General features: G+C 37.0%; 9 protein-coding genes, 3 long non-coding RNA genes and 2 other non-coding genes across 34 annotated transcripts; 7 read left to right on the top strand and 7 right to left on the bottom strand.

The window, feature by feature from the left end:
- Positions 1–26,012: 26,012 nt before the first annotated feature.
- Positions 26,013–26,085, bottom strand: TRNAV-CAC (transfer RNA valine (anticodon CAC)). The gene has a single exon. It is a non-coding gene; the product is annotated as a tRNA-Val (tRNA).
- Positions 26,086–26,287: 202 nt separating this feature from the next.
- TRNAV-CAC (transfer RNA valine (anticodon CAC)) lies at positions 26,288–26,360 on the bottom strand. Its single transcript has one exon. It is a non-coding gene; the product is annotated as a tRNA-Val (tRNA).
- A 3,541-nt stretch (positions 26,361–29,901) lies between these two features.
- LOC149692079 (neuronal acetylcholine receptor subunit alpha-7-like) lies at positions 29,902–108,132 on the bottom strand. Of its 4 annotated transcripts, XM_089867744.1 has the most exons (10): positions 106,345–108,132; positions 48,025–48,164; positions 43,212–43,256; positions 42,562–42,606; positions 40,456–40,565; positions 39,852–40,108; positions 39,461–39,655; positions 37,523–37,609; positions 32,433–32,542; positions 29,902–31,655 (listed from the first exon to the last, which is right to left on the bottom strand). In XM_089867744.1, exons 1-10 carry the CDS (start codon positions 106,418–106,420, stop codon positions 31,191–31,193), a joined length of 1,530 nt encoding a protein of 509 aa, XP_089723870.1. In that variant the 5' UTR covers positions 106,421–108,132; the 3' UTR covers positions 29,902–31,190. The 4 variants fall into 4 exon arrangements, with proteins under 4 accessions (XP_089723870.1, XP_089723868.1, XP_089723869.1 ...); XM_089867742.1 differs by lacking the exons at positions 37,523–37,609; positions 43,212–43,256 and adding an exon at positions 36,758–36,844; XM_089867743.1 differs by lacking the exon at positions 42,562–42,606 and having other exon boundaries at positions 106,345–108,131.
- A 20,250-nt stretch (positions 108,133–128,382) lies between these two features.
- Positions 128,383–132,978, top strand: LOC149692078 (uncharacterized). The gene has a single exon (XM_089867528.1). It carries the CDS (start codon positions 128,383–128,385, stop codon positions 132,976–132,978), a length of 4,596 nt encoding a protein of 1,531 aa, XP_089723654.1.
- Positions 132,979–138,376: 5,398 nt separating this feature from the next.
- Positions 138,377–147,510, bottom strand: LOC149692077 (uncharacterized). 10 transcript variants are annotated; one of them, XR_016382614.1, is made up of 10 exons: positions 147,393–147,510; positions 146,473–146,666; positions 142,271–142,547; positions 140,793–142,209; positions 140,540–140,713; positions 140,351–140,451; positions 139,744–140,271; positions 139,480–139,682; positions 139,289–139,393; positions 138,377–139,223 (listed from the first exon to the last, which is right to left on the bottom strand). It is a non-coding gene; the product is annotated as an uncharacterized LOC149692077 (long non-coding RNA). The 10 variants fall into 10 exon arrangements; XR_016382610.1 differs by having other exon boundaries at positions 139,289–139,682; XR_016382616.1 differs by lacking the exon at positions 139,289–139,393.
- On the top strand, positions 140,165–148,299 carry LOC149692076 (3'-5' RNA helicase YTHDC2-like). 2 transcript variants are annotated; one of them, XM_089867738.1, is made up of 16 exons: positions 140,165–140,305; positions 140,374–140,464; positions 140,550–140,743; positions 140,805–141,274; positions 141,344–141,500; positions 141,568–141,622; positions 142,025–142,217; positions 142,282–142,414; positions 143,004–143,542; positions 143,633–143,713; positions 144,029–144,503; positions 144,567–144,945; positions 145,003–145,745; positions 145,829–146,097; positions 147,213–147,449; positions 147,756–148,299. In XM_089867738.1, exons 1-16 carry the CDS (start codon positions 140,206–140,208, stop codon positions 147,915–147,917), a joined length of 4,278 nt encoding a protein of 1,425 aa, XP_089723864.1. In that variant the 5' UTR covers positions 140,165–140,205; the 3' UTR covers positions 147,918–148,299. The 2 variants fall into 2 exon arrangements, with proteins under 2 accessions (XP_089723864.1, XP_089723863.1); XM_089867737.1 differs by having other exon boundaries at positions 145,003–145,760.
- Positions 148,300–148,513: 214 nt separating this feature from the next.
- On the top strand, positions 148,514–150,877 carry LOC149692075 (uncharacterized). The gene is made up of 2 exons (XM_089867745.1): positions 148,514–149,329; positions 149,902–150,877. Exons 1-2 carry the CDS (start codon positions 148,891–148,893, stop codon positions 150,396–150,398), a joined length of 936 nt encoding a protein of 311 aa, XP_089723871.1. The 5' UTR covers positions 148,514–148,890; the 3' UTR covers positions 150,399–150,877.
- Positions 150,878–160,416: 9,539 nt separating this feature from the next.
- Positions 160,417–194,669, bottom strand: LOC149692071 (regulator of G protein signaling 7-binding protein-like). The gene is made up of 7 exons (XM_089867736.1): positions 194,075–194,669; positions 189,712–190,461; positions 167,978–168,144; positions 167,765–167,901; positions 167,478–167,583; positions 163,203–163,267; positions 160,417–160,649 (listed from the first exon to the last, which is right to left on the bottom strand). Exons 2-7 carry the CDS (start codon positions 189,859–189,861, stop codon positions 160,534–160,536), a joined length of 741 nt encoding a protein of 246 aa, XP_089723862.1. The 5' UTR covers positions 189,862–190,461; positions 194,075–194,669; the 3' UTR covers positions 160,417–160,533.
- Positions 163,537–165,509, top strand: LOC149692073 (uncharacterized). 3 transcript variants are annotated; one of them, XR_016382603.1, is made up of 3 exons: positions 163,537–164,090; positions 164,189–164,949; positions 165,034–165,509. It is a non-coding gene; the product is annotated as an uncharacterized LOC149692073 (long non-coding RNA). The 3 variants fall into 3 exon arrangements; XR_016382602.1 differs by having other exon boundaries at positions 164,189–165,509; XR_016382604.1 differs by having other exon boundaries at positions 163,537–164,099; positions 164,189–165,509.
- LOC149692074 (uncharacterized) lies at positions 164,331–165,454 on the bottom strand. Its single transcript, XM_089867735.1, has 2 exons — positions 164,858–165,454; positions 164,331–164,791 (listed from the first exon to the last, which is right to left on the bottom strand). The coding sequence occupies exons 1-2, from the start codon at positions 165,452–165,454 to the stop codon at positions 164,387–164,389; spliced, it is 1,002 nt and encodes a 333-aa protein (XP_089723861.1). The 3' UTR covers positions 164,331–164,386.
- On the top strand, positions 180,890–182,993 carry LOC149692072 (uncharacterized). The gene is made up of 4 exons (XR_016382903.1): positions 180,890–182,068; positions 182,143–182,237; positions 182,385–182,597; positions 182,731–182,993. It is a non-coding gene; the product is annotated as an uncharacterized LOC149692072 (long non-coding RNA).
- A 6,242-nt stretch (positions 194,670–200,911) lies between the features above and the next one.
- Positions 200,912–206,400, top strand: LOC149692070 (nose resistant to fluoxetine protein 6-like). Its single transcript, XM_089867734.1, has 14 exons — positions 200,912–202,570; positions 202,667–203,163; positions 203,265–203,500; positions 203,581–203,698; positions 203,757–203,844; positions 203,910–204,019; positions 204,143–204,313; positions 204,388–204,484; positions 204,544–204,882; positions 205,002–205,121; positions 205,205–205,325; positions 205,526–205,712; positions 205,803–205,945; positions 206,084–206,400. Exons 2-14 carry the CDS (start codon positions 202,782–202,784, stop codon positions 206,318–206,320), a joined length of 2,349 nt encoding a protein of 782 aa, XP_089723860.1. The 5' UTR covers positions 200,912–202,570; positions 202,667–202,781; the 3' UTR covers positions 206,321–206,400.
- Positions 206,401–206,903: 503 nt separating this feature from the next.
- Positions 206,904–211,675, top strand: LOC149692069 (putative acyl-CoA dehydrogenase 6). Of its 2 annotated transcripts, XM_089867732.1 has the most exons (8): positions 206,904–207,245; positions 207,393–207,513; positions 207,588–207,717; positions 207,810–207,916; positions 207,990–208,157; positions 208,235–208,408; positions 208,697–208,858; positions 208,943–209,295. In XM_089867732.1, exons 1-8 carry the CDS (start codon positions 207,030–207,032, stop codon positions 209,191–209,193), a joined length of 1,329 nt encoding a protein of 442 aa, XP_089723858.1. In that variant the 5' UTR covers positions 206,904–207,029; the 3' UTR covers positions 209,194–209,295. The 2 variants fall into 2 exon arrangements, with proteins under 2 accessions (XP_089723858.1, XP_089723859.1); XM_089867733.1 differs by lacking the exons at positions 207,393–207,513; positions 207,588–207,717; positions 207,810–207,916; ... (2 more) ...; positions 208,697–208,858; positions 208,943–209,295 and adding exons at positions 209,867–209,987; positions 210,245–210,374; positions 210,431–210,879; positions 211,054–211,215; positions 211,290–211,675.
- LOC149692068 (uncharacterized) lies at positions 211,652–241,789 on the bottom strand. 5 transcript variants are annotated; one of them, XM_089867722.1, is made up of 8 exons: positions 241,414–241,788; positions 214,692–217,572; positions 214,164–214,397; positions 213,989–214,100; positions 213,698–213,864; positions 213,488–213,571; positions 213,051–213,287; positions 211,652–212,993 (listed from the first exon to the last, which is right to left on the bottom strand). In XM_089867722.1, exons 2-8 carry the CDS (start codon positions 217,512–217,514, stop codon positions 211,971–211,973), a joined length of 4,680 nt encoding a protein of 1,559 aa, XP_089723848.1. In that variant the 5' UTR covers positions 217,515–217,572; positions 241,414–241,788; the 3' UTR covers positions 211,652–211,970. The 5 variants fall into 5 exon arrangements, with proteins under 5 accessions (XP_089723848.1, XP_089723852.1, XP_089723850.1 ...); XM_089867726.1 differs by having other exon boundaries at positions 214,073–214,100; XM_089867724.1 differs by lacking the exon at positions 241,414–241,788 and adding an exon at positions 223,067–223,093.
- Positions 241,790–252,406: the final 10,617 nt, after the last annotated feature.

Raw genomic sequence — 252,406 nt, 5'->3', positions numbered from 1 at the left:
CAAGCCCCTTAAGTTACTAGCAATTTTCTGAGGTTACTTTTGAAAGACAAAACTTATTTGGAAGTTTCAATAAGCCTGGATAAAAGCGAACTTGTAGGGGTAAAAGAGGCCATGTATTTCCTATCGGCTCCTGTAGAAATGTTTAGCTTGCACCAGCGTACAGGGTGAAGCAAACTTACAGGAGCTATTAGAGAATTTAGAAAATTGACCAATTAAATAAACGTATTATTGAGAAATATCACACTTAATTTTCAGTTTTCATACTCAGATTTGGTTTTAACACGTAAAATTTCTTATGACATTTGAATTTAATAAAAATTAAAGTGTGAAATGTCTAGGGGACTTGAAATTTTCGGCCAATGTTTTTTATAGTCCGCAAAGTAAATTGAAATACGTGTTTAAAACGAACTGGGTCGCGCTAAATGGACTTTAATTCACAGAAAAGTTTAGTGAAAAAAAAATTGTACAATCGCATAGAGTGGCTTCTGGAAGTCTTCGATTTCAATGCGACTTGCAAACCAAGAAAACTGAAAAACTTCCACTAAAGTATTTTTTAATGATGACTGAACGTCGAAGCGATAGGTTTATCGCCATAAAAAATAGACTGGTACTTTTACAGTCTAGATCATCTTATATCGTCAAATGGTACTTTTTCTCTACGGGTTTTAGCGTTCAGTATCCATACGCTACACTTTCTAAACTGCTAAAATTGCAGAGTGATCAGGTTAAAAATTCAAGCTGTTTTGAAGGAAACCTTGCGAAAATAGCGGTATATAATTAATCATTCAACGGTACTCATTTCCGGCTTTTAGGCTTTGAAAATTCCGTGTGCCGTATTCTATTAGAACTTTACAAGTAAGTTAGCTCTTCATGGAACAAATCTCCATCTTGATTTTCATCTTTAAGGTAAATTAATGCCTTGAATCGTTTAGAGAACCTAATTCAAAATTCAAATACTATTCAAAAAATCATTGTTCTATTTCTGCTGCATGTTCAATCATTCTGAATTTATTCAATTAACAAAAAGTTAATTTTTACAGTTAGTACTCAGTTTAATTTTAACAAATTCGCTATTATTGCTCGTGGAATTCCCAGACCCTATACGTGAACGTTAAAAAAAAAACAAATCAGGATCAATAATACTATAACGGGAGTATAAAATCGATCAAAGATAAAATCTTAAACTTAAAATTTAAGAAAAACTAAGAAATAGTTGTTAGAGAGCTACGAGAATGTCATAGCATCCATGGGAAAAAAATCCAATATAATTGGAGAAACCGATTGAAGAGAAAACGGAAGAAGAATAAAAAGAGAAACAAAATTCTAGTGGATCGCGGAAGCAACGAAAATATGACGTTTATAGATCACCGAATACTTTGGTGTATTCTTCGAGAAACAGAAACATTTTTTGGTCCGCTTTCTTCCTTCGTGTATATCCCGGGATTGAAACGGTTGTAGTAATCAAGAAAAAGGAGGAGAGAAATATTCTTTTTTTTCTAAGACGTATATAGTAGATAAAAAAGAAAAAGTAAAATACCATGGGAAGACGAATGAAGGTAATTCGATTGATAGGAATCCTACATAACCCTCCTTCCACTCCCACTCTTTCCTCCTTCTGCAGGTTCAACCAGTTTTCGTTTATTTTCTTATGAGAAATTGGAGAAAGTAAAAGGAGTGCCTGATTCTTTTTTCTTTTTTGAACAAGAACTATTCCATCTTTTTTGTTTCGTCTCCAGGGTCAGTGAAATCATTTTCATTGGAATCTTTGCACAATATGTTAGGGCGGTTTAACTCGAATTAAACCCAATAAGTAGCATTCCCTTCATTGTTTTCATACAATAAATGAATTGGTAAAATGTTATTAGGACTATTTCAACTCTTTAAGTTGTTAAATATAAAATAAATTGTGATGTAAGTTGTCACAAATGAGTATAAATATATAATTTGGTTTTAGAACTGCATTTTACAATTTTAAAAACCCCGATCAATTTTGAAAACTGATTGGTCGGAGTTTAATCAAATAAAACACATATTAAACGTAACTTAAGATTAAACAATAATCAGCGTAATGACTTGGTTATTATTAAGAAACCTCTACTTATAAGTGAGAGCTTCATTTTACACCTAACTTAAATTCAAGTGTCGACCGTCCACGTTCAAGAACGAAACTTCAACTAATGAACTTCTTAAAGAGCAAAATCTTGTTTAAAATCAGAGTACGATCAAGAAAATAGGCTTAGTGACTCTCGTTTAGTCTCTCCCCATCCCCATCCTTTCTGCCATGAAAGTCGGCGAAAGATCGTAACTATTATAGCTAAGGTATACTTATACGTAGCATCACGCGTTAAAGCGTAAAAGGGTTACGAGGCATGGAAATTGGCCGAAATTCGGAACGTTTTAGTAATCCGGAGCACGGAAAGTAAGTTATAAAAAACTACGTAGAAAGTATGATAGAGCCGAAATTATTACCAGATCTCTTCAGGAGTGTGTCTGCTCGACTTTTTCTTATTTCCCCGGGTCTAGTTTTTTGAAGAGCTGGAGAAGTAAAAGAAGAGGAGTATCGTAAGTTCATGAGATATGTTCCATAAGTTTGTCACTGGTTACAAACTGGAGCTTGTCATGAAGTGACGTAGTGCAACGTCATAGATTCTAGTAAAGCGATTTGGAGAGGCGCTGTCAAAGGCTTAGTACAGACTAAATAGGAAGATGGAAGTCCTGCAATTTAACCGAGTGTAATCAATTCTCGCTTGTCGTTCTCGAACTTCTCAGTTAGTCTCTAGCATTACGAAGAATAAGAGGTGTCATGCTTATGGAACTTATCTCATAAACTTATGGGAGTATCTACAGAGAAATATATGGCTGGCAGTTACACTAGGCGGGCGATACGCGATAACAAAAATGAGACTATATTCTCTTCCAGGTCATTTCGAGAACGATGTTAACATTATATATAAGTTGGCGCTTTAGAAAACTCGCATCCTATGGTCTAGAAAATTGCCTTTTATGCCAGGCGCCTGACTACAAAATAAGAACGCCAAAAAAGAGAGAAATATACCAGACGAGGAATTCTTATTGAGTCAAACTTGACAGTTTGGGAATTCTTTCCTTATCGTTTCATCGAAAATCTTCTCTAATCGTTCGTAAAAGCCTTCTATTTAATTTAAATTAAACTTTGTAGGGTAAATTAATCTGTTTTAATTAAATTATTGAATATATAGGGGTTAATGATGTAGTAATAACAAATATTCAGAGACGTCTTGAAACGTTTCCTTTCGTAAATGATCACTCTAGTTTAATAATTCGGTATTGTCTCTTATTTATAGGAAAAGATATGAAAGCGAGGATGTACACACTTGAATAAATACGAATAAAAACGCTGAATTAATTAATTTTTAATTCTTTTTACGCAGCATCTAAGTACTTCGTTCAATCATACCCTTACCCCCGCCCGCCCCCACCCCTTGACGACTTCCGTTTTAACCCCTTTTACCCAGGCTACGATTCCTCTTTTTCCTTTTTCAGAAACCCACAATGGATTTGTAAGAAAAGAAATCATTGTCTAAAAAAGTAAAAAGAATGAAAACCGATTTTCGGTTAAAAAAAGAGAACCACCTAAAAAATAAAAAGAAACCGCGTAAGAGCTTCCTTTCGTCATTGTTCAATTCTATATACCCAATTTCGTTTCCCTTCGAGGCCAAAAGCGAGTTACGTTTAGGCCTTAACCGAAAAGAAAGAAACGCTGTAGGAAACTTTAGACCAATAAAGGTTTACTTTGGAATCGCGATAGCCCAAGAATTTTGAAATGGATCTGAACCTTTTCAATCCCTCCCAACTCCCTTTGACTGACCGATAGTTTCCCAAAAGCTTGACCATGCCTTCCAGCTTGACCAATAGATTGAGAAAAGAAAAGAAAGAGCTGAGGTAGCAGCTGGAGCCTGAGTTACCCATCGTTTCCTTTAGGATCTCGGAGAGATGCAACCCCAGTGAACATCGCAATAACTCGCTATGGACACAATCCAGCCTCCAAAAAAAGAAAGAAAAAACTTTTCTATCCCGAACAGAAAATGTAAGACTACAACTTTTTAAGCAACAACAAACGGGTGCCACATATCTTTGTACGCTATATGGACAAATCAATAAGGGCAGATTGTCCACAATTTTGCCCCCCCCCCTTCCAGAAAATCTAACTACAGGGTGTGACGTCCAAAGGTTTGAATTTAGACGACAAAAATCTCGAGCAATCTCCCTTCATTGGGGGGTTCAAAAAATATTACCAAGTATATAATGTGATTAAATGACCCCAAGCATTGGTTGTCAATAGACTAAAAATACACTAGTAACTAGTAACTAGTAACCATTCCGACTGTCGCCAACTGTATACGCGATTGTAATTACACCCTGTATGTCCTGTTAAGTCTAAGAATGATTCAGATGGGCCTGCTCAATCCGATTATATATCTCTCAAAAAATTTATCGCCCTTGTAAAACTTGGGGAAGAGGAGCTGGACAGAAGCCTCGATGATAAACTTTCTACACATTTTTGGAGTTTGAGAAAAGAGGCTGAAGGTGTGTAGAAAAATGGGGAAGGAAAAACAGGCTTAAAAAAATCTCGAAGAATAAGGGGGTCCTTGGTTGGTATTCCAAAAAGAAAGATTTTGTCGATATTGGAAAATCGACAATTTCTTGGCTCGCTTTTCTTCGACCAGGTTTTTCTTTCTCTGGCGTCACCTTCCCATCCTATCCTATCCCTGGACGGTCCCAAACTTCTCTCCCTAACCCGGCCGTCTTTCTCGGTTATCAGACGGTGTAGTAGACGAGTAGGCGCGATGGGAATAAAGCCGGGGCGTTATTTCTCTTCACTCTTATCCCCCCGAAGATTCCGAATATATTTTCATCAAGAAATAAATTCAAATGGGGCTATAGGGTTAAATTTCCATCTTAGCCTTAATAGCACGTGCATGGAGTAGCAAAACTTGAGGGATCCTCGTGTGAGAAGTAACGTTAAGAACGTTCAGAGCGATTCGCTGACGTAAGCTGGGTGCATGCATGGTCGAAAAAAAGGTGAATATAATTTATAACTCCCTGCTCGGCACCATTTTAAAATTCATAAAATTCAGGGCATCAGTGACATATCTAAAGAGAACCGAATTTATCACCGTGACTTTTTACTTACTTAAGCAGTTTAATTGCTAAAGTAAAAATTTAAAGGATATCTACGATAAAGAATATACGTTGCGGGTAATGAATTTTCTATTTCTATACTCTTAAAAAAATGTTTAAGACCCATTACAAGGACCATTTAATGCACTCAAACGCATGGACACGCAAAAGTGTTTTCCATAAAAATATATAAGCCGTTTCGGTTAGGCGCCTTAAATTTTTTATAGCCCAAAATGGACCATTTTCCGGACATTTTTATTTACAGATATTGTTTTGACGAATATCACCTGCCGGTGACACATGTTTATGACGACGACAACAACAACACTAGGCAAAATTGAACTTCTTCAACTTGCCATGAAAAAAAATTTGAGGAAAGTAAAAAAAGATGGATACGGTCTAAGAGGATGTTTCGCGCGAATAGAAAAGGAAGTTAGGAAGCGGGAAAGGACCCAAACTTGATGGATTACTTCAAAGTTTTCAACAAGAAAGCCTTTGAAAAATGCCCTGGGAAAATAAAAAAAAGTATACTATAAGATCTAGGAAAAACGTGCGCGCGTGGTGAGATGGTATAACCATAAAATGGCTCGCTGATGGAAAAAATACAAAAAACTGTAGAAAACCTTTCAATAAAAAAAAGAATACGGGAGTTTAAACTATTATAGGCATCTTACACCGTAGTCCACATCACCTGCTGCGAAGGACGTCCACAAATCAAAGGCGAATTGATAGAAAAACAGACAGAGGGTGATTTTACCAGCTACCCATCCTATCAGCATCCAACCTTCTAATCTATTCACCTATTTTTCGTGGACCAAGTACTTGAAACTACCCAAAATAGTGAGAACCATAAAAGAATAAAAAAAAACCCCAAAACATTGGCCAGGGTTGAAATCCCAGTAGTGGGAAGGAACTGCGGGATGTCTCTGCCATTGAGTAACGAGAAGGATAGATTCCTCGCAAAGGAAAAAGGTGGGTACGCTAGAGGAGGATGAATACCGAATTTGATTTGAATCCCTTTTCTCAGGCTCCTCGTGCGTGCGACCGAGAACAACACTCTCTAGAGTCCAGAGTACACCGGGAGTACTCCAGAGTCCAGTATAACGCACGAAACATCGAACGAGATGTATCCCAGACTTCTGAATCTCGCTCCAAAGAGGAATGGAGAAGAAAAAAATGAGAGAAAAGGAAGAGGAGGATGTAAAGGAAACGACGTTTTCCAGATTCGATGGTTTGAAGGAAACGTTGCGTGAATAGGGAATGAATGAGGAAGAGATGGCGTCTGAACACTGGGAGGGAGATGTTTCACCCTTGTTTTTTACTTTGGACGAAAGAAGAAGGTGGAGGAAGAGAGGAAAAAAATCATTTTTCTTTCATGTTCCGTTTCGAAAGCGCGATGCGATCGACTCAGTTTTACAGGGGTATCTATATACCGGATTTCTCTTCCCGGCCTTGTCATATCTAAACTTATTGCTCAAAATTTGTTACATAGGATTTCAAACTTAATCCTATACTGTATAGACCGGCCTACGCACAAACATATCCGACGCTTTGAAAGATAAAAGATGTGTTTACTTTTTTCTCGTCGTTGGATATTCTATTTAATAAACCCACGTTCGAAGGAGGAGTTCATTCACTAGATATATTTCTTCAAGAAACTCATAATTTAAAGTAAAGTAAAATAAGTTTCGGGGGAAATAGGGAGAACGTGCCCCGACGGTCAGCCTTAAGCTCTCAGATGTCATATCGAAGTTGGTCCCCGAAAGCCTAGTGTCTAGGGGCCCCGAGGGTGTTGATCAGAAATATGGTTCCCTCAAAGGTAGCAAAATGCAGCTGGCCTAATCCAGAAATACTCTAGATAATGCGAATGAATTGGACAAGAGCATGAATTTATTTATCAAGACCCACCATACGAATAAGGATAATTAACCGAGAACATCTACAGATACAAGTGTGCACGGCTTTATTGTTTTCAAAATATTTGCGAGTACCATTTATTTAAATACAAAAAGTGGGCGTATACTTCACTTTATGATCTTTATACTCTTCCATACTTTATATAAATGCGCATAACAAATCAGACGTTACGATAGAGGACTCTAAAGTGAGTGGAATAAGGTGGAAACGCCTCAGGGGTATTATACTCCTATCCTACATTGGTTTCTACGCAGGCACGCGCCAGGACCATTCTCCCTGTATATTGGTTTCTTTTAAAAAAGATAAGGAGGCATAAAAACGTAATTCGGTTTTCAAAGAGTCCTTTTGAGGCGGTTGACTATAATATCTTTCGTCTTCTTTTTGGCCCCACCCCCTCCTCCATCTTTCGCATCTTTCTCTATAGCTTCTATTTGGGAGTAGGGATACCCTCATCTTCCAAAGATCCCCAAGCCTACTACTACTCTTCAAATCTCAAAAGATAGAGAAGAGATATCGGCTCTTCAAACCCAGATGACGTTTTTACGAGACTCATAAGCGCCAATAGAGAAAGAGATGAACGAACGGGGTATTTGTGATCAAAGAAAAGTTCTTTATACATGGGGGCGGTGATATAATATTCCTTACTTCGGAAAACAAAATCAAAGTTATTTCATCTACACCCCAGAAAATTTGATTCGCTTCTATTATATTTGAAAATGACGCTCATCTCATCTCGTCATTTGTAAAAATGGATATATATTTTTTTACCGATATTATTGGGTCGTTATAAAAAGCCACTCCAATATTTTGGTTCCGTTTTTAACAATAAACGTATAAAAAATATAAAAATAAATCAATCCATAGCTGGGTATAGAATAAATTTTACATTAGACAATAATTCTAGTTGACCAAAAAATAATCTGATTTTTTATAGAGTATGTATCTCGTAATAGCCTCGTATATTATATGTAATATTAAAACTATTTTAATTTAAACATGGACTTTAAGATTATTATACCTATAACCCTTTAAACTTTGTGTAAATAGAAATTATCAAATTTTATTCTAATAGAAAAATACGAATTTTCCTATAATCCAAAGGATAAAATACATGTAAAGCCTAGTTTATTTCAATTGTTTGAATTAAGGATAAAGGGGACAACTTCAATCTCAAACAGTACTCTTATCCCAGGGAAGGTTTAAACTATAAGAATTTAAAATACATTGCATCAATTTTAATTTGAAAACCTAGATGTTTTAATTGCCACTTTAAGAACTAATTAGCGTGTTTTTATAATTTAAAGAAGCGGAGCGGTCGACTTTTCTAACGGGAGTTCCAGTCAAAGGAGAAAGAAAATCTAGCGAGGGGAAGCCATTATCGCCTTAGGAAGGTATTAAGAAAGACTAGATTATATATATACATACATACATATAAGTAGAAAAGGAAATAGCGAGGAAACCATGGAAGCAGTCAGAATCCTTAGGCCGTCGTCTTTTCTTTAATGTAAGTTTGCTGGTAGAGAGTCCGCCAATCTATTGATCCCGAGGTTGGCTATGGCCGGCTATAAGGGGCTTCTAAAAGACTTTAGCTTGGAAGAAAGTCCAGCCTCATTGCTCACGCGGCCCTGGCTTTCTAATTAAATTCTCCTAGACTTTATCAGGGGAATCTCGCGGTTCCAAAGAGCGGACCCAGGACCGTCTCAATAGAGAGATCCCGCCAATACCTAAAGGGGTAGGGGACAGAGAAGAAATGAAAGGAAAAAAAAAGAAACCAACCACGGAAGACACGGAGAAAGATAGCGGGGGAAACAGATGGATGACCGGACTCGGCTTTGGGTCGGACGACCGCGCCTTAGCTATGAAGTAATGAGGATACTGTTGGCAGAAGCCATTTTTTTACAGATCCAGCTAACATAGAATGAAAAGAAACGCTGGCTGGGTGCATGAACGGACGGGGGATTGCCAATGAACGACGAACAAAAAAAGATAAAAAAAAACCGCCTTGGATGGAAAGAATCCTAAAGGGTCGTGTTTTCCTTCATGACCTTTAAGAAAAAGCGACCAGAAGAATGGAACTAATGTTTCCTGAATTCTAACCCCAGAATGCTGTCTTTTACGCTTTTCAAACGTATTCGACGTCACTTCCGATAACTTCAGATTCAAGAATAAGGAAGGGTGAGGGAGAGACGTCCGGCTGTAATTGCGAAAATGATGACCTCGCACCAAAGAAAAGGAACCAGACGACCTAAATTTGAAACAGGCTTCCTGCATTGGTAAACTATATTTATTTTCAAGCGCACTTGGTCACCTGTACCTTCTTCTTAAGGCCTTTTTGACTCAAATAGATGGGTCAAAAAGTTGAGTCAAGAAAAATTGGGTTTGTGATCAATTTTTAATTTGGTGATTCAACTTGTCCAACTTGTATTCACACAACCCAACTAGTTTACTCAAATCAAGTTGACTCATTTAAATTACAAATTCTTCTTGCATAGAATTTTAGAGCATTGAAGTAAAAAACAAAATGTTCAATTCAAAAAGGGATCTAGGTCCAAGACTAAGCTCATTAGAGTAAAACGCGAGTGGGTTTTATGTTAATTAGTCTGATAGTTTAGATCTAACAAAGGAAGGCCTACTTCTAAAGGTTTGGAGATGTAAACTGAAAATTTCCAACTAACTCTGATTGTACGCATAATACAAGTACCACCCCCAGTATTTTATAGAGCCTAGATGAAAGACAATAAAGAACTTCAAAAATTGGGTCATAGCTTGCAATTATTTAAGTCATCATAGCGTATCTAACGTAGGCATGATGATAGGAAAGAAAAATAGCGGCTTCATGGGGAGCGTCCAAATGAAAACTTATGTTCGATATCCTTGGGTTGGTGAAAGGAAATACGGGGGCTGATTTCTTCCAATCGACTTAAACGGCTTATTATTGATAGATAAGCGATACTTCGCGACCGATTGAACTCCGAATGGATGAAAAAGAAAGATATATTACACGTACGTGGCTGGCTCGGGCGTTTGGAGGATGAACCAGTCGGTCCTGTTTTTCTTTTCTTTTTTTTTCGACACTGCCCGGAAATCTCTCCCGAAACTTCTTTCGACGGTGGAAAATTTAAGTAGAGCGACCAATTTCATCGATATTGGTAATCGATATGACCAAGCCAAGAAGCTCCAAATTCACTTAAGACATTCTTTTCTTTTTTTTCTTAGTTTCTTTTCTTTTCGAAATCTTCCATTTTCAAACGATAATTCTAAATTATACTTAGCGCCAAAACGGATGACCATTTTTACGGGTGCGAACTAAAACGTAGGAAGGGGGGGGTAGGAAAATACCCTGGATATAAACCCCCCAAAGTATCTTGCTAGAAGTAAAACAATCCTGCACGAAAACTGAAACCATTTTTCTACAATTAACTACTACAAGGTTTTATAAACGTGGTGGCATGAACCTTCAGAAACTTCAAAGTATTTCAAGGTTTTATCGAGGATACTAGTTTCTTTTACTTGAAACGTCTCACATCCTCTTAGGTACAGCATGGACAGTTAAAACGAATGAATCAGCTTTCTTTACTTCAAATTATGGATTACAAATGCCCTCCATATCTCTCAGGCTTTACGACTATTTTCAGCGTTTAGTTTTCACGGATTCTGTCCTCTTTTTTTATTATTTTTTCAGCAAGAAATTAGGCTTTTTTTATTACACGAGTAGTTACGAGTGCTTAATGTAGCGTCGATTGGGACAATGTGGCCATCGATTTGAAACTAATGAAAGAAATATCACCTTATCCTTATGTTATTTTTTTTAACGTTTCACTTGGTGACAAAAAATAATTTAGGACAGAGGTTGGTCGGTGTCTTGGTGACATGGTCAAACCTCATTTTTCACACCCTATCCTCATTTCTTCGGACATTGAGTAAGATATATGTGCACTTTATTATCTATATGAGCTTATCTATTAGTTAATACTCGATAGTATTTTTTTCATAACAGAAACTGAAAACTTGAAGTAAGACATCAATAAGTTATTCGGTCTCATTAAAACAACCTAGATATCAAATACTTCAATTCGTGGGTTTCCGTCCTCATATACCCTTTAAAAACCCTATGCATTAATTAACCGTTCAGGTAATTGAGCGTTTCAAGTTTACATTACACTTCAAAGTTTCCAGAAAATTACATATCCGGAAATTAAGGCGGTTTTACTTCCGCCAGCTGTCATACTTCCGCAGAACAAATATGGCAAATTTCGCCCTCGAGAATAGTTTTATCCCCCAAAGGTATCGTCTATGGCATCAAATTTATCAAGATTAGTTTTATTTTCTAATCTTGAAAACGTCGTCGGTTTAATACGTAATTAATTAAAAGTGCTAAATTGTATTAAGCTGGATTCGCACTCGGCCGAAATTCCAGACGGAATGACGTTTTTCGTTTCCGCCAGAGTCCAGAGCTAAACGATTCTCATTTGATAGCATTTAGGATCACGTGTTTAAGAGTATTATCTGCAGGTGAAACACGGAAACATTTTTCAAACACTGGCCATTGGTGAACTCAAGATGTTACTCGACCGAAAAATAGAGACTCTGCCCAACGGAAAGTATTTTACGAAGCCGTCTAATGAGAATCAAGCTTTAGGCAACCCTCTCGGGAATTTTAAAAGAGTGAAAACGATCCTAATTTCGTATCTCCTAAGTAGAGATGGCTGTTGTTAGCCGATAAAACGCCAACAGGGAGAATTCCAAGAGAAAAATATCAAAAGAATTTCATACAACGTCGGCTCATTATCCCATTTCTAACCAATAAGAGCTGAATGTGCCAGAGAGGGACGGAGATGAGGAAGCTTGTTCCTGAAACTTAATCGATATGTAGATTTAGTTCCTATCAAAGAGAATGAATTTAGGCTGAAACTAAGCTAAGCAAAATGTAGCCCTAATCAGCGGGAGCTCGAACCACAATTAAAGCCAAATATAGCTTTGTTTTCACTATTCTCTTTGCCCAAAATTCGACAGAGCTGGCGTTAAGCCTTGGCTGTCTTTAATCCAAGCGAAAACACGATACACACACTGCAGTTAGTTGTAGCAGGGGATGCGTGGGATTGAATAAGAGGAGGTAGAGATATTTAGAAAATTGGTTCGCTTGGTCGCTCCTAATCTTTAATAAACGATGCATGTAGATATCAAGAAGAGCTTGAAATACCGCTACTGATAATATTATTTTGCTTGTACAGTAACTAACCTCATTTCCCCGATAATGTACTGCAAGCAGGCTTGGTGTAGAGAATTCCTTTCCGCGAATTCTGAAGCGTCATAAAGTTAACCACTATTTTCCCAGGGTATCTCCGAGTGTGTCTGGGAAATACAGAATTGGCTGGATCTGAGAAAACCGCAAAATTATTAGTGGGGGTTTCTAGGTTTTAATTCCTTCCTTTTAATACATTTGGGACCTTCAACTGAACCACCCGGCTGTGCGCGTCGCGATACGAGCTTGAAACGAAATCGGAAATATTTGGCATTTTTGCATATATTTCACTGCATGCCCCAAAAGGATGGAGCTAGGAGAAGGAATAAGGCTTAAGAAGAGTTTCGATTTGGCATTAGCGTTTTATTAAATAGCCCGTCGTCGGTCGGTCTAGTATATTCAAATTTTATCACGCTCCTACACGGTTTTCGGGTTTCTGAAGGCTTTGTTATTTAAATGACCACGCTATCGGCTGGCTTCGTTACGAACTTACCGAAACGCCGCGGACCAATTATTTGACGGCTTTATCAGTTCTTGGGTCGTTAAATGCGAACGTAAGTGTATAGGTATAAACTGTCTACGTAATTTTGCATGGTATTATATTATAATATTATATTTTTAAGAAGATTAAATTTAGTAAGCCGATTTTATTATTTATATTAAGTGTATACCAAATATACGCCTTGGAATTTATAACCAGGCATAAATTTTAGACTCATTCTATACTAAAGTTCCTTCATATATATACCTTATTTAGTATTAAAATTCTAATTTGTATAAACGAAACTTGCATATTTAAAAATAGGCTAGCATTTCTTTTTTTTTTTTTTTGGTACACCGAAGTGCCGCGGGAAAACAGTTCTACAGGCGCTCGTAGAAAATACATTGCCGAGTTTCATCCTTTAAAGTTGGCTTTGACAAAAACACTAGAGCGAAGAGGCATTTTCTTTTTAAAAAAAAGGAAAAACTAAACTTCATTGAAACATTCCTTCCTTAACGTCGCTAGTAGTTAGTAAACTATATTAAAATAAAAAAATAAAAATATATAATTTCTTTTTTCTCTTTCTTGTATCGAAAAATCTGGATAACTTAGGTTGGCTGCGTGCCTTAAAAATAAATATCGAAGTTACAAGAGACGAAAAAGAGAGCTAAATAGATTGTCTTTTTTAGTAGCAAACTTTAAATAAGCTTTCGTTGGGAAAAAGGTTCGCGTAAAGGCTCTAAGGGAAGAGAGAGAGAGAGAGAAGGTGCTGGGAAGGAGGACCCATGGCTTTCAAAATGTTTCCTCTAAAAAGGATTTCTTAAAGCGGGTAAGTAGTAAGGGAGAGTCTTAAAAGCGTCGGGGGCCAGCTAGCTCTTAGCGCTTCCGTCGCTCCTAGACTGCCAAGCTAGCTAGTAGTACCCTACCAATACGGCTTGGCCCCCGGAGATAATGGTGTTGTGACAACCCGGTTTCTTTCAAACTTCGCGATAAAGCTCCGTGAGCGATGTTTTCTCAGATAACCCTAGATGGCGTACGGAAAAACTTCATACACGGGGACAATCTCCTTGCCGTTCAACTTTACTCAGTTTCGAAGTGACGTAATTATAAGGCTAAATTGAATTTATATTGGGGGACATTTTTAGACCATGAAGAAGCTTTACAATGAAGTCTGTATATATCTAATATTCAGTTATTACATCATTTTAAGAGTTTCCCTACTCTTGCACTTCGTCCATGTGAGATTGGGTTCAGTTTAAAGCCGTAGTATTTAGATTTCAGTTGGGAATTTTGGCTCAATTTTAGGTTGAATTTCAGTATAGAATTTTTTATATAAGACTCGGTTCGTTCGGTTATATTAAGGGAGGTATACCCTGCATGGCATTCTCTAAGTTTACGTAGGAGTAATTTCGGTTTAGGACATTATTCACGAGCCAGTAATGTCTGGTCGTTTATCTACGGCGGACCAAAATTACGGTACTTACAGTCCTCCCTCACTATATTTGAACCAATAGGCCTCAAAGCCTTTAATGGGAATGCTTTAAGTATCTTATATTAATCCCAAAGCTCATCTTCCCGCCTTTAACTCGGTTGATTCAAAATTCATAAACAAACATGGAGTACATAGTCATCCCGTTTGACTAAAACTAAAACTATATATATACTGATAAAAAGATACAATTTAAAACGTCCTCGTATTTCTTACGCTGTATATATAACAGTGTTTATTTTGTAAAATAAACAAAAAGATAGTGTGATTTCTCAAGGATGTATAATGAATAATAACTTTATCCAACCCCACAGGAATGTTATACTTCAGATTAGACAACTTTAATCTATTCCTTACACGTTAACAACGCGAAAAAAAGCCTGTACAGTTAACAAGAAATGGAGGATTAAATTCATGATATAATGTAATTAAAAACACTCTATAGATAAATATGGCATGCCAGGCACGAACATTATCTCAAATTGATAGGGTAAAGAGAAAAGAGAGACGTCGTTTTCCCGTTTCTTAAGCTGCATGCACGGTTTCATGCCTTTCGGATATGTGGGCGGTTAAAAAACGGTGGGGACAAGGTAAAAGCCAAACCGAGTTAAAGATTCCTTAGGTTTATCGAATAAAGACGATGCATAGGCATTCGACGTTCAACCTACACTCTATAGATCTGATAGGGACAATCTAAGGTTACACTGAGGGCGCGTCGAACGAACCCCACCCCTAGATTGAAAGTTTGATCGGAAGAGGGCTTTTCTCGGACACCACTCGCCAGAGGAAAAGAAAGCTTAGGGTTCGGGATGGGGGTGAACGGAAAAACATCCACCTGGGCTTCGGAATGGCGCCAATTCTGGTCACGGCAAAGGGTCAAGTGACGAGAGACGGAGACAAGCCCAATTTAATATCTCCTCCCTTCCGATACTCTCTACGGAATTCCTAGCAGGCAGCTCTAACACCAACACTCGCAACACAGGAATATTACCCATCTTCGTGGTATTACGTAGTAACTGATATTTTTCCGGATTTTGGAGAAAGGTTAAACGTTTACGCTTAGATCCAATAATAGTTGCAAAGTCTTTCCTCAAACACCATATTCTTTGCTAATTGTAAAAGTTGAATGGGCTATATCTGTATTAATTCCTTGATAAGCTGAGTGGCTCGTTTCTTCCAACATTGAACCAAACCCAACCCAACCTAACTTCACCTACCCTATGATATTGACGTTGGAAGAAACGATCCTTTCCTGATTAACTATTTCATATACCTTATTCTCTGACGATAAAACAACGTAAAAAGTGGCGGGTTCCCAACCCGCAAAAACACAGGTGAACTTGTTGCACTTGGAAAGGTCTATGAATTCAATTTAATAACACAAAACCTTTCTTTGTCAACTTTCCGTTAAATAAATTGAGAAGAAACGTTTTGCGAAAAAGAAAACAAAATACCACAAACTGCAAAGATACGATGAACTATCTCCAAAACGCCAGATCCTAACTATAAAAAAACACCCCGTCTAAGACGATTGTAGCTATATAGGACGAGGAAGGGACATATCATACCCCGCGCGCAATTCTCGTTGTTAATGTCAACAAAGCCAATATAAGCTGGAAGCGTCGTGCCTCTAATTCCAGAACGTATATTTTATTTGGCCTACGCAGTTACGCGCCAGCCCTTCATTCCATATATCGGAAAAGATTCTTCTAATAAGCTCAGCTATAAGACACGACGACATCTCATATCCCCCCATCCACCGTCCACCACCATCACTGCCGCCATTACACTGCCAACAATTTTTAGCCTCGTCTTAGGCGTTTTCTTTTTATTGGATTTAATTTCTTTTATTCCTTTGGTGTATGGAAGACTCGAGATGGGGTAAAAATTTCCTACCCTTTTTATTTATCCCACGTGTACCAAGAAGCCGATGCTAGAATCAATATTGATTTATCGATTCCAACTGGGGTAGAGAAAGAAAAAATAAGAAAAATAAGCCATGAAGAAAGTGGGTGTAATATAAAAAAACCTAGAAAATTAGTGTAAGAAAATCGAGTGAGATATCGAGCTTTCTGGAGTGTTGGAGAAAATTCCCAAATTATTACGAATTTGACCCCCTTTCTGTATATGGAAAACCCGGGGAAAAACCAGAAAAAAATTCCATCTAAACTGAAATTTATATAACTCGGGAATAAATTGTAAGTTTCTTTTTTTTGGAAGTTATTTGAGATATGCCAATTTTGTTGAATTTTACATGAGTGATGCTTTTGACTTGAAAAAAAAGCTTTTCATTAAAACTGTAAGAGCTCAACTTTGGATTTATCCTAATGAGAGGTTGTTTCACCACGATGACATCATTAATGGAAAAGGCTTAACTTTTATCTCAGTGATGACACTTGTAATGAAAGTGATTCGTGAATGCACGTATGTGTCGCTAACGGGCCGTTACGGTTGAATCATTTCCCAATATCTCGTTTTAAGTTGATAAGACCAAATAATAAAAATTGTAACACTAAGGATTAATTTTCTAGACATCAACCTAATTAAATTGGCAGAACCTTCAAGACTACAACTAAACTGCTGCAAATCGTTAGTTAATATCAAAACAGGCTAGGTTTAGACCTAAAGGTCACGAAATCAAACCGGAGGCTTAATTTATACCTCCAACTGCATCAGTTCACCCAGAGAAAGTATCGGGGAATCTTACGTATACGAAATTCGATTACCGATATTACCCATTAACCAATCATATTAAGGGATATAGCTCTAACACCATAAGGATTATGGGGCGCGTGGTTTGACCTTTTTTTTCTATAAACCAATAGCTAAACTTTCTTTTTCATTAATAGCAATCCACACTCGGCAATTCTAATAGGTCGATAGGATGAAAAGGGCCCATGCCGCTGTACCCTCATGATACAAAATAAATTTCCTCTTTTTAATGTTCAAACGTTGAAAGTGGGATAGACTGTCATTACCAAAAGCCCAGAAGGAAGAGCCTTGGTTGTAAAAAAAGGAATCTAACCCTTATACCATGGAAACGATTGGGCCGAGAGCAACATAAGCTAAAGAGGAGCCATCCGAGATAGGGGAAGTGTTGCTCTAGCTGATGGGGCTAGGGCTAGTCTTAGACATCCGCTTCAACGGATTTCGATAGCCGTTTGGCATTGGAAATCCCTTCTTGAAACAGCCCGAGTCTTTGAGAATATGTGTTACGGAGGATGGAGAGGAAATAGGAAAGAGGATAAAGCTTGATTTCTGGTCCGAGAGAGAGCAACATCATTCCCGCATCCTATAGATCATTCCATTAATTCCAGATGGGAAGAAAACACCACAGGGTGCGGGGACGCCTTCTACTAGAGGCAGTGCGAGTTGGCTAGTTAAATCGGGCTCCGTCTGTCGTTGCCTCATGACGCGAGGGAATTACCTAAGAAGGTGACCTCTCGTCTGTGTGTGTTTATTTCTTTGCAAGTAATTCATGGAGTAGTCTATAACTTCAAATTGAAGGAAAGTGGAAAAGTATATAGGAGAGAGCAAGATGTTCTCTTCCTTGGTAGCGTTCAAGCTTTTATTTGTCTTATTAGCGAAAGAAAAAGAAGAGAAGATAGAAAATCCGCCTAACTAGAAGGATATAAACACAACCCCAGTTGCTAGCTGAGTTCCATGTAAACATTTCGAAGAAATGTCTTCACACGTTTTTTTTCTGTGATGAAAGGTTACAGCAAGGATTTGCGCTTTAAAGGATAGATAGTTTTCTGGAAAATGGTTTTGTATTACTATTTTTTTCAACCAAAAACAATTGAGGATACGTATAGGTTGGTACAGATGAAAAATTCAATAGGTTCTACGAAGATGGTATAGCCAGACAGAATATCGCAAAGAAATGAATTTAAATTGCTTTGGGGATGATTTATTTAATATTTGAATTCCAAGAAAGCTCGAATCAAATACTATTTCTTTCCACGAAATTTAAAGATCCACTAGATAAAAGTAAAATATTCTTAATTGCTAATTAATTCGCGAGAAAAATTACGCGCAATTTCTAAAACAAAAATTTTAATGTTACGTAATTACACGACGTCTACAAATTCCATTAAGACCTATTTATTATCTAAATGCCGCATTTCTCGAATTAAACGTGAAACCCGAAGATTAATTTGAATAAGGACTAGGTCGTATTTCAACTCAGACTAGCATCCATGGGACCAACTCGACAAGCATTTGAGGATAATTTATCCAAAGGTTAAACGTTGTATTAATCAAACTAATTGTTTACATTTAACTAAGATAGAGTTATAAAAGAAAAAAAGGCTGAAAGGTATAGAAACACATTCGGTTATAACGACATTCCAGTTCAGTTTAATTCCCTTGGATTATAAAGGAGCTTTGGGCATTATAGCCTCGAAGATTGACGGAAACTCTTTATGAGTGGTCGAATATTCGCGGGAGACTTTAGCTCTGTTGGCTCCTACTTGGTTTTACGACTAACTTTGAGGACGTAAAGGAAGAGGATAAGACCTTATATGGGGGGTCTAAGCCCCCCTCTGGGAATCACTCGAAAAGCTTTGGGAAGCCGCGAATAGAGGCAACTATGGTAAACCATTAAAGAAAAACGAGGAACGGCTAACGCCAACGCCGCGGAACCAAATGTCGGGAAGACCCCCACCTCTTCCCTCAACCCCTTCTTTCTCTTTTAAAGCCTCGTAACTAGGGACCGAGTAACCCTTTTGAAACAATGTAATTAAGTAAAAGCATGGTTAAAAGGCCGCTCGTATATGTAACTTACTTCCGGACTTACGCTATAAACAAAAGTTAAGTTTTCACAAATGTTTAAGTATTATGCTGTATATATTTGATATTATATTATATTCCGCGGCCATATATACTCTTAAAATAATTCACTGGTGTCTCTAAGCCTAATCCCTTGTATAGTGGGCTCAATTAACAGTGATTATCAGTAAAGGTTCCTCGCATGCAAGGCTTGGAAAACGTAACTGCGATTATTGAAGATTAATCTAAAATTCACGCTAAAACTAATTGGCAATCTCTTACAAATGGCGAACTAGAAACGACGGTGAGTCTAAGAACATGTTAAATCCAAGATAATTCCCATAAAATTAAGACTCTAACCTGTTAGGAGATATTTAGTTGTACAAGACGTACGGCTTTTATCGATAAATTATAGCGTCACTTGGATATTTAATTATTAATTGTCGATTCTCTAAAAGCATCGCAAATACTCCTCCGTCTTTAACGGCATAGTATTCTCCAATACAATCGGGTTATTTTGTTAATTATTTACAAATGTTATAAGAGAAGACGGATTTCGAGGCCAAACCAATATAAATGTTTAAATTTATGGTTAGGTTGAAATATAAATATATATTTTAAAACGTAGTTAGGAAATAAGAGTTGGTATATGGAGTTCTCATCCGTTTCTCTAACTCCAGCAGAAGAGTTTCGTTCTTCGCCTCAGTAACCTCGGTTACCTTAAGGTTATAAGCGAAGCAAAAGCTGCCACACGGAATATACACGTACCACGTACAGCTATGAAAATGGAAATACTCCGCGGAATAGATAGCGCGAGGATAGAATTACAATGGAATAGAATTGTCGAAGATGGGAAGAAGAGTGTAAGAAAAAAAAAGATGAAATAAGAAAAGAAAAAATACTGAAATATACGCCAAAAGAAATCGGCGTAGAGGGGTGAAGGTTAAAGGGAAGTTGTTATGGCTGAGGATGAAACGTTTTGCTTCATTTCAAATAGAAGAAATTTTAACAATGTAAATTATAGCCTTTTCAAACAGGAATATTTCAACAAATTCAAGTTAAAATCAAACTCAAGCTTTTAAAGAATACAAAATCACTGCTATTACGGTATCCATCATCATATCAAAGGCAAAAGTACACCTTTCAAGTTCCACGGGCACTTAAAAATTCACCATAACTTACAAACAAATGAAGCTAATATCTCGTAAAATAAATTCGCGGTTCATTCACCCTTTATTTAAAAAAAAAATCATATTTCAAAGAATTTTTCCTCCCGTTTTCCTTTTGAAACGAAAAAAATAAGGAAATTTCGCGGTATCTTTACCAGTATAGAGACGAAGGCAAGGGTAGTATAACGTCGCGAGGGCTTGGCAGGATTCCTTCGTATATATGTACGCTTTCGCTTTTCCCTAAACACAATATTCGACGACCCGAGGAACCTTGTTGCTCCGCGAGAACCAATCGATAAAAAGGTAAGATGGTGGCGCGAGCTAAATTCTACCGGTTGGATGCGGATGCTGCATGGAGAGCGGCAGAGAGAATAAAGCGAAGTAGTTACAACCAATCCATGGATTTCAGGAAAATTCTTAGCAAATATTGGTTTGTTTCAATCCCAATTATAAACACACACTTATTTTTCAAATTTCAAATTGTATCATTCGTTTTAGGCTTCAATTAAGAGTTGTTATTTATTTTTTTCATAAAATATCTGAGATGGGTTGCAAATACTTCGCTCTTATGCAAGGGATTACCCTCTAAGAGAGAAATAGGCGTCAGAGTAAGTCATATGCGGGTGTTTCTGATAAGTATGCCATAAATTAAGTTTTTTTTGTCGAAAATAGGACATTTCGCCGTCCGGCCTGTATACGAAGTGGGCAACTATGGCGAGATTCAAACAATACTGCAATGTAATATTTAACTAATTACTGCTAACTTTCAGCAAATATTACTTATAAATGACGAAGCAGTGATAAAATGCGATAATTCTGACAGCGTACACTAATTATTTTACCACACCATTACCCACGGAATTCTCAAGGCCTGTTTGGATGAAGAAGGTAAGAAGGGAGAGTTCACCGTCACCGGTCATCCAAGATGGATTTTTAGGAAGCCCCTGGAGTCTTCGTCGACACCAGGATTAAGGGTGACACCTATTAATAGAGCAGCGGTGGAAAACTGAACCCTATACTGAGTCCAAGCCGGCGGAGAGGCTACACGGGGTCATCCATTAGGGCTGTATATTTTTATATAGTGGACCCTAATGGAGTGCCTCTGGATAAGAGATTATGGTACCGTCCCCCATTAACATTCTAGACTTTCCTCCATATTTCCTTTTATTACGAGCGGGTCAAGAAGTTATGGGTAAAGAATTTCCCTTACCGTTTTATATAATAGTTTTCAGAGTGTCCCTAATAGGATAAAACTATAATTATATAGTCTGGTTAATTTTATACAGATTTTACGACGCTTTTAAACGCTAGGTTAATTACTTTATAGCGTTTGTTTTTCTGATTTTACTTAAGAAGAGTAAGTGTTTATACTAAAAGATAAATTCACACCAACCAGTATTTACCCATTTCTATATGGGGTTAAGATATTCAAAAGTGTGGAAATAATTTAACACGAAAGTACCTTAAAAGAAAACATCTAAAATTACGGAGAAAAATCGAATCTTGGAACAGGTTAATCCTCAGATGGATAACTTGTTTTGTATATGTTAGTGAAAATTATAAAACTTCAATCTCGCGCTAGACTTATTATGAAATTTAATTGAGAGCTCGCGCTAGACATTTTATAGAATGACACTTCAGACTTGCATCAAAAGCTCATGCAAGATAATTTATAGAGAAAAATGTCAAAATAAGCTGTAGTCCACTTCATTCGTCTGCAGATTAACGAAGTACGTTAATTAAGATCAGCTTTGTTCAGATCGAAAATTACTTTTTCAGCAAATCTATTTACCTAGTTCGAAAGTTTCTATAATGAGAATTTTATAACTAGACAAGGGATTGCATAATAGTTTGTGCAAACAAATAATATTGAACAATCAGTCTTGAGTTAAACGTATACAACACATGGCCATACATTTTGGAAAAATTATAATCGTTAAACATGCAAGAAATGTACATCCCTGAATGGTTTAAAATCAAATTAAATTCCGATTTCATCGAAAAGTTAGAAGTTGCACCTCTGACCAATCCGGTAACGCGTAAGAAAATATCTCTAGGGTGTCAAGGGAACTTTGTTAAAAAGAAGCCATGCGTAACGCGATTGTTCATATGTGAAATTTGTAATTTATCGATTAAATCTACATTTATATCATTCTTGAATGTTTCACCATACAGACTGACGTTATAATTAGTAGAAGCATCGATTAAAAATCACTTGATATTCCTCTTAAACTTCCCTTTTATGAGATATTTTCAAAAAGGCAGCCGTACAGTATACGCCGAAATGGAGGAGTTGAATAGAGCTAGGGTTCCATACAGCAGAGCGATGTTCAAAATATCGACTCGTTAGGGAACACTTACACTTTTGTCGTAGATTAAGCGAAGGGGTTTAGAGGGGGGAAAGCATTGTTCTTCCTATAGTTAATAGCCTCGTCGCTAATTGAGAGACGCTTTAAACAATCGTTAAAGCCCGGGAAGACTAACTTCCGATCAAGACGAATGCGTTCGTCGTCCACTAGAGTTTAAAATGATACCGGACGCTATAGCTTAATTCATCCATCCTATAGCTAACGCTATAAAACAATCGTTAAGTCGCAAATCAGGCTTTCAACTAGCAATTATAAAGGGAGAAGGGGGGAGGGGCTTCTCCTACGAAGTTTCAATAGAGATATTAGGTAGAGGTGAAGAGGAACGGAACTCAATTGATTTCCTGAACTAAATACTCTCAAAATTCGCTCGAGACTCACGATTAGGTCTCGGGATCTTCAAATCTAAAGTTATACGTTTAAAGATATTTTAAGTCTTCAATTCTTGGAATTTTGTAAAATATTAAATTCGTGGAAAAGGTGGAACGTGTATGATAAAGTGATTCAATTCTGTATACTGAATAGCGGCGATTTGAACCGCGGAAGTCTAGCGTAAATAGGATAGGATCGTTAGTATGGTTTAACGTGGCAATATAAAGCTTCAGACAAATTGGAACTATGGAAATTCAAATGTCAGGGGACAAAAACCTCACATTTCCCTCTATGTAAAATTTGGGTAAACAGCTTGGAGTCAGACCTCAATTAACTCGGTGATAATAACAATTTTAGATTATCATGTGAAAATATCAATATGTTCATGGACAGTCATTAATCGGGTACTGGGAATAATCTGCAGGTAGGTTATCTCATCTTTTGAACCACAAATTCTCAAAAATCCAGAGACATACAAATGTCACATGGTTGGAACCCCCATTGCAATTGGCAAACAACAGAACCTTAAACTATAGATAAATTGGTAAAAATAACACGAAACGAAGCACCTCTACACCTATAATGAATAGCATCCCATTGTAGGAAGCTCAAAATGATTATATTCGCGTATCTTGTTCATCTATTCATGTCATTGCGTAATCAACATTTCGCGACGATGCGGGCCACGCACGCGTCTTCTAAAGCGTATAATTACATTCTCCTAAAGTTAATTATAGGCTTAAAAACTACTCGGGCAGTTCATTCTAATTACTAACATTCTACGTTAAGCCTATTTAGGTCCGAAGTGGCGAAGGCGGTACGGTACGGTACGGAACACGTACGAGACACTTTGAAAGATGAAGTTTAAAATCGGCCTTTCTACGTACAGGCCAGTGAGTTATGGTCTCTCGTCACAGATTTAAACCAAGTACTCAAAAAAAAGTTACTTTTTGGGGTTGAAAGTTTTCCAATCGCGAACGTTATATAGTTTGTCTCAGAAACTTTTAGGTCAGCGTTTCGGCCGTTATTAAATCGGTAAATCAAGGAGAATATAGTAGAAGTCTAAAAGACGTGGGGGTTGGTTGGAGGGAAATGACTCGAGTTCAGCGCGGAAGGCGTTCTAATTGATTAAGCTACTGCCTATAATCAATGACTAAACCGATAAGATCGAAATGGAAAGGGGGAAACTTTCGGGCCTTGGCCATTTCTCTTCGTTCCTTGTAAAGGATCTATAAGGAATATTTTCGGGGTCATTGCGAGCTATAGGGCCAATCGCCATCGGTTCATTATGCCCAGCTAATTGTCGCTCTAATTTATGGCTCCCTGAAGTTATCTTTCATCCAAAATATGGAAATTAAATTCTCTTACCTGTTGACAGAGTCGCGAAAGCGGGGAAACTTGACTCGGATTTCAATTCATTAGGTCTTTGTAAACAAAGAGTAAAAGAGGGGATGCAAAATATATAGTCCAAAGCGAACGACTTTATCGATTTTAATCACTTAAGAGTTAATATTTACCTTAGCCATGTTTGCCCCTTAAAACTAATAGTCATACTAAACTTATTTGAAATTCCTTTTAGCCGGGTTGTCTAAACTCAACATATTTTAAGATGCACGAAAGCTAAAACATCCTTAACACCCTTTTTACGTTACGATTAATTCGTGGCTAAACATTGAAGCATAAGTCTATAAGTTATGTTCCATAAGTATAACACTTCATAATGCTAGAGATTTACTGAGAACGACAAGCGAGAATTGAAGTCCTACACTCGGCTAATTTTGCAGGACTTCCATCTAGGTCCTATTTAGTCTGTACTAAGCTTTAGACAGCGCCTCACCAGGCGTCGCTATAAGATAATAAATGACGTTTCACCTACGTCACTTCATGACAAACTTATGGAACATATCTTATGTACTTATCATTGAAGGTATATGGTAATTCGCTTAAACATCGGCTTATCGTACATCACGGAATTCGTATAAACATGGAACCTCAGAATTTGCAATTACAACCATCTTAAACTCGAGCATTCAAGATTAATTCAGCTGCTCGTGCATTTTACCGTACCACGTACGGTATAATGTAAAATTTTGAATGAAACCTTAGATTTATTATATAAAAACGTCTTGGTTTGGACCAAGACCGAAAAAACAAACGATATGTGTGAGGTTTATCAATTGACTGAAGTTTCAGATATTGAAATTTTTTTCTAGTTATTTTTATCAATATTTAATTCAATCAACTGATTTTACTGTTAATCGATCTAGTCCCTCTAAATTAATTTAAAAAATTACATATCTACGCTTTTTCAAGAACAATTACATTTTCCGAAAACATTTTATCATGAAATTAATTGTTCTTGAAAAAGCGTAGATATGTAATTTTTTCAATTAATTTAGAGGGACTAGATCGATTAACAGTAAAATCAGTTGATTGAATTAAATATTGATTAAGGATTGAGTGGATAAAAATAACTAGAAAAAAATTTCAATACCTGAAACTTCAGTCAATTGATAAACCTCACACATATCGTTTGTTTTTTCGGTCTTGGTCCAAACCAAGACGTTTTTATATAATATCTGTCACTTCAGTCTTAATGTAATTAAATTTTGAAAAATTATGTTTGCTTTACCGTCATACATTTGCACTCTAAAATATAATGGTGCATTCAAACACCATATATGCTGTTTTTTCCGGTGCCAAAAAAGACATCATTTAGGGTGTACTTTAACCCCATTTCTATGATCAATTCACGCCATTTACTAATATTATTTAGAAGTATTAAGGAAATATTAGGCATATAAGCACCATTTACAGTGGCTTTTAACATCTTTTTTTTTGACAATCTGTTGAACTTCTAATATTACTTAGTTTAATGGTTTTAAAAGTAGGGAAAAAGTATGGTACCTATGTCACATTATTAAACCAAGTTTAGTTCAATAATTGTTAAATATTTATTATAACCACTACACCACAGACACGTGGTAAGTCTACGTTTTCCAAGAGATCTGACTAATTATTATGTCCAATCACGATGGTTAAAACATGTATCTACCTGGGCTCGAACCTGGGACTTTCCGTGTGTGAAGCGGACGTGATAACCACTACACCATAGATACGTGGCAATACCGAGTTTTCCAAGATATCTAGCTAATTCAAGCGCCCAATCACGATGGTCAAAACATGTATCTACCTGGGCTCGAACCTGGGACTTTCCGCGTGTGAAGCGGACGTGATAACCACTGCACTACAGATACGTAATGACACTGAGTTTTCCAAGAGATCTAGCTAATTCTTATTACAATCACGATTGTCATTACATGTATCTACCAGGGCTCGAACCTGGGACCTTCCGCGTGTGAAGCGGACGTGATAACCACCACGCTACAGATACGTAATAACACTGAGTTTTACAAGAGATCTAGCTAATTATTATGTCCAATCACGATGGTCAAAGCCGTACTTCTGTAATTAACTAAAATTAACATACTTAGACTTAATTGTTTTGATCAAACTGGCTGATAGCACACAATTAATACTTAATTGTTAATTTAATATAATTCCGAAAAGTATCTTCACTGTAGTTTTTAAGTTATCGGTGGGGAAAAATCACGAAAAACCCATGTTAATCTCCATAGGAAATTAGCAAAAGCGGGTGAATATTACTTTAACGTTACAAAACGGTATCAAGTCATATCTACAAGGGCCTACCGGCCCTGTAGAATATTTAAATCCCGCGTTACGCAAAAGTAAAATTAAAACAAACTTAATTGCAAAGTATACGGACTTACCCGAAAGTTTTCATATCGTCTTTGGTAGGCGCACTTCTGGATAGTTGATTGTAAAGTCAGTCAGTAAATCTCGGAGCCAGAATTCATCGAGAAATTTGTTTATTGCAGTAGGCATCACAGTAAAGTAACACAGTACAAACCTTTAACAAAGAAAATGTTTCTTTTTTGTTTATATGTACACAAATTGAGCATTTTGTATAACGAATTAATATAATTATTTTTGGTTTCTTAAATACTCCTTTCTTCAACTTGATTTTTGTGTTTCATTTTATTTATTTATATTTTTTAAAACGAAAGAAACTACCGCAAAATTAATGTCGATTGTATGTTTACGTATATTTCGGTTGATTCTTTTTGGTCTTTAGACACTTATTAAATTTGTTCTAGTAACAATTTTTCTTTGTACAAAAAGAGACTTGATATATAGAGATCTTTCTTCATTTTTTTTTAATTGTAGAAATCATGAATTCGGAAATAAAGTTTTCCGAATTGTATACGTATTATATTTCGTTAATTTTCAACGTGATTAACGTTTTTTATAGTATATATTTTGGCTTCTTTTCCAGTTATTTTTTTTTAACATTAACATTATTTTCACTAACCGCGCGTTGATTTAATTGACCTACTCCTTAATTGTTTTTTCTTTTAATTTAATATTTTTAATGTATATGTCGTTTTGGTTTCATTACGATTAATAATAATTTGTTTTAAGAAGAGGTATAAGCGACTTTAACAACTATATTTTGTGGCAAATTAATTTTTCTATAAAGTTTTTTTTTAATAAACCAATTTTTATATATATATAGGTATAATTTGGAACAAATTGGAATATATTTTTTTTCTTACGTTTTTTTTTGTGTAAATTTTTTAGGTAACTATACATCGTTTCGTAAATTCGTTTTACCGGTGTTTTTTTATTATTTTTTATTTAAATATACACATTAAAAATATTTGGCTTGAAAGTATATACCGGTATATGTGAATTCACATTTTATTTATTTTTTTTTTTTGAAAAATTCATTTGTTTTATATAACATTTACATCTTACAAATCTTGCTTTTATTTCGTGTAACTAAAAAGTGTCATTGTATTTCAAATTAATTATTTCAAGCGAAATTAAATTAATGAGATGAAAATTTAAATTAATTAAAAATTTGATTATGGATTGAAGGGTTTTTAATTTAAATTTTCTACTCATTTAATTTTAATTTTTTCTCTTACCGAAATGGAACTTTGCGAATCAACGCTAATTAATTTGTTTATTCCAATTACCAATTAAATTAATAATTAATAATTATTTATTATTAATAATTAGCGTGATGGCATACAAGCTCCTTCGATAGTTCAAAACCAATACATGGTTTATCGCTGAAAATTCGCGATTATTATATTATATCAATCCGCGTAGTAAATAATCTGAAATTCGCTGACAGTCTAATTATATAATCTTCTAAATATTAATTAATTTGGCACGTAAAATTATCCCTTTAGTAATTAAATTTAACCATCCAATTATTTTATAAAATAATTGAAAAATTAAAAATAAATTAAACCCCAAAAATAATAAATAATATTATTTTTTACATTTATATTACAACATCTGGGACATGGGAAATGTGACAAATGTTAAATTAATTTCCAGACTAAATCTATTTTATTTCTTTCGTGTTTATGTTTACGATGTGTTGTTGTTTTGTTTGTTTTTTGTATTCCAGAATTAAATCGGTTTTATTTAATTCACGACTAAATTGCATAGAATAATATTTAAAATAACCCAGTTATAATTTTGTGTTTTAGGTATAGAAGGGTCTATAATCCGATGTAGTAATAATTATAATATTTAGTTTGTATCGTGTTATATGGTTATGCCTACTTATATTTTCTTTTTTTTGGTTTTTTTTTATTTAATCTCGTTTTAAATGTATTTTTGGAAAACTATTTTATAGGTATAGAAGAGAAAAATTCTAATTTTTTTTATTTAATTATTATTATTATATTGTTTTTTCGTATATAAGTCCATTATACCTGTTTATTATTGTTAAATGGTATCATGATCTGGCCCGTAAACTACAGGAAAGGGTTGTATTATCATTTTTTTATCCTTAAAAAGTATAATCACATTTTCTGGATTACTTTCTTCGGAATTGTTTATTTATTTATTTATTTATTTTTTTTGTAGACGAGACATTTTTTTTTCATATTTTCATTTTTATTTAACTCAGTAACGAGGAATTTTAGGTTTTGAACTATCGGTGCCCGTAGACGATTTTTTGTATTTTTTTTTTTTTATTTTTTTAATATTCGAATATCTTTTGGAACACTTAATTAAAATGTTCAGAAATTAAAGGATAATAAACTCGACCTATTTGGTTTTTAATTTAAGGATATTTTAAATAATCCTTAAATTATTAATTTGGGTCATGAGTTTAGTTTTTTTTAAATAAGCCTATATTCCACGTTAAACCACCAAAATACGTTTTTGAAATTAAACCTAAAATAAATTTTTACGTACTAATAAATCAAAATATAAACCGAACTGAATTTACTTGTAATATACGACTACCATATGTTAACTTCACCTAGTGAAGAATAAGAATTCCTTGTTTTATAAAACACTTAAAACTCAGAAAAAAATAGCTTTTTTTTCCTTGTTCATAAATACGTATTTAATTTAAATTTTTTCATGAAAAAATCTTATTTTTGTTTGTTTTTCACCTTAATATTAATATACACATTAAATCAGTAAAAAACGTTATAGAACCTGGTATAATTATTTTTAATTAATTCCCAACAATTAAAACGTCGGCAACGTTTTTTTTCTTCGTAGAATCTTTTTAACACGGTTTCATTATTTAATTCAATTTAATTTTATCTTTTTAATAATTAATATTTATAATTTTAAGGCTGCCGTTAATTAATTATTCGAGAATTGTCCATAATCCGTTTTTATTTACTTATTTATATTTTTTTTTTGGTTTCTCCTCTTATTATTAAAGTCTAGTTGTTTTTCGTAGTTATATCTCACTCGGGTTCGTTTTTGCTCGATCTTAATTCATTAATTAAGTATTTAATTAATACATATTAATTACCATAAAACTATCTGCGCGATTTCTTATAATATATTATGAATAAATTAACTTTTTTTTTAAATTTTTTATTTTTTGGGACGGCCGATATGGGAACCAACCTCAATTAGATTTTGATATGATTACCTTATGCGTTAGTTTACTTGCAGCTATAATTTTTATAATCCTTTTTTAATAATAATTATAATAATAATATTTAATTGTCGATAATACGTAATAACGAATCCCCGATGATTTTTTTTATTTTTATTTTTTTTTTTCATATTTTATTGTTAAACCTTATTTAAATATTTGAGGGAGGTTTACCTTTTCGACGTTACGATGGAAAAAAGGTCGAAAAATGCTTTTGGTACGTAATAATATTTACAAAGTTTTTTTTGTTTTTGTTTTTATATATAGAACCAAAATGAAACATAGCACCATTCAGTCATGTTTATGTTTATGTTTATATGGGCCCTGTCTTTGTGCCTCGTAAATAGTTTTTTTATTTTAAATAACCAAAAACACCTAAATTTGTTTTCTCTCCTTAATTGAATACGTCTTATCTCCTAACACCCAACAACTTACACCTTCTTAGTCTTAAGTATTTAATTCGAAATTAGTTTCGTTTTTAGAAAATAAATTTAAAAAAAGGAAGGGGAGGAATGCGTTGAAATATTTTAGTGGAAATTGAATATTATTATTTAAATTGTTTTTTATAATATACATATTTAAACCTATTAGCCGCAGCGACGCGTTTCGCGAAATGAACCTCCCGCTTGACGCGTAATTTTTCTTTTTTTTAATATTAATTGTTATATCCTAAGGCTGTACTTGTTTTTCAGTATTTTGATAAATTTAATTATATACGCTATAGAAATGATTTTGTTTTATTTATAAATCTATCTAAGTCATTGTAATGAAAGAAGTTTGAAAAATATTTAGCGATCGATACCGGTATAACGTTCCGTTTTAAAATGGACGCGGGTATATCGTATATCATTAGGTAATTGTTTAAATAACACAGTTTTTAGCAACCGTTATTTAGATGGATATTTTATTATTTCGCCCATAAACTCGGCGGGCGCACGCGAGTGCTACCCCGGTTGTTTAGTGATGATTTAATATTTTTAATTTAATTTAAATTTCGATTATTTTTCAATTTCTTTCGATTATTTATAGAATTTTTGGCCTATGTATGAATTTCAGCTTCATGGACGAAAACAGTCTTTTAGCGTATTTCGAGCCGTGGCTTTGCTTCGCTTAACTACCGGGGTCGATTTCTCGGCGTTATATTTTGTTAGGTTATTGGTTATCTTTATTTAATCCCGATTTTTGGGGGTCGCGTTTTAATTCGTTAGAGTGTCATTAAGCTATTAGGTGCGGCGCTGAGAAAAGGCAAACGCACGTGGAAATGACGGTAAAAACGGTAAACATGATCAAGCATATTCTGTCTATAACCATTGCCGCGAACTTCCACTCCGCGATGATGTCGTTCGTCTCGTCGTCTTTCTTCATTCTGTTGGTGATGAAACGTAGTTCTTTGAGTATGGCGGTCAGCTCCCTGTGCGTGCTCAGACACAGGCTGGTCGACTGGGCTTCTTCGGTAGGCACGTGCAGGTAGCCGGCAGCCGGATTGCTGTTAGGCTGCTGCTGCTGACGAAAATCGTCGTCGATGTCCAACACGTTGGCCAACAAGGATCGGGAGGAACGCTCCTTGAGTTCCAACTCTCTCATCTTGCTGGTCATCATGATGGTTTTTCGCGTCATCTTCTTGCCCGGACGCTCCATCCGAAGAATCCACGGCAACCAGATTATCAGAACCGTCTTCACCTAAATAAGTCGTCGTCGCCAACGCCCATTTTACGTATATACGTCGTCCGATACGACAAACACAAACAACACCTCCATCTCGTTAGCCAAAACCCTCTCTCCATACACAAATAACAACGACTAAGCACCAGTGCTCCAACTATACCGATACGCCTATCCTATAAAACCTCCAGGCATTTATGCCCATCCGTATGTTCAATCGTGAATATTCAACATTAACGGGGAGGGAGAACAGTATTATTCGGATTTCGCCAAGATGCATTTAACCCGATATTCAAACCATATACCAAACAAGGTGATATTTACACATGCTCAATCGATAAATAGAGTCGTTTGAAATACATTTTTACAAATTACGTTCGAAATTATATCAGATTAAACACCAAAAACCAAAATATTTAACAATCTGATCCAAATTATACCAAAAATATAAGAAATCAACCGAAATATACCAAAAAAAATAAGAAATCAACCGAAATATACCACAAAATATAAAAAAATCAACCAAAATATAAGAAATCAACCAAAATATATTTTCAAATACGTGCAGTTAAAATTAACCAGAACACACCACGATTTGCCATTATTTAGACTATTCCATAAAAGTGTTTGCTTTTAGAATATAGTTCAATCACGTGGTTGTCTCAACAAAAATCCAGTGTTATTAGGTATATAAGAAATTAAAAATCAAGTTTTCCTTAACACAAAACCGCTAATACATTTTCAACATAAAATTGAAAAACATAAAACAAGCAAAATAAATGGTATCGGACTTACGAATGTTGGCATTTCGTGAGTGTCCGAGTTCCTATGATGATAGTTGAGCACCACCACCGTCATAACAACAGAAAAGGCTACCATAATCATGATACAAGCAAAATACGTTCCTGTAAGACACCCGGAAAAACAGTTAATTCCCATAAAATTCTCTTAGAAAACGATAAGAAAAAATAAAATAAAAATAAAACAAAATAAACTAAAAATGTTAAAAAATCCAAGACTTGGGCGACAAGACAAGAGTTGTCAAGTTAAAAAATAACTTTCAAAAAACCAGACTCATTAGACGCGATAGTTGCTTGCTTAAAAGATAGCTTGCAAGAAGAAAAAAAAAAGAAGGGAAGATGAAGAGGAGTGTAATCATCAATCTAAGGAAGTTAACTTTTCAAGACCCATTACGAGACTTCAATGACATTTAGTACGAAATTATAATTACCCAGTAGAGAGAGTTGGCGCCTTTTTATTTCTATATAACACGTGGGAAATTAAAGGGGACATAAACCAGCGGAAGAAGGGTATAGGGTCAACTAAGTTCACTTTACTTTTATCATTTATATTGGATGCACGCACTTTTAAAACTTCTTAATGGTCCACGAGACTTGTACCAAGTCTGGAGCAAGGTTCCGGTTAATAACTATATAATAAAAGTCACTCGCACTTTACTCTACACTTAAAACAGTCTAACATAATATAAAACGCATTGAAAGTATTGAAAACTCCGATTAGTCTTCAACAGGAATTAATTTCCTTAAAAATATTCTCAAATGATGATGCCTTAGCTTCCGATGAGTTCCAGCGTTATAATGTACTTTTTCTTTAAGTCATTCGCACCTTTAAATCTTACTATTAAGAGTTCTATCTAACTCCTTTGAAAATTTGAAAATATTCGGTGAAGAAACTCAAGGAAGATACTGAAACAATTTTTTTTAAAGACAAGAAAAAAAACTTCGTGTGTCATTAAAGAGTCGGATTACCCTGTCATCGTCTAATACTTGGGACCGAAATAGAACTAAAAAGAGTAATTTTGAAACGCAAAAAGAAACATTTTTGTATAAAAATTCAAAGAAACTGTCATGGAAAAGAAGGAGAAAAAAGAAAATGGTAATACCTTTTTCTTTCCCCCCCTCTCTTTATTTTACTTGACATTAACTGGAGAAATATTAGGGACGCGATTTTAATGGTGGTACACTCGTAAACGACAAAACACTAACGTAAAGCTTAATTTTAATTTAATAGCCTCGTTTTCCCACGGACAATAGATTATTAAGACAGACGACTAAATCTTTTCTTTTAAAAAGGCAAAGAATAAAAACACTTTTATTCCTTCTATTCTAGCCTTAACTAAATTGAGGTAAAAGAAAAATGTTTTTCAGGTAAGTTTTCAGTTTAGGTATAAATCCGAGGTAAAAAGAAGACTGTAAAGCTGGCTAAACCTCACGAACATTTTTTGGTGAATATAATCCCACCAGTATGAGAAAACGCTAAGCTATCCTAGGTAATCCCCAAACTACTAAACCGCGCAGGGCGTCTTCGAAATAAAAGCTTTATACTTTCAAGACCCTTTAAACAAAAACGTTAGCTCTTTTGTTGAAGAAAAACTAAAATTAAAATAAAAACCACCTAATATTACGTGGACAAGTTTCTTTCAACCTTAAGCCTTGGTTTAATTTTACATCCGAATTAATCAAAAAGCTCGTTCTTGCGGATGAGAATGGGGATTTGAAGACAAGAAAAAAAACAGTAGGTGCTTATCGCTTAAGTCTTGGATTTTTGTCTACAAATTAAAATAAAAAAACATAATGCTACTTCTACGGAAATTAACATGGGCCTCATACTATATAAGCCTGCAGCTTAACCAAACAAGCTCTCACGATGTTAAAGGATGGGGTATACGGTCCAATTCTTGCTAATCCCTCGTAAATCAATTATATTTGCTCCCGAGCATACAGATGAGGGTACGCCCCCGCAAAATGGTCAGAAGTGACCCGTTACATTGACCCCTAATAAATCACAACAAGGCTCAATTGGTTACCGAGGTTTTAAAATAATTAAGGTGGTTTGGTAGTAGGGTAACGTCTGCAACACTGCAAAATCGGAGAAAATAAACAATAATATTGGAATTTAAAGAAGAAATATTGTTCCAATGTTCTATAAGATGGCGTCTATATTTGACGCCATCTTGAGTTTCGTTAGAGCTTGTTAGGTCGAAGTATGCCTGTTAAATAATGACGGGTGGCCTACAAATTAAACGCAAAACATGGAAAGAAAAATTCAAATCAAGAGCGAAATTAAAACGAATATAAAAAAGTGCTCGAGTGCCAATAAATTAAAAATTAAATAATAAAAAGAACGAAAGAAAAGTAACCATCATGCTTTTCGGTGACAACCAATATAACAAAATAAAAAAATAATAACACACCAGTGTAATAATTAACGTCATCATATCAAGCTTAATTCCCCATTTGCAACGTTAACGAAAGGCGGAGGAATTTGCGTCATTGTATACAAAAACTTAACCGATATACCTTGATTTTAATATACGTTCGAAGATTTTGGGGGAATAGGATTCAATACGAGATGGTATAAAGTGAAGGGGCACACGTCTTTACTTAATCACGTATATATCTGTTCCATTTAAATTATAATCTCAACCACAGATCATGCTAACCATATATTTTAGAGAGGAATACACGGTACATGCATTAAAGTTAGCGAAACACAACAATTGAGTCACTTAACTTAATGTGTATGCCTAAAGCGACAACCCTTACATGCGTTAACATGGTCCGAAATATGGTTTAACCATGGGAACATATTTGTTTCCGGCAATTTTCCTTATCAAGGGTGGCTGAAACGTGGTTTTGGACAATTGCGGTTGTGGTAAACTTTAAAATGAGAGCAGTTACGTCAAAATCGGTCAATCGATTATTTAACTAACCTAATTGCGAAGTATCAACTGATCCGAGTGATTCAAAATTAAACTTCAAAATATTGGCCTACTATCTTCCGGCCACAGTATATGAAAACATAAAAGCAAAGATAGATATAGATTCCAAATCCCCTTTGGTAAACTGACCACCAATTTACAGAGTTCAAACGTCGTCAAAACTATTACCTATAAATTTGCATGATTCAACAAGAATTCTCGTAGGTTCCTCTTTAGATTAGGGAATTAGCTCACGTTTAACAATTAAACCAATTCTAAAATTCGCTTAGCAAGGAGTTCCTTGACTGTAAACACGTAACGAATAAATTTTTTGACCAATTTTCACGTAACTCGTATCATCTTTGAAGTCTGACCTACTATAAGTACGCAAAACCACGAACCGCATTCGTAACCCTTGGCCTAATAACATGCGGGTGACCCTACACGAAAACCTGTTTTTTCTTTACGAAGTTCAATTTCGATCATCATTTTTTACGTGAAAAGAAAATTAGTCTAAGCTAAGACAAATATTTTATACAACACTAAAGCCTTAAAATGAATCATACATGCACTGACCTGTTAATAACAATTAACGGTTATTATAAGATCGCGAAAAAAATGGCAGTAAATTACACGGTTTCTTTTTTTCTTCGACAAAGTGTTCCGCGAAGTTCCGATTCGTAAAAATATTTGCTAAAGTAATATAACGTCATGCCGCGACAAAAAAATAACTTGATATAAAGAAATGAGTAATTTTTAATTGCCGTTGTCACCGCGAGGGCAAAAATGAATAAGAAATCGTAAAAATTAGATTATATTGAATCATAAGAAAAATTAATCTGCATAAAAGCCGCAAAAAATGATAAAAATTTGTCAATTGGAAATTTTAAAAAAGGTTAAATTATATTAATTTATTACTTAAGAAAAATAATTAAAATATGGATTTAAAAAATTCCTGAATTTAGTGGTTGATTTAGACTACACCTACACGCTCAATACATTGCGGCAAAAAGAAGGGGGGGAGTTAACGTCAGTGTTAAAAAAGCTAGTTACTCGTTATAGTTAAAAAACTCGCAAAATAACGTGAATGACGAAATAACCCGAGATTTTAGACCAAAAATTTTGAGACTGGGCAATAATTCACCTACAACATTATCGATGTCAAAATATTTAATAATTAGCTTAAATTAATTAACCTAATATTTATTATAATTACATTAATCCAGTAAGATGCGGCTTTATAATAATCCCCAACTATTATTTGTATTTACAACATATTGAGCATGTAGGAGTGTCAGTTCTAAAGAAAAAGAAATTTTAAATAGATCGTATAATTCGGAATTTTGTTCATTCATTTTGAATTAATTCTTATATATTTCTTTGCTTTAACGATTCGCACCTATAATCGAGAATGTATCTGAGGTAGGAGGCAATGTATCCGTAACCATCAGTTGAAAGACAGACAGAGACAGGAGAATGGTGACACCTGCAAATAACAACCAGCGGGTTGCTTAAAGCTACAGCTTATTTGTTTATTTTTGACGATAGAAAATCGTGAAGACGCGGCGCTAAAACCGATAATTGCCCATAATCATAATCAAATATATAATAAACAGCTCGCATGGCCAATAATAAAACAAACTCGTTCGAGCCGATGGGGTTTTGGGGGTAGGTGGGGCTTGCTTATCAGGGTTTTTTGTTCGGGATTTAATTCGAGAACCATAGACCACAACATGCACAAAGTATACGGTATAACCGAATGTGTGTCGATCGGTGCTGGCTATATAATCGTAATAACGATAATCATATAATAATAATTATAATAATCATAATAATAAAAATTCCAGGGTAAACTTAACCTGGAGATGATTCGATCTCTCGAATTATACACGATTTTTATACACTCGATTTGGAAAAAACGAAAAAATAAGCACAACGAGTTTCCAAAATAAAAACCAAAAATAACCAAAAAACGTTCGATATATATAAAGGGGGAAATGGATTAAAACAGTGTCTCGTGATGGTGTTGTCGGTATTTCTTATAACTGTGCAAAATAGTGTTAAGATCTTTGCTTTTGGTTTTTTGGAGAAATAGAGAGGGTCTACTATTTGTGTTTTGTTTTTGTATTTTTGCATTGTTTTTTTGTGTCCGAGGATGTCCCACCTATGATGGAGACGGCGTCGGACGTAGGAGGCATGGCCTCGGCCAGTTGGAGCATAAAGACAGTCAACGAAAGCAAGATAGTCACACCTGAGGAAAGATCCACATCAATCGAGTCAACACTTAAACAATAACAATTTAACCATCTTTGTGTGGTAGAGTTTCATCCAGAAACCCCGGTGGTCTATGAGTTGGAGTTCCAAAGTAACTTACCCCCTGATAGAGTCGAGTGACACAGTGGTCACTGGAGAAAGGAAAGCTGTATTTTAACCCTAGAAGATGCACCGTAAATTTTGTCAATTGAATTTGAGGAGCTATTGTTCATTCTGAACCTGTCAGATTCAAACTGCTAGAAAGATCTAGGGATATTCTGAACCGAAGTAAAATAGCTTCTCACCCTATATGATTAATTTATCTATAGGGTAGTTTTTGTTTTCTTGTTGTTTGTTTGGAATTGTTCAATGTTACGGTACATCATCTTGGTTACAATAAAACGAAACACTGTTAAACACACAACCATGCTTTGAATACCGTAAATCGCAAAAATATTATTAATTGCATCTAATTTTCTTCTATCAAAGAACATTTTCGATATTACCCTAAACATACCACTGCATTTAACCTTACATTATGTCATGATGGAATCTGCATTCGACTTCCTACCTTTTTATCACATTATTATTATTAGTTTTAATATTAAAATTGGGAACATCCCTGCAGTAATATCGTAACCAGTTATTTTTAACAAGACAGATTACCAAGAAGAAAAATTTAATAACAATTTTTTTTTCTTATCGTAATTATTCTGTCTCTGGTCGCGTAATGAAGCGAATCGCGTTTGGAGGAAATTGGGAGAAACAGAGGGAAAAAAATTCAACGACGAAGAATATAACAAACGGGAGAAGATGCGGGGCGGACGCGTTGATTCAATTTTCGAGGGAATACCCGGGAAAATTTCAGACTGCATCCATCTCGAAATCTGATTTGAATATTTTAATTAGCGTCAAATCGACCCCTTAGTCCATTTGCGCCGTCAATTTTACTCGATCAATACCTTGTTAAATTTACCAGCGCGAGGTTCTCATAGAGAAAACAGTTGGAAAAATAGTTTACATATATATTAGATCAGCAAAAGACGCAATTTATCATAAAACTATAAAGTAATTAACTTTTATATTCCCTCTTTTGAGACAGCCGTCACTTTACTTTGAAAAAACACTGATTTTAACCCAATGGGCTTCGTTCAGATTGTTGTCTTTTTATATAAAATTAATCGTCAACGAAGCGAAATTCACGTTCGAATTGACAGAACAAGGGTCTCTCATTAAAAGATATACATTATAGCTGGCGTTCAGTTAAAAAAAAATCTTTGAAAGTTTGCACTGTAAAAGGTTTAGCTACCTCTCGCTTTTAAAAATAGACCTTTTCGATGCTTGTTACGTAGCTCTTTAATCAGTTCAAAGTGATGAACAATGCCTAAGGGTTGACATAAACCCCGCAGAGACCGTCACTGAACTGGTTGATAGAATATTCTAAACCTTCTCTTTGAGAGAGAGAAAAAAAAGAAAAAACATTCAAGCACTCTGCCGCTTTTAATTTTGTGCTTATGAAAGCTGTTTTTTCCCGCGAATTTCTCTACTTTCTCCCTTTTTCCCGGGGAGTTTTCGTTTAGATAAAAGAGTTTGATCAATGAACTGTTAACTCAATTTTTCCGGACTTTTTGTTAAACAAAGAAGGAATATTCGATCTCACGCTTATACGGATTCCGGGCGCACACTACTTTGAATAAAAACGGGATGGCCAGGACGCGACTGAGCTAAAGAAAACTATTTGGCTCGGGGAAATTAAAATTCCGAAATAGGGGATGTGGAAAGAAAGTCCGCGGGTCGAAGGGGACAGAAAATTCGTACTGGTTAAAGGAATTAAGACGGGCAGTCTTACCTAAAGTGAGTTTTTCGCCAGAGTCGGGCGGTAGTGTGAAGCCGAGCAAAGTCATAGACGAAATAAGAACGCAAGGGATAATGAGGTTGAAGCCGTAGTATAGGGTCCGACGCCTTATGTGGATGGTAAAAGTTATGTCTACGTAAGGCTCCGGACAACAAGAGTAGAGATGGACATTTCGATGTCCTGGAACCTCTGTTACCGAAAGACAAAAAGAGAAAGGTCTTCTCTTAGTATCATATAATGATGGACCTTCTATAAGCCTGTTATGTCCTTGAGAACCCCATTCAAGGTTACGATGACTAAAAGAGTCTATAGCCGAGTATAAATGTTTGAACAAAGCACAATGATGATGATCTGGAAGAAAGGGTTGATTGTTAAGATTATTTACCCATGAGATGCCATTCGCCGTTGTGGACGTAAGTGCTCAAATCTCCCCCCTCTTCACCGGAAAGGCGGAGGTCGAGTTGTAGGCCGTCATATGTCCACGAGCCAAACTTCATCTCGCACATCTGGTCGTCGAACGGAAACCAGGTGATATCTATTTTGCAGGTACTCTTGAAAATCCCCGGTGGGATATAAGAACAACTTCCGTTGCTTCTCACTACGACGTTCGTGGGATAGGTGCCGTCGAATCTTTCGTCGGCACTAAAACGAGACATCCAATCATCATTTTAGTCAAGGGCTCCTAATTTGCGCACCAGGCTTAGTCAAATTTTACGACATAGCTGGTCAGCTTACGTTATAGGAAAAGGGCCAATTTAAGGGAATATTCCGCTAGAGACTAGAGAGTAGGAGGCGACGGTAATACCCTATTTGAATATATAGAGACACGATACCCTTATTCAAGCCTAACAGACCTATCGTAGTATATGCTTCGCCGATTAAACCGAGTTATTAAAGCCATTGTTCGCTCGATATAAGCCAGAAATTGTCCAGGGCGCGTAAGATTGTTAAGATGGAGCTGCTGGGAAGAGACCGTTTCGAAAACTCACCTATTGTACATGAGGACATCGGGTTTCCATATTCTGTTGGGCGGAATCCGAAGATCTTTGACTCCGCCGTAATCGCTGGGATTCCAGCGCAAATTGACATCAACCCACTCCTGGAAAAATGCCACGTAAAGCGAGGTCAATATCTTCCTCTATTCGAACGCCTCTACTTATGTTTGGAGCGGAAGAGACCATTTATTCGAGTCGCGCTAAGCCTAATTCTTAATTTCATAATGGTTATTTTGTCTCGATGTAATTACGTCAACTGAATTTAAAACGTAACTCGCCTACGAATGACGTTTATTAAAGCGAAAGCTTTTCGGACCCTATCAATGGGATCTGATTCGGTTTTTAAAAAAATGGTTTCTGAGAATTCTCGTTACGAGAGCGTCTAGTCTTGTAAAGTGCACTTTGCTTAATGAGGGTACGTTTTAACGAATAGGGATCATTTTCAGTCGAATACCAAATGAAGCTTTCAAGCTATTCTCGAGTGGATTTGAAAGGGAAAAAGTACTTATCTCTTTACTTATAAAAGCTAAGAGATAATTGTTCTACGCTTTAAATTTTGATTGATATTAGTTACAAAACCTCTCTCTCACTGGCTCATAATTCTCTTCCGCTCCAATTCGTTTGGTTGAATTTCGATATTTTTTTTATTAAGAAGTTTATTAAGAAAAATTACAAAATTTTGAAGCTGAAATATCTCAAAGGTAAAGCCTTTTTCAACTTCAATATTTTATATATAATATTATAACAAAACATGCGACTAACAAATTTACAATAATCTAACACGTGCCTTCAAAAATGTACTCCAAAAAAAAAAAAATTACAAAATTCTTAAATCTTCGCAAGACAAAGTCACATGATGTCATTCAAGGGTGAAATTCCACCTCATACCATCGAAAGAAATACACGTAGCAAGCGGCAAAAATTTAAATAGGATTTTTGAGAAGAGATAAGGAGATGGATTGGTGAAAAAATGGGGGGAAAAATTGATCTATTTGATGAATTTACAAATAAAATATGGATTTCGCTCCTATTATCATTTTATAATCGCCCTGGTTTCGCTTTTCTTTGTTCCTTATTTTCATAATAAATTCGTATAATTATCTGGTTAACGCGAATACTAGTATAGTTTTGAATAATTTTCCTTGGTAAGCCTTTTTCGTTTAGATGTTAGTACGAATTATGTCAAAAAGTTTAAAATTCCGATTTTTTTTCATCTATATCTATTTAAAATTAAACAAAAGTGTTTGTTGGCCAATTTTAAAAACGTTGTTAACGCGTGCGAATTATTATTTTTTTTTCTTACACAGTTTTAAACCAATTTATCGATGGGCTTAAAATTTAATGACGGAAACGTTAATAGAAGAAATATATAGAAGATAAACATGCAAAACGGTGAAATAGTTTTTCATTGTTTTTTGTTAAAATTTAAATTTTTTTCTTGATTTAAAAATAATCAAGAATATATTTATATATATATAATTTATTTTAAATGTCATATGTCTCGTAATTTCATCAATTATTTTAATTACTGTAGTATGAATAAAGACAAAAACAATTGAATCTGAATTAAAAAAAAACCAAAAAAATTTAAAACGGGCAGATCGATCATATGACGTTTAAAAAATTTAAAATATTTTATTTATTAAAATTCCATTAAATTTGGAATTAATATAAATTTTGGTCAATTAGCATGCTTCAAAAATTAGTTTCCACGTATAAAAGATATAGTATAATATAATTTGGCATTTTTTTAGAGGATAAATGCAGTTGAAACTCCAACGTTACTCGACTCGTTAAGCGATTAGATATCGGTTTAGTTTGCGGTTTTAGTTTTAGTTTAGACTGCGTTTAGTTTTAGTTACGAGTTTAGTTTCGTTTTTTTTTTGTTTGGAAGAAATCACGATTATGATTATTTGATTCGATGATATTTAGTAACAAAAGTATATATTGTTTGGTACGTAAAAAGGTTCAGATTTTTGTATGAAGGAGTTTTTTTAGTTCGCGAGTTTAGTTTTTTACCGTGTTTAGTTCGTGCAAAAAATTTTCCAACTAGACTTTATCCTCTATCGTTAGGTAGGGTATTAGCTTTTTAAGACTTACCAATTTTAACCAGATATTTGTTACTAAAAGCTGATTCTTTTCGTCCTATAAGAGAGAAAACAGGGAAAAAAATTTGTTGAAGAAAATAAAATCTTAAAGGAGCCAAATTAAAATAATTAACTTTGGTTTAGACGTGGTTATACACGTTCATCCTTTCTTAAATAAAGAATAAAAGAGGTTGGTTTTATGGTCATTTGGTTAAACTTTTCATGATAAACATTTCGCATACCGTATTAGCAGAGTAAGTGCAAAGTTTCGTAATTCCGTCATCATAATGTTATAATTATTTTAAATTAAAAATAATAATTAAAAAAAAATAAATCAATTTCGACAAACATTGAAGGCTAGTTCTCATTAACACTTAAAACGTGAAGATAACATTGGGGGGCAAATACTCTTAACCCTAATATTTTGGCGTAAGAGGGTGGAGGTATTTTGGGGGAAAAAAAGGGATTGAAAAAAATTAATAATTTAGTATATAAAAAGCCAAAAAAACTCGGCTCGGTAATGTATATATATATATAGAAACAACGACTGGCTTGGTATATATATATTGGTTTCTAAATAAAAAATTAATTACATTTATATATAACCGATTTAATACGTTTTTTCAAAGCACAAACTCGTTCTCGGATGCTTTGATAACTTACCAGGTTTAACCAAAGGTTGGATGTTACGATTTGATTTTTTTCATCCTATGAAAAGAATATAAAAAACTCTGACGAAAACCTGAAATATCATCACCAACCACTAACTCTCCAGATCAACGTCGCACCTCTATTTTTAAACATTATTGGCAAAGAAAATATTACAATTTAACTAAATTTCTTAAATTGAGAAACAAACGTTGAGATTAATTATTAATCAAGAAATAGACAAAAATGAACCTGTTCATTCTCTCTTTATTAAAAGTATTAATATGTTCTTCGCCTACCGTTTATTACCAAAAAAAAGGATATAATCTTCTCAAACGCGCAAAAAAATTGGTTCAAAAATGAACTCGCTCGCTCTATAAAGGTAGGTGGACGCTTATCAAAGTGCATCAAGTAACTGAGATTTCTAACTATATATTTAATGGCCATTGAAATGGCTTTATATATATATTCCTATATAAAATATGGTGGTAGGCTATGGAACATTTGGACATAATGGTTTTCGAGTGAGGTGGCTATAAGAGTCAAGCGTTTATTCTATTTTTTGGGGCACGAGAAAATCATTTAAAAAACCTTAATGGGGAAAAATAGCCATTTCGCTTTCAAAAATTGCAGAAAAATTTACGATTCAGACATGGCGGTCAACCGTTTAAATATGTTTCCTGCGCTGCATGGGCCTAAAGGAAGTTAGGAAATGAGAAAGCTACCGTTATTTATTCCTAGCTCCATCAGTGGGTATATAGCAAAAAAACCACAACGAATGCGTATTAAAAGAAATTGATAACCGGAAGTAAAAATACAAAGTGTCTTTTTAAATTCGAAATATATCCAATTTTCATTAAATATTCAGATATGTACAGAGTGTATAGCCATAAATTAAAGGGTGTCTTCTTTGGGTTAAACTGAATGGAAAAGGTCAAAGAATGAGTAGTCTACAACATTTAGTTACGGAGATATGGGTTCTCAAAAATTTACCCAAAACAAATCAAATTAACTTAAGCACGCTTTTATCCATTTTATAGTACACTTCTATAACGTTTTTATCCTTGTTTAAGTGACCAAATCTTGTAGACTACATGACCTTTGACATTATCCTTTCAGTTTGACTCAAAGGTGGTTAACATACCCTTTAATTTATGCCAGACTTATCAGAAACACCCTGTTTGTAAAACAACTTTGACAATCGACCTTGAAGCCTTTGATACAGAGGTTCGTTACTTCAAGCAAAATTAACTTTTGACATTATAAAGGCCTTTCATCTCCATCCCACTCTAAATACACAACGCGAAATGATTACATCATAAGCTAATATTTCTCGTATGAGGAGAATATCTCTCCCCCGCATATTTATCCTATCTCCATGGCAACGCGGAAAATCCAATCATTCCGCATGGTACAATTGCGCGCGCATAAAATTAAAGAAACGTTTCTATTAATCTTTTTTATAGTATACTAAAAGAGAGCCCAAAGAGACAAATAAAAAATTCCGAGCAAAGGCTTAGCGGGGAAGAAAAAAAAAACGAATAAGAAAAGAAGACCGGTCAATTTGCTTTGGCTTTTTAGGCACCCTGCAGACGATTTATAGCCAAAACGTATCAAGGGCCTGCCGAAAGTAAGAGGGATAAAAAAAATAAGAAGAGCAGATTCTTGGATCTTAGGGGAACCCCTAAAAGGCAACTATAAGCGGTATAAGCCATCGAAAAATGGGCCACTCCAGATGCTTTCAGAGAAGGCTCATTTCTCCTCGTCGTTTTCGGCCAAATATCCGAGCCTTACTTTTTCCCCCCAAAACATTTCTAGTTTTTTTTTCTACCCGTCATATATAGGTAGTCCAAAATATCGCAACGCAAGATTCAAGCAGCTGTAGCGTCGCTTAGAAAACAACGTTCGATATCATTCAATCATACGTAACTACGTTCTTTGATAGCGCGGGAAAGATAGAACATTTGGCTAGATAGTCATAACTTATCTCAACAAGGTTAGTATACTTTTGAACCAAACTTTCTCGACTTCTCCAAACTAATTTAGAAACTATTTCGGATGGGGAATCTTCCGATTTCAGCGAGTTTGCTATTGTAACTTGACTCTGTATAGAGGAATGGGAGTAGAAACACTGGCTTTAAAGGGTAGCTAAAATTTCAGGGACTCCATTGGTATTCACGAAATAAGACTGGCACAGTTTGGTTTAGAAAAACATGGAATAATCTAGATTCCTCTTTCATTAATTCTCTCTGTTTATAATATATTTGTTAACTACATCCTCCACGGCTTTGTTTTATGAAAGGGAAGAAAGTTAGTCAAATCATCTCATCTTTCACAAGCCTTATTAAAATAAAGAGTACAACCTACAACTAACGCTGAGTTATTTCTATCCTATCAAAGGCCCACAATGTCGAGTTTAAGGGTTAACCAATCCACCCAAATAGCTTAGCTATTCACGGTTAAGCCGCACGCATTTAACACTCCCTTGAGGTCAAAGACGGTAAATTTATATTCGATTTTAAGCTCCCAAAACACTCAATTGACTAAAGAAGGGTTTTTCCCTCTATTCTGTATAAAACCAACTCTAGAAAAATATAAAAAAAAACATCCTAAAAAGTCCTGCGGGCTTAGCTTCCGAAAAAGGATTAAGAAAACCCGAAAAACAAACAGGACGTCTGCTGCCAGGCAAAAAAAAAAGTTGCCCAAATTCTTCTTTACTAACAAACAAAAAAATAACGTAGAAAGGGGGAGGGGGCGTACTAAAGGGATCGATTCGGATGGAAAACGACCAGATGGAACTGATTTCAATTTGAATTTTTGCCTAAACTCTAGGAAAAGCGCGAGCAAAAAAACAAACGAAATAAGGTCCAATACAAGGCTCCCTTGGGGGTTTTTGTTCCTCGAATTTTGATCTGGGACTAGGCCTAACTTTTGTTTTTGTTCATCCTTTTCCCACTCCCTAAATCCGGATGTTTCTCTAGGCAAAGTTTGGTCTATAAATAAAAGCGAAAATCGAATTTAGACCAAGCTGTGTTTAGATGAGCTTGGACATTTACCAATACATAAAACAACTTTGAAAATTTTAAGAATTTAAGTTGAAATATTTCTGAATTCATTATTCGTAAATAAATATACTCGCAAAAAGCTTGGGCTATCATCATCCCATATCTTTTTCTATACTTAATAATTTGTCTTGAATATATTCATAATATATCACTGCTCAATTACGATAATTAGCAATTTAAAACCATCCTAATCTATAATTAAATCTATCTAATCAGAAAAAGGGATCAAATTTTACTATCAACAGTTTTGAATTACAATATCCTCACATCCCCTAGCTTGTTATTCAACAAAAAAAAATATGACGGATTATCCAATCAGTAATCAAAGAAAGCCCTACGTCACAATATAACTTACCCTTTCACGAAACAAAAAAAAAAGAAAAAAATCCCTAAAAATCAGCGCGAAGGGAGGGAGTCCCTTTTTAAGAGGTATTTAAAACTCAATCTGTTTAAATTAACTCGGCCAGGCCCCGGGCATATAGGAGAAAGATAAAAAAGAATGAATTTCCTCTTCTATAGTAAAACCCTCGACTCGTCTCTCTTCAATTGACTTGCAAAATACGTTTAGGATATGACCAAGGGGGTATACACTCAGGGTTAGTATCTCTGTTATTCAGGTTTTGATATACGGGCCAGGGTTTCCAAGTTATGATTATAGTATTTCACGGATAACCTCTAAAATTTAAGTAAGAAAATGAAAGACAATGCTAAGGGGTCATAAGTAAAATACATTAATTATAACTCATTAACGGTGGATTTTAGGGCAAATTGCCATAGAAGTTACAATTTCGACTCAAAATTTATTTCCCATAGAACCAACTACACTTTGGTCCCACAACCCATTTTGGAAAACCCTGTATATCTGGATAATTCGAAATTTCACAGCACTGATTGAACCTAGGCGCGTAGAAGCACGCGTGTGTATTGTGCCCAGTTATTTTGGTTTTCAAGTATACATCCCCTCGAATACTGGTTGGGCGGTGAGTAAAGCAGGCGATAACTGATCGTTTAGGGGGTGGTTGCTATGGCATCATTTTTACGGTAATTTTTTAGACGCTCGGACAATGGGTAGTCTCGGGCTCATCCGGTTTTTGGTGGCGGATCGTAAACTAGTTTTCCGTGAGCTTTAGAGTATCGGTTTCCCATTAATCAGGTATAAAACCCCGGACGGTTCCCGCGAGCGAGCGGGCGAAAAGGGTTAATTATTTACCAAATTAGCTTGTCACAAACTCTAGCCTTTTATACAACACCCACCGCTCTCTGTGTGCTTAAAAGAGGCTCTTCCTTAACAAAAGAGTAATTTTAAAGGAGGTTTGCTACACGCTTATCTCCCTCACCAAAAGGTGCGTTGCATAACTGAGGTTGAGAACTTTAGGGCGAGCAATTTTTCCACGAGATAGTGTGTATATTTATTTTCTAAAGTATATTAGTTTCTCTCTATTTTTAGGCCAAACGAGGTTTTAGTAATTAAGGTGAGTGTAGGTAGATGATAAGGAAACCCGGATATAGTGTCTTTTGTACATAGTCATTTGCATCCTTAGATGAGACATAATTTAACATTATATAATTAAGGAAGGAAATCATTTTAAGTGCAAATTGAGGCATCTAAATTAAAAATTTTGGTTTTTTCTCTCTCTCTAAAGTTGCAAATAACTGTTTTAGTGTTGATTCGATATTGAGAAACACTTTTCTTATCTCCATTCTACGTTCTCTTTTTCGCGGATAATATGAGAATAACTAAGTGTTTTTGATAGTGGACTTACCACGTCGATGATTTGTTGTAATGTTAAACCGAAGCTGAGTATGAGTGGTTCTGATTCGTTCGCCACTGGTCTTTCTAGGACATTGTAGTTGCCGAGTAAGTCGTTGAGGAGTCTTTTTTCGTTTGGACCTTGATAGGAATCTGAACAAGAGGAAGAAGAAAATAGAAAGAAATACGAATTGTAAATAAATCGTTTCGAAATTCGATATAATTAAATATTATTTAACTGTCACGATACATTATAATTTTTTAAAAGGAATATAACCCCACAACAATTCACTCTTTAGCGCCAAAGTACTAAGAGCCTAAGATAAAGGAGTAAGGTATGGCAAAACTTTGTACCTTTGTGTGAGATACTGGAGCCTGGCGATAGAGTTACATTACCTTTAAAAAATACCTAGAAGTGAAATATTTAAACTATTTTTACACTCTTCTTTTAAAAATTCTAAAATGCAAAACTTTCTGTGCCGAGAGATGTCATTCCCAAATTTCCGCCTGCTATACTGTTCTTAACATTCTTATAGCGAATAAGATCAGCAGAAAAAAAGAAAAGAAAATTCGACTACAATTTCTGTCCATTTCAAGCGCGTGGTACCATTATAGTGAGAACAAAGTTGAAACTATTCCGGAAGAGACATCCCTCATATGAGTCGGGGTCGCGAAAACGTCTTAGCGTCTAACTCTTATGGTGAAGGAGCAATAACATGGTAAAAACGTCCACGCACCAAGATCTTACTTTCGCTCTCTCTCTCTCTCTCTCTCTCTCTCTCTCACTCTCTCTATCTCTTATCTCTCCTCTCAATTCGAAATTTCCGCTTTGTTCTAGCTTGCCCAGCTAAAACGCAAGACCCTCTTGTGCGCTCATCTTTAGTTGGAGTATGATGGCGTAAGAAGAGCAGCCGCGAGATAAAGAAAGATTAGAGCAAAAACGACGTAACCGATATAGACTGGTGTATTAAAAGATACCGTATTTTTGCTGTTAAATAAAGACAAACCTCTTTCGCGCATACATAAACCGTATACGAAAGTGTATGTATATGATGGAATGGTTTTGGCTAGCGAGCAGTCTTTAAAACAAATACCAAAAAGTGCCTTTTACGCGTAAAAAAGCTAATATCCTTTCGGGCACTTTGAGAAAATTTAAGTTATATTCTTTTAAGCTTTGGACGATCCCCAATTTTATGCTATAGAGCTTGAAGTCTTGAAGTTTATTTATATAATAATACTTCCCTTAGTATAAGATTCAGGTTTCTGGAATTTATAAAGTAAAACCTTTATCTTTAATCTGATAAGCTGATGTTTTGAAAGGTTGTTTATCAGAAATTTTCATATTTGATTGAATTAAGAGAAAACTATTTATAGAAGAAGTCAAAAGGGTTCACTATTTATTTTTAGATTTTTAGCTTCGCCTTTCACTCAATGATCTAACTTCTTGTATCTATCTCACCAAGACGTTGAAAAACAGAATGAGTATAAATTTTAAAATGAACGGTAAGGAATATTTAGGTGCTATTCCACTAGCTATAAATTTTCTTTTATTAGATTTAGTTTTACAAATAGTATTGTCACAATTGCGCCTTGGTTTCATTTCCGTTCCAATTTCGGAAGTATAGCTTTTAAATAGATAAGCAACCGATTGAATAATGGAAAGTAAATGAAAAAGGGATTGAATTTACTGTTAGTTTAGTTCGGATTTCGTATACTAAACAAGATCTATCCAATGGAGATTGAGTCGACGTTCCGGTATCACTAGGCGCGCTAGAAAACGGGAAAAAGCGCGCGGGCCCAAAAATACATCATTAATAAAGATTAATGAAAAGGAACAAAACCCAATTCTGCTTTCGTTATCGACAAAGTGATTAAACATTTAGGACACACGATTCTCTCTCTCTCTCTCTCTCACTGTTTCCATAATAGGGCGCGGACTACACCATTTCTCCTTTTAAAGGGGGAAGAAGAAAAAATGCGCTTAAACGTAGCCAAGAGAGAGCGAGAGAGAAACTAGGCACCGATTCCAGGGTCTTGTTTAACGAGCAAAATCGTAATTGTAGTAATGGTACGCGGCGTCCGGGGACAAAAGGACCAGAGATTTAACTCAAATGTCAAACGGGCCACGATTTCGCGTCTATCTTAATAATATTCGGTTGGAAAGAGAGTGAGAGAGAGAGCTTGCTGGGATAAAATTAATAATTTGACCGCCCTTTCGTCTTGAAAGCCAGCAAAAATGTTAAAAATGGAGGAAGTGGCTAAACTAAGAGTTTGTTTACAACCATTAGACCGAGAGGATACCAATTATACTGGCTAATTTCCAAAGAGGAGAACCGTAGCTTTACACTATAATTTACACCCATATTCTAATTGTTACTCCTTCCAAACGTCAACAAGTACATTCGAGAAGTTCGGAGGTAAAGTTCTAAAGCGAGAAATTTCTTCAACTCGTCTTTAATCTTGCTTCGTCAAAATGTAGCATTATCACTTGACCAACCCCATTTCATTTCCCGCTATTTGAAAAGGACATTTCTATCTGTACTGATGCCCAACACTGTCTACTCTCTCTAGGAGAGAGATGCTGGTTAGGATATCCAAGATTGGATGAATTAGGAAACGGGGAACAAAATGGTACGCACTAGTAAGGGGTCGAGAAATTTCATTCTCATTCTGCTAGCTAGCGTAACACTGTATTCGGGCTGGCTCCTTACCCAATCCGCTTGTTTTAATGAGTCGTGTAATTCCTGGAGAAACAATAGATAGCTAGGCGCTTTAGTAGAAAAGCATTTCCAGAAAACATACTACATTGCACTAGTAGTATATACCCCTAAAGGAGAGAGAGAAGCGAAAATTCCCGCGAGTGTAAGGTTTCCCCGAAAACCTTTTGCCAAAACTTTTCGTCCGCGACCTTTTATGAATAGGAATAAAGAAGAGTGAGAGAGGACACAGCGCGTGCACACTTTGCTTGGCTTAGCGAGAGCGAGAGAAAGTAGGCATGGAAGAAAAAAAGGAACAAAGGCGTCGCTTTTACGCTTCTGGATTTAATTTCCTGACTAACTTCGTTTCAATTGCATTGCATGGACAAGCTCGATAGAAAACGAAACAACGGAGATTTCTCTCTTTCACTCTCTCTACTTCCTTGACTCTCTTTTATTTGCAATGAATGTGTTTCGCTTTTGTTTTTCTTTGCATATATAATCTATTCTCTTTTCGAAAAAGTGGGTGACAAACACTGAGGCTCGGCAATTGAAAACAGATTTACTGAATAAGAGATTACCAAATGGCGCTCGGGTCAAGACTCAAAAGTGGTCTCGTATTTTACAAAAACCAATGTGTCTGTTCAGTTTTGTTGCCGCACTAACTTTTAAGTCAATTGAAAACTATTCCAGACTAGGACCATGAAATACTAGACAATTTCAAAACGTCACATTCTTCTGTTTCATAATGGCTAAGCCTTCTTAGATTACCGAAACTTAATTACATCCTATATTGAAAATGTAATTCAAAACAGGCGATATTCGATTCATAGATCAACTCTTCAGATATCTAATCGTAACGCCCTTTAACAATTACCACACTAACAGGCACTTATCGCGTCGGATATCGTCGCGTCCTATCCTGTACTGAAGCGTATTGCGTATACGCCAATTCAACGTGGATTCTAGACAGAGCTCCCATTCTCTCGCGTAATAACCCGACGTACAATCCGTTTCCGAGACGTTAGAGAGAGAAAGAGCAAAATTATATACTATTACTATAAAGCTATCGTCAAAATAGTCCCGAATTTCCCGGCCTGACTAAAGGCGAGCAATTATGTCCGCAATTTATAATGGGGTTTAATTATAATTAGAGAATGAATCTAGGAAAAAGCGCGGGCCACACCAAGATTTACCGCCAAAAAAGATTCCCGCCATTGAAGTCACGAGGCATAATTTTCGTAGCCTTAATGATTACTAGAGGAAAGACGTGGGTGTGATATCTCGAGCCTTAATGGCGGTAAAAAGGATAGGGGAGAAAGAGAGAGGTAAGTGCACTTCCAAGGCCTTTGGGACGGACGGCTCAATGAAAGCTAGAGGCTTGATTAATGAAGTACGATTCATCGCCCATAATACTTTTCATTAGCTCTCGCGATTTTGCTTCTCATAGAGCACCCGGGCTCACTCCTCCATGCAGGAGCGACGATATATTTATCAAAATGTTGAACTACTCCCTTATTTCCCACCCAGTCTCGTATATTCGACTTTTCGGAAGTTTATGTTCAAAGGGCTCGGCGATTTAATTATTCTTTTCTCCTTTTTGAGTTTGGTTAAACCGCGGCGGTAGCGTTCGGCGCCCGACAACTCCTGATAATATTTTAAAACACGTGTTACTAAGCAAGCGCCAAGGCCCCCACTGCTGCAGTCTGCCACCTTTTAGCGTTAGTTAAATTAAATACACAACCTACAGTAGCCTGTATAAGAGACAAAATGATTAATTGCTGTTTTGAAATCAAGGCGAAGTTTTGCCCTATCAGTTAACGATATGAAATTAGAGCAAAACACAAGGAAAAAAGAAATGGGACTTTTATAAACCGCGAAAACTAGAATACACTACATTGTGTTTATTATCACGTCTAAATGGATCTTTACCATCATTAAGAGGTATTGTTATTTAAATTTAGGCCATATTTCATTCATTCATTTCTGTTTCTAAACTTGATAAACGGAGTTTTTGTCATTTGAAGGCATAGATGTTGCATTGGTGTAATGCGGGTAAACACTTCTACAGGCGCCCATAGGAAATACACAGGAAAATTTCAGCCTGTAAGTTGGCTTCCCACAAACTTCATTATTATTATTAAAAGACAATCAATATCAACCAAAGTTTAAACAACATAAAAAAAGTGAATTAATTTCACGAAAAACCTTTTAAAATTTTAAAAATTACTTCTATTTCAATATATATCAAGATTAAACGTTTGTTAATTTAAAATCAGAAAAAAAGCTTTTATCTTTATGAAATTCAGAAAAGAAGGTTCAGCAAACGTTTTTAAATAAACTAAAGACGTTTCCACACTGAGTAAATTTTTGTTTCAGCGATGTTCTAACTTCGGGGAACTTTGAATAAAAGTTTTATATATTCCAAGAATGATTTTCTTCTACCCAATATGCAAAAAAAGGGGTTAGAAATGAAATATATCTAAAAGCGCTTGGATATCAAAATATGAGCTTCACTGATCGGAATATAATATATATTTTGTCATCCCTGTCTTTTCCCTTATAGTATAGAATAAAAAAAAAGTTTCGGCTAGTCCGAACTTGGCGAAGCAGAAATGATTTGTAGAGAAAAGTATTCAGATGGCAATGTACCTACCCTCTTACGGTCTCCCTATTTTTATATATATTCCTTTAAATTTTATTTTACATTTTTTTGGTATTTTTGGTGAACGCCGTATACTTCTATTTTTCAATCGCAAATATTTTCTATTATATATATATTTCGGTATAAATTTAGCAGCCGTTACGTCATTTCGTCGACACTGCCAAACACTTTGGAACAATGTATTAAAAACATTAGAAGAAAAATTGGCCAGACGGGAAACATATTACCATAAAAATAATTCAATTTTCCTCAACTTTCATTGCGAATCAAAAAATAAAGATTTTGGGAAAAAATCGAAGAATATTTTTTTTTTCATTTGAAATGTATATATATGTTATTGAAACCAATTCTCGCGAGTAATTTTTCAATTTTGGGTATAGAGGATATATTATAATATTGAAATGACTTCTATCTAGGGTTAAAAACTCTGGGTTAGAAATCCATTAGTTAATCATTCCATTCTCATGCAGTCTGTTGAACCAAATATTTTAAATTACAAATCTAAAATAAGGTATTCAAGGTAATATTCCTTCAAGCGTAAAAAATGGCTGGTTATGACTTAAGGTATAAATCCATTTAGGTTCCCATAGGTCTATTTTTAAGTGAGGAAAAAACCCCAGGTCCATTTTCTTCCAAAGTTTCTAACACTTTCCGTCAAATGGCCCCAAAGCCCTCCTAAAAACGTATCATTGAAAATGACCGCTCGCTTGGTGCCCAACGAAATAGGGTCAATACTCCAATATAAGAAAACCGTCAGTCAATAAATCCAACCCCAATTCTTCTGGCAGCTCTGAGCCCCCCAAAAGCAGCTCGAAGTGAGGAGGGAGGCTCAAGTTGGCTGCACGAGCTCGCTCCTCCGTCCGTCCAGGGTGTTGGCACTTTATTTCGAGTAGTGATCTCGCTTTCATAAGGATATCGCTGGCCAGATTATTGATTCGCAATTTCTCGCACGTCGCCGAGCCCGAGAGAAACCCCAGACTCTATACCCAAGGTGCGAGAGAAAGAGTATAGGGGTGATGGAAGAAAAAGCTGCGCTAAAACGTAACGTTGCCAAGCGTACGATGCCAAGCGAGCACCTGAAGAGAAATGGAAAATACTCCAGTCTTCCAGAGTCCAGATAGAGACCTTTTCTTCCTCTCTCACTCTTTCTCCCTCATCCCCAACTCTCACTTTTTCTTTTTCCCTTCTTCCAGAGTCTCTCCATATTTCTTCGTGGGTAGCCAGCGAAATTGGTTGGCCAGATGGTTGAGGACCAACACCCATGATGGCGACGATTTTTACTCAAGGATATTATAAAATTACCCAAAGATTTGATTAGGCCCTACGAGCCTACAAGGGAAATCATCTTAATTAAACTTTTTAGCCTAAAATATTGTGCCATTCTTTTCTCAACCACGCTCTGACTGTTGAGCGGATAGAACGCGGGGCTGGTGGGAAAAGAGTAGTTGCGTTTTGTATAGGCAGCGCCTATCATTGCCGAAAAAGGCGGACGGTATTAACCTGGTAGTTCATCCCTGTATCCGTCTTTAGCTAGGATGGAAAAAGGACAATAGGTAGAAGAGAAGACAAGTTTAAGAGATACCCTCTCGAAGCTGAAAGTACGTGGCCAATCCCGGCAGATGTCCCGATCTCTCGCGAGGCGGCGTAACTTTCATATTTATTGACCCGGCCTGGGGATTCGCTTCAGTTTCCCCGGCTATATGGGCGAACGAAATAAAGCGGCTTTTTTCCGGGTTTAGAGCTAGGGACCCTAGACCCTCCACCCCCTTCCACCCCGGTAATATCTAGGGTACCCGGAAGAAAGGAGAGGGGGGAGAGAGAGAAGCGACTCTAGGTCGAGTACCCGTTGCCGGGCCTTAAAGGACACGCTCCATAGGATGGGCTTACGAATGATCTACCTAAAGTAACCTAAAGCTTTTTCTTATATATGGAAAATATAAAGTTTTGGGACGCGGCCGACGGCAGATGAGCTAAAGTGAATTTTCTCGAGAGGTTTTCCTTTCTTTACTGCATGCAGGGAAAAAAAGGACCGATTTAGTTATGGAGCCCCGGGTATCTATTGAACTGTTAAAAAGGTGGATAACAATTCATTTCCTCCTACACTTGTAGTTCCAACGACAACTCATCTTCAAAGAAAGTCCAGGGTATAGTTTTCAAAGAGAAAGGTAAAACTGACTGTATTGCACTGATTTTACACAAAAAACTATAGTTTAAACTTTAAAGATAAATTTCAATTATTTGAAACTAAAATCAGAAGCAAAAAAAATCATATTAGAAAATGGGATATACATTATTTCAAAACAAATAAATAGAGTTCTAGAAACTTCAAAGTTCAAAGTATAAGTTATATTACTAAGCAATATTAGATTTCCAATTCACACCCTAATAAAAATTTGTTTACTTATTTTTGCATTAGGGAAGTTTAGGCCTATTGGACAAAAAGACTTAGTTGTTTATGTAAGCTTAAATTTAATATTGTCAAATGTTTACGGCGGATATTTGACTTGATTATTGATGCAAGGCGCCGGATGATCAACAAAAGAAACTGAGAAGAAGAGAAAAAGGGAAACTCTTTAGAAAAGTCAAATACGAAAGGAAATTTTCATTTAGATGAGACAAGCAGACATTGAAGCTTCAGGGTCGCAAACGGGAGCATCTTTTCCAAAAAAAAAAAAAAGGAGAAAAGAATCAACCGCATAGTGTACAAGATGAGAACAAAGAGAGCCGTCTAGAATGAGATGGCAAATACGGAGACGCTAAAGAAATATAAACTAACAAAACCAAACAATCCGTTAGATTTACCAGAAGATGTTTATCCAATATTATCATTTAATTATTGAAAAATGTCTTTAAAATTATATCTAGACGAAAATTATTTTATTCTTACAGCTAGGCTTATTTTTGACGTCATTGTCCTCAATAAGGTGTTTCTTCTCAAGGGTCAACAACCCTCAAAATTCAATTACTCCTCGAACTGCACGGCTCAAAATCTTCAGAAACAAAGTCCATTTTTTTCTACGTCTAATTAATGGAATTAATTAAGAAGAATAGGAGGATGACAACCTAGAAACAGGGGACAATAAATTGCTGACAATGCGAGAATGGAATTTCTAGACTTTTCATTAAGATCTGAGCGACATAAGAAATGAAAGAAAGATTTCATATGCTCTAAATAACTGGCGAAAAGAGTCGCTCAAAGAAGACGGGAGATCTTGATTAGCTAGCTAGTAAAATTCCAAGAGACTGACATGTAACTGTCATTTAAATGCTAGGAATTTAGACATATTGTCTATTTTCATACGTTAGAAAATGGTATTAAGCAAGTTTCCTCGCAAAATTCAAATTAAAGGTAACACAACTTTTCTTTTTAATCCATTTGGCATAAAAATTATCATAGGAATAAGGATAGTAAATTTACAGAAACTCATGAAATTCCGAAGGAAAGTAAGCCCAAGGCTTAGCTGTTAATATTAGAGAAATGATATTAAATGTTGATCTCTGTTGCGGCATTGGACTACCCCAAAAATCTAAACCCCGTGTGAGATCTCTTCTCTTTCTTTTGTTACAATGAACGACGACAGCGGAACGAAACGCCATAGCAAGATCGCGTGTTTATTCTTGTTCAAACCTTCTACATCCGTATCCTCATCTTTCTCCAGTCTTTTTCTTTCATTTCTATCCTATAGCAGATGTCCTTCTTCACACACTATCCTTTCATCTAGATCTCCCCTTCTAACTCTCTCTACCCATCATTGCTCTGGGGGCTCTCTTCAGTCCTCAAAGTCTTAGAGAGACGATGAGAGAACCTGTACACGAAACTGAAAACTTACACGAAAACGAGCTAAAAACTCTTATGTTGATACGTTTGTTTTGTATCGAGTAACGTATGTACAACTAACTATACCATCGAACGACGTTGTGATACATCTCTAGCTATAATATCATGAGTGTGGTTAGGAGCTGGAATATCGTATATCAAGTTTACTTTTTGGAAATTATAATCTTTTTGAGTGATTGTACATTTTTTATAAATGTAAGTATGCTATGTGGTAGGTTCCAATCTTGGAAGAAGTGTGGTTTAACATAAGAGAAACTCATTTTCTACAGGAATATTAACCCATTACAAGGTTGGTTTATGCTATATACTCTAAATAACAGAAAATACTTGGAATAATACTTGTTTCTGAAGTATATGTTTCTCTGAAGTTGATATAGGACACATTTTGGTTTGGAATATGCAAATCCCATGAAAATTATCATGGATATTTGACAAAAACAATTCTGGGAAGATTCATACTCGATACGATCATTAAGGATAATTTGAGATTAGTTTAAGATCCTTTGTTGCAAATTTCGATAAACTTCGAGTTTTGATTAGATCAGAATAGATGGAATAATATTTCTTTCTGAATACGCAACATAAAAAGTATGTTTCGAAATTTTTTTCCTCTGAAGTTGGTACAGGAAAAATTTAATCGCTGATATTGAGGGTAACAATTCTGAGCAAATTCATACTCGATAAAACAATTCTGAGCAAATTCATACTCGATAAAAGCATTAATTGGGATTAGTGAAAAGACACCTTGTTTGAAATTTCACTTAGCTTCTAGTTTTGATTAGCTTGAGTGCTAAGTTTTATGGTCTTCAAAATTTAACGAGAAATTGAAATTATTCCAAGAAAATGCTTCAGACATGCATGCTGGTAAAAGACGTCTGGATAAAGGTGATAAACACGAAAAGAATGCTCCAACGCAACCCTAGCAACTAAACTATTTATTATATTTTAAACAATTTTTGTCTTCTATTCCATAAATCATATAAAATCTAGAATACCATAAAACTAAAACAAAAGGAAAGAAAAAGTTTCCCAAATATTTTAAAAATACCCGCATAACCTTAAGGAAAATATCGATTCTTTACTAAGCTGGCTGGAATATATAAAGACAAAATATATATCAAACCCAATATTTTCAATAAGACCTTTAAACCTAGGACAAATATTATATATCTATATATTTTTGGACTTTATTAAACCAGATCGAACACAACAATAGGCGACAATAGGTAGGCGATTCGTCTCGCCCAGTATTGTCAAGATGAAATCCAGGCTTCTTAAAAGAGGAAAGCATAGAAATAATGAGCTTGATACCTCCTCGTCTATAACAAACTTAAAGCAAAAACCACAGAAAGGACAAAGATAGAACTTCATCCGTATTTATATATATTCTCTTTCAACGTCTCAGGAGACATATTTTCCATTTCCTATTCGTTTTCAATTCTATATTCCACCACTCTATCGCGAATACTTTCTTTGTTAAAACGTAGATACAAACAATACCACTCCATATTATTATTTTGAGATAACAACGTGTTTGTTCCTAAAAGGTAGCGGGCGAGTGTTTATAGGCATATCTAGAGTTGAATTCCTATATTTTCAAGTGTAAGGAAGAAAGGGATGGGAGATGCTACAGAGTGGATGAAGATCTTTTGTTTTCCAGGCTGCCACAGCCTCTAGAGCTAAACGTATTGGTCTAGCAGCTGAAGGTATTGTCTCTTAATATTCGTAAAGGTTTAAGTATGGGGAACCCGTTACGTGTCAAAATTTTCTCATTACGGACTCGTCAGTCTTCTCCGTCCCAATGTCCTTCATCGAAATCTATCGAAGGACTTGGCTATACCTCCCTAATACTGGCAATGAAATCGTAGGGAATGCTCAGAAACTATAAAAATAATCCCGGGTTATAAGGGTTATAAAACACCCCCAAATTTCCTTGGGAGTGGCTGGATGGGTTTGTAGGAGAGATGGAAGAACTACGAATAAAAAAAATATCCTTAAGCCTTGGCCTTCCAAACTTGCTTGGATATATCCGTTTGAAAAAAAAAGAGGGCTCCTAAAAACGAGCTTAGGAGTAAGGCGGCTTCCACCATAGTTACCGTTTCTCCCTTGAAAAAGCAATCGTCCACAAAACCTGATGCGCGCGAGCTGCGGGCCTTCATTAAAAGCTTAGCGGCTTCGGTTGCCCCGGGCAACGAGCAAACCTGCGGATCTCTCTATATTATAGCGTCTCGTACCCACCTTCTTCCCACTCCTTTTCCTACGAAAAGGACGGAGAAGGAAGAGGCTGTAGAGAGAGGAGACGCTCCCCCTACTCCCGGGCATCCGATGAAGCAAAATCGAGACCGTCTAACAAACCGAAATATTCCGCAGTAGCGTCTCTTTTGATGCGTGCAATAATATTCTGGTTTATCACTCTTTTGGCTGGGGGAGTTTTAGGAAATGGCGTGAAGAATGTTGAAATAGCTTCGGGATAATAGTGGCCGAGACGAGTTTAGCAAGTCTAAACTCCCTAAAAAATATACTATAGCCGTTTGTTTATTAGTTTTGAAGACTTCAAGACGATTTAACTTAACTCGTTTAAGATATACACATATATACTTGTAACGGGTTTACACAATGAGCACCGTTAATTACGAAAGTTGTAATAGAGAAACGAAAATTAAACTTTAATTAGGGGTGACTCGCGTTTGAGTAATGTTGTTCAAGGCTTCCAGTCCCTAACAAATTAAGAAACCCTTTGAACTGGGTTTTAGTTAGACTTAGTACTGTTTCGTGATGGGCTCAATAACATATTAAGGAATTTTATAATTCTAAGTTATAAATGCATCAGCAAAGTGCTAATTAGTACATCAGCAAAGTCTACAGCACTTAAAATAAACTGATAATCTTTTCATTCACCCGTAATTTTCCAGAACATCCTGCAGCATGCACCGTCTAAAAATTTTCAAAAAGATAACAAGCTCCAGCTATTGCTTGCTGGTAGGACAAACAGGAAAAATTTCCCTGATAATCCTTCACAAGGAGTGTTTCCTAGTCGCTGGTTGCAGCGAGTTTTAAAGCCAAAACAAAAGCGGCTAGACTACTTTATGAGTCGATATTTACGAAAGAAAAGGCTTATAGAAGAGAGATAGGGAGGAGTGGGGGAAAAAACGGGGGAAGTTATTAATCTCACTCTCCCAATATTTATTCTGGCAAAAATGTTTGTTCAAGTTGGCTGTGCGGCTCTATAAGTATAAATATACCCTGGTGGATTAAAAGGGGACCCTTCCATCGCAATTCGGCTTCCTATACCGCAGTGGCTGATCGATCCTAATAACAACACAACAAGATCTATACATGTAAGGTCGCTTTACTGGGAAAGTCCCAACGTTCGAGTCATTCTGTAACTTATACCAACAATTCATTAACAATACTGAGAATATGAGGACTTAACTTTAGTTTCTGGTAACTATCTTGGTACTTTTTCTTTTCGTAGCGATAGAATGTGTTCTACCACCGATGAGTTGCTATAATTTGTTTGTAAAAAATTATTAGTTTCTCTTTAAATATACAAGACGATGTGATTGAGCCTCACGAACTGTAAAAAGCGAGGAGGATTTCCAAATATTCTCAGTAACACGAATTCGTTCTTGCTTACACAGTTATAGTGAAAGTAAAAGCGGAGGAGGCAGGCTAAGGTATATACATTTCTCGTTACATTTGGGTAACGTCCCGAATTCTGATCCAACAACTCGCCCCAGGGACAAGCTTTATACACCAACTAGGGACCAAGAAAGTTATGCCCGAGGTATAGGACTAAGGAAAGAGTTGAGAACTGAAACTCCAACAGAGATCGGTTGGGGGTGGGGAAGCTTAAATTCTCGGGTTTTGTTTTCCCGGTATAGTCGATAGATTGTATCGTAAACGACACCCCAGTGTATCGGCTTAAGGCCGCAATCGAGCAATTTTTTCCTAGGTTGCAGGCGTTGGTGAATTCCCTAAACCGTAGACAACAGTTGTTGGTTCGAACAAAAAACACGATTCGTATAAATCTAGAGAGTTTACGGTCGAGGATTTGTCACTGTTTCTCTATTTAGAAAGTAGAAACTGATCGTAAATACGCCTTACTCGCGTTGACCCTGCAATCCGCCAGCGAATTTATAGAAGGATTTTTCAAGGAAGTACTTTATATTGTGTGTGTACCTTTGGGGGTCAACTTTGTAGAACTAAATCCGATCTAACAACACGATATTTATTAATGTACTAAAAGAGTTAGATTGCTGCTGTTGTTTTCCCGAGATTTCTAGCTAAGCCTTGGATTGAAGAAGATACTGATATATAGTGTATGAACGAGGCATTCATTTCATTTACGACCTAGTTCAAAATATTTAAATTTTACGTAAAACACTATTACATTAACCCTATGGTTCAAATACGCGCCTTCAAGTAGATGTAACCATATCATCATACTTTAATATGATAAGGGTATAATGGCGATATTAAAATTTCAAATTTAACGATCAAAGTGTATGGCAAAACATTACTAATAGCAAAGTTGGGAAGGGAATCAATAGAGAATAAAGAAGAGAAGTTGAAGCTGCTCAACAAGTGAAATAAATATGCATGGTTTCATTCAGAATCAGGACTTTGTGGATAATTGGTGAATGATGTTTTTGCGTCTTAAATAAGCATCTCAAGAGACTCAAGATAAGCTTGAGAATGTAACAATTTTTCTACTACCCTTTTTCTTAATTCTCTTTGTTGGAAATGACCCACCGTTTTAAAAGCTATACCCAAGAAGTCAGGATAAAAAACGGCGAAAGCCGTTTGAATGCTAATAAGAATACGCGTTTTAGTAGCGTCTCATTTTTTAATAGCTTTCGTTCCGTAACCTCCTTTACCCTTTTCCTGAAAAAAATGGCGCGTAAAAAAGGCGGCAAACGCTGGCATATCCAATTTTAACTGAGATTTGCAGCTGGTGTTTTAATAAAAAAGGGGCAAAGGTACAAAAGAATTTTAACCCTTTTTTTAACGTCACCCCCCCGTTAAAATATCATGGCTCAGTAAAATAGTTTAAACAAAAATGAGATAACTCGTGAAACACCGTAAAAAATTGATGTAAAATTGCAACGAAAGTAAGAATGTTTCAACAACGTTGAAACTAATTGCTCCGTAGAGATTCAAAGTGAATATTTTCCCTACTATATTTTTGGGACGTAAAATAATATTTTTTTTCTTCATTTAAGTTTAATTTATATTTTCGCTTATAGTTGGCGAAAAAAGAGAATAAATCTTAAAAGTTTCCTAAATGAAAAAGATAGAAAAAAACGATCCAAAAACAGAAGAAAAGGCTTAACAAAAAAAAGTTTAAGAAAATCCTGGACATTTATCTTAAAAAAAAAACCCTTTTAAAAGATGTTCGATACTTGTATCCATGGGTACTGGTAATGGTGAAAGCGAAGAACGTTATATTAAATCTTTAGAAATTAGGAACATTTCTGGAAAAGATTCGTGGGATGGGAGAAAAGAATACTTAGGACTTAAGCCTTGGTCATTCATTCTTAAGCCTAAAAGGCGCGGCTTTGTTTTAGAAGAAGAAGAGAAAAGGGTATTTTTTCTTTTTCTAGAGAAATCAATCAATAGATCTTCGAGTCTACATTGAGTTATGGGGGGATCGTCGTGTTAGGCCTAAATCCGAATGCGACGTTGTACTTATAAGAGAAAAGACCACCAAATCCCGGTCCTTGACCATTCCCGCAAAGTAAATGCGTATCTGGTATAAACGTAACGGGAAACCATAGCCAAGGAATCCAATACGACTCGGAATAGAATTGTTTACCTCATCTAGAGTATTTTTAACGACGAGACCAGAGCGAAGCCTTAAGGCAAAGGAATAGCAAAAATAGCTTACGAATGGTACAAGTTTTTACGACTGGTCATGAGCATTCGTCTTAGTCAAGACTGATCGTGAAAAAATAATATAAATATACTCGACAGGAATAAGAGCCCGTACGCGATATCCGAGTATTTCAAGCACTCTTTGTGTTAGTCCTAGCACTTACGTTTGCAAAGAACGGACAATGTCCGGCCATGTAATTCAGTTACAGGCATAAACTGCTTTACTGATTTAGGCCTAGGCCACAAAAACGCGAGTAAAAGTCATATTTACTCGAAAGAAAAGTGTAATAGCGAATTCCATTGGACTGCTCTGAGATCGCCCAATCGCGATTTGCTCTATTTCGTCATCAAATATGATAAAAAGGCATCGTTCTCAGTTTGAACTTGATTAAATGTATGTATGATGTACATGCTGATTTACCGAGCGATCTGTCTTTTAATACTTATCGGTTCAGAGGGGAACTCGATTACCAATGGAACACAAAAAACTTTTCAGAGCACTACGAGAGAGTCCCGAGAAGTCCAATGAAATTCGCTATAAGAGTTGAAAACCAATCCATGAATAATCTGAATAGTGCCAATACAGAACGACGAAAAACTACGATGTCTTTAATTCGAGATCAAATCGAAAGATACTCGCGCAAATCGTGATTCACTAGGAATTATTTCAAAACAAGAAAGAACAACATTGTAATACCTTCGATTTATAGGAAGACCTTATACATTTTGTTATTAGTTTAAAGGTCTTCGCGCGCCGTTTTGGCGGAAGCCTTCTAGGATAGCAATATATAAAGAAAATGAAAAGTTTACACAGTGTGAGAAAACGAGTAAAAAAGGAAAAGCAACGTCCAGAAACCTAAATACTCTCGATCCGTTATTTTTAAGACCTCTTCCTCTTCCCCCCTGCATGCAGCATATCCGCGTTATTTCATTTTTCATCGAAAGAAACGTTGCAAAAGGTGATTTACCGGTTCCTAACATCGAGGCTTTTAGACGCGCTCTGCCACCGCGGAGAAAACTCGCGCGCGAAGATGTTGAGGAATGGTTCCTTTTTTCTTCTTCTTTGCGCATTTCCCGCCACGCTTTTGTACAGTATGCTTACAAACGAAAATTGACCAATGTTCGAAACTCATGGTAAAGCGTAAAGGATTTACGTTGAAAACGCGTGACCTACGCCTTTAGCCGTGGTATACTTTCCAGTTTGAAATTACACGCTGCAGTGAAGTAAAAGCCGAAGGGGCTAATAACGCTAACATCCCTTTTTCCGAATGAAGGAAAGGAATTTTTGGCGGGAATTACTGCATGGGCGAGAGAAACCATTACTTACGCGTCGACCCACCCTTCCTTTTAACCAAATATTACTTTTATTAAAGACTTTCGGGTATAAACGCAAGGCGCTTCTTCTTCTACCTTCTGTATAATGAAAGATTAATCGAACTTCCGCGTTTTCTTTCCCACTGAAATTTGCATATTAAGAAGGCGAAAAGGAAAAATTTGATTTTCAAATTATTCCATATATTATAAGAAACCCGGACGTTTTTCCCCAAAACCAAAACGAGCTGATAAACTATTAAAAAATGTAATTCCATTTTATTTTGTTCTATAAATTGTGTTATTTCATAACTCTTTTCAAATAATTTCGAGATTCTAAATTATTAAATTTTTAAAGAAATATTTAAACTATCTTTCAAATCCTCTAAAAAAAGTTTTTAATTAATTTACTAAACTTTCCCAATTATATTGCTGAGTTTGCAACTACCATTTTCTTATTAGTTTCTTTTTAACTTCATATCTACTCCTATAATTCTTTAAGTATTACTCCGTGGTTTTTCAGATGACTAGCATGAAAATCAAATACTTAGACCCAAAGAAATTTGAAAAGGTAATAAAAAAATAAAAAAAGTACTTTTTAGAGTTTTCCCCGAGCAATTTAATTCTGAATTCTCAATGGGGTAGGAAAAATACTACAGCACGGACAAGAAAGTCAGTGGGGGCAAAAAAAAAAGTTAGGGAAACCTCCCTGGCAGTAAATTAGATTAAGGAAAATAAAGGGAAAGACGCTTTAATTCCGTTAAAATTGCTTAATCCCGAAATCTAATTGAGCAGACGAAAAAACCCTCTCTTCCTTCAAAGTCCTAGCTGAATTCCGCAAAATGTATTATGTAGGAAAAATACCAGATAGAAGAGAAAAATAAAAAACCCGAAGGGGATTTTCAGCAAATAAAGAGTATATGCCAGTAAAAACTGGATCAGTTAACGATTTTTAATTACTATTATTTTTTTACTTATTATACGAAGAAAATAATAAAAAGATGCTTTTTCCTTAAGAAATTCTTCTTTCGCATCTCAGAGAAATATTTTCCGAACACAATTTATTTTAGATGGAAGGGAGGATGACGGAATTAAAGATAAAGAATGAAAACAGCGTTTCTCATATCGGATTATAGTTTTTTTCCATTATATTTTTCTTTATACAGTCAGCTGGTACGTATGGTAAACCCCTTTCCCCATTCTTTCGCGTTATAGGAACCAAAAACGGTTCCAAAAAATGAAAAGAATAAAAAGTTTGTAAAGTTCAGTTCTTCTGGAGAAGAAGAATAAAAAGAAGAAAATTCCGGATATTTTCTAATGAAACGTTCGCTCATACCAAGAGGTTTTCTATTGGTAGCCTGGAGGAAAGATCCTTTGGTAATAATAAACGAGGCAATAGAGGTACGTTTTAAAGCGACAGATTAAAGGTCCAACGCTAACAATGAGAAATCTTCCATTATTCAGCGGAAAATGATAGTGAAAATATTGAGAATTCAGAAGATTAAATCCTCGTCATTTTCTCTTGATGGTCGTACCGCCTGCCTCATTTCTTGAAACACGTTTCGACGTTTGTCAAAAGCGATTGGGAAGAAAGGAACTTTGGTAAACACTGGCATCAATTTTAATTATTTGTTAAGATTTCACAATAAAAAAATAAAATTTAAGTAGTAGTAAAGCCTACCTAGATAGAGCATTCACCCAAGATGTCCGCCATCTTGGATGAAAAGTCGCTATATAGTGTTAGACTTTCACCAAATGACACTCAAGTCAGAATTTGCTTACTTATACCGGCTATTTTGTAGTTCTTGCTCCCTAATGTCTGTTACTAATGTAAATTAAAAGACCATGGCATGCAAGCTATGAATAAGGACCAAATAATTCAATGCAAAAGAACTCAGTCGAATGGCTGAATACTACGCTACAATTTTAAAACTCGGTCCTAAGGTTTTTGATTTCAATCTTGAGTCAAAATGGAAAGCTTTAAGCTTAAAAAATATTTTTTCTTCTCTCTTTTCTCGTGCGTTTTGCTCGATTGAAGATTCAGTCATTTGAGAATAAAAGCCTGATGAAGATGGCATGTATGCAAAAAAGAAGATTATGGCTTAGTTCCATCCCAAAGATGCGAAAATGACCTGGGAAGTTTCAAGAGGGGCTTTCTTTTAAAACGTTGCAAACTGTTATGGACAGAACGCTAAAAGTTTTAAGTGAAATGGGACACAGACGCCTTAATTCTTAAACAATGGCAACGTAACTAAGATAATCTTCAGAGCAGAGACAAAATTCAATGGAAAAAAGTTTTCAACTTTAAATTAAAAACCGGATTGTTATTTACTCATCTTTGAAACCTTTGAATAATTTTGGAGCAACTGCAGGTGTTAATTTACGTTTGTTTATTTAGTTAAATTTTGAAGAGTATATTGAATTTCGCAAACCCAAATCGTTCAAACTTTAGGTGTTTTCTTAAACATGTACCAACTGATAACGACGTTAAGCCTAATTTTCTTTCTAACAGAAAACTAAACTTCTAATACATCTAAGCGGGAAAATATTAATAATTCAGATAAATAGGCCAAAGAGTTAAAAGAATGATGGTTATTTATTCTATACGAAAATCCAGTATCACTATAGAAAAATAAAAAAGACGGGAGGATGCACGCGCTTGTACAGCAGCGAAAGATTGTGGACATCTGCTACTACTGCAAACTTCTATTTGAAAAGCATTTGCATCAGGAACCTCTTACCCGTAACCGGGCCTTGGCCTAAACGCCGACTAAACTCTTCCGGATAGGCCTTGGTCAGAATTTCAATCAGATGATAACTAGACGCGGGCAAGGCTTCTTCCTTTAGCTTCAAAGGGTGAAACATTAAGAAATCTATACTATGTTGGGGTTCAAACAAAACCGAAACTATAGGAACAAAATTTATACAAAGCCCGTCCGTGATTTTTCTCTCCCCCCCCCTCCCGTTTAAAATTGGATCGTGGAAGGAATAATCAAAGATTTTTTTATAACGTTCGTTTCGATGCCATCCAATGCCAAAGGGGAAATTTCTTCCCAATTTTATGAAAGTCAAATCGCATAAACATCTCGGGATATTCCTTGGAACTCGAGTTACGAGTTACGCGTATTGAAGAATAAGATTCCCGAAGAAATAGACCAGTGTACTTTCGAATTTCTAGTCTAAGAAATCCCAAAACAAATACATACACATTCAAACGCGGAAACAAAGTTCGGTATATATATATATATACATTTGGGATTCTTGATGGATACGAGAGCTATGTTTCAAAAGCTTCCGCTTTCATTTTCAACTCTTTCTAGGTTAGGGATTTAGTCAAAATAAAGGGGAATTCAGTTGGGAAAAACGAGAGAGAGTGCATGCACTTTTTAATATATATTTTTTAACATTGGCCAGACACATACTGTTTAAAGATACAAGGCGAAAGTATTTCAAGATATCGTAAATCAGAAAGGTGGTTAAGATATCAAAGATGCTATACGATTTAGAAAAGGAGGGAGAAATTCGGCGTTTAAAGGGATGTTAAAATACTTTTATATTTATCCTTTATATACTAATTTTCAACATTAGATTGTAATTTACTGTCTTAAAAGGGTTGAAAGAGCCCTAAACAAACACAGAGTCTATACTCAGCGCCCGTACCATTTTGCTACGCCTAACGTAATCTTATTAAATTGTTACATACGATTTAAATGACAATCATTTTTAATAAACGCCAAGTCAAATAGAGACTCTACTCTCCCCTTCTTTAGTTTCATAGCACCTTTAAAACTAATTTTCTTTGTCAAAGTAATCCTTCCGGCGAGGCGAGCGAATTAAGGAGCTAGCCAGACGACCAAACCAAAAAGAAGGTTGGCAAAAGCAAGCGAGCTAGGCTGAAGCGTCGCGGCGAGGTTGAATTACGACACTTAATTTCACGGGGCATTTGCGTTTACTAGCGCCTTTTAACATGCGCAATTAAAAACGTCGGATATATTAAACGCGACGATATAAAGACAAAGAAGAAGAAGAAAAGCCCAAAGTTAACGTCACCAATAAATCCCTTTTTCATATTTTCGCGTCATAAAATATTACGACCGCTATCCGCTACGCTGTCTTTGCGACAATACTTTATCGAATTCTTTAGGGGGGACCAAAAGTTTGGTATATGTTCAAGGCAACGATGACCTCCATTATTAGCCCGCAGATGACGACGCTACAATGAAAAGAGGGAGCTACTTTTCCGTACACTGAAACTTTCACTATAAACCGGTATAACGTAAATATCAAAACTATAAAAAAAATCCTTCCGCATTGTTTATGACCAAAATTATGGTCAAGTTTTCTGGATATAAAAATTTCTTTACAGTAAAAGCCCTATTAAAAGATGATTTTGACGTGTATTGATAAAAGCGTGGACGGCAAATGGGCCTAAATCCAAGGGGTTGGTCAAGGTTTTATCGAAGATTAAATATAGTAATGCAGGTTTTTGAGAGAATTCATCTAGAACTATCTTAGTTGTGACGTCAGTGCGTAGGTAAAACCTCACGGGATTAGCTTTCTAACTAAATCTAGTAGTAAAGTGCAACCCAACTCCGCAACCCTTAAAATACAGGAAATACGCAACTTTCACTGAAATGTGAATTCACCTAGAGTACTGTTCTAGGCTTAACAACTCCTGCATGCAGTTTGAAATAAAAAGAACATTCAACCAAAGAGCTTCTCTCCAACTGCAAGACCCAAAAATTATAGACAGATATAGTACCCATTTCTTTTGACACTGAAGTTAAAGGCTACCTGCGATTCGCCAAACCTTACTTCTTGGTAACAGGTAATAAATGGCATATAGTTTCAACACTATTATTATTTTTTTTATTTAACTTTAAAAAACCCGAAGATGCATATGGAAGTCAGCCATTTGAAAACTATAGGACACACTAGGCAATATTTTTTTTTCTTTTCTAGCTTATAGTCGCACTATAAAAAAGGGGCTATTCTTTTTTTACAGTCCAACTTACCAGCGCGTGAGTTTTAGCATTTATCTTACTTTGGTATAAGTTTTTTTTCTTCATATTGAAATATAGCGTAGGAAAATAAATATTTTACGACAAAGGCCTAGCCCGAAAACTTTTCTTTTCTTCTACTCATTTTGCTGGATAAGAGGGGGCAAGGGGTAAAATGATGGGAAGCCTCGTTAAAAGGTCGCTAGTAGCTTTTTCAAATATTTTCCTTTTCAAAAAAGCCCAATTTTCTCTTCTAGCTTCATCTAGGCGTATAGCTTTTGGGTTTTCTTTCAAAAAAAAAAAAAAATTTCACCAGTGAGAGAAAGTGAATGAAAAAAGTCATTTTTGAATTTGAAAAGCGCGGGAATAACAAGGGATGGCGATTCTTTTTTCTTTTCTTTTTTTATGAGAAAAAGGACTCCTTTGTAGCTAAAATATTCGCGGGGTGAAATACGTGCTATGTTAGCTTAGCCAGAAAGTTAAAAAAAAAAGAGTTGAGGAACTTTATACGTAAAAAATTGTCGTGAAAGATAAGAAAATGGGAACAACCTTCAACTTCTCTAACTATGTTACAAAAAATTAAATTAAATAGACTTTCTGATTTCATTTTTTTAAAGTACTCTTTTAGACAATTTAACTAACTTCTTACTAATTTATAATTAAATATGACCAGTAGGAAATTGATCTGGAGTGAGTTTAATCTATTATCGAATGAATATTGTTTGAAAATTTATTATAAGTCACTATTTTTGAGAAAAACTTAAAAGGTTTATGAACTATAAAATCTTTCATCCATTGCAAATTTGAGCTCAGGAAAAGCCCCCCACCAGGCGGAAAACCTCCAATGTATTTTCTACCTAACCCCTGTAAAACTGTTTATCCTGCTGCACATAAATGCACGCAATGAAGCGACTAAATAGGCTGAACCTCATATTTGACGAAGGTAAAGTTTAATTACAGTTTAGACACTGCATAATTTAGTATAAAGCACCGTGTCCATTAATCTATTGGTTGCATACATCCCATCTGTCAGTACAATTTAAAAAATGGTAGCTTAGTCCCATGTGTAGTTCCGAACCTTTTTGGGTAAATTGGACCATATACGATAGTACATGCACGAGTACACCATATACGGTGACGAATGGTTGCTAAAAATCATTCGTCTTGATCAGAATATACATTCACCCGCTTCTTATCCACAGAAAGCTGAAATAAGTTAGAAATAAAAAAAAATCTGGGCATGGGATTGAAAAATTTATCCCTCAAGTTCTGGAAGAGTTTGGACTTTACGACGGAGGCAGGCAGATTGCCAACAGTCTCAAAACTTAAAGACCAAATAAAAAAGAAACAAGGAATAGTCTCAGATGCCAAAGTTGCAAACGTATTAAGAGTCTCGTACTAGGGGTCGCTTACGTTCGCTTCATCGCCTATGACCTTACCTTACGGTACAAGACTGCAGTGTCGAAGAAGAAAGATATTTTTCCCCCCGAATACATCCACATGCCATCCTTACCGTTAGAAAAAAATAAAGAAAGATTCGAGAAAGAAATGGGTGTAAAGCGTGTAGCGTTTGGTTGGTGTAGTAAGAGTGTAGAGCAAGAAGAAATAAATTCGATTCGCGTAACGTTTCAAAGAAAAAAAATCACTCGTGGCGTTGGAGATTAATGCGCTTGTGTTTTTAGGTGAAAAACGACTATAGCGGATTTTTCAAAAAAGATTCGGACGATGGAGAATGAAAAGCGGGAAGGGTGTACGAGAAACATCGAGAAATCTTACTTCAAAAATGAAGTAAATTGCGAAGTAGTCTAAATTCAGTTTTCAGAATGAGTATGATCTATGTTTATTAAGGTGTTATCTGTAAAACACTTCAATAATAACTTGAAAAAGGTGGTCCTTGGGGGAAAATGACCCTGTCCTTAAAGTTCATCTACACCTTTCTTGGAGCACCCTGAATAGTTAAGAGTTCTCGACGGTGGCAACCCACAGAAGTGTTTTTGATAATCAGGCTTTAACTATCTAATCGTTATGAATTTCAGTTTAAAATTAAGATTATTTAACACTAACTTGATGTTTAGCTATTAGAAAAAAAAAGAAAAATACCTATCCATGACAGTTAGATTTTTCAAGAAACAAAGTTACTACATTCTTACGTCGAAATCGTATATGGAAAATGACATCTCCCATTCCATTTCACCCAAATATATTTTGTTTTTGTTGTAGGGTGCCGCGGGCACTGGAAAAAAAAATCTCAACATTTCCGTTCGATTTACAGGATACGACTAGAGATGAAAAGCTCTCTCAAATCTTTTGTTGTTACGCATTCGTTCTTAAATGATTTGTAGGCAAACGGATTCGGAAGTACGTACACCCAACAACAAGAGATCAGAGCACGACTCGAAACGTATATTAGAAATAATAACCATTCGTCAGGAAAATAAAAAAATAAAAACGTAAAAAACGCGGGACGAACGATTAGATGATCTTTTTTTAAAGATTCCAATTTTGTACTTTGATATAAGGAGGAGCAGAAAGAAGAATGAAAGATGCGTGGGACGGGTCGAATCTGGGAAGATTTAGTCTCATTTCCTCTTCTCAAAACCTTCATCCATGCTCTCTATCCAACCGCGTTAGCGCCAAGCTACCGAATATAAGGCTGCAGTGTGATAAATAATACTCCGTATTTCAGCCGGCGTGGCAATAATTCAAAAGCGAAGTGAAGGAGCGAAAAGAGAGAGCGAAAGAGAGAGAGAGAGAGAGAAAAAATAATAAAAGCGCATTTACATATTTTTTCACACACCCAGCAGTTTTTCCACTATCGGTCCCCTTCCCAGTTTTTCTACTCTTCTCAATTTTTCTCTTTCACACCATCCAGGGCTTTTTTTATTCATGATCGTATCAAATTTGTTTACGCCAAAGTGAAAATAAGGGTTTGGGGCTTTATCCGGGGTCCTAGGGGCTAAAAGGGATATTTACCCTATAGAGCCAAGGGTTCTCGTGGTTCCTGGGGTATTTCTAGGCTAGTTCATTATGAAAAAGACGACCCTATCTAACTTCACCCAAGGACTTCAAAGCCTGAAAGGATTGTCAGAGGGTGAAGTTGAGCGCCGACGGGCGGACTATTAGAGAGAAGAGGGTCGAAGAAAAGTTCAGGCACGCGAAAACCGCATTCCACCAGTTGACGCGATCTATATAGCTCCTCTCATGGGGGAAAAAACAAGATGTCTATGGGGATAGTGTCCTTGTTTGACCGGCCGGTTTTTGAATGTGTCCCAAATGTCCCAATTACTCTAAACATGGCGTTCTAAATACGATGTCCTGACGCTAAATATAACTCACGTATCTAAACCAAGGATTAGTGAAATTTCAAATCTTCTAAGACAGAATGTCCCGTTAAAGTAATACGTGATATTTTACAAATTAGGGTACGTAATTATTGTACATATTAGACTAATTATGCTCACAATATGATGTAATATCCACGCTCTAACTCGGTTAAGGTGCGATATCTAAAAACGCCAGAGACAGACACCTTTCCCACTCCAAGGAAGGCTTTCTCAACGTTCGCAGCCAAGAAGGGCACCAAGCTTTAGCTCATAAACGCGCCTAAAGTGTATTCGCTGTCAGCTTTGATGTATAACGGGGCAAAAACGGGACCGTCTAGCAATACACTTCAAAAAAGAGAGAGAGAGTGAGAGAGAGAGCCCTCTGAGGGGATGCAACAACGAATAGGGGTCCGCTCTTCTTTTTCTTTTCTTTCGCTTCTACGTATAGGGGGTGCTAATCCTTAAGGGGTTAGGGACGTATATGACGGGGAAAAAAATACCCCGAAGGGTTTCCCAAAATTAATTCTTACGTCTGACGGAGCGGTAAAGAAGTAAGCAGCTCGGCCACTGCACTACAGTAGCCGAAAAACAAGGACTATTATATATACAAATGACTGATAGTTTCCTAACGTCATTTTCACCCCGGGCTACCACGTCTTTTTCCACGAGTAATGTTAAGACACGTGTAAAAAAATTGTAAGTAAATAGAGGAAGAGTTCATTTTTCAGACTGATATATATATACAGGGTGTTTGTGAAAAGTCCATCAATAATGGAAGGGCGTATTTATTGGGCCATTTTGAGTCGAAAATGTTCTATGACATTTTGCCGTCCGAGCCACGGTTTTCGAGTTATGATTAGAATATTTTAGGGATGACCCCTTAATTAAATTAACGCTGTCTTTCAATTTCTTAATTAAATTCAAGGGGGTCATCCGTAAATTACTCCAATCATAACTTGAAAACAGTGGCCCGGACGGAAAAATGTCATAGAACATTTTCGACTCAAAATGGCCCAATAAATACGCCCTTTCATTATTGATGGACCTTTCACAAACACCCTGTATAGTAGAGTGTGTCAAAGACAATTGGGGGGCCGAATTGGTCTAGTATACTACCTACTGCTAACATGATCTATGATTTTTCCTAAATTGTTTGGCTAATATGCCAGGAAGGATCATCCGTCCACGTTTATCTCGAGTGGGTAAACTTCACTTTTCTTTATCAAGTTAAATTAGATTGAACTGTCTGCTTTAATTTATTTTTATCGATAGTCTTTCAATACTTATCTGATTCTAGCTCATCTCAATTTACTTCTAACTGACCTCCAAATAAAACATCACACTACTCAAGTGCACCACTATAAACGTATCACTATTTTTTTCGATATTAGGCTGGACTTTAAAATACACCTATCTTCAAAATTAATACAGTAGCGATTTTATAATAACATATTTGTAGTGAAAATTATTCAAAATTAGTTAGCAAAACAAACATTGATATTAGCCACAAAATATTTTTCAGTTCTGTGTGTGGTATGATTTGGAGTCAATAAACAAAAATGTTTTAAAATATGATCAATAAACACTCGTAAGTCAACTCTTTGTTTGTCAATAGACGCGTAACACTTCAAGTACAAGGCTTTTGTATGTGATTGTCTTAAACTTGGATTTTTAGAACCGTTTCGCTTAGGTTGGTTTGCAAGATTCGGGAATCAAAACGACGGAAGGATATGACATTAAGCGGACGACTGGATAAGAGCAACGTTCCCTACTCAACCCCTTCACTTTTCCCGCACCTTAATAGAGAGAGAAAGGCGGTAATTCCAATCGATGCCAATGGCACTTAAGGAACAACAGAAGGGGTACAGATATAAAACAGCGCGGGGGAAATGGAGAGTCAGAACCTTCCTGGTATTTCTGGATACCGTTCGTTCAACGCTAGCTTTTCCTCGACACAATAGGATGATAGCTCTTCGTATAGGTCATGAGCAGCAGTGCTAGAGTACCCGGAAAAATCTCATTCCCTCAAACAGCGCCAGTCCTTACTCGTTAGCGAGCAGAAGCTTAAATCGAGTTAGGAATTAAATCTACCATCAATGTATAGGTAAAAAGAGGGGCGCGATATACGAAAGCCTTAACCTTAAATGAGTATTCTCCGGTTGATCGGAAGGCTGACTAGCTTTATCCTTTGATACAGGCTGGACAGCAGACATCCTTGATTACGGAGAACGGGCCTCGAAAAAAATTGCCCTCAGTACCCATAAAAAAGAGGCCTAACAGAACCTCCCCGAGTGGAACTTATAGATCTATCTCAAGGTGTCGATGAAAGCTCAGTTACTTCGTGATTAGCTATATGTACCAAAAAGAACTTTTTCGCGGCGCTTTCCCTCTCCATTCCACATAGTCTTTGAGAATCCAATGAATGGCCTTGCAGAAGGAGAACGTCTGCGTTGCGATAAAAAAAACTCTACCTAATCTAGCTACGGACGGCCCTAACCTCGTCCTTTTCCTGATTAACTAAAGGAATAAAAACCAACCGTGTATAAGACTGGGGATGGTATTCCTACATATTGAAAGGGAAAGGTTAAAAACATCCTAGGGTTGAAGGAAAAGCTGCATGGTACCGACCGAGAGGCGGGGTAGTCGGTATTCGTTCTGGCAACGTTTATTAAACGATCACTGTCCCCGACGAACGTCCGAGGGCAGGGGCCAAGGCTTAGCGTGGGGCTTGGTTTAGGCTGAATGTCTGGAACAAGACAAAATATTTCGTTTATACCCCTAGAAGAAGAGTAATCTAGCGGGGGGATAGTATAGCGTATCTGAAAGAGGAAGAAAGAAAGAAAAAAAGAGTCGGCGACGCTGCATTCCTCCCAAAGGAAAAGGACATTTATGTCGGTGGAACAAGAAGCCGACGTTGCGCGCCTAATATTCATCATTTTAACGGCTGCTCGGAGCGTCTTTTTGCGAGGTTATATCCTATCCTCAAGTAGTACGGAAAAGCCGGGGTCCCACCATTGTCGTTAGCTCGGGGTCTATTCCTGGAATCCTGGCACGAGGTTCGCCGCGCGGTAATCGCCGGGAACTTGTTGACTCTATTTTGAGTAATGGAAAGGAAGTCTAGGAGGAAAAGGACACTGGAATGGACGCAAGGACACTCTTTCTCATTAACGCGTCACAGCCACGCACCGAAGCCTACTAAACAAAAAAGGGAGGAAAACCAAAACCAGCCAGTTCTATTAATAAACCCTGTCAAGATTTCTCCGGCCCACGAATCATACGTAGAAACAAAAGTTTGGTCCCAGTGGGTTGTTCCGAATAAGTACTCCAAAAACAAATACAACAGACTTGTATTTCGAGAATAATTATAATCGGATTCTTTCGTTCAACGTATACGTAGCTATTTCTGATGTTTACCGCTCCCATCGGCTGAGGAAACATGAAAGCCTTGCCATTTTGGGAAATTTCTTCTTGGTAAAATTAAGGGGATTGTGTTTTCTTCACCGACCGGGAAATGGGATATTCTCCGCCTTTCATAAGATAGAGTAGATATAATTGACCCAAACTGCGCTATATTACTGGGGAAGGGGGCTAACGTTACGTATATACAACACTTCACGAAGGACATCCTGAAAATAGCCAGGCTATTTTGACCCATCGCGTTTTCCACTTAAAAGAACGCGCTATCACGGTTCATTTAAACTTGCCCCAGACACAACGTTCCCTGTCATTATTATAGTCGCTTCTTCTTTACAGTTCCAACAGCAGCATTATTACACTAGGCTATATGGTCATTCTACAGTCTGCTTGCCTCACTCACTTGTCAATACAAAGCTGCCCACCCATAATGCAACTCCGAAGTTGCGTTCACATCATAACCCAAAAAATCCTTCATCCAAGAAAAAGGCTTAAGAAGTTGATGTGTATAATTATTTCTCATATAGTAAAGTTGTGTTTAAAATGTGGGCAACACAATATGAGCAGAAAAATGAAGAGCACAATTTTGAGCCCAAATTTAGAGTGGATCACCTAATTACCACATTTTGACAGCATGTTGAATAGATGTAAAGGGAAGATAGTTACGTTAGAAAATAAACCGGGTTAGTTGTGTCGCGCTTCTTTTGTTATACACTCCCTTTGGTGACCTTCACCGGTTACAGTAAATGTATCTGAAAATCGAATCGGGAAACCTCCATAAAAATGGCCTAAGGTCCGAACGTAACAGACCAGTAACTAGCGAGAGGAAAAAACGAGGGAAAACGGAAGGTTTTATACAAAGAAAAAGAAGAAATACGTTCAAAGCAACGCGTTCATCTTTTTCTTTTCGTTTGAGCTATAGGAGAGAGAGGGACGTTGGTTGGAAGACGCGCGCGGATGGAGTTAGGGAGAATGGGTTTTACACCTAGAAATAATGGGTGTTGGATTGTTGGATCTCCCGCATAGCCAGCATTCTTATCCGCTACGGGGCTTTTCTTTTGGCGCGCTGCGAGAAGAGTAAAGAGTAGCTAGAAAAGAATAAGGAAAAGAATGAGAAGCTCTGGGAAAGTTCTCTTCGGGACGCCCAGGGATATTTACAGGATCCAGACAAGCCACTCTGACGGAAGGAAGATGCGGGATGAAGGAAACGATGGAGGGTCTAACGGCCCGTACAAAATACCGGAGGAAACTGTGGCGGACGCCGCCTTGCAATGCGTGACGTATAGGAAAAAGTCCCAGCCCATATAGGCAGCTTCTACCGTCAATTTATACCGAAGCGAAACAATGTTACACGCCAGAACAAAGGAACATACATCGGAGTTAAAAACATTTTCGAAACCATTTTGGTCCCTATGCGGGCATTACATCCATGTTTACCGAGAAAATTAAGGAGCCATTAACTCCTACCTATTTTGTTGGCAACTTTTAGGCAATTATACTGTAGAAACCCCCAGATGAGAATTACATAAAACATATGTTCAAACCGCTATACAAAAAATGTGGAATCCTTTTTTCAATCCAATCAAACTATTTCCACGAACTTATACCTCAGAATTATAATTATAAAGAAAGATAAAGTAATTATGAAAAACATGTACCAGTGGAATTGCCTATCAAAGTAGATTATGTCATTTACCAATATTACAATAGACCTGTTGTAATTTTAAATTATAAATAAGTAAAATATCAAACTAATTTTAATCAACGACATACCAAGCTTGAGATACATAAGACATAATCTACCACATTTGAGTGATCTTTATATTACACCCCTTTTATAACCACATCTACGATAACCACCAGAAAACTAAATAGCTTTTGCAAAACTGGAAGATGTTGCACAGCTAGACCAAAAAACTCGTCGTAAAAATCGTAAGAGTGATGGATGCCTTCTTTATTAGATACTTAATCCCACTCTGGGAGTCGTTCCATCACTCATATCTATAGAAAAGAATATCCTAGCTACGTTGAAATAAGTGACGTATGGTATGAGAAAATCTTCGGTCCAATGTTACCAGAAATTTCTCCGTCACTTTATCCAATATAAACTCCCACGTATTCCCACAAGGAAACTAAGCTTGAAAGATCACAAAAGAAGTAAATTCCTTCACGCGGAAAAAAAATTCGTCCCAAAGGGGGAGTTTGTTTTCAATCATTAATATGTCTTAACGAGAAAGATAAGATCTTTCATTTTTTGATCTCTTACATCATATATATTCGAGAACAAAGAATCAAATTAATACTTATTACGACCATGGACATTTTTATAGTACGTTAATATTATTTGAAAAAAAAACTATAAGAAGCGTAATTCAAGAGATCCGAAGGTACTTGAAAGACAAGCGTAAGAGAGACGGGACCTAACGTACTGAATAAAATATGAAAAGCAGTCAGCCCCCAGGGGTTGACATTTCACTCATAAAGGGAAAAAACTTATATAAGTTGACTAAAACGAAAATCGAGGGTGGAATGTCGATTTCATAAGGGATGATGTCATTTTATTTTCCAACGAGCTATTATGATAGAAAATTTAGGACGAAAATGTCGTAACGTTCTTTATAAATTGAATATTATTATTATAGCTAATGAAGGAAGCGATTTTCAGTTGAAAATGTTCTATATTTACATTTATATCTTGTTCAGATTGACTTCGAAGCCTCACATTTTTAGTTTAAAAACCCAGACATTTATCCGATATTCAGTTACTATGTTTGAAAACTAACACTTTGATCGGATAAACACGTCAAATTGCAAACTCCGCTCATGGGTGTAAACAAAAATGTATATAGTTTTGAACGAAAAGATGGACCGACTATAAGTTCCAATATTGTCTATAGATCCTAGCTTTCTTTTGAACCGTGAATTCGTGACTACAGGACCATGTATGTCCGATAAGGTCAATCATAAGTAAAGAGTCAAAGGAGATGTACAAACACGCGACACAAACCCTAAAGCAGTGTTTGCCAGGGTCAACAAACCTGCATGGGTTTGAAGCGTACATACGTCCTACGTGAGAACAGACCAAGCCTCGTAGTAGGAATTAGATCATAGCACTAAATGGAGGTAGTACTGGAGCTGGAGGCCTTTGAGATACAGCATCCGATTTAATTATACATCCTGCAACGGAAATGTGGTGAGATCGAAAGTTCGCGGATGCGTAAGGAATTAATCAATATGTTGGGAAAAACCCATAATCAATGAATCAACCTTTGTACCCGCTTCTATAACAACGAGGAGGGAAAAAGGTCCTAGAGTCCCTTTTCCAATTTAGAATCAATAGGAAAAACCAATTTCCTCATTTTAGGCTCGGCGATAAGGTCTTGGAGAAATAAGGTTTGCACAAGGGTACGCGTGTGAAGAGAAAAAAACGTAAAAAATCGAACGCAACATCTTTTGGATAACTGAAATCTCGAAACGCAAAACTAGCGTGAAAGAAGAATGGCGAGCGCTAGATATTATTGTAATCAGATTTTTCGGTTAAACGGAAACTAGGGTGCTTTTACTAAAATCAAAAATTCGCCAGGCAATCAAAACGTAATTCGTTAAAACGGTGATCATAAGGTTATCAATCTTCGTTTTAATGATCGCGTGATTTACAGTCCACGCTCCCCCTAATTACATCCCAAATTCAAACACTAGCGGTAATTTGTGTTTAAAGTCGGTCATTTAACCACTGAAATAAAAATAGGAATTTATCTTTTGATTGGATTCAGTTCCATTTATAATTTATGATAACTTATAAACTCGATTAATTGCTAAGATGTCGCGTTTATTGATGATACGACAAAGTAAAATAGATGAGAAGAAACAGTATCATATCTCTTAAAGAGAAGACTCGTTAAGATTTAATCGAGTAAAATTGATCTTAATTTATCCCTAGGTGACAAGTTTCCCGTACTAAATATGGCGTGTGGAAGAATCTAAGCCTTGGTTTCGAAAAGAAGAAGAAAAAAAAAACAGTGGAGTAATAACCTCCTTCCCTTTCTTTTCCCGAATTGGGAGTTTTTCCCCTGGAGTCTTTTAAAAACTCAATCAAGAAAGACCCGTGGAAGAAAAGTATAGCTTTGCCCAAGCGAGGGCGTAAACGTAAGAACAAAAGAGTCTTCTAGAATGGTAGAGAAGCTCGGCTGCGTGTAAGTACGAGAGAGAAAATGGTGAGAGAATCCGTGAGGAGAAGGGGAAAAGATGCGGAGGAAATCCCGCGGAATCTCATTAAAAGCTCGCCAAGCCTATACTTCTTTCGCAAAGATTCTCTTTCCTGTCTCTCCTTACACTCTGTTAGCGGCCACGAATCTGATGGTTGACGAACAGGTTGAAGAAAAAGAAACGCTCGCGCTACACCGTTTTAGGAACAGAAAAGTCTTATCCCACTATAGGCAGGTACCCATTCTTGTAGGAAATCATATTATCTCCTACGTAGTTTTAAACCATCATCTTTCTCAAAAGCATACCGTATCAGCTTGAAGGCCTTTGTTTTTGGGAAACAAAGAAGCGCAACTCTATTTAGAATTAAACCCCATAGTGCATTTTGTTATTTACGAAATGACACGTTTTTTTTCTGGTACTTGCAGTTCAAGTGTTTGGCTGTACTAAATGTAAAAAGGTTATCGTTTAGATCATTGAACTACTAAAGTGGCTCTTTTTCCAGCGAATTCTAAGAAAGATAGAAAAAAAGGAAAAAAATAAATAAGGATGGGACTCCGAATGTCTTGTTCCAGTAATCGAACCATTTTCCAGCAGAGAGCGCAAGTTTCCTAGCAACTAACAGATATTCAAAATATTTCAGACACCTCTATCTGTCACGGTTGAAATCTCTCCAGGCACATTATCAATCATAAGTTAGGCCTTTAACAAAATTGAAAGCGATAAAGAATTTCCTCGAAGACGTAAAAAAAATTTATATATTCACAACCCGTACGAAATATATTTCATTTTTAAGGGAAAAGTCTCTTTCCAGGACGCCTTAAAGGCAAACAAGAATATTTAAATGAAAATATCACTCGACACGCCTCTTGGCTGTTGGGAGAGCAAAAGGTATCGAGAAATGTAATGTTGGAACCAAGATGAGAGAGTATTGGTACTTGGTTGGATGGTAAGTAGAAAATGTATTTCATTAGAGAAAACGCTCGGACGCTTGCTTGGTCCATCTCAGAGTCAAAAATGTTATGGGCCTCTCTTTTTTTTGCCGGACCTCTGAGTGTGTAAGGGTGACGAAAATGTCCCTCAGGCAACTCCAGGAGTATTTACACATTCGGCCCACGGTCTATTTGGTAACTTTTACGAGGGCGTATAAAATTTAAGTGGCAGAGAAGCTATTTTCGTATAAGACCAGCTTCTCTATCTGGCAAGTGACGGCCCTCCTTCCCCTCCATGGATAGTTGCCTCGACTAGAGTACACCTTTAAGTACTAATGCAAATTTGGACTCTTCTCAACCCCTTCTCGTTTGACAGAAACTGGCTGGGGTGCGGGCAAGCGGAGAATCGGATGAAGAGGGTGGTAAAATGGGGTGAAGTATCGAAGTAAGGCTAAAGATCCAGGGACCAGGAAATTCGCCAGAAGAGGGCAGAGTTATATAATATAAAGAGCTAGTTCCGTTTCAGGTTGGGATTTCTATATTATGGCTTCGTACCCATTTCGCTGCCTTCTCCGCGAAGAAAATTGACTCAATTTTGTCAGGTTTTAAACTGGTTGATGTCCACAGGCATAAACTGATCGCGTAACACGCTTTACCCATCCTACACACATTGGTAGTCTAGGCTTACGATGCCAGAATCTACGGGGATGAGTTCAGGGACTGGGGGCTTCTATATTTAGGAAATGCCTGTCACCCGCCGTGTATACAAAGTTAAAGCCAAATTCGGACGAGATTGAATAAGCAAGCGGAAAAATAAAGATGAATTTTTACGATATCTAGGACGTCCACTTTCTAACACATTTTTTACCAAGATTTTCCCATGAAAAATAAAACATTTATAGTTAAGATTAGTGAGTGAGTGAGAGAGAGAAAGAGTTGGGAAAAAGGTAATAAAATATTTTATCCGGAAAAGTTCTCCAGGTTAATTTGATGTATACACCTGATTTAAAGCTTCAAATCGTAATATGTTTCGTTAATGGAGAAAAAATTAAAATTATCTACGCAAGTCTATGTTATTTTAATTTTTACTTTTCAAAAGCTTGACTAATTTGCAACATGAACCTTTGTACGGTATTACAAGAACATTTACTAAAAATAATATATTTTATATCCCTAAAAGTATGGCTTTTCTTAAAGACATCAGTGTCGAGAAGGTGAGATATTCATACCGGCTCTCGCAAAAAAATATGTTGGTTGAAGTCCTGGTCAAAGAGACTGGGACTTGGGAGTGGGACCAACACGTTGACCGTTACAAAAGGTTCTCCATAATGCGTACAACACAATTATTATAGTGTAAACCCGGGCACTAAACTGCCTACAGACATATTCTGAAATTCTTGATCATTCTTTTATAATCAAAGATAATGTTCCATGGCACCTTGAAGTGGAATAACTCGTATTAGGGTTAGAGAAAGACGATGCGGATAAGCGCTGGAAACTCCAAGCAATGGAAGCTTATAAATTTGAATTAAGACAAACCGCAGCAGCCGAACATTCGGCCTATTTAACAAGAGAGCTTTAATGGATCGGAATGGATTTTATATGAAAAGCCCTTCTGGGTTATTTCGAAAATGAGTTTCCGGGAACGTATATTAAAATTGTAAAATTTGAAACGATATATAGGGGTAGGCGTATATATACTCGAGCTGTATTATTAGAGACCGAGTTTGCTTACTCAAACAGAAATGAGGAGAAACTAAACGAAACTCGCTAAATTTTCCAAATTCTCATAATGGATATTTGGATATTTACGATTTTGTAAAGGACGATGTATAGCATTAAAGAAACTGATTTATAAATTCTCTTTTTATTTCAAGCCTTAGAGCTAAATAGGAACGGATAAAACACGGTTCCTTTTTTCGATTCCTCGCAAGTTTCGGCGCGCAAAAACATCAATGTTTGAAATCGGATTTCGAGGAATGGTAAACATTTAATAGACTAGGGAGTAAAGTAAATATTGAAGAAGTAGAAGAATTCCACTAGATCCTTTAAAAATTTACCATTGGAGCGGCAAATTACCTATCGAAGTTAAAGCCTTAAGGATTGAGAAGACACCGTCTCACTATTTCGAATTGTCAATACAGGGGTGTTAAACTTCTATCTTCTAGTTTTGTGAATATCCATTTGAGCGTTGAATTTTCGTCTATTGGTACTACACTTTAGGGTGATTTTAAATTCACACGATTGGAGACAAATATCTATTACCATACAGTCTTAATTCCTTACATAGTAAATCAGGATTTATAAAAACAAATTCGTAGAAAAAATTTGGGTTGCAAAAGCCCCTATTCAAAGTTAACACAAATATGGGCTTATTTTGGAGAAAGTGGAATGAATATTTTAAAAGTAAGTGCGGATCTTGGTTTTAATTTCAGTAAATTTTAACCTTAAAAACTCCATAAATCTAATTCCTAATCTATTCTTAATTATTTTTTCGTCCATTTTCTATATACTCCTCGATTTCACTAATTACACTAAACATATGTTTTGCAAGCTAAACGTCGTCATACCTTTGCTAACAATTAAGTTAAGCTGGATTTTTTATAATATAACGATTTTTACATTCTACGTAGAACAATATTATCGCATCACATCACCCTGTACATTCTTAAATATTTCTCAATCCGTAAGGCAAATTGTATAGAAAGATGGAACGAGAGTGACAAGTCTGAAAAACATCTTTTCTTTTTCCATTTGACATTGGAGAGTTGTAAAAGCTTTGGCGCGCCGCCGTTATATATATATAGCGATAAAATACAGGACCCTATCTTTCGAAATAAAAATCTCCATCCGTTATTTTTTCGACTGAAACATTGATTGACTCCGCTGGGTTTCCTCCAGTACATGTTCCAAAAAGATGGAAGAGGAAAATGGCCATGGACGTTAAAAAAAAAGAAGAAACTGAAAACTCTTAAAGAGTCGAAGATGACCTAAACCATTATATAGCTATTGGGGAAGATAAGAAGCGACTAGTTTAATGGTTGCTGCTGCTGGTTATAACCGGAAAAGAACGAACATCGAAGCTGACACGAGAAAGCTATTAATGAAATTCCTCTTAGCTCAAATATTAAGAGTACCTAATAGCCTAAGTGATCACCATGGGTTTGGATGAAATTTATATATTGAAAATCTCTGACTTTTCATGCGGCTTATCCCTAACTAAAATTTGCCAATATTTTAAGGTGTTTACCAGAGCCCACTTCATAATTACACCTGGGCCCATATTTAGCATTGCTCGATGCAATCATGGTTTGATATAACAAACAAAATCCCTGATATATCCATGACGTTTTTATAGGACAAAACTTTGAATCCCTGACTTATCCAGGTTCTCCAGAACACTCAAATTACAATGTTAAAGTAAGTCAAGTTGAAAAATATTTCTTAAGATTATATCAGGAGTATTTTACACTGAAATACAACCCCTTAGGGTCAGAAATAACTATATAGTTTTTAATGAATGAAAAAGTAACCAACCCTTTAAAATTTTACTATAAATTCACCTGTACCATCAAAAATAACTATACTGAAAAATCACAAATAACGTAAAACCCAAAACGATTTGTTTAATGAGGTGCAACAGGTGCATTCTTACAAACGTATGGTATGCTATAGTAAAACAAAAATAGTCATACTTATCGCGTACATGTCCCAAATAAGACCTTAAGCTCGCATTTAAAAAAGAAATCCAAGGTTTAAATAAAAAAATCCTCGTTTTTCTAAAGCATTTTTTGATGAAAAGGAACTTTTGCCCCTTATATATTTTTTTCTTTTATAAAAATATACTTCAATATCTTGGCATTGTGTAAGAGAAATTGAATGGGAGTTTTCTTCTTTTTGGGGAATACAACAGCCGCCGCCGCCGCCGTCGCGGCCAGGGAAGAAGGTAAGGTAAAAACTAACTGGGTGAGTTAGAAAAAGGGGGATAATTTAATACTGTACTTTCAATTCTTGGAGTCGCGAATGTTCAAAATTAGGTTTTCTGGGTACGCCGGGACCTTAAACCTATATATATACGAGGAAGAGAGAAGCTTGAGAGGTGGAAAAAAAAGTATAGAAAGTCAAAGAAAGCGGAGGGGAAAAAGTACTCGATAATAATTCGAAATTGAATTCGACGCCGGAGAGGTTTGAAAGTTTTCTACTTGCAGAAAGCTACACGCTTGGGTAGTGGGAAACCGAGAGTAAAAAAAAAGAAACACCGAGAAAGATTACATTTTCAGAATTCTAACGGCGAATTTGGAATTCCTGGAAGTCCATTATTTGTAGAAGTAGAAGTGAAACTTTAAAGTTAGAGTTCTACTTTTCCTGGATGAGCTACTTAGTTAAGCGTCGATAGAGTAATGAGGGAACTATTTATCGCGTATCTGATTCGGTTTAGTAACCTTGCTCCAAATGTAAAATGATGTTGGGAAGATTCATGTTACAATCACCCCACTTTATGGTACACTTCTCTCGAAGAGAAGTATTATATCCCTCTGATATCACCTGTCTCGTATTTCTACAGCGAAAAAGCTGAACCATCTGAGAAAACCATAAAACGTAAGCTAAATTAAACTTGGTTAGAACGATATGGTGAAGATTTTGAATATTTTACTTCAGGTATAACTAACTTCTGATAATGCCTTGACCATTTTTATACGAAATTGGAACACGAAGTAAGATTCAAATCTTGGGGATCCATATAAAGTATGCGGTAGAAATTTTGCTCAAATGCTTTGACAGAAGTTAAATAAGAATGTATAACGATCCCCGCGTTAAAACAAACGTTTCAGGGGCTTGAAGATGATGAAATAAAAAAAAACGCAGTTACACTTATAAATATTCAAACCCCATTTTTTTTCATACATGCTAAGCCCCAGACATTATTAAATCTCTATTAAGCTGTTAGGGGTAAAGTAGAGAAGTCGGTGGAATATTACACAATGAGTAAGAGACTAGCGGGTCGGTCGATCTTGAGGAAGACGAGACTGAGTGTGGAAGGACACGAGACAGTGAGAGAGAGAGAGAGAGAGAGAGAGAGAGAGAGAGAGAGAGAGAGAGAGAGAGAGAGAGAGAGAGAGAGAGAGAGAGGACTAGTTGAAAAAATTTCTTAGGCCTAACCGTTTTTCTTACAACGAACGACGACGAAGGATGGACTTATTGCCTGGGTTGCATATTAAAACTTCTTTCGGCGCATACCCAAGTACGAGGGAGGGATAAGTTAGTAGAGGGACGAAAATTTAATTAAAAACTCTGGCTTGGTTGAGCAATGGGGGGATACTGCTATGGATTGAGAGGAGATACGTGTAAGTCATTTTTGCCTAGACCAAGGGATAGAGGCTGAAGAGAAGAGAGAGTGAAAAAAGAGATAATATGGTCGTGCTGTAATGAGGAACACGCGTCTTTCTCTCTCCCCACAGCGAACGAGAGATGAACCGAAACAAGATGTCAGCTTTCTTTGCGCTTGTTTTTAAAGCCGCAAATTCGAGAAGTAATTGAACGCCAGCTGGATGAATTTTTTATATATTGTAGCCAAGGCTTAACATTAACAAGAGTCAGGCTTACCAATTTTTATTTTTTTAATCACGTTTTTGGAAGTAATAAGCCAATCCCCAAAGATATTAAAATTCAGCCTCTCCTTCCTTAGTTGCAAAAATGATTCTATATAAAAATTTTAATTCAATATTTTGTCTCTGAAATAACGACAGAGTTATGATGATTATTTTCTAAACTTCTCCTGTTAAAGGCCAGTTTTCAAATTATAACTACAGAAATGGCAAAAAGATTTTGTACATTCTAAAAACGTAATCCATCAAGACTTGACCCGCTATATTATTTTCGTACACACCCATACACACACACACTCTCTGTTAAAAGTACTTATTGAATTGCTCCATGCATTTCTCTGTACTTTACATGTATATTTGGTGGCACTCTGCAAAATTAAAGAAATAAATTTAAAAGGCGACTCGGAGATACGTCACGCTTTTCTCGCGTTTAATTTCAAGTTTTCTACCAACAAAACCCCGGATTCTTTTACTCCCTAAACGCTAAACACCCTAAAACCATCAATTTTTAGTATATATAAAGTCGGTGTTAGAAGGAAGATACGCATTTTTTTCCTCTTTCAACAGAAAAACCAGGGAGGTTTTTTTTGGAATTTATAAATATTTAAAATTGTCAGTCTCGAAGTCGGGAACGAAAACTTTTCCAAGTCTTTTCGATAGATGGTAGGAAAAGTCGCGCGAACTTCCCCAGAAATGTATACGAGATCTACTTATTTAAATAAGATAATGAAGTAAAGCTGGGGGAAAGGGAGAAAATGTCAGTATGATATGTATATCATTCGAGCCTTCGCAGTTATGACAATGTTAACTTAGATAAGATGAACTACATATACGGACTAAAGTGTGATGGCGCGAGAGAAGACGGAAAGACTGCAGTGAGGAAGATAGAAGAAAAATATAGGAATAAAAAGAAGAAAAAAATAACTTAAAAGACGTATTCCATCGTTCCATCGCGCATTTTTATACAACTCCACCATGTCAGGGAGATGTCGAAAAGGAGCCGTATTACACTCGCTTAACAGACTGATAACCATGCATCTGAACTCCCACAACGAGAGAAAGGGGAAACTTATCGCTTAACACGTGACAAGCGGCATCAGAGTTCCCTCAAACTCGCACCGCCCTCTCGTGATAATTTTAACAAGGAAAAAAGTGCTCGTTGGCTTTAGTTGCGCAATCTGTACGAGGCTTAATTTGAAAATTGTACATTTTATGTAGGAGATAGGCCGCAAAATAGTAACTCATTATACAAACAGTAACCCACGTGATGAGAAAGAACCAATTAAACCCTTTTCTACCTCTATGGTATAGGAGTTAAGGTTCGCGATGTACAATACGACTCCATTTCTACACATCCCTGACCATGTAAATGGATTTATCTCCCCCATTTGCGGAAGAAACCCCCATATCCATCCTTTTATTCCTCCATCTTGAATTTTTTTCATCCCAAAAGGCGCCAATGAGTGAAATTCCACATTTTTCTTTTTTCTACTTCAAAAACGCTCTACTTTCTCACTCACTCTCGGTATAGAAAAAAAGATGAAGCGCGTTCACAAAGCGCTTCCGTTTTTCTACTTTTTTCTTAAGATATAGAGCTCATTGCACTTTCTTAGATGAAAAACTCTATTGGGGTATGTCAAGATAGAGGAGTGAGAGAAGGTTAGGAAGACTATAGCTAGGGTTTCCAAAGATCAAAAGTCTCCTTTTTCGTATAGGAAAAGGGCGAAAGAAAACTATACGTTTATGGAGAATGAAAGAGGGTTACTTGGTCTAGACCATATAGACCCAAAAGCGGAAAACCGTTCGGGGCTTTAACACCGCCGTTAGGGTTAGTGCAAGGCCCGGTAAGAGATAGTTATGCAAATAGGGATGGCTAGCGGCGGTGAAGCCAGCTTGCCACGCTTCCTAGAGTTAGATGAATGAATGAAAACTACAGTCTTTCTCTGGTATCGTCGGCCGTTTCACCACTCTGGTCACGACTTTTAAGCGTTTTTTATTCTGACTGACTTCGTGCGTGCGTATGTACTCGGTCGTTCTAGCCCAGACTCTAAAATATTCTGAACAACTTTGTTTTGTAGCGAAGAAAAAAAGAAGCTTTTTAGAATTTTCTTAAATTGAATATATTTCAACTTATATCGCTTTAAAACTTATCATCATCAAAAGAAATGTTATCTTGGGCGTAAGAAGGACGAATGATACGCGAAATAATCAAGTGATTCAATCTTCATACTCGTATGCAAAGGGAACTCTTTAATAGCTCCTTTCTGTTATATAAGGGCTAAGAAACGTTACCAAGTGTGTAGTGTATCGGAGGATATTGAATAGAAAGGTTTTAAGAGCGTTCACTATTAGAAAGTTTCATACTTCAAGATTTACATTTAAAAACTGTATTAGGGTGAAGCACACATCTAGGGTACTAAACTCCCATATATTTCCTACGAGCGCCTGTAGAAATGTTTATCACGCACTACACCAATGCCCTTGTTATAGCCAATATTTAGGCGTAAAAATTAATAATTTTCTTTTTCATTTAAGAATTAACATTGAAAATATTTTAGGGATTTAAAGGTACAGTACAATAATAAAATCTTATTAAAAACTAAAATAATTCTTAAGAAAACTCAAAGAACCGCGACAGTTTTAAACTTTTAAACTCTCCCGCTAGAAATAAAAAGCTATACCCTAATAAAAATTCTTAAAAATCTAGAAGATCCCCTCATTAGCGACTAATTTAAATTTATAAAGACTTGAATAGAGCGATAAAAGAAAGTGCACTTCTTTAACATAGTCCCTTAACTTCCGTTTAACTTTAATACGCCTGAAGAATCAGGAATCTTTTTAAAATGTAAAATACTTCTTATTATTTAAATTTAATGAGACATATTGATAAAATTTTTCTTCTATCTATATTCAAGTGTGACGATTTTTCAAGTACATCAAAACTTCAAAGTCACTCAATTGGAGTCTTTAGAGTTTCTTTTTAAAAATATATCATCGTACAAATCCTTGATATTTTTTTCTATCGAAAATGCAAAGGAAAACAATCTTTAATTATGCATGATATTTAGAATCCTCCTTAAAAATACAGTTTTTTCCTTGTTAATCTTAAAACATGCGATATAAGGGTTGATACTCTTGGTTTGTTATAAAATTTAAATTAAAAAGCAGTGAATTTAGGGCAAACTAAGGAACACTAAGCCTATACACAGTGATAGGAAAAATAGCTCGAAGGTTTAGAAAAAGAACGAGAGGTTTTCTAAGCAGCTTGATTACTTATCGGAGAGAAAATTTTTCAAGAGGCGTGGCGGAGGCTCTCGCTTAAAATATGCCCTGGAGATATCTTCTCTCTCCTTGCTCAAAATAAGTATCTTCTGTTGCTCAACGTAATTAATCGTCGTCAAACCCTTAGAGACCAATTTAACCATGTCCTCACCCAAATATATACAGTTTTCTTGGCGTGAAAAAAAAAATATTTCCTAAAAAATGGCACACTTTCCAGGAGTCTGTTTGAAAAAATAGGCTTAACTACTACCTCCATGCAACATTAGGCTTAGCAGAGTCAATGAGTCGCGTGAAACTACAAACTGTAATGAAGTAAAAAGGTAAAAGGTGGAATGGGGTGGGGTGGGTATAGGATCTAATTGCCCAAGACCATAAGAAGGCTAATTACAATTCATTGCGCTGTGGTACTCTACTGAGAACAAGCGAGGGCCGAGAGAGAGAGAGAGAGAGAGAGAGAGGTGAAAAAAGGTTTAAAATTTTTACGACTTTTGACCTCGTTTTCTTAAATCAGGGGAGATTACTCGTTGAAATTACTTTTTTATTTACCTATAATTAGAGGTGGAAGGCATAAACTTATATTTTTAAAAGATTATGTTTAAATTGGGTCGTAATTAAGGGAACGGTTAAGTTAATTTTCCATTTTTTTATAAATTGTAGGTCATGAGGAAGAACATGCTTATATATATTGACTGTTTACACAAGACGTTAAAAAGCATGCCATCATTAGGCATGCACTCCCCATCCAGTGTTTTATTTACCAGCTAATAGAATTCTGTTTGTAAAGGAAAATCAAACTGATTTATAAATAAATTGAAATTGGAGAGCCCTAACTCGACTTCAGATTCATTAGGTATGCTTACGTGCAAGCAGCTTTCGCATGTGGCTGCGATTTTTCGTGACACTCCGGCCTGTATAAATGGAATTTTTAAAATCCCGCATCAGGTATCTAGCGAAGGACCTATTTTATCCTCGCTACTTTTGATTAGCCTTCTATAAAACAACGTAAATAATAGAAAAGAAAGCGGCGATGTTTAGATAGAAAGTGGGCAGTTGCTAGCAATTGGACGGGATTGGAGCGAAAGAGAGAGAAGATTCGCGTTGGGTGAGAGAGAGAGAGAGAGAGAGAGAGAAGGAGAGAGATGAAAAGAACGGATAGTTTATTTAAAGGTATATAAAAAGGCTTAGGTTAGCGCTCCGACGGCCTTTCCTTCGCTGGTTCCCTATCCCGTGAGAAGAGTAAAAGAAATGGAAGCCGTAAATTGCGTTTTCCAAGCTACCGGATGCCAAAATATACGAGTTTCTTACTGTTGCTTGGCTAAGGGGGCAAGATCCGAGCAGAAAAACGTATGAGGTCTTCGAAAGAATATATTAAAGTATACCAGTATTATTGAAGAAATAAAAATCCACAAAAATCGAGAAGAATCAAGTTTAAACTATAAATAGTTAGTCTCTCCTTTTGAATTAATTCCTAAATGATAGCTTGTTTCTTTCAATACCATCAAGTCATTAAATTATCGAATTTTCTTCACAGCAGTAATAGTATTTAAAAAATGACTTAATTAAAATTCATCATTAGCATTATGGGAGGTTATCTAGCGTACTTAAGAAGTCCTATTTATGTAACTTATGACTAACGAAAACAACAATGCAATATTCGTGTAAAATGATAATACATTCATAAGGCATTTTAGCTACTCTACCAATAAAAGCGAGATACTTTCCAGATAGCAACGTGCGTACGGTTCAGGGTCTACCAAGCTATTTACAAAGTAAATTTTGGAACCGATATTTCAAGTTGAATATTCATCACGAACCCTTTCACGTCGTATCGCTATAGACTTCTCCAAAGAAATCTAAAACTATACACTCCATGCTGTTCCGGAAAACGGATTAGGAATCAGGCGTCTGCATAAATATATTGATCCCTAATTCGGTCTGTTTGCAATTCAACACAAAGGCAATAATAGGGTGTTTCTAAATAGTCTAAATAGGTCAAACTATAGTGGGAAGGAATTATCTGGGAAAACTGTGTAGATACCTAGAGACGATTGAGTTTTAGCCCTGGACGCTTCATCGATATGGCCATTTCATTAGCGGAATCGGATGGAATATATACCATCGATCAACGTCACCTAGAACCAGGAACAGGACGAAGGAGGGATTGAACCCGCCTTTGCTAGTGGTTACGACTGACGTTGACATCAAGTTTGGGCGCGTAGATCTAGCTAGCATCATCGTCTTTGGCGAAAGCTCTAGGAAAGCTTCTCAACTGATCGTTCCGTACCCAATCTTAATAAATCAAGGCGTCGCCACCAAACGCCCATTTCTAGTTCGCACTTGACTGGAGAAACCGGCCGAGCGTGAAAGATTTGCGGAATAAGGACTGTTTACATTTCAATACAGTGGGAATTAGATCTGGACGCGCAAAAACACGGCTATACTTGGCGGTATTAGACCTTATTTCGTCTTAAGAGGTATAACCGTTCGATTATCAGCCGAGATAAACATTCAATTGCCATAAATATTTACAATTTCAAGTTTTTAATTAAGTTTCCTAGTACGATATACACTCTATATCGGCCTTGTTATGGATTGTTAAATTTCAAGCCACACTAAATATTTCGGATTTGAAATGGTCAAAAACTTTCTCTCAAAATAGGATTAAAACAAACAATATCATTTACACCATCAGAGAGACTGAATATAGGCCTAATCCATCTTTCTTATTAAAACTCAATTTTCTCAAACACTATCAAGGCCTAGTACCACCGCGAGTTTTATAATATTACTCTAAATTTGAACTTATATGGGCGAACTTCTAGTGAAGTTTATAATTAGGGCAATGAACAATTTTAAAGTTTCTTTAAAAGCTTGTATACTGGCACATAGACGCGTTAAAAGATCAACCGACCACCAACCGCTCCATCCCATCGTCTCTCTTTCCTTCCTCCGTTATATGGCAACCAGGGAGAAATGAGTCGAAATGAGTAGAGTATATGAGTAGAAGGAGAAATGGAACAAGCTTATTAAATTAAATGTCAAGGAAGTGGCGCAAAGGGTAATTCAGAACCCCCTTCTCTGTATATGTACATATATATACGTGTATATATCATCTGTCATAACTTCCCCAGTAGAAATTCCACGCTTCCTCTTGCATATATATATAAATATATACTTCTCTCTTTCCTTAACCAGCTTAAAATTTTTGAAATATTCTAAATAAACCGAGCGGTTGAGTGAAGTTTCAAAACACGCTATACTCCCTCCCTACAAACACTCCCGAAGGGATAATGAAATCCTTAAAATGGAAAAGTTAAATTCAAATTAAAATCAAATCAGTTTCCGTAATCGAAAATAATTATCAATAAGCCTTTTGAAACATATTTAATGATATCTCAGCTCTCTTAATAAGATGATTCGTGGATTTTCAAATAGTCCTATGTCAAACAGAGGGTCGTTACAAAGTAACCCACCTCAGTTTCCGCTGACGTAGTATCAGCTTTCAAACCGGATGTACCTTTTCATAAGTACGATGCGACCCCCTTCGATCCTTTCTTTTAAATTGGACTATAGTAATTGTCTCGCAAACTTAAAAATTACTTCCGCGGGAAATATTACTTGATCGGTAGCCATTTATTTTCTGCCTTTAGTTGCAACTTCCGACATGTCCCATTTTGGATTAATTTTTATAAACCTAAGTACCATTTTAAAAAGGTATAGGTCTCATGAATAATTAACTGTTTTCGACTAAAATATTTTACTTATCTTTAAAAGAAAAAAACAAATAAATACACAAGAATATCTGAATAAAATATCTAATCACAAAATGTTCGCCTTTTGAAAAGGCATCTGGGATAATCTCTTACAGGAAATAGGCCTAACTACAAGCTATTTCAATCTCCCTTTACAAAACCAGTCATTCTCAATGCGTGGCTTATTTTTCAGACCGTAATTCTGTAAGACTCTTCCAAGAAAAGATAAAAATTAAACCGTATTGAGTGAGAAAGTATTTTAGCAAATAAATGAATTCGTTAGCTTCCCGTCTTGGACGAAAACCCCGTCTTATGGGATTGTTTATCAACGTCTTAAGAACTCAAATTCGATTAAAAAGAAAGACGGAAAGAGACAGAAGGAAGAGGAGAGGGCGTTAAGGAAGGATTTTTAATTGGAGAAAATTTTCTGAAAAGGGATAGGGGTAGCTAGCTTTGCACGAGACGAGACACTTTTGTACGATGCTAGGTTATGTCACGTTTTCCCTCGTCTTTAGTATCCGCGAAGGATAAGTCCCCAAGATGTTAGAAAAGGGTTTGAAGAGATGGGAAATATACCCCTAAGTACTTGGAAAAGTCTGCGAGAGAGAAAGACCTAAAAGGCTAAGGAAGGAAGATCGAAAAATCATTAGAGATTCGAGACGACTACTGTTTGCTACGGGTAAACTTAACCAGGACCGGGAGTCCACTTCACCTCTCCTTATTCTCAATTTTCTATATCATTCTTAGGCGATTGAAATAAAGGGTTGTGACCGGCGGCCAGGGGAAAGGAGTATGTTGGGGATGGGGTTGGTTTCTAGCTCCCAGTTTTGTAATAAACCCTAGGGGAATATAATGGATGGTATTTTATTTAAATCTCAGCAAATTGTGTTTGTTCAAAGAAAGCTACTCTATCCTTTTCTTCTTGGTCCTATCTATTCGAGAACCAATTTTCTAAAAAGGGTTAATATGTATTATCCGAAGAATTCAATAAGCGCTATTAACTGATTCTGGTTTCTTATTCGAGACAAGCCAGAGATAATGATGGCTTCTGAACGAAGTTTATGTCCAAGAATTGATTGGAAATGTTGTAATGTTTCAAATACACGCGCTTTCAGACAAGATAACAGAAGAGATTACGGTTAAATACGCTAATTACTCGCAGTAATAATTATCGCACAATTCGTAAAAAAACATTTTTTTTTTGTAATCTACATCGATATTTCAACGCTAAGACTTGGAATAAATAAACGATAAATAAAAGAATAGAAATTAACGATTCGCAGAACCCTACGTTTATGTTGGCTCACTATTTGCGCATGCGCTTTCATCCAAAACTCATCCTAAATCACGCATCTTAAGGTTCAAAAATGTTTGCCTTCATTAATTACAGTTAACTTCTTCGCTCAGCCTAAAATTGATTATTTCAAATTAAGGGAAGATAAACAAGACCTTTTTTAAATGGGTTAGCAATTTACGTTCATTTTTATGCCTATCATGAGAACCCAAAAATAACAAAAGAGGGAAAGAATGGCTAATGATACGATGAATGAACGTTATTTGGGAAGCTTTTTTAAGTCTCTCGATACTGCATGCTATATAGTGACTAGTCTAGCTTTTAGCCTATAGCCAAAAAGGCAAAGCGAAGCTGGCAGAAAATGGATCGAATGAATCAAGGATCTGTTAAAGTTTAAATGAAAAAGAATCGGTTTCCCTTTTCGTATATACAGAAAAAGAGATCTACGACGCGGGAGATATTCATTCGCGAGAACCCTATTAACACTGTAAAGGGTTGAATAGAATGGCGTTAACCTATGTTTAACCCTTACAAGGCTTTCCCTTTATTACCAATATCATCGCGAACGAAATTTAGCCGAGACGGCTAAAAATATCGGCTAGGAAAGTTGCGGGCATTTTCCACGAAATTTTTGCTGTTTTTTTATTTGTTCGAAAAAAAAAGAAGAACTCTTTGGGAAAACGAAAGTCGGATGGCCATGCTATTGGGATTCTTCAAATGAATCTTCTCCTTTTTTTATTTCAGAGGAATGGAAGAGAGGAAACAGAAAATAAATAAAGGAAAACTAAACGTTGTTTCCTAAGCGTCGTAACCGATCCTGACTTGGATACTATGCTCTTGTTATTTTTTTCTTTTTTAGCTGCTGGGTTAAACTTTAGAAATACGTATTGGAGAAGGCGAGAGAGAAGTGTTTTATATTATATACATGGACTGTATATATAGTTTTTTGTCTAGGCTAGAAATCCGTAGAAACGCCAAACTTCGTTTAAGGTAACACGACAACTGATAGTATAAAGCTATCTAGTCAAGAAGTTCCGTGACAAACGACTTGATTTTTATTTTCGATAGAAAGACTATTGGTTGGGTGTTGGGGGAAAATTTATTATCTTGTGGTTAGGTGTGATTTGAAGACAGAACAAATATAATGTGTGTATGTAAAAAAGGAATTCGTGCAGCACACCTAATTTAATTTAAACTAAAAATAAAACAGAAAGTTTGTGATTTTTCACACATGAAATTCTAAATAACATTTTGGCAAAGAATTCGTAATAGAAAACAAATCAGTGCTTGTGCAGTTTTCGAATGGAAATATTGTTAATAATTTTCAATTTTAGAGGGGATCGAATCACATGTGTAACTTTATTGTTCTCGTATGTACTGAGTTGCTCCTAATTTATTTGTATTTAGAACTCTTGTGAGTTCTGTTAAAGGCTGACCCTATCCCGAAGAGTTCAATTCAAATCATACATTCTAGCAAACCGTTTTACGTGTACTGGGGTGTTTCAGCTAACCATGTTATCTTTCTGTCTCCCAAACCAACTTTCTTATTTTTCAGACAATTCACGGTTCCTTTAAGAAGAAACTCGATGCTAAAAAAGAAATCCTTGCTTAGGATCGAAAATGGTACAGAGAAAGAGCTAGAGAATAAGAAAATATGAAAAGTCAAACATTCAATTTCCAAAAAAACATTTTCACCGGAACAAACGGCAAGCAAATAAGCTTAAGGCCGAGAAAACGTCCTCGACGCGAAAAAGGGATTACGAAACGGTGGCCGAACCATCCACCACCACCACGCCTTTCCAAGCAACCCCCAATTTCTTTCCTTTTTATTTATTTTTTTCAATATTTTCTCGACGGCAAAAGTATTAGGAGAGAGAGAGAGAGAGAGAGAGAGAGAGAGAGAGAGAGAGAGAGAGAGAGAGAGAGAGAGAGAGAGAGAGAGAGAAAGAGGCGGTCGTCATGGAAAGCGTAGGAAAAGCGTAGCTAGGTCAAAATCCCTAGCAACCGGAAGAAGAGAGAGCGGGAGGACAGGAGTGGAATGGGACACGGTGGTCGTCTTATTTCTAGGGGCTGCCAACAGGGAAGACGACCGTACAGCGGCAAAGGGTCCGAACGTACCCCAACCCGATACATTATGCATAGAAACGGAATCGGGCTCAAGAACGTACGAGCGATCCAATTTGTCTTCATTTTTCCAGCACCAAAAACAGTTCCCCAGACGCGTTATACTCGTCCTTCCACTATTCTATGGGTATATATGCTTTTTAAAAGCTCGTCTTTTATCCATAGGGTAGCTCCATTTGAGTGAAAACAAGATCTATCGCGGCCTAAACTAGCAAGAACCCGGTTTCGAACTACCAATAACCTGAATATTGAAGTCAAGGGTAACAAGACGTATCGAAAACAACGAAACACTGCATGGTCACATTATTGGATTGGAGTCTTGAAAAGTTAACCCTGTTGGAAAACTTCCACTGTATCCAAACATATGTTTCCTGTTATCCTATCCTATTTAAGTTCCCATGTTAGCCACTGCTTTCTAAATGATTTCAATTACTTGAAATTTCTCGTGAGTGTCCAACCCTTCGATTAAACTCTAAATGACACAAAAACCTTTGAAATTTCTCCATAATTCTCAATTACTTGTATTTTCTCCTTTTAGGTCCATCTAAGTGTCCGACCCCTCGATTACACCCTAATTATTTTTGGCTTGTAGTAGAGGTGTGTGTGGATAGAGAAATTAATTACCCTTCCGAAGGAAAAAAACACACTGTTTGGGGGAAAAAAACTAACTCGCAATTTGTATATAGTCCTCTCTCCTCTAGCATCCTATCCAGCCAGCATCACAATGCACGACTCGTCCTATTAGGCGACTATAATCATATCGATCGACTCGACTAAATATCCTAAAGCCAGATTCTCCGCTTCAGCCTCTTTAAGGGCATACCGTGTCCCTAGGCCTAACAACAATTTTAAATTGGAAAGCTTTTTTAGTATACTAACTCGTGTTATGGTGGTACTGTACTAATTAGTCTAGTACTAGTTTTAAAATTAAACGTAGATTATAATTACTATATATGATAAAAGCCTCGCAACCAACTAAAAAACATAATATATATACAGTATTTCCGCATTTTAAGTATTCATAGGAATTGCCAATTATAGGGGAAATATATGTCTGGAGTTATTACAAATTTTCTAACTAGGTTCATGCATATTTTACGAGTAATAAAACCGCCCAATCTGTTCGGGGATGATCATACTATTAATGTCTTTTTTGGGAAAACCAAGCAGGAATTCGTTATAGCCCCCCTCCCCCGTTATCTAATACCATCGAAGCCAGGACAAAATAGTTTAGTATTTTTATCGTGCGTCTATGCATTTACTGAGTTGTTAGTTAAAGCCTTACAGGGTGAAAAGTAAGGCTTCTGAAAAAACTGCTGTATTTTTTTTAGATCACCTAATCGCCACGTATGTACGTGTACGTTAAAACTGGAGGTACGTACGCATGTTGAAAGAATTTGTGGCAATAAAATAGCAGACGATTTTTGAAATGGTTTCTACTTTCTACTGTTTTTAAGAGAGCGAGAAGGTGATCTGAAGAACCTTTATTTCGGAAACTACGTACAGAGAAACCACCATACAGGGGCAACACCTCCCTTTGGGGTATTCTGCATCCTTTCGACAAGAATTACCGCCAGACGCTCTGTGAGTTGAGCTCACGCTCCATCTGGCGTTGCTTCTTGGCGCTAGGGAGAAAACCCCAATGGTGGCCTCTCCCCTGTGTGTAGGTTTCTCTGTATGTAACTTACGAAATGGTCTAAAGGGTACTATAGGCGCTAGTATATCCTTGAAGGAGGGCAGTTTGATACTAGAGATTTCGTAAACTATATTACGATGGTTATTATAACACTTAAGACGTTTATTTATAGGAGAAACTAACTCTTCCGGATAGCGGTAGACGTATTAAGCCTTTTTCTAGAACAAAAACTAAGCCATAGTTATAAGATTCCATCATCTCCCGCCTTGGCGCAAGGTGCAGCTCAGCTGCGTACGTGTGAAGGAGAAGAGAAAGCTGATTTACTTAGGAAGAAAGAAAGAAAATGACTTCCTCTCTCACCGCCATGCCACATAAACGAAGCACTGAACCATGATATTACATTTTTAGTGAATTTTTTACATCCCCAGTAACTTAGCAACCGTCCGTCCAAAAATTGAGATGAGGAAAACCCATCTTCTTGAAACAAAACGTGCTTTAAAACACACATACGCGTCTAAACAAGTTAGGTTAGGTTGCAGGGGGAGGGGGAGGGAGATCTAGATTACTCTTAATTACTAATAGTATGATTACCGTACAATCCTTAATTACCCTCTTTGAAAACCGTCCAGTCATTATCGTACAACCTTTACATTAGTTACACGTAGCCCAAAAACACCTAATCTACATCATAAATGTTAAACTTCCGATCCATGGTTCTATTAATTATTTAAAATTTAAATAAAATGAGTCTGATACTTCATGGAGATTTTAAAATTATTTATTAATTTAAATATACGCAGGAGCTTTCGGACCGCGGTCCCTCTTCAGCTGCAACTTTGACAATAATGTGATAAAACTATCCGAACGAGAACTAATTTTTAACAGTTTTTACAGTTTTTTTACATATGTTTTTTAAGCAATACTACCCCATATTGTCTTACTCTTAATTTTTTTTGTATATTCTTTTTTGTAAGTGAAAACCTCCCCACCCATTTATATTTATTGATCCTTGGTCTAAATTTAAATTGGCTCTATCCTTAATATAAATATTAGTTCTCATTCGGATAGTTTTATCACATTATTGTCAAAGTTGCAGCTGAAGAGGGACCGCGGTCCGAAAGCTCCTGCGTATATTTAAATTAATAAATAATTTTAAAATCTCCATGAAGTATCAGACTCATTTTATTTAAATTTTAAATACCTAATCTACATGTATCTCTATATCGAAATGGAACCTTTTTAAAACTTACATGAATGATGAATTAATTCCCAGAGCTTTAACCAACTTTTCTTCTTCCCGACTAATTTTAACAGTTATAATTTGATAATTAACAATTAACTTTATGAAACGACACTCAAAACGCGAAATTAAAAGCATTTTTGAAGAAAGAAACAACGGCGCTTCGTTTCACTTTAAAACACCAACACGCAACGTGGTTCGTTAGGCTTAACGGACGCTTTCTTGTTGAAAATTCCCGACGTCTGAAGCGAGCAAAGAAAACTAGGGGAATCAAGTTGGGGGGTTACATAAGGTCACGACTTTGGAAGTGAACATTTTATGCGGTGGTCGGGAAGACCGCTTCACGACTTAAAGTCGCGTTGTGTGTTTGAGATCTTTGTCTGTGTGTATAGATCATTCAAAAGTAACTAAGATAATTAACTATTTTACACGTAATTAGCCACCCTCTTTAAAAAACAAAAACCCTTTAACTTCACAGTTTAATTTTTTTTTCAAAAATTACTTAAAATAGAGCCATTAATTAAAAGGCTTTGTATGCGGGATTCAAATAATAAAGTGCAGGTGTTGTTTATGGAGAGAGAAGACCGCGCGGCGCGTAATATTACAATATAATCAATACATTCTCGGCTTGTTATAATTAAATTTAGCTCTACGTTACGTCAGGATTAAAGGAGAGGCCACCAACTTTGAGCTATACGCTATATAATATAACAATGAGAACGCGAGATAATTTGCTGGGGTTTAAGGATAGATTTGTTCGTAGAAGAGAAAACAAGACGTAACACTATATCGGCAAGATCCGTATACAATGTTAAGCCGGAAAATGGGAGGAAATCTAGCCCGAGCTTTGGGGTTTTAGCCGCTAACGATATGGATATGGTCGATATAGGCCAACCCTTATACGAAAACCATCCGAATTCGAGATGTTATAAGAATGAAGTGGAAGCAAATTAATTGAAATAAGCATTTGTGGTTTGATATTTGTGGTGAAATGAAATAATTTATTTTAGAGATAATACTTCTGTGCAGGCTATACAGTTTTGAGATAAAGAGAGTTTCATTTTTGATGTGATCCCTTGGATCCTTATTTATCTATGTAACAATGACCCAAGGCATACAGGGTGTTTCTGATAAGTCTGTAATAAATAAAGGGGGATGTCCCGGTCAATGTTTTGAGTGTTTTAGGGATGACCCCTTAATTAAATGAGAAATCATTGTCTTTTAGTTTCTTAATTAAATTTAACCAACTTTAACTTGAAAATTAACAGTGTCCCTTGTGGCACAATGGAGATAGAAATTACATTTTCGACTCAAAATCGTGCCCCCAAAGAACATCCCTCTCAATTTATACCGACTTATATTATTATTGTTTAATATAAGGCAGATAAAACTTACATCAACTAACAGACGTCTGATATAAAAGTGTAAGGGTAAAAGAGGAAGGTTTGCAAAAGAGGAGGATGCCATCATTACTCCGCGGATGTTTCTCCCACTCTCTCTCTCTCTCTCTCTCTCTCTCTCTCTCTCTCTCTCTCTCTCTCTCTCTCTCTCTCTCTCTCTCTCTCTCTCTCTCTCTCTCTCTCTCTCTCTCTCTCTGACGAGCGCGTCTCCGAGCATCATCTCAAGGCGATTAGCGTTAACTATCGCTTTATCGTTTAGAATTATACACGTAAGCTAAGCTAAAATGTGAATATATTAGACATCAGAGTAGAAGTTATGAATTTGTTTCCAAGAACTTTGAAATATTGGATATATTTCAGCAGCGTCGAAAGCACTTGGTTTCCTCTTACAGGTAATTAATGACGGTAACGGAGTCGTTTTAAATGGAGGAAAGGGGGGATACCTATAGACTGCGGATTTGTGAATTCAACTCCGTTGCCATGGTTACGGTTCCGCAGTTATCTCGCGCGTTAATGAGCATCTAGGATATGGTAAACTGGTATTACACTGACCGCGGGATTATAAACAGTTTAACTATGGGGTATGCCAGGTTATTACCCCATAAAAGTTCAGGGAATTACATAATTTAATGCCCCTCTTTTTCCCTTTTTTTTTAAAAAAAAAAGCCCTAAAAATTATCTTAGAATTTAATTATTTTATTGGAAGGGAAATTTTCCGTTCCTAAATTTTAGTCTTAACTGTATAAGGAATATTTATTTAATTGAAAAATTTGCAGTTTATACTAATGAACTACCCCAAACATTTTATGAAAATTAAATTAGCGAAATATGAATTTCTCAAATTTCATCTTTGGCAATCAAATTGATAACTAACGAGCTGGTAGAGAATTTAATTAAAAATATACATATTTAACACTACAGTGTAATTATATTATTAATTTCATCTAACATGTTAATCACTAAAACGAAACTATAAATGAAATAAAAATTATTTTATCAAAGTAAGGGTGATTTTACGAAAATTCAATTGGAGCTTCTATTATAACACTCGTTTTAAAAATAATGAAACATTGAAAAATATATTCAGATTACACTCTTTACAAAAATTAGCATTTACTTTAAATTTAATACGTTTCCCCCATTAAAATTACTGAAACAGAAAGTAAATCAAACAAAGTTAATTCAAGTAGGTAAAGATATACGCCTATGTATTCTTTTCAAATAAATAAATTCGCAATACTCTAATTACAATCTAAGATTCCAGATGTCCATTATCTTAGCTAAGGAGAAAAAAAGTAAAAAAACAAAACAAAACTAAAACACCTCGGGTCCTGAATAAGCATGAATAATATTTACGCAGATCAGCTACAGGGAGATGGTTGGTAGCGTGTACATCTGATGGCAAAAGTCCTTTGTTTATACTAAGGGGATATGTAAAGCACTTGCAGCAGCGAGAAAAGAGGGGCGCTGACTTGAAAATACTCGCAGGGATATCGTTAGTATAAGAAAATCGAGGAAATGGAATATATTTGTTTTCCAAATAAAGAGGAGAGACGTGCAATGGAAGACTAGGGAGGGGAGCTAAAAGGGTCTGTCTTATTCCAAGAAATAATACTTGGAATTCATTTCAACGAGAAAACAATCCGAGTATAGGATACAGGGTGTTTTGTCGCAATAACGAACCCAATACGACAGAGTTTAAGTGTGGATCGTTGGACGTGACAGAAAACGAAACGTCTAATCTATCAAGTTTGGCCTGAAAAAATCGTCACCGCTTTAAAACTGCTCTAGTTCTAAAGTTTAAACTTAACGGAATTAAAGTGTATAATATCCATGGAACTAGACATATTTGATTATAATTAATTCCGTCATAAATTCATTTCAAATCAAATTACGAAGTTATTAAGTGAAACTTTTTGGTAATTGATTCATTTCATAATCAATAATCCATGTACTTAATTCAGAAGGAAAGCTGAAGTCAGATGGCAAAATGTAATGGTGTTTTATCCATTACTCGTGAAACGGAAAGGACATTTGCAAAAAGGGATGGATGAAGTTACCCCCCTTCCCTCCAGAAAAATGTTATTTTAACGGTGACCAAACTGGGGAGAGAAAACGCGATATTATTCCAGGACATAGCCCAAAAATAGGAATAAATCCTAAAAAATGCATTATGTATGCCATGGGACGCGTGTACGGCAACAACACGCGTTGGAAAAGAAAAAAAAAAGATTCATCCCAAACATCCTTCTATTTCCCAGAAAAAAAAAATCAAACGAACCGTATAGAAAGAAATACATTTTTTTACATAAAACACACTGCATGCAAACAAACTGGACCAGCCCGTTATAAGATCACATCGTTACTTAATAGGTTTGAAACCAATGATGATTTACTTTTGGAACGATATAGAAAATCTTTAGGATATTTCATGTTTTTAATTAATTTCATGGAATCATAATTCTGCCATAACACTAATGTTTTCTACTTTGAGTCTAACTGAGTTAAAAGTGTCAAAGAACACGGGGTAGTCTATAACATTTAGTTACATAGATATGTGCTCTCAAACATAGATTGGTCCCAAAACAAGAAATAGTCAGCATAGTGTTGCAAGACATATCAGCCTTCAACCGAGCGAAGGTTCTAATATTTCCTGCATCCTTCTTTGTTGCAGCACATTTTTGACCCTAGTTGGTGTGTTTTTATAGGGGGTCACCCATAAAGAAAACCCATTTTGTCTCTATTTAGACGTTTTTGGTGGGGATCATCCATAAAGAAAGTTTTAAACCATAGAATACATCCCCATTTAGAAAAAAGGATGAATCGAGTGCCGATTCGTGACATTCTAGACTAATCTGTGACGCCGGCGTCGCCTGGAAGGGTTGTTTGAAGGATAAGCCTATACATAACATGTAGCTAGCCTAGTTGCACATCTCCGTTCAACTGTCGTCCCTCTCACTTAATCGCGGAAGAGCGTCATTCGTCTCTCAAAACTGCGCGTAAAGGGTGTATACGGTGATGAGATGAAGCTTCGCGAACGCGCCAAGGCGTAATCGATAATATTAATGAAGACATCAGAGAAAAGACGAGCAAATATCAGATAACTCTACGCGATTTCGAATTCCAGATAACAAGGATGTTGGGGGAGGATAAGAGAAAACCTTTTATAAGATCGGTCATTTCAGAATAGAATCGTCCATTTTTAATATTTTTCATTGATGGAAAAAGATTGTGGGATTTTAGTGAGTCGGGCCTGTAGTAATGTTGATTTTCTATGAAGTGTCGAAGTTGAAATTATGTATGGTAATCTGACATATTTATTTTCGCCTATAAAGTTGTGGGATAATTACGTTTCTATGTTTGATTAACCTTTGAAGCAGTTTTGAAATTGAATATCCCATAAAAGACAACTGTTTACTTAAGCGGGAAATGACCTTTCCTATGTAACTTGCGAGGCAATTTCAGGCAGACAGGTACTTTGAACCAACAACCTGCTACCATTAACAACCGTGCAATTAAGTCAAAACTAAGAAAGAGATATGACATTTTCACCATTCAATTGAACTAATTTGTCCACCATAATCTACCAATATTAAAAGTCAATATTTTTTATCGTAGATTCAACTGATGTATCAATATAATTTGGTCATTTCTTTGAAAATCCGCCTTAACACAAAAACACAAAACGCCTGGAAAAGATGAGTCGAAAAGAGCCGGGAAATGAGAAAATTTGGTTTTTGATAAATGTACTATGAAGTGTTCAAGACCACTTTGCCACAACTACTTTTATCCCTGCGACGTTTAATACTGTGTATTAATCCGCCTTAGGTTTCTCAACTTTACAATCGTATCTTGAATGAGATTTCACATATCAAACACTCGACCTGTTTCATTAAAATTCGTATAAATTCAGTTTTTCTTCAACGCTGCCTCACAAGATAGAAAAATTACTGGTAATAGTATTGGTAACCCGGGTTATATTTTTTTTATGTTTGTAAGTATTGATGTAACGTGAGAGTGGGACATATAGATATAGAATAAAGAAGAAATATTCGGGCAACAGTTGCTGTCTCTTTTATGGCTCTGATGGGGATCTGAGGTTAGAGAGATGAAAGGAGTATAGGAAGGCAAGGGGGAAAAAAGTCTAGGTATATAAACTATAAAAATTCATTTCGCTCACGCGAAGCTCGGACGGAATGCGTTTTTGGAGTTGGAAGAGAAAATGATGAGTCTGAGGTAGAAATATTAGGAAAAGATTTTTTCCTCCATTTTTACGCCATTAAATAACAATAATGGCTTCCTAGAATCCATCCGACCACCCCACGAATCGTCATAAAAATAATCATAAAAACCGCTTATTTTTACATATATATATATATATATATATTTTTTTTGTCAAAACCATTTAGAGTATCTTTTGTATACAGGATTCCCCTGTGAAATTTATACCTTAAAGTGTGGGTCAACAGGAATGTCATACACGTATAAAATTTTAATATTGTAATTGTCAACGTGAAATCAGACTACTTAGTAAATTACGATGGTAGGTCTTCACTTTTAAGCGCATTTAGTATGAGGGACGGATTTCGATGGAAACTCAACGCCATTTTAATTTGAATTGTCAATTTCAGAATAAAAAGTATGCAATTTTTTACAATTATTTAGAAGTAGGCTTATTTGGCTAACAACGGGTTTTGTTTGGGGTGTTAGGGACAGGTTGCGGAGATTGAAAAAGCTCACCTTGTGGAAGACAAAGTAGGAGCATGGACGCTAACAGATGGGAGAAGCAGAGGCTGCAGAGCACTCTCAACCCCATCCTTTGTCACCGAGAATCCTGACACCGTTTTTTACGAGGGCTCGATCTTTTCGGATGGCTCCGGCGGCGCGAGGGCCCAGCACCGCGCGCGCGAGAGTAAATTCGATCAAAGGCGGCGGCGGCGAGGGTTGTTATAAAATTTGACGATCGGGCGATCGACGATCGAGTGGGATCGCCTTCGAGAACGACGAAGGAGACTCGCCGAGGTGATCGGAAGATTTGCTCGGCTCGTCTCTCGAGTTGTTTGGCACCGTCGAAGTCTGCCAGCAACGAGGAAGGGCTTCTTCCCAAACCCGACGCATATCAGGCCGCAGCGATTAGTAAAAAGCCAATCAGGCTGATCGCGGACCTTTTTAAATACCGTTCTTCTCGATCACGCGATCGAACGACGACGGACGAAAGATTCGAAAAAAGCGGGAAATCGCGTGTGAAAAATTACGAAATCCTGAACTTCCACAAAGCTTGGAGAAACTTTCGCCTTGTTGATTTTGCTGGCTCGAACCAGAAGTCGGTGAGAAACTACAGAGTTCCACCGAGGAGAGTAACCCTTTTTCTCCGATAATAAACCGAAAAAAGAGATATACACGAAAGAGACCACCTGCGATTGCGCTCGGACGACCAGTTATGTAATATTTTCCTTTCCGGTAGCGCGGAGTACGTATTATTAACTATTCAAACTACGCCCCCGCCTTAATCCCGCTTTAGTGGAGAGATGAAGAAACGAAAACGAAACGAAACCAAAGAAAAACGCGAAGGAAACCGCGAACGAACTAAAACAATGGACGAAATGAACCGACAAATTAAAAAAGATAAAATTATACAATAGGAATCACGAATACCGCCGCTAATCGAATTAAGAAAAGTTGAAGGGAATTTACGTAAAATAATTAGTTTCGAAAAGGCTCCGGTCGAACGCGAGACTCGTTAAAGTCGGCCTCATCGGATAAAGTCAGGCGATGCGGGAGGGAAAAGGTTTTCCGCGTGATACGACTCGCTCTGGCTCGCGACTTTCTAAAAGGGAGAGAGAGAAGATGCAGCCGCCAACGCCATACGCCAGCATCTTCCGCGCAAGCGCCCCGCACCAAACATCCCTTTAGAAACCCTTCTCCCATCGTTTGACCCATAGTTAACTCGCAGCTAAATAGTCCTAACTCTAATGAATACCAAAAGTCATATACGCTATAGCGCTTAATTTAGATTGAAATTTCGAAATTGCCCGTAACATAGAGGGAACGTTCTTAAAATACTACACGCAATAAAAATTACAAATTCCAATGTATCAATTTTCACTTATTACTCTCTAGTTCAGAAATGCCGTAATGTTGGCCTTCAGTTTGTTATTTGTTACCATTGTCGTGGTTTTCTATATCTACACTAAGGTATGGTAATTAAACCGCATTTCTGAAAGTATCTAATACAAAAGTTACGGCGATTTGGCATTATATTGGTCGATATCATCTCCGGACGCACGATGGCTCCCCCTTTCGAGACGAGTCCCAACTTTAGACGAAGTAACCCAAGTTCTTGGCACGCGCTCTTTCCGAGAAGACTGAAGAGTCGAACAGGGTCGGTGCTATGCCGCCCTTAACCACACCGAAAATCGGACACGTAATAAAGGAGAAAATGAGGGGCTGGATACTGACCAACATTTTGTCACAAGAAGAACAACACCGATTACAATTTCCCTGATATTGCGAAGTTTTAAGTGATTGTACGAACTCTTCGAAGGTCCCAAAATGTATTCCTATTTTATTTGTGCCATTTTATCGTGATAGTTTCAAAAGCAATTTCCTTAATTTGGTACACCTGATGTTCCATGAGTGCGCAGCCTCTCGGGAGAAAATGGAAGAAGGAATGATGGAAGAGGTAGAAAAGTAGGAACCTATACCCTCTACCCACCGTGATACCTTCACTGGCAGACATCCGGTGATCCTACCGAGTTCGGTGGAGCTAGCGATCGTGTAGTTACAACTTTCTCGGATTCCCTTCAGGGGGATATACTAGCGTCACTCTAGATTCCAGAAAAGGTGGGATGCGATCTAATAACCTTATAACTTCGAACGAACGTCCATTCGTTGAAGTAAAATATCAGACTAAAGATTGTCGAATTACATTTACAAAATTTGGGTAGATAGGAAAGGCGGGTTCAACAGAAAGAAAAGTCGTTGGTAATACCACACCTCATGGCTTTCTCCGAAGCGGTAAGCTCTTGTAAACTAGAACCTAAAGAGTGCAACGTTATACTTCTTCTAATGTATTTCTGCTTGTAAAGAAAACGGATGCTAGAGAAATGGGCAAGAATGAAGAGAAACCACGAGCAGTCAAATGAACCAATTTTGGCATACTTTTGTTTCAGAGAAGGGAGAACAAAAGAGATATCGGTGCGGGGAACGTATCCATAGTTATTACAAGAAAAGATTTCTTTTAACAAGAGAGCCAGAACGATTCCTAAGAAATTTCATCCCATTTTCTTTACTTGTCCGGATGAAGACCTATATACGACCAACAATTTTAAACGCACTTTCTTACACGGTCGATTTCCACTGATCTTTTCGAGAAAGTTTCCAAGAAAACGGACGGAAACGTCTTAAAAGGTAAGAACGCCGCACGACACAAAACTCCGTGGGTAGAGATTAAGAATTCTATTTATCGAATCTTTTGTGACGAAAATGGGAACTTCCACGAAACCAAACACTTCACCAAATTTCAAATAGAATTAAGCTACTTGTATAAAGTTCGCCTAAATATCTATTATCATCAATGGGACTAAATACGCACCTATTCCCGTTGGGCGTGTACCCAGATTACGTATGAATTCGTATTCCATTGATTACGATATCGAAAAGGTCATGATCCTTCGCCGAATTTCAATTAAAGTCGGGAAACCACGAAGAAACGACCGGAAGCTATATAGCAGAAGCGAGAAAATATACTTCGAAATACGTTAGGCCTAACCTAAGTGACGAGGCGGAAAAGGGAGAAGATAAGCGAAGAAGAAAATACGAGAGACACGTCCTTGCATCCCTATCTATGAAGAGGCGAGTTCAAGGAAAAAGAAGGTCGCTTGAGGTTACAATAGCCACAGTATACGATACATATATTTTTATATTAGAGTATGATACTGTCTTTTTCTTTGAATAATAGATAAATAATAGTGTCCCCAAGCGGAAGCAATCGTTTGAGGCTTTTCTTTTTTTCTTTCCTTTCCCTCTAGCTCCTCGGTTTCATAAATGATCCGCGGTGATGCGGGTTTGGCTGGTGTCAAGTAGAAGGTAAAATGACCCTCGATTCTTAGAGAGATACGACTATATCGGGTGTAACATTTGGTTGTTGACCATGCAGTTCCTGTATACCGCCTTGCAATTCACCCTTATAAATTTCAGGAGCTTGGTTTAATACGGATTACGTTTAAAATAAACAGATTGTTTTTAAAGTAAAGTCTGTAACGTTGTTTTCAACCCTTTTTTGTCTGGTACACGGGAATTTCTCTGCGGAGAAGAGTTGCTTATACCCAGTCTGCGAAAACTGCATGAGTTATTTAATATTTGAAGTAAATATCAGACTTCGCAAAATGAATCGCGGCTTATGTGATAAAAAATATTACCCTTTTCCAAAAGATATAAAGTGGGTACGACTATACTTAATCCCTAAAAAATCCTTTAAAGCCTGAAAAATGATTGTCAAGGGATGAGGCGAGAACGTCAACTGCACGCGGTCTATCTCGGAGGTTCTACTCTTTAACAAGATTTTAGGGACCTTTACTGAGGACGTTAAGTAGGTCTAAACTCGTCCAAATTTAAGGACGAAGCTTCGTGTTGGTATACGGATGGTTTATATCGGATCGAGAGGGACTATACGGTATTTAAAGGCGTCAGAAAGCTAAGCTTAACGCGTAGCGGACAGGGACGAAGCCGGTTCTATAGGCCTCCAGGGTATGTACGACGGAGAACCTTCCGTCTTTTAACTTGAGCTCAAGCCGCGCATAATTAATGACCGCGGTGACTTAACGAGATCACCGCTTAAATTACGAGCGCCAGGGAGAGAGCGGGGATGGTAAATCACGCTAGGGAGTATTCCTCCCTTATCCCTACAAGGACCTACATCGAAAGTGGGTGGTTCTCCCTTGAGGAAATACGCTCTGCAGTTCAATATTATTGAAACAAGAGCGAAAAGACCATTTGCGTCTAACGATCATCGGCCTGTTTTCTGGGCAGAGAGAGCTAGCCGGGCCCCATCACCAATACACCGCGCGAGACGAAGGCGGAAGGTTATAATTGGCTTCCGAATAACCCTGACTTCTCTCTTGCTCAGCTCAACTCAGCTCTGGCCTTCAGGACCCTTATTTGCAAACTCTCTTTAGAGAGCAACCGAGAAATTTTACTCCTTTATCGATCCTATATCAAGCGTGGGTTGTTTAAATTTTCCCAGTAGCTCATCCCAGCCTAGAGTTTTTCCTTTACAAATACACCCGGATACGCGGTATATGAAATATTCTAATAATAGCGTTTACAAACTTTGGGTATATTGCGTTAAGGTCGTGACATAAACTGAAGCGTGTAGAGAGATTACCGACGATGCAAAGGAAATTTAATAGCGTAGACACTTAAGTCAATCGCTTCAGTTATTGAATTTAGTATCTCATTAAGGGGCAAATTACATTGAAAACCAACTCGCTCGGTCTCAAAGTTGCGTGCCGTTCCTATAATATTATTTGATCCTAGTCGATGAAATCTAGAATTTGAATGCGTGAATATAGTTTCTGACCCATTAGAATTTGACCCGAATGAAATTATAAGAGAATTAGAAGTTTCACGGAAAGTGAGTCGATTCGCTTAATGCTAAATGTTTGGAATTTAAGGACAGATGGTATAAAAGCGCACGCCAGCGTATTTGCGCGAGTTTTTCTCAAATTTATACCATTGCGTGGTGTTGAGAAGTGATTAGGCAAGCCGTTATAAGAGTACATATTCCAATATGTATCGCTATTCGCTATGGAATACTTAGCCGCCAAAGCCTCCAAAATCACTTTGAGGAAAACCGAAATCCCCGCAAGCTCTACCGCCTGCCCCTGGAACGTAGAGGAAAGATAACGTTGGCTAAACTATACGACCTATGATCCCAGCTGTTACCTAAGAGCGTTTGGGCGGAAGGTGTAAAGTAGCCGAGGCTTATTTTTCGACCTCTGGTCTTATTTTTTTTCTTCTATAGTATAGAAGGGTCAGATGGAATATATTAGTTATACAATTCCGTTTGAGAACCTTGTATTCCAGGGGATATACGATATAGTCCTATTTGCCCCCCATCCAACCGTTTTTAAAACTTGGAGATCGAGTAAACATGGGCCAAGTATAATTGAGGAAAATGTTCACAAACATACCATCCTCCTTAAAAATAGCATTACACCCAACTTTGGAGGCTCAAAACTCTGGTTCTACTAAGGATACTTGGATCATGGATTTATAATAGAAGCTTACGCTTCCTGGATATTCCACTCGCCTTAAAACGCGCACAACATTTATTCCTCGTCTGAAAGGGCGCGAGCTAGTACCAGCCTGGAACAAGCGTTTGTAACGTAGAATTTGAGGCAAATTCAGAGGGGGGGTTGGAAGTCGACGTGTTTCAATCTCGCGCGCGAAGTAACTTTTGAATTGCGCGTGCGAAAAATGTTTTTGAAAAGCACGCGCGCCGAGAGAAAAAAATTTGCCTCAATTTCTACGCCATCAGCCCCTGATTGTCGTAGCCCTAAGTTTATAGTATGGTTCGATGGGGGACAAATTGAACTATAACATACTCAAAGGACATCCCCGTATCAATACAAGACCCAGAGTTACGAGGCTGCAAAATTGGGTCTAATGCAATTCCTATAGAGGGGTTTGTTTGTTCACGTTTTGCTTAGTTACTTTGCCCCTGTTTGTCGTAGCCCTAAGTTTATAGTATGGTTGAATGGGGGACAAATTGAACTATAACATACTCAAAGGACATCCCCGTATCAATACAAGACCCAGAGTTACGAGGCTGCAAAATTGGGTCTAATGCAATTCCTATAGAGGGGTTTGTTTGTTCACGTTTTGCTTAGTTACTTTGCCCCTGTTTGTCGTAGCCCTAAGTTTATAGTATGGTTGGATGGGGGATAAATTGAACTATAACATACTCAAAGGACATCCCCGTATCTCTACTAGACCCAGAGTTAAGAGGCTGCAAAATTGGGTCTAATGCAATTCCTATAGAGGGGTTTGTTTGTTCACGTTTTGCTTAATTACTTGGCCCTGTATTTTCGATCAAAAATAAGAACATATCTGTAGTGCAGTGGTTATCACATCCGCCTCACTCCCGGAAAGCCTCAGGTTCGAAACCGCGAAGTTTTTTTTTTTTTTGCTTGGGATATGTAAAGACCTTTATAATTATCCGAACATTTGTGCCATGGTCACATTATTTACATCCCCGTATCTCCACTAGACCCAGAGTTACGAGGCTGCAAAGTTGGGTCTAAAATGCAATTCCTAAGGAGGGGTTGTTTGTTTACGTTTTCCTTAATTACTTGGCCCCTGTTTGTCGTAGCCCTAAGTTTATAGTATGGTTGGATGGGGGACAAATTGAACTATAACATACTCAAAGAACATCCCCGTATCTCTACTAGACCCAGAGTTACGAGGCTGCAAAATTGGGTCTAATGCAATTCCTATGGAGGGATTGTTTGTTTACGTTTTGCTTAATTACTTGGCCCCTGTTTGTCGTAGCCCTAAGTTTATAGTATGGTTGGATGGGGGATAAATTGAACTATAACATACTCAAAGGACATCCCCGTATCTCTACTAGACCCAGAGTTACGAGGCTGCAAAATTGGGTCTAATGCAATTCCTATAGAGGGGTTTGTTTGTTCACGTTTTGCTTAATTACTTGGCCCTGTATTTTCGATCAAAAATAAGAACATATCTGTAGTGCAGTGGTTATCACATCCGCCTCACTCCCGGAAAGCCTCAGGTTCGAAACCGCAAAGTTTTTTTTTTGCTTGGGATATGTAAAGACCTTTATAATTATCCGAACATTTGTGTCATGGTCACATTATTTACATCCCGGTATCTCTACTAGACCCAGAGTTACGAGGCTGCAAAGTTGGGTCTAAAATGCAATTCCTATGGAGGGGTTTGTTTGTTCACGTTTTGCTGAAATACTGACACCTTCATTTTCGTTCAACAATAAGCATATATCTGTAGTGCAGTGGTTATCACATCCGCCTCACTCCCGGAAAGCCACAGGTTCGAAACCGCGAAGTTTTTTTTTTTTTTTTGCTTGGGATTTGTAAAGACCTTTATAATTATCCGAACATTTGTGTCATGGTCACATTATTTACATCCCCGTATCTCTACTAGACCCAGAGTTACGAGGCTGCAATGTTGGGTCTAAAATGCAATTCCTATGGAGGGGTTGTTTGTTTACGTTTTACTTAATTACTTGGCCCCTGTTTGTCGTAGCCCTAAGTTTATAGTATGGTTGGATGGGGGACAAATTGAGCTATAACATACTCAAAGGACATCCCCGTATCTCTACTAGACCCAGAGTTACGAGGCTGCAATGTTGGGTCTAAAATGCAATTCCTATGGAGGGGTTGTTTGTTTACGTTTTGCTTAATTACTTGGCCCCTGTTTGTCGTAGCCCTAAGTTTATAAAATGGTTGGATGGGGGACAAATTGAACTATAACATACTCAAAGGACATCGCCGTATCTCTACTAGACCCAGAGTTACGAGGCTGCAAAATTGGGTCTAATGTATTTCCTATAGAGGGGTTTGTTTGTTCACGTTTTGCTTAAATACTGGCCCCTGTATTTTCGATCAAAAATAAGAACATATCTGTAGCGCAGTGGTTATCACATCCGCCTCACTCCCGGAAGGCTACAGGTTCGAAACCGCGAAGTTTTTTTTTTTTGCTTGGGATATGTAAAGGCCTTTATAATTATCGAACATTTGTGTCAAGGTCACATTATTTACATCCCCGTATCTCTACTATACCCAGAGTTACGAGGCCGCAAAGTTGGGTCTAATGCAATTCCTATGGAGGGTTTGTTTGTTTACGTTCTGCTTAATTACTTGGCCCCTGTTTGTCGTAGCTCTAAGTTTATAGTATGGTTGGATGGGAGACAAATTGGACTATAACATACTCAAAGGACATCCCCGTATCTCTACTAGACCCAGAGTTACGAGGCTGCAAAGTTGGGTCTAAAATGCATTTCCTATGGAGGGGTTGTTTGTTTACGTTTTGCTTAGTTACTTGGCCCCTGTTTGTCGTAGCCCAAAGTTTATAGTATGGTTGGATGAGGGACAAATTGAACTATAACATACTCAAAGGATATCCCCGTATCTCTACTAGACCCAGAGTTACGAGGCTGCAAAATTGGGTCTAATGCAATTCCTATGGAGGGATTGTTTGTTTACTTTTTGCTTAATTACTTGACCCCTGTTTGTCGTAGCCCTAAGTTTATAGTATGGTTGGATGGGGGACAAATTGAACTATAACATACTCAAAGGACATCCTCGTATCTCTACAAGACCCAGAGATACGAGGCTGCAAAATTGGGTCTAATTCATTTCCTATAGAGGGGTTTGTTTGTTCACGTTTTGCTTAATTACTTAACGCTGTATTTTCGATCAACAATAAGAACATATCTGTAGTGCAGTTGTTATCACATCCGCCTCACTCCCGGAAAGCCACAGGCTCGAATCCGCGAAGTTTTTTTTTTTTTTTTTTTTTGCTTGGGATATGTAAAGACCTCTATAATTATCCGAACATTTGTGTCATGGTCACATTATTTACATCCCCGTATCTCTACTAGACCCAGAGTTACGAGACTGCAAAATTGGGTCTAATGCAATTCCTATGGAGGGATTGTTTGTTTACGTTTTGCTTAATTACTTGTCCCCTGTTTGTCGAAGCCCTAAGTTTATAGTATGGTTGGATGGGGGACTAATTGAACTATAACATACTCAAAGGACATCGCCGTATCTCTACTAGACCCAGAGTTACGAAGCTGCAAAATTGGGTCTAAAATGCAATTCCTATGGAGGGGTTGTTTGTTTACGTTTTGCTTAATTACTTGGCCCCTGTTTGTCGTAGCCCTAAGTTTATAGTATGGTTGGATGGGGGACAAATTGAACTATAACATACTCAAAGGACATCGCCGTATCTCTACTAGACCCAGAGTTACGAGGCTACAAAATTGGGTCTAATGTATTTCCTATAGAGGGGTTTGTTTGTTCACGTTTTGCTTAAATACTGGCCCCTGTATTTTCGATCAAAAATAAGAACATATCTGTAGTGCAGTGGTTATCACATCCGCCTCACTCCCGGAAGGCTACAGGTTCGAAACCGCGAAGTTTTTTTTTTTTGCTTGGGATATGTAAAGACCTTTATAATTATCGAACATTTGTGTCAAGGTCACATTATTTACATCCCCGTATCTCTACTATACCCAGAGTTACGAGGCCGCAAAGTTGGGTCTAATGCAATTCCTATGGAGGGTTTGTTTGTTTACGTTCTGCTTAATTACTTGGCCCCTGTTTGTCGTAGCTCTAAGTTTATAGTATGGTTGGATGGGAGACAAATTGGACTATAACATACTCAAAGGACATCCCCGTATCTCTACTAGACCCAGAGTTACGAGGCTGCAAAGTTGGGTCTAAAATGCATTTCCTATGGAGGGGTTGTTTGTTTACGTTTTGCTTAGTTACTTGGCCCCTGTTTGTCGTAGCCCAAAGTTTATAGTATGGTTGGATGAGGGACAAATTGAACTATAACATACTCAAAGGATATCCCCGTATATCTACTAGACCCAGAGTTACGAGGCTGCAAAATTGGGTCTAATGCAATTCCTATGGAGGGATTGTTTGTTTACGTTTTGCTTAATTACTTGTCCCCTGTTTGTCGAAGCCCTAAGTTTATAGTATGGTTGGATGGGGGACAAATTGAACTATAACATACTCAAAGGACATCCCCGTATCTCTACTAGACCCAGAGTTACGAGGCTGCAAAATTGGGTCTAATGCAATTCCTATGGAGGGATTGTTTGTTTACGTTTTGCTTAATTACTTGGCCCCTGTTTGTCGTAGCCCTAAGTTTATAGTATGGATGGATGGGGGACAAATTGAACTATAACATACTCAAAGGACATCCCCGTATCTCTACAAGACCCAGAGTTACGAGGCTGCAAAATTGGGTCTAATGCATTTCCTATAGAGGGGTTTGTTTGTTCACGTTTTGCTTAATTACTTGGGCCTGTATTTTCGATCAAAAATAAGAGCATATCTGTAGTGCAATGGCTATCACATCCGCCTCACTCCTGGATGGCCACGGGTTCGAAACCGCGAAGTTTTTTTTTCGCTTGGGATATGTAAAGACCTTTATAATTATCCGAACATTTGTGTCAAGGTCACATTATTTACATCCCCGTATCTCTACTAGACCCAGAGTTACGAGGCCGCAAAATTGGGTCTAATGCAATTCCTATGGAGGGTTTGTTTGTTTACGTTCTGCTTAATTACTTGGCCCCTGTTTGTCGTAGCTCTAAGTTTATAGTATGGTTGGATGTGAGACAAATTGGACTATAACATACTCAAAGGACACCCCCGTATCTCTACTAGACCCAGAGTTACGAGGCTGCAAAATTGGGTCTAATGCAATTCCTATGGAGGGGTTGTTTGTTTACGTTTTGCTTAATAACTTGGCCCCTGTTTGTCGTAGCCCTAAGTTTATAGTATGGTTGGATGGGAGACAAATTGGACTATAACATACTCAAATGACATCCCCGTATCTCTAGTAGAAACAGAGTTACGAGCCTGCAAAATTTATTTTCAAAAATCAAAAGTAACCCTCTAACAATAAGTGAGACAAAAAATAAGTTGACGACGATATTGAGGTAGCCTCAAGTTTAAAGTATCCTTGTATGGGGAGCAAAGAGTACTATAACATATCCAAAGGAGATCCCCGTATCTCTAATAGAACGAGAGTTATGAGCCTACAAAGTTCAGTGTTAAAATCATAAGTAACATAATAACAATAAGTGAGACGATACCATACGTTGACGAACATTTTGCTTAATATCTCGGCCCCTGTTTGTCGTAGCTCTATGTTCTTAGTATGGTTGGATGGGGGACAAAATGGACTATAACATATTCAAAGGACATCCCCCTATGTCTAGTAGAACCAGAGTTACGAGCCTCTAAAATTGGGTGTGACGCTATTTCTATGGCATGTTTTTGAATATTTCGCTTAATTTCTCGGCCCCTGTTTGACGCAACCCCAAACCTTTGGTATAGTAGGATGGGGGACAAATTGGACTATAACATGCTCAAAGGTCATCCCCGAATCTTTACTAGACACAGAGTTACGAGCCTGCAAAGTATAGTCTAATGCATTTCCTATGGAGGCGTTTGTTTCTTTACGTTTGGCTTAAGCACTCGGCCTCTGTTTGTCGTAGCCCAAAGTTTATAGTATGGTTGGATGGGGGACAAATTTAACTATAACATACTCAAAGGACATCCCCGTATCTCTACTAGACACAGAGTTACGAGCCTGCAAAGTATAGTCTAATGCATTTCCTATGGAGGCGTTTGTTTCTTTACGTTTTGCTTAAGCACTCGGCCTCTGTTTGTCGTAGCCCAAAGTTTATAGTATGGTTGGATGGGGGACATATTTAACTATAACATACTCAAAGGACATCCCCGTATCTCTACTAGACCCAGAGTTACGAGGCTGCAAAATTGGGTCTAATTCAATTCCTATGGAGGGATTGTTTGTTTACGTTTTGCTTAATTACTCTTTCCCTGTTTGTCGTTGCCCAAAGTTTATAGTATGGTTGGATGGGGGACAAATTTAACTATAACATACTCAAAGGACATCCCCGTATCTCTACTAGACCCAGAGTTACGAGGTTGCAAAAGTGGGTCTAATTCAATTCCTATGGAGGGATTGTTTGTTTACGTTTTGCTTAATTACTTGTCCCCTGTTTGTCGAAGCCCTAAGTTTATAGTATGGTTGGATGGGGGACAAATTGAACTATAAAATACTCAAAGGACATCCCCGTATCTCTACTAGACCCAGAGTTACGAGGCTGCAAAATTGGGTCTAATTCAATTCCTATGGAGGGATTGTTTGTTTACGTTTTGCTTAATTACTTGGTCCCTGTTTGTCGTAGCCCAAAGTCTTTAGTATGGTTAGATGGGGGACAAATTGGGCTATAACATACTCAAAGGACATACCCGTATCTCAAGTAGCCACAGAGTTACGAGCCTGCAAAGTATAGTCTAATGCATTTCCTATAGAGGGGTTTGTTTGTTCACGTTTTGCTTAATTACTTGGCCCTGCATTTTCGATGAAGACTAAGTACATATCTGTAGTGCAATGGCTATCACATCCGCCTCACTCCTGGAAGGCCACGGGTTCGAAACCGTGAAGTTTTTTTTTTCGCTTGGGATATGTAAAGACCTTTATAATTATCCGAACATTTGTGTCAAGGTCACACTATTTACATCCCCGTATCTCTACTAGACCCAGAGTTACGAGGCTGCAATGTTGGGTCTAAAATGCAATTCCAATGGAGGGGTTGTTTGTTTACGTTTTGCTTAATTACTTGGCCCCTGTTTGTCGTAGCCCTAAGTTTATATAAAGGTTGGATGGGGGACAAATTGAACTATAACATACTCAAAGGACATCCCCGTATCTCTACTAGACCCAGAGTTACGAGGCTGCAAAATTGGGTCTAATGCAATTCCTATTGAGGGGTTGTTTGTTTACGTTTTGCTTAATTACTTGGCCCCTGTTTGTCGTAGCTCTAAGTTTATAGTATGGTTGGATGGGAGACAAATTGGACTATAACATACACAAAGGACACCCCCGTATCTCTACTGGACCCAGAGCTACGAGGCTGCAAAATTGGGTCTAATGCATTTCCTATAGAGGGGTTTGTTTGTTCACGTTTTGCTTGAATACTGGTCCCGGTATTTTCGATCAACCATAAGAACATATCTGTAGTGCAGTGGTTATCACATCCGCCTCACTCCCGGAAAGCCACAGGTTCGAAACCGCGAAGTTTTTTTTTTTTTTTTGCTTGGGATATGTAAAGACCTTTATAATTATCCGAACATTTGTGTCATGGTCACATTATTTACATCCCCGTATCTCTACTAGACCCAGAGTTACGAGGCTGCAATGTTGGGTCTAAAATGCAATTCCTATGGAGGGGTTGTTTGTTTACGTTTTGCTTAATTACTTGGCCCCTGTTTGTCGTAGCCCTAAGTTTATAGTATGTTTGGATGGGAGACAAATTGGACTATAACGGACACAAACGACACCCCCGTATCTCTACTGGACCCAGAGTTACGAGGCTGCAAAATTGGGTCTAATGCAATTCCTATGGAGGGGTTGTTTGTTCACGTTTTGCTTAATTACTTGGCCCCTGTTTGTCGTAGCTCTAAGTTTATAGTATGGTTGGATGGGAGACAAATTGGACTATAACATACTCAAAGGACATCCCCGTATCTCTACTAGACCCAGAGTTACGAGGCTGCAAAATTGGGTCTAATGCAATTCCTATGCAGGGGTTGTTTGTTTACGTTTTGCTTAATTACTTGGCCACTGTTTGTCGTAGCTCTAAGTTTATAGTATGGTTGGATGGGAGACAAATTGGACTATAACATACACAAAGGACACCCCCGTATCTCTACTAGACCCAGAGTTACGAGGCTGCAAAATTGGGTCTAATGCAATTCCTATGGAGGAGTTGTTTGTTCACGTTTTGTTTAAATACTGGCCCCTGTATTTTCGATCAACAATAAGAACATATCTGTAGTGAAGTGGTTATCACATCCGCCTCACTCCCGGAAAGCCACAGGTTCGAAACCGCGAAGTTTTTTTTTTTTTTTTTGCTTGGGATATGTAAAGACCTTTAAAATTATCCGAACATTTCTGTCAAGGTCGCATTATTTACATCCCCGTATCTCTCGTAGAACCAGAGTTACGAGCCTCCAGAATTTAGTCTAATGTATTTCCTAAGGAGGGGTTGGTTTCTTTACGTTTTGCTTAGTTACTTGGCCCCTGTTTGTCGTAGCCCTAAGTTTATAGTATGGTTGGATGAGGGACAAATTGATCTATAACATACTCAAAGGACATCCCCGTATCTCTACTAGACCCAGAGTTACGAGGCTGCAAAATTGGGTCTAATGCAATTCCTATGGAGGGATTGTTTGTTTACGTTTTGCTTAATTACTTGGCCCCTGTTTGTCGTAGCCCTAAGTTTTAAGTATGGTTGGATGGGGGACAAATTGAACTATAACATACTCAAAGGACATCCCCGTATCTCTACTAGACCCAGAGATACGAGGCTGCAAAATTGGGTCTAATGCATTTCCTATAGAGGGGTTTGTTTGTTCACGTTTTGCTTAATTACATGGCACTGTATTTTCGATCAAAAATAAGAGCATATCTGTAGTGCAATGGCTATCACATCCGCCTCACTCCTGGAAGGCCACGGGTTCGAAACCGTGAAGTTTTTTTTTTCGCTTGGGATATGTAAAGACCTTTATAATTATCCGAACATTTGTGTCAAGGTCACATTATTTACATCCCCGTATCTCTACTAGACCCAGAGTTACGAGGCTGCAATGTTGGGTCTAAAATGCAATTCCAATGGAGGGGTTGTTTTTTTTACGTTTTGCTTAATTACTTGGCCCCTGTTTGTCGTAGCCCTAAGTTTATATAAAGGTTGGATGGGGGACAAATTGAACTATAACATACTCAAAGGACATCCCCGTATCTCTACTAGACCCAGAGTTACGAGGCCGCAAAGTTGGGTCTAATGCAATTCCTATGGAGGGTTTGTTTGTTTACGTTCTGCTTAGTTACTTGGCCCCTTTTTGTCGTAGCTCTAAGTTTATAGTATGGTTGGATGGGAGACAAATTGGACTATAACATACTCAAATGACATCCCCGTATCTCTAGTAGAAACAGAGTTACGAGCCTGCAAAGTTTATTTTCAAAAATCAAAAGTAACCCTCTAACAATAAGTGAGATAAAAAATAAGTTGACGACGACATTGAGGTAGCCTCAAGTTTAAAGTATCCTTGTATGGGGAGCAAAGAGTACTATAACATATCCAAAGGAGATCCCCGTATCTCTAACAGAACGAGAGTTATGAGCCTACAAAGTTCAGTGTTAAAATCATAAGTAACATAATAACAATAAGTGAGACTATACCATACGTTGACGAACATTTTGCTTAATATCTCGGCCCCTGTTTGTCGTAGCTCTATGTTCTTAGTATGGTTGGATGAGGGACCAATTGAACTATAACATACTCAAAGGACATCCCCGTATCTCTACTAGACCCAGAGTTACGAGGCTGCAAAATTGGGTCTAATGCAATTCCTATGGAAGGATTGTTTGTTTACGTTTTGCTTAATTACTTGGCCCCTGTTTGTCGTACCCCTAAGTTTATAGTATGGATGGATGGGGGACAAATTGAACTATAACATACTCAAAGGACATCCCCGTATCTCTACTAGACCCAGAGTTACGAAGCTGAAAAGTTGGGTCTAAAATGCATTTCCTATGGAGGGGTTGTTTGTTTACGTTTTGCTTAGTTACTTGGCCCCTGTTTGTCGTAGCCCTAAGTTTATAGTATGGTTGGATGGGGGACAAATTGAACTATAACATACTCAAAGGACATCAACGTATCTTTACTAGACCCAGAGTTACGAGACTGCAAAATTGGGTCTAATGCATTTCCTATAGAGGGGTTTGTTTGTTCACGTTTTGCTTAATTACTAGCCCCTGTATTTTCGATCATAAATAAGAACATATCTGTAGTGCAGTGGTTATCACATCCGCCTTACTCCCGGAAAGCCACAGGTTCGAAACCGCGAAGTTTTTTTTTTTGTTTGGGATATGTAAAGACCTTTATAATTATCGAACATTTGTGTCACGGTCACATTATTTACATCCCCGTATCTCTACTAGACCCAGAGTTACGAGGCTGCAAAGTTGGGTCTAAAATGCATTTCCTATGGAGGGGTTGTTTGTTTACGTTTTGCTTAGTTACTTGGCCCCTGTTTGTCGTAGCCCTAAGTTTATAGTATGGTTGGATGAGGGACAAATTGAACTATAACATACTCAAAGGACATCCCCGTATCTCTACTGGACCCAGAGTTACGAGGCTGCAAAATTGGGTCTATTGCAATTCCTATGGAGGGATTGTTTGTTTACGTTTTGCTTAATTACTTGGCCCCTGTTTGTCGTAGCCCTAAGTTTATAGTATGGTTGGATGGGGGACAAATTGGACTATAACATACTCAAATGATATCCCCGTATCTCTAGTAGAAACAGAGTTACGAGCCTGAAAATTTATTTTCAAAAATCAAAAGTAACCCTCTAACAATAAGTGAGATAAAAAATAAGTTGACGACGATATTGAGGTAGCCTCAAGTTTAAAGTATCCTTGTATGGGGAGCAAAGAGTACTATAACATACTCAAAGGACATCCCCGTATCTCTACTAGACCCAGAGTTACGAGGCTGCAAATTTGGGTCTAAAATGCATTTCCTATGGAGGGGTTGTTTGTTTACGTTTTGCTAAGTTACTTGGCCCCTGTTTGTCGTAGCCCTAAGTTTATAGTATGGTTGGATGAGGGACAAATTGAACTATAACATACTCAAAGGACATCCCCGTATCTCTTTCTGGACCCAGAGTTACGAGGCTGCAAAATTGGGTCTATTGCAATTCCTATGGAGGGATTGTTTGTTTACGTTTTGCTTAATTACTTGGCCCCTGTTTGTCGTAGCCCTAAGTTTATAGTATGGTTGGATGGGGGACAAATTGAACTATAACATACTCAAAGGACATCAACGTATCTCTACTTGACCCAGAGTTACGAGGCTGCAAAATTGGGTCTAATGCATTTCCTATAGAGGGGTTTGTTTGTTCACTTTTTGCTTAATTACTAGCCCCTGTATTTTCGATCATAAATAAGAACATATCTGTAGTGCAGTGGTTATCACATCCGCCTTACTCCCGGAAAGCCACAGGTTCGAAACCGCGAAGTTTTTTTTTTGTTTGGGATATGTAAAGACCTTTATAATTATCGAACATTTGTGTCACGGTCACATTATTTACATCCCCGTATCTCTACTAGACCCAGAGTTACGAGGCTGCAAAATTGGGTCTAATGCAATTCCTATGGAGGGATTGTTTGTTTACGTTTTGCTTAATTTCTTGGCCCCTGTTTGTCGTAGCCCTAAGTTTATAGTATGGATGGATGGGGGACAAATTGAACTATAACATACTCAAAGGACATCCCCGTATCTCTACTAGACCCAGAGTTACGAGGCTGCAAAGTTGGGTCTAAAATGCATTTCCTATGGAGGGGTTGTTTGTTTACGTTTTGCTTAGTTACTTGGCCCCTGTTTGTCGTAGCCCTAAGTTTATAGTATGGTTGGATGAGGGACAAATTGAACTATAACATACTCAAAGGACATCCCCGTATCTCTACTGGACCCAGAGTTACGAGGCTGCAAAATTGGGTCTATTGCAATTCCTATGGAGGGATTGTTTGTTTACGTTTTGCTTAATTACTTGGCCCCTGTTTGTCGTAGCCCTAAGTTTATAGTATGGTTGGATGGGGGACAAATTGAACTATAACATACTCAAAGGACATCAACGTATCTTTACTAGACCCAGAGTTACGAGGCTGCAAAATTGGGTCTAATGCATTTCCTATAGAGGGGTTTGTTTGTTCACGTTTTGCTTAATTACTAGCCCCTGTATTTTCGATCATAAATAAGAACATATCTGTAGTGCAGTGGTTATCACATCCGCCTTACTCCCGGAAAGCCACAGGTTCGAAACCGCGAAGTTTTTTTTTTGTTTGGGATATGTAAAGACCTTTATAATTATCGAACATTTGTGTCACGGTCACATTATTTACATCCCCGTATCTCTACTAGACCCAGAGTTACGAGGCTGCAAAATTGGGTCTAATGCAATTCCTATGGAGGGATTGTTTGTTTACGTTTTGCTTAATTTCTTGGCCCCTGTTTGTCGTAGCCCTAAGTTTATAGTATGGATGGATGGGGGACAAATTGAACTATAACATACTCAAAGGACATCCCCGTATCTCTACTAGACCCAGAGTTACGAGGCTGCAAAGTTGGGTCTAAAATGCATTTCCTATGGAGGGGTTGTTTGTTTACGTTTTGCTTAGTTACTTGGCCCCTGTTTGTCGTAGCCCTAAGTTTATAGTATGGTTGGATGAGGGACAAATTGAACTATAACATACTCAAAGGACATCCCCGTATCTCTACTGGACCCAGAGTTACGAGGCTGCAAAATTGGGTCTATTGCAATTCCTATGGAGGGATTGTTTGTTTACGTTTTGCTTAATTACTTGGCCCCTGTTTGTCGTAGCCCTAAGTTTATAGTATGGTTGGATGGGGGACAAATTGGACTATAACATACTCAAATGATATCCCCGTATCTCTAGTAGAAACAGAGTTACGAGCCTGAAAATTTATTTTCAAAAATCAAAAGTAACCCTCTAACAATAAGTGAGATAAAAAATAAGTTGACGACGATATTCTAGAGGGCCGGTAGGCCCTTCTAGATAAGATCCCACACCCTCCCGTAATGTTAAATGAAAATTCACAGATTTTCGCCGATTTTCCCATAGGAATAACATGGGGTTTTTGGTGCTCCTGCACATCGAATCATTTAAAAACTAAAGCGAAGTTACGTTTCGGAATACTTTCAAATTAACAAGTAACTATTCAAGGTGTGCCTTTTTCAAGTTTCATCAAAATTAATTAAGTCTAAGTATGTTAATTTAATTAAAAATGTAAGTACCTCAAAAGATTATTCTACAGCAGACGACGCTAATTGTTCATTACTCTACAGCAGACTTAGAAATAGCACACGTCCACTGGTCCAAAACCAGTTTATTAATTGCTTGGACTAGTTTTTTAATTCAAAAAGTGGGGGTTACTGGTCCTCGGGACCAGTTTATTAATTGCAAATCTATAGGAGAACAAAGCCTTTGACCACCCCGGAGACCAGTTTATTATTTAGGACACCAGGGGGTCACTGGTCCCAAGGACTAGTTTAAAAATTATCCTTATTTCTAAGTCTGCTCTACAGTAGACGACGCTAATTTGCCATTTCACCGCCTTGAAACTATAACTTGATATTTTTCAATAAATATAACACTATATTTATTAAAAATTTCTCTGGCGGGTCTAATTTTCGTTTAATTATGTGTCTCGGTTGAAATTCTATCCTTAAGATACCTTTTTAATTTATATTTTAGATGTTAGTTTCGACCAAGGCTTAAGTTGCCTTACTTTGGCCATGGATTTATAATGGAAGCTTACGCTTCATGGATATTTCACTGTAGCCTTCAGTAAGGCATTTCGATTTTAAACACATTTATGTCATAAAAATTCGCGCGAGTGGGGACTGGGGGGCTGATGACGTAGAAATTGAGGGAAACTTTTTTCTTTCGGCGCGCGTGCGCGCGCGCTTTTTTAAAAATTATTTCACGCGCGCTATTAAAAATTAGAACTCGATCACGTGAAAAAATTCAACCCCCCTCTGAATTTGCCTCAAATTCTACGTCACAAACGCGCGTGCCAGGCCGGTACTATTTCAGACGAGGAATAAATATTGTGCGCGTTTTAAGGTGAGTGAAATATCAAGGAAGCGTAAGCTTCTATTATAAATCCATGCAGACTATTGAGTGAGTCTATGAAATGGGTGATTGTAAAAGCTTGAAGGATAGATGGATCAGTGTTGGAAATAAGGATTTTTTTAAAACTGAACCTGTGGCCTAGGTATTTTAATTAAAATAACTGGTCACGGTGCCACTCACTGTAAAAGTACAAGGGCAGTGAACGCAATGTCATGAATAATTGCAATCGTAAAGTGGACTGTAAAAGATACGGCTTTGATAGTTTAAAAATCGTGGCAGGATGTTGGTTTTGAAGTTGACTATAAAGCTCGGGTTCTAAAACGAATTGTGAGCCGTATCTTATAAGAATTAGAAGAAGTGTAGAACCATTTTAACCTCGTCTTAGAAGTGAAAAATTTCGCATTTCAGGAAAAAATTGTTTTATAATAGATTAATACAAATGCAGACTGAAGGAGCAGATATTATATAAAATGGACTTGGTTTGCCCAAGCCTAAAAAACAAAACGATAAGAGTTTTTTCCAGTTGATTGAAGCGCGGATATTTTATTTTTCTATATAATTTTAAAGACAATCCGTATTTTACTACTCATGGGAATTTAATTCAATCTCCTGATTTTACTGGTAATGGATTTATTTCCTATAAATGAATTGAAATAAAAAATTACTTATCTCAGATTTTTCAACAACAATTCCATTTTCGTAAAATTTTATCATGAAAGATCTGAGATAAGTAATTTTTTATTTCAATTAATTTATAGGAAATAAATCCATTACCAGTAAAATCAGGAGATTGAATTAAATTCTAAAGAGTAGTAAAATACGGATTGTCTTTAAAATTATATAGAAAAATAAAATATCCGCGCTTCAATCAACTGGAAAAAACTCTTATCGTTTTGTTTTTTAGGCTTGGGCAAACCAAGTCCATTTTATATAATTGAGGTAGCCTCAAGTTTAAAGTATCCTTGTATGGGGAGCAAAGAGTACTATAACATACTCAAAGGACATCCCCGTATCTCTACTAGACCCAGAGTTACGAGGCTGCAAATTTGGGTCTAAAATGCATTTCCTATGGAGGGGTTGTTTGTTTACGTTTTGCTTAATTACTTGGCCCCTGTTTGTCGTAGCCCTAAGTTTATAGTATGGTTGGATGGGGGACAAATTGAACTATAACATACTCAAAGGACATCAACGTATCTCTACTTGACCCAGAGTTACGAGGCTGCAAAATTGGGTCTAATGCATTTCCTATAGAGGGGTTTGTTTGTTCACTTTTTGCTTAATTACTAGCCCCTGTATTTTCGATCATAAATAAGAACATATCTGTAGTGCAGTGGTTATCACATCCGCCTTACTCCCGGAAAGCCACAGGTTCGAAACCGCGAAGTTTTTTTTTTGTTTGGGATATGTAAAGACCTTTATAATTATCGAACATTTGTGTCACGGTCACATTATTTACATCCCCGTATCTCTACTAGACCCAGAGTTACGAGGCCGCAAAATTGGGTCTAATGCAATTCCTATGGAGGGATTGTTTGTTTACGTTTTGCTTAATTTCTTGGCCCCTGTTTGTCGTAGCCCTAAGTTTATAGTATGGATGGATGGGGGACAAATTGAACTATAACATACTCAAAGGACATCCCCGTATCTCTACTAGACCCAGAGTTACGAGGCTGCAAAGTTGGGTCTAAAATGCATTTCCTATGGAGGGGTTGTTTGTTTACGTTTTGCTTAGTTACTTGGCCCCTGTTTGTCGTAGCCCTAAGTTTATAGTATGGTTGGATGAGGGACAAATTGAACTATAACATACTCAAAGGACATCAACGTATCTCTACTAGACCCAGAGTTACGAGGCTGCAAAATTGGGTCTAATGCATGTTGTATTGTTGTATTGTAATAATAACTAAATGGAAAGGAAAGGATGTTGTATTGGGGTCAAAGGTTATCAGAGATAAAACTAACAAACAGGAACATGTGACCTCTGACCTCATACATCATGCCGACAAGACTAGGCGATAAGAAACGGCAGTCGCTATTATGACACGGGCTTGTAAAGTTAGCTAAATAAAGTAAACTACTTTTAACTAGAAAATGCCTAATCAATAACACAACATGGTGATAGAAGTGGGATGCGCCACAATTCAAAGAAGCTGAAGCAATCTCTAGCAGCGGAATAATAAAAAGCGAAGTCACGGCAGCACTGAGAATAACCAAGGCCCAAGCTAACCAAGGCCCAATCCACAATGGCAACTATGATAAGTCCTAAAGCTTTTGAACCCGGAATGGATCCTGCCGCCGCCTGGAAACAATATAAGGAGGAATTCGAATACTTCGCAGCTGCAGCAAAACTGGGTAAAGAAACAATACCGACACAAGTCGCAACATTTTTACACATCATCGGCCCAGCCGGCAGACGAATTTACAAGACCCTAGAGATTGCGGAAGTTGGTGATGCACGAACATTGCAAATAATTCTACAAGCCTTTGATACGTATTATGCTCCGTATACTACAGACGTATTCCACCAATTTGCTTTCATCACAGCGCGGCAACAACGAGACCAAACCTTTGATGATTTTTACACGGACCTAAAATTGAAAGCTCAGGCATGCGAACTGGAAAAGTTCCAAGACCCATTCCTTCGCACGATGATCGTTGCAGGCATTAAGGATGATCCGTTACGACTCTTACTGCTCAACAAAGGCAACGCACTGGACCTAGAAACAGCGATAACGATGTGCAAAGCACATGAAATCTCCTACACACAAGCACAAGTAATGGCAACCACACAAGCTCAAATCCTACCATCAAGTGCACCGACAATCGATGCGATACAACGTCGTCGTGATAGAAATAGGAGCTACCAAACAGGACACCAACCACAACGACAAACCCAACAGGAAGGAGTACATGCGCACCAAACACCATCGATCCAACAGTCTTCAACTCGCTACCAGCCTCAATTTAGGCCAACAATGCAGCAGAATGCACAGCGACGACAATCCTCATGCACAAACTGTGGCACGCACCACAACCCCCGATATTGCCCAGCCAGAGGCACCACATGTGCAAAATGCCACAAGAAAGGACATTGGGCAGCAGTATGCCGATCAGTATCGGAAATTCACACACGCGAATACCCCCATGCCACCTTACCACAGACACGCCACCTTCGGCATGAAGACGACCACACTGCTTTACAACACGCCTACAATAGCATCGACTACGAGTCCCCTGGAAATTATTTTGAAGACGACACAACCATGTACTTATATGGTCTCAGTTTACAACCATTACAAGAGACCCCACTCACATTGGATGAAGCGCAACAAATAGAACCCAAGAGAAACCTTTCATGCGATTCCACAGACCACCTCACCCAAGAAGCACTGGTCACTGACGAAATGTATGAAAAAGTCTACTTATATAACACATTACATACATTCAAAATCGACACTGGATCGCAAGTTAACATCATCACACGTCAAATGTACGACTCGCTTCCCTATCGACCACCACTACTACCATCATTATATACGGTTTCGTCATACTCGGGTCACCCCATCGCGATAGAAGGCGTCACTCACTTACCAAGCACCTCAGGAATGGCTTGCCTTCCAGAATGTCCATACTACGTTACCACAGAAAATCGCACACCGATTTTGGGCGCTCGTTCATCACAACAACTAGGCCTGATCTACAGAATATCTACGCCGTTACTACCACCGCCACCACTAACACAACACACTATTGCTATAGACACAACAACGACAACACCAACCAACGCGTCTGACCTAATTAAACAATACCATATGGTATTTGACACAATGGGACGTCTACCAGGACAATACCACATTCAGCTGAAACCCAATGCGATGCCATCAGTGTCCACCAGTCATAAAATACCACATGCTTATCGACAAGCTACCAATGACGAACTGACACGGATGATCAACTTAGGCATTATAACACCAATTAACGAACCCACAGATTGGGTACACGCTATGGTAGTAGTACCCAAACCAATGAAGAAGCCTACGCAACCAGGCGAAGAAATGAAACAAGATGTGCGAATCTGCCTTGATCCAAGAAATCTCAACAGCGCGATCAAACGTCAACCATATCCAACACCCACGACACAGGAGATTTTTGCGGATTTGGAGGGATGCAAGATTTTCACAGTGCTAGACGCACAAAGCGCATTTTGGCAAATCCCACTCACAGACGCAAGTTCAAAATTATGCACATTCGCCACTCCACAAGGACGATTTCGATTCAAACGCTTACCCTACGGTATAGCCACAGCTACGGAAGTCTTCCAACACAAAATGCGTGAACTCTACCCAACACATGAATTTCCTAACGTACACATTTCAACGGACGATTTCCTGATAGCCACCTCAGACATGAAATCACATTTGGAAATACTCCGGAAAGTCCTACAACGTGCAAAAGAAACGGGGCTACGTTTCAGCACGCGAAAAATGCAATTAGCCGTGGAAAGGATCCATTACCTTGGCCATATCATCACGAAACATGGTGTACAAGTAGATCCTAAGAAAGTAGAGGCTATATGCTCACTGCCACCACCACAAGACAAAAAGGCACTTCAAAGATTCCTTGGAATGGTGAACTACGTGTGCCGCTTCATTCCAACACACGCACAAGACACAAATCCCTTGAGGGAACTACTAAAAGCCGATGTGATCTATGATTGGAATGCAACACACCAAAAACACTATGATAGACTGAAGGAAATGATATCAACAGCTCCCATATTACGCTTTTACGACCCGAAGCTACCTAAAGTCATATCAACAGATGCAAGTCAAACAGGAGTAGGAGCAGTATTTCTTCAAAACAATCAGCCAGTAGCATATACCTCAACTACATTTACAGAAACACAGAGCAGATACGCTCAAATTGAAAAGGAGATGCTCGCTATAGTTTACGCGTGTGAACATTTTGAATATTACATAGCTGGTATGCAAGTTACAATTCAAACTGACCATCACCCGCTTTTGGCAATCGTCAAGAAGCCGATGCACCTTCTTTCACCACGCCTACAACGCTTACTACTAAGACTATTCAGATACAACCCCCAGTTAGTATATGTTCCGGGGAGTCAACTATACGTCGCGGATACACTCTCGCGGGCCCCACAAGAACATCAGAAGATAGAAACACAAGCGCTAGATGCACCGCACACAACCATATATGCAGTTACAACACTAGCACCAGTACGACAAGAAACATATGTAACGGCTACCGAACAAGACGCAGCGTTATCACAAGTTAAGGAACACATAAAGGAAGGATGGCCCCAACATAGAAAACAGGTCCAAACGGAAGTACAACCATTCTGGCAGTATCAAACAGAACTACACGAAGTGGATGGACTGATATATCGAGGAACGACGTTGGTCATACCCAAGGCACTACAACAGGAGCTCCTCAAAGAAATACATGGCGCTCATCATGGAATAAATAACTCGATAGCCAGGGCGAAACAAGAAGCGTTCTGGCCTAATATGATCACCGACCTAACCCAATACATACAAAGCTGTGCTACATGTCGAAATAGGGACCCTGCAAATCGGAAACAGCCACTACAGCCTCACCCAGTGCCCCAACATCCCTGGCAGGTAGTAGGCACAGACCTGTTTCAAGTTAATACCAAACACATCATATTGATGGTAGACTACTACTCTAAATTCATAGAAGCTAAGGAATTAAAATACACCAATGCTCAAGAAGTAATAGATTTTATGAACCCTCAATTTGCGAGACACGGTGCACCTCAGAAACTAATATCAGATAATGGACCTCCCTTTAATTCAACACAAATGAAAACATTTCTTCGTCAATGGCATGTACAACATATCACGTCGAGCCCTCATTATCCACAGTCTAATGGCATGTCGGAAAGGGCCATACAAACAATAAAAAATTTGTACATCAAAGCACAGCAAGATGGCAAAGATCTAAATTACGTCTTGATGGAGTACAGAACCACTCCAAAGAAGAGTGGATTCTCGCCAGCCGAAATGTTGATGGGACGTCGCATACGAACACCTCTGACAACCAATATCGAATCACTGAAACCTCATTATCCAACGGAAAGAATCAAGCAAAGTCTAGATCAAGCGCACAGACACATGAAGAATCATTACCAACACAGAACTATACTTCAACCGCTAACAGAGGGACAGAGAGTTAGATACCAGACGGCTCCACGAATGTGGAAAAAGGCAATAATAAAAGCGAAAGCCCAGGAGCCCGACTCATACCACATACGAACCGACATGGGCCAAGACTTTCGAAGAACTAGAGCTCATCTACGACCTGACACAGAACCAACAGAGCAACAGAGAATAATACAAAGAAATACGCAACCACAGGCACAAGACACCACAAACGAACATGCTGCAACTATAAAAATTGCCTTAACAAACACAGACCAGCAACACAGGCAAATTTCTCAACACAGCCCTGTAATAAGGGTACAGCCATCAGCAGGAATTTCTCAATCGAACAACACGACAAAAAGACCACAAGCTGCAAAGCCAACCCAAGAAGCGTGCTCGCAAAAGGCCACATTGGACCAGGAACACGAAGAAAGAGAAAGAATATTCCAGAATCAGGACTGTGTTCAAGAACCAAGACAAAGCATAAAGCAAACGCAAACTAGAGTTCAACCACCAATAATCAGCAGTTTAATTCCAGGCAACTCACAATATAGATTGCCAGGAATGCAAGAAGCCACAGATGGAAAATTATTACAACAACGTCCAAGAAGAGAGAGTAAACCACCACAAAGATTCTCACCAACGTTTTAAAACCAAGTTTTCTTAAAACTCATATAATATTTAAAGTACCTAAATGAAAAGAAAAGATGTTGTATTATAATAACTAAATGGAAAGGAAAGGATGTTGTATTGTTGTATTGTAATAATAACTAAATGGAAAGGAAAGGATGTTGTATTGGGGTCAAAGGTTATCAGAGATAAAACTAACAAACAGGAACATGTGACCTCTGACCTCATACATCATGCCGACAAGACTAGGCGATAAGAAACGGCAGTCGCTATTATGACACGGGCTTGTAAAGTTAGCTAAATAAAGTAAACTACTTTTAACTAGAAAATGCCTAATCAATAACACAACAATGCATTTCCTATAGAGGGGTTTGTTTGTTCACGTTTTGCTTAATTACTAGCCCCTGTATTTTCGATCATAGATAAGAACATATCTGTAGTGCAGTGGTTATCACATCCGCCTTACTCCCGGAAAGCCACAGGTTCGAAACCGCGAAGTTTTTTTTTTTGTTTGGGATATGTAAAGACCTTTATAATTATCGAACATTTGTGTCACGGTCACATTATTTACATCCCCGTATCTCTACTAGACCCAGAGTTACGAGGCTGCAAAATTGGGTCTAATGCAATTCCTATGGAGGGATTGTTTGTTTACGTTTTGCTTAATTTCTTGGCCCCTGTTTGTTGTAGCCCTAAGTTTATAGTATGGATGGATGGGGGACAAATTGAACTATAACATACTCAAAGCACATCCCCGTATCTCTACTAGACCCAGAGTTACGAGGCTGCAAAGTTGGGTCTAAAATGCATTTCCTATGGAGGGGTTGTTTGTTTACGTTTTGCTTAGTTACTTGGCCCCTGTTTGTCGTAGCCCTAAGTTTATAGTATGGTTGGATGAGGGACAAATTGAACTATAACATACTCAAAGGACATCCCCGTATCTCTACTGGACCCAGAGTTACGAGGCTGCAAAATTGGGTCTATTGCAATTCCTATGGAGGGATTGTTTGTTTACGTTTTGCTTAATTACTTGGCCCCTGTTTGTCGTAGCCCTAAGTTTATAGTATGGTTGGATGGGGGACAAATTGGACTATAACATACTCAAATGATATCCCCGTATCTCTAGTAGAAACAGAGTTACGAGCCTGAAAAGTTTATTTTCAAAAATCAAAAGTAACCCTCTAACAATAAGTGAGATAAAAAATAAGTTGACGACGATATTGAGGTAGCCTCAAGTTTAAAGTATCCTTGTATGGGGAGCAAAGAGTACTATAACATACTCAAAGGACATCCCCGTATCTCTACTAGACCCAGAGTTACTAGGCTGCAAATTTGGGTCTAAAATGCATTTCCTATGGAGGGGTTGTTTGTTTACGTTTTGCTAAGTTACTTGGCCCCTGTTTGTCGTAGCCCTAAGTTTATAGTATGGTTGGATGAGGGACAAATTGAACTATAACATACTCAAAGGACATCCCCGTATCTCTTTCTGGACCCAGAGTTACGAGGCTGCAAAATTGGGTCTATTGCAATTCCTATGGAGGGATTGTTTGTTTACGTTTTGCTTAATTACTTGGCCCCTGTTTGTCGTAGCCCTAAGTTTATAGTATGGTTGGATGGGGGACAAATTGAACTATAACATACTCAAAGGACATCAACGTATCTCTACTAGACCCAGAGTTACGAGGCTGCAAAATTGGGTCTAATGCATTTCCTATAGAGGGGTTTGTTTGTTCACTTTTTGCTTAATTACTAGCCCCTGTATTTTCGATCATAAATAAGAACATATCTGTAGTGCAGTGGTTATCACATCCGCCTTACTCCCGGAAAGCCACAGGTTCGAAACCGCGAAGTTTTTTTTTTGTTTGGGATATGTAAAGACCTATATAATTATCCGAACACTTGTGTCACGGTCACATTATTTACATCCCCGTATCTCTACTAGACCCAGAGTTACGAGGCTGCAAAATTGGGTCTAATGCAATTCCTATGGAGGGATTGTTTGTTTACGTTTTGCTTAATTACTTGGCCCCTGTTTGTCGTAGCCCAAAGTTTATAGTATGGTTGGATGGGGGACAAATTGAACTATAACATACTCAAAGGACATCGCCGTATCTCTACTACACCCAGAGTTACGAGGCTGCAAAATTGGGTCTATTGCAATTCCTATGGAGGGATTGTTTGTTTACGTTTTGCTTAATTACTTGGCCCCTTTTTGTCGTAGCCCTAAGTTTATAGTATGGTTGGATGGGGGACAAATTGAACTATAACATACTCAAAGGACATCAACGTATCTCTACTAGACCCAGAGTTACGAGGCTGCAAAATTGGGTCTAATGCATTTCCTATAGAGGTGTTTGTTTGTTCACGTTTTGCTTAATTACTTGCACCTGTATTTTCGATCAAAAATAAGAACATATCTGTAGTGCAGTGGTTATCACATCCGCCTTACTCCCGGAAAGCCACAGGTTCGAAACCGCGAAGTTTTTTTTTTGTTTGGGATATGTAAAGACCTTTATAATTATCCGAACATTTGTGTCACGGTCACATTATTTACATCCCCGTATCTCTACTAGACCCAGAGTTACGAGGCTGCAAAATTGGGTCTAATGCAATTCCTATGGAGGGATTGTTTGTTTACGTTTTGCTTAATTACTTGGCCCCTGTTTGTCGTAGCCCTAAGTTTATAGTATGGATGGATGGTTGGGGACAAATTGGACTATAACATACTCAAATGACATCCCCGTATCTCTAGTAGAAACAGAGTTACGAGCCTGCAAAGTTTATTTTCAAAAATCAAAAGTAACCCTCTAACAATAAGTGAGACAAAAAATAAGTTGATGACGATATTGAGGTAGCCTCAAGTTTAAAGTATCCTTGTATGGGGAGCAAAGAGTACTATAACATATCCAAAGGAGATCCCCGTATCTCTTATAGAACGAGAGTTATGAGCCTACAAAGTTCAGTGTTAAAATCATAAGAAACATAATAACAATAAGTGAGACGATACCATACGTTGACGAACATTTTGCTTAATATCTCGGCCCCTGTTTGTCGTAGCTCTATGTTCTTAGTATGGTTGGATGGGGGACAAAATGGACTATAACATACTCAAAGGACATCCCCCTATGTCTAGTAGAACCAGAGTTACGAGCCTCTAAAATTGGGTGTGACGCTATTTCTATGGCATGTTTTAGAATATTTCGCTTAATTTCTCGGCCCCTGTTTGACGCAACCCCAAACCTTTGGTATAGTAGGATGGGGGACAAATTGGACTATAACATGCTCAAAGGTCATCCCCGAATCTCTAGTAGACACAGAGTTACGAGCCTGCAAAGTATAGTCTAATGCATTTCCTATGGAGGCGTTTGTTTCTTTACGTTTTGCTTAAGTACTCGGCCTCTGTTTGTCGTAGCCCAAAGTTTATAGTATGGTTGGATGGGGGACAAATTTAACTATAACATACTCAAAGGACATCCCCGTATCTCTACTAGACCCAGAGTTACGAGACTGCAAAATTGGGTCTAATTCAATTCCTATGGAGGGATTGTTTGTTTACGTTTTGCTTAATTACTTGTCCCCTGTTTGTCGAAGCCCTAAGTTTATAGTATGGTTGGATGGGGGACAAATTGAACTATAACATAATCAAAGGACATCCCCGCATCTCTACTAGACCCAGAGTTACGAGGCTGCAAAATTGGGTCTAATGCAATTCCTATGAAGGGGTTGATTGTTTACGTTTTTCTTAATTACTTGGCCACTGTTTGTCGTAGCCCAAAGTCTTTAGTATGGTTAGATGGGGGACATATTGGGCTATAACATACTCAAAGGACATCCCCGTATCTCTAGTAGCCACAGAGTTACGAGCCTGCAAAGTATAGTCTAATGCATTTCCTATAGAGGGGTTTGTTTGTTCACGTTTTGCTTAATTACTTGGCCCTGTATTTTCGATCGAAAATAAGAACAGATCTGTAGTGCAGTGGTTATCACATCCGCCTCACTCCCGGAAAGCCACAGGTTCGAAACCGCGAAGTTTTTTTTTTGCTTGGGATATGTAAAGACCTTTATAATTATCCGAACATTTGTGTCAAGGTGACATCATGGATTTATAATAGAAGCTTACGCTTCCTGGATATTCCACTCGCCTTAAAACGCGCACAACATTTATTCCTCGTCTGAAATGGCGCGAGCTAGTACCAGCCTGGAACAAGCGTTTGTGACGTAGAATTTGAGGCAAATTCAGAGGGGGGGGGGGTTGGAAGTCGACGTGTTTCAATCTCGCGCGCGAAGTAACTTTTGAATTGCGCGTGCGAAATAATTTTTGAAAAGCGCGCGCGCACGCGCGCCGAGAGAAAAAAATTTGCCTCAATTTCTACGCCATCAGCCCCCCAGTCCCCACGCGCGCGAATTTTTATGACATAAATGTGTTTAAAATCAAAATGCCTTACTGAAGGCTACAGTGGAATATCCACGAAGCGTAAGCTTCGATTATAAATCCATTCTTGGATGTCCTTTGAGTATGTTATAGTCCTATTCGCCCCCACCCAACTAAACTTAAAACTTGGGGATCGAGTAAACAGGGGCCGAGTAATTGAGCAAAATGTTCATAAACATACCCTCCATAGGAATAGCATTACACCCAATTTGGAGGCTCATAACTCTGGTTCTACTAGAGATATGGGGATGTCCTTTGAGTATGAGACTCAAGGGCTCCATCGGTTTTTTAAACACTCAATATCAAAATTAGAAACTAGAACTTTATAAGGCTTAAAGGAAGCCAGATTGTTTTGGCTCGACATAAAACAAAATCGATAGATTTTTCTTCCACTAAACCTACATGTTTGTCTTAAGTTCTGGTCTGGTCAATAAGATAAGGAAAGAAAGTGAAAACGGATTAAGAAGTTAGGTTTACGAGGGAAAAGGAAAAGAAACTTATAATGGGTTCCTGAACTGAGGTATAGTCAAGGTTTGATTTGCTAAGAATTGATTCAGAATGACACTCTTAATCAACTGAACTAATATAGTCTACGCATTCCCAAAAACGTACGTTTAAAATTAAAATGTGTATTGTTAATAAATTTAGAACGTGGGTTTTGATTTAAAATGATCCCAAAATCTATAAAAATTTGTATAAAATTAAGGAATAAATGAATTAAAAAATTATATAGCATACACAAGTGTATTGCGGGTAAAAGTTTTACAGGGGCCGGTAGGAAATACATTATTACATTTACCCCTGGAAGTTGACATCCCGATGTTTTTCCGAATAAAGAAAAAATCAGTTCTACCTTCATAGACTACATATTCATTTCTTACTTCAGAATATACTATAAAAACATTTACACTTTTTGCAGTTGTTTCCAATTTAATTAACTTCTTCATAACGAAATAAAAAAATTACTTGGTCTTAAGGTCTTAATAAGTTAATAAGATTAGTTTTTCGCGGAACTAACAAGACCCAGAAGCGGAAAATGGTATAAAGTGTACAAAGCTAAGTCTTTCTTGTACGAATTGGCGAAATATTAAGAGGATCGCGAAAAGGTTGCCATGGATACCGAGTAAACCGTGCGTAATACTGCTTAGAAATAATTAGGAAAAAAGAAACTTGCTCGAAATATTATTTTTCTTTCGAATCGTAATACATGTATAAAATTTCGGTCAAAATCCCTATTCATTGATTTCTCTGCTTTTAACATCCGCATTAAGATGACGAGGGAGGGAAACACGCGGATGAGTGGTTTATCGGGTGAAAGAAATAGGTAAAATGAACTTGAATAGGAGGAGACCGTCTCGTGGGAATCAAATGGTTCACCAAAAATTCGCAAATATTTTGTAGCAACGTTTTCAACTTAGATCCCTGTCAGATACATTTAGCAGGGTGTAAAGGGTGACGAGCTATATTTTGACGGAAGATCGATAACCGTGGTTGAAAAGTCAACAGTTTCCTACATCCCCGATTCCCGAACTATAAAACCCGAACCTCATCTATAACTTTTATATCCCTCTTTTTGTCTCCTCTCAACAGAAAAAGGCTTTCGTGGTAACGAGACGGATGAAAATCCCGATAAAACATACTGAAACTGACACAAGCGTCCTAACAAATATGACAAGTTAATAGAACATAAGAGCCTTTCAAAATGTGTTTCTTCTTATCGGGGTTTCAGACGAATTTCAATGTTTTTGGTATCAAATATTTCATTAAGGTGAAATCCAAAGACGGATAATTAAAGTAGACATTATGTTCTATACATATAGACTGGAGGGATTTTCTATCAAGTCGGATTAGAGAAATTCAATAGCGTAATTAGAAGCCAAGAAAGGGCAAAGGAAACACCTTGTAAAGAAGGTTTGGTAAGAATGCGGGTATTTTCAGTAGCAGAAATTTTAACTTTCACTTGGGTGAAATCTAATGCCAGATAATTAAAGTACATGATATGGTCTGTCAAGTGAGTTTTGCAGAAATTGAATAGCGCAATTAAAAGCCAAGCAATCTCAAAGTAAATCCCTGGTAAAGTAGACACGTACCTGATGCTTGGATGAGAGAGTGTGGATGATGAAGAATAACAAAATTATAGGAATATATAGGTTAAATTTGAAACTGCTCCGATGAAGCGGGATTTTCCGCCAAAATCTTTGAGTTTTTTTTTTTTTTTTTTTTGATGTTAACTGTAGATCAGTGGGCCATGATGCAAGTAAATTTGTGGATTTTTCAGGCTCTAAAGCACTTCCTTGAATTCAGCCTTTATAAGAACAAAACAGTGATATTATAGTCAATTTCAGGTTCATTACTTTTATATGCAAGAATCAGCTTTCCCGGATTTATTTGGAGCACCAGTCATTGCTAATCCCACGGCCAACGGTCCACAGGGCCGGAAATAAGCACAGGACACTGGACATTGTCCAATAAAATTTTAAAATGTCCCATAATTTTTTTAAAAACTAAGGGGGTAACTGGACAGTTTGACCAATAAATTTTCCGAAGTTTTGATAGCTTGACTATGCAGGTGCGACACTAATTTGCACACTCCAGTGGACTATGTCCTATAAATTTTCCAGTCAAATAGGGGGTCACTGGACACATGTCCTATAAGAAATTTTCCTTATTTCCGGCCCTGCCAACGGAGGAGAAGATCACACTGCTTCTGTGGCAGACGACAGTATTACTGATTTTAATGGCGGGTGTATGGTTTTACTACTTTGAGAAGTTATTATTTTTGATTTAAAAATGGTATAAATATCTTTCAATTCAAAATGACAAAGAAAAATAAAAGATCAATTTGTGTCGGTGAATCGGTGAGAATTGCAGTTGTGTTAGCTCTAAAGAATTTTATGCAATGCGAAGATCAAAAAGGTAAAAAAGACTAGTTAAGCCTTTGTAACTAGTAAGAGCCTTTACTTGATTTTGTTTGTTACGTTTAGAATTTGAGTTTCCATCATCTTTCACGGCAGTGGAAAGAGCTTTTGTTCACAATTACTGCATTTCACTCGGTCTAAAATCTAAAAGTCGTGGGTAAGGAAATTTTTCAAGCGAAAGGCGAAATAAGAACGTTTTTCAGTGGCAAAGGCTTAAACTGGGTTGAATGACCTTTTGACAGGAGTCGCTCAAATCGTTATGTAACTGTTTATAAAAATGAAGGCTCTACTATTGTGCAAGCGGATGCTGTGTTTGGCTTTTGCCGAGCATCACAGCAGCACGCCCTTAATTTGCTACAAAGACACGCGGTTAATGCTAAGGAAAAGCAAGAGTTACTTCCACCCACTGAAAGAGACCGGCTCTTAGGACAAGAGTGTAAGTTTTGCACGAGATAAAACCTATTATTACCATAAATTTTAAATACATGGCAATGTAGGTCGCGATGTAAACAGAACTACAGGAAGGTTAAGCAATGGAATACCACTAGTTCCTCCTTGGCACGGAGATGCCAGTGAATACCAGTATTCTAGACAATCATTACCAATATGGCCATATAGAGATAATATCCTTCAAACCATGGCTCAAAATCAAGTTGTGATTGTCATGGGTGAAACTGGATGTGGCAAGACAACTCAGATCCCGCAATTTATTCTGGAACAGTGTCATTTAGGCAGTCAGGCTTGTAGGATCATTTGTACCCAACCTAGAAGATTAGCAGCCATTTCTGTTGCTGAGAGGGTAGCTGCTGAAAGAGATGAAAAACTGGGACTTACTATTGGTTATCAGATCAGACTGGAGAGTCGTATCTCACCCAAAACCATCCTTACATTCTGTACTCATGGAGTTTTACTTAGAACTTTAATGGGTGGTGACGCTGCTTTGGCTACAGTGACCCATATAATTGTGGTAATTTTTATTAATTATGTTTTAAAAGTCATTTGCAAGTGTTAAATTTAGTTCAATTAAACCAATTAGGATGAACTGCATGAAAGGGACAGATTTAGTGATTTTCTTCTTGTGGTTTTAAGAGATTTGCTTCTCAAATTTCGTAATTTGAAGCTTGTCCTTATGTCAGCTACTTTAGATGTTCAATTATTTGTAAAGTACTTTGGTGGTTGCCCCGTTATAGAAGGTAAAAGAAAGATTAGGTTATTTTGAGAGACTGCAGTCAAAATATAAACTTAAACATGACCCTTTAGTCCCTGGTAAAATTCATCCTGTTGAAGTATTTTACTTGGAGGATGTCTTAAAAAGGTAGAAATCAGATGACACTAAACGGAGCCTCCGAAATGAACTAGGCCCATGCATGTCAAATTTTATGTGGGGAAATATCCAGTTTGTTAAGGAAAATATTAGATTGTATTGATGACAACAAAATAAATTATTTCAATTAAACAATTCAGTAAACGTATATAAACGTATACTTACAATCCGCGACCTTGGCCCAAATACTTAAGTAGTCGACAGGGTCATGGGGTTGAACTTTGTTTATTTTACGGCCGTGTAAGCGCCCCCAAGCGGGAAAACACGGCGAACTAAATTGGTTAAAAAAATATTCTCGTTTCGCGACACGCATGGGCCTAGTTCATTTCGGAGGCTCCGCACTAAATTACTTCCAAGATAAATGGAGTTATATTGAAACAAAATTTAAAATAGCACTGGATACATGACTAAAGCCATGGTTAACTATAAAAAAGAGAGACGCAACTCATTAGTACAAAGAAAGAATTTGGCTTCTTGGTGTTTTCAATCCATGGATGGATCGGGGGAAGCTTGTGCTAGTTCTACAAAAGATAAAGATTCAAATCTTGGCTTAGGCGAGGATTATCTTCCAGGTTCACCTAAGAAAGTACATACATAATAATTTGTTAACTCTAGTTAAAAAATTCTAATTGGAATTACATTTGCCAAAGGACTTTGATCTGGCAGACATTGATCCAAAATTAACAGCTGAACTAGATTATCTACTTCAAAATGCTTGGGTTAAAGGAACTGATGAATCTTTTCAACATTTGTTGAATTTCTTACTGATGGAGAGAACTTTAGGTGTTTTACTGTTCGCTTCATACTTTATATAACCATAAGAAAATAATATATAGCTCCCTATAAGTATGAAACCCTCCATCCATTTAAGCCATTTAAACAGCATTTTCTTCCACTAAACAGTTTCTAATGCCACCTAGTAAGAGTTTTTGGCGTTAAAAAGATGAAATATTTGTTTAGAAAATTTTCAAATTTTGTGTTTTAATTAAATAGTTAAAGGTCTAGAAGTTATTATTATGATAATTATAACTGATTAAGTGCGTGTAAAAATTATCATAATAAATTAATAGATGGCGCGAGATTATGACGACCGAGGCTAGGGCCTACACTGGTACGAGGTAAGGAGTATCTTGTGTCTCTAGGGGCGGGCCCAAATGCTTTTTGGACACCTCGGTTTCTTCCCCTTTTACTATTAGTACCAAAACTTCTCCCAAGGGGGCGTAAAAGCGTAAGCGCGTCAAATTCGGGAACAAATGCTGTAGTATGAAAATGTACTACGTTTCATACTTATAGGGAGCTATATATATTATTTTCTTATGATATAACCCATCTAAACAATTAGGGGTTAAAAAAATTGTTTTCTTGACCCTAGTTGATTACCAGCACAGTGAAACATCAGCTTCAGCTTTAATGGTTGCTGCTGGAAGGGGTAAAATTGAAGCCGTAGATCAACTTCTAACCTTGGGTGCCAACCCTAATCTAAAAGCCTCTAATAATTGGAGTGCCTATGATTGGGCAAATCGTTTCAATCAAAATGACATTATGGAACTACTTTCTTGCTCAACCAGTAAAGATAGCGCTACCGGTGATTTATCATCCCAAGAAGTTGAAATTAGTGATGAGGATAAGGAGTTACTTGAAATATATCAAAGAAGTTTTGATGATGAGAATGTGGATCATGATCTGATTTTATCAATTCTGTACAAAATTCAAAACTCCAAGGAAGAAGGGGCCATTTTGATATTTTTACCCGGCTATGATGATATTGTTAAAATGAGGGACAAAATCTTGTCTGATGATAAACATTTTCGAGACAACAGTCGATTTGTGGTTTACACACTACATTCAAACATGCAATGTCTGGATCAAAAACGAATTTTTAAACCCGCTCCATATGGGACCAGAAAAATTGTAAATCATTTATTTTTTTGATTGACATTGATTGGTTGGTAAACGAAACAATTAACAACATCAAGGGCCAATATATTTTTAACCCTTTAGATCTTATCCACAAACATAGCAGAGACTAGTGTTACAATTAATGACGTTTCATTTGTTATTGATTCTGGGAAAGTCAAAGAAGTACGTTAGGTTTTTAATTTAGGACCAAAAACGGATTTATGGGATAAGAACGTCGGAGTTAGCGAATTCACTCCCCATCCTCGCATACTTTATTGAGAAACTTCGTCTGCTTATATTTTGACTCCACCCACAAATTCTGTATATAGCTACTTCTAGAGATCGAATTTGTGGGTGGAGTCAAAATATAAGCAGACGAAGTTTCTTAATAAAGTATGCGAGGATGGTACTAGAGGCTAAAGCTACGATCCGACGTTCTTATCCCATAAATCCGTTTTTGTTAGGACTGATAAAACTTAACCTCAAATTTGCTCTCAGAAATCATTTGATTCCATCACGGGAGTTACCACTTTGAAATCAACGTGGATATCCAGGGCCAGTGCCATACAAAGACGAGGACGCGCTGGTCGATGTAAACCTGGCACTTGCTTCCACCTTTTCAGTAGAATTCGTTTTGCCAGTTTTGAACCTTATCAAGTACCAGAGATACTTAGGGTATCTATTCACGAGCTTTGTCTTCAAGCCAAGTTATTAGCCCCACCCAATATACCCATTGCCGACTTTTTGGCCCGAGCCGCTGACCCACCACCCTTCATGGTCACTCGGAATGCCGTTACTCTTTTGAAGACAATAGACGCTTTAGATCCTTGGGAAGAATTGACGGAAATGGGTCTTCATCTACTTGATCTGCCAATTGACCCTCACTATGCAAAGATGGTTCTTTACTCTGTTGTTTTGAAATGTTTGGACCCTATTTTGACCATTGTTAGTGCCCTATCTTATAAAGATCCTTGTAAGTTATCAGAAACGGTGGTCATTCATTCATTTTAATGAAATTTCCTTCCTTCCTCAAAAGTCATCCTTCCCTCTCATCCATCTCAAAAGCAACAGCAAATGATGGTCAAGAGGAAACTAGCTGCAGATACGTACAGTGACCACATGGCTCTTCTTAGAGCGTTTCAAGCTTGGCAAAAAGCGAGAAGTGATGGCCATGAGAAAAACTTTTGCGAGAAGCACTTCCTCTCATCTTCAACCATGGAAATGATTGTGGGAATGAGAACTCAGTTGTTGGGACAACTTCGAGCCTCTGGATTTGTTCGAGCTCGTGGAGGAGGGGATATCAGAGACCTGAACTCCAATTCTGAAAATTGGTCCATAGTTAAAGCCGCTCTTTGTGCTGGAACGTATCCAAATCTAATCCGTGTTGATAGGGAAAGAAAGCAGCTAATTACTCAGTAAGATTACTCAAGTTAATCGCGATTAATTCTGTTATAATTAATTTTGGAACATAGGAAAGAAACCAAAGTTAGATTTCACAACTCTTCAGTCCTCAATAAACCCATCTCTTCTGCCAAACACACGTTGAGTGAAACTCACTCTAAAATTGTTTCATCCCTGCCATCGGATTGGTTGCTTTTTGAAGAAATGACGCGTTGCGGAAGATTCGCGAGCGCTCGCACTTGTACTCTAGTCACTCCAATAACAGTTGCCATATTTGGAGGGCCAGCTAGGTTACCATTAGATGCCCTGCATGAACCTGATGTAGAAAATGCTGAAGGATACGCTGAAGACAGTGATAGTGAAAGTGAAGAAAAGGAGGAAGTCCACAAGTCAATGCTGAAACTGGATGAATGGATCTCATTTAGAGTTGAGCCAGAAGTGGGGAGGTTGGCTCTACAACTTCGCCAAAAATGGCACGCTCTTTTCTTGCGTCGCATGCACGCCCCATCCAAACCATGGTCTCAAGTGGATGAAGCGGTTATTAGAGCCATTGCTGGCGTTTTAGCCGCTGAAGAACAATCAGCTGGAATTCAACAACCAGTCGGAATAGGTCAAAGACCACGGCCAATGTCCACAGATTATTGCCCTCCCGTTAGCTTGGGACCCCAAGAAACGGAAGCTAGTAGTCCTTCCGCTAGTGCCAATCAAGTTTTTAATCGTTTTTCCCTCTTGAGTATGGAGGGAAATGAGTCGGAAGAAGGGAGTCAGATGAATTATTTTGGTAGTAAAGGGTCCCGAGGTTCACCCAGGAAAAGTAAACAAGATAAAAGTAATAAGAAATAAGTTAACGAACAAGAATAAAAAACAATGTAAAATGTTATAATATTTTTGGGGTAGAACATTCCAAAAGTTTAGATGATCGGTCAGACACATCTTCAGTAAATTCCGGTGCCAGTGGAACTTGCAGTGGTTCATTAACTCCTTGTACCAGTCCCGCCAAAAATAATACTGTCCTCTCGCGCGAAAGAATTCTTCCAGCATCTTCATCATCAAAGAGGTTTTTCATTATCAAAGCTAATAACTCAAAGATGGTGGAATTATCTTGGTCTCAAAATATATGGGCTTTCACTCTTTCAACTGAAAAGAAATTGCAATGGGCTCTGGCTGTAAGTGAAGATTTTTTTCTTAAATGGCTTATAATCGTATTAACTACTTATGGAGGGAAAAATTGTGGAAATGGAAAATGAGGTAGGATTTCGCTTTCTTATGGTTCCGCCGGGACCATGTACCGTTGCGCTCCTTCTCCCCCCCCCCTCCTGCCTTTCCTTTGTTCTTGAAAAGTGGCCATTCTCATTGGAGAAACCCACGTGGCTTTAGTTATAATCGCGTTAAATCCATTACAACTAAAGTTAATATTTTAAAATAATGATCCAGTCGCGTGAAACAAAGCTTGGGTGAAAGGAAAACGCCGATATTTAATTATTTGGAATGATTAAAACAAAATTTAGGCCTACATCATAACTGTGAAATACATTACATACCTCAGTAGACAACGATGTATGAGAACAAGTAGGATTTGGCGTCTTTTGATACCTCTATATTAACTTTGTCTCCCACAACTTTCCAACCCCTGATGGGACCATGTACCATTGCGCTCCTCCCGCCTCCTACATTTCTTTTGTTCCTGTTGAAAGACGCGATGAAGTCAGGCCCATATGAGAGGCCCACGTGGCTTCTGTTATATCGTGTTAAATCCATTACAAGTTTAGTTAATATTTTAAAATAATGATCCAGTCGCGTGAAACAAAGCTTGGGTGAAAGGAAAACGCCGATATTTAATTATTTGGAATGATAAAAACAAAATTTACATCATAACTGTGAAATACATTACATACCTCAGTAGACAACGATGTATGAGAACAAGTAGGATTTGACAACTTTTGGTACCTCTATATTAACTTTGTCTCTCACAACTTTCCAACCCTGCCGGGACCATGTACCATTGCGCTCCTCCCGCCTCATACATTTTTCTTTTGTTCTTGAGAAGTTGAAAGACGCGATGAAGTCAGGCCCATATGAGAGGCCCACGTGGCTTCAGTTATATCGCGTTAAATCCATTACAAGTTTAGTTAATATTTTAAAATAATGATTCCGTCGCGAGAAATACAGCTTGGCTTAAAGGAAAACGGTCTTATTTAATTATTCGGAATGATAAAAACACTTCAAAATATTATAGCGTTCCTTGAAAAAGTAGCCCGCCGTATTGTCTTTCTAATTTTAGGAAGGGAAAGAAGTCATTCTGATATTCTCAACCCAAGGCAGTGGTCATTTTCAAGGTTACGCGCGTTTGACTCGTGAAACGATTCACCAAAAACCCCAAGAGTTTACGCTTCCGAATTTGGGAAATTGCTACGTGATTGAATGGATTAAAAAGAACAATGTCTCGTTCCAATGCACTCACCATCTTCAAAATCCTTGGAATGACAACCGTAGGGTTCAAGTCAGCAGGGATGGACAGGTACGAAAATTTTATTTGCTTTTAATAGCTTCTTAAGTGGTGGTTTAGACTTAGCTGCGCAACACGTGGTTGTTGCTTTTTGTCAAACATCCTGCGTGTTTGTTTCCTTCAATTATCATGGTGAAGTAGATATATGAGCCCAAATTTTGGGTCCTGGTTGGTCGTGTTTGGGCCATTTATTGAGTCCTGGTTTGTTCCTTTCCTTCCAACGGCTTTTGCACTTTTATCTTGACACTTTAGTCTTGCCTCAAAATTGCTGTACACTCATGAAATTGATCCCCGGTTAAGCATATATCTGATTTTAAGGAATTGGAGCCGAGTATTGGCGAACTAGTCTGCGCTTGTTTCGAGAGTGGCTCTCAAAATACTCGAAACGCTGCACACTCGGCATCTGTACTTGATTTCTCAGGCTCATATCAGTATCCTCCATACAGTCAGTGGAACTCTTCTACATTCGAGCGCATTTAACTTTGTATTCTTCTTTAGATTTGTTTGTCAGTTTAGCTCTTGAAAAAAATAATCTGTTTTTTTTTTCTCTCCGTTATTTTTAGTCATCTAAAACCATAGTTGGTTACTTTTAATATATTGATTTGCATTTCCTAAGCGCATTTAACTAGGAATAATCTGTTCTTTTTTTTTTCTCCGTTATTTTTAGTCATCTTAAACCCAAAGTTGGTTTTAATATATTGATTTGCATTTCCTAAGCCTAAATTGTGCAATTTTTCATGTTTAGCTGTGATAAACATTTCTCATGGTATAGTTATAGCTAAAGTATTTTAACTCCGGATTATTCAATGTTTACATTTGCACAATATGTTGTATATTGGAAATAAAATGAGATTGTATGGGAGACTTGGTTCATTCTCCATTAGGCCTAAATCAAACACTCTGTTAGGGGTATGGCCGGGGAGGGGTAGACATCTGATGACGAAACATTAATTTTTTATGGTCATTTGAGTTGCTTTAAATACTGAAGCAAGATTCGCTCACAAGCAGACTTAGAAATAAGGATAATTTTTAAACTAGTCCTTGGGACCAGTGACCCCCTGGTGTCCTAAATAATAAACTGGTCTCCGGGGTGGTCAAAGGCTTTGTTCTCCTATAGATTTGCAATTAATAAACTGGTCCCGAGGACCAGTAACCCCCACTTTTTGAATTAAAAAACTAGTCCAAGCAATTAATAAACTGGTTTTGGACCAGTGGACGTGTGCTATTTCTAAGTCTGCAGTCACAAGTTTCAGTTTGTATTTCGCGGTTTCTGTTTTGACGGATAGATGCCGTTAGTGATTTGTTTGGTTTAGGCTGACCTTTCAACTGTAGTTGCCGACACTACGTAAACAAGTTGGGTTGGCTTCCGTTTATTATGGTTTTAGTTTTAGTTTGAAAGTCGGGAAATTTACCCCTGAAAGGTGTCTTAGTAGTTACTGTAAAGTACAAAATAATGGCGTCCATAATACCGAATGAAGATGAAATTTGGCTGCAATCTTTGCAAGCCATGGGAGAAGAACTAAGAGAAAACCTAGTCATGCTTTCTGGCAACAGAACTGAAATAAGCAACATATTCAATGAATGGCTTGAAAATAGAAACGTCTTGATACGACGTTTGCTCAGCACTTGCGACGAACTAAAAGTAGCGCGAAGAAAATGCAACAAAGCAACATTGTCAACCAGTCAAGTGTCTTTAGTTGGGGGTATTGTATTGGTTGGTGGTCTCTTTGCAACTTCCGCTGTTAGTCTTCCTCTTATGGCATTTGGTGGAGTTGTCTCTGCAATTGGATCAGTTGGCCAGGTTTCTGCATCTGCTGGTGAAGCAATAAAGTCACATAAATTGTTAAAAAAATGTGAAGAGGACATTAAATCAGATGCAGAATGTTTGGACAGTGAGTTTGATTCTCATTAAAGGGAGGATGAAGTAGAAAATCAAGTGATTTTTTATCGATTCTTCTACTAAATATAAGACTAGTCTGCATAGTCAAACATTCAGGAAATACTTCCGACTGATTTTAAAATTCAAATTAGGTTCAGATTTTAAGGATCATTTTAAACAAGGACTGCCGACCAATCGCGTAACGCCCTGCCTTCCATTTAACAAAATTCTCGTGGCATGTTACGTGTTGAATGAAATTTATCACGAGATTTGATAAAATTCGCGCGCGACCTGATAATCATGGCGCTAGACATGGAGCGTGCCACGATAATTTTGTTAATAAAAAGGCAGGGCGTTACGCGATTGGTCGGCAGTCCTTGTTTAAAATTATCCTTAAAATCTGAACCTAATTTGAATTTTAAAATCATTCGGAATCTGTATTTCCTGAATGTTTCACTATGCAGACTGGTCTTATAATTAGTAGAAGAATCGATAAAAAATCACTTGATTTTCTACTTCACCCTCCCTTTAAGAAAGGTGTCTATTAGTAAATCATTCTTACAATTAAAGATATAATTGTTTCAGGATTATTAAAGTCCATTGGTCAATATTTATATCGTATCCAGTGCTTTGATATAATCATTAGAGACCAAAAAGAAACTAGAAAAGCCAAAGGCTACATTGAAACGGCTTATTACGGGATTAGATTTGGAAAAAGCCTTACTGATTATGTAAGATCTTTGAAACAAATGGAAGTTGTGTTGGAAAATGCGCAGAAAACTGTCAGCCTCTATCAGAAGTTATCCGCTTTTATAAAAGGAACAAGGGTTTATCAAGCAATTTTTCGAACAACTGCTAAAGAAGTGACAACTCAAGCTGCTGGAGCTGGTGCAAAAATGATGGGTAAAAAAGTGTTTGCCGTATTGGGAGTTGTCATGGACATATCTAACATCATTATGGCTCAACAAGAATTAAAAGGAGACTCTACACCTAATGCTGTCAGAGAATTGGAGAAAACTGTTGATAGATTAATTTTGGAGAAGGCTCAAATTCAAGAAATATTTTTTCTAACTTGTCAATGAAAACTTGAAAGGATGAAAATACAAAAATGAATATTTTACTCATCTTCCAACTAAAACCAGTTACTTTCAAATTTGTATCTTTATTTAATGGCTTACTAAATTGTAATTTGCGAATTTTAACAAATTAAATTGATTCCTAAGGTAATTACTTACCAAAAATATAAGATATTCTTTGAGTGGCTTGGAAGACAATAAAAAACAATGTGTTTTACATTTTTTACAGTGATTTTGTTCTTCCTAGACTTTCAAAAAGTACATCCCATCCTATTGAGAATTTTAAATATATTTTATTTATCTTTTGGTTTACGTTATTAAATTTTACTTTTGGATTTGTTTAACAATTTTTTTATGAAGTGATGTTTATTTACATTAAAATTTCTTAATAAAATATTATTTAAAATTAAGATTCTCAATCTCTTTCTTTTATTTTCTATCTATTTTTTGATGGAGAAATTTTCAGAATAAAATAAACCATTATATATTAGTTCCTGAACCAAAGTAAACCCCACAATGGCGGCCTTTCGCCTGTGTGTTGTTTTCTCTGCAAGTAAATTTGGAAAGATGCATTGTACAAAAACAAAATAAGATAACGCAAATAAAGTGCATATTTTTCAAAGAAAGTGTATTTGGATTTATAAAACGAATCTACACAAACACGTTTAACACACTCCTATTTACGCATGATATTCCCTTTCTTGAACATCCAATGAAATTCCAGTTTTTGCTTGGTGGGAAATTTGAAATTAGTAATGGAGTAAATACATCATGGGAAAATAACGCAGCATAGACGACTTAACTTAGATCGGGAAGGAAGGTGGTAAATTCTTGGAAGCCGCCCAGTTGCTAATTAAAGGGTGGGACGCTCGTTAAATCTAAGGTGGCTAAGGCAGGCTTTATTCCTAATGTTCGAGGACACCTTAAGCCAGCAAAACTAATTTGTTTCGTTATAACCGATTGAAAACAGCTACGCGTAATGTATCTCGACCCTTTTCTCCCAGTTCCAAGTATTCCCAAAGATACATTGATTAATTCCCGTTAATATTACCCGCCTATTTTCGTCCACCGTTCAGATATTATTAGCTCCATACTTCAATAATTCTCCGAAAGGTTTAGCTCCCTCCGTACCAAATTCGGGTCGATATCACCAGAAGTATATAATACTTCTCTTCGAGAGAAGTATTCCACAAAGCGGGGTAAGTGTAACGTCATTCTTCCCAACATCGGAACATTTGGAGCAAGGTTACTAAACCGAATCACATACGCAATAAATAGTTCCCTCATTATTACTCTATTAGCGTTTAACTATTTGGCAAGACGCGCTTGTGGAGTTTTGTCCCACCCCAAGACGAGGTTTGTGGGTTGATTGCTGGGGATTTAGGGCCAAACAATTATAGAATTCACCTTACGGTGCGATGCCCATCTGGAGTTTGATGAGCGGGAAAGCAAACTAAAAGGGTGAGCCTGGGAAGAATGACGTTACATAACTAAAGTATTAAGAGGATACAGAGTGTCATCCTTCTTCTATTATCCCCTTCTGATATCACTTAGAAAATTAATTACATCGCTTCGCTATTCCTTTCCAGCCGTTTTCCCAATTTTTGGTTGAAGAGATTTTTCTCTAATATTCATTTATTTATACGATACGACGCGATCGAATTACGTTTGGAAAACTTAATTCGTTCAGGACGTTAAAGTGTATTTGCTCTATAATAAAACCGCCTCGCAGAAATTGGTTGCGCTTATCCTACCAGTCTCTAGCTGTCTCTTTGATATGGTTTAAGGGCAAGCGTCACGGTAGAAGAAGGAATTGAACGCGAGAAAAAATTGGAAATTATAGGAGTGACCATAGAAATGAATCCTCTCTGAGTCCAGAAGTGTCTGAGTACTTTAGTATACACTTTCTTCGTTCGGGCCACGTTGATTTCAATAAATAAATATGATACAAGCTTCTATCTATAGGTATCTTGGGAATGGGGCACGTGTTTGTCCATTCTATTTGATCTTTGGTATAATGAGACCAACGGAAAGCAAGTTTTATTATAAACACACTAATCAATTGACAAGATTATCTGATGAGATTAGCTTAACCTTCTTGCGTAAAGGAAGAAAACCATGGTAACTTAAGGCAAACTATAAATTTTTCTTTGGATGGAATAAACCACGCACCTTGGTGTCGTTCACACGTTAGCTAACGCTATATTTAAAATTAATTACGGCTAAATTAAAGGAATAATTCATTGAAGTTGTCCTTTAAAGATGTAGTGTAGTTTTCTCCGGTCGAGAGGAAAATTTTAAGCCAATAATGGCTTTTGCCGTTTATTTCGCAGAAAATCCCTTTGGCCAAATAATGCTTCGTTTTCTCCGTCCTGAGACTCGCTGCCTCATTAGATCCCGGGGCTTTAGCAGTCCGGCTCTCTCTCCTTTCTCTCTATATGGGCTTATCGTGACGGGGCCTTCTCGAGGAGTTGGACAGTCGTGAAGTTTTAAAGGGGAATCGGTTCGTACTGGCATAGAGAACTCAAAAAAAAAAACGATAGTGTTGCCAAAAACTAAATTTTATTGCAAGCTCTTACGCAGACTTTACAATGAATTTCACTGTTTTCTGGTCAGAAATTTGAACATTAGAATTGAGAAATGAACGTTTAGTCAACAGAGTATCCAACCCTTCGGGCTTTCTTGACAAACCGTAGCCGTGGAGGAAGGTACTCGAGCGAGATATAGGCCTAGGTCGACCATCGTTATTAGCACAATCCCTTTTTATCTCGCTACGAACCAAAAATATTCCCTGTATTTTGGAGTGCAAAGCAAATTCGACCGTATCACGTTGCTCCTAACGCTCTGGGAAAGCGCAAAGCAGTTGTAGAAGAGTAGAGAAGCTTAGATAACTTTTGAATAATAGCAATTACATTATTTTCGGAACAAACTTTTGACCCTTTTCACCTTTCCCGCGTTACTCCATGCATGGTTGCCTTTTGTTCAACTCCCGCGCGTCATATTTCAAACATTTGGCTTAGTTTATTCGCGACTTATTATTATAATACGCTTCCTGACAGTCCATGCACGAACAAAATATGTTTTAATGATTAGCAAAGAGTTAGTTGTTTAAGGGATATTATTTTTATTTTGGATGGAAAATGGCACTGACAAAACTTTACAAAAACTTTTATAATAGACCTTCGGGTCCTGGAACGTAGTGGTCATAATGTTGCCACAAAGATTGACTTTATCGCGACTCAGTTACCATTGATAATTAATCAGCTAGATTACCTAAATTATAATGTAGTTCAATAAGAAATCAATGAAGTGGCCAATTAACGCCAAGACATCTAAGTGTTAAACAAGATGCCATCATGAACAAATAACCCTGGTGTTCAACAAGAAATTTTGGTCACTTTCAAACCACTCAAAGAATATAATTACACACACTCGCATTGCGCTGCGCTGCATCAACTTGCGATTCTCTAAAGGTTGTTAAAAGGTCTATTTTTATCGTGTTTTTGGTCTCCACATTCCGAAAGACCAAATACAATGGTTCCAACTTTGCCGAACGGGTTTCCCCTTTTCCGGCGATTACTGAAACGACCGTACTCCCACTAAATAGGGAAACCAACGTAAAAAAAACGTAACCGGGGAAAGTTTCCCCCTTTATGATGGATGTGTCGAGGGTCACGAAAGGTCAGACCCGCCTATCACGCGGCGGACCACTGGAGCTAATTAACAGAAATGACTTTGTACGTCCCTTAGTTTTTGAGAGGTTTTAGAAGTTGCCACCGTCAAAACCCTGAAAATCACCTTCTCGACATTGAGGTTCTTATAATGCGGGATCAGTTACTGGATAATGAATGGTAACGAAGGTCCTTTTCATTCTGTTCGGTAGGTGTGTGTGAGAGAGAGTGGATAGACTTTGATTGGTTCTAATTAATTAAAACGCTCACTCCCTTTGTAATTAATTGAGCTGCCGAAAGGACATGTAACACGCTTTTGGTGGTTTTTATAGTCCACGTTGCAAGTCCGCAATACGCGAAATGAATTTTAAATTTTTTTTTTTAGCCAAAACTTTGACAATGATAATTTTGGACAGTACTAGATTCGGAACTTTACGCTTTCAGTTTGAATTATCGTCCGGTGTCTGTTGGCCAGGGACAAGACTCGAAGGTAATTCGAGGCCAAATTCTGATGCACCATCTATAAAATCCTATTTGTAACTCGACACCGCACGTTGATATAGACGGGTTTAGTTTTAGGGCGCCAATCTGTTCCATTTTCTACATTGAAATTCTCCCCAAGGTTTTTTGGTAAATCTCTCTAGTTTAGTTTGGAAAATGAAACTTTGGGCCGTGATATATTTTCAGGACCCACTTTCAGTTTTTGGAAAAGAAAAGTATAAGAGAAGAGCGAATCTTTTTTGAGGTCGTAAAATTTTATGGTTTAGCTTTTCAGTTCGGATATATAAGATGAAAATATTCCAAAAACCCTTTTTGGAAAGAAGAATTTCATCTTTTTAGCAAAGAAAATAAAAAGAGGGGCCCGATTGTCTGATGTCTTATTCAAGAATTAAATCGTAAATATTCCCCAAGAAAATTTCTAGTAATCTCAGTTCGTAAAGTTTAGGGTTTAAGGGACAAGTTAGAAACTGCCGTCATGCATTTTGATATTAAAAGTTTGTTCCGCATTTTTTTATTTTTATTTATTTTGTTTGGTAATGCTTATTATTTACGTCTATTTTTGACCTACGTTTCCCACCACTATTCTATACTTGTTGAAGTTTAGTTTTATTTCCTTATCTGAACGATTCTAGTAATGTAAGATGGTAGAAACTGCCCTAAAATGTATAGAAACAGCTAGCGACTTATGTTATGCCCTTTTAAAAAAGGGCAAATAATTTCCATAAGAATACCATTTATTATCTGAATGTTGCATCTCTAGATCGTCAAGGGAAACTACTAGGGTTTAGTTAACCTGGGAATGATACGATGTCTGAAATGAAATTCTGACCCCGTTTTTTTTTTTAAAAACAAATTATGACAGTAATGTTGTTCAGAATACTAACTAAACTTGTAACATCTTATTACGATAATCGATTGGTTTCTACCTTGGGAACTAAACTGTACTGTTAGGTTGTCCCATTTCCTTAATTGAATCTGTTTTAATTACATTAAAAGAGTAGTTTAAAGACTTGTGAAATTCAAACTGGAGGCAGGGTCTTTCTACAACTAAATTTTTTTAAAGAAACGACTTAAACTATACATGTTATTTTCAAAAATTCATCCTCATCATGGTGGAATGTAGGTATAATGGTGTCCCCTCTAAATAAATTAAACCTATGAAAAAGTTTAGAGATTTAAAATGATTAAGTTGGGTCGTATTCAGTACTTATGGAATTTCTCCATAGACCTAGAGCTTTCACTCTTTTGAGGTTTTTTTTTTGGGCGATATATCATTGCGATTATTTTACATTAAAAAGGACTTTTTACTTTTTAGTCCATTAATAAGTGGGGGAGTAAAAAAAAAAAAACAATTTAAAACTCAACTTGAAAGAAAAGATATTTCCAAATCGTACGACGAGACTAAAAGGAGTTATGGAATGGGTTTTTCCTCGCTTTAATTCTATCATATCTTAAGGTTTTCTACGCAACAGTATTTAGATAACGAGAGAAAAAGAAAGAAAAAACCGTCTTCTAGATGGCTGATTGAAAACGTCTCCTATCCTTTTAGCTTTTGTTAGTTTATTTTATCAGAAATTCATTACCTGAAGTAACAAAGCGTTTCGTTGAATTTTCATCTCCCAAGGTTAATATGCATATGTAAAATAATTCTCTCCAGTTCAAAAGGCATATATGATACTCCTCAGTACCTCCTCCCCCTCTAAATTCCACAAAACTCTTCTATTTCACTTAAAGTGCTTTTGATATTATCAAAACTTATATTTTAATCAATAATACCATACCCTTTTTACGCCCATTTCTAATATTGGAAACCGATATTATAATCCAATTATTACAAAAGAAAGTTTGGTACCAAAAAATATATATACAGGGTGTTTCTGATAATTCAGGAATAAATTAACGGGGATGTTCTTTTCGCGGTTTTGAGTCGATATTGTAACTTCTATCTCGATTTTGCTGCCAGGGACACTGTTTCCAAGTTAAGATTGATTGGGGTATTTTACGGATGACCCCTTAAATTTAATTATGAACTGAAAGACAATGATTTCTAATTTAATTAAGTGGTCATCCGTAAAACACAAAACACCCTGTATACCTATAAATATATATATATATATATATATTTTTTTGAAATAATTACGATTCCTCGTCAGTATTTTTTAACAATTTTTTTCTTCTATTCTTTCTTGAAACTTTATTTAAATATTCCCATGACAATTTTCTTCCGCTCTTTCTATTTTATTTTTGATATGACGTACCTTTTTGTCTTCACAATTCCGGTTGATGTTTATTAGTTTAAGTCTACAGTTTTTATAAAATGTTTTTTTTTTTTTGAAATTTCACTTTGCCTTCTTCGAAGTATTTTTTACAAATGGTTACTTTATATTTTGTTTTAAAAAATTACTGAAGTATTGAAAATTCGACAATCTTATGTATATATAGCGAAAAATTCGAAATATTGTTTGGGTTTTTTTGTGTGTGGTTTAATTAGAGATAATTTTTCCTTACGAGTACCTTTACACATTTTTAAAAGAAAATTGACTTTTGCAGCCAAATGTCGTATCGTATTCAATCCTTTATTCAAACCCTCTCTATTTTTTAAACTATTTTGATCAAACCTTGATTGTTTATTTTTACATATATATTTCTCTTCAAATTTGTCAGATTTAACACTAAATATATCTGGTAATTTATTCAAGAACCAATTTTATTTCATTTCAAATTCATTTTAGTATTGGTGCTGTTTGTTATAATTCTTTTTAATTTAATTTTGGCGTCCGTGAATAAGAGAGAACGGTTTTAGAAAGGTGTCAAGAAATTTTTCGATCGAAATTGCCTCTCTTTTTTTATTAGAAAAAAGAAATAAATTTTACAGGGTACTGAAAAAAAACCTATTAGCATTCTTTCCTTTCCCCATTTTCTCTTTCGACTATGCAATGCTTTTAGATTAAATCTGATAGGTATTGATTTTTTATTGTAGTTTGATAAAGAAAGAGAGACGAGTTTATAATAAAACCAGTTAGCGTATTTTTAAAAGGATGTACAATGCCTTATGTAGGAGGAGGGGGCTTGTCAAGAACTATATTTTGAAGTAGTGTTACTATTTTCTTGAGTAGTGATTGGGCAATATCACGTGATTGTAAGCGTAGAACGACTCGGCGGATAGATTCAGCGGAAATGTCGATGACCATTCGCAATATACTTATAACGCTACGTAATTCACGCATGCCCAGTAAGTATGGCTCTATTTGATATAATATAAGCTTAATATAGGCCCAGCCCCCTACGTAACGCATTGTACATCCCTTCAAAAATAATATTTCGAAAGAAAAATATGCAAATGCAAAAATCGAATTGGTATTTTTTTTTTTTTTTTTGGTATTTTAATAAATTATAAACTTCAAAAATTATTATTTAAACACTTGAAGAAGATAATCCATGAAGCAGTAAAGTGCCCTATGATTTATTACAGATCTATTTCTTTTCTTTTAATTAGTACTTAATTAGAATTTAATTGTAATTAGATAAACACTAACATTTACACGAAAGAATAAAATATATTTCGATGTTTTAGGTTAAAGTCTCGCAGACGCATTGGCCGGTTAAAATTAATTATATTATATAATTATTCCCTTACGTTTTTAAATTAAGTTTATAGAAATTTATTCATTAGAGTTAAAGACAAAGGCGCGTGCTCGAATAAATCTGCATATTTATTAAATTTTCCTCCCGCCTTTTCCGCTAGCCATTTACCACAAATGAAATTCTTGGTAAATGGGACAGTCTTCGGTATAGTTTAATTTCTAGATTTTAGCTAATTTATTGTTAGTTTTCAAGTCCCTTTATAGAAGCAACTAATGAAAGATATTCTCTCTGTTATAGCCGAGATTATATAACACTGATTAAATAACTGAGTTAGAGGAAAGTAGTTTGATTCCACTTAAATTAAGTTAATTCAGATTCTTACCTTATTATTGATGCTTTGAGCCTATGAGAACTGCTTATACATCAGAGAAAAAAATTAACGCAATTCCAGATGATATTACAAATTCTTTTGTTTTGTTTAACAAATATACAGAGTGATTTAGCTATTTGAGGACAACAATAGCTTCTATTATCTATAATCAAGGGATTTCCTGAAAATTAGGATGTAGATTGTCCGTCTAAGACAAGAGTCAATCTTGTGTTTTGGTTTAGATGGAAACTGAATTCGTGCCCTCTAGATTATGGAAGTTATTGTTTTCAATTAGCTAATCACTTTTGCATATTCACTGTTAATTAAAACTATTTACTGTCGCTGAAATTGCATTTTCATTTAATTATATTTCAATCGTAATTATTTTTGAAATTACACACCCCCCTCTGCATCGCGCGCCTTAAATTTAGTAAACCATAATTATTTTATTATTAATTAAAATTTAGGGAAAATTAATTTACGATTAAAATGCGTTTTAACAACTTTTGCATAGGCACGATTCTATATATTTATATTTAAGGGTATGCATTTATCAGTTAATTTATTTTATTATCAAAATTTAAGGTAATTTTCCATTCTTATTGTATACACCTTTAATTGGGGGGATTTTATTTTTTTTTTCTCGTGTTATATTCGTTTCCCTCAAATATTCGCATCCAGCTTGGGTAATAATTCCCATTTGTTTATAATATATATATAACCTTCCTTTTTTTAATTAGTCAAATAGAAACCTTTGTATAGATAAATGTGATAGATTTACACGGTTTTTTAAAGAGTAAATATAATTTGTTTAAATTGTTATAATTTTTAACGTGATAGTGCTATAGAAACGATGATGATTTTATTTATTATTTTTTTGTTTTTTAATTATCAGTTTATGAACATGGTTTATGGTGAAGAATTAGTTATATATAATTTCTTATTTCGTTTTGTATTATTTTTTTAAAATGGGAGACTAGAGTTTTTTTTCTTTTGGTATAAATAGTTGCGAATGTTCAGTCTTGGTCCGTTAAATTTGGACAAAAATGATAGTCCCATTTTTATACGAAGCTTCTTTATATACAGGGTGATTTTGATAAGTCTGGCATAAATTAACGGGGATGTTCTTTGGGAAATAAATTTTGAGTCGAAAATGTAACTTCTATCTCCATTTTTCCCCAAGGGACGCTGTTTTCAAGTTAAGATTTGAGGAGTGTTTTAGGGATGACCCCTTAATTAAATTAGAAATCATTGTCTAAATCAGTTTCTTAATTAAATTTTATTGGTCATCCGTAAAATACACTGGACAATCTTAACTTGAAAACAGTGGTCCGCAGGACAAACAAAATGGAGATAGAAGTTACATTTCTGACTCAAAATCGTGCACCCAAAGAATATCCCTCTTAATTTATGGCAGACTTATCAGAAACACCCTGTATAGTTTTAATTTAAGGAAATAAGGTCCTAGTATAGTTATAAAAGTTTATATATATGTATAGCGAAGATTTAGAGTAGGGACCACCACTATGAGTGTTATTGTATTGGCCTTATTCCTGGTCAGACTTCATTAAGATTTAGGCTTAGCAAGTTCGTCTCCAACTAGAAGTAAAACAATTGCGCCATTCTAGTTTATTTTTGTCGTCTGTTGTTTTCTAAATTTGAAAACGAAGTTGGCTCATTTTCATACAGAAAACAACGCGTGGCAGTTCAGCGCATGAGCTAGGAGACACACGTGTATTGTTGCTCCCATGCTAATAAATAATTTGCACATCCATGACCCCTAGCTACTTTAGGCATATAATTGTTTCGCTTCATGTTAAAACATTCAATTTAATCGTGAAATTGATAAATCGTAAAAGAGACATAATTTTACCATTCACCTCTGCGATCTGAATTTCTATTCGAACTTTGCATCGTCTGATCTGAACAGATGTAAGGGCAATACTGAATTTCGAAATTCAAAGTCGAATGTTTGTTATTAGAAGCGCGGCGTCGTCGTCCTTCTTAAAAATCTTCACGTTAGGTTAGATTTGCAAACGCAGCACCAATCATTGAGTTGTTTGTAGACTTCTCGGTGTCGACGAGTTTTCCATTTGAAAATAGTATCGTCTATAAGCGATCTTCCTAGATCTATGTAAGAAATACAAAGAAATTTAAAAAATTTAGTATAGTTTATAGTCAACTTAAAATTCACGTTCTTTCCCTCGTAATATCTAATTTAGTCTTAGATCCGAATCTTTTATTTCTTATCAAGTCAAAATGTAAGAACCCTAAACTTTTTCCGATAAACCATGTTCCCTCCCAAGCACAATGCTGGAATCTGTTTAACCTTTAGGCTTAAAAATAGAGTTTTCTAAGTTATATACGATGCAATACAAAGGCGAGATGAAACAGAATTGTACCAAGTACACACACATCACTTCTCCTTTTGTTCGTTATCCGGCGAAATCATCTTGAATGAAAACCGTCGAATCAGCACCCATATACCTCGAACCCGCATCCAACCCCCTCCATCTCTTTTCATTCCTCGGTTTTGCAACTTTGTTTTTGATGATGCTACACTAGACGACTCGAGACTCTACAGTCCTTGTAAAATTCTATCCTTAATGCTCTCCCGCATTTCCGGGAACCCTTCTCCTCCTCCTTTTATTCATTCTTCTTTCCTAGTTAGGCCTAAAGCCCTTCAGTTCGCCTTTAACATCCTCACTAAGGATTCAAGCGTGCAAATATAGTTTCACTAGGCCGCGAAAAGGAATGAATCAGCTCTCACGAATTGTAGAGCTACGTACTCTGCTCGAGAAATTCCATTCCGGTGCGCGGGCATCTTATGATAATCTTTAGAATTTTTGAGGACAGACCGCGTGCAATGTGAGGTTTATCAAGTATGTTTCTAAACAACCCCCGCGGTTTGAAACTTATAGCATAATTAAAGTGTCTATGCTCGTTTAGCCAACGAAACATGGAATTTAAATTAAATCGAGAATATGTTTATAGACATTTTACGATGAACAGCGGGTAAGGATTGGGTGTGTCACTGCGGGCTTGGCCGTGAGTGATTACGTTTTGCGGCCACCATGAGTTTGAGGTTTGCCTTACGCGCATATAGCCGCGGACGATGAAAATGGGTAGCGAAGGCAAACAAGCTCCTTTAATGTCTTTTAGTCGTAAGCCCCGCTGATTTAACTAGCTACCAACCGAATAAGTAATTCCCCTTCGTCTCTGAAGGGATGGAGAAAATCTCTCCTTCTCTACATAGCCAAGAGGTAACTCGTGTTTATGCAAGACTCCAAAAAATAAGGGTCTTACAACACACTTTTGTACTGTACAGTTCATATCAGGTGGAAGTTAAGCAACAGGGCTTTAACGAAAACCCCCGCGGTTTAAAAAGGTTTACTACAAAGAAGAGGGAGCTTTTAGATTCAATGTCTTCTCGCTATGAGATGGTATGTACCGTGATCGACAATGTAACGTAACTGGGAATGTCCCTTCCGCGTGGGTTGCGTGGTCGATTTCGCCCAAAGATAAAGTTAACTGATTTTTCGGGGTTGAGGGCATGAACAAGATTGCGAGAGGGAGATAACCTAGTATAGCGGAATTTGGATAATTACTCCCTCTTGGGCCGTGATTACAAACTTTCGAAGAAGTCCGCGAAGAAAGTTCAAGTTTGAGAGTGTATATGTATATACAGGGTGTTTGTGAAAGGTCCATCAATAATGAAAGGGCGTATTTATTGGGCCATTTTGAGTCGAAAATGTTCTATGACATTTTTCCGTTCGGGCCACTGTTTTCAAGTTATGATTGGAGTAATTTACGGATGACCCCTTAAATTTAATTAAGAAATTGAAAGACAGCGCTAATTTAATGAAGGGGTCATCCCTAAAATATTCAAATCATAACTCGAAAACCGTGGCTCGGACGGCAAAATGTCATAGAACATTTTCGACTCAAAATGGCCCAATAAATACGCCCTTTCATTATTGATGGACTTTTCACAAACACCCTGTATACATATAGTTTTGGGAAGACTTGTTTAACGTCTTTACTGTAAATAAGGACGTTTATTCTGGTCACCGCCGCTGGGCTAATACGCTTGTGATTCTACGCGTAACGTGGTTTGTTTACTAACCCTTAATAAATATTAAACATGGTTTCATTTGTTTACGATAAACTCTAAGCATACTTAGAATTTAACAGAAAAACTCGAAGATGAAAGAGCACGGTCGGTTCTTCTTTGAGTATTTTCTGGTTTTCAAAGTTGAACTAATTTGGTTATACGTTTTATATACTTTAAGACGAAAATTCGAAATCTACCTTAATTAAACTGAAATATTTAAGAACTGTTATGAATATTAAAACGGCTAATGAAAGATTAACGCATTAAGACTATATTTCCATGTACCCTCGAGACAGGGTTCTAATCTGAAATTGATATAGAGTTTGAAGAGATAAAAGCTAAATGTCTACCTATACGTAAACCTTTTGCTTTATTAATCCTGTTTACTCCTTATTCATAATATTTTTTTTCATTCCACGGGGAAGAGATTGCTGGAAAATTAATGCGGATCCCTGAAGTGGATAGAAAGATATCCGTGGAATATATTTGAGTGGATGGAAAGCCAGAAGGAGTGGGGGAGGAGGAGTAAGGGGAATGAGACGTCGTTTTCCTAAATTATTTATACTTACAGCTACTCTCTAAAGGCATAAACTCTTGCATCTCGTTCAGCATGGCATTAACGGACTGAATTTCCCTGGGATAAAAAAAGGATGAAATAAATAAAGAAACCAGTATACGAGATCTGATTAGATGTAAAGCTTTAATCACGTACACCCAGCCAGAATTTAAATCCAACTCTAAATTCCGCGCGCTATATCTTAAGGAAATCTTCTGTAGACTTCCTATTCTACCCTTTTAAATTTAGTTTAAAGGGGTTCTTTTTAAAATTTACGTTTTACTATCCGTAGGCGTTTCTAGTCTGACGTCAGTTTAGAATATATTTTATGTCGGATAGCTAATTATACAGGGTGTTTCTGAAAAGTCCATCACAAATTAAGGGGCGTGTTTATGGGACCAAACTGAGCGGAAAGTACCAAAGAACATGGGGTGTACAACATTTTGTTACGGAGATATGGCCTTCCAAACATTCGCCCCTAAAACAAGGAAATATCCAAAAATGAGGAGTAACACTTAAGACCGACTAACCAGCTTGTTTAAAATTACTAGACAATTTCAATAGCCTTTAATCGAACAATTGATTTCTACCTTTACTAATCAGAAGCGTATAAATGAGTAGAAGTATGCCTACGGTGGTAATGTAAAATTAATCCCAAGTGACATGATGTTTCAAGATCTTCCCAGCACCAAGTAAAATGGTTCTGATTGAAGGGACTTTTATTAGCACAGCGTAAACAACGTTATTTTCAGGAATTAGTCCAAATGTCCACGGGCGGCATTACAAAAACGAGGCAGTCTTTCGAATGATACTTGGACATGTTGGAAGATCCCTGGCTTGTTCCTGTTATCTCAAACCGTAAAAAGCTACGCAAATCTTCATCATCACGGACAACACTCTTGTACGTTAGGTATGACCTTGAGAAAACCTAAAAGGACATCTCGAATGTATTTGAAAAACCCATCTCCAATTAAGGGGCGTCTTGTTTGTTTCCAACAGAGTAAACTCGCCCAGAGAACAATTACAATGCAGAGCCACGTTTCGGCGTTAATGGCCCACAAAGGTGGTCCCAAACAAAAGAACAAACTTTAATTTGTTTCGTTCAGTAAGTGTTTCATGTGTCATAGATAAAACGCCATGATTAATGCACGAAGAAAATGAATTTATTGACAAGTTTTAACATTTAATTGCAACTAGTTACAAAAATTGTTCAAAGTGTTCACCACCCGCGTTAAGGCACACATTAGCACGTCTTACAAATGATTCCCTTACACGTTGAAAAATGCCTGGAGTTTCGCGAATTGTTTGACAGCCGTGAATTATTCGTCGACGTAGCTCTTCAACATCGGGCACTTCAGTCTGATAAACTAAGTCTTTCAGGTGGCCCCAAAGAAAGAAATCACAAGGGTTCAGATCGGGTGATCGAGCAGGCCACTCCACAGGTCCACCTCGACCTAACCACCGCAAAGGGAAGGTCGCGTTAAGATAATTTCGGACCGCGATGCTGAAATGTGGTGGTGCACCATCGTGCATGAACCACATTCTGTTTACCAAACCTAAGGGTACGTCTTCGAGTAGTTCCGGTAAATCGTCCCGTAAGAACTGCAAGTAAGCCACACCGTTTAACCTGGGCTCTAGGAAATATGGCCCAATTAAATTGTCACCCACAATACCACACCACACGTTTAAACTGAATTGTACTTGGTGACTTCTAACGCAAGTTGCGTGGGGGTTTAGCTGGGACCATTGATGTTTATTATGTAAGTTAATAATACCATCCCGTGAAAAGTTAGCTTCGTCAGTAACCAACAAATCCCGTGGGAAATCGATATCGTTTACTTTAGCCAGAAACCACTGACAAAACGCCGTGCGTCGTGGGTAGTCCGCTGGATTCAAACCTTGAACTTTTTGAACATGGAAAGGATGAAACCGGTGGCTTCTGAGGATTTTCCACACGAGCGTGTGGTTTACGCCTAATCGGCGACCAACTTGGCGGGTACTTGATTCAGGCTCGTCCTCGAAAATGGTGAGAACTTCGTCTTCTACGGCCTCTGGGATGGCTCTCGCTCTAGGTTGAGGTCCAGCCGGTTGGATTCGTCCATCTTGCCTCAAACGTCTGTCCACAGCCTCGAACGTCAGTCGATTTGGTAGTCGCCTCTGCGGAAATCTTTCCTGATACAAGCGTACAGCTGCAGCGGCATTCCCCTCGGCTAGTCCATACATTAGGTGCATATCCGCATATTCGGCATTTGTGAAGAAAGGCATTGTAACAGACTTCGTTGAATTATGAGTTTAATAAAACAAACACATGTACGTGAAACCTCTTTTATTCCTTTCTTAAAAACATAGTGCTCTGTTTTAGTGCTCTGTTTTTTAAGAATAGGCGAAGTTCTCACTATTTTCGAGGACGATCCAAAAACAAGCAGCCGCCAATTGGTTTGCTGATTAAGAAAAAACCACACGCAACTTGCGTTAGAATTCACAAAGTACAATTCAGCTTAAACGTGTGGTGTAGTATTGTGGGTGACAATTTAATTGGGCCATATTTCCTAGAGCCCAGGTTAAACGGTGTGGCTTACTTGTAGTTCTTACGGGACGGTTTACCAGAACTACTCGAAGACGTACCCTTAGGTTTAATAAACAGAATGTGGTTCATGCACGATGGTGCACCACCACATTTCAGCATCGCGGTCCGAAAACTTGTCAATAACATTTTCTTTGTGCATTAATCATGGCGTTTTATCTATGACACATGAAACACTTACTGAACGAAACAAATTAAAGTTTGTTCTTTTGTTTGGGACCACCTTTGTGGGCCATTAACGCCGAAACGTGGCTCTGCATTGTAATTGTTCTCTGGGCGAGTTTACTCTGTTGGAAACAAACAACACGCCCCTTAATTGGAGATGGGTTTTTCAAATACATTCGAGATGTCCTTTTAGGTTTTCTCAAGGTCATACCTAACGTACAAGAGTGTTGTCCGTGATGATGAAGATTTGCGTAGCTTTTTACGGTTTGAGATAACAGGAACAAGCCAGGGATCTTCCAACATGTCCAAGTATCATTCGAAAGACTGCCTCGTTTTTGTAATGCCGCCCGTGGACATTTGGACTAATTCCTGAAAATAACGTTGTTTACGCTGTGCTAATAAAAGTCCCTTCAATCAGAACCATTTTACTTGGTGCTGGGAAGATCTTGAAACATCATGTCACTTGGGATTAATTTTACATTACCACCGTAGGCATACTTCTACTCATTTATACGCTTCTGATTAGTAAAGGTAGAAATCAATTGTTCGATTAAAGGCTATTGAAATTGTCTAGTAATTTTAAACAAGCTGGTTAGTCGGTCTTAAGTGTTACCCCTCATTTTTGGATATTTCCTTGTTTTAGGGGCGAATGTTTGGAAGGCCATATCTCCGTAACAAAATGTTGTACACCCCATGTTCTTTGGTACTTTCCGCTCAGTTTGGTCCCATAAACACGCCCCTTAATTTGTGATGGACTTTTCAGAAACACCCTGTATATCTTTACATTCATAAAGAATGATGGTAGCATCCATATTCCAGAACATATTCGTGCAATTTGAAAATGTTAGTTTACAGGAGTTTCTAAAGCTTTTGAAGGTAATGTAAATCTTCAAGAAATCATTGTATTGTTCTTGGCATTAAACAACTGATTATGTTCCAATTTTTTTCCATTGAAAACCCATTTTAAACACGTCCCTTCGCGTAATATACAAATCTTCCACGTAAGCGGAAAGTATAAGAAAAATAAAGTATACATATACAGGTATATCCAGGCATATTTATGGAATATGGAATATGTCAACGTCACGTTATTTATAAACACAATTTAAACTGGCGTTGGCGTAGCTAATACATTTTTGTAACGCGTTTTCTTTCTTATATTCTTTGCGGAGCTCCTTCTTTACTTTGTTACATGAAAGCCCAGAGGGCCAATCGATATCCCGTTAGCCGGAGCTAGGAATGCTTTATCAGTTTGACATCCTTCTCTCTCTCTCTCTCGCTCTCTCTTGGAGCTGGCTATTTCCCATTTAGTTTGAAGGTTTATTTCCGAATAAGGTTTTCCTTTCGGATTAGCATACGCCCAGGAAACTTTCGACAAAAATCCGCCTTTTTCGCTACTCTTAGGGTTCGATTCCCGTGGCTTGATATAAATCGGTCGCGCTTAACGTCAAAATGTGCACGTGGGTTGAGGGTGGGGCTGGCACGCGGCGGTTATTTTCTCCTTTGCCGCAACGTAAATGTATTTAAATATTTGCCTACCTGTCAATGGTTCTCAGTTCGTCTTGTTGAAAGTCAAGCGGCGGAGGCTTCCACAGGACCAACATTTCGAGGACGCCCATTCCGGATTGGTTAGCTTTCTGGTCGGCTAGGGTTAGAAGGAAGAGAAAAAAGGCAAATAGAAACGTGCGTGGCGTTAATTGGTTTACAAGAAGATCGAGTTACGTCAACGTAAAAAGAAAATTTGAGTTTTTTCCTCGTATATTTATTTATCACACGATTTTTTCTAAATCATTGTTCTTTGAGAGACACTGCATGCTTTTACATACCAAAATAGGCTTGCATATCCATGGGATTAGCGGCGATCAAATGTTGGCACTTTTGAAGCTCCCTCAGCAAGAGTTGCGTACAACAACATAGGTTAACTAAATGTTGGCTATCAACTGGAATTCCTTCTGCAACATCACTGCAATATAATTTTAAAAAAATGTTTGAGTCAACTTAGAACACATCTATTTCTAGGCCAGTTAAAAAAATTTTACCTTCTAATATCCGGCATAAGGATATGATGAGCGGAGGAACACGTGTCTAAGCATTTCTTCCGATTTGTACGGATTTTATCCCGGATTTCGGGGCAATCTTGCGCCTTCCCTATGCTGATTAACTGATCTCGAAACAGCGCCACTTGAGAATTCAAGTCTTCAATTAACTGCAAATAGAAAATATATCGGTATAGTTTCAAAATACAGGGACGTCCATAGAAGTTTTCTTTGAACACTAGTCGAAGATTTCCAACTTAATTTCAAGAAATTTCAAAAACCATAACTTTTTTAGGTGTAGCCAATACATATAAACTTCAATCGTGAACGGAACTGAAATGTAGAGATTAGTTTGTGATTTCTCCTTCGAAATTTGGGGGGCCAAGGCTTTACTATGAAGGAAGCAACAAGAATACTTCTTTTCCAGCACGTATTCGCGTGGTATAAAAAAGTTTTCGAAACTAACGTAAACCCGCTTTGAATTTTAAACCGGTATAACGTGGCACTATATGGTATTCCTTATAGTTTTGCTCGTCGTGGCTATTTGATGTGGATTACCGCACTTTTTTTCGAAATGGTATCTGCGCATACCTGACATTCAACAGGCCCTTTCAAGGTACGACAGTATATCTTATGGAATGGCTCTATAATATTGATTTTAAACTCCACCTTCTCTATGTAGTTTATAAAGACGGCTCTATAGTAAATCCAAACGTACTACGCCTACGGCTTGTACTAAATTGTAAATTTCATCTTGTATAAATTATGTCGAAGAACTTTCAATATAACTGAATTTAAAACGGTGTATAGTCCATGTGGGTGTTGGTGACGGTAGTGTAGCGTAATTTAATTCACATTATCAATATCTTTACGTTAATAATTATGATAACGAAACAGTAGCCTTTTGTTACCTACAAATATAACGCAATGCTGTTCTTTGTTGCCCATGGTAATATAAAATAACACATTGTTTTTTATTATGATTTGGTCGAAAAGCTGGTTGAATAAGTGGTCCCAGTTCACCATTAACTTCATTCTGAAATCGACAGGCCATAAGTCTTGCTCCGTCCGTAAAGATACCGGTCTTCCATACAATAAATAAATGCCTGAAACGAACACTCGCAGCTTACTTTTAACCCAAACTGGTTTCCAACGTGATAGCCTATACGTATTGTCTCATTTTTGAGGCAATTTCAAACAGAGTAAAGGGTACTAGTGGAGACAACTTAGACAAGGATATCCGTCGAAACATTCCCCTCAGGCACTCTTTTCTTTGGGAGGACGAACCGAGTGAGGTATCTCCCAGAGTATGAGGTATCAGCAGAAATCAATTTACAGATGTACGATTTCGATTTAACTTGATATTTCATCCGATGCATGCTGACACAAAACAGACTTTTTTTAAGTTTGATTTCCGTATCGTCAGATACACCAAAACTTTCAAGAAACAGTCCTTTTTTTTTGACAATTAGGATTTACTTTGAGTAACGGACATCCGGTTGCAGATAAAATAAACTGTCAAATATGATAGCGGATTTAGTATAGAAGCCATGCAGTATAGTTCCGGTTTATCTTCCCCTATGAGCTAGGAAAGCGATGATACAATAATACTGGGCGTAATCTCTTAGACCATTCCTACAACCTCACGTGATGTAATTGAGACGTGTCAAGATACAACGAAAGGTTGTAATTTGCTACAATACAAAGGAGGTCTGACTGTTAAAAGTTTCAAGGCGCGGGATTTTTTTTCAACTCTGAAACTTTTCTCTCTTGAAGAAGTGAAAAATCCCAAGAAAAACGATAGCGATATTATAGATTTTCTACTTCTCTACGGCGTATTTTGTCCGAAAAGCGAAGCGGCAAAGTCTTAAGCACTGTAGAGTTTGCTGACTTAAGTCTCCGCGTCTGCTTAGGCTTAACATTTTCCCAGAGGATCTTTTTTTCTTCTTCTTCTTTTATACCTACACCCTGACTTCGTTCGTATATCTTGAAATCTTTGGTTTATTCTTCCTTCTAGGATTTATTGAAAAATACTAATCTTGCAGAGTGAAAAATACTTAGAAAAAAAGCAGCGTGCAAAGACGTTGCGTAACTATCTATTTCAATCAAAGAGCCTTCGATTTTTAGAGTTTGAAACTTTATATTAAAAATTTTTTTGATAACTGTGCCAATTTCATGCTGTTAAATGCATGCGCCTAAAAGGTGGCTTCTCCCTGGACATTGGTGTAAAGCGTGATAAACATTTCTACAGGCGCTGGTAGAAAATACATGGAGAGGTTTCATCCTGAATGTAGGCTTCACCCTTGGCCATAATTTTATTATTTTCTTTTATAATTCGAGAATTATCTTTTATTAACTTAAGGGAACATTGAAGTTTTAAGTTCATATTTTATAGGCTGAGACCAGACACAGAGTTGACAATTATTGACATTTTAGAACAAGTTGTAGTTAAATCACTTTGTGTCGATTTTAAATTGGCAGTACTTTGAAACATTTTCGTAAATTTAGTAAACTAAACCCAATTCTTAGTTTTATCACGCATTTATATCTGTAAATTTTTTAAACAAAGCCCTATTTCGTTGCAACAGAAATCGATGAAGAATGGACCATAACCATAAAGAGTAACATATAGGCCATTTCTATATATGTTTCAAGTTGAACTTCAGTTCATCAATCTACTGTAAATGTACAGCAATTTCCCCGAATCTATTGGGATTAAAGTTTAGAGGAATTCATCTGGAACGACCCGGGCAATTCATCACTCTACAGATAACTATAACCGAGAAGAATAATTCGGCTTTAAAATAAGAGAATGGTCTTTCATCTTCTTTATTAAGAAGAATCAAAAAAGTTGAGACCAAAGCAGTAACCATCTGTAATTTATACTTTATTATTCAAGCTTAGCCATAAATTCAAGGACCTTTCCTTAAAAAAGGACAGTATGAAACGGAAAAATAAAAGAATGAAGAATTCTCTCAATCTCTCAACCTTTCTGCTTATATAGAACTTAAGATGGAGGTTAAGGTGTTTTACCTTGGTTTAGGACACGGAATGCTTTCTACTTGATTACCTTCTCTTTAACGTAAAAGCCAAAATACCGGTAACATTTTTCTTCTCATTCTACTGTACTGATTCTAGATTGTACTGACTCTAAATAAAACCAATTTCTAAAATGGCTTGAATCTAGATTTTTAGCGCCGCAATCTCGATCTGTAGTAGCACTTTCTATTAAATGATTGTTAGAGGAACGGTGAAAGATTGTATGGTGCGAAAGGCAACTTACTTTATTGTGAGAAAAAAAAACGCGTTTCATTTGTAAACTATTAGAAATCAAGGTTAAAACGTGCCTTTAACTAAAGGAGAGGTTGTAAAAGAGTTTAGACTAGCTAGATCCCCGCGATTAAGGCTCTGGAAAAGGAAATTCATCATTAGATTCATAAGTTAACAGAAACGAGTCCGATAAGTATAGGTTTGATATTTCGTTATACCAGAATAAAAAATAAGATTGAAATTTGTTTCTCGCGCCTTTGATGTTACATACTCTTGTTATTATCAATTAGTATAATTAATTAAAAATAAATTCCTCCTTTTGGTTTTCTAGAAGAAATCGCTGCTTACATGGTTTGGTTTAATACAATTTCACAATTTAGGTTGAATATTAACTTATGGTATAATGATACGATTCAAAGGAGAAATTAGTCTTAGCAATTCCTTTCTCCATCATTAAAAAGGGTTTTCTTTCATTCATACCGCGCAATTTCGCTCCACCAGTCAGATCTTATCTCGATCTTTTTTTCTTCCTCCAAATTATCGCCTGGAAGGCGTTTTTCCCTTTTCATTCTTACATCTTTCTCTTTCTTTTCTCTCACGGGATGGTGCCAGAGAAAAACCGAGAGAAAAAACTTCTTTTCTGGTACAATAGTCTGAGGTAGAGAGGTGGAACATTATGGCCAATTTGCGTGGGACTAAATTCCTTTGGGAATTAGAGAAGAAACTATACTAGCTAAAACCCCCTAGCAACGCGTTGTGTACTATAGATTCCTCCTTACAGGCCCTGAGAGTTTCTTAAGCCAGAGTTTCGACTGCGTTTACTTATTATCAGCACTTTCCCATTGCACCAGAATTTCTCATGTCTTACAGGTAATATAGTCAATCTTTATACCTTAAGCCTTGGTATTAATATTTTTTTCTTTGAACCAACTTAATATTCGAGATTTTTGAAAACGTCTCAAGAGGGATTAAAACGTCTTAGGAAAAAAATTGTTAATTAGTTGGCTACGTTTTATATATGCAAATAAGCTAGATTAAATTTTAATATCTTTTCTTATACCTTTGACTTGCGAGAATGGAACCGCGCTGGCTTTGTGAAGCAAAATCAAAAATGTACGGAGTATAGCAGTAACCAAATCTTTTTTGAATATAAATCCAGGATTTTCATTCGTAATAATAAAAGGCACCGGAAATTGGTAAACATTTTTATTGCTTGAAAACACGCAAAAATCTACTCTATTGATATTTTAAACGTATTACAAAAATCAATATCGTTCTGAAAAGGTTATACTTTTGTCCGGAAAAAATATATCTTTTCGTGTATAATATATAAATGTTTCATGTGATTGGAGGGGCTGAGTTTTATACCAAACAAGTCGTTTTCTACGTCCAGGTAATTGCCTTTTTCAAATAATGTCGGAAGGAGTCAAACCCTCTCTCTCTCTCTCTCTACTTCCGTCAATTTTAAATTTCATTTTCTTCATTTCCGGAAATAGTAATCTAGAGTTTAACATGTCAACCCCTTTAAAATGCGTACATACCAAAGGCAAATATAGACTTTTATAATGTCGTTTAAAATACGTCTATTTTCTGACACATTCATAATTAAATTTCCCAAACTCGACTTCTCAATTTTCGTTGTTCCCAACTTCCCTTAATGAAGTCCAATCCTAAATATATAATTGGAATTTGCATACATATCGTGATGTTCTTATTAGACTTTTAATGAAAGGCAGTAGAATTTTATAAATTTATAAACTAATTATGTAACTCGAAACTTTTACCTTTTAATATTTAAACTTTCCCAACTCTATTCTCACTCTTTCTATGTATAAAATACTTCTAGATGAAATAAGAAATATTTTTCTCCGTCCTGGTTCTAGGCCTAGAAAGAAATCACTTCTTTTGATTGCCAATATTAAATTCACTATGTACACTTTCTCCCAGAAGGTATGTTTCGCTCCCCCCTTTACTCCTTCGGAATTTTTGAGAAAGGGAGAGAAGAAGTGATAGACTAAATCGGATTTCTTCCTCTGAAAAAATAAAACGGATAAAAAAGAAAACCGGGAATAGAGAAAACGGGCTGAGTATAAAGTCTGTAGAATTTTCCATGAATAAGCAAAGAGGGGTTATACACGGAAGAAGTTCCACTTTCTTCTTCTTATGCCACGCTTTTTTCTTTATACGTGGAGAGGAAGATGGCGAAGTCTATCTTCTTCTATACGTCCTCAATTCTTGTCAGATTCAGCGTATAGTCTAGTCACGTTCGACGCCTTAAATAACCGCGCGCCCTTTTGTTTTAAGTCCCTTGATTGTTCGACGACGACTTTTGGTCGTGTGGCAAGATCGTGTGGTACAGTTCTTCCTTTTTTCCCCGTGCTGCACCATTTTAACATTCCGTTCTGGCATAGAAAGCCTTTATCGGAGCTCCGAATAGACCGCGTAACTGCCCAGAGAACTGGAGTGATTTGAGGACTGGTGTCGGCCGTAAAAAGTACTGTCAAATGTACAACGTGCCATGGACAAAGAGTAGATAAAAATAAATGTGTTCACTTTTCTCTTTCACATGCATGGCTATTGTCTTTTTGCGGCTGGATTTGCACCAAAAGTTTGTTACTGCACTTATGTCCGTTTCTGGCCGTTTTTTAGAAAGTTTCTGTTGAAAAGGTTTTTTTAGTTAAATTCCAGCAAGGTTGAGGACTACTTCATTGTTGGCTCGTCTTGTAACTTTTGCATTGTTCTCGTATTAATTTTTTACATAATTACCATACCTTCTTTGTTGCTTCATATTTTGTCTCATGTCTTTAGTTCCATGTTGGTGTTATCCATTCAAACCCTGAAGTTATTTAACCTAATTTAGTGTTTGGTCCTGTCTTCATTAGTCCATGACTTGACCCTTTCTGGTATTGGGATCGTTTAAACTGGTCACCAATGACTCCCAGACCGATTGTGTTTTATCGACAACTCGAAATTTCGATTTTTTGTGTTTTTCCTTTCCCCATTTGTCTTCTGTTTTGAAATGTTATACACGAGAGAAAAACGCGTACGTTTCTATAATAACTTCGCTGTTTCGTTTTGAAGGGCGAATAATACATTAACGTAAAGAAATAGTTCGTTTAATGTTATATAGGAAAGGACTAACACCTGTTGGGTCATCGTTTAATGACGTTTATCACGATTTTTTCAACACTGCCATTTTTTTTCGCGTTCGTTCCGTGCATGCTTCGACGAAGCTTAGTTTGAACCCAGTTCTAATGACTCTGTAAATGGATTGCATTCACAATAGGGTTCAGTGTAATATTATAATGGTGTTTTGGCCGAAAACATTGCAAAAAGCCGACTTGTCTCAACCATGGGTCATGATGATAATATTTTAACTAAGGATTATAAACACACCGCTGTGTCAGCTGTATAGAAGCAATACATATTTTTTGACATAGATTGGTACAATAATTGACTGCATTCCATATGTTTATACCTTCAAATGCTAGCAATGGTAATTGTACTTGAACTTGTTAATGTTACAAGTCATCGGAGCTTGTAGTGACAAAAATATTTTAAAATAATTTCCTCTAATATTGAAAGCATGAATCCCTGATTAACCATTAGCGCGAGTAGAAACGGACAACCGCTACTGAACCCACACGTAATTACTAACACTGACTATTGTACTGTTTTCTACTAATTAACTTAGCAATGATTACGCCGTTGTATCTTTGTATAAAGGGTGCCGCACTCCTTTTAATAATAATCCAATCATGGAGGCAACAACGTAGATTTCGTGACCGAAACAAAACATGATGGAAACCTCGAATAACGGCTACGGTCCTTTCTTCAATAACTCCATACTAATAAGTTTTCTTTCTCCTTAGCTGGCTACCTCTCACACTCTACTGTATATTCCTCTTTGTGCTAGATGTATTTTTCTTTTCTTCTCTCACATCTTTCTTTTTGGCGTTGTGGCGAGTGGTTTGGCTCTTTCGTAGGCGTTGCTAGTCAACAATGGGAATATAGTTTCTTTTCAAGAACAACATCGTAAAAAATGGTTGTTGAAACGCGGCGGCAACGGCAACGGCGGCGGTGGCCGACGAACGGAAAGCGAAAGAAGCCGCGAATAAACTCGTAAAGGTCAATATTGTCGGTTTTCTCCAGCTCTGCAGCAGCATGCACTCTCCACGTCCAGGATAAGAAAAAGTTGCCAGAGAGAGAAGTCTGAGAAGACGCCAAGCACGCGTTACACAACCACCACCATCACCACGTACTCTGCCCTCTTGTCGCCTCTTTTATTTCACCACCCGATTCTTAATAAGAAAGAGAATTCATTTTCGGATAGCAAAAACACAAACGGAATTCCGTTGAGGCGAAACTTGATTTTTTCTTTTTTCATCTCGACTGCCTTTTGGCTTTTTTTCCATTTCTCTCTTTCGTTTTGACGAGTGTTGCTGGTTCCTGATTTTTTATTTCATTCCCGCATCCTTTAGCTGGCAACACATCGCGCGAGCCACGGACACGGTGTACCAAAAACGCATGCAAATCCCGGGCATAAATTGAAAAGTTGCGACTTATTTTTTTTTAGCCCCTCACCTACCTCCTATTTACTATTCTTATCTTCCAAACTTTGGGGAAATGAAAAATTGACTGGGTTTGGCTTTGGAACACCATTTTTCTTTGGTTATTGATTGGAAATACCTTTTCGGTTCCGCGGCGAGATTTGTTGAAGCAAACTATCCAATTCTGTGGAGATTTTAACAAGGAGCTATGGGAAATTCAAACCAATTTTTTTTTTCAAATCTTCCCCATGTTGCTGGATATAGAAGTCCGAGCTCGCCCGGGGACTAGATAAGGTTTGAAACTTCGAGACAGGCCATAAGTTAGCCTTTCAATATTGAAAATTGCTTTCAAAAGGAGATCTTTTTCTCTTCTCTCGAGAATTGAGCGCAATTAGGTGTTAAAAGGTGACTTCACAAAAAAAAACTGAAGCCGAAAAAGTTTCAAATCTATCTTCGTGCTTTGAAGTTGAAAGCCTATAAATTATTTCAGTCTGCTTGAATTTAACGTTTATGGAAAAAATAGTCCACATCAGTTTTTCGCCAGTATTTTAAACATAGCTCGCACATGCAGTTTCTTATAGAATAATTACCTAACGAGACTTGGTTGAGTTTAAAAAAGCTTAGCGTTATTATTGAGTTGTCATCTTGGCAAGTTAAAATATGACTTAGTTAAGTTAGTTATTTATATATGTCACAATTATATTTATCTCATCTATTGAGTTATTAATGTTACAATACAATTGTTTTTAATTTCATAAATTTTATATATTATATTATTATCTATATTTATATCTATAACAGAAATCTCAATTGACCCATGACATTTGAAACATCATTAAAAATAAAAATCACGAATAATTTAGTTCAAATTGAAAACCATACCTAGTTTTCAAAATATGAGTACTCCATGCCTAATTAATAATTCACGGTGAAACTAAAATCAATTCGGCGTCTAGAAGAGGGGAAGTGTTTAAAGTTTAATTAGATATCGCTTCGTTATGTATATCCTTTCATTTCCTCCTTCCTTTAGCAATTTTCGATCGATCCTAACACCGTTCCGTTTTCTTCTCTCTCAGAAAATGTTTCGGTTGTGCTCTTCGATTCCAAGGGAAGCCCATTACTTGATGTAAAAGAGTTGAGGAACTATTTACTGCCTATAACCTTCTAGAACTCCCCCCAAAAAAGAATATTGGTTTAACTGCAAACTGAAAAGCGGTCTTACTGTTTTACTTCAATTAATTCACTTCAAAAGCTTCAAATGTCTCGCGTTTATTTCCCTAGTTTGGTCTAAAAGTCAACCAACAAAACCCCGCATGCCTTCCGTGTTTGTTTGTCTGTCCTCTATATACTATTGTTTTGAAAAAGAACTAAAGGATTCACGCTTATTTCACTCGTCCAACGGTCACTGGTTAAACCATACGGACGTTTATATTCCCCCGAGATATCGGCCTTGCCACGCACTGAACCGTCTCATTTCGCTCTTCTCTTTCTGTATGTATAGCTTTCTCTGGCTTCTCAAAACGTTCCCTCCTCATCCCGTCCGCTAAAATGACCCCGAAGGGACAGACTATGGGAGAGTTTTCAAGGCGAAACTTTGCTGCCAAAAGCTTGCTTGCTTGGCTACAACCGAGGAAGATCTACATTATAAAATTGTATAAATGAGCGTTGTTGCATGCATTCATCTATTCATTTAAGGGAATGAAACCGTTATCGACTTTCCGGCGGAGTTATGACGTGCTCGGTATAAGCAATTAGCATAATTATTCCTCTTTTGCCTTGTAATATTTTTCTACCCTAGGACTAGTTTCCATAAGTTTTAACGTAATTTATCCTTTGAAACGGACGTTGACAGGCTCGCGGCTTCGTGACAGTTACGTGTACTTTTAATTCATCTCGATAGAAGAATAATTTCATGGTGTTTTTTCTAATTAGTTTATTGAACAAAGGTTTCAATATTTCTCCAACTTCAAATGTATGAGGTTTTATCTTTAATTGACATGAGAAAAATTCTGACGTACATTTAGCTGTATTATTGATCGGGTTGTAACAGAGAGAATTATAGCAAAAGGAGTAAAAGCCAAAGGATAGCGACATAACTTTTAATTTGTAGACGTAGAATGTGAAATGAATATCCGAACATCTCTACATGGAAGCTTGTTAGAACTCACAAGAATCTGCCAGTTGTTTTGAAATAAAATTTATGGTTCTGAACTAATTACTAAATAACGATTTAAAAGGGTTTCCTTGTATTTCGTATTTTCTTAATCAGAACTCCGCCTTCGAAACAAAAACCGTGCCTACGTGCAAAATCGTGTAGCGTGATTTGGATCGTAAATTTTTTCTTTTTTCAATCCAGAACTTTTTCGCTTAAAAAATCCATTAAATCTCATGGATACTCTTAACTTTCTCTATAGCTCTTGAGTGCCTTAGTTTCCCCAAATATTTTACCATAGAATAGAGGTTTTTCAATGGGAATATTAATACAAACCAAGGTTCTCAAAGCACTTACCCCCTTTCTTTTTATAACGTAAGTTCTTTTAAAAAGTTGTATAACAGTAACTTCTAGAGTAACTGTTATTTATCCTATTAAACGCCTATCCGAAGTTTAATGGTATTCCTATCCCGCTATAGATAAACTTCAAGGCTTCTTGCGTAGAAAAATAGACTAAGCAATTTTGTTAAACTTAAATATTGACGATCATAGCTTCTTTGACGTTACTTGCCCTGCATAGAACCATTTTCCTTGAGAGAAAAAAAAATATTGCGTTTTTGGAATCCGCTGGATTTTATACACATTTATATTTACATTTTTTTTTTTGAAGTTCACTGAAAAAGATCTTGGACACAGATTTTACTTGATATATTTTTTATCCAAGGTAAAAAGACCGATTTAGATTTCCATATTTTTGTACAGGGTGTTTCAAAGAAGGTCGGTAAGAACGGAGTACAGTCGGTTCTATGTACCATTTTGAGTCGAAAATGTTTTATGACATTTTGTACCAAAGACCATCGTTAACGAGTTATGATTGTTACATTGTTTTACGAATGACTTCTTAAATTTAAGTTACGCTAATTTAATTAAGGGGACCCCCTTAATTAAATTAGCGTAACTTAACTTGAAGACGGTGGCTCTTGGGTAAAAATGTCATAGAGGAATTTCGACTCAAAATGTTCCATAGAACCCACTGAATTTCACTCTTACCAAAAAAGGGTTTTTTTACACCCTGTTTGTAGATATACTATTGGCGCGATTTCATAAGTCTCCCAAAAATTGCTTGGTGGCATCTCTCGTGATCAGATGACCATCTCTTATTTCGGGCTAGATCTTTTGACCCTCGATCCTAACCTCCTCGAATATTTGTTTCGACTATCGACCTTATTTTCTATCGCTCTCTGAAGATTTTTACTCGGAATGAGTCGGTACCGCGACGGAAATTCGGAAATGGCGATTTCTTTTCTAGCTCGCTTTCTGAGTTTGGCCCAGCGATTTCTTCCTCTTCCGCCTTCTTTTCTATATAACTCGAAGTTAGAAATCACCGGGGCCAGCATCTCTCCCTAGTGGTCGGAAGCCCAATTTCCTAAATAGTCTATTTTCCAGCAAAAGGTTCTTCCCCTTCGACCTATGGCAAATCCATTTATAAGCTGCTATTCTTCCAAGTTGTTTTTATTTTTATCTTGGCTTTTGTTTAGATGTACTTAATCCCACTGATTCCTCTCCTCTGAAAAACCAATGGGAATTTTCTTGTTTTTTCTTATCCATTTTACAAATCTTTGAAATTGTACCTTTTCTTATATTTGAGGCGGAAAACTTTTTATTTTGTTGCAAAATGAAACTTTGTTTCGCATTTTTCTTTTCTCTTGTTTTTAACTTTAGAAATGTGGTTTTTTTGTTTGTTTTTACTTAAAGGTTAAAGGTTAATATTGCCAATGTCGTAGCGTGAGCCGTTGGATGGTATAAGGTTGGGAGTGTTGTGGCACAGTGCCCTCTGTAGAGCGGATGTCCGCGTAGCCGATGGGTCACCAGGTTGTTCTAACTAGGGATGTATCTGGTCAGAGTGGTAACGAAGCAGGCAAACGTCCCCGCGTCCAGAAGTAACGTGAAGGCGTCCAAGAGTGGGTTGTGAAGTACAACCCTACCGATAAGACCATACGACGTTCTTTGTAGAACAAATACTAACTTTGTTAAAACTTTATTGAGATTTTTATTTAAAATTTGATTGTTGGGAGTCGACCTGCAATCAAACCAGTTGGAAGCTAGAATCGTTTCTATGCTATAAATTGCCCAAAATGACATTGTCTAAGTTAAAATCGCTAACGGGGATATCCTGGAACGAATCGATCCCCTGAGATGATTACATATACTTTACATTATTTATTCCCTTATATAAGGGTAAAAATGATTTATGCGTTTTTCTTGTAGTATTTACTTCGGTGTCAAACGAGACTTTTGTCGAAGGAAGGAGTAGTATTCATTTTGGTATATACTCTTCCTCTAACAGGAGGATGTCTGGTTGTAACCAAGGGACTAATATCTCTTCATAAAACTGGGGCTGTCAAAAAAACTGTGTGAAATATAGAGACAGTTCGGGTGATGATTCCAGTTCAAATATACCCTCGCGGTTTTAATCAGAAATTCTATATTCAACTCTCTTTATTCGGAGAATCCAATATTGAAAGGCTTACATTCGTAAAAGTTTGAAGATGGATCTAAAGCTCCTAACATTGTATTTTTACATCGCCATAGGTACGAATCTTTAAAGGGATTGTGAAACAGAATTAAAGAGACACTCAATTCTTCTCCCTTACTTTAGACACAAAATTTGTCTGTTTCCCGTTCACTTATTTACTCCAAAAACCAGATGGAAGACTTCTTAATGGACAAAACTATTAGCCATATACGTAGTTTAGGTTCTTTTGAAGACCACTTCGAAATAAATCCGCAACCAATGAACACCTGCATGTTATAAAATAAGTGTTAAGTCACCGTGGTATGAGCTCACTTATAACTTTGTTTTACTTCCACTTTAAATTTTAAAAGATCGGTAAAAACCTCTCGTGAACGTTTTATTCCATTCTTCGAATTTTACGTCGAATTTTTCGCTCCATTTATTTGGGGGGAAAAAAAGAAAAAATGCCCGAGTCCTTTTTGAAACTTTCCTGTTGAGAGTTTGTAGCTTTAACCCCTTTTTAGCACGAAACGGAATAGTTCTTCAACTTTTTACGAGTGACTCATCGTGGCGTACACTAACTTTTTTGTTAACCCTTTAGTCGTACATTACATTCACTAGCCTACGTGTTCTTTCATTTTTGAACCCCACCTAAAAAAAGGGGTATCCATTCTGAAAACGTATTTGTTGCGTCTAGATGTTTTTATGTCAACCAGAGTTTGCTGTTTTGGTTAAACTATTCCCTGTTGAGTTACGTATACATTTTATGTCGTAACATACGCTTTACGCGTACCGTATCTTTCGGTTGAATTTAAGTTAGGTCGTTTAATATGCGATACCATGAATTTCCCTTTTTAGTCAAAATACGTGTTGCTGTCCGTCGTTTATTCCAGGCCGAATTTGACCGAATATAAACTGAACCTTAGGCCTTTGTGAACTGTTATACGTATCTTTGCGCGTACTGAATACTCTGATTGAAATTTATTACCACGGAGCTTCCGAAAATGGGCGGTTTCCCGATTGGCCTAAACTCTCGCTGTTCCTCTAGCCATAATTTCGCTCATAGCGTCGAAGGATCGCTATAATTCTCTTCGCAATTACGTTGGAGCGATCTTCCGCCCCGCGTCTTCTCCCGCCTTCAATGGCCACTCTTTCCCGCAAAATTATAACCCTTAAATTATGCTATCCGCGTAACGCGCCCGCCTACTCCTTCATTAAGAGTAATAAGCTGATAGTTATTTTTGTTCGTCAAGCTCCTTCCGTCTACATTGGGATATACGTTTTATTCGAACTACACACAACTCTATAGAAGTGGGAAATGATTATAGAAAGTTTAATTTCACTCGAGTTTACTTTCTAAACTAAAGGGACAATCTTTAATTAAAGGTAAATTCGGATTGCATTCACCGGATCTTCTCGGTCTTTAAAGGACAAGTCATAGTGATTCCTGAAACTATAGAAGATCTCAATGAGAGATTCAAATTGATACAGATGTCAACCAAATCAAACGATATGTAACCAATAAAACCGTTTTTAAGCTATGACAGTCTTCTATAATCTAGAAATTGTAGTAGGCTTCGCAATAACAATGGTCTGGGGAGGAAGAAGTAAGAAATTGATTCAAGGCGCCCTTTCTAAAATGGCGGTTGTTTTAATTTAATTTAAATCAAATACTGTACAGCACCTATTCCACTATTTCAAACCGTCGTCGACTTGTTCTTTAATGCCTACACCCGTACCTTGAACTCATCTGCGATTCAGCTATACCCAAAATACGTAAGACAAGTATATGGCAGGCAACTAAGTCTATATGGTTCGTCCACCGTAACAAACGGATTAAACTACAAGGCGTGCGATCTGAATACTTAACACAGAGACTACCTTGGTAATATATTCATCCCCTTACTGTTCAATTCATTCTAGCTGTATGGATGGACCGCAGAAGTTCCCTTTAAGATCTCTCTCTCGGCGTTTAATCTCCTTTAATCATTGAACCGGGCTGCCATCTCATCTATTCGGTTCCCGATTTAAATCCCGACGGAATTACGAGGCTTAAGTCCTTTCTAATCACCGTTATCGGTGGATTTCCCTTCTGTAGGATCGACGTTCGTGATGCTCCAATGAATATAGCTAAAGGTAGTATACGTATTAATCCAAGCTGACTGTCTGTCTATTTTCCCTCCGTTTGTCTTTTATTCCTCTAAATGCAACGAATGAATTTGACGCTTCCGAATACTTAAATGCGAATTTTCCAATATATTTCTTCAAGGAAAAGCTATTAAGCCTTTAGAGTTTTAGGATGTCGGAATAACGTTCCCACGAGTTGAATGCAATAAGTTTTCTCAGCGCTGCGGGATTCCCTAAGGTAAATCCGATTAAATTCACCCATTACGTTGTCTTATAACGCTTCGTTAAACCGATTTTTAATCAAGCGAATCCGGAATTGTTGCCTTTGGGAAATATTTTCTCCCTGAAAATCCGAATGAAATGGTTGAAACATTTCTATTTGGATCAGACAAGTGCAAATTTACGTTTTGGGATATTATAATCTTATTTTCTCAAAAGTTAATGAATTTTACAGGGATTATCATATTGCTTATCAAACCAACCAGGTTCAAATAAAATTTTAATCAGAGGTATATGAATCTTCTTTGTGAGAGAAGGGTTTTAGTAATCAAGCCAAGCCATGGGAAGTTTATTTCTCGTTTTGGGGGAGTAGGATTGACAAATAATAAGCGATGAAATATATAAACCATTTTTATTTGGGTTTAATTAACTTGAAAAACTAATTAGCCTCGCAGGTTTGCTGAGACCCATTACCAAAGGACGCAACCTTTGTCCTTTGCTAAGACAAGGCTTGTGAGTTGAGTTTTACAATTTGATATAAGATTGTTTGCAATTTTTAATTTGAAGACGATTTCAAAACATAATTTGAACGTATAACTTAAGATAGTTGTAGTTGCCATTAGTTATATAATTATTTACAACCCTTTGCAGCTCTACAAGAGTATTTTAAAAACATAGCTGCGTCGATAATGCCTCATTGTAGGTAAGTTAAAATGCATATAGAAAACATTTCAGTGTATAAGTAAACCTATTTATTTTAAAAATTGATCCAAAGTGGCTAATATACATAATCACCTTGACAGTGGCCATCAATCTAAATTAAGATTACCAGTATTCTTATCTCGTAACAAAAGGTTAAAAATTGACGAAACAACGTGACCGTCTGTTTTCCCTTTTATTTTCCTTAATAACGGGGAAAGGAAGAAAGTGGTTCTCACATTAAGAAATCCGTCTTACAGTAATGTTGGAGTAAAGAAAAGAAAACGAGCTGAGGGAGAGTGCGAGAGAGAGAGAGTGAGAGAGAAGGAGAGAGGGAGAGAGAAAAGAAAAAGAGATGAGAGTAAATGCGTGTGGGAGGCGGAACTATCAACAACATCTGGAATCGTTAAAATCTTCCGAAAACTCCCAGAAAGGTAAAAGCATGATGGGCCCACGGAGTCGAGAGAAAGAAACCGATTCGGCAATAGAGACGGAATAAATTCTCCGGAGATTTCTTTTCCAACACTTTGTTCGTGTTTCCCGCCTTAATAAGAAAGAAAGTACTTTCTAGGGAAACAGGGAGCCAACGTATCTTCTATTTTAAGAAACATTTACTTCATAGATGTATTAATTTCTGGAACTCGTATAAGAACGTCGCGTTTTTACGCCCTCAAGGTCTCGGCGGACTTTGCTGCGCAAATAGCAGAGAAAAATCCACAAGGATAAGTTTTCCTAAAGCACCGAGTGTGTAGGAGAAACGCGTTACGAGAGAAAAACGGAAGAACCATCTCGTTTCAACTTCGGCTTACAATTCGCACTGTTAGTTCAGTGTAGTTTTGTTCGGGTGCAATTTGCGAACCTAGAAAAATCATCAGTTTTTTTTAAAGAACTAAAATAAACCGAATCGAATCGAACTGGCCAACATTTTTTGCGTAGTTGAGACTGTCTGTCAGAGTCAGAGTCAGCCTTTCTGTCCTGTAATATCAGGAAAGACAATTTTATGGACCAACTACTAGCATGTCTGGGGTTTTAATCGTGCGTACGTTTTGTACAATTCTGGCCGCCATTTTTCAAGATGGAAAGTTAAGAGTAACTTCCACGTGAAATAGGCCTATAAGTTTTCTAGGTAAAGCGGTCCAGTCTATCGGAAATAAATTGGTACAATGTAGCAGTTTAAAAACTGTTGCAAAAATAGAACCGAAGAAAAAAAGAGCTTGAAGAAGAAGTTTGTTATAACGAGCTCTTCTTTCTTTATACCTCAACTCTATCGTTCACGATCAGCTTTCCTTCTTCTTTTCTTTTTCTTTGTCGAGGGCGTTCTAGGATTGATTGGTTATGAACGTGTAGGATGGGAGTAATAAAAGATATGTCAGACCTAATAGAACTCTTATTCCTTCCAGTCCTTTCTCTATACAGACAACCCCTTCCTTATCTTTTTTTCGTCAATTGTATACGATAATTTTACTTCTTTGTAAAACTCTCTTTGCAACGTGATTATCGCGAAATGGTTAAGAGTAAGTGATGTAAATCCAAATATACACATATTATTAACTAATTGTTTAGAAATTCAATAAAAACGATGCTTATTTATGGGTATATTAAAAATTTATGCAGATGGCGGATTAAACCATATACTATTTAGTGTTGTCTATTCCAACAGGAATCTATTGAAACTCCCTGGCCATGGACGCTTGTAATCAGTAACTATTTTATATGGATTCGACGTTTACAAATATACAAAAATAACACTTCCTTTCATTTTTAAAGCTCCTTTATAATACACCGGGGATATATTTTCCACCCATTTTTGAGCCTAATCTCTTTCCCAAAGTCACTCAATCTAAGTCTCTTTCCCCTAAGTCATTCAATGTAAGCGCTCAAAAGAGGGGATGTTGGGATGGTATTATTTGGCAACGACCCCTAGGGCCCTATCCCGTCGGAGTTAAAATTCTAATAACTTATTTTTGTTGGATAGAATGTGTTTGAATTTCTCTATCCCGCCGTAATCCCTAAAATAATCCGAGCAACTTGATATGGAACCGATGTAGGTCTAGTTTTAATTGGAATCTGAAACTTTAAATCTGGTCTACTGGGTAGTATATGAGCTACTTTTTTCGAAATAAAGATGCACGAATACGTCATCAATATGAACTGAACTGAACCCAGTTTATCTATAATTAATTTTTCTACATGTAATGATTACATTACGTGTGGTTAATCTAACTCACACTTAATTATAATCTTCATGGAAATTTCCTATTATATTTGATGAATAAAATCAATAGTAGAAGCTTAATTCGAGAATATCGTGATGGCGTTTTACTGGTAATTTTTTTTTTGTTCCTATTTTATTTTGCAAATGTGCGCACAAACAAAATCCATAATTATCCTAATTTAAAATATCGATCAATACTAGCGGTTTTATTTATTCATGTTTACGAAAAAGGCTTTTTTGGGCTCGAGTTTTTGGCAAAACTTTGTAAAGGTTAAAGTTCACTAAACTAACGATTAAAAGCGAAACGTTTTCAATTTTACTCTCAGCGGTGCTTTCCAAATAATTGCCTCGCCGCTTTAAAGCTAACTGTATACATTATCAATTAATTATCCATGTAGGGAATATCGTTTTACATAGCTAGTATCGAGGGAGACTGTACATCTATACGACATATACTGTTATAATGGAGGCTCGAAAGGGTTCAAACTCCACTTTATGAAACTCATCACGTTTCGCGAACGCGCACCAAACACTTCCAAAGTCTTAGATGCAATAAATAAGGAGTTAAGAATTATTTTCGTGTAACTAGGAATATTTAAGACGAAAGACAAGATTCTAAATCGATCCTTTCATGATTTAAGTCATACTTTGGCATTATTGATGATAAATTTGCATTTTATGACTTTAAGGCATTTTATTTATGAATAAACTAAACATTAATTTTAACATTAAATTGGTAAAATACTCTCTTTGTATCATGTCACTGTTAAACCAATAGCAGACGAATTTCTCTACAAAGTTTGCAATGCTAAAGTTACGTCCACGTGTTCTTAGAACCATGAATAAATTCTTGGGTTTTGTCATATATGTTTATAGTTGATTATATAAAATGAATAATACAACTTATTCAAGTCACGCGCAAATTAGTTAAGTAATTTGTCAAATCACGTGTAATTCCGTCGAATCACGTGACGTAGCAAACTATAGCCTAACTTCTCCTCAAATTAAAAGATACGAGTCCATGTTCAGTATTTAATCACTCCAAGATATAGTTCGAGCATAACAATATTAACTTCGTTTTAATGTTTATTTTACGTGAGCAAAATTTATCACGCTAACCGTACAGTAAAGACTTAGCTGAAGCGTAGTTTTTACTTAATATTTATAGCGTTTTCAATGACTGCCTTAATCGTTTTCCTCATTAATGAAGGTTTTTTCTTTTTTTGCAAACAAAATAATACACTATATATAACAGGGGGAAAAAACATAATTGTCAAGATGTACTTTAGGTTTGTTTTTGGTAAGCAGTCAGTATCTCTCTTTATTTGAAAAATTAATTAACTTACTTTATTCAAGAAAAGGTAAAATATTATTCCAAAATTCAGTATAATGAGCATTTCTTAGAAGATGCATTATAGGCAAAAGTGCAATTTCTCTCTTCAAAATTCCAATAATAAAAAGAAATCTCTTTCAATTAGTAAATTCTCTCCAATTAGGGTAGAACGATTCTTTATTACTACGTCTTAATTTCCTTTTAAATTGAGACTAAATTTTCTTTGAAAGGGCCTTCTACATGCACGCACCATTAGGTTTTGACCCAAATAATAAGACTAAGGCTTAAATCAATAAAGATATAAATAAAAAGATCTTTCCTACACGACCTCTCTCTCTCTCTCTCTTCACCCCCTTAAATTTCTTCTGTCCCTAACAATTAATTAGGGACGACGCCAGAATGTTTTGAAGATACTGTTTTAAACTTCCTAAAACGGTTCTTTTTTTCTTGTTGTTCCTTTTTTTACTCATCCAATTTCCTTTCAAATCTCGGACCGGAAAGTGGAAGATAACGGTCTACTAAAAAGAGGCGGGCTTTCGATTTTCGTAATTAGAGATGCCCTTCCGCGACCGGACATAGAGGAAACTCATCTTGAACGACTTGTCTTTTACCAGGCTACGTTCAAAACTTAGAGATGAGGTTCATTTTTCCTATGGAAAATATTACGTTTAAAAGCTGCGCCTGGAGGCTGGCTTTTCCCTGGACTTTGGTGTGTAGTGGGGTAAACATTTCTACAGGCGCTGGTAGAAAATACATTGTATTGTTTGCGCCTGAATGTAGGCTGCTCCCGTTTTAGTCTTTTTAGATAAAAACAATTCTAATGTCTTGGTACAAAATGCATCCCCCGAAAAACTCTTTCTAAAGACTCAAAATTAACTTTTAAGTGGTTTCCCAGTTGTTTGTTCATTATACACAATTTTTATTTTTCTTTATTTCAACTTATTTACACGATTCACTACATAATTCGTTTGTAAATATAACTTTAACATCGTTCTCGCGAACCATTGTTCCTCCCTGCTCTAAAAGAGACCTATTTTAGTAATGGAGAGAAATAAATATTCATTTATTCATTCATTCCACATGGGCTCAGTTCAAAGTTTAAATGTTTCATTATTATAAGCCTTGCTAAATTGCAAAGAAATCAAAAAATAATTGCTACTTAATTTGAATTAATATTGCGTTTAAGAAGCTCGTTTACTAAAGTGTCTAGAGCTATTTGAATTTTGACACCAGAAAAATCAACATTGCTTTTAAATTTTCATCTAAAGTAGGGCTTAGCTCGTGCAAGTTCTTGTAAAATTTAAATTTAAGAAAAAAACCTTTATCGGTACTGAATTTCTCAAAAAATTGGCAAAGTGTATAATTTTGAAAAGATTTTGAATGAATTTTGGTCTGAAAATATATGGAAAACGCCTTGGTAATTTAATTTTAAAATCAATATTAGACTTTCAAATCTATTGACACTATTGAAATTCCCCTTAAGGTATACTTTCAACGACACCATTTTCACCAATTTTGAACAAACAGGCTTATATCTGACCTACTTTTTCTATTTAAATTCTTGCTTATATTAGTTCGTTGCAAGGAGTACATTGAAAAGAAAAACTTCTCTGTTAAAGCTTTACCTATTATTGTTGTATAAAACGTGCCTTAATCATCGTTAAATTTTACTTAAATTAGGATAATTGGAGGGGCTTCCACTAATTATCATCATCCATCGCATAAAAGTAAAGCTATTAAACCAACATTTAACCTTTTTCAGGCAAAAACTGCTAAACGATTAACCTTTCTCCATTAACCTTACCGACCTTAATTCGATCCATGGGCTCAGAAGCTAAAACGGCTCGGTTAACGAATTTTTATTTAAAAATAAAGAGAGCATTCAGTTAGAAAAGAGGCTTGCTCGGTGGTACCAGCAACAAGACTTAAACTCTCGTCTCGTCTGTAGTATAGAGGCCATAAAAAGACCATTAAGGTAAACCGGATAAATTCTCTTCGATTAAATTCACACGAGTTTAGTAGCGAGCTTACTGCTTAGAGTTAAAAGAAGTGGAGAGACCGAATATAGAAGAATGTTTGGAGAAGCAAATAACAACGGTAACGGATCGTTAATCCCATCCCGAAGTTCCAGGGATTCCCTTCTCTAAATCCCAAAGCATTTAAAAGAGAAATAAGATAAGCGACATCGAAAGACCTTTGAAGTAAAGCGGTTCGGAAAACATAAATTTTCTTCGTTAATTTTCGACCATTGGGAGATTCGAATTTATATGCAAAAAAATGTTGGTTTTTAAAGAAATTATGAAATTCTAGGGAAATTTACACTGAGTTTAGTTTATGATGTTTTATTTCTTTGGATATAGTATCTCCTTCCGAATATTCGACCCATATTTTCTTAAAATATCTGGCGGGAAACGCTCGTTAACTCTGAAATGTTTTACTTTTATTCTTGAGTTTCTGACTTCGTTTTGAAACTGTATACACTTGGGTAAGTGGCTGTATATAATATATATCTGTGGCGCTTTATTTTGACCCCGTTTTTGAGAAAATATTATGATAGGGAGCTAGCGAAATTGGCTCTCTCTCTATCTCTTTCCCCATGCACTCGAGCATTCGAGGAGAAGTCTTTCAAAAGGAGGTTAGATTTTAAAAATGTTTACCTTATTACACTCCTCGAGTTGAGCGTGGCTGCCGCGACTCGTTTCCGGACTGTCCGGTACCGATGCTCTGGACAATCGTCGGCTGATAGCCGCTCTAAAGCGGCTGGAGCTGTGCAGACGGCCCCTCCTTCGTGGCTCGGATTCGCTCATTCCATCTCCTCATCGGGGGTCTTCCTCGTCTCAACTTGTCAACGCCGCTCTTCTCCGGAAGATTTTTCTTCCCGCACCCGTTTTTAGATCCCGAGCGTGGAGGGGGCCGCCAACTCCGAGATTATAATGTCCGGGAAACAGAGCGCGAACCCAACAAGAGCCAGCGAAAGTTACGCTATATACAGTCCTTGCCGCGACACTAGGGGGTGTTTCGCGACGACCGTCGCTTCTCCCTTATATCTTCTCCTAAACAATAGAACCGAGGAATCGTGTTCGCCTCGTCTTTAATGGACGCGGACTTAATTACGGTAGATCCACCATTAAATCCGTTAACCCCTTTCTCTTTCTTCACCTCGTGTACCGTTCCCGCCGCGAAAACCACTGGCTCAAGACTCAAGTCGAAAAGAGCGAATATATGAAGCCACCAAATTGAGATGTATTCTTTCTTCCGTCCTTTCTCCTATTTTGTAAAAGGCTAAGCTCTTGGTCAAGGATCTCGGAATTAATCTTCGCAAATATTCCCTTCGAGCCTCTTTCTTGTTTTACATTCCGTGTGTGATTACGAAGTCAAGAAGCTAGTAATTCCAGTATAGTCGTCACCTGTTGCGATGGAAAATAATATGTTTTAATTTAATAATAAATCTTATATGTATAATCAAATTTCGATATATTATAACTTCGTAATTTATCTCAACCCATAAATCAAATAGGTATAGAACAGAAGTCCTTTACAACTGAACTGCTTCGTCGAGAGTGAATCAACTAAGATACGAGTAATTGGAACTACATCCGCGGCTAACTGTTATCGAGCTCGAGACTGAACTCGCAGAGCTTGAAGTTTTTCTAAACCGCTCTGTACTTGAAACACCCAATCTCCTAGTACGCCTGCTATCATCGTAGCACCAATTTCACTGAAGGAACATTGCTCAAAATTTATAAAGACATTCAATCGGAAATGGATGAAGTTTCATATCTCAGTTGATTTAAATTGTTTTCAGACCTATGCAACTTTCTGGCCCAACTAAATGAGCTAACTCGAGTTTAGTAAACTAGTTCCGTTGTGTGCATTTAAGTTGGAGATTTGAAACACCAAAACAGTTGGTGATGCTTTATTTTCCACGACAATTAGCTATATTTTTCTTATAGAAAACCAGTTAAGCTACAAATTAAACGTAGATTTTCCCAGAAAGTGCAAGGAAACAATTACTTCAAGCAATACGCTTCTGATTATACTAATATGTTCCAACACAAGTTATACATCCGGCCCTTTATCTGAAATATATCATTCATTGCATTATCACTATTCCATAACTTCTCCGTTGGTCTACAGTATCGAATTTTCGGTGAACGTCGTTAAAGCCGTGATATAATTAACTTGGTAAGATATATGGAATATATACGTATCATATATATTCCTATATGTCCTCAGAATCTTATTGGATCTTGCTTATTACAGCCTTTCGTGCAGGAGTGCACTGCGCAATGTGTATATATATGTTTGCATAGTTTCGTCTGCCATTCTGTCGCCCAAATTAGGCCCGAGCGTTTTTTTTTTTGTTTCTAGATTCTGGCTATAGTACAAATCGTTAACCAAAAGGCCATATAGTTGCAGTATGTATACTAAATGTTCCCAAAACAGAAGTATAAAAGGGGGGGGGGACGCTTCGTATCGACCTCAAAATACATTTTTGTTAATATTCCCCAAGCGGAAAAATATAATGGGACATTGCATGACACTATATAGCTAGATCCTCGGTCTAGTTTCTAAACTTATATAAAAGTGTATCTTTTCGACCTTTTCGTTTAAAAGTACGCCTTCGGGACCGACATTACTTCAAGAGAAGCGCTTATCAACCACCGAAAATAGGCCCTTTTTCTCTATTGCGATGAAACCTATTTTCGTTTTAAAATGGGATTTGGGCACAGTTTAAATTTATTTTAAATGAAAAAAGTATACTTATTTTTTTTTTAATGTATACATTAAAAAGTCCCAAAAAATACCAAGAAATATAATTCAGCTTAGAATGAACCTAAATTCCGGTATATTAGCCTTTTATGTACATAACGGAGCAGTTATTACATGGTTAAGTATACCGCTGCAATATTTCCCCAAAAAAAAAACAATTTTGTATTTCCAACTCGTTTCCACATACCCCCCTGTTTCATTTTGAATATTCTATACTATATTAGAATCTCTACGGAGTAAATACGTTAAGTATAACTGAATTTTACCACTGGGATAAAATGCTGCCAAACGTCAAGCCAGCTTGTTCGAAAAATTAATATTCAGAGAATGATTCAAATATACTCCTAAACCCACGTTTAGTCACGAACGATATTCTGTCGTAGCAGCAGCAGGGTTATCGTTCGTTAATTTTTCAATTAAATATTAAATAGCGTCTATTCTAATACCGGTTATTACATAATTTAATTTTTCTTTTTACCATTACTATAACATGCGGCTTATGTTGAAACGAAAATCGTGATTTCTGATTTTGGAAAACGTTCGTTCCTATCTCTTGTAATAAATATGATAAGAAAATTAAGTTTATAACTTGAAGTAAAGAACACTAAATCATTTGTATCTGCCTCGAATTTAGGGGTATTCCTCCGTACACGTATTGGTTTTCTTCGCACAATGTACTACCGATAACCAAAATACATTTACGCCTTAGACACCTTGCCCATAAAAAACGTTCAATTTCCCAGGCCCGCATTTTTAGCAGCCGGTAAACCTTACATAGGTGATACACGGTAGCTGTTTTTCCCAAGATCCTCTTCCGCTGGTTTTTCATATTTTTTTTTTAACCAAGGAGCTGGATACTTGCTTTATTCGTAATGATACGTTTTGTTTAGGTGCATGAATATTTTTGCCATGATTTTCAACCGATAAAGGGCGTTACTTAACCAAGGGGGAAGATAATCTGACATCATGCAGATACCTCTCTTTGGTCTGAACTCTGAAATTTTCTATATGGCACTACCTATACTTCGTAATACTAGAAACGTACTGAGAACAAGTTAGAAAACGAATACACTCTGTTTTGCAGTCCATCTTCTTATTCAGTCTGTACTAAGCCTTTAACAGCGCCTCACCAGGCGTCGCTTTAAGAGAAACTATGACAATTCGCCTACGTTAATTCATGACAAGTCCTCCCTCAGTAACCAGTGACAAACTTCAATTTCCAATGTAAAGTTTGGGACTGTCATATTAATTTCAAACTGATAAGATTAAATAATATTTTTAATTATTAGGCTTAGAATAGGGACAAATATCCCTTCTCTCATCCTAGACGTTTCTGTCCCTCGAGATTTTGGCTAAAGTTCCGCCTCACACTAAGGAATACAGGAGCAAGTTTTGACACATAGAGGAGGCCGAGAAAGTGGTATGGATGTTCCGTTTTAGCATTATGCGCGTGAATAAACTAGATCTCACTCTCTCTCCTTTCACTTTCGCCGTTGAAAGACGGAAGATGCGGTTAAAAAGGGTGAAACTACCCAGCGCTACGCGAGTTCATTAGATTTATAAAAAAACCTTCTCGAGTGGAGTGCATTGGTGCTCTTCTTTTTTATATAAGATGGATCGAGTATACTTACAAGCTGTATACATACATTTTTGGGAGAAATATTTTTATGAAGAAAGAAGAAAATTGTATACTTTTGTACAAAAACCAGTAAACTGTTGCATTCTTGACCTTACAGTACGTGAATAGCGTTTTGTGCTGTTTTTCTTTCTTTCTTTACAGACTCAATTGTTGTTTTAAACGAAAGGAAAAGTAGGGATTTTTCTTTTAGTTTTGTTCTCTTTTAAGACTTATTAATATTTTAAGTAAAGAAACTTTCAGTTGATTATTATATTTAAAATAGCGTGTTCTTCTTACGAACACGCTATGGTTTTTGTATAAAATAGATTTTACGCTAAGTCTATACTTAAAAATCGTATTTTTGCTCATTTATATTTTCAATCAACAATTTGAGACTAAAAAGCCGGCCGGTTTGAAAACAATTTTCATTTTCGCTTTTGCTACAGAAAGCTAAGGCGAAACGTTATCAACCTATTTTCCTACCATTTCATAGATACAGTTAATCAGGTTAATTATAAAAGCTCGTGTCATTCATTGATTTATCTCGACTCTCATATATTCATTCATGAACCCAATAGAAGCACAGAAAAATTTTACGAAATAAAAATCAAGTAAATCTTTCGACTTACTTGTTCAAATCCATAAGAATTCCTTCCCGAATTAATATAAATTCACATAATAATTTTAAGCAAGCATACCGGGATTACGCTAACAATAGAGACGGGCGTTACTCGTCACTCTAAGCCCGAATATCAGACTGTTGGATGTCGGAAAAATACAATAGGTGAGAAAAGTTTCTCCCTCCGATCCCTACGCGGCGCGCGCGTTATACTCGCGCACGCACTAAAAATTAACTTCTCCGTTGCCAAGGTTACCCCGCCTTTCAGACGCTCTTACTTCAATCTATGACGAAAGAAACATATTTCTCGGGTAGCACCGCCAAAGAAGCGAGCGAGCGGCGTCTCGGTAGGTATAGGGTTAGGTAGTATAAAGCTCTCATATCCAACGAATAAACAGGGATGAATTTTTTTACTTCTCACTCTTCGCTATAGCTCTTTTTCTCTCCTCGCTACTTCCGAAAGAATCAAAAGGACTATAATGAACCAGCTACTGGTTTGTTTTTTTTTTGTTCCACAGTTCGTTCCTTCTTTCTTACTTTTTTACTCCCGCCTTCTTTCTGTGTTACGCTGACGTTAATGAAACTTAGCACCATAAAGTAACGGGTGCACCTATAAGTCGGATATATTTTACCATTCCTGAGCTGTATGGTCACGAGATGTGTTTTAATTACCAGCTTTAGGCGAAAGATCATTATCGCGTACCATTATTGCGTTAGCTATAGAGGGATATGTATTAAGACTTCTTTCTATTGACGTATCCTCTACCGAGTTCTCGGAATATCCTAGGCATTCCCTGGTCAGAAACGTTTCATTTTTTATTAGGGACTAGTATTCGCGTTGAATGAACGTTGCTGCTATGCCACGTGTACCAATATGCGCACTGCTTCATCCTTTTGTTCGAATCCCAATATGTGCTTCATCCTTTAGTTCGAGTCCCAATATGAGCTTCGTCCTTTAATTCGAGTCCCAATACGTGCTTCGTCCTTTAATTCGAGTCCCAAAAATGTGCTTCATTCTTTAGTTCGAGTCCCAATATGTGCTTTATTCTTTAATTCGAGTCCCCTTTCGAAAAAGTTTTTAAAAAAAACCTTGATGGGTACCTTACACTGAAGCAGGTGGTTCATTTCTCATCCTCAAGGGCCAAGTTAAGACTTGGCTATATTCACGGATTACGAATATGTGATCGAGTATCACTTAGTCCCTGTTTCGATTATAGTCCCTAGCCAAGGAAAGTGTGGGGACACTCTCCGAGTCCTTTTCTTTATCCACCTATAGCGTCTTTTCTTGGAAATATTACTTCTTCTCTTTGTTATATTGGGATTGCGAGAACTGACGAACAATGTTCCGGAAAAGATGTTGTGGAAAAAAACGGTTGAGTTAGAGTGCTGGAATGAAGATTTAGGCTTAGTAAGCATTGACTGTCTTGAAGTTTGAGGGACACTTCTGTAGAAATGTTTCGACCCTGGCACACTATCCAGGAAAAACTGACGCGTTCTATTTCAGACGTCAAGTTCAAAGTGAAACCCCGGACCGGAAGTTTACCCTTAAACAATTAAGAGACTAATTCTCACTAGACTCGTTAAAGAGCGGTACCGATGGCCGGAAAAAATTAAGTCTTTAAAAATGGCAGTAATTTTTGTTTTTTCAACCCTTTGCCTTATCTTTGACGCCAGTTACGGGACAATCCGTCGAGAGGTCGTTATTTTTTTCACGCGTTAAAAGAGGGCGAGACACGGTTACTGCTTCCCTCAAGCCCTTAGCTGTTAATCTAAAACAAACCAGACCTTAATTAGTGGAAAACAGCGTTTGACACTTAAGAAAAATGACTTTAAAATGATGACATTTTAAAGCCATTATTTTCCTATCAATTTTTGGCTACCCATCTGACTCCCTTCCATCTTCTTGAATTCTAAAATAGCTTATAAGTTTTCCCAGCCTCCTTTTACGCCATACGGTGATTTCATTTTCTAGGCGCCTTATATATTTTCCTCTCGTTCTTCGAAACAAGGGTCCAGAAAACAAACATGGTGGTCAAACCAACTTTAAACCTTCTGGTCGAAGAGCAGATAACAGTTTTCCATCAGGAGGTTGTCAATTCTATGAAGTTGGGAATTCAATATAGATTCCGTATATATTCCATATACAATTTGCAGATTTCTTTGAATAAAGGCAGAAAAGTAATAGAAAAGTGGATAATAGGCTAAATACTGGGTATGATAATGAACATCCTAAACTTCCAGTGGACATGGCGAGTAGGGTTGTTCGAGCTATCTTTATTTTCTGTGCTTGAACCGTGATCACCTTACTCTCACCTTGACATCTCGTGATAAAGTACAGACGCTAGAGTTTGTCCCAAAATTCTTAACTTACCTTCTAGCTCACCTTGAACTTTGCGCGTTGATGCGGGTTGATTTTAGCAACTTCCAAAGATAACCATCCTCACTCAGAACAATAACCTGGTAACCATCCGGTTCTCCAACGAGTTTATAATCTTAAAGGCTGTTTTCCGAAAGAGGAAGAGAAATCTGTTTTTTATCGAGAGAGAGAGAGAGAGAGAGAGAGAGAGAGAGAGAGAGAGAGATGGGGGCGAGCTGGGGCCTTTGAAAGGGTGTATTTCCGGATGGGAATCGTGGAGGGGGAGGGGAGAGACCCCGGCCGTTGCCGCTTTTCATTCTATACCGTGTCAATTGTTCTAATATCTTTTGTTTTATGGAAATATTTCTTCTTCTGGGATATATATTGAATCTTGCAAAGTTTTTCGTAAAGAGAGAGAGGGCAGCTCCCCACGAATCAAAATGTATTTTGCGGAGTGATGGGGATGGTAAGAAAAATACGTCCTTTATTATTTTTTGTTGGAAAGAAAGAAGAAAAGGTTCCTTTTTTCTCGGGGTTTCGGTCACAATAGCCTTTATATCATCCATCCATCCATCTTTATTTTTTTTTATTATTATTTTTTGAATACTGAAAATGTGGCAATTTCATTTTCTCTTCTTATGTTTCCCGGAAGGAGAGGTTTCCGGCTGCCTCCATGGTGGATTATGCCTCAATCGCTTCCTTTTTAGAGAGAGAGATTTACATTTTCTTCCTTTTAAAGATGAGGCGGAAAATCCCTGACTTTCAATTCTATAAGAGAACTTATTTTAATGAAATATAATACGATTTTCTTATATTTTTCATTGTTATTTGGTAGACAACATCATATATAGGGGTTCATTTCAGTGCAACAATTTATATTGTTTTAATATATCATTATTTAGTTAATTAATTCAATTATATACAGTTTTCAGATTAGGTGAGTTCATACCATACACAAGGAGACTAAGTTACTTAGAGGACAAAGTAGGTAGCATTTTTGTCGAATCCATGTGTACATGGTATTAGTCTGAAAACTATGTATTAGTAGCGAAGAACAGTGTACATCTTCTCTTACATTTAATTAATCAATTTCCGGCTACGTAAAACGTTTCCAAATATCAAAATACTCTAATGATGGTGATTAAAAATGAAAAACGCATTATAAATGAAAATATCTCATTACGAAACATAAGCATGCAACATGTAAAAACATTTTTCCCTTCTAAAAATCCGGGAAAAACCAATTAGGAAACTTTTTAAACATTTAAAAGCAGGGATTTTTTTCTCCCCGGAGCTGTTTAAGAGTAAAAATTTATCTTTTTTTTTGCAACGGGATTGTAGGAAAAGCAAATAAAGCTGTTTTTGTCTCTCTCCATCCCCCTAACATCCTTTTTTTGCGTAGCGTTAACGCTAACTCTGATAGAACAAGAAGTGTTCCACCATCACCGCTAAAGGCATTGCCGGTCTAGCCGTCCGGAGCTTTTCAGGAAATTACTTTTCGAGGGGCATTACGAGCTAGGAGTGTTTGGAGGGGTAAATAATATTGTACGGAGGAGGCTACAAGAATGCTAAAAAATACTACGTACAATGAATTTTTCATTTTTTATCTTCAAGCAGGGTAAAGTATCCTTACGGGATGGAGCCCCCTCTTTTTATAAGGGCGTGAGGTAAAGGTATAACACGTATTGTGTATATAAAATCCATTTTCCCCCGTGGTAAAAGATGAACTCTCTTTTCCACTACTCACTGTCTTACGGTGCGGAGTATACGTCTCTGTGGAATGTGCTATGCTCGGTATTTGATTGGATATCTTTCAAGATGTCTTTATTCCATGGGGATATCTTAATCGTTTGTGATCCACTACCGTTCGTATATTGCTTTTTCTACTCCTCTTTTTTTCGATTGAGAAACAGATTTGATTTCTATTGTACAGGGTGTTTCTGATACCTCTGGCATAATTTAAGGGGGGTGGCCTTTTAGTCGATTTTGAGTCGAAAATGTAACTTCTATGTCCTTTTGCCGTCCGGGTCACTGTTTTCGAGTTAAGATTGTCCAAAGTATTTTACGGATGACCCCTTAAATTGAATTAAGAAACTGATTTAGACAATGATTTCTAATTTATTTAAGGGGTCATCCCTAAAACACTCAAATCATAACTCAAAAACAGTGACCCGGACGGCAAAATGGAGATAGAAATTACATTTTCGACTTAAAATAGCCTAAATAACATCACCCTTAATTTATGGCAGACTTATCAGAAACACCCTGTATTATATTATGAGCTCAAGGAAGATTTTCAAACAACGCTTGCAAGGTTTACCGATGTTCATATTGAAGGTTAAGCTTATAGTCAGTATTCATGGATGGTAGGCTAATTCGAGGTATTATATGCTATTTTTAGAAAATAATCGAATGCGATTGCGCTAGATTTGGAAGCGAGTTAGTGTGGTTGATATTGTATTTTCTTACTCAATATTTTCTTATTCTATTTATATCACTTGATTGTACGATTCCGTAAAATTTAAAATTTTTCACAAAGATTTTACCCTGACTATAGGATTTCCAATTTAAATCAGGATATTCAACTTGAGTTGGGTTCCCTAGTCTTCTGCTGTATTTACTTAAATCAGCCCTATTGGAAGATTTTCAAGTAAAAAAATTGTTCAGGAAGCTAATTTGTATAAAGTCTTCGTTAACGAAGCTCTTCTTTCAAATCCATCGGCCTTTTTTATATAACCGTTCTCTCCGAGGTTAATAAAGGTCAAAGTTTAAATATATTTCGTATCAATCAATGACCGACCATCTTGAAAGTTGAAAGCCTTTGAAGGTCGGGAGAAAGGAACCGTATTGATTGTACTAATGATTAACTGAACACTCTCTAACTTTTAAAATACCAACTAACATGACCTATAGCAATATTGCAAGCCTGATAGCGAATATCACTTAAGTTTTAGGCTTAACTATAACAAAGTTACAACCTTTTAGCTCGGCGGAATGGAGTCGTTTTCTGTTCATGAATTATTCCTATGATTCGCTGATGGCTTTAGTTGAGTCAAGACGAGAGTCGATATACTCGGACGTCGATCACCTGAAGTAAAACAGTTCGTCTTGAATTGCGACCCGAGTATTAAACCCTATTCTCCTATTTTAATTCTAATTACCGTAGTCGTAACAGATGTGGTACGATTTATTGTTTTCAGCTGAGTTTTTAAACTGGTAAAATAACATAAGGCTACATGCATTTGAAATAAATAGGAATTGCGGAAGAGACCGTTTTATTTCCGACAATGGACATTCGATATAGGGCAAAGCCAAATTCGTATGCACCGTTCTTTCCACTACCCACCTTCTAAAGTGTTTACGTTCTAGTTCATCCCAGGTAGGGACGTACTATTTTGGGCCCTGCGAATTTCGTGGACGACTGTACTGAAATAGTGAAAATATAACTCAGTTTGAGACCAAATTGTCTCTTAATGAAACCAATAAGATAACACCTTTTATGCCGGCACAAATTAGCTTTAACAGAAAATTATTGAAAATTTACAAATCATTTCTTCAAACTGAAGTGCAGGTAAGAAGCCAAATTAAAAGTTAGCTTTCTTGTGAGAAGGAGGTGTTTCGGTGATGATAACACTTCGTCATAGACGCCACCGAAATTCTCAGTAAACATTAAACGTCTTTGGAAAGAACCTAGATTCGAAAACCGTGCACACTTTATTTGAAACGAACTTCAAGAAATACGTTCTTTTATTAAAAAATCTTCCAGGTTTCGATGAAAAAAAAAATTGTTTTGTCTGTATTTTTTCTGGAAAAGTTCACTATTCGAAAACTTGGGGAAGTTGAAAGACTGTTGAAGCGGAATTTAATTCATTTCCCATGGCACCCAACGTATCTCATTTAATTTGATCAATAATAAAGCAGTTGTAGAATTAGATTTTCTTGTTTTTGTCCTTTTAATTCGCGTTGGGGCAACGTATAATAGATTTTTCTATGACCTTAATTCGGTTTGTTATTTGATTTTTCGAGACCATTCTCTATGGCCCTCGAAACCAGCACGCAGACGCGTCGCATCGCGTTCCAGTCTTTTGCCTAATTAAGAGAATGGGAGCCCCCATAGCGCATTGCATACCCATTCTTTCCACATACCCAAAGCCCTCAAAATATTTTAATGGAATTGTGGGAAAAATTCCTAGAAATCTTTCTTGGTATGAGGCGTGGGAAGTTTATAATACCGCTTTTGCTTCAATTATATGAAAGTACATACGTATTTTTCGAATTTGCTTTTCAATTACATTTGCTCAATTTAGATAATAATTTTCATAAAAATTACTTGAACCTTAATTAGAATATTGATAATGAAATATGAGTGAAGGTAGGGAAGCTATAGTCTATTTCATTACGGAGAAACCAACACACAGACGGAGCACTACACGCGTGAGGCTAGCCAATTCGCACTCCCTCTAGCGGTGTTTCTTGGCCATAGGTAAATAACCCAAGAAGGCAACCCCAACCTTGTGGTGTTTCTTCCCTTCTGAAATTAGGGGCGTTACGTAACATTATTCATGTTTTGAAAACAACTGATTCATGATCTAGTTCAGTTCTAAACAAGAGAAATTTTGAAAAATCTCCAAGAATCAATAATATTGAGTTACTTTAATTTCTCCTCCGGTGTATTAAGGATGTTAATCATTGTAGGAAACAAGGCAAGGCTTATTTGAAAGATTTTTCTTCTTACCCTGCTCTTGCTTACTTCCTTCTAAAGGGAATACGGACGGGGCATTTCTGACCGATTGAGTGTGCACTCCTAAATATTCTTCACTCGTTCGATAGAAGCAGGTGAATTGTTCCCGGAGAAAAATTGCCTCAAAAGCCTTTAGGGGCACGAAAAAGGAAAGAACCTCGGATATGAAAAACGACAAATGAAAAATAATTCTTCGAAATCCCTTTCGAGGCATTAAAAGACGCGAAACTCTCTCTTTCACTCCCACGCCTTTTTCCATCCCCCTAGCTTATCGAGAAAACGATCCTTCAAGATTGATGTGATGAACCTTAAGTTCTCTCTTTTGATGGTTTAAAGAAATACGATAAGCAAAATACAAAGAATATTGTTGTATACCCTTCGAATACTGATTAGTTAGTTACGTGTTGTGTTAAACTAGAAATTACCACATCAGGTCTTTCAATAAACGGATTAATTCCAATTTCTATATATGCTCAAATCCAATAATAAATCGGTGCTCTTTGGAACTATTTTAGCCCTTACTTTTAGCTCATTGCCTATTGGTGCGTGAAGACTATAAATACGTCTAACCATTTATCTTGAATAGTTGACTAACTGCATCATGGAGTTCAACAAACTCCGCTCCAATTTCAATGCGGTGATATTATTTATATTTATATATATAAATTTGTATAAAAAATATACAATAAATCTATTTGAAAAGGGGATCTTTTGGCATCTTTTGTATTAGTTCCGTCAATATGGTTGGATTTCCAATGTTTTTAGTTCGAAATGAACCCCCTTAAAGGGTGGCAGAGGGGGGGGGGCTGGAGAAGTCGCTGTAGCGTACCATTGGGCGTTGTGCACTTACTATACTGAATGGCATAATTAGAATTAGTCCTAATTACTTACTATACCCGCTTACAACTAAGTTGAAAATGGGACTGAACTATATACCGATTGTTCGACGTTTGTTTTTCAAACAAAGTTTCTAAAAAAAGAAACCAGTTTTTTTTTATTTTTTTTTTTTAAATAAATGGTTTTTCGGGAAGACGTATGCTGTGAAAGTTATAACAAAGTTTAAAAGAGAAAAAAAAATCAGACAGGCGTTACGGATGGCGCTTAATAATCGCTCGCGAAATACATGGCATAGATTTTGAACTGCCCCCTCATTCTTTTACAAATAACCGAAATAGGAACAGTAATATATATATAAACACTTTTCATGACGTACCCATTTATAGGCTGTTAATATAGCAAAACATTTTTTTTTTCTTTTCAAATGGGATTTTGGGGCACATGGCCTCCTTATACCCGTCGATGTAAAAAGTAAAATTTTCAAATGATAGTCAAATATCGAAAGTTTTCCAAGTGTGAGGTCCTCGAATTTTTGATGTCGTCTTCACCGTAATAGTTTCCAAATATGAAAGGTGATTTTATTTCCAATATCTTTTTTTTAATATTTGTGTTTTACGATGAAAACGAGATGCCGGTTTTACAACTTTCTTTTTTCCTCTTTCTTTCAGGCGGTTTCTTTAGATAGGCTTTTCGAATTTCTACGTGTTGTTTACCATATTCCGTAAGAGGAAAGGATTGACTGGGATATTTTTAAGGAAAGAAAAGAAGCGAAACTAAGAAAAGATGAGAAGAATCGTGGCTGTGTCGATTTTCTCTCTCGTTTATTTGCTCTTTTCGCTTCCTTGGGCATTTTCTCAGCCGTCTAAATCGTTCTCCCCCTTCGCTTCCTCTTCGCGAAATAATGGAAACTCTTCGGAGCCGAAACGGAAAACTACGACGACTACTCGTCCGCAGACTGCGAAAGAATTGGAGGATATATTGTCCAGTCGAGAGAATTGGTCTCGTCTCGAGTCTAAGGTCAAAAGCAAAGTGGACGATTTGTTGAAGAGCGTCTTGCCAACCGTCATTCGTCAAGGCTCCCATGCCAATCTTAGTTCCGAGTGTCAGGAAGCCGTCGTTCGAACGACCTTCGCCCTCAGGCAACTCAAAGGATGGGCGCTTAAAAGTTAGCCTTATTTTCCTTAATCTCTTAAGTATCCCTCTTTCTTCGGGTCGATAAGTTAGGCTAAAATCTAACCCCCCACCCGTGGGTTATACCATGTATAGTTCTCGACGCTACTGGCAAACCACCGGACGGCCTACTCGGCGGAACTATCTCGTCAATGGGCTCTTATCGGGAATGTCTATCGGCCGTCGCCTATCAAGATGTCGAGGAAACGGTACCGTTGTTTACCGGGAAATATTGTACCCTCTTAATTAGGCCGCCTGTCTTTGACGGTATTGTGCCGAGAAATTTCGACGGAGCTCTAAGAGAGGTAGTCGCCGCTCTACGGAAAGGAGAGGTGAGATAGAAGAATCGTGGGAGGAAAAAGCTAGTCTTGTTAAATTCGGATTATAATTTTTTATCGTCCTCCATCGATAGATCTTTGGTTCAGCCATGAAAGAGTTTGGATTTTTAGCTCGGGACAACGCGATAAGATGGGGAGTATGCGTGCCCTCGCCTTGTTCCCCTAATGATGTCGAAAATCTGTCTCAGTTAGGTATTCTTATACACATTATTCCTATCTCTGAGGCTTTAAAATAAGTTACCAATTTCAGTGACCAGTATTTTCGGTATGACGGCTGAAGTTCCACGATGCGAAGTTGAGGAGAAAACTGTTTTGAAGAAGTCTCAAATAGCCGTTTTGTACGTTACACTTTATATCCATTTACGTGTCGCCATGCCTTTAAACATTCCTAATATTTGAATAGCGGTTTCTTCGGATCACTGGTCTTGTTGGCTATACTGGGTACTTTAATCAATCAAACGATGCCATCTCCCAAGTCAAACACCGCTTCATCAAGCTGTTACAATTGTTTATGTAAGCTTATGTTCATTCATATAGTTTCCATCTAGAGCCATAAGATAAGCTTGCCAATACGTTCTCGGGTCTTAAGTGTGTTCTTGTTTCTTAAGAGATGTCTTAACTATCCTACGTGTTTAGATGGTGTTAGGAGATTTTTCGTATGTTTTTGTGTACGGTCCAATATCGATTTGGTTTTGAACTCCAACCCTGCGAGCTCCATCAGTTGTCTTCATGGCATAAGGTGTTTGACGATGATATGGATTGTCTACGGACATACTTATTTCTACTTTAGGAACACCCAAACGTTCAGTACGTACATAGGCATCAAATCGTTCTTGGTTAAACATAAGAACCCTTGCTTTTAATTGAAAATCATTATATAGGTTCGCTTTTAAATGGATACGACGGTGTGGTTAACAACTTCTACTTCACTCCAATGATTAATTTTACGTTCAGCGTTGAGACATTTTTCTTCGTGAGGTAATTAAGGTTGTTAATTAGTTCTTCCACGTTTTTTAGAACTATGTAGTTATGTCCAGTGGTTTGCTGGTGGTGTACTCCAAATGGCCCGAGTTGACACGTAGCAACGGTAGCATGAACATTTTCGTATTTTTACTGCGACGTTACTGGAGGTTGACACCCATGTTAGCCGTAATTATTTCATTGGCTATTATTCTTCCGTTGACGGGTGACGGTCCACTTTGGCACGAGTTCGTGGAAACCGAAGCGGAAAATTGTGAACAAAGATGGTGGATGAATATGTTATATTTCAACAACTTGTTACCATATCATAAATCTTGCATGGTGGCCACGTGGTACTTATCAACCAATATGCAACTTTACGTCATTAGCATCCTGTTTCTCGTACCTTTATACAAGTATGACGCGTTTTATATTTTTATTTGCTTTTCGCGAATCAATTTTCTATGGATGTCTTTTGACTCTTTCCTTCTTCGGAGAGAGTTAAGAAATGAAAGTTTTACTTCCGCCTTTCTAGATACCCGAGACTGGGAGTTATTCTCGTTTTTGTGATTGCGTCCTTGGGGATTTTCATAACCGGGGCAGTGAATTACATTTACGATTTGGCTCCGGCTATGATGTTTTTAACAAATACGAAGTACAAACATGAATATTTTGAACTTTTCCTTCCATAAGAAATTTATTTTTATCCTAATTTTTTTTAACTGGAAATTAATCAAGACTATTGGATGACGTTGTAATTAAGGTCTATCACAAACCTTATGCTCACGTCGGGGGATTTTGCGTTGGTGTAATGTTAGCTTACTTAATTAAAAGACGAAAAAATCACCGAATTCCACCGGTACGTAATGACCATAAGTTCATAAGATATGTTCCATAAGTTTCTAACTCCATACTGAGAGATTTTCATCGAAAGGAGTTCATTTTCCTTTTGTGTTCTTCTTTTTCGTGTCTTCGGGTGATGGAGAGACTCTTCCGCTTTTTATCTTAGGGCTTTCGGAAGTAACGTTTTATATTAAGCCACTCGTTTTATCCCATTAGTTTGTACAAGCTGTCATTTGGCTATTGGCTCTTAGTTTGAGCGTAATCCTCTTATTCGGAACGTACTCTTGGAATCGCGGCGCTCTTCCCAATCGTCTTCTGTCCTCTATTTATGCGGCGTCACACAGAACAGCCTGGACACTGCCTCTAGCTTGGTTGGTGTACCTATGCGTTACTGGACAAGCTGGTCAGTTTTCTTTTTTCTTTACCCCGTCTACGGATTAATTTTATATCTTTTTCGACCCTTCATCGGTACCGTTATTTTCCCCATACATAGATTTTCTGAATAGGTTGTTATCGTGGTCGGGTTTTATCCCTCTGAGCAACTTGAGTTACGCCTGCTACCTAATTCATCCCTTGGTTATCATCTATAATCTTGGTAGTCGTAAAGAGCGTATCTATTACGATCACTATAATATGGTAAGGGCTCATTTTTATTGCCATTGGTACTATTTCAACCTTGGTATAGTAGGCCTAGTGTTTCTTTATATTGTAATAATGGCGCGAAAATATTTGTTTTATTTTCGTCTCTTTATCCTTGGCGGGCGTTTACTTCAGGCGTATTTGTTTTGCGGAAACCTTTTACTAACGATCGGTGTTTCGTTTGTTTGTTGCCTTTTGGCCGAACTCCCCTTTTCAAACTTGGAAAAATTGATTTTTAAAAGGAGTAAGAGTGAATCCACCACTGCCGCGGAATGGAAAGCCGGCAGTTTTAAAGATATCACCAGAGGTAAACTTGGTGAGATCGACGGTTCGGACCGTCGCTTCGCTAATGACTCTACCCCGAATATTTAAATTTTATGAAAATTATTGATGTTCGTTGTAATGGATAAAATTTTAGAAAACGAATTATAAACCATACTTATAACAATTTATGAGTACGAGAAAGACTAGGCCTATACTTTTACACTATTTTAAGGCGTGATATACAGTACCGTAAACGTTCCTTCAAGTCACGTGATTTGTAAGTAAAAGTAGTTCATCTACACTTACTATAACAGTTGGGGTTTGGGAATTGTTAAAAAGAGGTCATAATTTAATGTAAATATATTTGTGGCTTATTAATCCCGAGTTTTTAGTGTTTTTTATGGTGATATAATCATTTATTATTTAAAAGTTTTACACAGAACTTTAAAACATTGAATTTGGCATAATTTACACTTTATTATATAATAAAAGTAGGAAATGCTTGCAAGAAAAAAAAAGACTTATATAAGCAGGGATTCGTAACATTTGTTTTTTCTCCGGGAAAACAAATTTAAAAGATTAGTGTCACACCATGGTAACTTCGTATACATCTTAGTACAGTCAAGACCAGCAACTGCCAACGTATTATATGAGGATAATTTGCCACGAAAAAGAAAAATATAACACGTGACCCATAAGCAGACAGCGCAGTCATCTCCGGAGTCTGTCTGCGAGAGGACGTGTAGTTTGTTTATCGCTTCATTTTATTTCCTTATCTGTTAAATTAGTGTTAATTAAAGTTTACTTTTGCCTAATAATGGCAGGAAATATGGCCAGAATCGTTCGTTTGAGTACCGTGTATTCTAACGAGTTTAATCAATGTTTAAAGAGAAATTCTCAAATTATTAGCCAAGGCTTAGGGTTATTTAGTTCGCGATATTTACATTCAACTTCTATTAAAAACGCTATTCCCAAAACATCGTTTTCCTTGTACACGGATGAACATGAGGAAATGAAAAAGACGGTCCGTAAGGTGAGAAAATTAATTCGAACAGACAATCGGTAATTAATTCTAAGGCAATGGGTGTTGCTAAGGGAAGGTTGTTACTTGTATGTTCTTAGATCTAGATTAGGCCTACATCAATGGTACAGGTACAGTTATTATATGTTGGTTATGTAGTTAATAGATAAGGATATTAACCCCTACGTTGATAAATGGGAAGAGGAGGAATTGTTCCCAGCGCATGAAGTATTTAAGAAATTTGGACAAGCTGGCTTGTTGGGCATTACCAGATCTACTGGTAAGCTCATGCAAAACCCCTTTCCTTCCATTAAAAGTCTAGTTTGAACTAAAACCATTTTTTATTTCAATAAGAATATGGTGGCCTTGGTCTTGATTATTCCTACACCTTGGCTTTTATGGAGGAACTTGGTTTTGCTAATGCTGGAGGTGTGCCTATGGGTATTGCAGTACACACAGATTGCTCTACCCCTGCACTAGCTAAGTATGCTCTGATAAAAGTACTCTTATCTCTTCTCTGAATAGAGATAAACCAATACTCGGATAATGAACTCTCTCTTATGTCTTATGAAACAGTTTTGGAAGCCCTGAACTTAAAAGTCTGTTCTTAGCTCCTTCAATAGCTGGTGATGTTGTTTCTTGTCTAGGAGTTAGTGAAGTTGGGAGTGGCTCCGATGTAGCCAGTTAGTTTTAAATTTAATATTTACTCATGGTACCAAATTATATGAATTAAAAATAATTCAAACCTATATTTAGGCATTAAAACTACAGCTAAAAGAGTGGGTGATGATTTAGTCATAAATGGGGGTAAAATGTGGACCACAAATGGGTGTCAAGCGGATTGGATGTGTCTTTTAGCGAATACCAATCAAGGTCCACCACACAAAAACAAATCTTTGATTTGTATGCCAATGAATTTGCCAGGTTTAAAAGCTAATTATTTTGCATAATTTAATTTTGAACCAAAAATTGATTGAGGAAAATTGAAATTTTACTCTTAGGAGTGAATATCTCGAAAAAAATTAAGAAAATTGGCAACTTGTGTTCTGACACTGCCCAATCATTCTTTGAAGATGTTAGGGTACCTGCAAAGTACATTATTGGTGAAGAAGGCATGGGTTTTACTTATCAAATGCTGCAATTTCAAGAAGAGAGGCTGGCAATGTGTGCCATATGTAAATGAATTTAAATTTCTCCTTAAAGGGCTCCTTCGGACCCCTAGACACATGGCCCCGCGGATTTCCATCCCCTCTTCATAGACGATCTTCCTCAACACTTTGCCCCACCGATTTCCGACCCCTAAGTAGTTCCCTCCTTGTTAATATCCCCCTTCTTTCACTCCCTCCATCTGGTTAGGTAGGGGGGGCTCGGAAATCCGCGGGGCCATGTGTCTAAGGGTCCGAAGGAGCCCTTTAAGAACACCCCCAAGTTTAAAAACAATATTTTCTCTTTCAAAAATTCAGCTCTAACTGGGTTTGACCGAGCCATTGAGATGACCATTGATTATTTAAGGGATAGACACGCCTTTGGTCAACCATTACTTTACAATCAGAGCATACATTATAAGTTAGCTGAAATGAAAACTGAAGTTGAAGCTCTTAGAGCCTTAATTTATCGTGCAGCTGGTGAGAATGTTTGTTTACTCATCCCCACAGTTTTAAACTGAAAAAGCCAATTTGAAATTTGGTTATTTTCAATTTTGATATTAGCTGGACTAATTGAGGGCGAAAATGTCACTCTATTGGCGACTATGGCTAAGATCAAAGCTGGCAAATTATCCAGGGAAATACCTGATGCTTGCCTGCAATTCTGGGGTGGAATGGGATACACAACAGAAGCCCCAATTAATCGACTTTATCGAGACTCCAGATTGGTTTCAATTGGTGGAGGAGCTGATGAAGTTATGCTATCAATTATTTGCAAATTTATGGGAACACTTCCTCCTCAACCCAAAAAATAATAATATAATACCATTTTAATGCTCAATTTTGTTGATATATGATTGGAGAATAATGTTTATGTAAATGATTAAAGTTTAATAAATATATATATTTTTATCAAATTTGATGAACTTTCCTACAAATTAATCAGGGCTGTGCGGGTCCAGATTTTTGGGTGTCGGGTAAATTTCGGGTAATAGAAAATTGTACCCGCGGGTATCGGGTCCAATTTTCAATTACCCTTCGGGTCTTCGGGTCCTTCAAGTTCAAAATCCCCAAAATTAGCTTTTGGGTCCAATTCGGGTCTCTGCTTTACCTTAGAGTCCAATTAAAAGCTAGATTTCAAAGCTGAGCCATTATCCCCCATAGTGTAATTCATTAAACAATATTAATTAATAACTTAATACTGATTAAATTATTTAATTATGAAAGGCAAAAGTATTGAAACACGCGCGGTAACGACTCATGAACTGGACCCTTCAGACTCAGGCGGGTATTGGCAAAGGCTTAAAATTGGGACTCGGGTACCCGTTCGGGTCCTAAAAGATGTCTTTCGGGTATCGGGTCGGGTACCCGACCCGGACCCGAAGGCGGGTACCCGCACACCCCTGAAATTAATGCTGTTAGAATTGAAATGTGGAAATTCAAATAAAACTGATAATATAAGAATGGTAAATCGCCACAATTTTCTAGATAATTGATAAAGATATCAATCCATTTGTTGACCAATGGGAAGATGATGAAATTTATCCAGCTAAAAAAATATTCAAAAAGTTTGGTGAAGCTGGATTATTGGGTATTTCCAAACCAACTGGTACGATCTAAAATTAAATTAATTTATTTTAATTACATTAATTAATGTATTTAAAAGACGCCGGAATGAATAACAGATAACATTAACTAAATAAGAGCTGCACCCTTAAACACATATCGAAATTTTTAAAATAATCTTATTGGCTTAACATGGTGATAAATAAGTGTGTTCTGTTAATCTCAGTCGTCTTGCTTCGTTTAAATTAATTCATACATCATATTTATTGTTAACACAAAACATAATTGGCTCTGTTATAGAATATGGTGGGTTAGGTTTGGACTACACATTTAGTTTGGCCTTTTTGGAGGAACTAGGATGGGTTAATTGTAATGGAGTTCCTATGTCCATTTTCGTTCATACTGAATGTTCCACGCCGGCTTTGGCCAAGTAACGGGAATTTAATAGTATAATATTGTTAGTGTCTAACTGTAATTTAACCATAGTTTTGGGTCTGACGAACTAAAGCGCGAGTTCTTGGCCCCCTCAATTGCGGGAGACGTTGTATCTTGTATAGGGGTCAGTGAAGTCACTGGAGGATCCGATGTGGCCAGCATTAAAACGACTGCCAAGAGAGTCGGTGACGATTTAGTCATAAACGGTGGTAAAATGTGGATAACCAATGGTTGTCAAGCTGATTGGATGTGTCTACTGGCAAACACCAATCAAGGACCAGTCCATAAGAGCAAATCATTAATATGCCTACCCATGAACACTCCTGGAATAACCGTAGCTAAAAAGATTAAGAAAATGGGTAACCTTTGCTCTGACACTGCTCAGATTTTTTTCGAGGATGTTAGAGTACCCGCCAAAAACATAATTGGAGAGGAAGGAAAGGGTTTCACCTACCAAATGATTCAGTTTCAGAGTGAACGTCTCGGGGCTTGTCCTCAATGTAAGATTTACTTTTCCTCCTTCCTCATTCAAAACGGAGGGGTCCGACATTTATCACGAGATGAAAGAGGAAATCACATAATCAAATGCCCTTAACGAAATTCCGTTCGCTTTATTTGGAAGTGTCCGGCCCCTTTTTCAAAACACAACCTGAACCATCTACAATTCATTATAGTATGCGTTACTTTGGACCGAGCCATCCAAGAAACGGTAAATTATTTGACAGAACGAAAGGCATTTGGTCATCCACTTATTCACAACCAATCCTTGCACTATAAATTGGCTGACCTTAAATCGGAAGTAGAATGTCTTAGAGCGCTCGTTTATAACGCTGCCAGTAAGTCCCAGGCTGTAAACTGGTTCTCAAAAGAATGGTTTTATTAAAAACATGGGACGAACTTACTTTTCCAGGTAAGATGAAAGATGGGGAAGACGTGACTTTCATGGCTTCAATGGCGAAGTTGAAAGCTGGGAAATTATCTAGAGAAGTTTCGGATGTTTGTCTACAATTTTGGGGTGGGATGGGATATACCAAAGAGGCCTTTATCAACAGAGTTTATAGGGATTTGAGATTAACTTCTATTGGAGGCGGTGCGGATGAAGTTATGATGTCAATTATTTGTAAATATATGAATATACTCCCCTCAGCTAAGAAGTAATCAAGTGTCAGGTAATGTAACCTACCTCAAGCTGTAAGAACAGTTACATCAAGGGGCAATTAATTTTGACAAATTTTAGTGAAAACATCTTCCTACAAATACTTTACATATGATTAAATATTATTTTGATATATTCGACTTTAATGTCTAAAGTCTTTCTATGTACACATTATATACAAATATGAATTCATTTTATCGTTCGGAAATAATAACAGACTATAATCTTAAAGATCCATTAGTTAATGAAATGGTCAATAATCGTTACGTAAAAGTATTATCTAAAAATTGATTTAAAAATACAGTCGCTACTGGTTCCACGCTTGCCAGAAGCCCAAACCATTCGCGTTTTGTCTATCTAATCAAAAAGAAAATGGTAAACTATAGTAAAATAAAATCTTGATCGCGGTTATAAGGCGTTCCTCCTTTATAAGCCTCATAGTTTTTCAAAACTAAGCGCGCTAGTCATGTCTTTCAAGGCTTTGGCACTGGTCCGTACCAGAAATTGAAGTTGGTGCTCTTCGCAAGCGCTAATGTTCTTGTGGCTGCGCACCAATAATCTGAGGTTTTGAGCTCGTTCAATGTCCAACCACCTCTGAAGGGTTTCCTCCATTCTTTGACTTCCGGAGGCGGAGAGACAACCGTAGACTTTGTCCTTCGGACCCCAAAGATGGAACTCCAAGAGGTTTTTGGCTTTGGACAGACTGGAGGCTTTCTCTTGAGACAGAGCTTTGGCAACTGTGATGAAAATCTTTCTGGCGCACGGTGAAAGGGGAAAGTTATGGTTACCGTGGTTTAACGTTTCCGCGTCCGGAATATGCAAAACCCTGAGCAAAAATATTAAGGCGTACTGGCAGAGACTGACTTTGTCTAAACTACCGTGGCCCTCGCTTTCCGTCACGAAATCGCCAGACAAGAAGATCAGATTACTCATCTGATCTTTCTCGTCCTTCGACAGAATTAATTCTTCCTGATTCATGTCCACGTCTTCGGTTCCGTGGGCTTGCAATATTTTTAGAGCATTAATAAGTTGAAGATAAACGAAGCATAGTTCTTTTTCGAAAACGGACGCGTCTCCTTTTTCGATGGGTATCGATTTGTCGAAGAAATAGCTTTGTATAGAACCTACATCCGATTTGGGCAGGATGTAGATTTGAGCTTGGACCGTGTCCGACGTGGCTTGATTGCACCAACTGACATCGATACTCGAACGAGGCAAAAGATCGCTGAACTTCCCGAGAAAAAAGTTCTTGGAGAAAGTCTCCCTTCTAAGTAGTCCGCTGGGATGAGCGGTGACCAATAAGGTCACTTCCCGTTTAGGAGTGTGGCGGAATACAGCGTGGTATATCACTTTGTCGCCAATGATGCGCACTGGGTTATTCTGTTGCAAGTAAAAGTCTTCCCAAGTGACGTTTCGACCGTCTGGTTTTTGAAACACGTTTGTTTTCTGATTCAAAACCTAAAAGATTGCAATGTTAATCAAGGAGTGGAAAATTAACTCGACTAAAGGTCTTACCTGATCGATTAGTTTGGCCAATACTTCATGGTTGGCCGCTGCCACTATGGCGTAACTCTGCTCCAGGCTGAGCCAAGCCATCGTGTCAATTTTATCTCCGCACTGACTTCCAGGCGGTTTATTGGGACCGTCACCTTGACGATCGTACACTGCTCCACGTTGTACAGTGACTGTTACCCGGTCCGAATCACGCCAGAGTGTGTCCTGGCTTGATGTGGATTCCTCTGGTTTCGGTTCCTTAATAATAATTATAGAGTTAACACCTAGATGATTTAAATTCGGACGCGAGGTGGTTATTAAAATAATTATTAAACCGTGTACCACCGTTAATAAGCTCGCGTGAATGACACTGAAAGAGGCGAGAATTTATCGCCCGTGACAAAGGTTCAGTTAAATTCAATCGTCTCTTCCTTCATGACATTACTATAGGTACAAACCTGCGTGGCAAAGTCAAAGGTGCACATAGAATAGCCATCGGTATAGATAGGTTCTGCGTCGGAGTATGTTATTTCGTCGGTTATCTTTGAGTTTTTAATAAGGGTTTGGTGCGAATTAGTGAAAAATAAAGAAAAAAGTGGTGCGTTTTAGAAGATTCGAAATTTAAGAAAGATTAAGCTTGTTATATACGCGACCCCGTTTTAACTCACGTCGCTTTGGGTGTTGTAGTTGGAATCGGTTTCGACTCCCACCAGTTCATAGGCGTTATCATCATCGTAGTAAGGCGTCGAAAGCTGCTCCATTGACCCTGGAGTTGAAGGTCGCGAATTAGGGAAGCGTTCGGGTTTCTTCGGCGCCATGGGTGATCGAACGTCTCCTTAATCACGGAAAAATTGGAAGAAAAGTCCGCAATTAAAATCTAGTAATGATTGAGTGGAACACGTTCGTTCCAAAACTTAGAACGACGCGCATAAAAAGCCGGTTTTAGTGTTCATTTTTACCCAAATTCGCGTATTCAGATTTCATGCTGGGCCTGAATAGACGTTTTGGTACTTGGGGTTTTGCCGGAAGTAAATTTGACGTACCGTTACTAACCACCACGTTGGCTTCATCCTACGGTTTAAGAAAGAAGAGTTTTAAAATTGACTTTGATGACGCATTGTTTAACGATATTACCTTATCAGTTTTATTCAGGGGAAGGGACTTGAGTCTGGGTGGAGGGGGTGGTTTAGGAGGGCGGATTGGTTTGCCATGACTGCTTTTAGCTGACGGGGTCGCTCCTTGAGTAGAATCCACGGACGCGCTTGTTGGGCTAGATCCGGTTGGCTTGGGCGTTTGACTATTAGGCGAAAATGTGGACAGGATAGTTGAAGAATTTTCTATATCATGGTTTTCCGAATTGCCTGGAACCTGAAAAGAAATTGATTAAGATGACTCTCGCTATAGTTTTTCTCTCTGGTTCTATATTATATTTTAGCCACGTATAATAGCATTCTTTCGTAATAATTCTTCTCGCTCAAGTTTACCGCTCTAGGCTAATAAAACTCTCTTGAAGATATTTTTCTAAAAGAGAGGCCATTAGCAGCTAGCGCGTTGTGTGGGGCCCTCCTATATTAATGTTTCAAAGATGAAGAAAGGGGAAGTATAGGCCTCTCGAGCGCGGCGCACGCTTTGTGTAATTATACAAGCTATGAGAGTACTAACCTGCATGGACGTCGGTCCGTTGTTTCTCGGGCATCCTTGCCAAGTGGCTTCGTCGTCATAGATGCCGTCTTGAGATACGGACAATTGACTACTTGACAGAGATCTTTCGCTGGACGAAATTGGGCTGCAATCGTACGCTTTAGATATGTTGATTACTTCACTGGACGATTGAACCGAGGCTCCCCCTTCCTTGCTGGCCAAATCCATCGGATGAATTATTTCCAATTTCATTTTTGTTCTGTCAAAATCATTGTTCTTCCATGCTTTTGGGTTGAGGCTGGTTGGTGAAACCGGTTGTTGAACGTGGAAGATGTTATCCAATGTCTCCGTGTCTTTCCCACGTTTTAAGAATTTTTTGATCGAGAATTTGTTGGTCTTTTTGCTGCTTTTGGCGCTCTCGTCGAAATTAAGAAGCGCGAGTACTTTCTTACCATGGACGGCCGAAATAGTGGCGCTTTTACCTTTCGACGATCCGTTTCCGTTGTTAGGGGTCGAGTATATGGCCGGTTTTCCATAGATGGTGACGTTACCGTAGTTTGTTTCAGTTTCTGTTGATACTTGATTGTGAGAAGAGGCGGTTGACATAGTTGGGGTCGAAGGGGTGCTTTGGGAAGTGGGAGGAAGACGGTCTCCCTGTTCCATTTGTTTCGGAGGCGACGGTGCTGGTCGTTTGGAACCATTTCCGTGCCGGGCTAGTTCCAGTTCTTGAGCCAGAGCCGCTAATCTTGATTCGCGATTTTTCGCGGTTTCCTTTTCCGGGCTACCTGTGCTCTTCCTTTCCGCTTCTGGGAAGATGTTTGTCTCTGCGTAATGACAAACTGGGGTTCTTCGAACTGTGGCAACGTGTGGGATGTTCGCTTGATTTTCGGTATGGATAATGGTGCTGGACACCGCGTAGTAAATCGGGGTCTCCTCGCCGGAATCAATGGAACTTCGGGTCGAGCTAGACGGGGAAGATTCTTGGGTGGTATTAGAAATTTTTCGAAGGCGACCATAAACGTTCTCCGATTCGGGAGACGGAGCGAACTTGACTGATTTTCTCGTTGGATCTGGAGAAGCGGAACGAGAGTCGTCACGGGCCGTAGAAGAGGCGATCGACGTTCTTTCGGGCTTGGAGGGTTCGCTAATTGGTTTCGACCCTCCGGTCTCGGACGCGGAGTCTCTCTTTTCCGAACCTGTTGTTTTTCCGGAGGCGTCCTGAGCGGAAGACGTCGCGTTTCCGATCTTGTTCGACAAGTTCAGCTCCGCCGAACAAACGAAGGTGCCGCTCGTCGTGGAAGTACCCGAATCGGAATCCTCCGTCGCATCAGTTGAGGAGGACGAGTTTCTGTTAGCCACAAAAAGGTCACCTTTGCCGGGGGTGTAAATGGCGCTCTCGTCTGGATCGGGGTCATCCGCCGTTTTCCCGTGAAGAAACGATTTTCTAGCGTAGGCCATGGATTGAGGACTATCCTTGTAACCATTGGACATTTTCGTCTCTATTTGAGTAACACGATTTCGATCGCTGTTACCATCAATGATAAGTTTGGGAGATTCTTTAGCAATTGAGACTTCCTTGTTCTTTACCGAATTGTCTTCGCTTTTAGTTTCAGCGGTTACTTTGATTTTGGTAGATTCGCTACCGTTAATTTTTACAGCTTCATTTTTGGGCGCGTCTCCTTCGTTTTTCAGGCTTTTCAATTTATTCTCGATGGCGGAGATTACGTCGTCGCTGGCTTTAATTTTAGGATTGAGTCTGTCTTTCGCCTCGACAATCGTTTGCGCGGTCTCCCTCAAGAAAGGTTTGACGGACGCCTGTGGTGGGGCCGGATCCTTTCTCCGTATGCAAGGATGTTGGGACGGAGACTGATGAACAACGCCATTCGGTGTCTTAACCTTATTCTCGCTTTTGTTTATATCCGATGTTTCCTTTTCCCGAACTGAGATATTTTTATCCTCTTGATCCCCCTCTTTCTCCGAAACCTTTACTCCGCTAGTACTCTTCTTCTTATTCTCCAACAACACCACCGCCTCTTCCTTCTCTTTCGTCCCATTTGGCAGGGATCCATTGGAAATATTGTTGGATTTTTTACTCTCCTCGGTTGAACCGTTAGTTAAACAAGACGCGCGTAACAGGTTGGCGTTATCCGAATTGAACTCTGTGTTTTCTTTCGTGATCTTCGTGATGGCTCGATCCTCATCCGTGCAGTCCAGAGCTTCGATGGGAAAATCGCCATCGTCCGATCCGGTTTCCCAATCATTGTCGTCCGAATCGTAATCATTGCCACCGTAACCTATAACCAGCGGCGAATCTTCATCGAAACCGACGTTTGTCTTGCTTTTCTTGACCGATTTTGACTTCAAGATACCGTTCGGGATTACCCCGTTAGTATCCATCGTTAACTCTACGGTTTCCATCGAGTAGCCGTTTGTTAAGCCGTTAGACCGACTTAAGCCGTTCAGCTTGGTCACTTCTCCGTTGGGGGTGGATTTTTTATCGACGCCGTTCGTCTTGGTGGATATGGTTAAGAGTTTTCCCTGAAATCCGTTTTCTAATTGAAAAAATCCGTTCTTTTTTTCTTGCCTTTCGGCTAGTAGTGACGTCCAAGTTGTATGAAGCCCCCGAGACTGGTAAATGGTCGTGGCTTGAGAGACGTATCTGGTCCCGTTTTTATTGGTGATTCCGTTACGCAGTTGATGGGTTTCTACCGCGCACGAGACTGGCATTACGGGCGATTCATGATGGTGCTGATCAGACTCGTGATCGCCTAACGATTTGAAGCAGTTAGAACAGAGGTCTTTCTTCCAGGCGTTCTGGACGAAGTTCTGGCAAATGACGGACATGGCGATTACTCATAGGGGCCTGGATGGCCTCCCGACTCGTGGTCTCCGGCGCAATTTCCTGTAAATTAAGAATGAAAGAGTCGATTTAGTTTGAAAGTCGTTATGAAAAAGCTAAAAAATTTACGCTAATTATTTTAAATTGGTTGCATAATCAAGGAACGAAAAACCACAGTCTTCGTTAGCGACTTATACCTATTAATATTTTCATCCTTCACGTTTTACAGCTGATGATGGTAACGAAAAGGTTGGCGCGGGACTTACAGGTAATTTTAGGGGTAAGAGCGTTTCTTCGCTTACACTTCACGCCTGGTGCTTCTTCTAATGATTCCTGTTTCTGACTTTACGCTGTTACCCCCGCGGTCTAGCGCGGGTCGTATACTCTTAATTACCCAGAAAACAGGAAATTTTTTAGTGTACAAAAATTTCATTTTTTATAAAACGTTTTTCTTTAGAAATTTCGCCGCCTAAAGTACTTGCACTACATCTAGACCATCTAGAGCGCGGACCTTTTAGATTTATCATTTTTCTTTCCACAAGTGGATGAAATTTAAGGGGGCAAAATACTAAAACGTTCTACAAAATGCTGGCATTAAACCTGGAAGATTTGTTTTTGATAGCTTTTCCACTGAAAACATTTAAATATAAACTTTACGCCTGACTGAATTTTATGTACTTTTAGTTAAAAAAAAATCCTCGAGTGAAAGTTTCAGTTCTATATTGGTCGATTTTAATAGTGTAATCTTGTAGGTTTCTAGCTCACACAAGTCACTTTTGAACCGTGATTTGAGGAGAAAGTTCCAATTACAGACGTTTCTATAAATAAAACAAGGCCCTTCAGTCGAAGTCCTCGCTCTTGAAAGTCAAAGCTCGCCAAGTTTAGATTATTATAAGCTAATTTTGACTTGACGCCTAATTCTTAAGGAAGATAGACGGCCAGAACTCTCTCTCTCTAGCTTTCTCAAGAAGATTTAGTAGATTGGCCTCACTCCCAATTACGTCAGGTCTTGCGTGTAACAATTTTTCCCGTTATTTCAACCATCCACGAGACGATGGGGCAAGTGTCATAAAAATGTTTCTGAAATCCCTCAGACTGTCAGACATTGAGCTCCTTTAATGTTAGTGACTTAAATTCCAAACAAACAAAGTTTGCAACTAGCTTGTTTCTCCGCTTATGTTCGTTCAATTTGAAGGCAGTTATGCGGGTGTTTGAACCGTTTGGTGTACGAGTAAAATTAAATCGTGTACAAAGAAAAAAACGTTATTTTAAATTTATTCACATCCGGATAAATTCTTATTAATATGAAATTAATTTTCTACCATACTTCAAAAGCATTCACGTAATCGTGAGACATTCTGGTCTGTACAAACACCATAGATCCTCGCTTAAATGCATTCAACAGATGCTACTTAAGCATTTAACCACGCTTAATACACCAATCCACTTGACTTTTTTTGTGTTCCCCAACTTCCCTTACTCTCTTTTCAAGGTTTTCATCATCCATCTATTATGTTTATATTATAGCTTCATTCATTCATTCGTTCATTCATTCACGTGTTCGTACATAAGGAAGCGTGGATTAAATTTCTTTTAAAAATAGTACCTCAATATCACTTAAGATTTTAAGTGTTTAAAATTCAAGGTTGCGCTGCTAAGGTTTTGTTAAGATTCTACAAATAAATCCATATAGCTGGGATTTAAAAACATCTTAACAGTTTAAAATTATGTAGACGTAAAAAAATGCTATTTCAACTAACTATACAGGTCGTTGCACTTTTTTACAAAATTACATTTTTAAACCCCTTTTTTTATTCATCCAAATTTCGGCTCGGCTCCATATGACCATAACATACTCCATACAACACTCGCCATACATCCGATAGGCGTAATTATATCATTGAATTTCAAGTTTTGCATCAGACTTTTTAGGTTGGAGAGCTATACAGGGTGTTTCTGATAAGTTTGCCATAAATTAAGGGGATGTTCTTCATGCGATTTCTCGTCGAAAATGTAAACTTCTATCTCAATGTTCCCAAAGAACATCCCCCTTAATTTATGCCATGCAGACTTATCAGAAACACCCTGTATATAGTGTCCATACGTATACATACATAACATTCCTAAGAGAGTTCGACGCACTACAGGTGTCACGCTTTCACGAACTTGAAAATTGAAAGCAAATATCTTATCTGTCGCTGTAGTAAAAATATACATTTTATCCGATCTTCTAATAAACTTTTATACTCTTAATTTATCTACTACTTCCTTTGGGGCAAATGCAATTTTATTGGTAAGTTGACCATCCCGTAACATTTTAAAACACGCTTTGAATTGATGGTACCAGCACGAATCCGCCCTTAGGCGCAACAATTTTGTAAACTTTAAACTTCCCATTTTTGGAGAAATCCAGTCTTACGAGTTATCTTGTTTTACAATTTAAAAAGCCAATGAAGCTTGTCAAGAGGGCCTGGAGCATAATGCTATAACAATCTTCAAAAGTATAAGTCTTCCGTAGGAGCCTGTATCGGCACGAGACGCTCTTCTACACTTTTATAAAGAAAGAAATATCCCTTTCGTGAACCCAAACTTATGAAGAGTATTACAGGGTTAGGGTTGTACTAGTGATAACGAATAACTCGCTATCCCTTAGGCACCTCCTTGAAATATTGGACCTAAAATTGGTCGAAAAAGATCCACCCTTACGTATCTATCATGAAGGATTTAGATTGAACATTTTTCTTCTTCATTAAATTAAAACAGATTTATATATATAGGAAATGCTTCGTTCAGAAGTACGAGAGTTTCTTGAACGATAAGAGGCTACAGGAACTCTATAGAGCTCCACCGAAGGAATTTAAAGAGAAAAAAAGAGTAAAAATAAGTTTATGGGAATCCTATGGAATGTGCTTTCAATTTTTATAATCAGATTTTGGTATTTCGTACCATGAATTATATATATGACTTTGCAATTCGTGATTCTTGCCAAAAACCCTTAGACCCTTTCCTAAGAAATAACTTCGTGGAAAATTCCAAGAAAGTCTCTTACGATAAGACTAGGTTATTTTTGATAAGTCTACCATGTTCTTTGGGATCCCAAACATTGGCATCAAATAAATGAAGGAAATAGTCACAAATGTGGGTTAATTAATTAGCTTTACCATTAATAGTAGATAAAGATTCAATAAGGTTCGTAGATTGAAGACAATTGAAGACTGTCCTACTCCACATGTATGTCTATTCCCTTGGACGATGTTTGGAAGCACATATCTTCGCAGCTAAATGTTGAAACCCCCATGCTCTTTGATGACACTTCCCACTCACTTTGACACTAATAACACACCCTATTTTATACCAGACTTATCAGAAACACCCTGTATATAAACCTCACTAATATATCAAGTAATTAGAATTTTAATTCAACCCATTTATAACTCATTAATAACTATAACTATACAATAAGACGATTGAACTTTTGATGAAATTCGGAACCAGTTCAGGAGACATTAAGTACCGCTAATTAAAGTCTTGAAATATATATATATAAAAAAAAGAAATTAAACAAAGTCCCCAAGGTTATTAACGCCAAAGTTTACGTGTCGAAACCTTTTAATTCTTACAATACGGTGTCGTTAAAACCAGTTATAATATTTTAAGGGGATGAAGTTTTGACCCATATTTATTTTGCAGTTCCGCGCGCGATGATGTCGAGCTGTTTGACAGAAATAGAAGACACCGTCTTCTCTATAATAACCCCCTTAATTGGAACCAAATTAACAATCACAAATCATATTCTTCTTTCGTCCCTATAAAAGGTAAGAAGAAGAAAATAAAACCACGGGCCGACCTAAATCCAATTCCTTTTTCCAAGGGGATGATTACTTTGAATTTATGGTTAGAGTAATAAATCAGAATGTTTGTTGTAATAATTACGATTATTTTTATTCTAATTTGGACTAATTCTGCATATTTTTCTTATAATTAACACTTCTTTTCTGAGAAATTACGTATCATTCCTAACATAAGTTTATAAGATACGTTCCATAAGTATGACACTTCTAGAGACTTACAGCTCGAGCTAGTTCGAGAACGACAAGCGAGAATTGATTGGCTACACTCAGTTTTTGCAGGACTTCCATCTTCCTATTTAGTCTGCATTACTAAGCCTTTGACAGCGCCTCACCAGGCGTCGCTTTACCTCTAATCCATGACCTACGTCACTTCATGACAAGCTCCAGTTTGTAACCAGTGACAAACTTATGGATGAACATATCTTATGAACTTACGCTCCTAATGAATTATGCATTGCTAACAAATTATGTACGCGTATAAGATGGCATTGTTCCTCTTCAAAATACCATATTGAGAAATAATATATTCAATAAATTACGCCAGTGTTTTTCCCCTCGCCCTTTTTATTTTCTTTAAAGAGGCCCACTTTCTTGGCTCAAATATAGGCCTAACTGGCAACCAGACAAAAACCTTCAAAACGGATGTAGTCACGTGGTATCCACCCACGATTCGAATACAAACAATAATATCGGCCCCCAAATAAAAAAGAACACACTATATATCTTTAGCCTTAACTTTAAAAATATTTCGGTTAGTAGTTTAAAAAGAAACCGCATGCTCTTCTTCTAAGTTCTAACGCGAAAGATTCACGAAAACTGATAGTATTATATTATGTTATATTATATTATATTATATCATAACATAACTGACCCCGCCCCGATCTATATACTCATAGGAAAAAAGATACTCCCTTTGATATAGGCCTAGAACCACGGGGCGATTCACGATATTCACGGTCAAGTACAAGTCTACGCACGTGAACCACATAAAGCAAAAAAAAAACGTGTTTTTGTAACTTCATGAGCTAGGTTTTAATGCAGAAATATTTTAATGGATTTATTTTTTTTTTGGGTGTGGCATCGTCGAATATTTTGTTTTGATATCATCGTCACGAGTTTAGACTTATATATATTACGAGTGTATTTAGGGATGAATACGTATTTTAGATTGGTTATTTAGATTGGCCAAAAATGGGTGCTCGACTTAGTGAAATCTGATTGGTGAATTTCGATGCGTTTTAGTGTTGGGGTCACGAATACAATGTGAACCAGCGTATTTTATTTTTTAGAAAATATGCTAAGGAATGGAAGTCTCCTTTCTAAGCTTTGATGGAGCGCGTTTATTTGTTTAAAACAACACATTTTGCACTTTAAAGGACACCACAAGTCGCTTGCGAAGCCAAGAACTTTGATAAGGTGTCATTTCTAAAGGATGACCTCTGATAGTTCAATTGCTTTTCAAGAATCTTTTTATTCTCTCTTTCATTTCTTTATAGCCATTTTAAATTTGAATAATTGAAGTTCTCCTGTTATTATAGTTGATTTTTGACTGGGACTCAACAAAATTGAGTCCCAGTGTACAATAAATTTTTAATTAAAAAAACCCCAAATTATTTTACACATTTTCTTGAACATTTACCATATAATCATTTTCCTCAGATTTTCGATTAAAAATAAATAAGACTTGGCAACACAAACGTACATACCATTTTTAACAGAAATGAGAAAACCAACGTCAGCCCTAACCAAAGTACATTCAGAAACTGCCAACAAAATCCAAAGTTCTACTAGTGTTATATGATGCGGGGGAAACGCGTCTATAAGTTTCGAAACTTTTCGACGCATGGCATAAACACCTGTTTTAACTTACGAGCTTCTTTTTGTGTTTGCGTATACAGTAAATATATATACATATTGGCGTCTATACAACATCTACCTTAATTTCAAGTATATTCTATCATACATACGTAATTTAAGCAAAGTCACAAGGACAATAACAGAAAAAAAAATATGATGTTATAAATCAATTTTTCTAATTTCAAATAAAAATGACGTATATACCTTTGGTAGCTTACGGAAGGGATTATTTTATAGAAGTACACGTACATGTACACGTACACGTACGTCTGTATGTACGATTTAGTATAAGGTTCAGTGACCCGCTAATCCAACATTTTCCAACAAACGTTTATTATAATTTATTTAATACAATGTGATATTTTATATTTCAGTTCCTATAAGAATTAATTATCAAAATTTGGACGGATTTATAAATACGTCTGGCTTACAGGATACGCCGTCATAAAAACAATAATACGTTAATGAGGTCATATCTGATCTTGACTTTCAAAACCCTTCTTTTTTGAGTCATTTAAATTTATAATTTATGCAAATAATTATATATTTTTTTCGGAATTTAATTTCAATTTATTTTCCGCTTCTGTAAGTACGATTGGTTGAAAGGGTTGAAGGCTTAAGAGAGATCGGACACTTGGTCAATTGAAACAAAATATGATTCATATTTATTATAATTATATTATTTATAATTTTATATCAGAAAACACAAAGTACACCAAAATACTGCTTGAATACTAAAAATTACTGTAGAATGTTGCAATAACGCCCGCATAAATAAACTTTACAAGTGAAGGTCCCCTCTGGTACATTTTAATAAGTGGTTTTTCCAGATTCTCATACTCGATCTATAACATTCATTAGTTTCAAATCATTAAATAAATTAGTAAGTTACAACCGGATCTATATTTCAAAGTATTTCCAGACATCATTTCTCCACATCTTTTTGGGTAAAGGATATTAATCTAATAATGCTTTCGGAAAGTTTAAAAATAGGTTGATACATCGTTTCGTTTCATATAAATCCGTTTCCATTTTTATTTTAGATCCAAATAACCTCCTAACCCTTATGTTTGTACAGATAGAGAGTAAAGACAGCCTTAATATTTTAAAATTGACATTACATCCATAAATATCTATTATTTTTTTCCATTTCATTTTCCGTAGAGTAATTTTATTGGAGTGGGTGTAAAAATCCCTTTAAAAGTGCCTTAAATTTCAGCTAAGTCTCCATAAATATTACTCCATAGTAGCTGCAACAAATCAACCGAAAGATGCTATGCGGTTTATAATTTCCAATAAAATTTAGGATAAAAGAAAAAACCCAATATTTACTATGATTTATTAATAAAAAATAATAAAAAATAGGGAGTATTGTGTCAATATGTGTGGTTAGTCGGCCGTGAAAGTATTGTAGACATATATTTGTTTAATTACCTGTTTTTTTTTAATAACAAAGGATGAGAGATAAAAAAAATTATCTCTTGATTAATTAAATGAAAGGTTCACTAGCATTATTTTTTAATATTATTATTGTTATTTTGTTATTTTTCCTATAGTTTATTAGAATTGATTTTTATATTATTATGTTTTCCGTTTCCGTATTATTCATCGTTCTACTTTTTCATTTTAATAATTACAGAGTAAATATTAATATTAATATTAATATAAAAAGTGAGTGAACTTCTTCAGGGGCTATCTTCCTCAAATCACGAGTAAAAAAATATATTAACGAAGAGACAGCGAAATTTTAATAATACCTTTATGTTTAAAGATATATATTTTTTTATTAATGGGTGTGGCTGGATTTGAGTAAAAATCTCGTTTTTGACCTAGTTGGACCAAAATTACTGTTTTACATTCGATGGAAATTATTTAATGAGTGTTTTTAAATATAATTTTCGCTAGAAATAATATTTGAGGGGTAAGTGTTTTCGTAATCTTTAAGTGTTTATGGTATGGTATAATGAACCAGAAAATTTTACTCTCTTTTAGTAAAAATTCTGTTTAATTTTATGATTGGCGAGCCCTAGGCACTTAGGATATTAGTCATTTATTAATTGGACATACTTAAAGCTGACCCCTGACCTTCATCACAAAGTTGAAGATTTTTTATGAATTTCACAGGAGTAAATAACCATTTTAGATCTTTTTTTCTAAATTAATCCTTGCATGGGTAATTAATTTACCCATCATATATCATAATTGTAGTAATATGATGACCGAAAAAAACGGTAGTTTAATTTTTCCTAAATATTACTCCATAATATCCTCTGTGATTCGCATCTCTATTTGACAGTCGCCTAGTTTTAATCTAATTACCAAATATGTCGACCTTCGTTTTTTAATTGAAGTCTCAAAAAGAGCCGCAAGGTACACGTGACGTGACTCGTTCCATCATATACTATGGAACGCCGTTTCGGCCAAAATTATAGCTGGTTGTTGTCTAGATGGCGGGTTGTGGCCTACATGGCAGGTTGTAGTCTACATGGCGGGTTGTGGTCTAGATGGTAGGTTGTGGTCTAGATGGACTTAGAAATTTTTCTCTCTACCGAAATTTTGGTTCTTCACTGAGACTTAAGAAGCGTTCCACAGCCCCAGTTATTATATTTTCCGATGTATATGAATTGAATACTCTTACTTTAAATAACATTTGTGGAAATTTGTGACATTTCTTTATTCAAATTTTAATGGTCAAAATCTAAATGAATTTTCTGTATAATTTAAAGTAATGACTTCACGCCGAGGGGTCGGACAAATGGCGTTTTTGTATGCTGGATTTTGAATATATGATTTTGATATTTTAACGCTATTCTTTTGGAGGGCATTTAAGATTTCACTGTTAATTTTTTCATGGAAAATATTTAGGGATTTTGGGTTTTCGACAAAAATGTATGAGATTTTGAAAAGTGTCCAACCCCCTCCGCTTGACGCGGTAATATTGCATACAAAACCAGTTTATCAAGCATAATTAATGATTTCATACATTTATTTATTGATTTATTGAAACTGAAAAAAAAATCCTTCAATGAACGCCGCTTCAGTCTGAAGTATAACATTTTTCAAAGAGAAAAAACTAAGTCCATCTAGACCACAACCCGCCATCTAGACCACAAACCGCCATCTAGACCACAACCCGCCATCTAGACCACAACCCGCCATCTAGACCACAACCCGTCATCTAGACCACAACCCGTCATCTAGACCACAACCCGTCATCTAGACCACAACCCGCCATCTAGACCACAACCCGCCATCTAGACCACAACCCGCCATCTAGACCACAACCCGTCATCTAGACCACAACCCGCCATCTAGACCACAACCCGTCATCTAGACCAGAACCCGTCATCTAGACCACAACCCGTCATCTAGACCACAACCCGTCATCTAGACCACAACCCGCCATCTAGACCACAACCCGTCATCTAGACCACAACCCGTCATCTAGACCACAACCCGCCATCTAGACCACAACCCGCCATCTAGACCACAACCCGTCATAAACATAAGTCTATAATATTCGTATAGGTCTGTTAGATTCGCTTATGTCTCTAAGATTCCCATAAGCCTATAACATTCGCAAAAGAGGTGCAACAATTCTCTACTTAATTAGAACATTTTAATAAGGAACGAACAATACAAAAATCACTTAGTGTAAAGCGATTCCATTTGAATTATTTTAAAAATGGCATCGAGCATGGGCCAAGTATTCTTGGCCCATGCATCGAGAAAGGAACATAAAGCTACTAAGAGGATGTTCACTCCAGTTTTTATTTAAAGAGAAGACCATCAGATAATTTATTGCGCACTATTATATTATGATCCCACTGCAGCTTTTTGGTATTGTTGATATTGTATAGCAATATATCTACATATTGTAGAATGTTACCATTTAGCTTTAGTTTTGATACGGAATTAGTAAAATCATCTTTTTATAATTGAAATTGAGTTTTTTTCGAAAGTGCCCTTGGTCGATAAAATCAAAGTTATGATGATTTCAAGTTGAATAGTAAATTTCAGTCAAGAATCTAAACTATTGCGATTAATTAACAATTTCATAACAGTTTAATAGAATTTAGACCGGAATTTGAAAAATCGCGTCAAAATAAAGTAAAAAGGGAAATTTCAGACTTGAAGCATAACGGATACAGTACTTTCTAAGAATTTGCGAAGCTGGCTAATTTTTCTGTATTTTTAGTCACCTCGTACATCTAACGATGGGGTATTTACTATTAGTTTGGCTTGGTCTGAAAAAGTAGCGTTCGTCTTTTTAAAGGGAGAGTGAAAAAGGGATTTTTGATTTTCAAAGGGTGGGCAGTATGATTTGTCTATAACAGTGCAAATGTGAATGTACAACGCACATGGTAATGAACGCACTTAGAGTGGAAAGGGATAAATTATGTTAAGGCGATATTTTTCATTAATTGTTGACTTTAAAGGGGAAAGGCTTATGATCTATCTCTAACAGTGCAATGCAGAAGCACTGTGAAAATATTAAGGAACAAACAGTAATATCTGTAGTCTTTTATGAACACAAATTTATCATATTGCCTTACCTAAAACGAGAAATTTCATTCTCTCGATAAAATTTCTCATACTTTAAGCCGTGACTTTTCTAAGAATCCGAACTTTCAATACAATCATGAGTTAATAATATGTTAGCTTCTTATAAGTTACTCAGGCAATTCTTTTTAATACTCCAGCGTTTTCTCCCGCGCCGCCGGCTTCCCAATTATATGCGACGCTCTGCGGCCGCCACGGGAACGAAAATCTTATTTACTCTTCTTTCCGGTTTTTCTCCGGAAGCGCGTGTAGTGGAAGCTAGCCAATGATATCGGAGCTATTTAAGCAGCCGAATATTTCGCTCAGTAGCCTCGGTTAAGAAAACAGTTAAGTGGATTGGATTTAGCTCAGTTGTATAATTTTCTGGTTTCAAGTCACAATAACAACTCTTATCAATTACAATTCTTTATCAATATCGGTAAATTACATTGAGTTCCTGCTTTTTTTTGTCTCAGTACTGACAAAAACGCCATGATTTAATGTTAAATTGTTAAAACATAAACATTCACTATTAAAACACTCCCTTGGTGAAAAAGCAGCCGACGACTCGAGGTCGAGGAGCCATACGAGCGGGATTTTTTTTTTCGACAAGAGAGAGACCAACATTCGGATTTTTTCCCGCGCGGGCGAAATGAGAAGAAATCTCTGGATACATTACGCCTATGGAGCCTGAGTAACTTATTGGGAGCTAACATATTATTAACTCATGATACAATATAAAGTTCGGGGTTTACACAAAGAAAGAACTCAAGTTGGGTGTTTTACCGAATTCTTTCTCTTTCAAACGCTTCTGGACATAAGTTCATGTTAAAAATTTATAAAAGATGCCATAAGTGTGCATCGGCATAAGTCTATGTTGTAAACTCATCGAGGGGATTATCACTAAAACTATCTGTTCTTCGATATTACAATTACAGCATAAGTAAATTTAAACGAGTAATAATTTTATCACTGTTTAGGGTAGGGCATCGAGGGGCTATTCACTCTGATTTAATGCTCTGTAAATGATTTGAGCATTGTAAAAGATAGCGCTGTTCACTCATTAGGGTAAGGTATAGAGGGATTATCCACTCATAAGGTAGGATATAGAAGGGCTATTCACTCATTAGGGTAAGGTATATAGAGGTTATCCACTCATTAGGGTAGGGTATAGAAGGGCTATTCACTCATTAGGGTAGGGTATAGAGGGGCTATTCACTAAAATTTTCTCTACTACTGTTAAGTACGGTACGATGTGTCTACTATTACGAGCCCTTGGGTCGTCTAGTTTAGTCTATCTTGTGCTCCTCAGCCATGACACTAGCCAAATCGGGATCAGTAATTCACGTGGGGCTTATCACTCTCATAATCCCTGCACACCGATTACGGATTGAATAATCATTTTAGCCGTCTTTAGACGTTATAAGACTGGGCTAAACAATAACCATATCTATAGGGCCCTTTCAAGGTGGACCCTTATGGGCGAGCCTTGGACTATAGTCGGCTAACCAATAATCTTTAGCCTAATGGCATTCAGAGATAATATTGATTCGAAAAAACTTGGAACACTAGACTTAAAATAAAAGAGCAAAATGAAGAAAATCTAATCTATGTTCTAATTAAGTAGAGAATTGTTGCACCTTTTATGCGAATGTTACAGGCTTATGGGAGTCTTAGAGACATAAGCGAATCTAACAGACCTATACGAATATTATAGACTTATGTTTATGACGGGTTGTGGTCTAGATGGCGGGTTATGGTCTAAATGACGGGTTGTGGTCTAGATGGCGGGTTGTGGTCTAGATGGCGGGTTGTGGTCTAGATGGCGGGTTGTGGTCTAGATGGCGGGTTGTGGTCTAGATGGCGGGTTGTGGTCTAGATGACGGGTTGTGGTCTAGATGACGGGTTGTGGTCTAGATGACGGGTTTTGGTCTAGATGGCGGGTTGTGGTCTAGATGGCGGGTTGTAGTCTAGATGACGGGTTGTGGTCTAGATGACGGGTTGTGGTCTAGATGGCGGGTTGTGGTCTAGATGACGGGATGTGGTCTAGATGACGGGTTGTGGTCTAGATGACGGGTTGTGGTCTAGATGACGGGTTGTGGTCTAGATGACGGGTTGTGGTCTAGATGATGGGTTGTGGTCAAGATGACGGGTTGTGGTCTAGATGACGGGTTGTGGTCTAGATGACGGGTTGTGGTCTAGATGACGGGTTGTGGTCTAGATGACGGGTTGTGGTCTAGATGGCGGGTTGTGGTCTAGATGACGGGTTGTGGTCTAGATGACGGGTTGTGGTCTAGATGACGGGTTGTGGTCTAGATGACGGGTTGTGGTCTAGATGACGGGTTGTGGTCTAGATGACGGGTTGTGGTCTAGATGGCGGGTTGTGGTCTAGATGGCGGGTTGTGGTCTAGATGGCGGGTTGTGGTCTAGATGGCGGGTTGTGGTCTAGATGGCGGGTTGTGGTCTAGATGGCGGGTTGTGGTCTAGATGGACTTAGTTTTTTCTCTTTGAAAAATGTTATACATCAGACTGAAGCGGCGTTCATTGTAGGATTTTTTTTTTCAGTTTCAATAAATCAATAAATAAATGTATGAAATCATAAATTATGCTTGATAAACTGGTTTTGTATGCAATATTACCGCGTCAAGCGGAGGGGGTTGGACACTTTTCAAAATCACATACATTTTTGTCGAAAACCCAAAATCCCTAAATATTTTCCATGAAAAAATTAACAGTGAAATCTTAAATGCCCTCCAAAAGAATAGCGTTAAAATATCAAAATCATATATTCAAAATCCATCATACAAAAACGCCATTTGTCCGACCCCTCGGCGTGAAGTCATTACTTTAAATTATACAGAAAATTCATTTAGATTTTGACCATTAAAATTTGAATAAAGAAATGTCACAAATTTCCACAAATGTTATTTAAAGTAAGAGTATTCAATTCATATACATCGGAAAATATAATAACTGGGGCTGTGGAACGCTTCTTAAGTCTCAGTGAAGAACCAAAATTTCGGTAGAGAGAAAAATTTCTAAGTCCATCTAGACCACAACCTACCATCTAGACCACAACCCGCCATGTAGACTACAACCTGCCATGTAGGCCACAACCCGCCATCTAGACAACAACCAGCTATAATTTTGGCCGAAACGGCGTTCCATAATATACCCTTGTCGTCTATAAGGTTGTTTGAGCCAAAACGTTTTTGAAGTTTATTCGTTCGTAATAAGACTAAGAGTCGCTAAAATCTAAACAAACTAATCAGATCAGGAAGGGAGTTACTCGATCAAGTTAATCCCTAACCGGTAACGAATATCTGCATTCCCACATATTTCCTTGTCATCCAGATATTGGCAATAAAAGAAAAACATTATAAAGAAATGATCGTGACCGCGACGCTTTCCAAGCAAAACATTGAAATATTTCCTTTCGAAAACGATTAAATTTTATTTTTTAACAGTCGATTTTAATTTTCAGCCAACCCTTAAAAATATACTTGACTTGTCTCGGATTACCATTTCCTCAAGGTCTTTGCTAACGGACAAAAATTTTCTAAATTCCACGCAATTTATCAAATTTGTTTTTTCAAGTAGCGTTAAAAATTGCCCAATATTTTTCAGTAAATACTGGCTTAGTCTTAACCCTGAACTTAAAAATATTTCAATTTCAAAGCGAGTGACCGATTACACAAATGTTATTTTCAAAACAATAGCAATTTCAAACTGCCATTTCGAATGTAATACATAATGGAATTGACGTCAGTCAGAACTTTAAAGATGGGAAAATTATTTCCTCTTATTGTTCAAAAATTATTTCCTAATTCACGTTCACGTTTGGGGTAACGTGATACATCTTTAAAGGGAACCACCAGACAAAGAGGACTGATACCTATTACAGTAGGAAGCCACTCTACTTGGTACTATTGCACTTTGTGCGCCAAGTACCCTAGCCTCCTGGTGTAAATGGTATCAATCCTCCTAGTCTGGAAACTTTGTATAGGAAGGGACAAGGAAATTTAATAAACTTTGCGCTTAAGTAGAATACAATGAAGAGAGATTACGTTTCCTCAGGAAGTGTTTAAATTGCGCAATTAAAACGCCACACGTATTCTGGGTGCTGCCGTGTTTATTTAAGTAGGTCTAAAAAGCACCTCGCCAACTAAGATACTTGACCCAAATAACGTGTGTTTCACACTCCCAAAACCCGTGCCACTTATAACTGTATTGTTTACAATTAACAATTTCTTTTGAAATTAATTAATCTAAGCACGATCCTCTTTTTTTTACTCGAGGTTATTCGGTCAATGCAAAGAGTACAGACAGAACTTCCAGTTTTAACTAATTTAATCATTAAATAGTAATTAGTTGAAAATATACTTCATTAATTGGTAATTTATACGGTATAAACAAATAAATCGGTTCCACCCTCACTCTTAATTAACATAAGTTCATAAGGTATGTTCCATAAGTTTGTTACTGGTTAATGATAGCTTGCCATGAAGTTACGTAGGTCATAGATTCGAGGTAAAGCGACGCCTGATGAGGCGCTGTCAAAGGCTTAGTGCAGACTACCTGCAAAACAGCGTGTAGCCAATCCTCGCTTGTCGTTCTCGAACTAGCTTTCAATAAGTCTCTAGCATTACCAACTCTAAGAAGCGTCATACTTATGGAACATATCTTATAAACTTATGCTGATACGTATTGTGTGCTAATTTAATGTAAGAGATAATATACTTAGTGCGGTTTAAAGTCAACGTACCTTTAACCACGATAAACCTTAAAGCGTTGTTTATTTCATTGGCTACATTACAAAAGTTTCCTGGTGGTGTTTATGAGTAATTGGGGTTAGATTCAATAGATGACTTTTCTTGTTTTATGTCGATTATTTAAAATAGAAATTTAAGTAGATTGTTTCCCCCTGATCTAAGATACCCTGTTGTATTTTCTTCAACAAGGTTTATTCAATTTTTCGAATAGACCGGTTTGGTTTTAAACATAAAAGGAAATTGAGTTTCAAAATTTTATATGGGGTATGTTAAATTAGAATTGTTTTCTATATACAAATAAACGTAAACAGGCTCTAAACACGCGATGTTACACACCTATTTACATTTTTATTGGAGTTCTTTCCTTGTTATTTATTATCGAAATTGCATATTGAAGAATGTAAAGTGGTTCTACTCGCAAAACGCAGATGGAACGCTATAGCATGTGTATCCAATTTTTGGTAACGTAAAGAAAGTATAAGCAATTGAAATTTGAACGGTAAAAAATCTATCAGGTGGTAATGATCATCCAATACTGAGGTCTAAACTTAGTTAATTGCTTGTATCTTCATAATAATGTAGAAGTATATATATAAAGTTCCAATTTGAAGTACTCATTATTTTAATTCTAATGTTAACTAAATTTGAATGATTTATAACTTCAATACTATGAAAAAGGGTCAAGCTTTACGTGTGATACTTCAACGCGTATTTATAGACATTCTAGTAAGATAAATTTCAGTTTTTCTAGAATTGAAATCATTGTTTGTACAAACATTTCCTTATCGCGGTTGGTTTATGTTTAGAATCCAACAAATAAAACAATTCATATAATAGAATTATGCCTTGTTTTCAAATTGAAAGTGGTTTAACCACCTTCCTTCCTTCCCACTATGAAACAAACAAAAATAAGTTCTCATTGAATAATTTTCCACTCACGTAGAATCTTAACAGTATCTTTAATTAAAATAAGAGCTCTTTCTTTGTTCGTATAAAATTATAAGGTTCCCTCTCCGATGAATAGAATTGACGGCGTATACTACAGATGTAAAATTATCTTTATGAAGAAAATTGAATGAAAATTGCTAAGCCTAAATTTTCCTTTACACAATTTTTTTTACTCCTGACACTTCCGTATTGCTGGCGAGTACATTAAGGACTCATTGTGCTTCGATTTAGAATCCTTTATCATGTAATAAGTCTCCCCTAGAGTGCGCAGTAATAAGCACCGTCCGTGTTTCAAAATATGATTGTCACATCGTGATTTGAACCATTTTTTTTTGAACGTGTACTCCTTTCAAACGTGATCAACTTCGAGTCGCGGTTACCCTTTGGCTATACTGTAAGGTGGTATAAGATAAAATCATACCTAAAGACATACAATCGGAGGTAATTTACCACTTAAATTGGGATGGGATGGGTGTAAATTTAAAAATTAATTATAAAATCAAATCGTAAATGTGTCAATTTTCATTTATAAAAATACATGTCAACGCCCTTACCAAAATAATGTTTGGTATTGAATTTTGATTAATCAGATTTCATCTTTTATTTAATTTAATTGGCAAAAGAACAATTCGCATTTTAATAAATAAAATTTAATTAATAAATGCGCAGAAAAATAATCGTGTCATCGCCCTTTCCTTGTTGAAATAATGTTTGTTATTATTTAATGATTAATCAGATTTCACCTTTTTTTTTTACTTAAATTCAAAACAACATTCTCATTTTAATAATTTTTTCCCCTTATACTTAAAGTTAAAAATGGAAAAAAAAATTATATAATCCCTTTGGGCTTGTTTATTACGTAATATCTCCAATTATTTCTAATATAGATAATTTAATCCAAAAAAAGCAAAACCTTGATCTTCCTTATAACGAGGATCATTATGTAAAAGAGAGCGTTTATAATTATAATTATCAAATAATAAACCATCGTTATCGTCACTTTAAATCAGTTGAAATATTTTCATTAATGGTGATATATTTTCATTTAATTTCCCACACGATATCCTAAAGGGATAACGAAATCTATATTCACATATCCGTCCCAAATCTATATAAGAATCTTTCGATTTTTTGAAATGAAAGCCACACTTGGAAATAATAACTAGAAGGCATAAGAAAGACACTATTTTTCATTTCATGTCTTGTACATACAGTTTCAACCTGCGTACGTACAATCTTTCAAAAAGGGAATGAATGACCTGAATCTTGGACGTGGTTTCTTTTTTATTTAGGAAAATTCGCAAAGGGTCGAATAGGCCCAGAAGCAACATTTGTTAAAAGTTCTAGAATCAAAAAGAAGAAGAAGAAAAAAAAACACCCTAAATATTCTCCTATGGCCTTTAATTCGAGACATTTTCTAGGTCAGTTAGTCACTTTTATTAACCTTACTATTAAATCATAGCTTCTTTCTATTTGATTGAAATTTTAATGTTTGGGGGAGAAATTTAGCTACCGGTGGTGCTGCAGAGAAATTTATTTAAAGCTGTCTTTTTTTTTGGTATGATTTTGGGTAAAAAGTTATATGGTTTTCTATAAAAGCTTGGATGCCCCATATAATTCTTTTATCACAAAGAGCCTCAGGCACGTTTATACCTAATTAACTTTGATCCTGCATGCTTTTTTAATTTTATTGCTTAAAAATCTATACTGCGTAGAAAGTTTAAAACCATTTCGTGAGACGCGCGACGTGCACTTCTGTGAATTGTTATTTTTTTTTGTCTCGCGACACCTTGATACGGCATTTTGAGGTGAAAAACGTGAAACCTCGTCTAGCCACTAATTTATCAACCTTGTCGAAGGCGGGAGACGAATTGCACGCAATATGCATTAAAATATGCGAGGACTAAGGGTCTGTTATTGTTGTTGGGCGGTTAATTATTTGGAGCCTGTGTCCTGTGTGACGGGCTGGCTTACTACATCTTGCGCAATGTTATGGTTGACGTAACCTTTCCGGAACTTTAGTTTAGAGTTACTATTTGGTTCGATGGATTCGTTTAAGTTTGTAAGCTTAAAAACTTAACTTCAAAACTTGACTCCTTCATCTCCCACGCTTATAATGCGGATGACCGCGATTTTTAGGCCTACCTAGTTCCTTCCAGACACGAGGAAATACTTAGTGCATCCCTGATCGTTCGTTTTGAGTCTCTAGACAAGACGTTTTAAGTGTTTTGTAACTTCTTTTTTCCTCCCATTATTTTTGGGTTTAGCTCGAATTTTCTATAAAAAGCGGATAACTCAAGATCCGCGCGCGAGCAATTTTGTTGACCTTTCCCCAATTTTAGCCTTGACCTATGGATGCGTCCTACTCTTTCGAAAGATTGTTAATGTTTAAGGGTTGTTTTATTACTTACCTTATACGCCATACGGTATTTTTAAAATTCGTTTTACCAGGTCATCCGTAAATGGATAAATTTATTGGTAAACTTGGTATTTGGTAATTTTGGTTTGGAAAAACGTCTATTTTTGAAATGTATGTACGGGAAGTGATTTTTTGGTGGTGGTTTTTGTGGTTCAGTTGAGAGGGTTTTGTTAAATGGGAAGTTGTCCATGAATGGTTTGTCTAAATAATTAATAGACCATATCAAATCCTTTATTATTGGTGAGTGAGGCTAATGAATTTGCATTTTTATATTGGTTTGATTTGTTTGGATAATTTTTGCCAAGTTTATTTTAAGTTCTCTACCCCCGAATATATTAAATTTCAACAATAGATAACGTACTGCCAAAGTTACGATGTTCAAAGTGAACACTAAGGTTTGTGGTTTCTCCTATGGATAGTTCTATGCACTTGGATTTTTTAAAATAATATTTTCTTGACCCCCTAGAGAGGTTTTAATCAAATACATTCAGTAACATTAGATAGTGGACAATACACTCAAATATTGTTGTAAGGACATTGTTTAAAACGCCAGCGTTGGTTATTTGGTTACGGCATATATACGCAATAATATATAAAATAGTTAATTCTAATTATATCTCATTGTAGAGTTAAACAATTACGTTATTAAAAATAGATCAACGAATTAAGGCCCCGCAATTATAAACCAACCATTTCTTAATAATCATTATAAAAAGGTTTTACGAAATACAAAAGGAAAAGAAAACAAATTGATTAACTTTCTAAAGATCGAAAGTGTATTATTTCCACACTTAAAACAAAGAATATATATTATAATAATAATACTAGAAAAGTTTCTTTCATATTTAAATTAGAAAGGAATAAGAAGTAAGAAAATAAATTGGGCCATGGATTGAAATAAAATTGACATTCTTTGAATAACAAATAAAACGAAAAAATTTTAATTAAAAATTAATTGCAATTATGTATAACGACAGAAACCTAATTAGAAACGATTAATCATTTCGGTTAAGTAGGAAATGTCGTTCATTTTTAAATAATCTCCGCCCAAAGCTTATACTTCGTAGAAAAATTGGTTTGGAAAAAAAAATTGTCTGAGAAAATAAAATCACCCATTTCCATAATTAATATTTTGACTGAAAGCTCAGCGGGTTTGAATTTAAGGTAAAGAACCTTCCGACGGTAAGAGAACCTCTTGAATATGATTAACCTCTATATTTAAAAGACACCCCCTGCTTATTAATCAAGATTAACCAGTTTAAAATGCATCTGAACAAAGTTTTATTTTCTTGACCTTTTCTGAATATCAGTTTAAATTGAGAATATTTGAAAAAAAAAACATTTAATATTAAATTTCTAATGTTGAAAATAGGTAAACTATTTGTGTAGGCTAGCTAATTTATTTATTAACTCGTTTAAAATTATGTTATGATGGTTAATTCAATTTAACGATTCAAAACTGGGCGCCAAATCCGGGAGCAATAATGGGTGAACTCACTGGTAAATAATTTTATATTAAAATTTATTGAATCCCTCCACCCCTAAATTTAGTAATGAATTTAAACGCAAAAAATTTAACTAAGCATAAAAAAATCAAAGAAAAATAATATATCACGGTTTATAGTTTTCGAGATCGCATCATTTTTAATTTTTTAATAAAAAATCTCGATAAAAAATAGGTTGGACTTTGCACAACGAAAAATCGGACCTAGACCTGCTTGCATGAAATTAACTTTCTCCTCGGCTCTTTACCATACATTCGCTAGCCGCGTTTTAAACTTCAAGGATAATCATAATTATGAAATGGCCGAAACATTTCGTTTTCTGTAAATTTAAAAAGAACTTCATAGTTTTTTCCTTAAGAAAGTAATTCGTGTATACTAAAGAAGATTACTCGCTATACTGTACATACGTGTGTCTAGAAACTTCTCTAAAGGTAAATATACAATGAAAGAGCTCTTGTAGTTGTAAATGACTACGGCCTACATGATTATTCAGCCACAACCGGCGTAGGAAATGGCCTAACTCTAGCTGTGTTACACGAAACGTACGTTGCAAATCATAAGTTTAGCCCGTTTACCGTTGAAAAATAAAAAGAGAAAGAGACCGAGCTAGGTTTAGTCTAAAATATTTTCGAAAAAGTTAGGGTTACGCCACGTTAATGTTTTGTGTATTTTGCAAAGCTTGTAGTACAGTGTAATTGTTTAATTTGTTTTAAATGATACGCTTCTTAACTTGTAACAAACAACAAACTCAAATAGAGCGAGCAAAGAGTTGAGCAAAAACTTAACTTTCTCATTTAACCTGATTAATGAAAATAGTACACCTGGTACAAAGCGGATATCCAAATACCCTTGACTTGGCTTTTTAACAAATTAGGCCTTACTATCAGTACAGTTGTTCTTAGGTATGTAATATCAAGGTAATAGTAGTTAACGTGGACAACCGGTAATACGCTTAAAATTCTCGCATAAATTGGCAAGATAAAACCGTTATATCGATTAACTATAGCTAGTACATCTACATCTAATAAATAATTAATGATTTCACAATCGCCCTCCGAGATGTAATTTTTATACTGTATCCCGTGGTGTGATTAATTAACATTCTTAAGACGTTTTTAGCTCGGGGACTTGTCAAGAACTATTTATTACTCGCTCCATTGTAGACTTCATTACCAGTATCATTTTACGTCATTTTTCATTGGCCACTAAAGCCATCTGCCAACGTGGAGTATTAATTATGTAGATTATGCTGTAGAGTAATAAACTTTGAGGGAAGCTTCCATTGCTGCTCCAGTAAAATTACTCCAAATAAAATGCTAATAGATAGTCATTTTTAATTAAACTTAGTAGGTAGAATTTCTATGGGAGGTTTGGATGAAACAGCCAAACACGTGACAAATCCAGGTAATCTCGTTCTGGGTCTACAGATACTAAAGTCCGCTTATGGCTGTGCCCATAATAATGCCAGTAGGATTTCTAAGTGACCCCTATCTCTCTATCCATGAAAGACCCACAAACGTTCAAATTACATCGAAAGAAAAACTACATTTTAGGTCTAAATCATTTAAAAAAAATTTATTTCACGACTTTTACCTTTATCTCTAATTTTTTTCTTGGGAAAGTAACCGCATCCTACACACTTTGAAATATCTTCTATAATTCCTTCAATATATATTTGGGAGACAGATAAAATCCCGTTATTGAAATGACGTGGGCTGTCGCCCACTCGCAAAATACTTAACCTAGTTACCTTTATTTTTTTATTGTTAAATAAATAAGTATTATTATTTATTTTAGATATTTCTAGACTCAAAGAACCCGACAATCCGTATTGGAAAATTGTAGTTCAAAACAGATTCTTCCATTGAAAAGAAAGAAAGTCATCATCTAAGTTGTGAGTACTTAAATACTTTTAAATGGAGTTTTATTTTTTTGTAGACCTTCAATGTTACTCGAGTATATGTTAAATAATATAGATGGATGTTCTAGCCTTTGGTTTTACTGTAAACTGACACGGTATATATCATTAAGGCGCAATATTTCCATTGCGCGGTAAATCTGGAAAATGACTACTTATGAAAATAATATGAGAAAAAAAAGTGCTTTTTTTCAAAACGCCCTTCCTGTCAAAATTACTCCCCCGCTTCCTCTAATATAATTTTAGAAGTAGCAGCTGCCTCGCATTATGTATACACCACATTGCCCTCACCCCGACATTTTCCCAATAGTTTATGATTGAACCTACTTACATCTATTTGGGGACATAATCTAGTCTGCTAATATCATCAAAATTTTAGAAATCAGATTTTCCTAAGACGACTTCTTAATGCATGTTCAATCAATCTCAATATTTTTATTGTACGATATTTTCAAATGTTTGACTTGTGACATCATTAAAGGGAGACGCTATTAGTACTTGTGACATCATTAAAGCGAGTATAAAGTTCAAAGTTTAGATGTGAGCACGAATGTCATCTAATTACCAGTCTAGTGTTTAACAGATGTAGATGTTAGGAGAAATCTGCTCTAGTTAAGTTAACAAACATGCAGAACACTTTCAGTTCAGTTTATACTCCCTTTAATGCATCTATTTTGTTGCTTTTCCTGAAATGTTGATTCCAGTTGAGTTTTAAATCATAAAATACCAATTATTGGTCTCGGCTATTAAAATTTTGCGTTCCAAATTCAAATTTGTTGACTGTCAAACCAGTCCTTTGGAAATCATTGTTTTATTTTAATTATCAATTGAGTCACAAAGTTTCTAACTCTCATGTAAGACAATGGTCTCATATTTCGGGAAGATAGTATAACCGCGTTAAACCTGTTTCATTTTAAAAACTCGTCAGATGCGTAACAAATTGGGTGGAAATTCGTATTTGCTGTTTTCCTGTTATCTTTTTTTCTTAACCTGATGGGTAATTGTTACGTTGTGAGATAGATAAAAACGTGAATTATAAATTTCACGGGAAACTAGTTTTAGTTGAATACAGTGATTTTTCTCCCCTCTAAGTGAACTAGGAATTGTTGGAAAGTTTCGAAGATGTTACCTTTTGGGTAATATAAAGTTGAAATTAACTCTTTCATTCAATTTAAAGTGAAAATTATCAAAAGCTTAAAAGGTTAGACCGAGGGGCACATCACTAAGTTGGTATCAGAGTACCTTTTAGTCAGTGCAATCGAAAGCTTTATAGTTAGAACGAGGGGCACATCACTCGGATGGTAACAGAGTACCTTTTACTCAGTGTAATTAAAAGCTTAAAAGGCTAGACCGAGGGGCACATCACTCACTCATTTGGTATCAGAGTACCTTTTAATCAGTGGAATCCAAATTAATCAATACATTAATCTGACTGAATTAAACAAAGCTTAGTACACTTTGTTAAACTGTCTCTTAAAATATATATAATTTTAGTAACGTCACTTCTAACTTGACCGCAATTACGGGATAAATTGTCGGCGTTCATTGCTATGCGTCATATATCCTGACTTTGATAGGATTTCATTGTCTAAGAAATATTATTTCGCGATGACGTGATGTCTAACACTGAATACACAAAGTTGCAATAGCGGATAGACATGACGTTACTGCGTTGTAAATCAAACACCGAAATTATTTACCTGAATTCAAAACCTCGTGTATACTTAACGTCAGATATTTTTCAAGAGACAACCAACCCATAAATGAAATGAACATACATACATACATTGTTTAACGAAATGTGTGGCCTCTCTAGCTTAAAAAAGAAACGTTCAAAATAGCTCACGGGCCTGTTGAGTTAGCGTTTTTCCCACACATATGCTTATAAGGACTGTTAAGGCAAACGAGTAATCCATTATTGTCACTGAGTTACGAGGTAAAAGTAACCAAGTCAAACCACCCCGTTAATTATAATAACAATTTATATTCCTGACTTTCACGTTGCACCCTAATTAGTAACTACCTTGAAGAGTTACTTTCATTCAAATTCCAGTACCCTTAAATGATAAAAATAAGATCAAAATAAACTTACGGTTTATCCACGTGTTTGATGAATCAGAAAAACATCAAGAAAAGTCTCCAAAAAACACAGATTCTTGTAACGAATTTTTTAAAACTTCGAACGTGAGAAACGGTTTGAGAATCAAAACATCTTGAATGGATGGACTACTACAACTTCTAAAGACACGCCAAGTTTAAAGAAAAATTTAGTACGGGTGATACGGGGGCCCCTCTTTACGTATATAATGCTCCCGATGCACTTAAATGAACATTATACACCGTCTACGCGATACCAAAGCAGTTTCTATATAACCTAAGATGGGGAGATGCGTTCCTTTCGGACGAACTCCGGCAAATGCGTCTCTGTTAGGGTAGTATTTGTTGAAACGCAGCACACAGGACGGGCCTTGAGACCGTAGAACCTGCTATTAAGGAAACGAACGTCCCACTACGACCCGAGTGTATTTCTACTAACCCTCCCTTCAAAATTTTCCTCCTCCATCACGATTTTTTTTCCGTTTTTATTTTATAAATGCATTAACATAATAGGGGTAGAAATACAAAGTGGTGTTTTTGCCTCCCCACCTTTGAAGTTCACTCGCCCGCAGGTGAGCGTGACGGACCGCATTCCATTATTATATCACACAACCAAACCAACTACCAAAACGTCTCCTCAAATACAACGTACATGCCAAAACCTAGGCAGGAAGGGACCGACTGGATTGGATTGGTTGAATAGGGTTTTGAGCATTTGTTTTACCCTAGAAAGTCACGTGAATTGGGTTCAATATCTGTTACATTTAATTGGAAGGAAATTAGGAGGCGCTCGACAGGTATTTCTTTCAAAAAAGAAAACACTGTCCAAAGAGTGTAAAGTGCCAAAGGGTTTTTTAAACGTGTAATCCCATATTTTAAAATTCTAACTGGGGTGGTTCCAATTATTTACTTTGCATAAATTCATTTTCACAGAAATTGTTTACTCATGTCCGTATCCCTTTTTAAGGTCAAGAAAGTTCATTTGTTTTCTGAAACTAACACGATCAATGTTAACTATTGAACGTTACACTTGGAACAAGAGTATGTGAACTAGAAACCTTAGTCCGGCCTGCACTGTTTGAGTCGCGAAAATTGTACAGAAGAGTGTAACCCTTTAATTTTTGGGCAAGCAACAGCACCACTGACGTGAGAAATAGGGACTAAAGATGAGAGTAAACGCTGCATGTTGAAGAGTTGGTGGTCGAGAGAATACCCACAGAGAGTTTGGAGCCAAACCCAGTCAACATATTTTGCAACAACCCCATACATACTCTTGGGTTTTAAAAAATTAGATCCTGTTAAACATTGGGTCGAAATGATAAATATGGCAACTTAACATCGATAAATTACTTTCGTCCCATAATAGTTCCGTATTTTTGATCAATTGAATATCTGCTACTAGCTTTGCAATGGTGCCCTACTTTAGTACCAAAGTTAATAGAGTCAGTTAGTTGTAACACAGGTGGGAAATGTATGCTTAGGAAATGACAAATAGTCATCGATGCTGTCAAATTTGACATGTATTGTAATGTAAGAAACGATTGCTTAGAGCCAGAGCTCGTTCCAAGAAAAACGGAAGCGAGTCGGTGAAGGATTAAAGGCAGTTTCAAATTGATTGGAAAGCCATATCTAGCGCAATATGAGGGACTTTTCACGCTCAGTCACGTATGGTTTTGTAATAATAATTAAATCCATACGAACAGGGTACCCCTATATGAATCCATTGCGCTGTAACTTCCGTATTAGTTTTATTTAATGAGTTGGGATTTTTTTAAGCCCTTCCGGCTCTCGTATTTAGTTTTTTGGCAGTTTGGACCAGGGCGACAATGAATTTTTATGGCATTTCCATCGATCCAAAACGTTTATTCATTTATTTAAAAATAAAATAACCCCAAAAGAAGAAAAAAAAATACCCTTATGGAAAGAGAATGAAATGCAATATTATATTTTTTTAGTTTTTCGTTCCCTATTTCAGCCCTATTCCAAAAAGCGTTACGCTTATATTATAATGTATACAGGGTGTTTGTGATAAGACTGACATCAATTAAGGGGGATGTTCTTTGGACGAACGATTTTGAGTCCAAACTCGAAAACAGTGGCCCGGACTGCAAAATGGAGATAGAAGTTACATTTTCGACTCAAAATCGTGCACCCAAAGAACATCCCCTTAATTTATGGCAGACTTATCAGAAACACCCTGTATGAAGTGGCGCGGCTTGTTCCGCTAGGATGATGATTTAAACGCGAAACGTCGAAACAAGAGCCACGAAAAATGAGATTTATTTATAAATAAAAAGGATTCCGTCCACGGATCTCGAATTCCCATAGTGTAACCATTCAAACTCATATAGAGGGAGTGAAAAAAAAGAAGTTATTCTATTGTTAACCAATTCCGTTTTCAGCACGACCGCTTATCGTGAAAAATGGAAAAAATATTTTAATAATTTTTTAACCCTTTTTTGCGGTCTACCCTCTTTTTGAGTTAAAATTGGTTTTGGTTAGGTTGCGGTAAAAATTTTGTCATTTTTGAGTTTATTTATGCAACTATTTATTTACACGGTTGAAATATTTACTCTTAAAAAGTTGCTAAGCTAATTAAGAGTTTGGAATTTTGGTGTAAATATGTTGTAACTTCATAGCTCATTGTAACTTACGTGGTTTTGGCTCCCGGGTTCCCAACTTCGAACTTCCCTTCTCAGCGACGTACTAGCTATCGCCATCTGTTTTATATTGGTTAATTTAATGTTTTAGTTAATTTAAACACAATTAAAACCAGTATTAACATACAATTAGATATAAAAATTATGTTTTTGACATTAAACTTAATGCCAGGAAAGTTTAAAATGGATAGGTCTTTTCTGTATAGATGGCAGGTCTAAGAAAATGTTGATGATTTTCTATAAAATCTTTTCGATGGGGATTTATAAAAGATTCTCGAGGAGGAAATGTTCTTCGCTGTCCGGATATTCCCAGGCCTGTTTGTCATTGGTTGAACGTTACGTAACTTTGTCCATTACGTCACTTTTAACCAATGAGGTTTAGAGATAGTATCCCGCGTTTCCTACGGTTAAAAGCTGGGAATCTCCACGTTATCCCATTCTTCCCATTTCTACTATCTATCAGTCTAAGGAAAACGTTCTACCAAAAAATACTGACCTTCCATTAACGCTAAATGGGCGAGTTTTAATGCGTAAAATTATAGACTGTAAGTTTATAAATTAACCCTATTTGAAGCTACGAAAGTTAATTTTTCGAACTTTTAATGACTAAAACCACTAAAAATAAAAGGCAAACTCACATCTATGGGTTAGAAGAAACCATCGGTTAATTTTACCAAATCAAGCCATGTTTTTCTTTGTAGAGGCTAGACTATAAATAGCCTAATGTGGGTAATTTAGCAATACATGTTCACTTTTAAAGTAAAGTAGTCTAGCCCCTTTTAGGTTCCCCTTGAATAATATCAGCTTAAAATCGCTTCCTAAGTGATCCTTAGAAACCGCTCGGAACTTAAAATCGAAATGTCCATTCCGTAGACCCTCGTGTAGAACTTTCGTTAATGGAAGTGAACGTTTTAACGTCAACACTGAGTAGACGAAATAGGCAAAATAAAAATAGGCAAAAATAAATTTAAAGTTTTGAAAGTTTCCCTTTAGAATATAGGTCTATTTTAGGTCTAAACTTTAAACCACCGGACACTGTACTGTTATCATACTAGGAGGAAGTACTGTTTTTGACCGGAACTTAAATGTTTTATAGAAAATAAATGAAAACGGAAGTTAAATGTTTTAAAATTAAATATTTTACTTGAGACCGGAATTAAATATTTTTTTCTTTGGAGCTTTGGATAAAGTTTTAACAATGTATCCAATTGTGAAATCTCTTCAGATTAGAATTCTGAATGAGAGGGCTCATAATCGTGTTAGTCACGCGTTGGATTTTTTGCTTTTTAATCTCAATCTAATTACATTGGCAGAAGCGAAATGAAAAGCATTTACGCCCAAAGAACAAAGGGTTGTACGTATGAATGTAGAAAAACAACATTAAAAATCTTGGATGAAAAAAAAAACTTACAGAAAAAGTGTTTTTGTCGTATCTAGTATGAAGATGAGATTCAAACCAATGCTATAATTCGATTTTGTCTCTCTCTCTCCCTCGCCCTCTCTCTGTCTCTCCCTCTTTCTCTCTTTCTCTTTGCGCGTTTTCTTTCTCTCGATGTCTAGCCCGGATAGTGTGAAAAAGTTTTTCGATATGAAATAAACGGCCTAAAACTTGAGGATGAGGTGAGGGAGAGAGAGGAGAGATTGGGAAGCTCAAGAGATGAAATATTCTATGTGAGAGTGTGAATGAATTGTATTTAAAGAGATACCGACGACCGTTCGGTATATTTTACAGTCGTACGTAATCGCCTTTATACGTATTAATTTGGAATACGCGAATATTTTTCAAGGGTGTGATGGTCTAAAATATCCGTTCGCGTTACTCGAGTGAATACATTAAGGTACTTGGTATACTTTAACATGTCGTTTCTGGCAATTTTCTATTCAAGCAAATTCTCTTAATGAACTTTACGTACACGAGGAAGTTTAATCACAGAAAAAATCACGACTTCGTGGCTTTCGATTTATTCATATTCTAACATCGGATAAACCTAAGGAAATTTGGGATATTTTCAATACGTATTCATTGGGACCTTGTGAATTAAAGACTAAAGGGGTAGGATGTAAAAAAAAATGGGTACTACAAAATCGTACCCTCGAGTATTCCACTCTATTCATAATCTGCCCGCGGATAAACTTTGGGATGGTTGGTTGAAGTGGGATGGTAAGAGGCTGAGGATCTATATGTAGAAGGGGTTGCCCAGAGAGAGAGGGGGGATAGGAGGATGGGGATGGGGGATGGAATTTAGAGAGAAGAAAAGTCTTTCGGTGTCGGAGACTTCTTTACAGCCATTCCGGGCGAGTACCCGCCTCTGAACTGGCGCCACGATGTCGGGGTCCCGGGAAATCTGACGTCTTAGAGGCGGGGTGGCCCGTCTTTCTTTCTCTCCATCCTCATCCCGCTACGTTTTCTCTCCATCTCTCTCTCTCTCTCGCTCCTCTTTCTACTCTTCCGCGCATCTTCGCCCAGACTAAAGACATTTACGACAATCTCGATAGCTCCGAATAAAATAATATCCTGCCGATTTCTTCGGGCTCGCCAAAAAAATCTGCCCGAGAAAAAAAAAGCGGTGGGGGATAAAAGATAATATGGCCGCTAAAAGACGACACTAAATTTCCTCTTCCCTCTCTCTCTCTCTCTCTCTCTCTCTCTCTCTCTCTTTCTCTCTCCTCTTCTCTCTCGCTTAGCCCACTCCATTCGCTTTTACTCGGAAACAGGTGGACCTAATATATAGAATTGTTTTCAAATCCTCTTCTTTTTAAACAAAAAACCTAATAACCCTTATTATATCATGAAAACTCTGGCCTCCAAAAAATGTATAACTTTATATCAATAAATTCTTTGAAAGGTTTTCCCCCCTATTACGATTTTGACAATAGAGGTGTCGTTACTCTGTAGCTATTGAGACTTCCCTGGGATTATATTAGTAGTAATGTTTCTTTTTATGTATCACCCAAAGTTGGTCCCTTTTCTCTATGTTTATATTAAGGAAAGACCTTAATTTGGTAACGTCACGTTGACCGTAAAATCCCGATACTATTACGTAAGGAAGTACAGCCGTCTGGGACAGAGAATTCATTTAACATCCAGGAGGTTAAGAGTTTGACAATCCTGATTCCGGCTAGACTACTTTTGTCTAAAAAGAAGTTCAACTGTGGAAGTATTGATTTTTGACTCCCATAGTAGGTCGCCGTAGAATAAAATGACTAAAATTAACGTTGGACTTCAACTAAATTTACTTCCGTTTCAATCAGAAGAAACCTTGAATCAATGGGCATTTCGCTAAAAGCAAATACATTTTTTTGGGGGCTATAACAATCCAGACTTAAACAATGTTTCATAAAACGCGAGATCTTGCCTAAAAACTTGGTCTGGATTGAAGAGCGATTATCTTAAAACCCTAAACTTTAAATAGTCAAAGCGTAATTTTTAAGTCCGCATCCCACTAATAAAAATATATTTTACTCTAGTCATAGCACTCAGACGAATACACACAAATCATTTCATATAATTTTTTGGTCATCCCCTTGGTTGACGTTGCCATGGAAACGGATAAGTTTACACGCAATTTAATATGAAACTGAAAATAGAAGTTAGAAAACGTCTCGAATTTGGGAATCTTCCTCAATTTTTGTCCCCTCCCCTTTTTTCGACTTATTTCTCTCCTTATTCCTTTTTTTCTTTTCTTAGCATTTTATCTTTTTCTGTGACCCAAACGCTGTACCTAAAGCTCGGGACATTACATCCCGGAGTATTTTTTTTTGTTGGGGCAGTTGGTATGAGAATGAGATGGAAGGGTCCGATGAGGATGGGGAACTAAACTCTTCTAGGTTTGGACCTATATCGAATCAGGAGAATAAGGGCTATAAGAACTAGGAAGAGGGATGAAACTGCAGGGTGAATTGATGGTGGAAAAAAGGGGTGGAAAAACCACGTCCTGTTAGACGTCGTTTCGATGATGTATTTCCAAGATCCTCCAGATACTTTTCTCGGCCTCCCAAAATAAATTTTAAGCCCTACCCCAAGAAATTTTTGAAATTCTCTCCCTCTCTCTCTCTCTCGCTCTTCTTGGGGTCGCGTATTCTCAATTTTCCGACAACTTATTTATTAGAATTTTCATCAATTTGGTTAAGTTTCCCCAAAATTTGACTAATGAACAATTTCCTTTATAAATATTTCAACGTAAGTTCAAATGCACGACCTCCGTTAGCACCTTAACATTCTCTTTAAAACTTCCCGAATTCGCACTGAAACTACGTCAGTTATTGCATCACAAAACATATCACTTCGGAGCAGAAGCTAGGAAGGTTTCTTCTTGGCATACACTGGTCCAAACATTTTTAGGACGTTCCTGCCAATATTTGTCAATTTCAGTTTTGGTATGATACAAAATGAAACGTTTCAATTCGTTAAATTACAATGTATCAGTTCAAGATTTTGTGACCACATGATCCGGGGATCGTGTCTTGGGGATTTTACCCACCATCCTTCCTAATGTAAAGCGATCGTTATTGAAAAAGCGTGAAATAGAAAATCAATTTTTTTTATTCTTATTCTTCAGTTAGCTCATGGTCTTCTATCTTTTTTCGTTGTCGGATTTAACTTCGCCGTTGGTCACAAATTTTGAAGAAGGTGGGAGTCGAGATTTTTTTTTCTCATCCTCTTCTCCGGTTTGAGTCTCGCTTTTCCATTGTCTCCTTCCCCTCTTGGTTCAATTCTCTTTTTCACTCTCTCTTCCAATCTCTCTCTCTCCCTTTCTATCTACGTAAGTTATTACGAGCGTATCCATCGGGTTTAAAAATGAGGATAGGTCGAAGATAGATACGAAAGAATCGTTTTGTACAAAGTTGTAATGGAAGAAGGAAAAGCTAAGAGCTATAGCCGCTTCCGCGTGTTCGAACTCCTCGCGCTCAAACCTTCACCATCGTCTAGACTGTAAACCCCTGTGTACTTCTAATAGACGGATTAAGAGGGAAAAGGGATAAAATGGTTTTTAAAAGATAAAAACGACCATGGAGTTTTCGAAAAATTGGAAGTATAAAATGTATCTAAAAATGGAGACTGTCGATTCATTTTTACCGATTTCAAATACGATAAATATTAACTTTACTAATATTTATCTTTCCGAATGATATATATTAGTTTGTTTTTGGTGGGAACGAGAGATATTTTAATCTATTTATTACTTTGAAGTAATTTATAATTTCACGTGTCGAATATTTTAGCCTAAAATTAAATAAACCCGGGATGTTTCAGGCCATAACTATAAGGGGTAAAAGTTTAATTTGTAAGACATGACGATGACATTAGCAATCCTTATGATTATAGTGTCAGTAAAAAAAAATCTAATTTTCAGTTTGCTTGCTTGCAATGCACGCGCACTTAAAGCGTGTGATCATTTTCGCCCGAGGGAAGGGAGGATAACTCCAATGTCCTCTTAGTCTTAATGGAGGTTCGTGTAGATGGTGATGGGCCCTAGAAACCTTATTTCGGACGCGAAAGAAGAGAAGAAACTAAAGTTGTTATATAGCTTGTCCGCATTTCTACTGGGGTATCTTTGGTATAAGAGAAAAACCCGTTATACCCTTTCTCTCCTCCCAACATTTAAAGGGCAGGCCCTGGTACGAAGTATAGCGCTGACTCTGCACTCGTATCTGTCTTCATCGGAATCTACCCATTGCCTGACAAATCCACCACGAGCTCTTTTAGTCCGCGTGGCTCGATCTACGAGTGATGAGACGGAAGAGAGAGGGAAATGTTTGGCGCGCGCTTTCTAGATACGGGATGATGCCAGAGGATGGAAGAGGAGAGGAAGATGGGGATGGGTACTCTCTCTGATCTCCCAAAAATCTTCGATCTGAATCGAACCTATAAATGTTGATACGCCCAATCGCCGTGCGGTGCGGTGTGTTGCGGTTTCGTCTTAATCGTCGTAGACATTCACAGTTTTTCTTCTTAAATACCACCATCGTCCGGGTCCCTCGTATCCATTAGCCTTTAGAGATGAGGGTTAAAGGCTTTTGGAACATCTTTTATTTTAATCGATTTAGGTATAGGGAAAGTATAGATGTAGGACCCCTCGAGTTTTTTTCCCCCAAAATCTCTTTTTAAATGCCACTATGCCAGTTTCTTCCTAGAAAAAAAGTAAAGTTTTCCTACGAAACTTGAAGTTTAATTTCGCTATTCTAAGAAAATTAGACAAGTTTGGGTGTATTTTTGTATAATTAGATTCGATTCGTGGACTTGGTCACTCAGACTGTTGTTTATTTTATTCTTTGTTTACGAGGAAAAACACCAGTGTTTTCGTCTAACTTTTAAAGTATTTTTTCTCTTTATAGAAAATAAGTAATTAATATTAACCTTAGAGTTTAAATTGTAATTAACCTAATGGCAAATAATTTTAATTCGAAAACCACGAATAAATTGAGTGCAGCAGGTTAAACAACATTCAGGCGTAAATACATAATGCTAATTCCCATAGCCCCTGTAGATATGTTTTATCTGCTGCGCATTGATGTTTTACATTGAAGATTAAACAACTACTGGATAAAAAATGTTAAGAAGAACATTGGAAGAGTCATAGCCTTTAAATAACTTACTTTTAGCATAACATTTACTGTCTATGGTACCATAACATAATACAATTCAATTCAAAGAACTGAATTGATTCGATGAAAGAATGTACGGCGACGTTTTAATTTGTAAAACTTAATTTGGAAAAGAAGCGAAGAAAATCTAATTTTCCTTCGTACCACCAAGTTCCTTGTGGGCGTAAATTGTACTCTTTTGCTTGCCTAACAATCCCACGAAAGATGATACGTCCTGAACAAATAAAGGGGAAGATTTCCCGGACTCCATAGTGGTAGCAAAAGAAGCCCAGAAAGCCAGAGGCAATTCGTTTTAGAGGACTTTTACGAGGTCTAATGAATATAAAATAAACTTCGACATTTTCAAACCCCTTCCCCCTTTCAAAAAAAAAAATAAATAAATTTAATTCCCATTTCAATTTTGGACACGAGCTCAATTCCATAGACATGATAGACTAATAGGCGACGTAGTTTTACCGATACCTTACATCGTCGTTATTAAATTCCAGATTATATAGTTTGTTAGCATCCTGTGTTGATTGCCCAAAAATTCGGATCGGTATTGCACCGAAAGTCTTCTTTTGTATTATGATGGATCAGTTCATGGTCTAAATAAATTTGTGGGTCGTATACTACCAAGGTGCTAACGCTGTATATTATATAAAGCTAGATTTGCGAGCGTGATTTGAATTGATAATTGAATCGTTTTATTATTAAAATTGTATCTTATTAAGACATTAGGAAGTCTGTTTCATGTAAAAACGAGAGCTTTGATTCGAAAACAAATTCATTTTTATGCCCTATTACTGTGTTGTGTGTTCCATCAAATTCGCCTCTGTACTATTCTACTATTATATAAAATTAGCATTCAGTGTTTAAAATTAACTATATATTAATTTTTAAGTGAAATAGGTTTAGAGTCTGATAACCTATGTTAATTTATATTTTCCTTTAATTTTACAAAAATGTTCAATTAAATATCTAATCAATTTCAGGCTTCACTTTCTCTTTGAAATCCTTTTCGTTGTGTGATATACCCTAATATCAAAATTAAAATAGTTAACACAAAATTAATGTCAAGCGTATTAACACCCGCTTTTCGTTTAATACATATCCAATTTATATGCAAATGAGTAAATCATCCTTAATTTGATAGACGTAAAGTATTAGTCTCTGTTTACGAAATAGTTTTTTGTGTTCTCCAAAGAATTTTCAGTCGGCTAGAAAACGAAAAATTATCCATTAACATTTTCAGATAAATAAAATCCAAATTCTGATGTAATAGACTGGAAATTGATTGATTGGATCTTAGAAAGAAGCATTTAAAGATAAAATACATTCTATTTTACGCCCTTTACTCGCGCTGTCTGACAAATCCTTTTGTAGTATCAAAGACAAATAGAAATTCGAGAGAGTGAGTCCGTATGAAGAGCGTAAATGACATGCATCATACGACGCAGCAGACGATGCTTTCTTCAAAACCCCAAAGATAACTACTTTGTCCATCCCATCACGAAGCTACATCTTCTGGAATAGCATAGGATCCTAACTCGTAGTTGAAAATCAGAATTAAAATTTAATGAAACGTCTGTTACAATTACGGTGTTTGCACTACGAAATATTTGATCACGAAAACCTGAAGGGGAAAAAAATACCTCTTGTGAATACTGAAGAGGGCTTTTATCCAACCCAGTGCCGCACTTTCTGTCAATTTTATACACCTTTGATAGTACTGGGACGAAA

Source organism: Phalangium opilio, unplaced genomic scaffold (genome assembly GCF_054372755.1).
Source record: "Phalangium opilio isolate 3A_F unplaced genomic scaffold, DU_Popi_V2 ptg000024l_1, whole genome shotgun sequence".
Taxonomy (NCBI): domain Eukaryota; kingdom Metazoa; phylum Arthropoda; class Arachnida; order Opiliones; family Phalangiidae; genus Phalangium; species Phalangium opilio.
This window is presented reverse-complemented; position numbering and strand designations above follow the sequence as displayed.

Coding starts and splice junctions, on each gene's coding strand:
- LOC149692079 (XM_089867744.1), bottom strand. CDS start 106,420: ATGGGGTTGAGAGTGCTCTGCAGCCTCTGCTTCTCCCATCTGTTAGCG. Junction 43,257..48,024: donor TACAACAAATCATCGACGTG/GTAAGTCCACTA, acceptor TTCTTTTCATAG/GATGAAAAAAATCAAATCGT. Junction 39,656..39,851: donor CGGCGAATGGCATCTCATGG/GTAAATAATCTT, acceptor TTTCGGTAACAG/AGGTTCCAGGACATCGAAAT.
- LOC149692078 (XM_089867528.1), top strand. CDS start 128,383: ATGGCAACTATGATAAGTCCTAAAGCTTTTGAACCCGGAATGGATCCT.
- LOC149692076 (XM_089867737.1), top strand. CDS start 140,206: ATGACAAAGAAAAATAAAAGATCAATTTGTGTCGGTGAATCGGTGAGA. Junction 145,761..145,828: donor GAAAAGTAAACAAGATAAAA/GTAATAAGAAAT, acceptor TTTTTGGGGTAG/AACATTCCAAAAGTTTAGAT. Junction 146,098..147,212: donor AATTGCAATGGGCTCTGGCT/GTAAGTGAAGAT, acceptor TTCTAATTTTAG/GAAGGGAAAGAAGTCATTCT.
- LOC149692075 (XM_089867745.1), top strand. CDS start 148,891: ATGGCGTCCATAATACCGAATGAAGATGAAATTTGGCTGCAATCTTTG. Junction 149,330..149,901: donor AGATGCAGAATGTTTGGACA/GTGAGTTTGATT, acceptor TAATTGTTTCAG/GATTATTAAAGTCCATTGGT.
- LOC149692074 (XM_089867735.1), bottom strand. CDS start 165,454: ATGCCTTTCTTCACAAATGCCGAATATGCGGATATGCACCTAATGTAT. Junction 164,792..164,857: donor TAAACGTGTGGTGTGGTATT/GTGGGTGACAAT, acceptor GCTTACTTGCAG/TTCTTACGGGACGATTTACC.
- LOC149692071 (XM_089867736.1), bottom strand. CDS start 189,861: ATGAGCGAATCCGAGCCACGAAGGAGGGGCCGTCTGCACAGCTCCAGC. Junction 167,584..167,764: donor GGATATGCAAGCCTATTTTG/GTATGTAAAAGC, acceptor TTCTAACCCTAG/CCGACCAGAAAGCTAACCAA. Junction 160,650..163,202: donor TATGCCTTTAGAGAGTAGCT/GTAAGTATAAAT, acceptor TTTCTTACATAG/ATCTAGGAAGATCGCTTATA.
- LOC149692070 (XM_089867734.1), top strand. CDS start 202,782: ATGAGAAGAATCGTGGCTGTGTCGATTTTCTCTCTCGTTTATTTGCTC. Junction 203,501..203,580: donor CCGCTCTACGGAAAGGAGAG/GTGAGATAGAAG, acceptor CTCCATCGATAG/ATCTTTGGTTCAGCCATGAA. Junction 204,314..204,387: donor TAGGAACACCCAAACGTTCA/GTACGTACATAG, acceptor ATCATTATATAG/GTTCGCTTTTAAATGGATAC.
- LOC149692069 (XM_089867732.1), top strand. CDS start 207,030: ATGGCAGGAAATATGGCCAGAATCGTTCGTTTGAGTACCGTGTATTCT. Junction 207,718..207,809: donor TCTACCCCTGCACTAGCTAA/GTATGCTCTGAT, acceptor CTTATGAAACAG/TTTTGGAAGCCCTGAACTTA. Junction 208,158..208,234: donor TATGCCAATGAATTTGCCAG/GTTTAAAAGCTA, acceptor TTTTACTCTTAG/GAGTGAATATCTCGAAAAAA.
- LOC149692068 (XM_089867722.1), bottom strand. CDS start 217,514: ATGTCCGTCATTTGCCAGAACTTCGTCCAGAACGCCTGGAAGAAAGAC. Junction 213,865..213,988: donor ATCTGAATACGCGAATTTGG/GTAAAAATGAAC, acceptor TCCGTGATTAAG/GAGACGTTCGATCACCCATG. Junction 213,572..213,697: donor ACTACAACACCCAAAGCGAC/GTGAGTTAAAAC, acceptor AAAAACTCAAAG/ATAACCGACGAAATAACATA.